The sequence below is a fragment of the Catharus ustulatus genome, chromosome Z, assembly GCF_009819885.2.
Source record: "Catharus ustulatus isolate bCatUst1 chromosome Z, bCatUst1.pri.v2, whole genome shotgun sequence".
Lineage (NCBI taxonomy): Eukaryota > Metazoa > Chordata > Aves > Passeriformes > Turdidae > Catharus > Catharus ustulatus.
In genome coordinates, this window is record NC_046262.2 from 63,603,505 (window position 1) to 63,891,862 (window position 288,358).

At 41.5% G+C, this 288,358-nt stretch overlaps 3 protein-coding genes and 2 long non-coding RNA genes across 6 annotated transcripts; 2 read left to right on the forward strand and 3 right to left on the reverse strand.

The window, feature by feature from the left end:
* Positions 1–10,324: 10,324 nt before the first annotated feature.
* DGKQ (diacylglycerol kinase theta) lies at positions 10,325–98,624 on the reverse strand. Its single transcript, XM_033084596.1, has 23 exons — positions 98,426–98,624; positions 73,716–73,795; positions 64,084–64,183; positions 59,848–59,933; positions 58,976–59,101; positions 57,379–57,532; positions 52,831–52,899; positions 48,074–48,174; positions 46,385–46,608; positions 45,479–45,569; positions 42,511–42,565; positions 41,298–41,359; positions 40,877–41,027; positions 39,999–40,037; positions 38,235–38,350; positions 29,826–29,977; positions 28,340–28,488; positions 27,595–27,776; positions 26,025–26,125; positions 21,705–21,851; positions 20,683–20,794; positions 18,976–19,128; positions 10,325–17,875 (listed from the first exon to the last, which is right to left on the reverse strand). Exons 1-23 carry the CDS (start codon positions 98,622–98,624, stop codon positions 17,777–17,779), a joined length of 2,748 nt encoding a protein of 915 aa, XP_032940487.1. The 3' UTR covers positions 10,325–17,776.
* Positions 98,625–98,961: 337 nt separating this feature from the next.
* On the forward strand, positions 98,962–154,938 carry ACO1 (aconitase 1). Of its 2 annotated transcripts, none has more exons than XM_033084723.2 (21): positions 98,962–99,127; positions 126,597–126,717; positions 129,980–130,148; positions 133,790–133,927; positions 135,250–135,319; positions 135,439–135,622; positions 139,209–139,348; positions 140,296–140,467; positions 140,888–140,988; positions 141,989–142,105; positions 143,320–143,479; positions 145,847–145,982; positions 147,170–147,254; positions 147,520–147,676; positions 148,208–148,332; positions 149,098–149,202; positions 150,629–150,771; positions 152,181–152,328; positions 152,731–152,853; positions 153,669–153,854; positions 154,616–154,938. In XM_033084723.2, the coding sequence occupies exons 1-21, from the start codon at positions 99,011–99,013 to the stop codon at positions 154,727–154,729; spliced, it is 2,811 nt and encodes a 936-aa protein (XP_032940614.1). In that variant the 5' UTR covers positions 98,962–99,010; the 3' UTR covers positions 154,730–154,938. The 2 variants fall into 2 exon arrangements, with proteins under 2 accessions (XP_032940614.1, XP_032940615.1); XM_033084724.2 differs by lacking the exon at positions 98,962–99,127 and adding an exon at positions 115,251–115,356.
* On the forward strand, positions 101,423–106,663 carry LOC122149481. The gene is made up of 2 exons (XR_006163151.1): positions 101,423–104,783; positions 106,439–106,663. It is a non-coding gene; the product is annotated as an uncharacterized LOC122149481 (long non-coding RNA).
* Positions 150,631–152,172, reverse strand: LOC117010346. Its single transcript, XR_004420640.2, has 2 exons — positions 151,358–152,172; positions 150,631–150,801 (listed from the first exon to the last, which is right to left on the reverse strand). It is a non-coding gene; the product is annotated as an uncharacterized LOC117010346 (long non-coding RNA).
* A 121-nt stretch (positions 154,939–155,059) lies between the features above and the next one.
* Positions 155,060–180,229, reverse strand: DDX58 (DExD/H-box helicase 58). The gene is made up of 18 exons (XM_033084725.2): positions 179,204–180,229; positions 178,954–179,085; positions 177,060–177,238; positions 176,421–176,571; positions 173,713–173,835; positions 172,880–172,993; positions 171,831–171,984; positions 171,402–171,660; positions 170,532–170,694; positions 170,014–170,115; positions 169,400–169,557; positions 167,234–167,369; positions 166,194–166,342; positions 165,191–165,281; positions 164,325–164,495; positions 162,651–162,802; positions 160,939–161,085; positions 155,060–158,645 (listed from the first exon to the last, which is right to left on the reverse strand). Exons 1-18 carry the CDS (start codon positions 179,307–179,309, stop codon positions 158,349–158,351), a joined length of 2,784 nt encoding a protein of 927 aa, XP_032940616.1. The 5' UTR covers positions 179,310–180,229; the 3' UTR covers positions 155,060–158,348.
* Between the last annotated feature and the right edge of the window lie 108,129 nt (positions 180,230–288,358).

The following is a 288,358-nucleotide window of genomic DNA, read 5'->3' on the forward strand; positions in this document are numbered from 1 at the left end:
TAAGATCATAGAGCAGCACCTTGTGAACAGGATCTTTTGAAGAGAAACTTCAGTTTCCTTGCCCCTGGGCAAAGACAAACAAATCCCTGACTAAAGGTTCATTGAAAAAAAATTAAAAGTTGTATAATCTCTAGCAATTGCACAAAGGTTTAAGGCAGGGTTTGGTTTGCAAAGGGTGCTGTTGGCCCTCTGCCAGTCTGAGCAGGTGAATGGACATGTTCACCTAGGGCAAAGTCTCCTGCAGACTTGCATTTCCGGCACTGAGACAAAACTCCAGACCAAACGAGTTTCACAACAAAGATCTCATGTAGCTCGGTAACCTGATACACCACCAGTAACAGGTCTGATCGGAATTTTGTGTTGTGAGACACAGCTGTGAGAGCAACTTCTTCTCACAGTGCCCCAAATACACTATGGTTGTGGTTCATTGGACTGCACAGGACTAAAACCTGCACCTGCTGGGCGGATATCCAAAACTGCTTTGAGTGACAGTGCAGTGCTAGTCCCCTCATTTCCTTTGATGCTGCAGCAACCATAAGAACCCCTGACAACCTCAGGAGATGGTGAAGGGGAGGAAAACATAATGGAAGAGACCTTGAATGCTTTTTAATATCAAAGTTTTAAATCAAAGATGAGATTTCTGCATTTCTCTGATGCAGGATAACTTCACAATGAGTGGGCCCAATAGATTGAGAGTTCCTAGGTCTTTTTTTTCTGGCAGGTGGCAATCACGACTTGTGACTCTTTGAAGCTCAGTGCACCAGCTGCAAAGTCTCTGAAAGGATGAGAGAAGGATGCAAGTGGCCAGTGTAGATTTGCCCTATGCTGTGTGGAGATGTGCAGGTCCAGCATGTGCTCCTCCTCCTGGGCAGTGCCTGTTTTGCACAGAGGGCAGCTCTGAGAGCAGCTGTTGCTGAGGGGTTGTTGCAGGATCAGTCAGGGAAAGCCACTGGAGCAGCAAAGGCAGAAATTGCAGTGTGTGTGTGAAGACATGTATTGTCTGTGCTGTGTGTATGGGTGCAGGGATGTGGGCGTACCTGTGTGGGAATAAAAGTGTACAGAGCAAGAGGTGTGGTTGTGTGAGTAAAGTGCTGTGTGTGCATGAAGTGAAACTGTTGTAGGAACGGTGCAGAAAAGGACTTGGTGCCTCCTTGCATGGTGCCAGAGCTGGACCATCATGAAGTTGGGTGCAGGAAGGGAGAGACAGAAGTGTGTGTGGTGGCATGTGAAATGTGCTGTGGGTTGGGATTTCTGTTCCTTGTGGATTTGGTGCGTTGTTGCCCAGAGTGAGTTCCCCAGGAAGGGAAGGGGTGATGGGAGAGGGTCTGTTGTGCAGAGCAGCCTTTCACGGGGTCCCTCGTGGCAGCAGTGCAGATCTGAGAGAGCCTGGCGCGGGTACGTGGGCAGGAGTCGCTCGCCTTGGTGTGCTGGAGGAGGGGCGCTCTGGTGCTGTGGCTGGAGCTGGAGCATCTTGAGGAGGGTGAGGTGACTTTCTCCCGAAGCACTGCTGTGCTCATGCTGCACGTGAGTTGCTGGGGGAAGAAGGCAAGGCGTGTGAGGTGCAGCGGTGTGCTGTGCTGAGTGCTGGACTGGAGCCTGCGTGCAGCACAGGCTTTGAGAGCAGGGCTGTTGCTGGGCTGTGTGAGAGCTCCGTGTGCCTTTGGTCCATGGCCGTGGCAGGGACGTTCCCGTGGCGGGAGTGTCCCTGCGGTGAGCCAGCGCCTGGGAGGAGGACGCCCAGCTGGGAGTGTGGAGCCTGGCCTGCAGCACTTGTGCCTGGCGCGCCCCAGCACTCCATGGGCGTAGCTGGGTGTTCCTGGAGAAGGCCTGAGTGTGTGCAGGAGGGTGAACTGGGGGGCCAGGAGGGCTTTAGGTAGTGCTGGCTCCTGCTTTGAAACTGGCTGCTGTGCTGCCCAGACCTGCCGGGCCGGAGGCCTGGCTGGAAGGTTTCTGCCACCATTTTGTGGGAGGGAGATGCCATTTTGTTGAGTGTTGCAGCCCCTGCTTCCTTGTAGCAGGAAGTACTCAGGTACCAAAATATTTATATGCAGCACAAGCGTAGGGTATGTTGATAGTTGGAGATGTCTGTATGAAGGAGTGAATCAGTAGATTTCTACTTAGACTTGCTAATGGTATAAATTCCTAGAGGTATATAAAGGAGACATTTGTAAAAGCCTGAGGTAGATAAAGCAGTCTTTCTTCAGCGCTGATGGAATGAATCTGTTTATGTGAATGAAAAGCATTGCACAAAGGTAAAAGGCAGGTCCAGGCCTTCTGCCTTGCGTGGCTGCAGGAAAAGCACGGAGCTGTTCAGGGAGCAGCCAAGAGTTGTCACAGAGCAGTGGGACGTGCCCGAGGGCTGTGGAGCTGTGTGAGGTGGCCGCCAGGCAGGCCTCAGCAAGCACCGTGTCCCATGGCCAGAAGAGTTCTGTCCCTCACTCCAGGCTGAGCAGGCTCCATGCCTGGGTGGAGCCCAGTGGGATGTTCATGCAGTGCATATCCTGGGGTAGGCTCTGGGCATCTCATGGCCCTACCAAACATGAGCAACACAGGTGTCAGAGGATCACATGCCTGGACATAATGAGGAAAAGATTTTAAGATCTTCCTCCAAAAGTCTGCCCATCATTCTTTATACTTAGGTCACCTCTGTAGATAAAAGACAGGAGATTCAGCATGCAGTGAAATCTGTCCTGTTGGACAACATTTACTGCAAGGCCCATAAGGAGCAGAACTCCGGAGGAAAAGCCACGTGGATCATTACGAGGACTGGGGTGTTGTAAAGCTTTTCCGCTCAGATGATGATTATTTTGGGACTCAGAGGAGCAGAATGATGGTAATAAAATGGCTGTTGGGGCCTTTGGTTTTGAATAACAGGTATGTTTCTTTGCATTTTTCTGGGAATCTTGTGATGCATGTGGCTCTGTCAGGTTGGATAGATGCAGAACTGCTGAGCAAGGTAAACGGGCTGCATAGCAAACTGCTGTGGTCTACACTGGGCAAGGTCACGGCAAGACACCTCCTTTTGTTCGAGATTGAGCTTCATATCACATGCCCATCTTCTTCTTGTCCATTCTCTGAGGTGATTTTCAGGCAAATGGTAGTCTCAGATTTCTCAAGGTCTATTGCAATCCATCCATGGAAACACATACTAAAGGACTCTGCCCTGGGTGTACATAATGAACAGGGCTGGTGAGTGTAGTTGTGTATTGGCTGGTTACAGTGGGGACTGCTTCTGAATGTTTTGTGTACCACTTTGGTACATGGAGGAAGAAGAAGAGATTCTTTGCCTCCATGCAGTCATATTGCATATGTGCTGTGTGCCTATTTGAGTTCAAGCACAGACAAAACTGTCTGTTCAAGCTCTGACACTGCTGGATTGCTGTTTTTATCAGTGCTGACTGTGCAGCAGGGACACTGTCTGATTTTTAAGCAGGAGCTCCTGGGGCAGGAGAGCTGTCGCTCAGAAGGAGAGGCTCTCCCTGCAGTGGCTCTGTGTTGAGCCAGCCCAGCAAAGGTGCTGGGTGTGCAGCAGAGCAGGAGGAAGAGGAGGGGGAAGGATGAACTGGAGAGCACTGTTGGAGGAGTGGAGTCTGGTTTCTAGTGTCATCATCCATTTTCCTGGGCTGTGTGGGTCACCCTGGAGACTTGAGAAGATGCCTGGAACTAGCTGTTGCTGCTTAGCAATCTCTTGCTTTTGTTGTTTTTCTGTTTTGATTACCCTGTCTTGGTTGTGAGAAAAGATCGTTTTTGGAGCTGCTGTTTACTGAATTTCAGAGGTGCTGGTGAAGTCCATTGCCCTGCTGCTGTGCAAAATGGTCATCTCTGATGTTTGTTGGGGGCCATGGCTAGCAAGACAGCAGTGCTAGACCCATGAAGGGGCACCACCTTAAATGCAGAACTCAGGTTTTCAGAGTATCAAGTGTACAGTTTTGCAGAGTGAACCCCATGTCTTTTACCTGTGGGTGACGTGAGATATAACCTGTTGTGGTATCTTCCAGGTGCATGGCTATTCTGAGACTATGGGGAGATGGGGTTCTTTACATGCTACAATGTGGTGGTGGAAATTGTTGTTTTTGAATCCCTGGGTGCAAGCTGCAGTACTGTAGCACAGTGATCTGTGGGTTCTGTACCCCAGGACAGAGACAGACAACCCCTTACATTTTGGATGCTGCCATAGGTGATGTGTATGTTGAGGGTGATGATCGTCTGCAGTGGCTGCTCTTTCTCTCTTGTCGGACTTCGTGTTGCAGCATCAGTGTTTGTGCCCTCTCTCAGCATGCTCAGAGCCAGGAGCCACCTGACCATGTTTGGGTGAGCTGAGATGAGGGCTGGAGCTGCAGTTCTGCTGGGTTAGCGGTACATGCTGCTTTTCAGCCCCCTTTGAGCCTCTCTAATCCGGGTGGCTTAGTCAGCTGCTGCCCCATCATTTCTTTCTGTGTTGTTTTCGGCTGCCCTGGGCCGTCAGCTGACAGTGGTGAGAAAGTGTTTGCTGTTGCTCATTGTGGCTGTGCTAAGTCTGCTGGAGCTGTGATTGTGGCAGTAATCCTCTGCAGGGGGAGGACTCCAACCCAGGCTGGGTTGGAAGTCAGCCTGGCGTTGAATGGAAATGGCAGTGACGTGCCACTTCCACGGCGGCATAGCTGTGAAGTGGCCCAGAGCAGCAGAACGGCTTAATCCTTGCTATGGTGCTCTTTCTGGAAGATCCACAGAAAGCAGACACGTCCTGCCCCACTCACCTGCATGAGTTCCATGTGCCATCAGGGGTCTGGGTGCCAGAGGGGGAGAGAAAGATGTTTTCAGGGGGCACTCATGAGAGCAGCAGCTGCCTCAGTATTTTGTACCTGAGAGCACAGCTGATAACCTTCCTGCTGCTTCTCCCCAAAGGGCCCTTTGCTATTGCTGTGCTTTCTGGATGTGCTTTTTGGACAGTTCCCCAGATGGTGCTGGTGTAGTCGACAGGTGCCCTTGGAGGAGGAGGCGGCCTTGGGGCTGCAGTGTGGATCTGCTGGGGCTTTGCTCTGGGCCAGAGCTCTTCCCAGGGGCAGGAGATACTCCTTGTGCAGGGACTGTGTCTGTAGCAGCAGCTGTTTGGAATTGCCTAGGCAGAAACTTGGAGCAATCTGGAGGTGGGTAGTGATGGCAGCAGATCCAGAGGTTGTGAAGCTGAGATGGGCATGAGGAGATGGATGTCAGGAATAGGTAGGAAGCCTGGGGAACTGGCAACAGCTGTGTGAGGAGTGGAACTTGGAGGTAGGAGCTGGGGAAGAAGGATGTGATGAGTGCAGCAGGAGAGGGAGTGAGGCCAGTGCCCCAGCAGGAGCAGGGAGACTTGGGATGGGCCTCTCTGTGTGCACCACAGCTCTGAATGTCAAGAGAGTGGACTGAGCTAACCCGTGTTGTGGTCCTGAGCCAGCTGGGTGGAGGTGCAGTGGAGAAACCTGTTACCAGCCCTGTGCTTTGTTTTGTTAAGGGTCCTATTGCATAAGGGATAGAAGGACTAAGCCATCTAGCTGTGCAGGAGAGATTTATTCTGCTTCCACGTCAGGTCCCCCTTAAGCCATGCACCCTGGGACCTAGTCCTCAGTCCATGCAGATGCCGCCTCACCAAATTCTCTGTTCTCATGAACCCAAGGCCTGGCCCTCGGGCTCTTGAGGGCTTTGCTCCTCACGCTCATCCAAGACAACACACCTGGTGTCTGTCTGGGGTTGTGCCCTCACAGTGCACCACCATGCTCCCACGCAGAGTACTACAGGGCCTGGCCTTTAGCCATGCTGGGCCATGACTTCCAGCCTTTTAATTGATAGGAAAGTTGTCACACTGTTTCTTGAGGGCAGGCAGAACTTTGCCGTCAAGGCTGCCCATGAGCTCTGTTCCCCACTGCTGAATCCTGTGGCTTGGCCCCCATGCTGTCAATTGCTATGGCCTCCCTCCACTGCCTGTGTGAAACCTTGTTGGTCCATCTCTTGGTCTAACCCCATCTGGCCACCAAGCACCACACACAGCCACTTGCTCACTGCCCCACCAGTGGGACTGGGGAGAAAACCAGAAGGGTAAAACCTAGAAGACTCTTGATTTGAGATAAAGACAGCATAATATGGAAAGCAAAAGCAAATTAAAAAGTGCATAAGAAAAAAAAACCCAAATAATTAATTCACCACTTCCCATGGGCAGGCAGTTCTTCAGCCATCTCCAGGGGCCTGCTCCTTCACGCCTCACGGTGACTTGGGGACACAAGTGCTGCCACTCCAAATGTCTCTTCCTTCCTCCTTCTTGTGCCCAGCTTTAAATACTGAGCAAGATGTCAGATGGTCTGGAATATCGCTTTGGCTAGTTCAGCCTCCCATGTACCTCCAATTTCCTCCCCAGTGTGGCAGTACAAAAAGCAGAAAAGGCCTTGGCTCTGTGTAAGCCCTGCTCAAGAATAACCAAAGCATCTTTGTATTATCAACCCTGTGTGCAGCACAAACCCAAACCACAATCCCATTCTAGCCACTGTGAAGAAAATTCACTCTATCCTGGTAGAAACCAGCACACCCCAGCTCACCTCAAGCCAAGGACCACTGAGGCTGGCTGCCAGGCCATGCCTTGGGCTGCCTTGTGTCCCTTTGCAGGCAAATTTCAGAGCCAAACTCCCCGTGCCAGCTTTCCCCCCACAGGGCCCCTCGTGCCCTTCCTGTGGTGGGCCATCCCTAGAGCACAGCTTGTCAATGCTTCCCCAGCACGTGCCTCCTTCCAGAGGGGAATGACACCTTCAGAGCAGCACCCTACACCTTTCTGCTGCTCCTCCCAGCAATGCTGCCTGCTGCTGCATATGCTGGACCACCTCAGTGCCCAATGAGACCCGGCAAGACCTGCTGGTGACACACTCCTCAGCAACATTGGGACAGCAGTCTTAGAAACCTGTGCCCTCAGTACCACACCAAACTGCCATTTGTTTTCTTCCCCAAACTGATTAGAATTTCAGAGGAGGATTACTTAAAGAAAGATGGAACAAACTTTTAAAACGCATGAACCAAATAGTAAAAGCATCAACATCTTTGCATAACTGCAGCACACTGTTTCTCTTAAAATAATTTTTAAACCACAGCAGCACCACATCCAGCGTGTGGCGGTTCCTGAAAGCCTTTCCAACGTCAGGGGAGGATTTTGCTATCCTCAGTCAGAAAGCAAGAGGGCAGCAACCTCCAGTTTAACAGTGAGTTAACAAGCCAGGAAAATCATGAAGCGGTCTGTGCCCAACAGCAAACGGCTGTGTTTGTATTAAAAAGGAATTTCCAGAATGAAAATCCCTCTTTCAGTGGCATGGTATTTTATTGACACTGCTTCATTTTTGTGCCAATACTCATAAAACTTGGCAGACACTTAGAAGGATATTTATAATTAACAGAAATTCAAGCAGTCCCTCTAACAGGCAGATAGAACTGAGATCTTGGACAGGTAAAGTTTATGACCAGAACTGCTGACACACTGCAGTCACCAACTTTAAAAGCCTGAAAAAAAAAATCCTCAAAATGTTCACTTGTAACCCATAGAAGCCTGGAAAAGGTGTTAAATGTTTCTGGAGGAGAGCAAATATGACAAGTCATTGTAGACAGCAGTAATACAGGAGTTACAGGTCCTGTTGCGGCAACAGCTGATGAGAAGTTAAAAAGAGGAGGTGCCAGCAGGGACCAAAGACTTGGAAGCTGAAGTGGGAGAGTGCAGAAGAAAAATGTGCCACCCAGTCAACTGAAGTAGTCTCCTTTTCTGTAACAGTTCTGATGGAGTCTCTTCAATTCTGGCATGTCCTAGATGAGTACAATTTCCACACTTCTGTTGCAGACATGCTGAGACTTTATCAGATGGTGACCTCAGCCTCTGTAAGTTTTTTTCTTTTTGGAGATATTGGGGTTTGCTTGTGGGGGGACTGTGGCTGATGAGATTGAAAGTCAGTCATAGAAAACTTGCCCTCAGCTCTGCTTTGTATTTTACAGGGGAGGCTACTGGATCAGAGGACACCAAGCCATTCCTATGTGACAGAAAGAAATGGAAGCAGGACCTTCGACGCAAGGTTGTATAGTGACCATGTGACTAGATTAATGTGTTTCAATTCAGCCAGCTTGAAGCAGGACTGGCAAGATCCACATGTCCTTGCTGCTGGGAATGTTTTGTGCCTTGTGAGCTGCCTGTGCTTTGGCAATTGCAGGAGGGAAAGCTTATTTGAGCCAGGAGATACTGACCTCAAAACAGTGTGCAAATGCGTGGAGTTGTGAGCAGCATCCCCAGAAATCCTAGATTGACAGCAGCCTCATAATTAATCTGGCACAGACTCAAGGGCACTGTTCCAGCAGATGTGCCAGTGCTTCTCTGAGTGGCTAATTGTGATAAAGGATCACTGATTAACAACACAGGTTGGCTGAGGGAAGCCCTGAAGGTGACAGTTTGTCCCTGGCTCATCTTCCAGTGTGGAGCAAGGTGTTGTCTGTGTGTAATTTCACGGTGTGGTTTTCTGACGCCTACCCTGCCCCTGATGCTGCCCCTGATTACGAGGGCCCTGCATTAAGTCAGCAGGCTTCTGGTCAGAGCACTTGTCTGGGCAGATTCTGTGCCTCATCTGTGCATGCTATTCTACCTCTCTTACCTGTCTATAACCACTTTGTTGCTCTTGGTTTTTCCCACCCTCTCTCTCTGTGATTCCCTAGTAGACTTTTAGTTTGGATTTTTTGGTTTCCAGAACCTGAAAGCCAAGTTCTGGATATACCAAGAAAGTATGTTGCCAGCAACAAGAGAAGTCTGAGGAAATTATGAGAGACAGAGATTCATTCAGGAGTGAATGTCGAGCTTCATTAGTTGATGAGGAGGAACAGGTTTGACCCATTTGTATTACTCATGTCAAGGCTGCTTGCCTGTATGTGGGCACCTGCATAGGCACTGCTCTGTTTGCATGGATTTAAGATGCTGATGCCACCACCGCTGTGTGTTCCAGCATTCGGTTATTCAGCCCTGGCAGCAGGGATCACAGGTGCTACACTTGTTCACAACAAGAAAGCACCTGTTTTAGGGCCCAATGCCATCCTCCGATGATCAATTTTATGTTCGAAATGACTCCATTAACTTTTAAATTTAATTTCCTTGTGACCTAATTATTTGCCTAAAACTTTTTTTGTTTAGCAGTGCTTCAAAGAGTATTGTCTAACTGGTGGTTAAGTCCTCGCTGAAGTTAAGCTGGGATTTATCATGATCAAACCATCTTTCCCATTCTCAGACACCAGTTCCCCTTGATGAGAAAGCAGTACAGCCAGATTGCAAGGCACAGCCCTGTATGGGCAGGGAGGGACTGCTGGCAGTTTTCTGCTCCTCTTGCTGTTCTCTCAGCCCAGAGAAGGGCAGGGTAAAATTCATTTCAGGTTTAGATGTTTTGTGGTTTGTTTCTTTCTTTTCTCTGTATGAAGGTCAGTGGTTTTTTGCTTCCCCTCTTTTCCCAGAACTGTAGCCCCAAACAGAGTTTTTCCATGTATGGTTTTTAAATGTAATTGTAGCTGCTTCAGAGCTTGTTGATTTTCAGTCCAGCAGGAACAGAAAGGTTTGTCCAGAGGTGTTGGGACATAACCAAGGCCTCCTCAGTTCTGCAGTCAATTGTTGAACAGAGCAGGGAGAACTAATTGCTCATTGCCAGAGGTTACTGCAGCAGGGACATCCCAAGTGGAGGTGTCCAGCTAATGCACACTCCTCCCCCAGCCATGAAAGGCAGACCTTAACCTCCAAGGAAGGGTGAGCTGTCCACCCACAGTGGGGCAGTTTCCACCTGGGCCTGGCTCACTGGACAGCCCGTCCACTTGTGACAGCTGAGTCCCTCCAGGCCAAGATCATGAGGTCTGGCCCTCGAGTTGTGCCAGCTCCACCACTGCTCACCTGAGCCAAGCACAAGGCTGTGTGTGCACCTGTTACCTACAGCCTGAAAACACCATCATGTGTTTACAGAGAAGTGCAAACAGGGCAAGGAATTGTAAAAAAAAAACCTTGGAAAATTTGGATCATCATTAAAGTAACCCAAAACACCACTGTGGTGCTGTCACAGAAAGACTTTACTAATTACAGTGCTACCTGCGGAAATAAGGGTTCTAGAGGGTCTTGAATATTGCAGGGATCAAATTTGGATGTTATCTCACAAATGAAAACATGTGAAATCACACTGTTAGAACACAGCCATCCTTTCACAGGGCCAATCTCAAACAGCAAGGCTACAGAATTGCTATAGAAGTAGTGTGCAGCTGAGATAAAGTATGTTTGTTTCTGCAGAAGTGTATTCCACTATTTTTAAAGCATAACTACTCCACAAGCATCCAGGGTAGAAGAGATGTTGTATTTTTCACAGCAAATTCTAGTTACATATCTCTGGAACTTGTAAATAATACTTAGAATACAATATTTCATATTGGTGCAAAATGTACAGTCAAACACAAAACACGTATTGCAAAATATACACAGAATTGTTCTAAGAACAGAACCCAAGGATGAACAGATGTTTAAATATAAGAGAAAATTCCATCTTTTATAAATTACTTAAAAAAAATCTATTAGTACATTAGGTATGTTGTTTGTAGACAAGTTACCACAATATAGTGACATGTCTCATTTGCAAGGCGGACATTGAGAAACAAATTACATAAGTAAAAGCTAGTTTTTGAGACCAATCCACAAGCAGATGTGTGATAACACATTACTGGTTTGAGGCACAGAGTGTGGAAACCATTTTTAACCACTTTAATGCTTATACTTAGGCCTTTTTTTTTCTGAGAATTTGGCAGATGCACAAAGAATAAGCACTAGACAATAACTTGTCAGCTTACATTAGTTTATTGGGTCAGGATTATTTATTACTGATGTATTAGAACATTCACAAGAAATGCTATGAGACACCTTAAGAGTATCTTGATAATAAAACAGCATTAATATAACTGTGTTAATTGGATGATTTAATAACTAGAGGTGAAAAACAGTTATTTAAGCAATAGTTAAGTTATAGTTTGAGAAGAATTAAGATGTCATCAGTCATTCATAAGCAGGAGAGACACTGAACTCTATAGTAAATTACAAACTCTAATGCTTTGCATTCAAAGCAGAGATGTTGTCTTCCAATATTCAGAACTTGTAGCTTCAAGACACTGATTGCTGCTAGCTACACCATTGCTAACTGAACTATCACAAGGATAACTTGCTTTGGGCATGTTTGGAATGCTAGAGTTATACAGCTATTGCTATGCTACAGATCCCCAAATTTTGCTTTAAAATAGCAGTGAAGGCTTTGTAAGCACCCAAAATTACACAATAAATACTCAGTAATACTTCAAGCACCTCTTGCTACCCAGTTTGGCATGATAAGCAGCACTAAGAAATGGATGCCATGGTGAGACAAGGTGTTAGCAGTTTGACTCTGACATTCTTGATTTGTGCCTGCCTGCCTTCAGAAAGCAAAAGAGCTTGTGTGGCCCACTCTGTCATGGTGAGAGAGGACTCTAAGTGCCGGACAGTCACCAGACATAACCTTTCTGCAGTCAAGCACAAGGGCAGGCTCTCTGCTCTTCAACCAGCAGTGATCTGTATGGGGGAGAAGCTCTGCCTTATATGGCTGATGTTTATAATTGGAGTTGCTGCCAGAGGTGTAATAGGGGATGTGCACAATATAAATGAAGCCATATCTTCGGAAATCAGGTTGTCCCCTAAATTACACACTTGACCAGTGCAGAGTGACATGCTAAATGGCTATGCTGCCAGGAGAGCTCAGAGGGATAACTACACCAGTAACACTGCCCTATTAAAAAATACTTTGCTTTGGGATAGATCTTTAATATCTACAAATGTTTATTTCAAGACTTCAACTTTTTCCATCACTGATCTGCTATAAAATGTTCTCATAAATTATCTTCACAAAAAATAAAGTCACTCTTTCAGAAAACAAGTTCAATACAACACACTTGTATCAGTACAAATTCTGTTCTGTGAATCCATGGCAGAGAAGCCATAACTCACACTGAAGTCTCTCCAGCGCAACATAACCAGGACTCTAAAAACAGAAGGCAACTATTCCATTAATTACCATGGTAAGCAGAAACAATGCTTCCAAAACACACAGAGTGCACTGTTTCAATGGACATGTATGGGTTTACAATCAATAGTCACTGTCCTGTAAACATTGAAACTGCCACTCTAACTGCAGGTTAAGGTTAGTAATTTGCATTCATTTCACTGCACTCTGCACATACAATGTCTGCGCTGCTAAAGAAAATCAACAACAAAACAAAATAATTAAATAGCAAAAGGAATGAAGGCGTTGGGCTGGACGTGTCCTTCAACTAAGTGTCAAATCAGTAAGTGTTGACATTATAAATAAAACCTGAACATTATTTTATGCATTATAGAAGCAGTCTAGTAAAACCTAAAACTTAGAATAGCAGCAAATTTGCTTAAAAACGTACACAAACTTTCAGTCAGTCAGCTATAAAATACATTCTGCAATGTGAGAAGCCATCTCTATCCCCAAGCAGGTTTTCAAGGACAACACAGTGTTAGACATGGATGGGGAACAGGAACACTGCAGCCAGAAAATCTCCTAAACATTTGTATTCTACAAACTTGTTCTCATTGTTATCTGAAAGTGCATCTTTGTATCTGTAGAATCATCCCCATATTTACAAAAAAGTACAAACATTGTAATTTTGCCACATCTCAAGCCTATCAAACCTGTATCTTCTGTTAAGTGCAAAAAGTATAATGAATTTATATATATTGACACATATAAGATCAAAGGCTGAAAACGAGGCAACATGGTCACCGGTGAATCCAATGCAATTCAGTAGTTGCCAAATCTTTGCTGCACAGCTGTTAGATGGCTAAACTGGAAATTAAACAATAGCCTAAGCCAAACTGACAGAGCAGCATTCAGAGCAGGAACTCCATTCCCCCACTGTCCACATTCACCAGCACATGCTCATACCTTCATTACTGATTTGGGTACAGAGCTAGGCCCAAAGGACAGGAGGGCAGCCAGGCAGAAAGAGGAAGATGTATAATCACTCTGAAGGTAAGGAAGACTTATGGGGTGCAGAGTGAAAGAGTATCTACTGCCAGTGCACAACTACAATGAGCCACCAATACTTGTGCTGGAATATTGACTGGAGACTATGCAAGACAGGCCATAACTACAGCCAGTACATTATTAAATACATATGCAACCAAATCTGTTGTGTCTTCAACGTAAGCGCTTTCCAAGTGTCACAACAGCTCCTCTCTTACCTTCTCCTCCCACAAAAACAGGTTCCATTTGATAATGATGTTTATATGCCAACAGAGTGCTACAGAATCACATGCACGCATAAATGCTGAGCAATTTGAAACAGCTGATATTCAGATCAAGTACATTATTTGCTCTAAAGAAATGAAAACAATACAATATTTGTAAGAGGGTAACTGTGAAGATTAACAACAATTGCCTATAACAGTTCATTTAGTTTAGCTCCTTAGTAAAGTGTTGCAGTGACAGCTTCTTCTTAGTTTTTAAAATGCTACAACAGCCATTGCCATTGGTTTTAGACACACATATACTTGACTAAAATCTAGAAACAGCAAGCAGAGCTCAAACTGCGTAACTGCAGAGATTGTACTATAAACACAGTTATGCTTTCACTATATTGCCATCATGTCTTGTTGGAAAGTGCAAGTCCTGCCTCATGTCCAAAACCACTGAGAGAAAGATCCAGAAGTGAGTGCTATCAGAATGCTGTGACAGGGCAAAAGCTGTATAATTAGGCACTGTGGAAGGAAATACAATAAGGCTTATTCTTAAAGGGTGTGTGCACATGCAGTACACACACGTATGTACACATATAGAAACAAAAGGTTTTTGGCAAAATAACTATTTTACCTAAAAATCAATGCAGTGAAAACACCAGCAATTTAAACTGTACAAATCAAGGGTAAAAGCCATGCGGAAAAAAAAGCAGCAAATTTTCTGAAGTAGCACCCATATCTCAGGGATGAGCTTTTGAATTTTGATTCTACTAATTCAAGGCAGAGGTAATGTGTTTATCCATCAAAATAGATGTTAACCAACTGACCACCTGCACTAATCTGCAACACTGGGATATTTGAAAGGAACCAGGGTTTTCAGGACCTTTCTCTCCCCAATGCCTAAAGTAGGGCACTAGTAAAAGGTCAGGAGAATGTACCTCAGCAGGAGAGATGCTAGTTGTGCTATTTGTGCCTGCCATGGTTTATAGGCAAGGTAAAAAGGCAGTGGAGAGAGGATGAAGAAGTGTGCTCAGGACAGCAAAGAGCCTGCGTCTCTTCCCTGTCCACAGTTACAGCTCCTGGTCCTGTGTTCCTGATGTTACTTAACACCTGTCTTGACAGAACTGAGCCTCTTCCCCAACACTTTTGTTGCTGAATTATTTGAAGGACTTGACCATGTGACCACTAGGTTGTCACACAATACCACTCAATCAGTATGGGGAATCATCTATCTGCCCATTGTCACATAAATTATACTGCATTGTTATGTTCAGTGGAAAGTCTAAGTTTAAATGTTTCATATTAACTGCAAAAAGTTATCCCCTCCCTTCATGCAGGCCTTGCATATCATGGAAGAAAATACTAGGTCTTCTCGGACACCATATGCAATGAAAATGTGTGAAAAAAAATACACACACACATACGTATATTCTTGATATAATGGCCTTTACAGAACCTGAAACTAGAACATCTTAATAGAGGGGTTAATAAGTGAGTTTTTCCTTTTAAAAGCTTTACAGAGGGTTTCCTATCTCAGCTGAAATCTGTTTTGTCATCAAAACACGTTAAGCATCATCTTTTGATGCGCAGTGTGCTTTTGATACAAAGTGTGTTTTTCTTAAGCTATGTTTTCATTCCAATGTGGCACTCATCTGCTGAAATATATGACAGTTGGTTTCTGGAAAAAAGCAAAAAAAGGGAAAGAAAAACAAAAACTCAAAGACTTCCCCCTCTGGAAGAGATTACACTCATACTTCAGTGTCATCTTGCTACCATGATACTATCCCAAAACAGGCTTGTACAGTGTTCCAGGGACGGGAAATCTCCAGGAATAATATGCCACAGTAAGGGACCCTCTGGTTAAAATATTGTGACCTGTGAGTTCCATGTTATTTTAGGTAACAGATACAGAGCAAATGGACAGACAGCCAGGTCCTTAACAAGCCAAGAACTTGAAACACAGTCAGCTATGTGCTCCAGGATTATATATGCCTGAAAAAATAGTAAGACAGGGTTATTTATTTGGGCTGCAGAAAACAGTCAGTACTAGCAATATTAAACTTTATGCATGTTTTCTGTAACAAAAAGCCCAACTTCCTTTACTGAGTCAGCAACTAGAAAGGAGACTATGCATTCTTTCTGCTGTCCTAAGGATACAAAGCAGTTTCTCTTTCTCGACAATTATGAAGCAGCAGCCTATTCTAGATTTCCTCTCTAGTTTGTGAGCTTCATTCAGAGAGTGCATACCCTGAAATGAAACACTTGATCCTCCCTACTTGTAATGCTGATACCAGGATGCCAGAAGAGGTCCAGCTGATCCCTCATGTCCAGGTTCTGAAGAAGACAACCCTATGCTTAATGATCAGAAGGACAGGGCTTTTAGCTCTGTACTATCCAAACTATTTCCTTCATAGCATGAATCCAGTTTTCATGTTGACTAAAAGTTAAGTTGTATTCCACACTGTGGGACCTGAAGAATATCCCCAAATTTAAATTAAGAATTTAAACAATTGAGAAGAGGTTTCACTGAAAACAGAAGTCATTCCTCCCACTCCATCTCTACCAGAAAACTGAGAAGGAATCACTAGACTAAAAGAAGTTTCTGGCATCTGCCATTTTTCCATAGCTGTTTTGTCTCTATAGCTTTAGCTGCATCACTTTGTTGCTATAGATGACATTCACATTCTTGTTGCACCATGACTGGTAAGTAGAAAGCACATGTAATAATCAGCTGTTGCTGAAACTGGCACAGTGCTGAGAGTACTCATCAACAAGATCCAGCAAGAACTGCCTCACCACGTAACTGGCTCCATCACAAAACAGCTTTTGTGTGTTTGAAAGTTACACTTAAGTCCCCTGAAGCAGCTAGAGATGTTTTTCTAGACACACTGGCAAGAGGAATGATCCTAAAGCTGACACTCAAGTGATGAATTCATGCCACCCACAGCTGAAATAGTTATTATTGTGCAACAGAGGAGAAATAAGCCCACCACATGGCTAAGTGGGCTCTAGCCAACACGGTTTAAGCAGCTCCAAGCAGCAGATGCATACAAGTGGCAAAACCTTGCAGGCCCCACCCCCCACCCACAAGTGGCTCACAGAGCCATTTGTGTATGATGTTGACCAAAAGTGAAAGGTTCAGTTCCTGGGTAAACACGATGAGATGAGATGGCAGAGATGTGAGTGAAGAACAACATGACTTCAGCTATGGATAGCAGATACAGATAGTGTATGGCAGGACCAGCATGGCTGCTCCAGCACCAGTCTCCAGCACAATGCTGTACAAGTACTGGATCCCTACACCTTCAGCAGATGGGTAAACATATAGAGGTGGTCTTGGCCTCACAGGAAACAGCCTCTGAAGAGCACACACTCATCAAAGTCACTGTGTCCCTGCCCCCACACCTAATAATACCCACAAAGTCTTGAGAAGCCTGACAAGGTAAGTGAATTTTCATAATGCCTCTCGCATTCCCAGTTGTTTGAAGGCTACAGCAGGTTACATAGCTCCTAAGGCTCCTCAGCAAAGCTATGCTGTACATCAGTTCAGCTCTAACATATGACTGTGCTAATTTACCTAATTGAACACTAAGACGTACTTGTTTTAACCTAATTAATGATAATTCTTGAGCTTGCTGTTATATAACAGTGCAAATCCATGAAAATGAAACAACACGAGTAAAATCAAGACAAAATTGTCTGGTCATGTCAAAGATAATGGTTTCAGTGATAGAAAAGAATTGGGATAACATACTTCTGCCTTGGATATTCTTGTTCCTTTTTTATTTTCAGAGTTGTAGCTGATTAAATTCAAATGCCTTTTAAAACAGGCTTTGGCTGAATAATGAGAAACTAAGCCACAGTTGAAAAATTGCTCTACAGGCTGTTTCCCCTTCATTCATGCTGTCCAAATACTGTTGAGGTAAACGCTCTGAAATATTTTGACTCAACTGTTCTAGCACTTTCTCTCTTCCAGTGCACTGGGATCCTTTTACAGAAATAATCTCTCCTGTGTTTTGTGTTTTTCTCTTTACACTTGTACTGTTTCAGCTGTGCTATTTGGACTGATCCAAGGAGTTGTCAGCAGCTCATGTTTTTGCCTTTTTTTGGTTAGGATGCTATTGTGAGCATTAATTTAAAGAAAAACATTTTCAGTTATAGAAAAATTTTAAAAATTATCTGTGGAATGATTTTCTTTAAGAATGAACTGGGAAGAGGTAAGGATTTTTTGTGAAAGCAAATGCAGAAATCTCAGCATCTTAGAATCTCTGTGTGGCTGGGAAACAGCTAACAGAAAAGCAAACTCAAGTAAACATTTCAGATGAGACAGGTGGTACATTATAGTTATTTGTGACAATGAGGTACTATCTTTGAAAGACAAAGAAGAACCCAGTACTATCAAAATGTAACGAAAGGCACGCTCATAGGCAACACTCTTCACAACTTGTCTGCACTTGGTTTTACTGGACCAGGGTGGTATCTACCATAGATGTGAACATAGGTTTCCCCTTAGCGTCCTCCTTCAGAGACTGACATGCTATCCACTTTCACCTCTTTCAGGTTTCCAGTTTTTTTCTGCTTCTGCTTGGATTTTTTCAACATATGGACCTAGAATTGAAAATATTTAAAAGAAGGTGAATATTAAAATATCTGCAGCCATCAATAAGCTGATCTAAGGCAACTAACTAGTAACCAAGTAAAAAGCTGAACTGCAACAAAAAAACCATTTAAATACACAACTATCTGGTGCACCTATCCTTGTAAAGCTACAGGATTTACTGCTTTTTTTACATAAACATTATGTATGTATATGCATATATATTCCTGTACACACACAGATATATATACCCATGTATGGAGATAACTAGTCAGTAACCTAGTAGAAAAAGAAGAAATGTTGCTCACTGAAGGACAAGTTAAGTATGCTCTCTCTCTCTTTCCATTACCTTCCTACTTCCTCTCATGAAAAGAACAAAGTTTTAACATATTCTGAAACTCTGAGGTATGACCCTCTCTTTCACTCACTTCTCCTCAGCAAGGGAAATTTTTCTGGTAGCCCTCCCAGTACAGCTACATATCCTCTGAGCTTGCCTATAGCAGCAAATGTCTGTGAGTTGGAAAGGCACTTTAAGGTAGCAGGCAAACATGCAGACTGGTGTGCACCACAGTCATCTACTGCAAAATGTTTATTTCGCAATTTCAAAGTCAACAGGAAAGTTAAATTCTTAGGGAGCTGATGTTGCCTTCTACGCACACATTGAGATAATCAAGAGAAAACAGACACTGATTATTCAAGTCTCTTTTTCACAGACCCTGCTCCTCTCTTATTCATTTTTCTCCTTTGCTACTACTGTCTGACAGACCTTCTCTTCTCCAGCAGACTGATTTCTACCTTGCGCACTGCACTACTACCATGGGCTTCATAACTGCCCTGCTTCAAGAAAAGCAACACTGCCTGAGATCTCAATACAGAGGAAAAATTGAGTCACTAGGCCAAAGCTCAGGGACTACTTTTTTAAACATGAGCCTCATCTGAGCCACTGGAGAGAGCCCTCAAACCATCTTCTTTAGAAATTGCAATGTCAGTTACCACACAGTGCTAAGCAGCTCCTATAGGGTTAAGTATCAGAACATAGACAAGCAAGATAATACTGAACATCCAGCGCAGGAACAAAGTCAGATTGCTAAGAGAAACCTACACCCAGTACCTTTGGTCCTGCAGCAGAAATTATAATCTGGCCAGGAGCCTGAATCCAGGGTTCTCCATCAACTTGAACTGGAATTGGCTTTAGGAGCGTTACACGGAAATACGAGCCTTGAGCTATGCGGATTCCTGATCGAAAACCACCTTGGACTTGACCCTGTTAGGGAATAAAAGCCAGGATATCAATCACCCCAACTAACAAGAAATACAAATACTATCTGCAATTAAAATGGGTGGATATTGTTTTACTCTCACCTGACATTTTAAGTGTCAGTTTAAAAAACTTCTTAGGCAAAACTAGAATGCCTTTACTGCCCCAGCACTAATTATTTCAGCTAGTCCAGGAAGGAGAACTCTGATACCCCTGCAGGCTGTGGGAGGCAAAACAACTCCCAAAGCAAAGCTGTTTGTACACAAAGGCTGGCCAAGAAACATATACTCAAAAAGGTCATGTTTGCTTTGGCCTGCTCCTCCATAACACAGTAAATACTTCTAAAAACACCTAATTATACACACAGGCTTCAGCACATGTGAAATTCCAAAGTCTAAAAGCAGCTTATTAATCAGAGAGAGTTTTTCCAAACTCAACTCCATATATCTACGGAAATACATACACACACTGAATTTCTTACACACATACTCAACTACAACTTAATAGCTGAGTTAAGTTTTAGAGTTAACTGTAGGAGTGAGGCAAAGTGAACTTTCCTGCTACACATACTCTTGGAGAATGTGAGCAGAAATCAAACATTGGAGTAAAAACCTTACTATCACAACCCCAATGCACAGGTTTGTTAACATTTACACTCCAAAGTACAAATGCTGCTCCTACTTTCACAAAAGATGTAAAGATCTCTACCAAAACAACTCTTCAGTATATTTTATAAGATCTAAATTACAAAATAAAGCTGACCAACAGCAAAGATTGAGCTCCACAAAATTTAAGCACCCACCTTTCCATTTTTGGTGGTTTCATGGATTAGTTATTTCTAGTTACCTGATCACATATATTTTTTCAGCGGTCGTTTCCTTTAAATAGTGGTAAGATGTGAAGAGAAAAATAACCTACCATTCCCCAGGACTGTGTTACTAATAGCAGACCATTGTAAAAATATGTTATACATGAAATAATTAAAAAAGAATTGTATAAGTTGAGTCGTAATATTCTTTGCAGAACAGCATACCACCTGCTTGATGTAGCATTCAAATCAAGAGCAGCAAGTGTCAAATTCTCAGTGACAGGTATTGGAAAGCCTGTGGCAGATAATTACAAAGCAACCTGGCTTGATGGAATCTCCATTGTGATGAGATACGACAAGACTTTTCACAAGTAGATTAGGTGAAGGGTGCATGTTTTTGTAATATTAGAATAAAATCCCATGAATCGTTCCATTTGGACACCGTGACACCTGTTATGAGCTAGTGCATTCCACAATACAGACACACATTTTTATTTAATATATACATATATTACATTATATATATGCACACATGTATGTTTCTCTACTTGGTTCAAAGTCTAGTTAAGTCATGAAGCATTTCCCTGTGGATTTTGAACAAGTTCTCAATTCCTATTACTTCTTCTTACCCAGCCTTAACAAAGAGTTGTAATTTTTAGGACCATGCTCTTGCAATGCACTGTTTGTTATGGAAATAAGCCTGTTCCCATAAAATGTATGTTTCTTCTGTGCTTACTGGAATGTCAACTCACCATGTGAACGACGCCAGTCACACCAACCACTTCCAGTAGGCCGTCATCAATGCGTGGTTTCTCAAAGCGGTTGTCACTCTCAGACCCCCAGAGATCGGCTCCAGAGCCCCAGCTGTGTGGAGAGCACACCAGTGACCACCTGTGGCCCTGTGGTCTGCCCCTGGGCACACTTCCTGGTGCCCTGATAAGAGTGGCTGGTTTCTCAGGCTTCAAAAGCCACATATTCAGCTCCCCCACCAGCTGGAGGAAGCAGTTTTCCTGCATTGTAAAGGCAGGTACTGTTTTTCTAAAATCTGGAAGAATTTTTATCTGATTTTTAATAGTAAAGGCAGTGAAGTAAATAGTTTCCATTGGAAAGAGAAGGTGTAAATAGGAATAAGGTAACTGTAGAGTTTTAGTTTGCTAGGATTACAGGTTACAGCTAAACTAACCCTTAATTTTCAAGACAAAAGAACTTAACATAGCTCTTACTGGTCTTGACAGTAAGTACTGAATGGAAGTTACTGAAGATAAACTAAAGCTAAAATAGTTACCAAGATTTCATTGTTGTACCTGGCCAAAAGCACTTGTAGTTAGGCATATATTAATGCACTTCAGCCCTCTGAAATGCTCCTGGCAATTTAAACCATGCTGCTTTTTGTGCAGTACTGACCATTCCCACTCAAAATCACTTGCTTATGTTTTGTGCATGAACTACTCATCATTTAATTAGGATTTTTTTTTCTCCACAGCTCTCACGTGCAATGTATATTTGTGTACATGTATATATGTAAAAATAAGTATTTGAATAAAACATTTTTAGACTAAAATGCAAAGATATAGGTTGTTTAAGATGGTAAAATTAAACATCAAGATTGAAAAAATAATAGTATGACAGGACCAATTACCTGCTGGTTTTGTTAACTGGTAACAGGTTTTACCTGTTACTTAACGATTTGACATTTGATGCTCAAATACCAAGCAGCAGTTCTACACACACAGTCCAGCATGCATCCACAAGGGATCTTTCCTCTTCTTTTTACCTGGGTATGTTAATAAAAATGAGTCCTTCTATACTTGGTAACTCCACCTCATGCTGGTCCACTTGCAGCTTTATGTCCTTGTGAAGGTTTCTAGTGTGACTTATCTTCTGCAGCCCAACTTTCACGTAAACTCCCTTGTTGTGAAACCTAGGAGCAGACAAGCATCTTTTAAATAAAAGGCAAGGCCAGACATAGCACTCTTCCCTGTATGTACACCACTACTGTCCTCTAGCAGATATGTTTAAAGAGTTTTTTAATTAAAACCCATTTAAAACTCTTCTAGCTTTACTGCAAAAACAAAGCATAAACCATGAACTGCTTCTTTACATACCTTTACTTAAGGGATGATTCTGCTGCATGTGCAAATTGTGAAATTTTATTACAGAAAAATCACCTCTTCTTGACGCATTGCCTGAATACAATGCCTCTTTGAAATGTAAACTCCTAGGCTGGAAGATTACATTTTTGATTAAGACTTAGAGGTCGCCATGACCCATTTCAAATTGTTTTCTCATGCAATGATACAATGCTTACGGCAAAACAACATTTGAAAATCTTTGCTTTACACATTCCTAATTAATTTGGAATGTACTTAGCTGCAGAAACTTAAAACAGGCTTAGTAATCTCAACTTGTGACAGAGCTCTAACATCTCTAATTTTAGAATAAAAAAGATGAGGAAGATTTTTATGGCATCCCTAGAAATGGCAAAATATTTTAAGAATAACATTAACAAAAGATAGTTAAACACACAGACTATTTTCTTCTATAATGGAAACCTTTGGATACATGGCCTTTAGGGCAACCTTAAAATAAAAAGCATAAATTTCCATTATTTGACACTACTAGTACATGGGTGTCATTGGAATTCAACTCTGCAAAATCTCTCTAGCATTATGTCTAAATACCATAGACATTGAAGTGGGGAAGACAGCCAGTGCAGGTTACAGCCAAGTCCTCAGACAGAGACTTTTCAAACTTTTCAGTCATCTTAAATTATTACATTGGGAATGATTAGTCCTATGTCCTAACAGTTTAAAATAGCACCAAATTAAAGGTACCTAATGTAACACTGCTTAACATACACTTCTGCTCCATGTAAGATGTGTCTATGCTAAAATGGGTTTTATTTAATTTGGATACGACTGAAAAATACTGGAAGTAGGAAGCACAACATTTGCAATATACCCAAGAAGTATAATTTTTTGTTGCATGAAGAAGGAAGCCTTTAGAAACTGAGAATACTTCACAGTGCCCTAACTGCAGAACAGCTGTATATCTCTGTAGAATAAGTCTAAACTTGCATTAGATTGAGCAAAATATTCTCCTGAACCTTGCATTTAGGAAACTGTTTGCCACAGCAATCTCCTGCCATTTTGGATTTGTATAAACAAGATGTGATCTCTTCTATAGTATGCAATCCTAAAGACTGCTCCAGGATCCCATGGGAATGACTTGGATTAAGAGCCAAATGCCTTCTCAGCAAGTTCACTGACAACACAAAGCTGTGAGGAGTGGTTCATACCCCAGACAGCTCTGCAGCTGCTCAGAGAGACCTTGACAGGCTGGAGAGATGGGCAGAGAGAAACCTGAAATTCAACAAAAAGCAAAGGGAGAGTCCTTTACCTGGGGAGGAATAACCCCATGAACCAGCACAGGCTGGTGGTGACCTGCTGGAAAGCAGCTCTGTGGAGAAGGACCTGGGGGTCCTGGTGGACAACAAGCTGTCCCTGAGCCAGCAATGTGTCCTGGGGGCCAGGCAGGCCAATGGGATCTGGGGGTACATTAGGAAAAGCATTGCCTGCAGGTTGAGGGAGGTGATCCTGTCCCTCTGCTGTGTCTGGTGAGGCACATCTGGAGTGCCGTGTCCAGTTCTGGGCTCCTCAGGGCAAGAGAGACAGGGAGCTCCTGGAGAGGGTCCAGTGGAGGGCAACAAAAGTGGTTAAGGGACTGGAGCATCTCTTTAACCAGGAAAGGCTGAGGGAGCTGGGCCTGTTCAGCCTCAAGAGGAGAGGTAACCTTATCAATGTCTATCAGTATCTGAAGGGAGAGTGTCAAGAAGACAGAGCCAGGCAGCAAGCAAGGACAAGAGGCAACGGGCAGAAAATGATGCAGAGAAGTTCAACCTGAACATAAGGAAGAATTTCTTTACTGTGTGGATGACTGAGCACTGGAACAGATTATCCAGAGAGTGTGTGGAGTCTCCCTCACTGGAGATATTCAAGAACCATCTGGAATGCAATCCTGTGCCAAATGCTCTTGGGGTGACTCTGTTTGAGCAGGGAGATTGGACCAGATGACCCACTGTAATCTCTTCCAACCTACCCACTCTGTGATTCTGTGGAAGCAGGTGCCCTATCAGTAAATTTTACACTGGGAAAAAAGCTCATATAGTTTGGCATCTACCAATGCAAAGACCATCACTATTACAATATACACTATTTTTATCTGCCCCACAATGCAAGATGAGTGTTGAATTCCTGCAGGGACGTTATCACTGCACATTGAGCTGCTAGCTAAATGTAAGCAGTCCAGAGCATGTAAAGAGACTCTATTGAGTGAGGCCAAAGAGCACACAGTTTTTGGGACATTTATCAGTTTAAGGTCTTGCTTCAGAAGAGCACTCAAGCCTATATTTCTTCCAAGGACTATCTGCAATTTCTGTTGCCACAATCTGAAACTTCCCGTTCTGCACTCAAGACTAGCCATTTCACCTGCCAGCAGCTGCTGCATCTTGCATTAAGTAGATACCATTTTTAGTTAACTGACTAGAAATAATAATAGTAGTAATAATAATAATAATAATAGTAATCTAATATTACTGACAAGAGTGTTCATTTGCTTATCATAGGGAAACATAAATTCAACTATTTTAGCAGTCATTTTCACAGTCAGTCAAACGTAAATATCATGTATCAGCACTGTTAGCATGCATAAGTTTTTGGTTTCTGTAAAAATGTACCTCAGTATCAATTAATTATTTAATTTTTCCTTTTCAGAAGTATATAGCCCTTCAGATTTGGGGAAAAAAGATTTCTTTCCTTCCCACAAGTACTTCAAGTCATCCTGCAAGAATGATACCAACACATTGTCCACTGCACTATGGAAGCTGCACACTGGGAAATGATTGCAGTGAAGATGATAGGGATGAAAAGCACACAGGACAATAGCAATCAAAGTATATCCCTCAAATGCAGTGGCAATAAGAAGAGAATGCATCTTTTGAGTGCTGCAGCTTTGCAAATATGGAGTAGTATATTTTGAAGAAAGAATGAACATAAGCTGTACATTATATTAACTGCACAAGTCTAGAAGTTTCACCTACCAGAATGGACACTGCCATACACAAACTTACTGCCTGATTTTACTACCTATAATGCTTTCAGTCAAGTGTATTGAAAATACAAGTCAGTGCCTAATAGTAACTTATGTACCAGGAACTACCTCTATTTACATCAACAACTGTATTAGTCAGTTTCTAAGAAAAGGACCATGAGCAATGCCTGTAATGACAGACTACAAGACAGGCTGGAACTACACATCATTGCACTCCTAACTGGTCAGAGAATATTTTTAATAGCTACACTTTGAACACTGCATAATTGTAACTGGCTGTAACTCTGGCGACCAAGAGACAATTTAGAGGGTGTTTAATCACAAACATAGGAGAAAGCAAACGAAAAGTTTCTTTAAGGAACTACTGATTAATTACACAGACATGGTTTCTTTTGCTCATCAATTTCAGTAATTATGAGATGTTGTCCCATTATTGGTTGACACGCATGCCAGAGAGAAGGAAGGTCTCTGTCAACACATTTTTAATACCTTTCCCACTTCAGATACAGTTTTTTCCCTTAATACCAGCATGCAAGTGCTGCAACAGCACTAGGCAAAACTGGAAAAGGTACAGAAGAAGTTCTGAACACTACTAAACAGTGCTTATTGCTCATGTAGCACCACTGCCCTCGCTCTTGCTAAAGGCTTTGTGCAAGAGGTATTTCCACCATCTCAAAATTTCACTGAACTCAACAATGCAGTTATTGGCAAACTAAGATTACGAGTAACAGTGACACGGCTTTCAAAAGCTGCTTTGGTGCTCTCTCTTGGTAGAGGAAAAAATCCCCAAACCAAACCCAAACCAACAAAATACAGCAATTTTGTGTCTGTGACTTCTTGGCTAGCTTAATTCCTCCTTGTCCCAGCTCTGCCACCGGCAGTATTAGTAGATACCTGTAGCATTTAATATTATCAGTTGTAGTATAAATTGGAAGTAATGTAATACCACAGAATTGACCTTCACACCTGGGTTCCCCAGGATTACCTGCTATTAAATTTCCCTGGTTCTTCTTCTCTAGCATGATGAAAGTCCAAGCTCAACTCGGCATCGATGCCCAGACCACAGTAATTGTTCATCTGTACAATCTGACCAAAAGGGGAAAAAAAGGTATCATTTCCTGCTTACATTTATAAATGAAAAATGAAGAATGAAGACATTTCAAAGTTTTTCAACAAAAGCAAGTTTTGCAGATGATTCTTCCAAGTCACTTGCATCTTGACAGATTCTGGAAAACATTTTCCAGAAACACTGCACTAAAAATAAAGCTGCATGAACAACTGTTGACATGTGTAGTCATTATTTCCAAAGTATCAGAAAATTCAAATTTAAATCTTAATTAAAAGTAACAAGCATAATAAGGCAGAAATAAAAAAAAAAAAAGCAGAAATAAAACCAACTCAACCTCTCAAAGCAATTCTATGCAGTAACTTCACAAGCTGCTGAACACTAATGCCACTATTATTTTAGGCATCTGCCATGTATTTATATCACATCATTGGGAAGACACTCTTACTTTGGGAGGTGACCAACTTACACCAGATGAATGAGAAGAACTTGACTTCACCTACTCAGCTGCATTTTAACTAGCTCCCTATATGCTAACCTCAAGTTTCTACAGATTTCAACCATCTCTTCCATTAAATCTTCTTTTGCATGCCACTTCATTCCATAGCTGTTTCATCCTAGGCCTTACTCTCCCATCCTTCACCTTTAAAAAGCAGATTAGACACTATGGGAAAAAAAGCCCCTGCCTCCACCAAGTGAAAAATAGCTGGAACCTAGGTATCTTAAATCCTCCAACTGATTCATAATGCCTAGGATTTTCCAGCGACCAGACTAAAATCCTGGACAATAGCTACCATTGTTATGATTTCCTACTTTTTTTTTTGCAAGCCCCTTGTCCAATTTCTTCATTTAATCTGAAAAGAGAGAACCAGGATTCACATACAGCCCCAAAATCACCATCTAAATCAACTTTTTTAATTTTCTTAAACAGAAACAAGCTCATATGAACCAAATGACAGTGACTTTCACTCAAAAAAAGTGCAAATAACAGATGGCACATATACAGTAAGCACAATAGCAGTAACACGACAGAAGGGTATAGTTCCTGTATATGCTAGCAACTCCTAATTTTTTAAACTGTGAAAGATGAGAGTACCTTTTGGGGAAGGGAGTGTTTTTTGGTTGACACTCCAGTCTTACAAGTGTTTTGGAAAGTGTTTTGGCATTCCTTCCAAAGCCTTTTCTTATTTGAGAAATAATTTTCTTTCCAGTTGAAGTAAATAGGAATGCCATTGCCATGACAGTCTTTTCATTAATCTTCTATCAGATACTTTTTGCTAAACAGCTACAAAACGTGCTCTGCAGTCAACTAGCCCTGCCAAAACCAAAACACTAGGTCCAGACGTGTGCTGTATTCACCAGGAAACAGCTCAGTAAAGCACAAAGACAATTGAGCAGTAAAAATTAATCTACGTTAAAATCCATCCTCTTTGTGATTTTCACTAGAACAATGTTCCTAAGAATCACATTCAAGTGCTGCTCAGCTCACCTTGGGAGGCTCAGGTTCTGCAATGCCATTTTCTGCCCCTTCAGCTGGCTCTTCTGCATCCAAAAGGATAGTCCAGCGATCCATAAGAACATCATCCGCCTCATCCACAGAAACCAAAATGGAGTACGGGTCCTCCCCACTGTAGCCAGCTCCCCAGCGCAAGACCCTCCCCAGGTCATTACCTGGGCAACAGTGAAGAACACCAAAACATGACCGTACTTCATAATCAGTGCATCAGCCCTTTTTTACAAATCACACTGCACTAAGGTGCTCCAATCAAGCTACAGAATTAGTTTGTTTGGAAGGAAGAGTTAACTAGCAGAAAATAAAAATCTAATGTGCTTACCACTGCATACAGACACACTGGAGAATTTCCACAAAAAGTGGTAGAAAAACTTGTTATGGAGTTGAGACACCAGGGAGCAACTGAGTTTGCTGTCTTACAGCAATGGCTGATGCACCTGTGCTTGTCAGAGGAGGGTATTTTGCCTTCCCAACTCCTGCCCACTCATCCACCCACATACCAACACTCCTGCTGCTTGTTTTTCCTGATACTGTGTTTCTGAAAGCATGACTGACATTTCCTTGAAAAGCTGATACTGTGGTTTACTTTCCAGTATCAGCCAGAACTGACTCTCACGTCATCTCGGCTGCAAAACTGAGTCCTGTGTCAGACAGATGAAGATAAAACCTTCCAGAGGGCTTCTGCGCTCAGCAGAAGAATGGTTCTTGTTGTGATTCTCACCTGTTCCTAAAGGCAAGATGGCAACTGAGGGCTCTGAGCATACCAGCTTGTGCCTGATCTCCTCGAGTGCACCAAGGACCCAGCCAACGGTGCCATCCCCTCCGCACACCAGCACTCGGAAGGAGGGGACTTTGGAGAACGTGTGAAACCTCCATTGTGAAGCAAAGCACAGGGGAAAAGAAATGTTACAATGGAATATAGGAAATGCAAAGTCCCAATATGCTATTTAAAATAACACGGCACTGGATTTCTGCCCATGCCCCTTTACCGTCAGTTCCTGGATCAAATTCAACAAAGTGAATGGAAAAACATGAAGTTGTAGATAAAGATGATTTTAAAAAGAGTAAAATCCACATTCCTCTAAGATACTTCACAGACAGAACTAAATGGTTAATCACTCCCTTTTTCAAGGGCACAGAGACCTAACTAGTCATAATTTCAATGTGAACATCTGTAACTCTCTAAATTCTAGAGGGGATGTTGATTATTGGTGGTGATTTTGTACTTAGTCATAGGAATCACAGTACATTTTCTTCTTCATTGTACTATTTTCCTGGTGATGCTTACCTTTTGTGGGTTTTCATCCTACATAACAACATATCATGCAAAAGAATTGTTATTTCCCATTGCACAAGAAGCAATGAACAACTGGGAGCATTTTGCCATAAAGCTACAGAAAGATTCCAAAGCCAAAACAAAGTGAACTGGTTACTGAAGTTGCAGCTTGAAGTGCATTTTAAAAAATCCAGAATTATACAGTTCTGACAGAAAAATTATTTGGTGTAGCTTGTTTATTTTGTCTCCTACATAAGCTACATTTTTCCCACAAAGCTTTTATTCAGAAGTTCTTGTCATGACAAGCTTTTTATTAAAGTAATAGTGAAGGCTACAACCATTGCTTTCAGTTTTATGAAGCTGTAACGAAGTGGGGTTCATTAAATCAAGTCATCAGTTCCTGTCTTCCTACAAGCACATTATGTTCTGTTCCTTGTAGAAATGTTGCAGCTGTGATCAGGCAGACCCTGTTAATTCTACAACTGTGGCCAAGTTTCAAGAGTCAAAATAGAAAATTTTATTATGCTTTCCTGGTAGTTCCCATGAAACATTAGAAGAAATAAAAGCAAAAATCCACCCTCATCAGGAAATGTGACATCTCTTTCCACCTCCACTCAAATATAAAATCAGTTTATTTTCAATAATTATTAAATATGTGCTACTGTAAAGTGTATGTGACTTTCCCAGAGCCAGACTCTGCTAGATTTCACAGAAGTATATACATTAGGAATTACTCTTTTTCTTTTAGAGAACCCTAAAGTTTAAATACATTCTCACAGTAAGAACAGTCAGAAGGAAATGATCCATTGCCCGGGTATTTAGGCACAGAAAAGAAGAAATTTAGATCTTCAAAATAAGTGAATCTCGTACACTCTTTCAAAAAGTAGCAAAACAATGTAAATTAAAAAATAATTAAAACATGATAACTTACCCAGGCAGTGGGCCCCCATTGGTAAGTTCAAAGACTTGATGTGGGTTTAACAGCTTTCTAAAACTGTACAGCAGATCCCGGCCTTTTAGACCACCACTTTTTGGATTCACAAATACAAGAAGTGGGCAACAATTCTGTGGTATCTTGGAAGCCTGAAAAAAACCAAGAAAAAGGATTAGACAACGCCATGAAAAGGCAGGAAAATTACTACTGCATCTCAGGAATACTACCTGATGCTTCCTTGATGCCTATTAAAAAAACCCCAGATGCTATAAATAAAAAGATTCAATGTCCAGCCAATGGACAGGCTAGCTGCTGGTCTCGCTTCCCCAGGAACCAAAGGCTCCTTAACCCACTCCAAGTACACATTTGAGCCTAACATTAGAAACAAAGGCACTGAAAGAAGCTCTTCCCACACATTTTTAGTTAACAGTCTAGGCCAAAGAACAGTGTGAGGGATAAGAGTTCTGTACAATTAAAACAGTTTCCTTGAAAAGCATGAACTTCTCCCCAAACCAAATTGTTCTTTAGTTTTGTGGTTGTCTTAGAATGCATGCCAATTTACAAAGACAAAGCATTTAACAATGAAGATGTTCGGGGCAGACAGTGGTGTACCTCTCCCTATGAAATCAGAAGCTGAAAGCTTCTTTTAAAAATACGTAAGCCAAGCTTTTTCATCATGAGGATTTACTGAGGGTGCCAGTATCTTACGACCTACAGAAGATGCTGCTGAAAGGACTCTCAAAGCCCCCAGAAACTGCAAAGGAGGCCACTGGACATGGCAGAGGTGAGATTTCCTGGGACACTCCACGGACTCCATAGGAGCAACTTCTGCAGCCTCACTGGAGATCAAAACTTCCAGCCAACAGATGCACCTTGGGACTAGTTTTCACCCAGCCTGTTCACCCATAAATAGTTCTGTAAAATGATTTGTAAGTAGTTCTAGAAAGATTAGAAAACACCAGCACACCTTTCATCCATCCTGCCACAAGGCTGGGGTGCAGGTACATGCCAAAAAAAGTCCACTGGACATTTCAACGACTGCACTTCTGAATAGAAAGGTTTGCCATAGTCCCTAAGTTGTGGTAATTCTTATTTACAAATTGGACAGCATTCAGGGAACAGCTATTTGTCACGCAGCTGACCGGATGGATTCAGGGAACAGAACAACAGTGCTAAATATAAGTCAATTTAGACAAGAATGATTCAGGGGTCGGTGAGGCAGCAGCATGACCACAGCGTGCAAGCATGTGGAGAGATACCAACAGCTACAGATGGGAGGAGGCGGCACCCAGACAGCCGTTCAGCTGCTGCTTGTGAGCGACCACCAGGGACCATGATCTGAGGGGAACAACAGAGAAATCGGGTCAAATTAATGATTTATATTCGTGGGGATGCAAAATGGAGTCTGACATTGAGATACCTCAGACCTGTGAGCTGATTTAGACACTTTACAAACGATTGTTTGGGTCTTCACAGTACTGGAGAAATTTCATATAATTTTCTGTTCTTAGAAGAGCTGGGTGCTAATCCTCAGCAAGTCACACCCTGCCAGATGTTGAGATGCTGACAAACACATAAAAATCCTTCTCCTCTAACACTGCCTGCATGAGAAATGCTTTCTGCCATCCAGAGTGGCTTGTGTCTTGATAAAGAGAAAACACATTGAGAAGAGGAACACTAAGAAGGTGTAAAGGCTGGTGAAGCAGACACACGCTACCGCTTCTTTACTCATCCTTCAGATTCTACAACACATTCAGTTTGAAAATATATCTGTTTTCTTGAAAAATAAATAAGCCAAACAAGGGCTGTTTTGAGGGACAAACTGCCAAAAGAACCTTAATGTTTTATTTTACTGGAAAGATTCCACTGCACACAAAACAAGTAGGTTGATGACAATGAGGCTGAAAGCTGTGCACACAGCTCTCCCCAAAGGAATCACCTTCATGCTAAACTGACAGTTGAAGTCAAAACACTTTTGGCCTTGCATTCAGGCCTTATTGGAAAGGGGGAAGCAATTACTCCAAGTATGCCCAATACATAACAAGAGTAATATAGTCCTTTCTGTTAAGCACATGGAAAGGATATTTGCAGGCAGCAAAGGAAGTCCGTGGAACATAATGCAAGCCACCGTCACAAAAAGAATTCCTTGAGTATTAAGTCAACAGCCCAGGGATCCATACATCCCAAAGATACAAGTGGATTTTGTCCCCTTGAGCCATTCCAAGCATTAACAGAACAGTAAGCAGAGCTCTGGTGTTTTCAGAAGTGAAGGCCGTCTTCTTACTCCATCAGTTCCTGCATCATCATCTGCTGTATCCCACTTTGAATAGATCTTTTATTATCATCAAGGTTGGAAGACAACTTTAGGATCAAGTCCCACCATCCACCCAGCACTGCCATTGTAATGCCTAAACCACTCAACCACATCAGATGCCTCTAAAACACCTGCAGGAATGGTAACCTCCATGGGGAACCTCTTCCAATGCCTGACCACTCTGACAGTGATAAATTTTTTTTCTAATATTTACTCTGAATCTCCCATGTCTCAAATTAAGACCATTTCCTTTTGCATGGCAACAAAGATTGATGCCCACCTCACTAGAGTGATGGGGTCACCCCTGAGCCTCTTCTTCTGGAGACTAAATAATCCCAGCTCCCTCAGCTCGTTCCTGTAACACGTTTTCTGGTCCTTTCGTGATCCTTATTCCCTTCTCTGGACACACCCCAGCACCTCAGTGTTCTCCCTGTAGCGAGGGGCCCAGAACTGGACACAGCACTCAAAGTGGGGCCTCACCAGTGCTGAATACAGGGGAACAATTCCTGCCCTGCTCCTGCTGGCCACACTATTGCTGATACAGGCCAGGATGCCACTGGCCTTCTTGGCCACCGAGGCACACTCCTGGGTCATGTTCAGCCAGCTGTTGATCAGCATCCCTAGCTTCTTTTGTGCTGGGATGCTTTCCAGCCACTCTGCCTAGCCTGTAGTGCTGTATGGGGTTAAATCCCACCAGCAACAGAAGGCAGAGCAGCTCTGAAAGGAAACATCATGTCCCATGAGGTAACAGAGCACACTGTTCCCTTCCAGCACTCCCTTCCAGCTTTTACTTTGCCCTACCTTCTCTCCTGTTCACTTCCCATTCTTCCTCTTCAGAGCTTTTTAAATACCTAAATTTAATTTCCAGCCATTTCAATTTTTGAACCGGCAAACCTCAGGCTTGATATAATGCCTGGAAACTTGTGGGGTTTAAAAAAAGGGGGTTAACAGGAAAATAAAAAGAAAAAATACTAAGTTCTACAGCTCAAAGTAAACAAAAACTTTTTCAGAAAAGCATAAGAATAAAGAAACCAGCCCAACACTAAAGTTGAACAAGTACCTTACTTGAATGTTAACAAGAACATTTGATTATCTTCTCTTCTTCAGGAAATCAGTTTCTAAAAATACTGATTTGGGACATTTAGAAGTGACATGCTGAACACATGTTTTACATTATTTGCTTTTACAGGCACGTTCTAATGCACTGGGTTTTAAACCAAGTAACTGAAATAATTCAAAAACAACTTAAGGGAATCACAACTCTTTCTGAAACATGGTACACTCTAAGGCATTCAAAAGCACAGCTGTGTTTTGCAAAGTAGTCTGAGATCTTACCCAAGTAACATAAATCCTTGCAAATACGTATTTACAGTTTCTACTGTAAATTCCCATCAATATTTCTTGTCAAGTGTCAATACTGGACCTAAAAACCCCAAACCAGTTAAATATATGCATTTATATAAATGCCTTGAATGCCACTATGATTCACAAGCAGCTATGGCTAATGCCTGGAGCTAATAAAAAATCTGTATGTAGTGTAAACTAAACAGTCCTACTACTCAAACCCATCTTTGTTAAGGTATCTTCCAATGTAAATTCCTAACTATATGCGTTTAGATGAAGCTATTCAGAATAAAAAGAAGTCTTCAGGAAAGCACTTGTCCTTACAGTGAACTTGCTTCTTATCACAATTCTTCATTAAGCTTAAAGGAGTAAGAAACACTGCTAAATCTCCAATAAAGGCTAGCTTCTAAGACAACCATTATTTTTTGGTAAGGATTAAAAACTCCTGACAGTTTGTACAGCATAGCAGGGTTGCTGCTGTGCTTTCTCAAGAACACACTCTTTTGTTAAAATTACATACAGCCACAAGGGTAGACCCTCATGCCGCACAATTTTTTAAAGTTCCTTAATAAAGCCACACTGGGGAGAGACGAGTGAGTTTGTTACTGGGCAGAAGAGAGTATGTGACTCACAGTCTGAGGACTCCCTTCCCCCTTTAGCCCTGGCTTCAATGCTGTGCTTGAGGAGTGAAATCTCAGAAGGGTTTTGTGTTGGCTGGCATTCAGGAAGGAATTTATTGCTCCTTTCTTAGAGACAGCTGAAGGAGGCTGCGTGATTTAGATACTCTGACACTCACTGTGAATTGCTTAATTTGTCAGGAGTAGCACAACACAGCTTTAAACTGGGGCAAGATGTTTATTATCCATGCTAATCCCCTTTCCATTGACTGTACTGTGTAATCTCCTCTCACAACAAAGAAGAACAAGGCGTTCTGTGCCACCTGCCTACCAGTGTGACAACCACAGCACATCTTCCCGGGTGGTGGGCTGTCTCCAGAATCTGCAGATATCTCTGACAAGTAGAATTCAACATTTGCAAATGTCTGCCAGCAGAATCTTCCGTGTGCAAGGACTCAGAATGCCCCAAGCACAAAATTTTCTCCACCCTGGCCAGAAAGGACTCATTATCTGATGAGAAATTATGTGCAAGGTGTCACAACACTACTGGAGCAGCAGTTGGGTCAACCTCCAAGCTTTTTCTTTAATTTTTGTCTAATTGCAGAAATGGACGAATCACAGAACCATAAAAATTAGAAAAATACCTGTAGCATCATCGATTCCAACCTTTGACTGAATACCACATTGTTGAGTAGACCACAGCACTAAGTGCCATGTCCAGTCCCTTCTTGAACACCTCCAGGGATCAGTGATCCCACTGCTTCCCGGAGCAGTCCATTCCAATTCTTGAAAACCCTTCCAGCAAAGGGTGAAAAAAGTGACAACCCTTTCAGAAGGGTGAAAAGTACAGTAATTTCACGACTATAAGGCGCACCGGACTATAAGGCGCACTATTTTTTTGCAGCGAGGAGCTGTGCTGCGCGCAACAAAGTAACGAATTAGTGGCAGGTGCTCAATTTGCAAACATTTTTCACAGATTGGCGTAGCCTTTAAACGCAGCCCCAGGCGCCCTCCCTGTGCTGTGGGCCGCAGTGGTCCGGAGCCAGCGGCAGATCCCTCCCTCCCCGTGTGGCGGCCGGGGCTGGTGGCGGCTTCTTCTTCCCCCCGCACCCAGGTTGGGGCTGACGCAAGCTGCTTCTTCCCCCTGCGCCCAGGCCAGGGCTGGCAGCGACTCCCTCTCTCCTGGCGCGGCGGCCAGGGCCGGCGCTGGCTCCCTCCCTCCCCACACAGCTGCCGGGGCCAGGGCCGGCGGCAGCTCCCTCCCTGCGCAGCTCCTGCCAGCTGCAGTTGCCCGCTCCCGCCGCCCCTCCCGACTTGGCGCCCCCGTGGCACTGCCCCCCCATTGCGGCTCTCACTTCTGGTTTGGCAAATTTCACAACTTTGTTCATTACATAAGGCTCACTGGACTATAAGGCGCACTTTTGGGTTCGGAACAAAATTTTAGTCAAAAGGGTGCACCTTCTAGTCATGAAGTTACTGTAATCACTTGTATTTTGGCTAAAATGCTCATTTAACTACAATGCTTTTAAAAAATAAATATTTGTGTGAGGATTTAGTAAAATGAATGAAATTAAAAGTTTCATCTATTTGGGAACCTTCTACGTATTTTCCTGCTACTCTTAATCTAAACACAGTATTTCAGTGGGCACTCCACTAGTAAAAGGCCTTAGTGATAAAGCCACAAAAACCTGTGCTTGTATTGGCCTCATAAAACTGTCTGCTGATTTCCTTGCTTGCCAGTGCCGCAAAACAAGCTCTGTTAAATTAGTTCTGAAAGATTTAGTCCTACAATGTCTTGCACCTTGAATTGATACCAAAGAGTGAAACCAAACTGTCCCTGAAGTTCTTTAAACACAGCAGCTAAACAGCTTTATAAAATACTGCACCTTTTTTTTCTCACACACCAGTGAAGAGAATATTTTCATGTATTTGAATATTGCGAAATGAAAAAGTGCTTGATTTAATTCCTAAAGGCCTCAAACAGCAGAACAGAACAACACATCTGACAACACTAACTGCTTGACTTTCTAATAAGCAGCTTATGCTAACTGATTCTGCATTCAGACTTCTCAGAAATGGTAATAAGAGAATGAATTGCTTTGGGTAGACCTGAGCATGCCAGACTCTCTGCTCCTTAGAAGGAATATCAGACAGAGAGTAAGCAAATTTCACCTCAGAAAAATAAAACTAGCAATGTGCTAACCATGAATACTTCTGTACTGTTACCAATTTTTAAGAAGGGCTGTTTTGGTTTGTTGGTTTTTTTGCTTGGTTGGGTTTTCCTTTAACTTAACTGGAAATTTGGAAAAATCATTTGGCCTTCATTCCCAATTTCTTAGTATTTCACTTACAAAAGAAATGTCAAACATGGTGTAAATTTAGTATTGTGTCAGTTCCTGTGTATTTCCTGGTACTGTATTTAAATCATCACACATGTAAACAAAGACTAGTATTATTATTAGGCTAAAAAGATAGCCTGGGTTGGAAAGCACCGCAGGAGGTCATCTAGTCCAACTGTTACTCAGACTAAAGACAACAATCAACCATTAGTCTACCCTGTGTAGTTAGTGAATGGCAAAAGCTAGGTGGACAATCATACAGAAAACAACACTTGAAGTACCATTTAAATTAACTCTTGGCTCCTTTCAGTGAGCTGACCAAATATAAACAGGACATGCTGAAATGGAAACACAGTGTTTGTCCCTATGTACAGCCCCTCTCTCCTGCTTATATATTAGAAATAAATCCCTAGCAGTCCCCTGAACTGGAGTTTCTAAAAAATATCTTGCATCAGATAAGAGGTAGCAATATCCACATTTTCCTGGCAACAGGAAGTTCTCTTCCAACATATCCTGTGTCAGAAAAACAGACACATGCAATCAACAGAGTGGAGTATGTTCAACTTCACACCGCAGACACCAAATACAGGCTCATAAGCATTTGCCTAAAAACCACTGAAAACAATTCAAAAGTTCATGCTGCTTTCTGTTTCTCATAACAGGCACTCTGAAACCTAGTTTGGACAAGAGGGACTTGATTTCTAAGGACTTCACAAAATGTAATTCCTATGCATGCATAAGAACAAGGCTCTCAGTGTTTTAGGAGGGGGTGTAACTTTAGATTTTGCCAGTTGCACGTGAGCTCTACCTCTAGTATCTACTTATATAAAAACCATAATCTTGCCTTCAGAAAGCCTTGACAAGTGTAGGACTAATTTTTAAACAGTGAAAGCAGCTATGTGAGTAAGCAACTATGGTCATTGAACTTGATACCTACCTATATAAAGTTGTTTCATAATTCCCACTAATAATGTAATCTTTTTGACCTTCTGTGCTATTCTAAGAAGTCAAACCAAGACTCTCAGTTTGCTTGCTACAATGCAGTTCCAGAAAGGTAGTAACTGCAAGACACACAACACCTCAGCAGAAAGTAACTATGGCAACACTCTTTGTTAGACAGAATTTACATAATCCTGGTTAAAAATATCACTTCACTCAGTTAATAATTTTCCTCTTCTATCGTTGACTCTACTTTAACATGAAACCTATTATTAAACAAACTGATTCACATGAAAGTGACTAGTAATAATAAGAATAAATCAGAATCAAGCCTGAATTTGTGAGAGGAGTCTAGCACTAAGTGCTTCAAAAGACTATGCTCTTCTGAAATCCTCAAGAGGTAAATAAGGTCGAACTGCCTCTGCTACATAATGGGGGAAATGAAGATAATGTCACTGTGAAAACAAGCAGAAATATTTTACCTCACGGTTAGTGAGGAAACAGTTAGCTCCCATAACAAAGTTTTGTAATCATTTTAAGACACACCAGCTGAAACTGAAACCCTCCCTTTATCATTGCAAGAAACAGAGAAAATAACTGTTCCCCCCCCTTTATAATTGTAGTTAGGCATCTGTAGATTGACAATTGAACAGTAGTAACAGGACAAATAATTTAACTCACTGAATATATCATATACATGAAGTATAGGCTCTGAAGCATTTTTTTGTCACACTACTTACAATATGCCTACCTTGAATAAAACATATTTTCATTTAGTTCTAACAAAAGGAGTTTTAAGGCAGTTATTTTTTTTCTCTTAAAGACATTTTTAAAATTCAAACCTGTCTCTTACCATAACTGCAGGAAGGACCACAGCATTCAGAGGTTTGTCATTGACAACAGTATCTTTAACTAGCATATATATTCTTTCAGCTTCAGAAAAACATGAAATTTGGAGTACAACAGCACCTGTAAAGAGGCATCAGAACTACTTTTTATATTTTCTAATATTATTATTATTATTATTATAAAATAGATCTCATATTATAGCAAAAGTTTACTCAGTTTATTGAGGACATTATTCAGCAAGACTTATTCTGCAGTTGTTTGTTATCAGTTGAATTTTGTCATTCTGTTTTTAAACCTTCCTTCCTACCCTCAGAGACACATCAGATTTTTGTTAAAACAAAGCAACTTGGAGGCAAGAACTGCAGCACAGAACTAATGCATATTTAAAGATTTCCTTTGAGCTTCAGGGTTGGAGCCTATTTGCATACTCTTTATCATGACAAACATTCTGTTCTCATCATCTACAAGTGACAGAGGTATCAGGTTTCATCTTGTATCCAATTATTAAAAATCCATTAGTTCTGTTCATTAACAATATCTCCGTAAGAATTACTGCAAGCAAATATTTGGGCTGATAATCAAGTTTATAACTTTATGTTGGCTTAGGTTCTGAATGGAGAAGTCGGGGAAGAAGGGAAAACAAAAGAGAAAAGACAAAATAAACATCGATAAGTCAGTGTAAAGCAAAATATCTGGTGAGGAGGAAAACAGGGCAGGATAAGACAAAAATGCACAATGAACAGTATATGGGATGTAGGCTGGTTACATAACCTGGTTGCGACAAAATGGGTGAATTAGGAAATTATGAGAAACACAAAAATACAAGCACAAAGAAAGTGGCAATAAAATCACATACAAGCAGAAACAACTAAAAAACATATGCATGTAAATTTGGTTTAATGATGCTGTGACATGGGACAAGTACCACAACACCAAGTATACACAAAACCAAATATGGAAAGGAGAAGGTACATCTGAAAGCTTTACAGCTTTTCCTGTGAAAAGATGAAAATCAATCAGCATCACTTAGTCATGTGGAGACAGCAAATAGCACAAAGGAAGCACACACATCAGTCTTTAAAACCATGCTATAGAAAGACTCATTTAGCAGATGTGGAAGTTAAGCCTGCCAAATGGTGTGAAACATCTCAACTATAGAAGAGAAAATTCCACACTTCACATTTTTACCAAATGCAGATCTCCACCTGACCACTGCACTAAAGCTGCCCAGAGCCACTGCTGCTCCAGCTGTCAGAAGCCTCATGGCTTCTCCGACCTTGCTGAAACAAAATTCATACAGCAAAAGCAAAGAAACAGCTCAAAGGATGAACACATTTATTTTCTTTAACTTTCAGCCATTTAACTCTAGCTCTTAACACTGCTAGGAAAACAGTGACTATGAAACAGGCCCACTGAGTCAAAAACCAGTACCAAATTTGAGTATTCATGAAGTCAAAGAGAGTACACTTGAAGGATTTTTAACAGTTCTGTGGTGTTAGATTATTGCAGTTGAACTGCAACTTCAAAACTCATTTCTGTGATGAAATATTACTGCCTTCTGGTACACAAGGCATGAAGCCAACCTTTTAATTTTTTTTATAAGGTAACACTAATCCACTGCTCTTCATAAATACAATGTGTTACATTCTACCTGAAGGGTTTTTTCTTATGCAGTAAGACTAACATACTCTGAGCTTTCAGCCTCTAGTATTAGGCTGCAGTTTTGAACATAGACATTGTTTGCAAGACTAAAAATTTTAATGCTTACCTTGTGCTTGATAAACATGACTCACAGACACTACATTTGCTGCAAAGGGTAAAAACATAAACACATAAAACCTTGGGTACATTTAGAGTAAATATTTAAAGTATTTTAAAAAGTTACATAAATATAATATAAATAAATATTAAAAGTTATACAAATACAGGGAGAACCTCCAGCTAACACTTTCCCTCTCATGTTTACTTTGCAAGTAAGAAAAGCTAAACTGATTTTCATAAAAGGTGACTAAGAATTCTTTCTGGCATTTCGAGTTTAATTCCTCTTGAAGTGACATAAAAGATTGGGAAAAATGCTTTGTTTCCTGCAACAAAAAGCATGATACATTCCTGACACTGTTTATACAAAGTATTGGTTGAAGGAGTATTATGAAAATTCAATTACACTTCTTTGAAAAAGAAAAATAAATTCTTTTCCCTGAGTGTTTGTCCATATGTGTGTGCACACACTGCTCATACTTCTCCATGATGGGGCACAGAGCTCATGACTAACATGGAGAACAGCCCAGGCAAAAAGTGTCAGAGGTTAAAAAAAGCAAGGCATAATCTGCCCATGGTTTAAGGTATGTATAATTCTTTTAAAAAGTGATGCTTTCTCACACAAACATACAAAAAAAAAAAAAAAGGTGTAGTCACATATAACTAGAGTAACGTAATAATTATTCTGTAAATAATGAGCTGTCAGATCTCTCCTTCAACTGTGAGCATGTTAAAATGATTTTAAAAACCCACGTGAGAGCAAAAGGCAGAATGATTTTTTAAAATCAGGTTAGAAAAAGTTAAAGTTATAAGAAAAATGAGCAATTGATGCTACTACATTTTGTTCTGTACAAGTTAATGTGCCAGAAGATGTACCTGTTTACTTACTTTTGATAGCTAATTCTTCCTTGAGAATATTTGTGTACTCTTCAGGGGAAAGTTGAGGTGGAAGGCCACCAACAAATAAATTTACTTGTACAATGGATTTACTGTTTTCCACAATGTAAAATCTTGTTTGATTCATCTGACGTATTGAAGTCTACCAAAATAAAGGAAAATAAGTGACATGACATTTGGCAAAAAAGATGCTGCGAAACAAAATCCAAAATAGTTCTGCACTTAGCAGTCATGTCCTCTATGTCTAGAGTATATCAGAAACAGAAACAAACTTCAATTCAAGCACTAAACTTCTCTACCCTTGAGCCTGGTTAGGGGGTAACCAAAGACTCATTTTTTCTGTAAGAAACAGGACTCCGTACTTGCTAAAAAAAACCCAAGAAACAAAAACATGTTTCTTTTTCAGATTTACCTTTCTTATGTCCTTGAGTCTGTTAAGAATCAATTCCTGATTGTCCAAGACCATGCGCTGAACTGGAGAGGGCAAGAACATTAATCATGTTAGAGAGCATGTAAATTATTATCAGGCTCAATTACACAAAAACAATAAAGAAGAAAAATTAGGGGGAAAGTACAGCTCCGCATTCAACTAATTTTCTCATAAAGGACCATGTAGACCTGAACTACTTCTTATCCAACAACAAAAACACATAGGTGCTTGCAACAGTCTGGCCTTTTCCACAGTTCTTAAACACTATCCTCCTTTAAAAAAAGGCAGAAACAGCCTGAACCCACTCAAAAGACAAGCAGTACTTTGGTAATAATCTAACAGTTTGACAAAAGACTTTAAAACTATATTTCCTAACAAGTACAATAATAACCAACTTCCATATTTTATCAAAATAATTAAACAATTCTAACAACTTTCAGTGAATGTAAGGTTGCAAATGTTTTAAAACAGAGCACCAGAAACCAACCAAGGTTATGACATTCACAAAGCTACAATAATCTTATAAAACAACTTCCCAACAATGCTCGCAAATGAAGCAAAGCATTGAGACAGTATTTGAATGAAAGGTATTTATTCAGCTGTGGTCAGAGCATTAGACTACTTCAATGTCTTCATGTATTTGGCCAGGCAATCTTACAAATACTGAAGCACAAAGGGATATCAACGTGGAGAGCACCAGCCCACCTCCTGCAAGATCAGAAAATACTTGAGCAATGTTAGGACTGCAGATTTCTGTTCTTCCTAACACACAAACATACTACTTGGGACTGTCTAGGACATAAACTTACTCTTTTTCAGGGGTTGTGTCAGGAGGAAAGAAGACCATGGAAGACATTTGAACTTTAGAATTAAACTTTAATAAATATTAAAGTTATTAATAAACAATGGCAATTAAGAAAATTATGTCAGTTAAACATACCTCCTCAAAACAGGGCAAAAGTGTTAATACCCACCAGAAATCACAAATCAGTTTTTATATCATAATGAAGGGGAACCTTATTCCCACAGGACACACAAGACTGAAAAGAATCAGCATCACTTCTGACTAAGTATTTCAACATTTTCATGAAGTTTCATTTGTGGTTTTTATTGTAGAAAATGAACTGTGACTGTTAAAATGGGGAAAAAACCCACAGAGATCAGATGTGTCTTTGGCCAACGCTCCCTCACTTACCTTGCTTACTGCCCATAAGCACTTCCACCAATTTGAAATTCTGGAGGCACTCCGTCTGCCAAAAGATACAACATGTATGTGCAGCTTCTGACCAACAAATTTTTGCCAGATGTTTACATTATTGTGTGTTATATCCCACACATAGTGCATAAAAGAGCATGCAAAATTAAACATCTTTTACAAATTAAATATTTTTAAGTCAACCATTATGTTCTTCCTCTAACCTACTCTTTCCAAGACAGGAATGATCTCCATTTTACACACTCATGGCAATATGCTGCCATGCTCCTAATAACACTGGCATTCTCACAGCCACTTTGTGAAGGGATCCCTGTATACAGCACGGATAATCTCACTCCTGCTTCAGCAATGATCAGCTCATCTGGGGTATTTCCTGAGTGTCCTTCCAGAAAAAGCATGCAGGACTGCTCTTGGAGAAGATGGCCCAGGAACCAGTTCGGCAAAAGCAGGTTGACCATTCCCCATCTCCTGGGACACTCCAGGCACGCATGGCACAAAATCCATTTCACATGTGTCACAATCTCTTCTCCAAGCTACTGCCAGGAACCACTTGAGTCCCTTGCAGCCGCACCACAAGAGCTGACACAGCCAAAACATGAACCATTAACAACGACTGAAACCCTGCAAACATATGGCACTCAGGAATAAGGATGGGTCTTAAATATTGGCCTTGAGACTCAAGAGACAAGCGATCTTGCTTTATGTGTCATGAATGGGGGTGTTAAGAGCCATAACTGCCTACATGTGCTTTGCCTGATACTCGATGAGAGCGACTTGGAGCACAGTCAAATTCTGGATATTAAAAAAAGATTTCCTATATGTACATGTTTATACAGAGAAACAAGTAAAGCATTAAAAAATTATCACTACTGGAGAAATTGCAACTGAGCCAAAGAATTAAGTCTTTTACAATACATATCTAGCAATGAAGATCTTTCCCTAAGGGAGTTTCCAACTATACTGTTTGACAGTTGTGTTTTTCAGATGAGACAAAACTTCAGACATGGTTGTTCCTATTTTTGTTAAAAGGTCCACAGCACTTGAAGAAACTGACCGACAACAAATCCTGGAAGTATCCTGTAGCCAAAACAAGCTGCATGGTTTACACAGCTGGATACACCTAGACAGATGTATGATTATCACTCCCTGCAGAGAGCTAGTCACATGCATGCTCCTATGTACCCTGTAAATAACCACACCACCCCCTTTGTGAGCATGGCTGTGCCCTGCAGCAGTGGAACTGTGCCGACTTGCTGGTGTGCACACAAGCCCCAGGTGCTGACTAAAACGTGCATACTACAGCTTTGAGTCTCCACACTGGTGAGGCTGGGCCTGCCAACGGCTTGGCATGCTAGCAAAGTCTATAACTTGTTTCCTGAAAGTCATGCTGTTTTGGCATCAACCCGAAGAAGGACAAGCAGACAGAAAATAGATTATTGTCCTAGGAAAGCATGTGCATCTACAAGATTACAAGACATATCTAGATCTAGAATTTTCCAGTGATATGGGGAGCAATGCAGACATAAAGAACATGGCTGCTGTTTCAACCTTGAGCCTTTCATTGCAGCCTTTGGGGGCTACAGAGATGCTGCTTGCCACCATAGGAAGAAAATTTCTGCAGTGCTCTTTAATGTTTTTGTAAATTGTTTGGATGAAGAAATCAAATGCACTGTGAGTCTTCTGCTACTAAGCTCAGAGAAACTGTGGACATCCTCAGAGATAGGGGACCTTTGTGGGGAGATGTGGACGTGCTAGAGAGCTGGGCAATCACCAACCAGATGAAGTTTTTAACAAGAGCTACTGCCAGATTCTCAGCCTGGGATGGGGTAATCCTGGTTAAAATCACAAACTAGGGGATGAGAGCTGGAGAGCAGCCCTGTGGAAAAAGATCTTGTAGATTGGTCAAGGGCAAATATGAGTCAGGAGTGCCCTGGCAGGCAGGAGGGCCACCAGTGTCCTGGGATGCATAGGCACAGCAAGGGAGGGGATTGTCCTGCTCTGCTCTGACCTGGGCAGCCTCACCTCAAGTGCTGGGGCAAGTCTGGATGACAAAGCATAAGATGGGTATCAACCCATTGAATGTGTCCAGAGCAGAGTGACCAAGACAATGAAAAGTCTCAAGGTCAAGACCAAGAAGGACCTCTCTGAGGTCACTTGGTTTGTTCACCCTGAAGAAGAGGAGGCTGAGGGGTGACCTCATCATGGTCAGCAGCTTCCTTAAGGTAGGCAGAGAAGGGAGAGGTGCCAATCTCCTCTCTCTGGTGACCACTAGATAGGGCCCAAGGAAAAGAGAATGAAGCTGCATTAAGGGGAGTTCAAATTAGATGTTAGAAAAAGGTTCTTCACTGAAAGTGTGGCTGGTAGTTGGAATAGGATCCCTAGGAAGGTGTTCATGGCAGCAAGTTTGTGAGAGTTCAAGAAGTGTCTGGACAATGCTGTTAGTCACACACTTCACCTTTAGATAATCCTGCAAGGAGCAGGAAGTTGGACTCAGTGATCTTTATGAGTCCTTTCCAACCTGAGATATTCTGTGATTTTACAACTTCCTTCAAAGCAGCACAAAGAATTAGGAGACAAGCATGATCGCCCTAACAGTGATTGTCAATTTCCCAACAAGGTAAAATTAGCTGAGTAGCTACATACATAAGTGTGTTTTAAATATTTCAGGACATAACCAACCAGTAAAAAAATGCTGCACCCCACGAATCATGGTGTTCATGCATGTAAATATGCCTGGCCCAGAAACGCTAATGGCAACGTGCAGTACAAAGCAATCATGCCTACCTACCCTGAATATTGTGCTAGGCTTTGAGCAGCATGCAGTCACAAAAGATCATCTGCCAAATGCTAACGACACTTACAGTAAGTGCAAATTCAGGGACTGCAATTTTTCAGAAGAGAAAAATATATACTTCCAGGGTTCACTCACTTAGGATCTTTCACTTACCTGCCTTCCAAGTAATGGGAGCACTTCTTTGATCACAGTCTGCACAGTGCTATCCTTATTTACTCGTAGAGAAACATATGCCATTCCCACCCTAAGGAGAAAAATACTTATTTTAAGATCTACCCTATGTGTACCTTTCTAAACTCAGTATGGAATTCTCTCTAATATATTTGCAGTAGTTGAAGAAAGCTGTACACTGAGGCTCGTGACAGATGTGGTATCAGTGCCATAGACAAGAAAACACTTTCATCTCAAGGAACTGCTAGTCACAATTGTAGCACTGCAGATTAGCTTCTTCCCAATTACAAAGATAACCTGCAAGTCATTTATAAAACTAGGCAATGCAGTTGCAGCAGCAAAATGAACATATGGTTAAATTTTATCCCACAGACCTTCAGAAATTAGTAGGTCCAGACCATTTTATTTCCACTATTTAATATGCTTAAATTCATACTATCTCAGTGGTAAATTGATAGGGTGTTTTAAATTTTAATTTTTTTTTCCTCCTCATCTCACATGGGAAATTGCACTGTAGTTCTTCCTACTTCACATTTCTTCGAAAAAATCCATCTATTTTTCCAGTGATGTGTATGTCATCATTTGCTTACAGATGTAGTTAATGTAAAGTTGCATTTTTCTAACCAAACACATGATAATAGGACTGCACAAGTTGCATTGTATGTTCCATGCATGTAAAGAAACCCAGCAGTTTCCAGGCATGGAAATGAATGTTATGCATACTACCCATTCAGAAAAATGAACAGAAGAATCCTGAAATATAGAAAAAGAAATTACAGTCTCTGTTAGAGCTCTGCAGCTTCAATAACTAAAGCAAACAGGACTAGAGTACAGAGGACAAATGTAGCCAAGAAGGACAACCTTGCAATCAAGAAGGAAAATACTCACTTTAGCCAGGCAGGATAAATTCTGATCACTTCCTCGTCCTTTGGTTTGGCTCTGATGATCCAAGCTTCAGGAACAGATTCTCGGAATACTGAGCCCAAGTTGCTGTCCTCTGCAGCATCATTCCTGTTGATAACATCATCAGAGAGCAGTACCTGCTGTGTAAAGGTCTGAAGCTCATACTCCTGCTGGTCATCATTTATGTAGTACGCCCTCAAAGCAGCCTCCTAAACACAGCAAGACAAATTAACATTTACTTGAAAAGACACCATTAATACATATGCAGCCACAGACATTATAAATACTCAATTTATGAAATGAACCTTCGATTTACATTCTAACCTCAGAGCAGTGGATACTTAGCAATGGCAAAAAAAAAAAAAAATCAAAACAAGAGTGAAGTTTTGAAAACAAATTTCCATGAACAGGAAAAAGAACTTGAGATATCAATGCATTTGAAGACAATCCACTGTATTTTTGGCTGTGATAGCCATTGTAAGATCAAATGTAAAAATTCAGGTCCAATAAATCTACACACATGCATGTAAAATTTACTCCACAAGGAAAATGGTAAATTACACCTGAGTGAACCCAACTCTGTTACTCATTCTTCTTGCACTAAGGGATGCTAAAAATTAGTGAGCTTCTCAGCCATGAAGCTGCCCTGAACCCACACACCTGTGAAGAGGAAAAGGAAGGGCTATCCTTGCAAGATGCACACATAAATTTTACATCCATAATCCACCCATGCCTGCAGCATCTGCTAACACAGCAATACAGCTCACATGTAGGAACTTGTATTCCTCTTCCCTGCTATTAAAATCACCAACCTGGTAAAATGTGATTGAAAGGCAAGTAGCGCTCCTAAATAAAAGTGTTTTCAGTCCTGTACATAGTTTTTCTTAAATATGTTTGCCAGGCAGAAAACTACAAACCCTTTGCAAAACTCTTGTTGATTTTGAGCAGAGTATCAAGATAAAAATCCTAATGATCTTTAGCTTTATATTGTCAAAATTCTGATGTAATACATTCTTCAGACTTTGCCAAGTCTGTTATGACTCTGAGACCTCACCATGCACAATGCTATTGCAAACCACCCCATTCTCCCTCTGGGATTTATCTCTCACAGTGTGGGGTTACTGCCTAGCCCAGTAAATAAAAATCTGTACAGCACACTTGATTTAGTACTAATTAATTTTTCCATCCCAGATGGAGCACTGGAAAAGCTAGGGAGTGGTCAGTATGTGATCAATGATTGATTGTTTTCACAGCCAAGGGGTGGAGGTAACTATAACAAGCTTTAGTGTACAATGCTGATTAACTCAAGTGCAATATTGGTGGCTGTCCAGGATAAATACCAAACCACTACTACAGAAAAGAAGCAAGATCTAAGGAGCTGGTTATCCTATATTTCTTGTATCAGTAAAATCAGGCTTCAGAGTAACATCAGGAAGCAGAATATCTGCTTAACATGTGATACTGTGGTCGCCATTATGTTACAGATATGTAAACCACCATTTTCTCAGATGCTCTAAAATAAAAGCACTACATGAAGTCAAATTACATTGTAATATTATAGCCCATTCACAGATTGTTGTTGTTGAGTTACATTTATAAAACTTAGTTTTTTACTACTGTAATATGAAATTATATATATTATGCTTGAAAATTGACCCTCACTGGGTATCTTACCACAACTTCTTCATTTTTTGCAATCCTTGGAACTGAAATTAGTCGAAATTGATTGCGTTTCACTGCATCATTCCCATCAAATATCTTCAGTGTTTGTTTACCTGAATGGAAAAAATTGTTTTTCATTAACACACCTTGATTCAGAAAGTTACCTGAACAGGAAGAGTACAATGTAACTACTAAAAACCTGCTTTTAACCCACTGAAATGTTTCTTCATGAGAAAGTTCCTTGTCATAGGACAAGCTTTGAGGCTATTTTAAACGTTGTTTTGTTACTGTTTGTTTAAAACAAAGGTACATTCAGAGAGGAAAGAGGCAGAAGTAATCCCAGTTTTATCCTGGCTTTTGATATAACTATTAGAACCAGACTGTGTATGTTATTGCTTCTTCATCCTCAGCATTCAAAATGGCATTTATTATTGACAAGTTGAACAACTTGAAGACCAAGACAAAGTGCCACACCCTTCTGAGAAAGTGCTTCCAGAGAAAGTCCATAAGATAGCTGGTTAAGTATACAGGCAATGGGAGGAAAATTCAGGGACAACAGAAAAACCAGAAGAAAGAAGGTACAGCATATGACCTTCAGCCTTTTGCTGTGCTTCACTTCACTAAAGCCTTATCAAGTCCATGCTCAAACTGTTGAGCGCAGATCATTGCACAGATGTCTGTGAAAGGGTGAAGAGTGAAGGATTTCAGGTTCACCTTTCACAAAAATGGGCTATGACACAGTTAGAGGCTGCGCTATGACAAAGTCTCTCTCTTAAAAACATTTTAAAGAGTTTTTTTAGCAAAATGAAACCAAATTCCCATAAACAGGCAGGTTTTGAGAGGTTTTAGGAACAAGTTAATATTACCAATGCATTACATGTGTCCTTACTGCCTCTGGAAAGAAAATCAAGTTAATCAATCCAGACCAAGAAGGCGATTCCATGAAGACAGACATTGTGTCCTCTCCTGATCACATCTTTATGATGACATCTGATGAGTTGCTCAGTTTTGCAGGTTCTTGGAGATAAATCCCCAGAGAGCTGATGTTTTACAGCAGACATAACTATTTCTCACTGACAGAATATGCCCTTTTTATTGCAGCGTTGGACTGAATAATTAACAAAAGTCACTCATTGTGTTAGCACAGTGTTACAGTCTGATCTCACAATAAACCTGTACACCTGCATTCATCTTCATCACTAGAAGCTACTACCTGCAATTCTTGAAATGTTAGAAATATTAAGTGAAAGCCACAAATACCAACTGTAATGCCCACACAACTGGTAAATCTTGCAGTCTGTTAATACATGGTAAAGCAGATATGTTACATGCTGGAGCCTACTTCCATGCTTCCTTTACAGCTTGGAAATACTCTGCAGTACAGAATAAAATACTAAGAGCCTTTTGCTCGCAAATTATATCAGCATTTAGGTTCAATGAAACGCACTAGCAAACTGCCATTTACCATAGAAGGATTAAAAAGGAGGAAGAAAACCACTGAACCACCTCTAACTGATGACTGATAAAAAGCAAGCAAGGATCCAGGCAGAAATGTTCATCACTCAATGCTGCAGTGGCAGACTATGAGGAAAGACTGCAGTATATAACTGCTTAACAAGGACACTTCAGTGCTAGCTTTCTTGAACCACCTGAAACCACCTATTTCTGCTTTAGAGTATGTTCCCCAACTTCAATCAGAAGCAGATACCATAGAACTAAGGGTTTATCTAGTATTTAAGTGGGAAAGCAGTCTTTTAAAAATGAGATTCTAACCCTCAAAGAAAAATCATGATACCTTAATTCTCATGGCCTGTATTTCTCCTTATTCTGAGGTGTAACAGCTACACTTGGACTTCTTTTTCAGTGTTGACTTGTCCACTTCTTAAGGGTATTTCTTCATTATCAATTCCACTGGTCATGACACAAAGTGTGTGCAAGGACGTTCTCATTACGTTGACGAAGGCCTCACTGCTTAGCAAAGCAGTCCCCAGTAGAGCCTCCCATCCTACCCTAAAGTCATCCTAGTCTCTCCTGGGACAAAGCTGGCTATGTTGACTGGTCTAGTGGAAGGTGTCCCTATCCATGTCATGGGGTTTGGGACTAGATGATCTTTGAGATGCCTTCTAACTCAAACCATTCTATGATTCTATAATGATATTCAAAACCTTACTGAACATGACAAACTGCTCTGAGTAACCTGACTTGAGCAGGAGATTGTTTTATACTGCCTCCAACCTCAGCCGTGCTGTGACCCTTTGGAGGGAAGCCTGTATGACAGATGTATGCGCAAAGGAAAACAGACAGAAACAGAATAAACATAATCACAGAATAATAAAATAGTTTGGGTTCAAAATGGCCAGCAAGGATCATGGAGTACAAGATTCCTGACAGGGACAGTTTTCACTAGATCAGGTTGCTCAGAGCCACACCCAAGTTGGTATGACATGTTGTGACTTTCTAATTCTTTTTGTTGATATCAAAAGTAGTATCACCATGGATCTTCATTTTTCCAATCATAGTGGAAAAATTATAAAAAGATAAAAATTCACATTTTTATCATAGTGGTTGTGTCTGTTGTCAATTTCTTTTTAGCCACAATATAAGTAATATATATCTATCATCAACTCTTACTTCTAAAGTACCCTTGAAACTCAAAAAACATTGCATTGAGGCCATAGCACACATCAGAAAGTGACCTACTCCTTTAAATTCTGCTGGATCTATGCCAGAAGGATTGGAATTCTTTTAGACACAGACTTCTGTCAGAATGATCTCCATAGTAACTACAGAATAGACAAATGTTAACCAAAAGACACAGTGTCCTGAGTGACCTTCTTTAGAGCTAACACAACTTGAGAAAACAAGTGAACACTGGTTTCTGACAGTACAGCTCATGTTCTGTGTATGAACTTTCGTAACACTATCAAAATCTCTGCTGTTTTCTCTAGCAATCCAGAAAGTAGACAACCATCTGAGAATAAAAACATTCATCCAAGTTCTAGTACTTGTTTTCATTTGACGTGTCTTTGTAGGTTGCTCTAATGAGATACTAGTTGGCCTAAGACAATCCCTAGCAATTGTAACTGGAGAATTTTTTAGGAGTTCTCCATGTCTTAACAGTCAAAGAACGCTTGGATTGACTCTCAATATAAACTGGTTTACAAGAACAAGTTTAAATCTACAGATCAGTAGTAATGCCCTAGGCTCAAGTATATTTCTTAGATAAATAAACATAATGCCTCTAATCTGGCATCCATCACATAAAAAACCTCCTTAACTTTATCAGTGAAAAATCATATTTAATTTTGTCACTGTCCACCTCACAGGGGACACTTTTACACTTCTTAACCCTTCTTCTGTTACATTTTAGAGCCTTTCCAAGCATCTACCAAGGAATGTGTGACACATTTATTTATCTGTAAGCAGTTACAGAAGAACACAATGGTCCTTTTTATGAAAGCTTAAAATTTTCTTAAGTATCTTTAGGGGAAAAATCCCTCTCCATATGCTGTCCTTGCATCTTCTGGAAAACAGTTTACACCACTGTTCTTTTCAAAACACAACTAACAATACCTTACATAACCCTTGAACACATACCATCTACTGCTGCTTTCTCTAGTTCAGACATATTGAACAAATGACATTATTGTATCCTGCCCTGAATTTTCATATCTTTTTTCTTCTTTTGGGAAGGCTAAACTAAAGCTAAACTGGCATGCTTTCAATGAATCCAGTTGAAATCCTCGATACATAATTTGCCCTTTTTGACAGTCGTAGGGGAAATAGGCTTAATTGTTGAAATGTAGAAATCCTCACACTCAACCACTTAAGTCACTTAAAACACTGGAAAAAGTGAAAGTTGTATAGACAAAGTGCAGTTAGAACATTTTGCCATAGTAAGGAAGTATGGCAGTGGATCATAACTTAAGGAACATTTAGGAATTAAGAAAGTAAAACAAGAGGATGCTTGAAATCTCTTCTATAACTGATTTAACTACTTATTGAACTGAATTTTTAAAAATTCCAAGTAGTATTTGCACAATTAGCCTCTTAATTTTGCAAAAACTTCAGGATTTAAAAAAACATTAGTGTTTATTGAAATGTCCTTTTATACAACAATCCAAGCAGCTACTTTAGGTAGCATGTACCATGCTGTTCTATTTAATAACATGGAGGTGGGAAGCTCTTAAATTGTAGTTTTACCTCATCTTCTAAAAAGCAAGAATTTGGTTGTTACCCGCCCAAGAAAACTCCACATGCTAAAAAATTTAACTGCATAAAAAGCAGCCAGTCCAGCTCAGTCCTGTTTACTGCAACATGCCCAAGCAAAAAAAAAAAAAAAAAAAAAAAAAAAAAAAAAAAAAAAAAAAATTCACTGATGTCCTCAGCAAAATTTGGATCCAGCAAATTTAGAAGCAAATGGCTCTGAAAAGACATGGTTGTCTGCCCTTTAAATGTGTTGCTTATCTATGGATTATTAACATCATGTTTTCTTTCTTCAATTACCAAGCTGAGAGAAATTTGTCAAGGTAATGAACAGATTGCCACTTTTGTCAACCCACCAACAGAAAACACCAAGGAGATATTTGTAACACCTTGGATAAATGTGTTGGACCAAAAGTTTGGACCTGAAATTAAAACTTAACACTGGAAAAGCAACCATTTAATATTTTGTCATAAGGCAATACAAGTTAAGATTATACGAATAAAGATTATTATATGAATAAAGAAATGGGTGACTATTCATCCCTTACTAAACTTTTACTTACTTGAATCAGTTGAAATTTGGATATCTTTTGTTGATCCTTGTGTTGAGCCATCAACATCATCATCTTCATCTGTAAAAGCAGAGACATTTTAATAAAGGATTTTTGTTTATTTGAATGGAGGGAAGAAGGTGTTTGTCATTTAAGAAGTTTCCATCAAGCAAGCTAAAACAAAAGGAAATGCACATTTTCTTTTTCTACTATTTTATGATAATAATTCATAGCATTTAAACAGTATTAAAAAACCAAATCTGCATTGTCATGTAGGTACAGTGAAGGCATGCATGAGATTCTTATACTATTAGCTCTACTATTGCAACTACTACATTTCATTCTTTTCTGAAGTCATGATGTCATGACTGTCATCATAGTATGGATGGTTTTCATTAAGTTTTAAATTACCAAATCAATTCAGCCTTCTGTGCCGAAATAATGGTGTTATAGAAGTAATTTCCACAACTGAAAAACAAAAGTATTGACACACAAAGAGAAATAAATTTCTGCTGTCCTCTAAAGCTAGGAGCTAACATGTCAGAAAATAAGGCACCCTTGTAAAACCATACACAAAATATTAAAAAATACTAAAATAAATGCTGTGAACATTTGGCATTTGCTTCTGTGAAGAACATACTCACAGTGTTCTCATTCCTGACACTCAGGGCCATACAAGACCACTGCAAATCCAAACATGATCAATTTTCATTCTCTGAAGGCAGCAGTAGAGTGCAATGCAAGTGTTCATCAAATAATGATATTCACCCTCACGCCCACTGAAAATTCTTTCAGTCTTGACTGGGATGCAGGCAAAGCTCCCAAAAGATATAAGCCAGGCAACATAGTTTTTGTAAAAACTATGCTTTGCAGTTGAGGCAGAAAGCAGGAAATCAAAGCACAAAACAAGAAAGAAAATATAAAATAAGACAAATAAAGGCAGATCTTCAGCACAAAAGAGCAAAAAAAATTTGGGGAAGTCAAAACTCTAAAGCAGGAGAACCTTCCAAGAAGCAGACTCAAAGCATGTCAAGAAGGGTACCAGGCAGTAGTCCTAAACTTGACACCAGGTAACTCACTGAATATTTGGGTAATGCTTCAAGTATCTACGAGAAAGACCAACAATAACACTTTTGAGGTGTGGCTGTTACAAAACAAAAAGAGTGTTGAGATATTCTCCCTGTTATAGCTGACAGACAAACAGATCAAGTTTCAAACTGGAGAGAAATTTAGACAGTATGGTCGTGAAACAGCCTGAACACCCTGAAATAAAAGACAGCTGAATGCCTTCTTGAATTTCACTCCAGACAAGTAAGCTACCAAAAAAAAAAAAAAAAAAAAAAAAAGGTAGTAAATATAACAATTGAAGAAGATTGCTCTTAATTTTAATTTCTCTCAACCTTCTTCTTTCTTAGTTTAGATGGGAAGAAGTTCACTTTTTATTACACTTTCTCCTTCAGTCTGAATAGTAGGGAAACCTACACCAACAGCATGTTGAAACTATTCCAGTAAAGTTCAATGACTTCTTTGAAATTCATTATGACAGGAGTCATATGCAGGAAGGGGCTCCACACTATTCTACCATAGCACCTCCTGGTAGCTCAAGAGTTTAAAAGAAGCCTCTTTCAGCACAAAGATGTTTGCTGAATGATGGAGATGAAGCTTAGCATTTACACCATGGCAAAAGCTACTTCAGACAAATGACTCCCAGTAGGTCAGTGATGATGGCTATGCCCATTCACTGCATGGGACAAGTCGTCTGACACCAGCTTGGGAAGAGCTATGCCTGCAGCACTCAACTCATCCAGACAACTGCCAACATTTCTTTGGTACCTCAGACTGGTCTTTTCACAATCTTATGAGTGATGTCCTTTGTCAGTTGTGGCAACAGGGGAGCACCCTCTGTGCATGCCACGTCAGGAGAACTTCTTAATGAGCCTGCCATCACACAGAAGTGCTAATTATCCTCCAACAAATTAGTTCCTCACTCCCCTAAAACATCCCTAACATGCACACAATCTTAAACAAGATCTGCCATCCAGAGTCTACGCCTTTCCCTGGACAAGCAGTAGCAACTCCTGAGGCGGCTGTCCTGAGCTGCTTCATTCTCAGAGGAGCATCAAATACATCCCAAGATAGTATCAGGGAGCTGCTAGATTCATGACATACCTGGTAACTTTCAGCACATGCCAGGAGCTACTGGGGTTTTGTAAAAAAATGAAGATCTCTCTGTGAACATGGGTAACAAGAACTAAAGGCTAGAGCACTGAGCTTCCTCAACACAGGATGATGTGACAATTAGTTCAAGGAAATTTTTGGCTCTGGCTTTGAGGAAGAATTTGGGCAAAGAAAAGGAGCATATAGCAATGTTATCTGGCGACCTGCAGACACCTGATGTTCAGCAGATGACTGAGAATGGCAAACATCCAGTAAAGGTCTCGAAGTAAGGCTCAACAGGATGTGGATGATGTAAAAGGAGTCACATGTGGAGACAGCAGACTAGTATCTGACCATTCAGCATGTAGGTGCTAAACCAAGGCGCTAAAAAGCACTGTCAACTACGGAAATGCAGAACAAAACATTCTATGTACAAAGGAGTCCAAGGCAAGTGCTGCACCACAAATATTACTCACCAAGCCTTGTGCTGAGCCACAGCTGTGGCTCACTAACCATGAAAAAAAAGGGAAGATGTCAATTGCTGAGGCAGTTGTCAAATTCACAGGTATGCAACAGATGTGAAGCAGGAGGAATGGGAAGCATCCCCATGGCTTGGCCCCTGCTCCCCTGGGTATCAGCAGCCCCTCCTGGGAGGCTGCTGCCCATTGGAGGATGGGGAGATGAGCCCAAGGGGCAGAAATTTTCATAGGCCACAGAAATTGTTAGAAATGAGATTTTTCAGGTTGTTGCTACACTATACCTCTGTGACATGCAGGCTAAGGACTATAAAATGCTTTCTGGCTTTCCAAACAAGGTGAATTTTAGTCAATTTGATCCCTGCACCCACCCTTCATGTCACAGTAAAACACTAGAAATGGTCCAAATTAAGTTAGTGAATATTGCTCCATCCATATGTATCTGCTTCTGACCACAAGCTAATGGCTGCATTCTGTGAATTCAAAACACCAGACAAACTTTTCCATTAAAGAAATGCAAAAAAAACCATTCTTACTTTAAAAAAATATGATTATATGTAGCATGAGCTAACACACTTAGTATGTAGCATAAGTCCTGAAATAGAAAATCTCTTCTTTCATCTCTTAAAATATTGAAGGAAGAGATGAGAAGGTGCAGCTAAAACCTTGGATTCTTTCATTTAAGGTGCTCCATGTTCCACTTTTATTAAGAAATGATTTAAAAATTACAAAAAAAAGAGAAAGTTAAGTCTGATATGTAAAAAGAACGCACCACTGTTGAAGAAAGAAACTTAGTTAACAACAGAAGAGGCAAACCAAAAACTCTATTTTAAAGGTTTGTGATTAACTTCTCTTAGTTATAATAACACAACCTTATCTTCACTTAAACCTCTCTGACGCTTGTGAAATACCTAACAATAGTCCTGAATCAAAGTTCACAGTGAGTCTTACAGCAAAATCAAGCTCATCCAGAACTCTCTTTATTTTGGTTACTTATTATGTTGGAAGCACTAGGAATTTCATGATTTTCAAGTGAGTGATATACTACATCTTTGACCACTAGCAAGTAAATTCACTAAAAATAAAAAACACTCACTGAAAAAACCCAATCCACAAAAGCAACCTAACGCCTCCTCTCTGCTTTTGACAGGTCACTGGAGTGTGTCTGGGTTAGGTAGACCTTGGGTCATGCAGTTCATGAAGTAGAAGGACTTCTGCTACAGCTTCTGCACACAGAACACAGGCATCTAGCCCAGGATCAGCTCTCCTCACCAAAATCAAATCTTAGTTCAGAACAGAAAGCTCAAGAGCACTCTGCCAGATTGAGAAAGAGTAGTTGCAAATATTTAACTTTCATGAGCTGTATTTTGCCTACCTTTAATTTCCTTTCCTATGCCATTCAAGCACCAAAAGAAAGGTTTTACAGGTGCATAATAATCAAAATATAAATTAAAAGATACTTCAGTGTATGTCAAGCTTAAAAAAATTCTTGTTCCTGAAGAGCCATTAAACAAACACTCACTCTAGATGGCAGCAGAACATTACCCTGCCTAGACACATGGTATTGCTTCAGTACAGAAATCTTAAAAAAGACAGATGCTTAATCCAATAGACAAAAAAAGTATCTGAACACATCATATAAGAAGTGTTTCCAACGATGATAACCTGACACCACAAATATTCTGATTTTCATTTGTTTTGTTTCAAGAATAGTTCACAAATTGCCCTGCACCAGTAAACAGAAGTTTGTGCATTTTGCACAGCACACAGATCCATTGAAAAGATCTCTAACCTGTCCCAGAAATAGCAAGAAGTTATAATATTGCCAAAAGAGGCAGTAAAAATTAACAATAATACACTTAATTGAATTATGACACTAGGTTAAATACACTCATCAATTACTTGTATTCAACTTTGAAATTTTTACCTGATTCTGTTTGCAAATTTTCCGATATTCGAAAACAATGCAATTTGCTGAAGTTGCGGGAAAACAATTGAACACAATTTGGAGGAAGAATCATATTCCTTAATCGTCCAAAGGTACATTCTGGTGTGACAATTACATAGCAAGCAGCGTGAGCCTATAAACAACAACATCAGTTAAGAACTTGTGATACACATAGAAAGTAAATTTATTTATAACAAACTATGACTGAAATTGTATAACTCAGTTTAGGGATTATACAGGCCTTTTGTAAATCACCTTCATTAAATGAACGGCCCGCCTTTCACACTAGATTTTTATTTGTTTAGTTCAGGTTTTACCAATAATGGGGAATCTTAATTTGTCAAGAAACTGTCAAGGATTACAAACCTGTTCTATTAAAAATGAAAGGTTTTTATACAGCTACATGGAGAAGTTTAAAGTTTTGGTCTCAAACTCTGTTCTTCTACTCTGTGTGGATATTTACTGGGGGAAATTTAAAAAGGTGCATAGGATATATTGAATAGCTTGAAAAGTGCAGTATCCTCTTACACAGCTGAACCCACTTGCAGATTCCGAGGTAAGACCATTTTCAGTTTTATTCCAAAGGGTGACTGGATAGTTTCTGCCTTTACACCATTGCAAATCTCTGCCATTAGTGAATACACATGCCTTTGTATGTAAGGCCACATAGTATGTTACATTTCTTAAACTGTTCTCAGAGACAGTCCCTCCCACCTTAGAAATTATGTCTCAGATTAAAATAAAAACCCCACAATACTAAAAAAAGGAACTAAAATCTCTGAATTCATACCTGAAATACCAAATAACCCCTACTGAATAATAGAGTTTTATTTAAAATCATTATTATGTGATTTACATTTAAATCATGGAGTACTTCTTCTAGCCTTAAGCAGTAAATCAATGATTTCTTACATATAGTTTTCAGTTCCCAGCTCATCTGGTGCTACTTTCACTTCCATCATACTTTATTATGAGGTGGCATTAAGTGAATGGACTAATTGTTATCTGCACCACACACTGTTTACCAGGGTGTGAAAAGCTGTGGTTCCAGAAGCATTATTGAAGGGTACCATCAGCTTGTACAGGAAATAAACATGTGTCATGTGAATGGAAAAACACAGAAACTGGTATTGACAACTTTAAAAAACCCCAATCACACAGGTTAAGACCTGTTCTATACTGAAATCAGAGTATATATATTGGAATGGTAAGTCTTTAAGCTTGCAGAATTCATGATTTGAAAGAAATTAAGTGACTGCAGGCTTCTAACCACAGATCTATAGTGATTAGGCCCTGTAAAATTCCATTGGATTTACACAAAGCTTCACTGTGACTTTGAGAGTTGATCATTAAAATGAATATGAGGCAGATTAAAAAAATCAGATATCCCATAAAACACACAAATATACATATATTTAAATATATAAGTGTATAGATTAAGTGTATTTACAAAGTGTATACAAAATATATATTTATACAGCATGCAAATAAATTATGTTGATATCAAGTGTCCAAATAAGCACGTCCCTATACATATGTGATTCCCACAAATACATGCAGCAGGAGCACAACATACCAGGATGCCACACCATTCACATCTCATGCCAGAGAGCACCTCAGAAGAACCACAGGTTTTTTTGCAAAATTCGCAACGAGCACTTGAAGAAAGATTTCCCTCCCTCCAGTGGTGGTGGTAAGTATCCTGAGGAAACACATCACAACATAGCATTACATGAATCAGATACAGATGCATCTTCAGCACAACTTTAAAATTAGTAATTCAAATAGCTCTCAGGAAATAGCAACAGAGACTAGGGCATTAGGTTTATCTCAAGATAAATATGAATCTTTAGCAACCTTACATTTCACTAAAAAGTTTTATAAAATTTTCAAAAAATTTATCACAGTGTTTTTCCTTCACAGTCCACTAAAAATAATTCTTTTTAAAAACCATTTTACAATATCATTATTCAATATCTACTGTACTGTGAGAAGATAAGAAAATAGGCGGTCTTGCCTTCCTCAGACTGCAGGAAGCATGGGGATAAGAAGATATTTGCCAGGGATGTAATGAAGACAACAGATCACCATACAGAAAAAAAAAAAAAGGAAAAAAAAAAAAGAGTTCCATGCCAGCTTTTGCAAAGCAAACTTTTACATGAGATGCTTGACTTATTTTTTTTTTTTTTTAATTTGGAGGTTGTACACACTCCATAGACTTTTCAGCAAGAATTCAAAAGCATTGTGAATATATCAGCATTGAAGTTCATCTCACTCATTGTAGTATATCCTGAAGTCACATATATCCTCATATATCCATATATCCTGCCAACGAGCAACAAAAGTGCTTTGATAACTGCCAGCATGTGAAACTAAAGACCAAGACTGCACCTCCTCTAGACCACAAAATGCATGACCACCTTCCCCTGCAGAGGCATCTGCACTTACATGATCCAGGTGCCCATCCTGGTGACACTGCCGGCAGTCACTGCAAGCAAACAGGATACAGTCTGTGTGCACATGCAGCTCACAAACTAAAAGCACAAAAACAAGAAAACTTCTTTAGGCTGGAAACCCCAGGGTTTTTCTGCACCTCCATTCTCCCTCTCTTCAATACTCTTCTACTACCCTCTTTACATCATACTTTCTCTCCTTCATGTACTTTACATTCAGCAAAGGTAGGCAAGAAAGGAATTTACCACCATTGTTTTGTGTGTTCCTCCACTTCCTCTATGTTAAAAAGATGAAGCAAATACAAAGGAAAGGCTGAGCTAATTTTGCTCATAAGCAGCACTTGTCATATTTCCTCCAAATACAGCAACTTAAATGTGTACAAACAGCTTGGCTTCGTCTCACAGTTTCACAAGAACTGTTGCCTACTCCAATATATCTGTATCTGAAGGCCACTTTGATTCAATCACTATATATAAGGTAAATCACTATTTCATGGTCCAAAAAAAAGGGAAATAATTTTTTCAGAGCACTCTCCTAAGAAAGGTTAACGTTCCAAAATATTGTAGGTACTGTAGGTGTAAGAAGTTTTAATGAACCCTATAAAAGTTTAGGCAAATTTCGATTTTAAAATACCTTCATTATTTAAAAGTTGACTTGAAATACCAGATGTGAAAGAAAAGAATCTCCAGTTATGCTACAAGGGATGAGTTTTGAAGAAAAACCCCAAGACAATTATTAATAGATGTCAATGGCCAGCTTCATAATCTCAAGAGTTTGGAGGGTTCTCTGTGGGCCTCAGAGACAGAGATAGATGGATGAAAAAGATCCTCCTGTAGCTGCTTTGTAAATACTTGTATTGCTCTGGGAAGGCATCTCACTTTTCATCAAGTAAATGAAACCAAGAGACAAGCATCAAATTTTTCAAATGCTTTTTCAGTTCTGGTCGAACAGGTTATTTCTCCAAGCATATCACAAAAATATGAGAACTGTAACCTGAAGATTGGAAGGTAGCAACTGCACACATTCGCACATTATCTGAAATCTCTTTGGACTCTTCCAGAGCAGAATTAATATTGTGTTATTCTAACCCCACAAAAGATATAATCTACCATCACACCGAAGCAAAGACTGATGACTAAGTCAAACCACAAACACAGCTCCCCATACTCAGTGTCTTCACTGCACTCAAGAACTTCTCTCTGAGCTGTGGCACAGTCCCTCCTCCACTCACATTTCTCCCTGTTCATAAATGTAACAGGAATATTTTGCAGTTTTGCCATTTCAGCTAACCAGGCAAGCTAGATACTTTGAGTCATACTCTTGTTAATATTAAAAGTGTCCACAGATGAAGTTACAGCTTCAATGAATTTACAAAAGCACTGTGGGTTTTATTGTTAATTCTGCCAACACAGGCATGCACTGCCCATGCTATACTTTGTAAGAACACAGAGCGGATTTTACCCTTTGTTTAATTCACTTCTGCTGCTTCCAGCACCAACCCTAGCCCAGAATTTCTAAGATAGATGTTCAGATAAATGGTGGGAGTGTCGCAGGAGTTAATCCATTAAGCTGATTATCCTTGGTAGGAAAGAGGATGTTTTTGAATGTAAAGTATGTAGAGGTCCTAAAAAAGAAATTTCATCTTTATCAGCCATTCCACAATCTGCATAATTAAACTCACAACAGAACGACAATCTTCTGATCAAGTTTTTCTGGTTTTGTTGGGTTTTTTTGTTTGTTTGTTTGTTTTTGTTTGGTTGGGTTTTTTTTAAAACTTTCCAACCTTTCTGCTTAGAAATAAAAGGAAGAGCAACTCTAACCATCATGAGTCCAGGTTCACCTGACACCAGTGAAATCTGGCAGCAAATATAGCTATCCAAAGCAATCAGTAATTCTGCATTCAGCAGAATTTGGAGTCAATCTATTGGCATTCTTACCAATGAAATGTACGTATTTATTTCACTATGGATTAATACACATGCATGTACATTTCTGAGAAAAGATCCCCTACTGCACCCACAACACTTACGTGGGTGAAACCTTTCATTTCCTTTCAAGAAAGTTTATCCTATTTTAAGATATAAACAGTGCAAAACGGTGATTAAAATCATTTTACAAGTACATTTAATGATGTCTATAATTTGTTTAGAAAAGGTAACTATATTTTTAACCTTCTTTTATCTTAATTATAGTAAAGAGTCCAGAAGAAGTTCTTAATTTTAGTATCAGACATGAACATCAAAAACAAGACTAGATATGCAGTATTAAGTTAAGTCATTAGAAACAGACAAAAAAAAAAAGAAAAAAAAAAGAAGACAGAAGACAGTACAAATTCTACAATTGTAGAATTACTCATATTCTCTGTCAAGTCCATGTGAGGAAAACAATTCAGAACCTTCAATGAGCCATTTAAAAAAATCTGTGGATCTGTAATACCTAATTAGAACATGTGATTTCATGTGTTTCATGTTTACAAACACTCAAGAGAAGCAGCTGAAAAAAAAAACTCCTTTGCACTTGTGCACTGGTTTTGACTGGGGCAGCGTGAATTTTCTTCACAGTGGCCAGAATGGGGCTGTGTTTTGGGATTGTGCTGCGCACAAGGTTGATAATATAGAGATGCTTTGGTTATTCTTGAGCATAACCAAAAAGTCAAGCCCTTTTCTGCTTTTTGTACTGCCACACTGGGGAGGAAGTGCATGTTATACGGGAGGTCGAACTGGCCAAAGAGCTCTTGCAGGGCATCTGACACCCTGCCCGGTGTTTGACGTGGGGCACAAGAAGGAGGAAGGAGGGGACATTTGGAGTGATGGCATGTGTCTTGCCAAGTCCCTGTGGGGCTTGAGAGGACCCTGCTGTCCTGGAGATGCAGGACACCTGCCTGCCCGTGGGAAATGGTGAAGGAGTTCTTTGGGGTTTTTTCTTGTATGTCTGTGGCTTTTGCTTTCCATTATACTTGTCTTTATCTCAACCCATGAGTTTTCCAGCTTTTACCCTTCCAATTCTCTCCCTGATCCCACTGGGCAGTGGCTGTGTGCGGTGCTTGGCCGCTGGCTGGGGTTAAGCCACAGCAAATGGACACAATGCAAATGCAGTGGAATTAAGACAGTAAGAATATGAAAGCAAAATTTAGAAAGCTTTAACCAAATTGGATTACTACACCAAAGCTATTTACAATAGTTAAGAGGGCATACATAGGGATTGCTTTCCTTTCAAATTTCTGTGTTTATCTCATGGCACACAGGTTCTGAGTCTTATTAAGACAGATCACTAGAAAATTCCCTGTGGTATCTGTAGCTCACTCAACATCCTACCAAACCACCCAAGTCACGTGGTGACTGTATTAAGTGACATATTCCCACTAGTCAGAAGACCAGTTTGGCTCCATTATGCAACTTTAGAGACAACAGCAGAAACAGAAATACTGTGCCATTCTAACTCTAAATGCCCTGATCAAAGAGGATTGCTTCCCCTACACGTACACACAGAAAAATCATATTCAGTAAGACATTATCTTCAGCAATTTAGGAAGCAACTCAATTCCCTGAAGAATTGATTCTTCATTCATTAGACTTTTTCTTTAAACAATTCAGAGGTAATACTCCTATAAAAAGTAAATTCTATTTAACCTCACAATTCAACTGAATAACTAAGAGACATTTAAGACAAGGGAAATTGAAGAGCTGTCCTACATCAAAATCAGTCACATACTCATGCCAACATGTATTTCAAATAAAAATTCTGGTATTTCAGTGATTTCTTTAATTACTGTTTTTTCAGAGAATCCATGTCAGAGCACTCAGAGCAGTACTATTTTGACAAATAATATTTTCAAATATCTTTCTATTGAAGGTACCTCATCCTCATTATAAGTAACAGATATCTGAGACTAGTAACACAGGAAATTCTACGTTCTTTTCAAGAAATATGAATACCTGATGATTCTCTGCATCAAAAGTTTCCACTGGAAAGAGAAATGAATTACCACAACAGGACAAGTCTTTCTTTCACCATAATAGCTCCTCATTCTTTGCTCATCTCAGGCAGGGAGTTTGCAGTTTATCAAAAGTGGTTGGTTTACTATTCCTTAGTTTGAAGTACACCTTCCCACGACCAATGAATGGATAATAAATAAACCAAAAATGTCTCAAGCATTCGAGTATGCAGTGTATGGAAACTGTAGGTTACTGGGTGACACACAGAGGGCCTTACAAGCAGGGTTTAAGTTACCTTCACATCGAAAGGCAGGTGACTCTAGGGACTTCCTGCACACAGTGCAAAACTTTTTTTTGTAATGTCCTGGAGGCCCAAAACAGTGTGCAACGGGAACCTGCCAGCAAAGAATGCATAAGACATCATCAATTTCACCTTCCAAAGTGTCAGTTAAAATTCATAGAAGCTGTTCTATCTTGCAACAACAGGGCAGTATATATAACGTAAACTTAAATAAGCACAAGAATAAATAGACAGAAGACTCATCCTTTAAAAAATAATCACACTTAGATACATATTTTAAGTACCTAAATTTTTACATTAAAATGTATATTTTTAATATTTTAATACTTTAAAAATAATTTTAAATACTTTAATTTTAAATACTTTAATACTAGGGAAATAATATGTATTGTATGTATTTTCAAGTGCTGATTAGCTTCTTGGCGATTCACAACAACATGAATCCAAAGGCTTCCTTTGGGACCCACCTGTAATCACAGTTGCTCTTCCAAGCATTCTTAATTGAATCAAGGACAATTAAAGAGTAATTACTGCACAGGCGAACAAAATACCCTAAAGACATACACAAGACAACTTTTAACATCTCAGTGCTGCCACAGATCAGCGCTCTCCACACGCCTTTCACTTCCTCTCTGAATACAGTCCAGACACTGCCTGATCAGGACAAAGGGATTGGTTGGTCTCCCCCTGCCTTACACAAAGCTTCAAAGCCTGAATGGTACAGAAATCCAGCTCCTGAAGTACATCCAGATTGAGGTTCCTCTTGTCTGTAGGTTGAAAATTATTTTATCTTGCAAGAGCTGTCTGTACCAAAAGTTCTGGAAAATGTGTTTCTTATTATTCACTTACCTTAATTTTTTTTTTCTTGCTTAGTGATTAATAATGAAGATGGGAAGTGATAATACCAAAGGAACAACAGGTGAAAAGAAGCCAAGTAAAGAATAAGGAACATACTTAAGATCCATATCTGCTCTAGAGACTGCTCTTCCCACAAAATGGACAGCTTTGCTAAAGTGACATTCACATCAAAAGGAAAGAAAGTAAGTGCATGTTTGAAGTCCTAGAATCCAAATGATTTCCACAAAAATTTGCTGTGATTTAGGTATTTAGTATTATACATTTCACATGCCCTTCTTGCTGTGATGAATACATCAATTTTATCTTGTGATTGTATTTCTGGTAAAAGCTGACAAATTATTATTTAGCTTTCAAATGAAAATAATAATTTCCAGTAAAACTATGGAAATAATGGCTTCAGATACATATAGTCACAGATAGCAGCTTTTCTTCTCTGATATAAGAGTAAAAAATCCTTCAAGGTTATTCATCAGGATTTTAATTTTTCTCCTTTTATATTAATGTTTTCCTGAGAACTATTAGCAGCAAATCTGACACATACTGTGAACACAGAATTTGATGACCTAAGGAGTTGCTTCCAGTTATAAATATCCAATTTCTACATGAATTTTCTGCCTTAGAAAGTATAGGGAGAGTTACATCAAACAAGCCTGCAATTCAAGCATGAACAATGAAAGAAGTGAGACAAAGTTTTGCCAGATGCAACATGAGGAGAAAAGAACAATGCTGGAAGTTTAATCAAGAAAAATCAGTAACCCCCAAACTGAAAAGCATGTGGTTCCTCCAGAGCCCCTCAGAATTTGGAAGATAAAAGAGCACAAAAGAGAGGTATGAAATATGCTTGAGTTACCAAACATGATCAGGATAGTGCACAGCAGCTGACCACTGAAACAGAGTCACCAGCTCACTGCCCCAACAGACCACATTGTCTGGAGGAATCCTTGGTACCTGACTGACCAGGAAACTGCCCATTCAAATCCCAAGCTCCCCACCAAGCTGGGTTGACAGCCAGCCTACAAAAAAGATTCCATATCAGTATCTCCAATATGATATATAACAGCATTGCCTCCAAAAGCTGCAAGTTTTAACTTTATGTACAAGCTGGGGATTTAAAAATACAGCCAAATCATTCTTTTTGGGTCCATATCCTACTCACATAAACTCGGACTAAAATTTCATTCTCTGCAGCCCTCCATCTCTGACAAAGTTCATACCTGCCTACATATGCATGTTTTTAAAATCAGAACATTCTAGTCATATAATGTATGTTTACAAAAGGAATAGATATCCTTGGAGGGGGAAAATTATCTTGGAAAGCCTAAGAAGCTTTAATCAAACTATCTCAGATTAAGTTTAAGGCTCGTAATTCCTGCCCACCCTGCTATTTCTTCAAGAGAAGGAAGAAACAAACCTCTCTGTACAGTGACATACAAGTTACCTCAGCTCAGTTATTGCAGAAGTAAACTACCAGAGCCATGTCCTCACTCCAGCTGCTCAAAACAAAGTTTGCTGGGAGAAGGGCACCTGCACAAAATTCACCCTTGCACAATGAATTCATGTGCAGAAAGTTGGTAAGAAATGCCTGTGTGAGCACAACCCGATCCAGACACTGCAACTGCGAGGAGTACTGAAAAGCCCTGATGCGATTTCTTCAAGCAAGCTTTTCTGCACATCCCAACCTGTCTTCAGGTTTCAAGCGTCATCTTTAAATGTCTTACCCTGCCACAGCCTCAAGCACCATGCAGCCACCCAAGGGAGAAGAACTCCCCTTGAAATCAGACACAGGGGAGACCTCCTTTAGCTCCAAGGTGATGAACAAACTGCTTTGGACATCCAGCATGAGCATTCAAACCCCTCAACATCCCAGGTTTGAAATACAGGGGATTCTTCTTCTGGCTATTTTATCTTAAGGCTAACTTAGAAATGCAGGCTGTTCATTCATGTCAGAGAGGGGTTCTGCTGAGAAAAGAATATGTGAAACACAGTGTTTATTTTGGGAAAAATTGTGAGAAAGGACTTTGACAGAAGGCAAACTTATTCAGGGTCTGACTGTATTTATCTAAAAAACTCAAAGGAAGGAGACCGAGTCTAAATTCTTCAGTTGTTCAGACCATGGTGGCAATTGCCTGAAGTCTCAAGTCACTGTCAAAAAGAAGGGAACAACTTGCTTATTGAAATGTTTACACAGGATGGAGAAGGGGAAGAAGAGTTTCTTTAATTTCTTTCTTACAAAGCAAGCCAAAGAAACTTTGTTTATGGTGAGTGGTCTTTCTAACATGCTTTGGAAGATGACAGGCATAAAAGAATGAAAACCTGACAAAAATGGGATGGGAGTAGGATGGAAAAAGAGAAAAGGTAAAAGAGCAAGTACAACATAACGAACATATCCATCACATACTGTTCCTCCCAACAAATTTTAGTTGCTGAACAAGTTCCAAGAAACTATTATACATACATATATATATATATATATATAAAAAATTTAAAACTCAGACTAAAAAAGTCAGTGAGACATCATGAAAGGATACAGAATGTTACATGTTATTGCCTAGTTTATATCCACCTCCATAAGTACAGAAGCCTAAGGTGGCCTAAAGAGAAAATGTTAATAATTTATGAGAGTTTAAAACTGCTTTTCCAATCCATCTACTTAAATTACCTTATGAAAACCACGAAAATCGATTACCATAGAAAAATACAGAAAATTTCTTCTGGCAATAACATTAAGTGACATCTAAGTGCCCTTACAATATTGAACAGGAGCGTATCAACAGAAAGTATAATGGTAACACTTCATCAGCATGATCTCCAGAATGACTCTGCACTCAGAGATAAGATACTGCTAGTTCCTGTTCTATTTCCTGCCATCAGTTAAGGAATGCAAGGTATTAGAGAATGCTATACATATCTGTAAATGTTCCTATCAGCCTGTAATAAAATTTGATCCTATAGAAACCTAAGACTTAGATTCTAACTCCTTCAGTGCAATCTGTGCAAGTGCACAGCAGTTTTGTGTTAACCAAAGAGAACTGCAACAAATTGCTTTTAAAATCCATACTTTGGAAGAAAACAAAGGCTAGAATTGCTTTCTTTTGATAGTGCCTTTTAAAATTGCTCCTCATCCTGAAATGTCACAGGATATCAGGCATGTGACCAACAGTATATAATGAATTCAAGTACTCCTCCGCTAAGGTGGAGTCACCTTGTACAGGGTGGCCCAGCTACTCTCCAGATCCTCTGTGTGTAGAGTCAGACCAGGCTGTCTTACTGGTCTGCAACCTTCAGGATGCCTCAGCAGGGGGAAAAATACACTTCAGGAAGACTGTTTTTCACCCAGCAGCAGGATCTTTTCTACCAGCTCAGGCAGAAGAAAGCTTCATTTTGAATCATGAGGCAAAGACTTCCAGGCTAAACGGGCAATGAGAGAAATAACAAACATGCCAAATGACAGTGTGAACAGCTACTGTCTCGGGCAGTCTTAAAAAAACCTACCAACTAAAAACTTTTCCTAGGCCTATGTCTACATATTATTTTGCCTATGCATCTCCTCCACGACATCAGGATGACTTGCACTTCGCATGACTTTGTGAAAAATACTGGAGAGATTAAGAAGCCAGGGTTGCAGGACCTAAAGAGTGTGAGGCTGAGCAACTTCTGAGTAGGAAAGGGTACACAGAAAGAAGGATACTAGCACACACAAAAACAGCCTCCAAAGGTTGATTCAACGGAATTTAACTTAGGATCACTAGCTTGCAATTCCTAAACACTGTTGCATTTTAAGGATAAGCACAAGCAGCTTGGAAGTAACCATCTTCATCACATCATGCCCACAAGGACAGTCACACAGGGTCATTCTAAAAGACTGCTAACAACATAAAAAAAATTGGTGATAAAAATTAAAATGGTGTTTCTGAAACAAAAACATGTATGGATGTTTAAGTGTAGAAGTACTTCCCTATCTAAAGTTTCTAATGTTCACTCCAACACCATAAACCTTTGCTCTAGGAAGGCAGATATGGCGAATACACCTCACTACAACCCATGACTGTTCTGTCCAGGCTTAGACTATACCCTCTCTAAGTGATGCCAACAACTTTGTGATTCAACTTTTGCCTTTACTGACATCTTTTCAATTACTTCCTTATTACTCAGCAATCACAAATAGTACTTTGATTTGTTTGAAACCTCTTATTTAGTAGTAAATTATTTCTGCAGCTTGAATATTTCTACAGAGCACTGTGTGCTCTGGAATGTCCTCTATTTCTTTCTCTTTTTAGGGATAATGCCTATCAACTACTCTACACTTGTGTCCAAATTGACATTCTTGCTCTGAGCACTTGATTTCTTGGTTGGTGTTAAAAGGCCATGTAAGTATGCATCCCATATAGTAGTTCTGAAATGTAATAAGAACACAAAGTTAAATGGTGTCTCAACACATAATAAGACGGAAGAGACAAATCAAATAATTATCAAAATTTTAACTGGGGCTAATGCAAGGGAATGATGCACACATCTATATGCCATGCCACTATATCCAGGATTATTTTTCTTCATCCTACGGATGTCTGTGACAGGACAATTGGCCTTACATGCTCCCAAAGGTTTCAAGGACCCTTTGCAATGGATAATGCATCCCATACTAGTTCAAACAAGACTTATATGATACTTCTACTCAAAAGTAAGACTTGCATGAAAACTTTCCACTGCAATTAAGAGTTGCTTGGTCTAGTAATTTTTTGTACTGTAAAGAAAAAATTATATGCTAAAGTCACTCACTCCTTGCTTTTATTGTTACAGAGGAAATCGATGTCCCTGTCCTTTTATCAAGACAAATACTAAGAATTAAAACAAACATAGTGACATCCCATAATGCTTCTGAAACTGAAGAGTCACTGGTATAGCTGCAGAGCTCATCTGGGAATTCTGATCAAGTTTCAAGCGAGCACAATAAACTCTCCTGAGTTTATGAACTAGCAGGAGCTAGCCCTTCCTTCCCTTAAACTCTCAGGTTCTACTGCAGGGAGAAAAGGGAGAAAACCTTGGTCCAGTGCCAAGAGCAGGAGCAAGAAGTTTTAACCCTCATTTGGATTCTAAATTATGCCATGTGACTATCTCCTAGCAACTGCCTTGCTGAAGCAATACAAGCACGGGTCAAACGCTGGAGAGCTGGAGAGAGACCTTCTTGAAGAAGGTGGTCAGTGCTACACAGCAAGGGCCCAAATAAAATCATAGAGTAACAGAACGGATTAGGTTGGAAGAGAACCTTCAAAGGTCATCTAGTCTAAACTCCCAGGCAGTGAGCAGGGATACTTTCAACTGGATCAGGTTGCTCAGAGCCCTGTCCAACCTGGTCTTGAAGACTTCCAGGGATGGTGCATCTACCACCTCTATGAGCAACATGTGACAATATTTCACCACCCTTATTGTAAAAATTTCTTCCTTAAATCTAGTCAGAATGCATCCCCTTTTAGTTCAAAACCATTACCCCTCATCCCATTGCTATGGGCAGTCCCAGAAAGATGTTCTACTTTCAGATCATTACCGACCCAAATAATCACACCGCACACAGCTGAACCCAGCAACCAGAGGGATAAACTCAGGTCAGCAGACAAGGACAAGAGCAGAGACCCCTGCAAGCACCACAGCTTTCCCATCCCTTACCCCAGCTCATGAATGCAGCAGTTTTCCTTACAAAGGAAAGCTTTATTTTTAGTACAACAAGATTCAGAAGCTGATAACCTCAACAAGCATTTTTCCATTCTAGACAACCTGGGTCTAGGAACAACGGTACACAATAAAACCTCGTGAGCAGACTTTAAACCCTTCTTAAAATGGAAATGTTTAGAAACCATTAGAGCAATGCACCAACACACTAATAAGGAAAAATAAGCATAACAAATGCTGAACATCATTAAACCATTCTTCATGCGGTCTCATTTTAATTTAGTTTTGCAAGAACAGTTCTATAGAAAATACACACACACTTCTAAGAAGCTGTAATACAGCTTCAATTCCAACCTAACAAGGGAAAACTCCACATTTGACCCCCCAAAAGGTTTTGTTTTTACTGTTATTTTGGTTTGTGTTGGTGTTTGGGTGCGGATTATTTTTTGTCCTCCCTTCCTTTTTTAAAAAAAAAAGTGTACCGCAAAGTAGGAAAATACTTACTGGAATGTACAAAAGAGAAAGTTTGAATTTGAAAAAGGTGCTAAGACCTTACCATTGGAACAAATCATATGCCCTGCAAACTTTTCAGAAGACTGATCCATGAAGGCTTGTTTAGAAACATCATGACCTGGATCCACTCTGGAATACTAAATGCAGGTGACAGTGATTTAAAATAGAGAAAAAAACCATCATAGATCAGTTTTAAGAATGAATTAATCAAGGACAATCTGAAGCTGGATGCAGTTGTGCCATGCTTGTGACTCTCTGGGCCTTTTCTTGACCCTGGGAAGGAAACCTTACTGTCAGGAATAAAAGTTTCCACCAAACATCTGCTGAAAAATTATTCTCTGATGGGTTGACTTAGTATCAAATGACACACATTCTGATGAGCTTTAACAATTGCCATCTTCTCTAGATGAAATCCAGGCAAGTAAAAAAAAGTCTCAGTTCTGTAACACACTGAATATTGACATAGCTGAAAGAACTATCAGAAAAAAATCCCACCAGTGTTCCCTCCTACGTCAGATCTTTTAATAAATAAATAATCTGAAAGGAGAGATTAAGAAAATAAACTTTCCACAAATTGTATAAATGGCTGTCACTTGTTTTTTGCTCTGTTATATTTTTTACGCAAATGCCAAGTCTGGTATTTGCTTTGACAGAGTCTGCATGCAAATCGACGTCTCCCATATGGTAGACTTCACTTGTACAGCTGATCAGGATTAATGCAACTTGGATGACCACGTCAAGGAGACATGACTGTCCAGAACGAACAGTACAATCCAGAGTTTCCAAAATAAAATCATTACAGCTCAAGACAGAAAACACAGAAGACTCTTTGCAGCTAAATACAGCAACGCTGAACTGCAAATAGTTTCAAAGACTGACAACACCACCAAATAACTGTCCTCGCTGTGCAGTACAATTTGTGTTTATTGTTTACAGATAAATCACAAGATAAAAACTATGTTTTGGGGCAGATAGATTTCAGGAACTGACGAGAGAAAAAAAATTACACTGACGTCTACAATTGATGCAAATGGGAACATTAATAAGTTTAAATAGAGAACTTTTACCATATAAAAGCAGAGGAACAAATACTATTTTGAACAATGAATTAAATTTAGAGCAAATCCACAAAGAAAAAGTCATAAATGTTTGCAACACCCACACTCTGAATTAAATTAGTTTTCCAGTTGGATTTTTGCCATCCCCCTAAAGGCCCTTGTAGATAGGTATATCATCTGATTCAATATTCTTTTCACTACAACTGACTGCCTGCATATTGAAACAGCAGAAGATGCTAATTCTTAGTAACAGCACTTCTCACTACCTACATATCATTTTACCACGAGTTCTAAGACTTACAGCAGTATTTCTTACCATTTCACTGGCAGATTTCTATGTATCAGACACCTTTTTGACACCTCTCAAGAAGAAAGATATGTAAGGAAAAAGGAAAAGCAAAAAAGAAAAAAAGCAAAGCTTTGCACTTTTGCTAGGCAAAGCCTACCAGCTTTATCACCTAGACAAAGCATACTGAAGAAAAACAAACAGGTAATTTCTCTCTATCCAATCCCTGTAACTTAAATTGCATATTGTTTTCAAACTTCCACATCTTACCCCCTACAACACAAAGGAACTTGTAAAACATTTTACAACACAAAGAAGGGAATCAGCTCCCCTTCAAAGGTTTACACAATGGATTCCCATAAATATGCTTTGAGTCAGCAAGGTCTGTAATGAACATGACTGATTTTACAGCCATGTCTCATTCGACTTTTGCCTGGGGCTCCTTAAGGTGTTTGTAGTGTTTTACTACTTCCCTAGTAAATTTCTCATGTCCTTCTCCCCTTTCGTTCCTCTTCTGTCATCCTTTCCAAAGTGGGTAACACACTTTGCTTTCTCTTCAGTTTAGATTCTTAATACTTTAGTTGGATCCTATTATCTTCTGTAAAGTTGATTCATGTTTCACAACCTTTGAATCAAACTCTTACACATAAAGTCTTGTGAGAGAAGGTCACAAGACATCTGAAAGCAAGTATGGTATTACTTTCCAAAATCAATTTGGAACTACTGTTGATGAACTGAAGTCCAGCCCTCTTTTTTTTGGCTTTAAAATCCTATACTTAGAATGCAATGATTTTATTCTCTAGACACAATAAACACAAAGATTCTTAAAATGCAGCAATCAATAGAAGACAATCACAGGTCCTTTTTCTAGGCAGAGTAGCTTAGTATGTAATAGCTGTAAAAAAATGGTGATTTACAGAGTTCATCTTTATGACACATGGTGCAGTTTCACCAGTCATTCCCTCCAATATTGCAAGACTTCTAGGTAATGACACACAATTAGAACATCTAGTAACATTTAAAGAATGCAAATAACTGGTCTTCAAGGACAGACTACAATTACTCATAGCAGACTTCTCAAGGAAGTGTAGCTTTGCCTGTGAGATAAAAGCTTCAGTGATGACTAATAAAATTTTTTCATTACGATATGAAAAAAACCACTGCTGTACAACACTATGTTCATTAGTGATAAATGTGTGGCATTACCCCAAGAAAGACACAAGCCAGTCTTTACTTTCTTTACTCACCCTTACAAGGCTGGGAGCAATACACGAGCATGGAATCTTGACATTCTTGAGGCACTTTTCGTGAGACATGAAGTTGCAAACTGTGGAAATAAAATAAGAACTGTGAGTAACTCTTCACAAGCAACAGAGAAAAAAACCCCAAGAAACCCAAACAAGCAAACAAAACCAAAAACAGAATAAAATGCAATTAGGAATACATTTTTTTAAACACATTTGTTATTCTCTAGGTTTGAGAACATACACAATTGTCACACCCTGAGCATGAAATCCAAGTTGTTTTGCTACTAAGATGCTAGCAATGAAAAAGGGAGGAGAGTTTATCCCAGAACAGTACAAACCTACCTACCCCAAGTCATGTCCTCCCACACTCTCTCTCCATGAGTATAAAATGAGTTCTTAAATTTCAAGAAAAGTTTTAAACAGTCCAAACCAACTCTTTGATGTAGCCAAAGCAGAAGGACATGTTTGCAAGTGAATTTTTATACAAGCTAGTGCATGTGATATAAATGTGAGAAAACAAAGTATTGTCACAAACCAAGCGTAATGGATGAAGGAGACAAAATTCAAGGCAATTACAGGCAGCTTTGAAAGTCAAGAGTAACTAACTATTTATTTTATTACAGGTTTATAATTCCATCCAAGCTCCATGAAGCATGGTTTCAAGCATTACAGTGTTTTAGAAGATCATTTCTCCTGGAGGGGATATTTTCCACAGCCTCTTACCATAAATTTGTATTACATTAAGCTGTGTGAAGAAAACAAGGGATTCTTTATTTCATTCCCACCACCTCTGATTAATTAGGAACTAATAAGTCATGCAACTATGGATTTAGAGTCCTCTTTGTTTCAGAATTACTCTCCACCCGTTCAAGTGTGAAGGCTTGTGCAGATGCTCAGGTCCTGACCTCTTCAGTGGAAGCTCAGACCTCTTCCAGTGCCAGGGCAGATCACTTGTCAGTGGCAATTGTTGCTGTACACAGGGGATTTTCCCATCCCTGCTTTTCATAAGCACAGTGTACCACTTCCTAAGTTTCACAAGTATCTGACAACATCCCAAGAGCTTCAAACTTCCCATCTGCAGTCCATTGCTGCCACTGACTGTATGTTCTCATGCCACCAAAAGCAGTTAATTTCCTCTCCTCCCCTTTCTCCAGCTCATTGAATTTTGATTGCATAATGCTGCTTCTTCCAGACTAACTGAAACATTAAAATCCAAGTCCACTTCTCTAAATTACTTATTGCCAATCCATACAAAATAAATTTTTGGTAGCATGAAAAGGATGACACCTTTTCTCTCAGCATTCATCTTAATATAAGCAGTAGGCATATTTCCTTTTTTCATTAATCTGCAAGTCAGAAAAAGACGCAATGCAAGTCTCTACTGTGTTCAAACTTGTTATTCACCATCTATGGTTGAACCTGGAATGATTACTGCACTGGTGAAATAAAGTGGGAAGGAGCAGAACAGAATCTTCTGCATGGTGCTATGAAATGTTACGTGCCTCTCTAAGGTTCATGGTTGATCCAACAAAATAGGGCACATTAGGAAAGGAAACAGTCAAAGCAAGGATGATTGAATGGATTCTTGCAGATGCAAATGCTGAAGAGATTTGGAGGTGATCTCTATGGTGGGGAGGAGCACACAGCCTATTAGCACAGAGGAGAGACCAAAGAAAGCAAAGTCATTGTCCGGTCAGAAGAAAGATGCATTTCCTGCTCCAGAAAACAGGTCTGAGTGCACACAGAGAACGGTGAATCCTCATCACTGATGTGTTATCTCAACATGGACACAGTGGTAATATAATGATACCATAATTAAACTTGCTCCTTCCTTAGGTGTCAGCATTATTTCTGCTGATGCTCTTAGGAGGGTTACCTGCTTGCGGTGAGAACAGGTTTGCAGAAGCTACAGGAGAAAAGGCGACTTGCCCATTCCACCTACAGTCTGAAATTTGCCACTCACACCCTGAAGACATCTGCTTCAGCCACTTGTTCAGGTGACCTTGTCACTGTCTCAAAGTGGTGCCCAAAGTTTATCTGACCTGGCTAGGTGAGGGAAATGCCCTCTGAAGGCAGAAGTATTGTGAGAAAGGTTCACATGGCTCTGACCATGAAAAACAGAGTATGAAGCTTCTAATATAAAAAGGCAGATGTCAAGAACTTCATAAAGAGGTGAGAGCTAGCCAAGGAGGAATCCACAGTGACTAATGAAATTCAGTGAAATTACACTGTTTTTCCTCATTTTTCTAGTTCAGAGGCAGGCTGGCTAGAAAGGAAAGCAGAGAGCATGGTGGTGCAGATTGATCACAGGAATTTTATGATCTGCAAGATACAGCCGGGAACTGAAGTCTGCAAGACCACCCTCTCCAAGTGGCTATTAGATTTAACTGCTGACAAACTCAATGCACAAGTTAACTGAGCCCTACCCAAACACCTGAGGGAATTCAGACAACCAGCTGCTGGGAAGAGAAGCTCTTCCCACGGGCCTTCAGAGATGTTCTCTACTTATTTAGACAACCCAAGTCACTAGGCGATACCACAACTTTCTCCTTGCACTGACAAACCCAGCAAAACTCAGTCCTGCATAAAGACAGTAACATGTGGTTCAGATAAGGAAACATCTCATGACACACAAAAACATACTAAGTCAGCAACTTCAGAGAAGCAATAAAGCCAAACGTTTCAGACAAGGAGTAAAACAGGAAGGTGCATAAAGGTTTTAATTGTTTGAGTGCATACAGAAGAAGACAACACAGAAGACAATTAGTTTCCTAAAATGTGAGCCAGAAAAATGAAGCATTTGCAAATAATCAAATTAAGGAATATCAGGAGACAAACAGTGGGAGATAAGCAGTACCCAAACATAGCAGGTAACATTCTCAGTGAAAGATTTTCACACGCTTTTCAGGAGCTACTCACACAACTCCTCCTCTGCTTGTCACATTCCTCAGAGGGTGAAATTACTCCTACAAGTCACCATTTTGTTTTTGTTTTGCACATTCCACACAGAAAGAAATAAACCCAACATGGCAGCAAACTACTGGGAGGAGGGGGCAGGTGGCAGAATCCTACATTTGTATCAACAGATCCAGAGAGACTTAATTAAGTCTTAAGATCTGACAGCTAGGAGAAGTTTTGTGGGTTTTAAGGTGTGACCTTTCATTAGGAAAAACAAGCCAGAAGACACTGTGTGCAAAGTTTCAGTAGATGAAATGCAAAATTCTGAGGAAAAAGCATTTAAAGAAGGAGGACAGGCTGATCTCTTCAAAGAATGACGATTTCTTGATCCATACAAACTCAGTGATGAGCTACAAGCAGACACATCTATAGGTTGTCTAAGTCAAAAGAAGGCAATTTCAATTGCAGATTTCAAACACTGTACAAACATTTATTTAAAGGTTTAGGGGGCTTTACCTTGAGGACTTCTGCTGTAATAAATTACAGTAATTTCACGATTATAAGCCACACCATTTTGACTAAAATTTTGGTCCGAACCCAAAGTGCGGCTTATAATCAGGTGCGGCTTATATACGGACAAAGAACAAAAAGTTGCTGTTTTAGTTTGGAGGACAGGTGTCTGCTGAGAAAGGCAGGAACTTCTCTTTGAAATGGAGAATATAAACCCCCTCCCTCCAAATTATTATAATTTTGAAATCAAGGGGCTTTCAGGCAAAGATATGGGAATTAGGAATAACAGTTCTTTTCTAGGGAAATTAAAATAGAAATACAGTACTACAAAGAAACAAACTCCAAACCCTGACAAAGTCAGAGTACAACCCGACACCCCATCAGGCAGGGTGTTGGTAGCAGTTCAATTAAATGGTGGCTGCATCCTCTTGCAGTGACAGATGTGATTCAGTTGGAGCAGTGGTCCTGTAGAAGGTGCAGTTTCCCTCCGGAGGTCCAGTGGTGATGTGGAGAAATCCAGTTTTCCTCTGGAGTCCAGTGGAGAAAGGGGCTCCCAAAACCTCTGTTTTTATCTTGGTAAGAAATGTTGGGCTCTTCCCCCTGGCTGGAGCAACTTCCAATGGGATGAAGCAATTTTATCAGTCACATAGTGGGACTCAATGGGCCATTATAAGAATGACTCCCTGGAGGAAGGATGGGTTGTGAAAAGATAAAGAACAATGGCCTGCCTGGTTTCAGTGGATGGCCCATTAGCAGAATATCTCCCGTTGAGATAAGGATCACTGCCCCCACCCTCAACAGATGGAGATAGAATAGATACCTTTTATCATGCTTTGTATTGTAATGTGCGGCTTATGTATGGACAAAGAATGAAAAGTTGCCGACACCCGCAAGTGCGGCTTATACTCAGTGTGGCTTATAATCGTGAAATTACTGTACTTCTTTCCTGTGAAAAACTAGGTATTGCCAATGCTCAACAAGAAGCCATTTGGCCATTGGGCATCACAGTGCTGCTCCCTGTCCACATGGAGCATGGGATCTGGCTTTACAGCAGGCTCTGTCCATACGTCATCACTTCCTGGGCCACTTTTCCTACCACATTCTGTTTGACTTGGTGTTTTAATAAAGACAAAGGCCATGTGTACATATGGCAACTCATGGAATGTACAGCCAGCAGCTCTCCGACATAAAAAACATAGAAAGCATCTCTCTCCAGGCCTCCCCAGCAAGACAGGACATAAAAGCTGGGAATCACCGTAACTCATGAGCTGTGTAAAACTTCCTAGAAAAATGATGGCTATTTATACCCTCCAATATGTCACACTTTTTCCACATAAGCATTTTTCTTTCTGTCCTCAACAGACTTCAAAGCAGAATCCAAAAGAAGGAAGAAGAAAACAGTTTCCTGTGGGAATTCTAGCTATGTTTTGGTGTCCCATGCAAATGGTATCTGGGTGAGAATTGCTCATGAAATCCCATATATAACACATAATCTTCTCCCCTTTTGAAAGGACAATTCAGTCCTGAGGAAAAGTCTAGAAGTTAAAATTTACGTCTGTTTCCTCTTTGGTAAAACACTCACCATAATTCAGTTTTGGTGGTTTTCAAACAGAAATTTATTTGAATATTTGTATTATAACATGCTAGGTTTTACTTAATTTTTTCTTTTAACGCTGAAGTCTAACTTTGCATTTGCTAAACATTTTTATAAGTAGAACTGTCAAATTGCTCTCCAGGGAGGAAAAAGGAGTATCAACACAAGAACAAAACGGATTTGATACTCTCCTGTGATCAGTTCAACACAGGATTTACTGTGGATCTACTCATTTTGAGCTTAACAAAAGTACCTGCAAAGTGACTTGCAGTTCCTCCTCCAACCCTCTGTTGTCTGGATTGCCTTCCTGCCAGCCACCTCCTGCCCCCTCTGCCTCAGGTTTTTGTGTCCCAATTAACCCGCTCTGGTACTACAAGCAGCAGTAACAATCTGCTTCTTGCGACAATTCCCTCCTGCTGTCCTCACTGCAGAGTGCCACCATGCTTGGCTTTCGCAGCCTGCTGTGTGCTACTCACACTGGACCCCAAAAGAGACAGCTTCTGCACCCAGCTATCCTGGAAGACAGGGGAGTTCCTGCAGCTGGCTCCAAGCACAGCCCTGTGCATGCTGGCACACAGCAAACTCCAGTGACTCGCAGGAAACAACACACTGCTTCCTTCGGCCAACTGGCACGGCCTGTCACAGAGCCACCACAAGGGAACACGTCATATTCTGACAAAGTGACAGTAACACTGCTCCTCAGTATTGCCTGGACAACTTGAGAAATAATAATTTCATTTGCCTTGGCATTATTTGTGACTGCCGTAACTTACTTGCATTCTGCTCACTCTTACCAACTTCAACTCCCAGCAAGTGCCTGCCAAGTTTCTTCTAATCTTTTAACAAAGGTTACAGATTACTGAATGACCTAGTTGACTAAAGGGCTTATTCTTGTTTTTAAAACAAAATATTAAATCAGTCACAAACGGCTTAGAAACTCAGAATTCTTTTTCCCAGCTATGAGAGCACAATAAATTTTTCATTTCTGGAAAAATTTAAATGCAATGCATTAAAGAACATACCCAGCTTATTAATGCGAATATAAATACAACTAAATAAAGTGCAGTAATTCTGTGAGGCATCTTGTTAAATGTAAGACTTGGAAGAAGTCCCTGTCTTGGAGAGTTTACTAGAACGGATGGCCTGATGTATGTAAGAGTATTACATAAATGGAAAATCTCTACAGTCCTCTACAAAAAGCCCTATAAATGTACATAGATTACATGAAAGAATTACAAGAGGACTAAAATAAAGTAGAGAAAGGAAAACGTCATGTTCAAGATCTAATGCTGCATCAGACACCTACAGGCTCAGCAGCAGCTCAGCCATTGCCCAGAGGGAGCCAGCATGCTGACTTTATACTGTGGCACAGAGGTGGCTTTTTGTGCCACTCCTCCCCAGTCTTTTCCTAATTATGTCTAGCATTCAAGTTGCCTTTTTCGACAATAACACAATGGGCACATATTTCCCTGGATGCACTGTTACAACTGTAAGATCCTTTCCTGCCTATCTGTAAAAGCTGACTACAGACTCAGCAACTTGTAAGAGAAATTTTCCTCCCCTTCACAACCACCACTTTACATTCAACCATCCCAAGCAGTAAAAGGATAGACTGAAATATACTTCTGTAATCCTCAGCAGCTGGTGCCAGCATGAGCTCTCATCACACTACCAGCCTTTGCAGAGGATGTTGTGGACTGTTAATGGAAGAGTTGTGCAGCACAATCCCCTACACTAACACAAATCCATGTGCAATCTTGGCTGAGTTCATTGCTTCCCTCTATCTCTTTTATCTGACACCCAGACCCAGGCACACAGTCAGTCTGTTTTTATTTTAGCATTTCACACGTTATGAATGCCAACTTTCGGTTCCAGGGGGAACCTTCCATGCACAATATCTTTGTTTATATCTGTCTTCTACTAAGATGCTCAGAAAAGCAAGGCTAAGAAAAGGCTGTGGTTATGGTTACCAACTGACTCTGTCACTAGACTTGGGTGGCCAGGGGAATGTTATTTATATCTTCCTAAGCACATGAAAATTTTATAGGATGAAATAAAATAAAGTTTCTACCAGATTAAATATTGAACAATTTGGTTTTTTCAACAACAGGTGTCTGCAAATGTTATAGATTATCTAAATATATCATGTTAAAAAGGTTATTTAAAAAAAAATTAAGTAAAGGATGGAAAAACATGGACAAAGCCCTCTTCAGATATCTAAAGTATAACTTAACTCCTACGCTGAAGTGTGCCTCTGTATTCACAAGTAAACTTCCACACCCCAAGAATCTCTATCCTCCTTTTTCATATGACAACTTTCAACCCCTTACTGTATTTCACACATCAAATGAAACTCATCTGTAGTCATATCCTTGTTTTTTCATCTGAACAAGTCCCAGCAGCTACAAAAGCACGTCTTCTGCCAAAGACCGACAGGTGTCTGAAAAGACAGGGCCATGCCCCTTAGCACTTCCCACCATTTCCAGACTTAGCTGTAATGGGACTGCAGCAAGCCACAAGTGCTCCAAACTCTGATTGCCACTAAAGGATACACAAGAAGTCCAGAAGGTGTACACAAGAAGTCCAGCTTCCTACAGGTAGCAAAAGGACATATACCTTGTGGTAGCTTTGGCCAGAGCCCTGCATTCCTAGCAGATGGTTCCAAGAGCAACTTTGCCATGGTTGCAGACTCCAGGGTGACAAGCACCAAGAGTAGGATTTGGTTTTTGTTTCCCAGGGAACTGTTGGGATTCAGTAGACCCCTTTGGAAGATGACAGAATAGACATTTTTTACCTTACTACTCGCCTGGTCCAACAGAACAGCAACCTCTGCACCACATGAAGTTTGGCAGCAGTTTCCTCGGGGCAGAAGGATGTGCAGTGCAGTTTCAAGCCTTGTGCCTCTTAGCAAGCATGGCTATGTTATAAATGTAACAGGTACTACAGAGAGTAATAGCTCTACCATTTACTCCAGAAGGGTGATTCATTCCAGCAGAGACTACTGAATTTCTTTTCAATACTTCCAGTAATTTTCATTTTCAGTAGCTGCAGTAAAGAGAGCATTACTGTTAAGAGTGCACTACAACTACATCTGACTACACAGTCTGAAGAGTTAGGGTCAGATTCTCACATGCTGTAAATCAGCATGACTACTTTCAGTTTGCTAAAGCATAACAATTTATCAAAGCCAAAGATTTTTAACTTCAAGTCAATACACCAGATTATAAATTTGATCATGTAGCATACATCTTGTTTTCATCAAAATGAAATAATGAATTAAGGGTAAAATGAAACCATCAAAACATTACCAGGCTTTCTGTAAATCTCAGTGCTTTGAACAGACAGCCATCAGTACTTCTAGTAATATAAACATTTCTCTTAAACAGATGCAATTATTATGAATCTTTGTTCCATATGTCACCGACTTATATAAGGCAGTCAACAATCCAGAATAAGAGGAAGTATTTGAATTTGCCTGCACTACAATCTTTCAAGTAATTATTCCCACCACTCCCCTCACTGAAAAAAACAAAACCTCAAACAAAACAAGATAGTGCTCAACAACTGAAAAAACAGCTTTTTTTAAAGAGCACTGTCAATCACTGCTAGAATATGAGAAAACAAGATGTTATTTTATTGTCCTTCTTATTAAGGAAGAAGACGTAAATAGTTGTTCAGTCCAGCTAATATCCCCAGGGCTGCCCTGAAACATAGTAGAGCCCTCTGCCTTCTGGTGGATCACCAAACCCAACTATTTTACTCCAGACCCTGGAAGAGCTTCCAAAATTCCCAATTTGTTTCCCATCATACAGAGATGACACAGCTTCCACCTTGGTTCTGCCAGGACTCCTAGCCATGAAATTGCAGCACTGGCTTATACAAAGAAGCTGTTGACGAGTGCTTGGAGAAGGAAGATGGGTACAGAAGTGCTGAACATGGAAGAATCAGTTTGCCCAGATTAGTTAATAAAACTCCCCCACCCCCACAAAGGCAATGATGGCCACTGCAGGAGGCACAGCTACTGCAGCATGCTCAAAAGACGGAAGGAGGAAGGACAACTGCCTGTAGACAGACAGAGGAAAACAAACAAGAAATCTAGCGAAGCCAGGGAGTAAACCAAAGCTTCAAAGCTGTTATGCAAGACAACAATAACAGCCTCTACTTTCCAAACAATGAATCAGTGGGACTTAAAGGGCATATCAGCACCAAGACAATTCAGCCTAAGTCAATCTAACTCTTTCAAAACAAAGTTTTATTTTGGTCAAAACTAAGTAGGTTATTTTCTCTGTTCTGCCTGCTCTTCCATAGTATATGCCTAACATAACAGAAGCCAAAATACAGGTTTAATCTGCCTTTTTCCCTCAGGGGCTTTATCACTCCCTTCTGAAGTTGTCCTTGGTGCGCAAGCAGACTTATTTTGTTCAGCAGGACTGCCTTTGAGTTCACTGAAGAGATCCATTGGCAGTTAAAAGACAATAGTTTTCAGAAAATGCCCACGGGCTAATTAGTCACAGACTGGGGAAAAATACTTTTATTTTTTTTTCTATCACAGTAATCTTAAATTACATAAAAAACACCAGTCTGCTTATCCAGACAGGATCATTCAAGCTGATGGACGAGTCTATTTTCATGAGTAACTTAAAAGCAGCACTTTCATTTTACTGGAAGTTTGTGGGACTCAGCTTTTACTCAGCTTTGCGCTACTTTTCCATTGTAGCAGCTTGCCAACACAGACGTATTTAGCTTTTTTGCTTACAACTGTGACCACAGGCCAGTCTGAATACTGTCACTGAAAGGAATGCTGAATGCAGTACATGGACTTCACCAGCTTATTTCCCAATTCAGCAGAAACATGCAAAGACCTGCATGCAATATTGGTGCTCTCTCTCAGACAAAAGCACAACCTAGTTTAAGTTTAGAAGTCTGTTGCACAATCCTTGCTAAATGTCACCAGGAAAGCTGTCACTAGAAGCTTTGGTTTTCTCAGAACTTTTCTAACAATGGTGAGAGAGGAATGAAAAAATCTCTGAAATCTTTAAGAAGTCAAGCATTAAAAATAGCCTCCTTTCTCACTGTGGTGAGAAACTTCAAGCTTTTGCTTGTCTTAAAGTTCAGTGAAACCACACTGTAAATAGTCTTCCTCAGAAAATCCAAAAGCAATGAAAATCTTGTTAAGGTTTTTCACACACCTACTGAGTATCCTTATAGATCACTTGTATTCAACAGCTCTTTTCTCTCTCATCTCCCAGTCTCCCAGAATTCTCTGGTCTTATCAACCAACCAGTCATACCTGCTTCTGCTTTAAATGGAGCTACCAGTATATACCCTGCCTGATAAAAATGTAGTTTTCTCCACACAATGTAAATTGCCTTGCACTTTATATTTTCAGAATTGTCTGCATGAAAACACTTTCTCTTTATAGGTACAGATATTTCAAAGAAATGTTTTTGTAGCCTCTGAGCTCTATAGTTTCAAGGCAGCACATCTGAATTCCTATTCATTTGTATTTCAGATATGCTGGTAGAAAATAACAAAGTAACAAGACAAGTGAAAATAAGACAAGCTACTTATTAAGCAAACAGGTAAGTTCAGTGATACACTTGAACTGTCAATCATTTGGTTATAGTAGGTTTGCTTGAATTGTAGTAGCCTCACAAAGCACCTAAGCTACTTCTCACCCTCTCATCCCTAAGGCTGTAAATATTCGGAAGCAAGGTATCTTGCTTCTCCATCCTCCTGGTACTATAAAATGAGTACTCACAAATAAACTAAAGGAATCTCACCACCAAAACAGAACTCTCCCCATCCTACCATCTCCTGACTCTACCCAGAGCAGGTTTCTTAGATCCTGCTAAGCAGGAAAAGCCAGAGAAGCAACAGCTGAAGTCAAAGACACCTATGTTCTGTGCTCAGTCCTACCAACGCTTTGCACTCCAAGGAGAAAATAACTGAACAGAGAAGTTATTCCACGAGCAAAAGCAGCCATCTCCATTTGGTCAAGAGGCTTTCCTAAGTGATAACCACAGCCATGAGAAAATCTAGACACCCTACCAGCTGTGTCTATACACAGAAGATGGCTCTATCCCTACTGCACTAAAGATGCTGCAGTCCACTCTCTTTCCAGACTGTACAGTATGGCCAGTAAGAATACAGCTCAGCTGAAAATAGGCTGAGTTGTGAACAGAAAGAGAGCTGTTCTGCTGAGAAGCACTTGGGGATGTTGATGGATAAAAAGCTGAGAAAGCATTGCTAGCAGTGCAAGGAGGTGATTCTGCACCTCTCCTCTGCTCTCATGAGACCCTGCATGGAACATTGCATCCAGCTCTGAGATCCCCAGCACAGGAAAGAATGGATACATTTGAACAGATTGTAAAGAAGGGCCATAGAAATTACCAGATGGCTGGAGCGCCTCTCTCCTGTGAGAGGCTGAGAGCTTTAGGATTGTTCACCCTGGAAAGTGAAGGCTCCAGGGAGACCATAGTGCAGCTTTTTAATATTAAATGGGGCGTGTAAGGAAGATAGCAGAGCCCATTGCAATAGAACAAGAGGCAATACTTTTAAACTAGAAGAGCGTAGATTTGAACTAAGGAAGAAATTTGGTATGATAAGAGTGGTGAAACACTGACACAGGTTATCCAGAGAGCTGGTAGATGCCCTGTCTCTGGGAACATTCAGGGTCAGGTTGAAGTGGGATTTGAGCAACCTGATCTGGTTGAGAATCTCCCTGCTATTGCATGGGACATGTGGGAGTGGGGTGTTGGGCTAGAAAATCCTTAAAGGCACTTTCAACCCAAACTATTCTGTGATTCTGTTCTTTGAAATGTTATGAGAAAGGTGAGTTTTGCATAGACTTTACTTTTTTCCTCTTGAAAGACAGCTGGATCAGACTCCCAGACTGTGAAATTAGGTTCAGAGGCATGCAGTTTTAGTTACTGAACAGGTCCTCAATATTAAGAGCATTTTCTTCTTCAGAGAGATGGAAGTTGACTAGTCTCAAACTTGCATTCACATCCAGGAAGCACCAAAACTTCTCCTTTCTTGAAGATTAGGCCAAAGATAGGACAGTGCTGTGGGACAAGCCACTGGCCCACTGATGGAAAATAAAACATTTCTAAGAGGACTACAAGAGGAGAGTTCAGCAACTCAACTCCTGACAATTCCAAAAAAAGAGATCCTTCAGAGAAAGAGGCCTCCACTAACAATGTGAAGTTACGCAGGGAGCCTGAAGTGACACAGTTTTTGCCACCAACAATTTAACAGCAACAGACCATTGGCTGTGACTCTTCTCCCAGCAGGCTCCCAATTGGGCTATCAGCAGTCTTTGGGGATGCTGAAGGCAGGAGTCCAAAAAGAAATAGTCTCTGAACCACAGAAATGTCTGTCTGAGGGCACGACTTGAGCAGCTCTTTTACACAGGCAAAAGGATGAAGGTTGCCCACACAAACCAGATGCAAGACCATGTAACACAGTTGTGGTTTTTTCCCAGGTTTTCCAGACTGCAGCCTTTACACAGCTAGGAAAGGGTCAAACCAGTTTGAAGGCTAACAGAAAAACCTCTGGTAATACTCCTTGCATATACAGTGAAAAGCTATAGATCCTAACAATCTTCAAAGCAGAAGGTCCTCCAATGACACCCAACTCATAGTTTCAGCAAGATGCTATGGTAATAAGAAAAGCAAGTACCAGATAGCACTAAAAAGCCTCTTGAAGACCATTTAGCAATTAGAAATTTCTCTTGGCTCTGTCTTAAGCTGGTGCCTCTTATGTCTTTTGCTGCAGACTGCCCGTGCAATCAACTGAACCCCAGCGGCTAGAGCAGAGATGCGTCAGCTTGGCAGTGTGTGTAAATGAAATTGGACAGAAGGGGCAGAGAAACATGAATGGTTAAAACCAGCTGGACCACAGAACCACCTACTGCGGGGCATGCACACCAGCATCATAAATGCTTACCTCTCTGCAGCTGTTGTCTGCAACAGCTTGTCCAAGTCACTGTTTTCAGGGTGATGAAACAAAGAGAAACTTTGTCAATTGTTTATCACCACTGTCCAGCTGACTTACAGCTACTGGTCAAAACAAAGAGTTACAGCTTACAGCATTCAGAACAGCACAACAAAAATGACAAGGAAGACTGATTCAGCCCTCAATTTAAAGGAAAATGCACTAAAACAACTTGACATTTTCTGCAAGCATCTTTGCAACAAAAAAATCATAGAGTCATAGAATGGTTAGTGCTGAAAGGAACCTTGAAGATCATGTAGTTTCAACTCATCCTGCCATTCACCACACCAAGTTGCTCAGCAGATCATTCAGCCTGGCCTTGAACATCTTCAGGAATGAGGCATTCACAGTTTCTCTGGGCCACCTGTTCCAGTCTCTGGGCAAACAAATTCTTCCTAACATCTAATCTAAAGATGCCGTCTTTCAGTTTAAAATCATTGTTTCTTTTCCTGTCACTATCTGCCCATATAAAAAGTCCCTCTTCCTCCTTTTTGTAACCTCCTCTTAAACTACTGAAAGCCTTCTCCTCTCCAGGCTGAACAATCCTAGGTCTCAGTCTGTCTTCACTGCAGAGGTACTCCGTCCCTCCAGTCATATTCATGACCTTCTTCTGGACACATTTTAAGAGGTCCACGCCTTTCTTGTGCTGAGGATCCCAAGCTGGATGCAGTGTTTCAGGTGGAATCTCACAGGGGCAGAGTGAAGCAACAGAATCACCTACCTTGACCTTTTGGTCACATTGCTTTGGATGCAGTCCAAGATGTGCTTTGCCATTGCCAAGCTGGCGATTGCCAGCTCGAGTCCAGCTTTCATCACATCCTTCACCACAGAGCTGCTGTCCAATGACTTCTCCCCATCTGTACTCATGTCTGGGCTTGCCCCTAGCCAGTTGCAGCACCTTGCACTTAGACTTGCTGACTTCATGAGATGATCATGCCTAGGCACCCTGCATGAACACAGCAAGGTTCCAGCACACACACGTGGCCTCCTGCACCACTGTCACTCGTTACCCAGTACAGCACAAATAAATCCACACACTGCCATGTCAGTGTCATCCCACTCAATAATAACACAGATGTCTTCTATGAAGAAACAGTCCTGTTAATACCTATGCTGAAGTGCCTCCACACATATAAAAGGGAAGTAACAGTAGCACATCTCCAACTTCGAAAAAGAAGAATTTGAGTTACACTTAAATAAACACAGTGGATCTAAGCTGAACTTAATGCACAGTAGGACTCCATAAGCTATGACAGAATTTTGGCAAAAAAACGTGATATTGACACAGTTGCCAGGACACTCACAGTACCCAGACTTGGAGACATTCTCAACATTACAGGCTGCAGACCAGCAGTATTACACACCAGTTCTGCACCTGTGGGGCATATCACCAGGGACACAGTAAACACCACATGTATCCCATGCACACAAGGACACAGTGAGTCAGCTCCATGCTCTCAGCAGTGGGAGAAACCAAGAGTTCCCTCTGAAACACACACAAGATGTTGATTGGATGTTATGTGAAACCATATTGTTTCACATAAACCCAGCACTTTCCACTCAGTTTGCACTCCCTCTTCTGCCTTTTAAAAACATAAAAACAAAACAAAAACAAAACCAAAAAACCTTGAAGGTTGTCTTGGGGTGACTAGATACCAGAAGAAAAATCACTGCTAAGCTTAGCTACATTAACACCCATATACCTCCACAGCACAGTTATGATTTTTTCAATTAATTGGATACAATTAAAACATAGGTCTCATTATTAATCTATATAAGTCCATAATAAATTTTCTTCCACTTTTAATTTGGAATTAATCTCTGGAATTACCTAAGGCTTCTCAACATTTCCTAGCAACACAAAACAAGAAAAAAAAACAAGATACCCTAGAGCTGCCATGGCAACCTTAACTTGAAAAAGAAGCCCTATAGGAGCGAAAAGTTGCATCACACTCAGAAGTGTATAAAACTACAGGATTTGAGCGGAAAAAAACTCAGACCTGGAAAGAATAGAGGGGAAAACATGTAGAAAGCAAAGAAACAGAATCGTGTGCCAAGTGGGTAAGTACATTCAGTATTTTCTCCAGTGTGGTTACTACAAAGGTAACATGGCCAGGAAACTAAAGGCAAATGATTCACACTGTTATGAATCAGGAAAACAAAACATTCACAAGGCACTATTTCCAAAAAGCAAACTGCAAGTGGTGATCTCCATGATTTTTTAAAAAAATCCTAATTCTTAATTTTATTCACTTCAAGCATTTTAGAAAGATTCCTTTTAAGAAAGTGTGAGGATTTTAGTTTCACCACTTAGGCTTGAGCCATTGATGAGATAGAAGACTATATTTATCCTGAACTAAAGCAATAGTCTCTTTCACATGTCAAAGATCATACAAAATTCATAGAAGGTATGAAGAGATGATCTATCTGGAGACCAGAAGCCTGCAGTACATGTTATATACACCACTGGCGAATACACCAGAACTTCCAAGATAAAATAACTCTGTTTATAAACACTAAAATTCAAGATCTACCCCTGAAAAGCTATAAATCTTTCCCAAAGAGAGACCAAATTATATGAAGGTTCATATATTCATTTCAATTTAGTGTTGTTTGGTGTGGTCTTTTCAAATGATCAGACAAAACTCTTGATCTTAATTTACCATGTAGCATAATCAGCTATTAATTTATGCACACAAATTATTAACACATATTTAGGTTCTTAAAGTTTTCCAGGACAGCATATTTAAGAAAAAAGTTACACTGAGCAAAAGTGAGAAAGCAAAACCAAAGAAATGTAATATATATCCATAGTTATATGGATTTACTTTTAAATAATCTATTTGGTTCACATGAAGAAAAAGTGTTTGCATGAAAAATACAACAGCATAAAGAAATCTCTAGGCATTTGCCAGAAGCTATTCTGGAGCAAAGTGAATATAATAGGAAAAAAATTACAGAGGTCAAAACCAAAATGGACACAATGATATTTGGCTATTTTGAATAGTATGTTTAACATGACAGTATTTTTACCCTCTGTTTTAGTCTATTTTTAAAAAAAAGGGTTTAGCAACCAAGGCCTAATAGTCCCAGCTGCTGTGAGTTAACTTCTTCACATGAGAAAATACAAACATGTAAGTCTGTACTTGATTTCTGCACAGAAATTGGAATAGGAATATTTTAAGTTCTTTTTGTTTAAAGTTATATCTCTTCTTTCACACCTTCTCATCTTGGATCATGTGCTCGGTTTCTCATTCAGCATCCTTTCTTTACAGAATTAAGTCTGCTCAGCATTCAGCCAGAGAGTTGGAGCGACAAACATAATTGCAAGCACCATTTTCAAACCCTTCTGGGACAAAGGGATTGTAACTCCTTTTTGGAAGGGCTGCTATTACTGCCAGTGACAACTGTCAGCAGTGAGGGCAGACACTGCTCACAGCTCACATGCACACCTGCCAAGCACAACTGTTCCAGCACTGTACTATGCCACTGGGACGTCCAGCAGTATCCACCCAAAATCTGGGCAACAACTTGCAAAAGTGTCTTGAGAGTCTCAAATAATGTGAATATTTGTGAAAATAAAAAAATTTGCAAATCAGCTTTTCTAGTTCTCTTCATCAATACTGTTTTGAGAAGAGGTTGGATGTGAAAAAGCAGTTTCTCCTATGTTGTCGCTCAGCCCACACATTTGTTTTAATTCTAAGGAATTCTTTTTATAGCAGATACATTCCAGGATTGCTAGTCCTAATCAGTTTCCCATGCAAATTTGTATGTGTGATGATTTACACTCACTCTGCCATCCTAACTAGATTCTGAAGAAAATCTGTCGTCTCACAAAAAGCCTTTTTTATTCTGAAATAAAGCATTCACAGTCTCAAATATAATCAGTTTATATCATCAGTTTTTTCATTTTATGTTCAGAGATTTTCCTCATGCCATCTTCATGATTAGAGGAATCTTGTCAATTTCCTTGTATTTATAATGATCCCAGGCAAAGATCCCAACCACATAATGATTTCAGCACTGAGGAATCCACTGGTGAGTGGATTATTTCTTATGTTCACTGGTTAAGAAGGTTTACCAGTTACTATTTTCATTCTGCAGAGAAAGTATTGCACAAAAAGGAAAGACTCACTTCCTGAACTATAGCATGACAAACCAAGACACTAAAAAGTGACACAATCTGCCAAGCAGAAATAAAAGCAATGAGGAACTGAGATTTTTTTCTATGCATTCTTGCACTTAAACTGGATGTTGTATTTCCTAGCCGCCATAACCTAATACTACCCTGCAGATCAACACAATGCTCCTATTTTAACCGCTGAAGTCCAAATTATTCAAAAATTCAATAATCTATAACAAGGAAATCTGTTTAGTTAAATAGTTAGAATGTCTCTAGCAGTGTTGTGTATGTAAAACCTTCAGGGATGGATTAAATTGTGGTCAAATACAGCACTGTCTATTCTGTTAGTTGTTTTAGATCTTAAACAATGTTATTTTTGCAATAGTAAGTGCTATGGCAATTGTATCATACAACTGGTGTTTAAAAAGAAGCCAAGCAGGTGAGTGATACCAGCACATCACATTAATAATCCTAAACATATTTCCAAGTAAATCACTAATACTCAATTCTAAATTGGAAAGAATGCAACGAAGTCACATAAATATATGTTAATATATATGTACAAACACCTCCACACCCCACCCCCATTCTTCTAGAGCCAAGCAAATAAAAATATTTAAGTAAGAACAGGAAGTGAAATGAGGGGCTGAATAACAAACTTCCACAAGTGAGACAACAGCAGGCAACAATAAGGAAGAATACTGTAGTAGCACACTTAGAAAAAAATGAAGTATGCTTCCAACATGTTCCTTATCACACAGTGATATATACACAATGGGTTTTGCGCTCTGCTTGGGAGTGTTTCCTAACAGGCTTCTCGCAAACTGGAAGTTACCATTAAACAAAAAGACTGGAGGCGGGGGGGACGCAGAAGAATGGGAGCTGGTAAGAGTGTGTTGTTTAATCCTTTAGAAAGGTGTACATACTATATACACAATCTGCTCTTTCCCCACTGGAGCTGAGTCAAATTAAACATATTAAAGCAACTTAGTCACCTGTTTTCCGTAAGTGTTGCAAAAGCAGTTTCTCCAAAGGTACTTTCAAGAGCCAGCTGAGGATGGATCTAATTGAGTAACAAGTTACCCAGAAGAAAGTCAGTCTGAGCTAATGAAGTGCAGCGTTTAGAAACACTCTGAAAGAAACTAGTGACATAACCAAAAAGTAGAGGTCGTCCAGGGACAGCATGGTTCAATGAAAAGTCAGAGCTGAGAAGGGTGCTTCAAAATCAGGAAGAAAACCAGCTTTCTATGGAATACTAAGAAGCAAAGCAATGTTATGGACAAGTAATAAACAGCAAGTAATCAAAAAAGGAGGAAACAGACCAGCAAAGGCACCACGCCCAGAGGGAGCCCACCAAAAAAATGAGGCAAAACTCTTTATCCCTGGATTTATAATTCCGAGTATGGGTGATGGTGGTGGGCGGAATCAACAGAAATATTTGTTGCAAACTGACCAGAGCAAAATGGAAACTAAAAATCTTGCACGCTGTTCCCTGGCAGTAAATGTAGGAGGCCCACCTTGAGCTACAATTACAACTAGGTAATTATGTCCATTGAACATAGCAGGGTCCCTGCTGTAAAGCAATTGTGAATGAAAAGTGATTGCTTAATGGGGTTGTTTCACATGGTACACGCAAGATGTTAACTGTGTTGTTGGGGAAGCATTGAAATACAACTAACATCACCACCAGAAAGAATTGCTGAGTACAAAACTGAAGGAGGATTGAGTAATCATTGAGATGCGCCTTGCAAACCATGTTAATATGAACTTCTACACCTATAAAGAAGGAATGCATGCCATCTCTAGAGCAAGGGGAAGTGTTATCGAAATCCAAAAAGAAAGTAAACCTGAAGCAGGAACTGCATTAACACCCAGCAAATGCACATACATGTCACCAAAAATCAGAACAGGCAAATGCTTCTCTATCCGTTAAGTATTAATGTCATTTCTGACTGAAATGATGCACAAGTTTTAAACAAAATGCTGTTACAATGCTGTTACAGTTTTATGGAGAAAGCCTTAGAGTTTATTGTCTTTTGTTTACCACAAAGAAACTCGTCAGGCATTTATCTCCCACACAAGGGCAAGGAAGCATACAATCTTTTCAGACCCTTAGCACAGGGTCTGCAAGAACTGTGGTCTATGGGAAGCTTACTAGAAGACTGAAGAATTCTGTGCAAGATTAAAAGGAGGCCAGGGTATTACTCTCGAGGATGGCTGAGAAACACCTGAACATATTATGTCTAAGGAATACTTGATAAATTATCATGTAGAAAGAGAACCTGCAGAGCACCAGCCACAGCCACTTCACACCATGATGAGCTGATGAGCACCTTCCTTAGTGCTTTTGTCACTGCTCAACGAGGCAGACTGAGGCAGTAACACAATGATATATGAAAGTGCTGTGCAAAGCTTGGTATTGGATTACAGGCTTTAGCACTTTCTGCAGTAAGTTATTTACTATCTAATTGAGTTTCTGGACTGAAATCTGGGCTAATGCTATCAACACAAACTATAGCTTCCAGCTACAAAAGCTGTGTGCATTCTCACAAAGCACCTTGTCCTTTTCTCTGCATCCCTGATGGTGACAGCAGTATTTTCCTCTGAAGCACTGTCAGAAGGAGGCAGGTAAAAGAAAAGCATGAATTCTCTTCAGTACAAAATGGATTATCCTTAAAATCCAAACCAGTAAATTGCATTTTTCAATGTGTCAGTCAATGCTTCAAACATTTTTCTCAACATGTTTATCAGCTGAACTGAGCCAAGGTTTTATTTTGTAGAATTCTTTTAGGGTGTATGTTTTTGGGTTTTTTCCTTTTTTGACAATCTTTGTTTGCACCATCTAAGTTTTCAATGCAGCAAATTCACATTCACTCAAATATCTCAGCACCGAACATCTTCTTGTTGCACGGAAAGGCCCCACCACCAACAAGAAAACCACTGAAGAAAAAAGGCAGCAAAGTCTTGAAAATGCAAAGTGATTGGAGGATAGAAGCGAAATTGTATTGTGGCTTTACCTTCTTGCAGCCTTTATTTTTAGTTCAAAACGCACCAAAACCAAGCAAAGCTCATCACAAGAAGGAAGAATGTGTTTTTCCTTTTGAACTGCAAACATTAAGACTCTTGGGGGAATCTCATATATCACTCACTTCCTTCAAAACAGATCTGAATGAAACCTGTAGGGTCAAGGATGTTTCACATGTCTGTCTCAACAACAGAACTAGAAAGGATGAGAGTCCAAGGAGACTGCCCCTTGTCCCTTATTCCCTGCTACTACTTCCATGTCTCAGCAAACTCCCACCTTTAACACACCTTCCATATCTGACTCTATTTTCTTAGAACAGCCTTTAAATTAAATAGACTGCATATAAAATTTGTCCAAAATATGCAAAAGCTGTCTGAACATCTCCAGGCTCTCCTAAATCAAAAAGGAACAACATGGCTTGTTCTTATCTGGGACATGCTTGTATAAATCACAGCAGCTTTCTGGCTGTCTTGCCAAATCTGAGATTTATGGCATAAATATAACTCAGATCCACCGTTTACATTTTATTCTGGAAAAGCTGTGGTGTTGTCAGCCAACATCTAAATCAGATTAAGAGAAGCAAAGCCTCATACGTCTTGGAATAAGTTTGGAAGTTCTGCTTAGAAACCTAAAAAAAAAAAATAATTAGAATTTACATACCCCCCTCAAAAAAACCCCAACTCCTCCCCCATCCCCCCAAAAAAACCCCAGAAAACAAGGATGCTGTTTCCCAAAATATTATTTGACTTAGAGCCTTCATATCTGCTCAAATACATATCAAGAAACCCATGACTGCAGCTTCCCATAAATATTCTAATGAAGTATATGGATATAAAAAACATAAAATGGTTAAACAATTGTAAATTTGTAATCAAAATTGCTTATTACTTAAATCCCCACATTTTATCTTTGGCCAGAATAAACCAAACTGACTTTACATTAGAAAGTTCTATAGGACTAGAAATATCTGTAGCCCCCAAAATATAAAGATCCATAATTCTTCCAACTTCTTTTATTTCTTGAAGTGTTTTATGTAAAATAAAAGCACTGTGGATAGAAATGTATTTATTGATGGCTAAAACTAATCCTACACTCCAGTATAAAGTATCTGCTAGCTATCTTTTAGTGCATTAAATTGTTCCTTCTGTGAAATACCAGTAAGAGCTCTTTTATACAGACTTCTCATATAGACTTTGCATATCTAGTATTTTTCATTTTCAAGATGCATACACATGCACAAAACCTCAGTCATTTACACTGCCTCTTCTTTGCTGAGCCTGAGGAAACTTAAACCTACTCAAATCTGAAATGACCATGCTTAGAAAGACAAGAGCAATATGAGAGAGTAGTTTTTCATGCTACAACTCAAGCTTTACTTATTTTGTCACACACACAAACACACTTATCAAAGGAATTCACAGCTACAAATAACAAAGATTCAAAAAAAAATAGTTCTTTACAAAAGGTTTACAGAAAACAGATTTGCTGGGGAGGGGAGGATGTGTGACTAAACCACAGATACAAGCCTGGTTATTGACTGGATATTGACAGATATCACAATAAACATGTGGGCAACAGAAGCTTAACACAGTGATATCTTCAGACCTAACTGGACACCTATTCCACATAGGAAGAGTACTGCATTCCCTATAAAGTTTCATTTGTTAAAATACCTTGACAATCCAAACAAGAGAGTTGCAATTCTCCCCTGGAGTACCATCAATTCCATACAAAGTGCTGGTGATAGTGGTCTGGCCCTGAACTGGAGTGGAAAACAGTCTCTTAAACAATCAGATTAGACGCAGGACACCTTGTGCCTTATATGGAGAGCATCACTGCATCTTCCATGTACTTTTTGGAATTCACAGAGAAAACCTAAGGACCATCTTGGCCTCTACTACCAGAAATGTTTTGAGATTTCATTCTATTTTCTCGTACTTTTGCTACGCACTTATGTAAGCCACATGGTCACATGCCAGTCTACTGAGAAGTTGATAAGTTTACAGAAAAACTCCACAAACCTGATCATTCACACATAGAAGATGCCATTCTTCAAGGGTCTAAAGGTCAGCCACAATTAAAACACAAATCCAGGTCATTTAGGCCATACAACTACTCAAACTAATGACAGAAAAGAGGTGGGATTTTTTGGTTTATTTCTTTTTTCTTTCTTTCCTTTCAATAACTGACAGAGTCACACCATGAGCATGCTTGGTTCCCTTCAAAAACTGGAAGCTTTTTGTTTTGGCAATAACCATCTTCAGGGAATGTCACAAACACCATTAGGGGACTGAGCATCTGAACCTACAGATCTGGAAGAGCTACCACTGCAAATCCACTTAGGAAAAGGCCTCTCAATGGCTTCATGTTGAAGCCTGTAGGTGCTTTATCAAATAGAGTCCAAAGATAGCTGCAATTAGACCTGCAAACCTAGACTCTCCACAGAGAAGAAAAAGGAGGTAGCAATTATCTATCATGTTTTTCAAGCCTACAGTTTGTTTCCTTCTCCAATAACTAGGTGGGTTACTTTTTTGTTTTAACAGCCTGACACTTGGTCTACCACTTTCTATGATCAAATTCCATTAGTCAAATGTGACAAGGAGGTAACTATTAAATGGGATTTACTTAAAATATAGTTTAAAAAATCATATTAGCATTTATTAAATAACTTGGAACTTGACAACAGCAGACATATGAGCAAATGACCCATCAGGTGGTTTTGAGATTTGCTGTTTAGCAGCAAGTTGTTGGAAAGACGAAGATGACTCTAAGCATAGCTGGTTGAAAACAGAGGAAAGGACAACAGACAAACAAAAACAAACAAGCAAACAAAAAAAAATCAATTCTTATTCTTCACCCAGTAGAGACACTGATGTGACAGGTTCCATTACAGGGTTTTCCTACACACTCTGAGCAGAGAATGTTAGAATTAATGAAAACAGAGTATTTCCTCACTCTCGTATTACCCCTCACAGAGGCAACTTGTTTTCAGGTGTAATTTTAAAAGAGATACTTTAACCATGCAGCTTAGAAGTGCCTTATCAGCACATGGTCCTTAGACAGTGGTGCTAAGGATGCTTATCCAGAATTCCACTGGAAAAGCCAAGAACACCAACTCCAGTGCGAAAAAAAATCCTAAATGCAACTTTCAGCAATACATTACCTTTGAGTATGTTACATGTGAGCAGGAAAAAATAAAGTAGTGAGACAACCTGGACATTCTGGTCCTTTCATGTTTTGCTAGCATCACCTGTTAGCATTACCAAAATTAACCTGATCTTTAACTGACAAACTGGCACCTGAGTGCCCAGTTTTATGACTCCAAAAATTACAATTGCTTTGTAAGTCATAGAAGAGACCATAGAAGACTGGCTTCGTGCATTTTCACAATGAAAAATTATCATGGGAGCTTGGGGATTTTTTGCTAATTCAGATAAGCAGTGACCTTGTGCTACACAGGCAGACCAACACTTCTTTCAGAAAACTTTTAGCAAATATAAACTATCTTTGCACAAACTTGCTTTGCACCACACAGGAACATGATTTCTACCTAACTTAATCCTGCACTCTCTTTACCCCTGGCAATAACAAAAGGCAGGATCTATTTCAAAAACTGCAGGATACTTGTTCTACACCTACGGCCTTGTTTGACACCCACCCAAACAATGAGGCTCTTGTACAACCTGACTTCGGACCTGGCCTGGGAGCTGCAACCCCAGCCAGCTGGACAGCATATGCTCATGAAGACATCATGTTTTGTATTGTTTTGTTTGGGTGTTTTGCTGTTGGTGGTGGTGTGTTTGTTTTCCTTTAAAGAGGGACACAGAGATCCACTCTTTTTGCTATGACACCACTGGATTTTGCTGCATCAGAACAAGTTATAGTTTTTATCCCTTCCAAGAACCTCAGCTGCAGTGTAGGCCAGCAAGGAAACCTAGCAATTCCTTCTCCCCCTTCGAGTGTGAGCCAAGGTTTAAAAGGCTCAAACTCCACACAGGTCTCGGATTCCCCGTGGGATGAGGCATTTCAGCAGGCAAGGGTGTCCCTGGGATGGATCCACCTGAGCTGCCGGGGTGCTTGGTGCTTGCTCACGGTGTGCCTAGCCAGGATGGGCTGGGGCACTGCTGGATCACAGCGCACACCGGTGTCACCACACAGGACTCAGCAGTGACACATCTCCAATTTTAGGTTATTTTTGTTAGGAATTATTAGAATTTGTTCCCATCATTTTTAACAGGAGCAGAAATTTAAGCACTACTGTAGTTTTCAGACTCGATTTTTGCTATTTGCTATTATTATAATATTGCTATCACTAGAATTTTGATTACTACCATTAGATACTTGTTTTGCGATGGAATGCACTATTTTCATTACTGCATTTCAGTATTGTGGTTTTGCATCAGATTTAGATTTCAGTGCTACAGTCTGTCGATACTAATGATGAATAGAGTTTTTACCAGCAGTGGGTTTAGGCAATTTTTCTTCTCCCCCTCCTCACCACCTCGCCCCGGACGCGTCCCCGGCAGGTCCCGCAAGCCCCCGCCGCCCCGGCAGCCCCTTACCCTCGCACAGGTAGCCGGCCAGCCCCCAGATGAAGTCGGTGCAGTAGTGGCAGAAGGTGGGCTTGGTCAGGGTCACCCTGCGAAACGCGTGGCCCGGTGGGCTGCTGCCCCCCGCCGCAGCGCGGCCCCGCCCGCCCAGCACCGGGCTGGAGGCCGGGCTGCCGCCGCCGCCTCGCAGCGAGCGCGCCCCGTCCGCCATTCCCGCCGGGCGCCCGCTCCGCGCGCTCCGCGCCGGCCGCCGCTCGCTCGCTCGCCCGCGCTTCCGCCCCGGGGCGGCGGCGGGGGCGGGCGGGGGCGGCGCCCGGCGGGAATGGCGGGCGGCGCGCGCTGCCCCCTGCCGGCCGCGCCCTCAGCGCCGCGCCCGGCCGGGCCCTCAGCGTCCCGGGCCGCGCCGGCCCCGCCGCCTGCCCGCACAGGCGGGCCCCGCGTCCGACCGCACGTTCTGCGGAGAAACTCCTCCTAGCGTCCATCCTAAACCTTCCCCGGAGCTTGTGTTCTCTCTGCTGTCTCTAGCTGCCTCGGAGTAGAGACCGACCCCCCGGCTCCAACCTCCTCTCAGGGAATTTTAGAGAGCGACAGTGGATAATGTCACCCCGAGCTTCCTTTTCTCCTTCTGAACAGCCACAGCTCTCTCGGCCGCTCCTTGTAAGACTTGTGCTCCAGCCCCTTCGCCACCTTCGTCGCCCTTCTTCGGACTCCGAGGTAAGACCTCCAGGTTCTTGCCATTACACTAATCTGGGAGATTTTGCTATCCCATCGTCATGCCATTTTAGAGCACACAAAGCTCCATCTCGAGAAGATTCGTGATGATGCATTGGCAGAAGAAAATTATTTGCCATAGGTTTTGCCTTCTGCATTCAACAGCTTTGACTTCATGAGAAAAGGTAAGGAGTTCTGCCAAGTCTCCCTCCTCCATTACACGGGGGTATTTTGTCTTTTGTTCACTTAAACCTTCCTGTTGCTAGTTTGGAAAAAGTTCACACACATGGATGTTTCTATACTGCAGGTCTCTGGAATGCCTCTGTTTCTTCGACTTACTATGTTGGGTAAAGTATTATGGATGGAGTGGCTTGGAACAAGAAAGGAGGTTATTACTTTGGATTTTGTGTATATAGATGTATGCTGTCTGCATCTCAAATTGCCTGTCTGGGTCCTCGATCTCAGCTTTGTATTGAGAATCTCCTCTGAGCTGCTCAAAACAACATCCAGATACTTCCATTAAACAGTGACAGACAAGAAAGGGTAGTTAAAATTTTTATTCCTGACTCTGATTTATCTTGATTTTGGTGAAGTTTGTAATAAGCTGTTGTAATAAACCTCTTGTGTAATAAATCCACTGTAGATCAACAGTGAAGTTCAAAAATTTCTTAAGGTCTTCTAGTTTCTACTATTCTTCCTTTACATCTCCTTTCTGTGTTGTATGAAAGTAGTTATGATCAGAAGGATTTGACCTTCTCCAAGGAGAAACAGTGGAAATAATTGAGACCAAAGAAAGCATAATATGACTTTTTATGGTGGGAGAAGGAGTGAGTAATTGCATACATAATATGCATCATATGAAATACTTCTAATTACTTCTACAAACATGAGTTAGAAAACATATCCAAGATGCTACAGAGCTGTAGTATGAAGCCCCAGATACACAGAAGGACAGGGAACAGGGAAGCAGTGTGAAACGCCTTAGTTTGAGGATGTGTGCCTGCTGAAGACAATGAATCAGCCAAAGCTCATAATGATAGGTCCCATCTTCCATAAACTCTACTTTGCTTTAGTCTTCCTGAAAATCACAGCACAAGGCCTCTTGGAACATTTCTGAGCTCACAGGGTTCAAGAAGACAGAGAGGAGCAGCCAATATTGGATTTGCCAGTAGTCAGTGGTGCCTGGCCTACTTGATTGCTTTTCCATGATGAATGTGTAGATTTGTGTAGGAGGGAACACTTAGTCTAACCTTGACTTTAGCAAGGTTTATTACTTGGTCTCCCACAATATTCTCGTATCCAAAGTGGAACGTTATGGTTCCACATGGGTGAGAACTAGATAGGTAAAATGGTTGGATGGTTGAGCTCTGTAGGTAGGGGCTAATGGGTCATACTTGAGCTCTGCCTGGACGCCCATACTGGAAGGAGTATTAGAGGGGTCTCTCCTGAGACCTGGTCATTGAGCATGTTTATTGAGATCAGGAGAAGGTGACAGAGAGCAGTACTGTCAAGTGTTGTCAAGTCTACACATGACACCAAGCTGAGGAAACAGTGACTACACTGCCATCTATAGGGACCTGAACAGACAGGAGAAATGAATCGTATCATAGAATCAAAGGATTGGTTTGGGTTGGAAGGAACTTTAAAGATCATCTAACTCTTCTGCCGTGTTCAGGGACACCTTTATTCGACCAATTTGCTTGAAGTCCCATCCAGCTTGACCATGAACATATCCAGGACTGGGGCACCCCCAGCATCTCTTGGTGACTTTTTCCAGTGCCTCATCACCCTCACAGAATAGGGTTTTTTTGTAATATCCAATCTAAACATACTATCTTTCAGTTTGAAGCCATTTCCTCATTGTTCTGCCAATACATGCCTTTATTCCTAAAGTCTCTAGAGAAGTCCCTCTCTAGCTCTCTTGTAAGCTCCTCTCTGGTACTGTAAGGCTACAGTTTGATGCCTTCTCTTCTCCAGGCTGAACAATCCCAAGTCTTTCTGTCTTTCCTTATGGGAGAGGTTCTCCCTCCCTCTGGTCATCTTGATGTCTCTCCTCTGGACTCCCTCCAGCAGTTCCGTGTCCTTCCTGTGCTGGGACCCCAGAGCTGGGTGCAGGGTTCCAGGTGGGTCTCACCAGAGCAGAGCAGAGGGGCAGAATCCCCTCCCTCCCCTGCTGCCCACGCTGCTTTGGATGCAGCCCAGGACACGTTTGGCTCTCTGGGCTGGGAGTGCCCATGGCTGGGTCATGTCCAGCCTCTCACCCACCACCACCCCCAAGTCCTTCTCACAGGGCTGCTCTGATCTGTTCATCCCCAGCCTGTGCCAGTGCTGGAGGTTGTCCTGACCCAGCTGCAGCACCTTGAACCTGACCTTGTTAAAGCTCATGACATGGGCCTACTTCTGGAGCTTGTGTAGGTGCTTCTGGTTGGCATCCTGTCCTTTAGAAATGTCAGCTTCATCACTCGGTTTGGTGTCATCTGCAAATTTGATGTGGGTGCACTTCATCTATGAAATAACATTCCTCCCAGTACAGACCCCCCAGGAATACCACTGGTCACTGATATCCATTAGAACTCTGATTTGCTGATCACTACCCTATGGATGCCACCAGTTTTTTATCCATGTAACAGTTCACCCATCAAATCCATCTCTCTCCAATTTAGAGAGAAGGATGTGAAGGACCATGTCAAAGTCCTGATAAATGACATCTGCTGCCCTTCCCTTGTCCACTGGTGGAATCACTCCATCATAAAAGGCCTGCAAGTTGGTCATGCAGGACTTGTCCTGGTTAAAGTCCTGCTGGGTTTCCCAAATCACTTCCTGTCCTCCATGTGCCTTAGCCTTCCAGCAGGATCTGTTCCATGATCTTCCCAGGCACAGAGGTGATGCTCACAGTTGTTCCAGGGGTTCTCCTGTCTACCATTTTTAACGATGAGTACAATGCTTTCCCTTTTCCAGTCACCTGGGATTTCACCTGGCAGTCACAGCTTTTCAAATGTCATGGAGAGTGGTTTGGCAACTACATCTGGTGGTTCCTTCAGGACTCTAGGATGCATCTCTTTGGCTCCTATGCAGTTTTGACCTCTACAGTGCATGACAAACTGCTGGAGCAAGTTCAGTGGAGAACCATGTGGGTGGTTAGGGGTATGTGCACTTTTCCTGTGCAGAGAAGGCTGAGGGAGCAGGGCTTACTCTGCCTCAAGAAAAGAAAGTTTCCAGGAGATCTCACAGCACTCCCATAGTACTGACACAGGGGTTTTAAAGAGGATGGACTAATGTTCTTTACAGGAGTGCACACTGTGAGGACAAGAGACAAAGGGCAGAACTTCAAACTAGGTGTTCAGGCTAGATTTGAGGAGCAACCTCTTTACCCTAAAAGCAGGCAAGCAGAGGAGCAGGTTAAGTGAACGTGTCCTGCCTTTCTTTTCAACATTGCCTGTCCTCTTGAAACGTGTTTCTTTTGTATTGAATTAATAGTTCTTCCCCTCTTAAGAATGAGAGGCCCAAGATTTGGAAAGCTGAAGGTCATGTGAAAAAGTCTTTCCTGCAATCTGGGAAACTGCTTTATAATCGTTCAGAATTTAATTGTTTCAAAAGCCTGAGGAAGTAATCAATTAATCTTTTTACAAAAAGGTGAGAATGCATTCAGTTAACAAATAATGACATACACTACTGAATCACTTACCAGGGCAGGTAGTTACAGGGTGTCTTTGATGGAAGACTGTAGAATGGTAGTTTTTATAGTTGAGATGTAAGTGAGAGATTTTGGCTGTTTTTTAACAACTGACTCTCCATATATGTATTTATAAGTTGTAACGCAGGGGCAAGACTAAACTTTTTGTGCTTTAACTTCCCTTTGTGCTTTAACTTATCCTTGAGCAACCTGTATAACCAGTCAAAACAACCTAAACCATCCAGTGGTTGTCTTCAGCCAAGTCTGCCAAAACATCTGCTGCCAGCAGCCATGGAGTATGGCAGCAGTTGAAGGCTAACCATCCTTTCCATTTCATGTGTATAGCATACCTGCTGCTGTAGACAGCAGAAAAAAAATGAGGTTAAGAATTATTACTGGAGCTGTCACATTCACAAATGTGATAACTCATTAGAAGTGATTTTTTCCTCAGGCAGGAGTTGTTGCTTGGCAGGCTGGTAACTGAAAGATGAAACAAACAGGATAAAACTACCACTTCTTAGGTATACCTTCATATTTTTTTTTAATAAAGAAGTGCCTCACAGATGAAAACAAAAGAAAAAACTTTGAGCATTCATTGTCTTTGTTTTAACAAGATTATTAAGACAAAATTAGAAAAAAAAGTAAGACCTCGGAAAAGAAAATTTAGTTATTTTTATAGCCTGATAAACATTTTGTGGCACTTTGGATTTTATAACCTCATTAAACTCAAGTTATGCAACTCCAGGGCAGGCAGGACAGGAAAACTGTAATTTTTACAAGTTTCTTGGCTTGGTAGAGGTGTATTCAGTAAATGGAGCAAGCTTTGCACCTTGGATTTTCTGAACTTTTTGTAACCTTCTTGTGCTCTTTATATCTAGGGAGAAAACATACTGTGACAGATAGAAAGCCTTGGATACAACTGAGAAATAAAAGTTCTGGTACATCATCCCAAATTTATGTACAAGATTAAATAAGTTTGATGTGGTGTCAATATTGCATCATGTTTTTATAGTTTAAGGAATACAATTAATTATACCAGAGTTCTCTTGACACTCAGTATGATGAAATTCAGTTGTTCAATTCTTTCATGAAGCAATTTTTTGCAAGCAAGCTTCAGAACAGCTGACAATAAATAATCATGTCAGATCCAGGTGGGATCCAGAGAGGATTTTATAAGACTGTGTGAATATGGAAATAGTGGTTGAAAAGCAGATGGTGTGGTGCTGGTTTTTAGTGGACTGTCCTGGCCTTCCCATTCCTGGTTTCTCCGAGAGCTATGAATAATTTCATCCATCCACCCACATGATGGGAGTGGGAGTCATGAGCTTCCCAAATGCTAGATAATCTTGCTAAATTTCTGTTTCTGTAAAATGTATTCTTTACCTGTTGGTGAAGAGTGAAAGTGTGTAATCCAGTGGTACCTACCCCACAGAGCCATAAGCAAAAGCCTTTCTAGATTACTTGTTGACCTCTATTTTCTGAAATGCCTTCATTACCACAAGAAACTGGAAGAGAGTAATGACACAAACCATGTGTGGAGGTTGAAAAGGAAAGTGTAAAATAAATTATGACTTCTAAGAACCAAGAATTTAAGACACAGGAGTTGCTTTGAACCTGCCCTCCTGTTGGCAACCAGCAGGGAAGAAGAGCTACAGGAAGGTTTGTTTCACTTGATTTAAACCAGCACATCAATATTTGGAAATTGAGGGATAATGCTGTTTTGGCTCATGAAAGGAAGTGGTTCATGAAGTATCACCTTCAAGAGAGGTTTCAGATTTTCAGTTTTTTCACCTCTCCAAGTTAGTGATATCTGAATCAAAAGTAAATCCTGATGTTCATTTAAATAGGATACCTTTCTTTTTTTCCCCAAATCTCACAGCTGAAGAGACAACTAAAGTATTAGATTATGTTTGTGTGCTCTTTGTCTTGCAATGGAAAACAAAAGAGAAATTCTATTTCTTATACACACACTACAAAAATAAAAAGGTAAGTACTAGCATATAATTAATTTTTTTGTTGCTTCATAATAGCTCTACAATTATTTCCTGAAAAAAGTCTTTAAAACAACTGTTCTAATCACACTAAAAATAAATCAAGTGCTGATTTGTTAGTTAAAAGCACCAGCTGCCTCTGAATAAGAGAAGCAAAAGCCCTGCTATGGAAAGCCAACAGAAAGTTCTGGGTCAGTTCCAAGTTAAGCAGTAAGATATGGTATGTCTTTCAACTTTTTATTTGATTCTTTATTAAGCCAGATTAAGAGGCTATACCTTTTCAGATAAAGGTTATAATAAGGAACACACTAGACTGCATAATCTAAACAAAATTGCGTATTTATGTTTATATATCAAATGTATGCACACTTTTCACATAGGTACAGAGACTTAAAAGAGAAGAAAATAATTCAGTTCAAATTCATCTATCTCTTGTGGGGAAAAAAATCCTACAGATATCACATCAAATAATATGTCTTCATTTCACCAAAATCATTATAGTCAGCTGTAGTAACTATTTAATGAAAAAGTAGGTACATTTATCACAAGTAGACATAACTGCAGAACCCATATTTTATTTTAGCATTTACACTTCTTACTATCTCAGGACTTTCTCTAGTTCTGCCAAAAAACTGAGACTTAGTAAATAGTAAGCCATATCAGAGCTGAAAGTAAAGAAAACTGTGTAACAACAAGGCAAAGCCAAGCAAAAGCCAAAGCAAAAAACCAGCAAAGTCAAGGGATTGAAATTTTAGGCCCAGCAAGCTAGCAAATATGATGATATAACGGGCAAATTATTTGTGCTTCAAAAACACTGATTTTAATATTTAATAGCTTATTTCCAGCTCTTAAGTTTTAGAACAAATTACTTCCTGACAAAGTACATAAGGGATTTGCTCAGAGTTAATGAATCACTTCTCTGGGAGAAAAACACCAACCAATCAACCAAAACACCAGCTAGGGTTTTATTTACTTATTTATTGTAAAGGATTGCCAGTTCAACTTCTTTAGTCGTGTTTTGTCTCTGGACCTAGGGAACACAAAAGCAATTCTTATGAAGAAAGTAGCATTCTGAAATGCAAAATATGCAGAAACACACACATATGGAATAACAGATTGCTGTTAGATTTAGTAAGACTTGTGCACTCTGAAAATAAAATGTCCAAGTCTTGTTAAAACCACAGAAATTTGTTGTTGAGATCAGAAATTGCAGTTTCTGATTCTACACTCCAATACAGTATCAGAAACCCAGTATACAAAGTGCCTTTTTAAAATATTTCTGTGTACGTATAAATATATAGCATTATTTATTTCTATGCCTGACAGAACCTGTTGGCTTACAAGATAGATCTCCTTCACCAGCAAGAATGTAAAAACATACCACATGTGCTGGACTTCAGAGTCTAGCAGATAGGCTCAAGCATGAGATTCTCCTGTGGCTGTGTCACTGGTGCCCACATGGATGACAGGAGGTCATGGTCTGAGGGCTTGACACAAGCACCCCAGATCAAAGGCCCTGGCAAGCAGCAAACCTTCTGAGACAGAGATATCAGCAAAAGTAAAGTCTCCAGCCACCATGACTTGCTCTGTCCTCGTGAGGGGCTCAGATGTCTTTCCTCACCAAGCTTCTTTCTGTTTATCTGTTTTCAGACTATTGCACCTGAGTTCCTTCAGTTCATACCTACTTGACCAAAAGGAGTCATTCTCCTGTTGGCAGGAGTCACAAGATCCCAACATTTCCATTTTGGGGATTTCAACCTTCTCACCTTGTGAGTCCAAACCTACTACAGAGTCATCAAAGCCTTTTAGCTGTTTTACCTCTTAAGCAGCTGTTGCAGATAAATTCTTAAAATAAAGCATCACTGTGGAATTAAAGGAGTTTGTTGATTGTTAAATAATTATAAAATTGTAATTAAATAATTATTAAATGATAATTAAATAGTAATGGAATTAAACAACTACAGCCCACTGCTATATAGGAAGAGCTCAATGGCCTCAGGTTGTGGCTACAGATCTATATAGTGTAATGTGGTTGATTTATAGTTAACCTGCCTTGACGCAGGAGTACATCCACAGCAGTTTTAGTTTTGGCTAGTCCTGTTCAGGATGTTCTGTTAGGTCCTGATAAGTTGTGGTCTAGGCTTCCTGAGAAGTCAATGGCCTGGCACAGTGCTCTGAGTGTGCACAGCAGTGCTGACTGGCGGTGATGCCTAAACCAAAGTGCTGTTCACTCAGCCAGAGTCCTGCACCCATCACTGCTGCAGAGGGCTCCAGCACTTACCTCTGCACAGGCACCTCCTTGGAGGGATCCTGCTGCCTTCCTGCTCATCCTCCCTGGTGCTATGTGGTGTGCAGCCTTCTCCCATAGATTCTGCACCGGGCAGCTCTATATCTGAGTTCTGCACCTCAACCTCCCCAGTATCACCCTGGGAAGAGGCATCTGGCACTCCATATAACCCTACACCTGCAGAGCCCCCATGTTCTCTTGTAGCAGCATCTGGGCTGGTGCTAAGGGGCATGCTATCATGCTGGCTTCAGCACTGTCTTCAGCAGTTCTTCTGTGGACCCTTGATGTCCCCTGTAATGGGAATGCTGTGCTAAAGCCAGCTGCCCCTCCCCAGCAGATCCCTGCTCTCCTTTGGTACAGCTGAACAGGAGTAAACACCCCCTGACCAGGAATGCACTGACTTAGAGCTGCTGTGTTCCACAGTAGGATAACAGAAGGAGGGGCAGCAGTGTATCTCTATCTGTGAAAAATAAAAACTGGTCTGTTATGTGCCAAAAGCCCATTTGCTACCCCTGGTTACCACTACATTTCCTTCTTCTGTTCTATAACAGTTTGTAACTAAAATTGGTTCTGTTGAGTGCAGCCCATGGTTGATTAATGGAGAGATAATGTGAATGCTGCTGGTTTCATAGGTGTTTATTTCATTGAATAATGTGGAATAGGAGAGGGCTCTGTAGCTAAGAGTAGGGGCAACCTTCAAGTTAGGCCCAAGTTCGGTATTAAAGCAGTTCCCCACATTCTTCTAGCAGGACTGTTGACTTGCTTTATCACCTTGTTTCACAGATGAAACTTTACAGTGTGTAACTCAGTTCAAGATTTCAGAAAGAATGTGAGTTTTCCAATCCAAGCTGCAAGTAAAACAATTAAAACTTGCTTGTGTGTGCTGTGACATAACTGGACAGGACCAGCAGGCAGTCATTGATATAAATGTTCAAGTTGTGCAGGACAGCCAATAGCTTAGGCAACAGTGTGACATTTCAGAGGCTCAGCTAGGGAAGGAACTGTGGCAGTGACCCTTATTATTGCAGAATTGATGTTCTTAAATTCTCCATGAGCCAAAAGATGTGAGCATCCAGCTTAGAAATGGGCCTACCACTAAGTTAACAGCAGACCTGCGGCTGTGCATTACGATATGGCAACAGGCACTAGCATTTCCAGTACCAAAACTGTGATGGGCCTGGAGACAAGATGAAAGCTCATCCCAAATCCAGGGACACACCTGGTTACAGGACAGAATATCCATGAATCATGCAGATTTCCACCACAGACCACTGACATAATGGAAACCTAAGCACTGGAGTGTTGAAGTGTGTTAGGAACAAAAAAGGCAAATGAGATTGCACTGAAGGAAATGAAGCATTGAGGGTCTGGTAGCATTCAAGTTAACATTTCATATGAGATCCCATTGGATAGCTTTCTCTGGGAACAATCAGCTTTTCATTAAGGTCTCTGGTAAATGAGGCAGTCTGTTCACTGAGGGAGATTAACAATATAGGTACTATTTGCACATAAAGCAGTAGTAGAGGATTTCCCACTCTCATGGCAACTACATGTTGTACTCAGAAATGGGGTAAAAAAGCCCACCAACCTCTGTCTTCTTTGCTATGTCATCCCCTTGTTCCGTGCTTGTGTGCAAAGGATTGAACTACTTGCAAACGGACAAAAAAGACAACTTTTGTGAGATGTAATTTAGTTCTGTGCTCTCGCTTTCACTGGTGGTGAGGGTATGTTCATCATGATGCATTTGCTTTCTGCCCTCAGAGGCAGGAAAATTTGTCAGGGAAGCATCCATCCTGACTGTGCCATATCATAGGTCTGATGATCTGATCTGCTTTGTTCAGGAAGCCTTGGGAGCAGCTAAGTGGAATATTCTTAAATTACAATTGCTGGTTTTATTCAGCATGTTAATTTACTGTGGAGAAATGGAGGAATCCTAAAGCAAAGTACTAGTACAAACTTCTTCGGGAAAATAGGCAGTATCCAGTTTTTCACTGAAAATAGTTAAGAACAGTCACTCATGTTCCAGTATAACATTATGTAAAATGTTACAGAAAAACAGTCTACCTTTAGAGCGCAGCAAAGGAATTCCTACTGCTCTTCTGTGCATCTTTAATGCTCTTTGGGAAAAATGTATGTGTATAGGCAGCATAAAATGTGAACCTCTTTTCAAAAAGTGTTTTCCATTGCTTTCTACAATGTGCCAGTTCTTTTTAACAAAGTTCTAGATGTCAGAGCAACTACAAGCAATTACTAGTCAGTACAGGGAATGAAAAGGTAGTGCTGCAGTGAATGTCCAAGGCTGCTATGTCTACTAGTCACCAAAGGCATGCAGCAAGCATGCAGTAGGAAACAGGTGCTTCTTAGGTAAGGATTAGTGACTGTGCACAAGCTCTTTAGGCAGGTAGAGTGGCAAAGTGAAAACCACTGTCTTAGACTAGCCACGTGATAGATGGTAAATTGCCTGGGCTCCAGAGTTTGTTTCTTCTACCAGCTTTCTGGATTAGTTTACTCCCCACTTCATCCTGCTGTATCAGACGAGTAACATGCTCTGTCATTGTCCTGAGCTCAACAAGGGAGTGTTAGTGGAGCTGCAATACAAACTATGAACAGCACAAGTTCAGGCTAACAGTGTGCAAGGGTGTTGTACATTGCCTATACACCAAAAGTTGTCCTGGGGTGACTTTATGATGCTGAATTGAATCCCCATTTGTCTGTTTAGCCCAGAAATAAGTTTTGCACCTTTAAAACTGTATCTGAGAGTGAAGCAGGGGAGAAGGAGAAGTGGTGGAATGTCGGAGGCAGTTGTTTTCAAAATGTATAAATAAGAGCTTCAGCTTTCCTTCTCACAGACTGTGTTGTCTGCAGCATGGACAGACACCATGCGAGAGCTCTCCTTTGCTTTTTAGTTAGTTTTATTTAGCTAGCTGAGGCAGAGAAGTTCCCCAGACTGGCTTTTCTTTTTCTTGAAACTGATCACCCCTGCTCTGGACTGAAAACCCAGAAACACTGGGGCCTCACACCTGTGGCCCACCAGGGCCTGGGATGTGGCATTCTCCAGCACTGGAGGGACAGATAAGAGACTGAGTGAACTGAGCTAAACTCCACCACAAGGACTTTCTGAATCTCTCTTGAGAACAGCAAGAGGTTTTATTGTTTAATATTATTCATTTTTTATGCTTGTGAATACTTTGCTTGCTAAATAAACAGGTTTTTCCACTTTTCTTAAAGGAAATTTTTTCCCAAACCAGTTGGGGGAGGGACTTGAATCTGCTTTCTAGAGGGATCCTTCTGGAGTTTCCTCCCAAATTTGCCCTATACCAGGACATGTTTAAATAACATTTTGAATATGGGTTGTTTTCAGATGAAAACAACAGGAATCTAGTCTGGGTTAAAGTCCTCTACACCATTCCAGATATGCAGGGAATATGGTCAGCAAAGACTTCTGCATTTTCTGCAAGTTGTATCATTATTCTTGAAAGGGGCAAGAATAATCCTTCCCCTTCTATTGTGCAAACCATTTTTCTTTCTCATGCTCCATACAGCAACTATAAGCTGATCATAGATCATCTACTTTGGAAGAAGTTCTCCAAAAGCATTACACAGTCTGCTGCTGAAGGCACAATGCTGAGTTTTACTTGTCTCAGACAATTTATTCTTTAATTTTGGGTACATAATCCCATCCTCAAGTCCCTTTTCTTCAGTTCCTGTGGCACAGTCGCACAAATTCTGCAAGAAATTTTATTCTGCAAGAAAACAGTATTATTCCTCGACAGTACACTTGTGTGAGTGGGACTAAGAAGAGGATCTGAACTCCCAAATCAATGCCCTCTCACGGATAGGAGTGACAGCAAGCCTCTACTAAACCCCGTTTAACCAGTAGGTGGCAGAACTTAAATCTTTGTTTTGCTGCTGAAACCGAAGTTCGATAAACGTTACTGCAATTTTCTGAAGAACTCATTTAAAGAAAGCCCATTAAGTAAACCAGTGCTAAGACCAGAAGCAAATTATAACATATTTATTATAATATGCCAACCACAAAACTTCCTTTAGAGGATGCACAATCATCTAATTAAAGAGAAAGATTCAACAGGCCCTCAGTTCAATAACCAGGATCTGCTATGGTATTTCTGACAGGTCTTCTGGGAGCTTTCAAACTCTCTGTTTTCAGGCTTGTACTCCTGTTGCACACTGACAATTTGAACAGCTTAAAACAGTCTTGACTAGCAATGAAATCTCTGCATGAGCTCCTTCATGAGCCACTAAACATATTTTCCTGTACTCAAGACAAGCTGTAGGCCATAACCTGCAAGCTACCATCTTACCAGTTCTTCAGTTCATTCACAGATGACCTCCTGGAGTCAGGAACACTTTTACTGAGTGCTGAACTCACTTGAATATATAAATTCATATTGTAGAACATAGTGTGTTAAAGGACATGCCTTTAGGTGCTGCTTATGGGGACACAGCACTCCACAGCAAACCTCATCAGGCCTATTCATTATACTAAAGAGAGCCAGGAAAAGCAGGACATATGCAGACACTTCTTTTTGATGACAGCTCCAAAGCTCTGGATCCTCTAGGCTGCCAGCTCAAGTTTATTGCCTCCCTGTCAACCCTATCCTAGCCCAGCTTGAGACTGATTGCAGCAATCCTGTGATTGCAGCAATCCTATGATTGCTGCAACCTCAGTGATCAGCTGAGCCTGCATGGAAGATTGCTACAACACTGAAGGCTACTGCTGTATGTTAAGGCTTTATTGCCTGTAATAAGCTGAAAGGTATCTCTTGAGAATTCAAAGTATTTGTAACTTCTTGATAGGATCAGAAAGAGTGAAATATGTTGAGACACACAGCAGTGAAGTCAAATAGGAATTGAACAGATATGATGTGCTCCCTGGACTTCTAGGACATCGGTGAATAACCTCAAAAAAACTCCAGAAGGAATCTGATACTAGACCAAGCTTCTTGGAAACAGGTATCAGTAACACAGAAAGGATAAAGGACTGACACATAGTTCCACATCTCTTGTGAAATAATTTCATTAAAAACCCTAAAAGCATTCTAGGATGCACATGACTGCAACATAAAAGGCATTGTTATTCCTATTTGCATCCATCTTCAGAAGATAATTTTCTTTAATCCTGATTTGGCACAATGCATGATTGTTGGACATCCTTGCAATCAGATCCTAAACCCAAGAACCCATTTCAGTAAACATCTTCCTTACAAACAATTGATTTAATATGGTTCTTATCCCCGGTAGTCCTGGGAGAAAGGCAAACCCACACATTTTTAGTCATGTGCTAAATAAGACACATTATTGTAAACTTAACCCCAGTGAGAAGAATACTTACATGCTCAAATGCTGGGAAAACCAGAAATAACATTGCAACAGCATTGCCATAACCCTTGAATGAACAGTGTGTCTTCCAATCCCTGATAGCCTCAGTGTCCTTACAAAGAGCCAGTAGAGGCTGAAGCAGTTCTGCCTCTCTTTCTGAGATATAAAATCTTTCCTTCTACTATCAATCTCAGGGGTTTTCCCTCCTCACAGAACAGAAAATACAAGCCTCGCAGATATTCACTGGGAAAAGTCAGAGCTGAGGTATGGATTTCCCATTTCTGTTGCTGACCTGTTATTTTCACTAGTCTTTGCTTTTTGTCCAGGAGATTTTAGGTCAATCAGATTTTGCAGCAATTGCTTTGGTATCTAGGTATGGAAGATTTTATTCATGATTCAAAACGTAGTGATACACATGGGCCTTGGAAGTCTGTTCTGTTAGAAACAACAACAAGAACCAAATTAAAATTTCAAAATTTTCTTTTTAAACTAAGTGACCCAGAGAACCATTACAGGACTTAAACCCACAAAGAGGAACATAATCAAAATGCTTTTATTACTATTAATAAACATACATAAAAAGAAGAACTTTTATCAAATATTGAAACATCTAAAGCTATAAGAGTTTTTAGAAATTCTCTGGCTTTTCAAACTATCAGAGTCGTCTACTGTTTTGTGGTGTCAAGTAGAAACAAGGGCTTCCACCTTCAAGAGTCAAAAGTCAAACTACAAACATAACAGTTCTGCCAAACTCAGTCTTAGGAACCTCTCTGGCCAAAGGTTTCAAAACAATATAATGAATTAATGTTCAGTTCCATGTTAACCATTTGGTAAAGCAAATCATATGTTCTAAAAACAATACAATTCCAGAAGAAGAACTTAGGGCAGGTGAATTACTCCATGTGGTATTTATGCTTAACAGAAAACATGTCAACCTGGAAGAGATTTTGAGCAATAATTCAAAAGTACTGTATATTGTAGATTACAGGCTATTTAGAGGTATTGGGTAAGAGAATAGCAGGTTTAACTACAGTCTTAACTGTTCCAGTGAAATCAGCAGCAGGTATGCCAAAGCCAGGATTTCTATATTTAGTTAAAAAAAATTAAATTCTACTCTATATATGGTGTTTGCTAGATCTTGGGGTCCTTCCCACTGATTTCTGCTCATCTCACAGTTCCAGCTGGATAGTGTACATAGGCAGGAGGATCTGTCAGCACAGGTCAGTGTGCAGGAATCCATGCCACAAATATCCAGGTGAGACATCATGGGCATTTTCTGTGTTTCGTCCTTCTTTACAAGCAGAGCTAAGCACTTGCATTTTCACTCAGCTGAGGCTTGCTCCTTTGCAGCAAAGCCAGCAAGTAACTCAGTTTGCTCTTAGCATAACCTTTCTTCAGGTAAAAACAAAACATCACTGATCTTGTTTTATTCCAGCTGTCAGTGGTTAGCGTGTCTCTTAGCCAGCGGTCTCCAAGACCTTACCAAGACTTGCAGGATATTTACATTCCTTACATGCAACTCCTCTTTACTATGTACACAATTATTTTCCTGGAATTAGATACTTTTTAGTTTACTTAATATTGTTAAGGGAAGTTTCCTGTCTGACCGTCCAGGAATCAGTCTGGCAGGCACACTCAGACCATGTGAGTTGGAACGGCGGTCACTTCACAATGGGTAGCTCCAGTGAGCTGAGGGGTGCCCTGTTTGACTCCCTACTCACCCCACTCGCACCAGGTTTCCTTACAGGCTGCACCCCAGGTTTCCCATCACAGTCTCAGACTCCTGGACTCTTAAAATGGTTTAATCATGGTGCAGTGACAAAATAACAACTCAGGCTGGTGTCTCTGAGGAGGGACCCTGAACAAAGCAAACCTTGAGCTTTTATACCATCACAGTCTAAGCATGTGAAAGTCATGGATCTTCCAGCTGACCTGTTGGCTCCTGCTGCATCTCTCAGCATCTGCTCACCTAGCTGGGCCACAGGGTCCTGCAACCTTTGTTGGGTCAATGTCAGTTCCTAGCCTCTTACTTCTGACTCCTGCTCTGCAGAGCTCAATATGCAGTTCCTACTGCAGCTGCACTCTGACTGCTTGCGCTGATGTATTTCTCAACATTATTCAGGCTCAAACTGTATACTGTTCTACTGGGAACACGCTGGACACTGATAAACTCTCCACGGCATTCAGCTATGGTGGTGATGTAAAATATGTCCTCTAGGATGTCCTCTACTCTGATATTGTTCTTTAATATTGACGTCATGATATCGATCTTGACCAGCTTGTAAGTAACAGCCTGTTTCTGCCAACAGCCAGGCCATCAGCTCTCCCCCTGCCAAGAGAAACAACAGGAGGTCCCACTCCTATTGCGCTGCCGCGAGGATGAGGATGCAGTCCTGTGTGTCAGGTGGTGTCCCGAGCAACACCTGTTCTCTTCCGGGCCCAGGCTTCCCTGGCAGCACCTCTGCACTCCTCCGAAGCCTGAGCAAGCGCTCGGGCTGTGAGCACGTGGCACTGACGGCCGGCACAAGGCACATCGCTGCCCACACCCCGCTGCCCGTGTCACAATGCCCGTCTTTCCGATGATTCTGCCCGCAGATCTGGCCTTGACCTCGGCACCACCCTCCTACCCACCCCTCCACATTTACAGCGCTCCCTCTCCTCCTCCTACATCCAGGGGAAGGGGCTGGCTGAGGAAAGCAGCGGCTCTCTGCGGGGCCAGGGCCATAGGCGGGAAAGGAAAGCCCGCCGCCCGGCTGGCCATCCGCTCGTCCGTCCTCCCTCCGTCCCTCCCTTCCCGCCTCCCACTCGGGCGGCTGGCGGCCATCCCGCCGCCGCTCCGGCCTTGGGGCGCGGGGCGGAGCCCGCCCGCCACCGCCCCTTCCCTGTCCCTGCGCCCGGCGGCTCCTGACGGCGAGCGGCGGTCTGTGCTCCTCGCTCCGCGGTGAGTGCGGGCCCCCGCCGCCCCGCTTCTCCCCCGCCCCGCACCGCCCGCTCGGGGGCCTGGGAGCCGCGTCCCGGCCGCGGCGTTCCCGCTCCCGGCGGCCGCGGGGGAAGGCGGCGGGGTGGAGGGGCGCCCCTCGGGTGCGGGCCCGGGCGGAGGGCGGGGGCGGCGGCTAGCAGGGCCCGGCGGCAGAACGGGGGGATCGTGCCGTCTCCCGGCCCCGCGGTGGGGGCTGGAAAGGGTTTTTGGATACTGCAGAGGGAAGGCGGCTCTGGGGGAGCAGCCCCTGCGAGGCACCATCTCGTAGAGCGGCGGCGGCTGCAGCGGCGGCTCCGGGCCCCGGCCGGCGAAATCGGGTCTCTCCCAACACCCGGCCTGGGCCGGCTCACAGCGGGTACAGGGGCGGCTTTTGCCGAACGGAGAAAGAGGAACAGGCTTAGCTCGAAAAGAGCGGGCGTGGAAACTGTGCTGCCTTGTTCTCATGTAGATGAAGCTTTAACAGATTTTCCTCCTGGAGCTACTCAAACCTTGTCTATTGGTATTTCAGTAGTATCTAAATAGTAGAGGATAGTGCAAAGTATACATATCAAGCACACAGCAACTCCTCTGTGCTGCAAAAATCCTCAGTAGATCTGCAGCATAAGTGGGACAGGGAAAGGATGGAATAAACTAATTTGAATGTGATGCTTATAAAGTGCCAGGTTTTCATAATTTTGGGTGACAAAATAATCTGTTTCATGTTCGTGACACAGAGCAGGTGCAAGTGTTCTGTAATAGTCCTGGAGGTCATAGCGTAGATGCAGGTATTTGTTTTCTAATTTAACTTGACTTAGAACTGTGGCTGTGGAGATGCCAGTTTCAGTAAAATGGATCAGGTATATGTTTGGGTGGGTCCCTGTTTATGTTCAATATGTTTCCATGTTTCATAACATCACCACAGTTTCCATTTATTTTTTAACTGGAGGTTGTACTTTGATATCTAGCTTACACCTCTAAAGCTAGTGAAGGTGGGGGGAGGGGGACAAAGGGGAAGATGGTGAGGTCTGGACTTTAGTATTTTCTAGTATCAGCAGGAAACTTTGGTCTGAAACAGAGGATTCGCTCTCCAAACAACTGGAATTGAATTAATATCTCTGAGCACTCAGTGCTGTTGCTATTGTTCAGACTGGCTTTATCAATTCACAAAACCGAAGTAAAGGAAGACCACCCTAGAGAAATATTAACACTGGAATGTTTATTTAGTAATGCTTTGCTTAAAAGTAATTGTGCTTCATCAGAATGTCCTAATAAACTTCTGGGGATTGTTACTGCTTCAAAGAAAGTAAGAGGGGTGTAATGGGCACAGAATAGGAAGTGCAGCTGAGTCTCGTGCCTTCCAGGATCTGTGGTATGTGTATGGAGTTATTCAGAAAATTATCAATACTTTTACTCACCTCAGACTTTACAAGATAGAGAAGATTCGTGGAGAAGCTTTCCACATAAAAAGAAGTCTGATCACTTAGCAGTGCTTTACAGAGTATGTCATACAGACTATTGCTGAATTGAAAAGAACATAGGGCTTTCAAACTGAAGATTTTTGTCGTATCACATTTGTAATTTAGCACCTTTCTTTCTCTCTGGTTGTCTTTGGCCAACTCCAACTTTGGTACTATTTGGTGAAGTTTTTTTGGTAATGGTGGAAGAGCGAAAACAATAAATGCAGAAAATTAGAGAAGAAATAACATTTGAATAGTAAGAAACTGAGCAAATCTCTTTTGCTAGTGTTTTCCAGCATAGACTCTCACTGTAGGATTGTAAGTGAGAATAAAAGCTGGAAATTTGCTCCCTCCTTAGAGTAACAATCCACTTAAGCTAAGTGGAAGGATGTGAATTGAACAGCGGTCTCTTTGTGTCTTGAAGTATAGAGGAGGTAGAGAGGAGTCTTAATTGTGTGGTTGTTTGGGGGGTTTTTTGCCTACCCTTTCTGTGTGAAAACTGTTACGAAAAACTTGATTTTAAAATGTTTAGTGAAATTTAATTTGCCTTCCCAGGGGGCTTGACCAGTAAACTCAGCTAACAGATAATTTGAGTTTGTGAAATTGTATCAGGCACACACTTGTTCACCTTACAGACTGAAGCTGTAGGTGTTGGAAAGCTGGATTCATCTACACAAATAGTTGACTAGCTGCTGAGATTGCAGGTAGCAGTTTTTGGTGTGAGAAAATGATCTTTATTTCCAGACCAGAAATTCAGGATTTGTCTTGAAATGGTGTGAAAAGTTAGGACCCCACAGTGTCAGATTATTTCACAACAGAAGTAATCCTCTCATCAGTTCTTCATCCTGAAAAGAATCCTTCCACCTACATATCTTTGGTAGCTCAGAAACGGTTCAGATTTCAAGTTTCAGAAAAGGAGTTTTCAAGGTGCAGAGAGAGCAGTTTATAGAGCTAGTATAATGGCATGAGTACAGAGCTGATTCACAATGCTCTTATTTTGTTTGCCTTTCCCATGCACCTCTGCTGCATTTCTTCACCCTTCATGGGAGTCTTTTGAAACTAGCAGACCAATACTGAGGTGTCTTTTAATCCTGCATTTTGAAATTGAACCAAAATTTCAGACCAAATCTTTGTACATATGCTCTGTATTCCACACTTCTTGCAGCACTTCCATGTTTGTTTTGTGTTTTTTCTAACACTGAAAGCTAGTCCTTTGTTAAAAGTGGTCCAAGCTGCATATTTGTTAATGAACAGCCTAAGAGTACTACCATAGGGCAAAAAAGCACCAAGTTTGTATAGAGGTAGGAAGTAAGTTAAAGTTCAGAGCTTCTCTTTCAGGAGGTGGGAAAAAAATTTCAACATTTCATTTCTCAATGTTTGGTAGCCCCCAGATAAGCTTCCTTTTATTCTCAGGTGTAACACTGCTCATTTTCCTAGAGGAAAAAAAGGAAAATTAGTCTCTACTTTTATCTGGGACACTCAGTGGTGAGTGTGCTGACAAAGCATTCCCTTAACACTTACACCTGCTTAGTTATGATCTGGATTTCGTTAAGACTAGATTGCATTTCAGAGGCTGTCTGAGAGCACATGAGAGCACAGTACCTATGTGTGTTTGCCTGGATTACCAAAGGCTGGTGAGGTCTATACGAGAGAAGTGTTCTGGCTGTCCCTCTAAGCTGTAAGTGCACAATACCTGTGTTGAGGTGAGGGAGGAGGTAGCATTTGGGTTCTGGAGGGATGACTTGAAGAAGTTTAATATATGCATTTTGGAACTGGGCATGCATCTAAATTTCCAGCTCACTTGGAACTGGAGTTACTTAAAGAACTCAATGTTTGATTTCGCAAACTTGATCTCTGACCTAAACTTTCAGTTCCAGTATGTGTGGTACAGCCTTGCTAATGGAGTGAAACGGCCAGAATACTTATGACAGCCTATGAAATACACAGTTTGTGGGAATATGCAATTAGCAATTTATTCAGTGTATTGGAAGTTTAGCACTTTACGAATCTGAGTAAGTAAGTATTTTAGCGTTGCAGTCAAAAGTTTCAGGTAGCAGGAGAAAGCAGGAGCATCTGCAATCCAAAGCTCTGTCTGTTCCAGTGTTTCTCTTGAGCATTAAAGTTGAAAGGGGCTCCCTGAAACTTTGCCTAGAGATTGTTTAAGAAGCCCTCCTTTTTTGCATTACTGCATTTTTGCCAGTGTGGAATACTGATGTAGTTTATACTGGCGGAATAGTTGCTCAGTCATCAAATTGTTAGTGGACGTCTCTTTAAGGATCTACATGTAATGGCAGACTGTTCTGCATAAGGAAGAAACTCAAGGATTCTTTCTCCAGTCTCTCTGACCACTGAATTCTTCCCACTGTCCCTTAGCAGCAATGCAACAGTGTGTATTTGTTACATAGTGGCCTTATCTGCTGTGGGTAAAATAAGTGTTGAATAATAAGAGCTTCTCTAAATCGAAACAAGAAACCTGTGTTTATTGCAATAGTAATTGCACTCATCTGTTCTTTGTACATCCAAAAGTAATTATAACATTTTATATTTTTATGAAACAAGACTCTGCTTGTTTTACTTCTGGTGTTGCAGTCTATCCAAACACTGGGGGCATGTGTGGGCTTGAGGTTTTTTTAACTTATGGTTTGTTTGGCTGAGTTTCTGCTACTTTTTGTTGGTTGGGTGGGTTTTTTTGTTGTTGTGTTGTCATGTGTCTGGTCATCTCTATCTGTCTGTCAATTTACCCAATGTAGCAAAAACATTTTTCTTAGACAACTTGGATATTTAGACTAAAAAAATTCCTGTCACACAAATTTATTAGGATTTTCTTTCTAAACTGATTTGAATTATGGATGGATTTGCTAAGCAAAGTTATACTACTTTAAACATCTGACTTATACTGAAGAGGTTGCCTTTCCATATGTTGTCGTTGCCTCCATATCAAAAATGCAGGCTTTTGCCAATTTGCTTAACATGGGTCTTCTTCCTTCTTGGCTTCCAGGCAAAGTAGGCATGCACAGAGCACAGTGCAATTCCAGTATGGTGGAACATACGTGCTGGACCTGCTTAGAGATCTTTATTCGTGGCTATGCCATCTATAACTTAGGCAAACTGGAATTAGTCATCAGCTTCTTTAATGGAGAACCCCTGCTGGCTAGAATGTGAAACCATGAGAAGAGCTATGTAAGTTTTAGAGGCTCAGGGGAATTGAGCAATAGCCCTTAAAGAAGTGCTGTTCAGCTGTATGTAACTGCTAGTAGTGTCACAAAGTCCATACTCAATGTTGTGATGAAGAATTTATAACTCAGTAGCCTGCTGCTCTGCTGCAGCTCCTCTTAGATTTTTAAAGTTGCTTACTTTTGCTATTTGGAGGTGGTTGTTGCAAACTTGGCAGCTAAGTACAGATATGTACAGTGGCAGTCTTTTGAGTGGCCAAACCAAGGGCTTGTGGGTGTAGGATTGATAATTGGAACAGAAGGTGGTAAGATCAGCTTCAGCATGGATGAAAAATGTTGCATTTTTCAAGCAAGGCCATGGATGTTGCCTATGTCCTGCCTTATCACCAGGCAAGAACTTTTACCGTGGTGGTCCTGCCAGCTTGATCTCTTTTTTTCACAGTTTTCAGTTGGAAGTTTCATCACAGAAACATCATATTTTTTCATGTTTCTTCACAGATTTCCTGCAAGTTCCAGCAAGTCGAACTTTTCCCTTTTTCTTGATGACTGATAACATTGTGTCTTTGCTTTGCCTGAGTGTAAGCTTTTTTAGCATTTCTAGAGTCTGGTAAAATGTTCAAATTAAACTGCTTCTTTGCTGTGCAGGTGCTTCCCACTGATGGCCAGGAATTTACCCACAATTCAGGAAAAAGAGCATTCACTGTTTGAAATCTGTTTTAGTTAAGGTACTAGGTGTTTCGTTTTATGAAGAGATGTCTAAAATTAACCTCTTATCAATAACATAGGCACCCTTTCATAATTGGAAAGACAGCAACTAAGAAACCAAAGATGGAATAGAAAAAGCAATTGTGGAAACATGTTTCTCCAAGAGAGATTAAATATATGTCTATATTAACGTGCTGAATAACTGTGGCTGTTCTGTTCCTACTTTATGGCCTGAAGCTTAGACAGAAGTTGTCTCATCCAGAGCCTTTTTTCCTTTCTGCAGGTCAAACAAAGTGTTTTTAGTTTGTCATCAGGCACTTCTGTAATAAGTGCAATTATTACTAATTATGAATTTTTGTAAATATTTATGTTATGTACTACAGAAAGAGCATGGTTTACGGTCTGAATGTATTTAGGAAGCTACTCAAAGTGCTACAGTTTTCTCTTTTTCTGGATGTGAGAGATGAGTGGAATGCTCTGATATCCCTGAAAAACCCCAGAATAATACATGTTGTTGATTGTATGGATCTCTTTACAGTCCATGAGTATAAGTGCAGCTGTACTTTTTAAAAATAATCTCTTTTTTTTCTGATGTGAGATTGTTGTTTTTAGTTTGACTAGCTGTGTTCAGTTTCACCTTTAACTCTAAAGAAAGTAGAATAGTATGTTATAAAGTGATGTCTAGAACAGTTTCCAGACTTTTTCTCAAGTGTAGCAAGAGGCGAAATACATTTTTCCCCTTTCTGTGATCTTCATGAGATAATTTCTGAAAGTGCAAAATTACCAGATATAATATGATTTTTTCTCAGTTCCATTAATTTCAGTAAAATTTATTTGTTGTCATTGTTCCAAGTTACACAACTGCTTTTAAAGGGATGTGAAGTAGAGTCAAGGAGAAATCAATCAAGATCAATCAAGTGTCAATCAAGAATGTGCTTTAAACTGAACGAAATCCTTTTCCAGTCAACGTTGTGATGCGACTAGTACTGTGCTTATGTTAGATACTCAGGAAGGTGCAACAGCTGAAGATTTGAAATCACACATACAACATATGTTGAAATCTCCTGTGAATGTTTTGGGTTTGTTTCTTTTTTTCAGAAAGATTTTAAGTTACTTACCTGGAGATCCACATGAGACTTTAATATACTTTGAATATATCTGATGTAGTAGATTAGCAAATAAGAAAAGACAAGGAAAGAGGATGGACAGACACCTTTTTCTTTCTGTCCTCTTGGACTTGTGCATGTTTCTCAGGTCATGATCATCAAAGGGTGTGTCCTTCAGGACACCACAGAGATTCCCACAGACAGTACAGACAACAGGCATCTTTGCAATGATCTTTTGGTGCTACTGAACATCTGAGGTCTCATGGTAAAAGCTGAGTTTGCTGGGACACTCAATAAAGATGCAGTGAGGAGTGTTGTGCTAAGATTTTGTTTATTCAAAAGCTTTTTTTAGAGTATCACAGTGTAAAACTTGTGTTTCCAGAGAAATTTCAACTGTCCTGTGTCATGTATAGGGATACAAACAGCAAGAGACAGCTGTTGTGGCCAAGGGTTCATTCTCTGCCCAAGGGGCAAGATGTTGCATTTACGAAGAACAGCTTATTTTTTATATATATATATTTGAAAAGTTATGGCTTTATCCAGATAAATTTACCCCTCCTGGTATTCATTGTTACAATCTTTCTGCACTTCTGCTTCTGTGAGGGAGAGGGGAAAAAACAGAAATCAGACTGTGAGCTGATGTGCAGTCTTTGTGAATTGAAGCATATTCTAACAAGGGATTGAGTGGGGTGGCACAGTAATAAGCTACTGCATTGATGTAACAAGGTGAGTGGAAAACAATATTGACTAGGGAGTACAGATTCAAAGATGATCAGCATTAGTGTGGGCCAGATTGTGGCAGTTCTCAGAATTTTAATAGTAGGCAGCAAGAAAGGGCTAAAATAAAACTGTTGTTTGTCTGATATGCTTCATACAAGTCATGCAACCCTTTAATAAGGTTTTCAGTACCCTGAGGTTAGCTCTGTTAGTCAGAGGATGGCACTAGTAATGCCAAAGTTGTGGATTAGAACACCATATGGGCCATTAACTTGGACTTGGTGATCCTTGTGTGTCCCTTCCAACTCATAATATTCTCTGAGTCTGTGTCAGTAGTAAGATGCTCCTTTTGGCATTCTATTCTGCATTTTCAGGTTTGAATAATTCTCATTTTTTAATGTAATCTCCACACAAACAGTTTTAAGATTTTTGGGCCAAAGATCAAGTGCTTGTTTTGGTATGTCTGAGCAGGTATTGATGTGGTCACGTGCTGGCCATGGTCAGTGTGACCCTGCGTGCTACACCAGTTCCAGGCAGACAGATATCTGCTCCCCCATGTTTGGATATTTACACTTCAGCGCCTGGAAAACGTGAATAAATAATCTGTGCTGCAAACACAAGTTAACCTGTATCAAGTTAATAAAAAATTTACCTGTAGCTATCGCAAAGATGACTTTAAAAGTTTTGGTATACTCAGTGTGCAGGGTATTGCACCCAGACTTCCTTTTGACAAATCACTAGTTTAGAGTTCTGTGCTGTGGCCACTTGGTTGATAGTATACTGTGTGGAAGTAGTAGTTGGTATGACTGAGGCTTCCTTGGCTCTGTGAAATTTGCTACAGCAATGCTGCTAGCTGGTATTTTTTCTCGAGATTTTTGCTCTTTTCAGGTATTTCTGAATGGCTTCCAGGTTTGTAAGTGCGGTTCGTATCAGTGTGACCAGGCAGGTGAAAAGAACTTGTGAGCCCACAGTTTGGCTTATTTGTGTAAGTCACTGATGAGAGGAGATTTGTACTGAAGTGTGTCATATTGTGAACTAAAAAACTTCTGTTCAGGTAAGAGGGTGATGTCTGGTAAAGTAATGTTAACATGTAGATAAAGTGTTCATAACATCTCAAATTTCTGCTGTGATTTGCCAAGACATGGACTTAGATGGAAAACATTTGAGCTACAGTTTATACTTGAATGAGAATATGTGGACTAAGTACAGTGGACTCGTGGTCATATCAAATCAATGATCTGCTTTATCTGTCAGGGGATATCCAAGTATTTTTATCTACAACTACTCTTAGACTTTCCCATGAGAAATTGATATGCATAAAATAAAGTTCTCGTAGTGGAATGCAAAAAAAGTAAATCTTAACAGGAGGGTAGCTGGCAAGAAGAGGGAGGAAGAAATTCATTTTGATCATGCTCAGTTATAGAAGCACAGAGTTTGCTTAGAGGAATAGCTAGTAGTTAATGCTGTTTAAAGATCATGACACCAAAAACTTTAAGGATTTGTATACAGGGTGAGTATCTGCAAAGGTGGGAAAAGGAGTTTTAGAAAATAACTTGTCAATTGAAATGAGGCAGGTGATACATTTGAGGTTGTGTGTGTGTTTGCAGTCAGTTCATTTGCCAATCTTCCAGCTTTCCTGGGCATTCAGTTTTGTATCTCTAGATACTTTGAAAGAATTCTGGAAATTTTTCTTTCTGTTACGTTATCTTGCTGCTTTACACACTGGAGATTCTTTTGTTACCATTTCTGCTATTTCTCCTTGGTTGTCTTCTAAATACATTAACTTTGAATTTTGAAAATAGTGGAATATTTTAAAAATCCCTATGTTCCACATAGTAGTATTTCCTGAGCATTCCATTAAACTTGCAGATGAGATAAATAAGTTAATTCTTTGGCCTTGCTTTGTGTATTTTTAACAATACTGGACTTTGTGCATCCTTTTCCACCAGTCTCCAAGGCTTGCCATGTGTATCTCCTGCCTTGTTGTGAGTTTTCTTTATTGAAAAACTGGGGCAAGAGAAGATAATGTTACTTGAATGAAGACAGGAACAGTACTCTGAGAAAACAACAACAGATCTGGAAATCAGGCCTGCGATTATCTCTCTTCTGAAAAAATTTTAATCGTGACTGGGAATGTTGCCAGGCACTGCAAGAGAATTGTTCTCACTGTTAAATTGTTAGCTTGATCCTTGGCATGTGTTGGCCTAAGCCAATGCTTCCAGAAGAGACTTGGGCAGAGCTCAGGTCTTCAGTGTGTCCCAGGAAGTGTTCCATTAAGTAGCTTGCATACTGTTAATCTTTTCTGGACATTAAGAGATATTTCTGTAGTGAATTTGGGCCTCCTTCTACTAGTTGGCTTTGGTATGGGGAGTATCTCAGGGTCCTTTAACTTCTGTATGTGAACCTTAATGTCCTAGGTCGAAGAGGAATTCTTTCTCGAGCAAGCCATTAAGCCACAAAAACCAGTAAATCAGTAAGCAGCAACAACAACAACAAAAAGAAAATATCTCAAACTAAAATTATGTTTACAGTAGAGCCTATGTAAGTTTTCTTGGTGGTGACCCTAACTAATCTTTCTGAAATTAGAAGGGTTCTTTTTGTCTCTGATAATATTTGTAATCTTAGTTCTATAATACTTTGTGTCTCAAAACACTACTGTTTTCTGGTTTTGTTTAATTATTTTTAATTTTGAATGCAAATGTCTGTCTGTTTAGCTTTAGATCAATGCCACTTCTGTTGGTTTTGGCTGGGATACAGCTAATTTTGTCCCTAATACCTAGTATGGGGCTGTGTTTCTGATTTGTACTGGAAGCAGGATTGGTAACACAGGGATGTTTTAGTTGCTGCTGAGCAGGGCTTACACAGAGCCGAGGTCTTTGCTGCTCCTCACCCACTCTACCAGTGAGGAGGCTGGGGGTGTGCAGGGAGCTGGGAGGGGACACAGCTGGGACAGCTGACCCAAGGGGTATCCTGAAACATATGGCATTATGCTCAGCATGTAGAGCTGTGAGGAGAAAAAGGAGGGAGATGTTCAGGGTTACGGTGTTCGTCTTCCCAAATCACTGTGAGGCGTGATGGGGCCCTGCTGTCCTGGAGATGGCTGAACACCTGCCTGCCCATGAAAGAGGTTGATGAACTTCTTATTTTGCTTTGCTGTGAGGTCTAGCTTTTGCTTTATCTATCAAACCATCTCTGTCTCAACCCATGAATTTTTTCAGTTTTGCTCTCTGATTCTCTTCCCACCAGAAAGGAGTGATGGAGTTGGCTGTGGGTGCTTAGTTGCTGCCTGGGGCTCAACCACAACACACTGAAGAATTGGGACTCTGTTGTCATGGTGGTTTGTGAATCACAGAGGCACAAATTACTCTCTAGAAACACCATAAAGAAGAGAATAATGAAGACAATTAATTTCCTTTGTGAAATTGTGTCCAGAGAAGGGCAACAAAGATTGGAGCACAGGTTCTGTGAGGAGTGGCTGAGGGAGCTGAGGTAGTTTATCCTGAAGAAAAGGAGGCTCAGAGGAGACCTGATAAGGTCTACAACTCCCTGAAAGGAGGGTGTAGCCAGGTGGGATCAGTTTCTTCTCCCAGGCAGGTAGAGACAGGATGAAACATGTTCTCAAGCTGCACTAGGGGAGGTTTATATTTGATATTAGGAAAAATTTATTCCAGTTTTTGGAATTGGGTGCTCAGGGAAGTGATGGATTTATCATCAAAAGGTGTGTGGAGGTGCACTTCAGGACATAGTTTAGTGGTGAATACGGTGGGGCTCAGTTAAAAGTTGGACTCAATGATCTTAAAGATAGTTTCCAGCTTTTAAGATTCTAGGATTCTGCACCATATAGTGTATCCATATTTTTCACAATACTCCTATCTTCCTTCATACCTTTTTTCTCTGAGGATGTGTTACAATTAGGTTTGTGGTGGAAGGGGAATGACTGACAGTACCTTTTTCTATGGTACAGGCCTTTATGTGTGGGATAGATCCATTGTTGACTGTGGGACATGTACTTTGTATGCAGGACAGATGTAATGAAAATATCTTTGATTTTTCTTTTGTTTTAGGGACACCAACAGTCTTTAACAACCATGAGCAACCCTTTTGTACGGATTGTGGAGCCACTGGACCCGAAACAGCCTCTGAAGAAATTCTTTAATCTGAGCAAATTGGAAGATGTGAGATATGGTATGTTGACAACATAAGAGGAGCATTTTGTTAATGCTGATGAACAGAACCTGAGCAGACTTTGCCCTATTGGATGATGCTTGGTTTTTGGTGAGAGCTATGAATTCAAAAGGTGAATCTTGAAAAATGTAGTTCTTGACATTTAGGACAACAGAAATATTGGCAAGATCAGAGTAGTATTTTCTCAGCATACTGTGCACACAGCAGTCTTGTTTTTCCTGAGTGAGTAAGGAGAGCTAGGCGAGACTAAGAGCACAAGTTTTCTTATACTGCTAAAAGCTGGAAAGGATCTAACACTTATATGTATGACTGAGCCAATCAGAAAGATTTTTCTTTGAAAACCAGGAGTGACTAGAGAATCCTTTCTGAGGAGGCTTTCTCCTTAGATCCTCTGACACTTCCTAAGTCTTTCAGTGGAAATGGTAGAAATCTTAAATGTCTGTGCCATTGACTTGGAAAGTGAGTATTTACGTCTCAGAGTTGTCTATGGTGGGTGTTTGGTGTTTCAAATGGAAACAGGTGATTAAGCAGAATTCAGGTAACAAGAGGAGGAACATTTTCTCTGAATGTCAGCAATGTGTATCCATTGTAGGCTCTGATAAGTGAGCAGACAATTAATGTCAGTCTTGGTGGGTGGAAAGCAGAGAAGAAGAGACAAATTAAGGAATAGACAAATATACATGCAGTGTTATCAGCTGACTCATTCCAGGATTCCAAGAGTGATAACCTCCAGATTTTTCAAAGAAAAAAGGATGCAGTTTTCACTATCCAGCATAGAAAGGGAATATCTCAGCAGGGAAGGGCAGGAGGAGACTCTAAAAGAACCCAAAACAACAGCAGTAACAATAACTCCCAAAACTCCCAACTGTACAAAATCCCCAAAACAAAACCCCAACAACAACCAAGCCAAATTGTTTTGATTTACTGTGTCCTGAATAATAGATGGGTTTTTTTTTTCACAATAGCACTAAGGAGGTCTCACTGTGATTAAGTGACTTTTGTGTCTTGGGGGCCAGCCCTGTGTAGAAAGTTGGAAGAAGCTTCTCAAAAGATTTTAAAATGTAAATATTCTGAGAGACAATAAACAACTATTATTAAGGTGGACTAGAGGAGGAAGGAGTGGAATGTGTTTGGCCCATTCCTTGTAGTAGAGCTGTGAGGACTGCTCCAATAGTATTTTGTGTTACAGTAATTTCACGAATACAAGCCGCACCAATTTGACCAAAATTTTGGTGGAAACCCGGAAGTGCGGCTAATATTCCGGGGCGGCTAATCTATTAACAAAATTCTAAAAGCTGCCAACACGGAAGTGAGAGCCCGCGGCAGCCCCAAGCCAAGCTGGAGCCCGGCCGGCCCCGGCAGAGGTGGGAAAGCCTGGCAGAGGCGGGGCCAGCAGTGTCGGGGGCGGGCGGCAGAGCCTGAGCCAGCATGGCGGGGGAGCCCGGGAGAACTGGGGCTAGCAGCGCAGGGGAGCATGGCAGAAGCAGGAAGGCCGGCGGGTGGGGCTGCCTGGCAGCGGGGGAAGCCCAGCATAATCGGGGCCAGCAGCGTGGGGGAGCCCGGCGGTGCGGGGGCCTGCAGTGCCGGCCAGGGCGAGGAAACGCGGCGGCGGTGCAGACGGGAGGGGGCGGCCGGCGAGCCTGGTGGCGGCGGCGGCAGCCCTGCCGGCGGGGCGAGCGAAAGCGGCGCTCGCGAAAGCGGCGCTCGCGAAAGCGCCGCCGCGAGCCGCGAACCGCGAGCCGCGAGCCGCGAGCCGCGAGCCGCGAGCCGCGAGCCGCGAGCCGCGAGCCGCGAGCCGCGAAAGCGCCGCCGCGAACCGCGAGCCGCGAGCCGCGAACCGCGAGCCGCGAGCCGCGAACCGCGAGCTGCGAACCGCGAGCCGCGAAAGCGCCGCCGCGAACCGCGAGCCGCGAACCGCGAGCCGCGAAAGCGCCGCCGCGAACCGCGAGCCGCGAACCGCGAGCCGCGAACCGCGAGCCGCGAACCGCGAGCCGCGAAAGCGCCGCCGCGAACCGCGAACCGCGAGCCGCAAAAGCGCCGCCGCGAACCGCGAGCCGCGAACCGCGAGCCGCGAGCCGCGAACCGCGAGCCGCGAAAGCGCCGCCGCGAGCCGCGAGCCGCGAGCCGCGAACCGCGAGCCGCGAACCGCGAGCCGCGAACCGCGAGCCGCGAACCGCGAGCCGCGAACCGCGAGCCGCGAACCGCGAGCCGCGAAAGCGCCGCTGCGAGCCGCGAAAGCGCCGCGGGGCGGGCGCGGCGCGGGGCGGGCGCGGCGCTCGCGAGGCGCGGCGCGGGGCGAGCGAAAGCGGCAGCGGGGCGAGTGAAAGCGGCAGCGGGGCGAGCGAAAGCGGCAGCGGGGCGGACGGCGAGCCCGGCGGCGGCAGCCCTGCCAGCCGGGCGAGCGAACGCGGCAGCGGGGCGGTGCTGACGGGAGAGGGGGGCCAGCGAGCCCGGCGGCGGCGGCGGCAGCACCACCCGGCCAGCCCCGCCGAGCCGTGGCGCTGAGCTGGGCCACCCGGCCCCGTCAGCAACCATGAGCGGGCCGAGCCTGCCTGGCCCCGCCCCGAGCCAGTAAAGCCCGCTATGCCGCGATCCTGTTACTAATTGGCCAATTTGTGAAAGCTGCGCACGGATTCTCGCGACGAACGAAAGTGCGGCTAATATTCGGGGTGCGGCTTATCTATTGACAAAGACAGCAACATTGTCGAGGCACCGGGGGTGCGGCTTATAATCCGTGCGGCTTGTATTCGTGAAACTACTGTATTTTAAATATTTCTAATTTGAAGTAAAAGAAGATTCATAGATGCACAGTCTCACTTTCATTCAGTTTCATCTTCCATCACTTGAGACCAAAAGACTGCATAAACTACTAAAGCTGTGCTTTCCAACATAGCAGGTAGAAAACTATGCTTTTTCTGGAACCTTTGTATGTCTTGTTCAGTGATGAGAGTGAGAGCAGACTGCAGAAAAGCAAGATGAGCACAGCGTGTTTTTGGGTTAGCTGTGCTATAGAGGGTGGAAAAGTTTCTCAGCAAAGATGTCTACTGTGTCATAGGAGCTGAAATAATAAACCTGCTGAATGCATCAAGTGGAGCAGGTCAGTTAGTACTGACCTCCTGGCAAAGCTGGAGGCTGGAAAAGGGTTTGGATAAAGCCTTGTGAGAATATGGGAGCCTTTCTGCCCTAGGTGTGGAACTTTGGGCTTGCTGATATATGCCCTAAGGTAAAAACTGAATTTGTTTCTTTCCTTTTACCCATGCAGCTCGCCTGCCATTTTCCATTCGAGTCCTCCTGGAAGCAGCTATCCGTAACTGTGATGAGTTCCTAGTAAAGAAGGGAGATGTTGAGAATATTCTCAACTGGAAAGTGATGCAACACAAGAATGTTGAAGTGCCATTTAAGCCTGCAAGAGTTATTCTGCAAGACTTCACGTGAGTCTTACGCTCTCCAAAGCAAGGAAAAGGGGCTTTTGAGAGTGCAGCAATGCTCAGCTTGGGCTGGAGGGGTGAGCTGAGGGGAAGAATAGCAGTGAGATATTTGGAAAAGCCTTTTTCAACTTTGCTGGATGTCATGCTACAGACAACACTTGAAGAGGCAAACTCTCAGAATAGGAGCATTGAGAGAAACTCTTCTTAGATGGAGAAGTAAATATTGTCACAAAATTTCAAAACGGGAAGAAAATGTGATTTATAAGCTACATCCTATTGAGGAAGTTTGGTTTTTAGAAATCGTTCTTTGAAGGGGTAGTATTGTCTATTCTCTCACTCACTTTTTTGTTTGTTTGTTTGTTTTTGTTCCCCAGGAGCTCTTACTTTCAGTTTTTCTACCTATTTGAGTTCTCATTTATAACCCACATTATTACTTCCTCTTCTAAATCTGTGTTATTGTATTTTTAAAGACTGCTCTGCTGTTGAAAAAATGAGCGTATTATTTTTCCCAGAAATGCAAATTGAGATTCCTACCTAACAGATGCTGAAAACTGGGCCTTGTTATTGCAGTGAGTCCTCAGCTGTCAGTAATAATCATTTAATAATCCCTGTTAAATGTGGAAAGTCAATTTTCAGGTGAAACAATAGCATCTAACTGTTCTAATACAGCATCTGACTTTCAAGTCTACTCACTGTTCTTTGTATCTTTGTCCTCTGTCCTTATAGAATATTTTATAATTTAAATCCATGATAAACTCTGCAGCTACACTGCCAGTTGGTTTTCTTCCTCAACGGTAAAGTGTCTTAGCTGTCATACCCTCTGTTTTGCATTTTCACAGAGGTTGTTGAAGTACTAGAGACCCAGTAAAGCTCAACTGTTAAAGACGTTAGAAAAAATTGGCAAAACTTCAAATGAAAGAAGTGCTGATTTCCCAACTATTTTTCATCCACTAGCTGTTGTTAATGTTTTGAAAAACTGGAGCAGAGAGGAAGCTGAACTTTAAAGCAAATATTGTTCCTTCTCTTTCTGCTCTTCTTTTTTACCCCCTACTCCTGCTGAGCTTTAAAAATGTGCCTATAAGTCTGCAGGGGAACTGCGTTCTTTAAAAATGAGCTCTTGGACAGGCCTCTGAGGTCCTTTTTGAAAAAGACAGCTTTGGCTACTTTCCAAAAGGGGTACAAGAATTACATTCAGGTTGTCCTGGTTTAGAATTATCTAATTTCCTAGTTAGGATTGTTCTGTAATTATCCTGAGTTGTTCTAAGACAGTAGAAGGGTATTGTGTCTGTTCCATATCAATTGTGTAACATTAGAAGTTGGCAAAATACAGTAATTTCACGACTATAAGGCGCACCCTTTTGACTAAAATTTTTCCCCAAACCCAGAAGTGCGCCTTATAGTCCGGTGCGCCTTATCTGTTCTACAAAGTTGTTAAATTTGCCAGACCGGAAGTGTGAGCCACAATGAGCGGGCAGCCGCAGCCAGCAGGAACCACGCAGAGAGGGAGGGGGCGCCGGCCCCGACCCAGACGGAACGAGAAGCCGGGCGGCGCCACCCTGGGCGCGAGGGGAACGAGAAGCCGGGCAGTGCTGGCCGCGGCCCGGGCGTGGGGGAAATGAGAAGCCGGGCGACCCCGACCGGGTTGCGGGGGGAACGAGAAGTGCGAGCCCGCAACAGCCCCAAACTGAGCAGAGCCCGCCCGGCGGCGGCATCAGGGCAGTGTTGGCACGACTCGGGCAGCCAGGGCAGAGTGGCGGCGGTGCGGCCCCTGTGGCCGGGGGAAATCAGCAGTGGCGCAGCCACTGCAGCTGCGGGAGGAATGAGAAACCGGGCCGCGCCGGGCGGGGGAGGAACGAAAAACCTGGGCGAGGGCGGAACGGGAAGCCGGGCAGTACCGGGCGGGGGAGGGACGAGAAGCCGGGCAGCACCGGGCATAGGCGGAACGGGACACCAGGCAGAATGCGAAGGTGGCTGGCGCCGGGTGGAATGAGAAGCTGGCCGGCGCCAGTCCCGGCCCGGGCGCAGGAGGAAGAAGAAGTCGAGCTGTGCCAACCAGCGCCGGGCGGGAGTGCCTGGGCCCGCGGCAGCTGCAGCCGCTGGGCAGGGGAAGCCAGGACCCGCGGCTGTGCAGTGGGAACCAGGAGCCCCACCAACCACGGGCGGGCCAGAGTGCCGGGACACGCAGCACTGGGAGCGCACCTGGGGCTGCGTTTAAAGGCTACACCAATCTGTGAAAAATGTTTGCAAACTGAGCCCCTGCCAGTAATTTTTTACTTTGTTGCATGCAGCACAGCTCCTCGCTACAAAAAAAAAGCGCGAGCCGTGAGCTGAACCGCGAGGTGGGGCGGTGCCATGGGAGCGCCGAGCTGCGAGGTGGGGCGGGAGCGGGCAACCCCCAACCAGCAGTCACCGTGCGGGCTGGGCGGCACCGCCCAGCCCGCAGCCAGCAGCAGCCACATAGGAAGAGAGGGAGCGGGCAGTGCCGCGCCGCCCCGAGCCACGGACAGTCCTGAACCGCCCTGAACCGCAGCAACCCAAAGACGTGACCCGTGGCCGCCCCGAACCGCGGCAGCCGTGAGCCACTGCCGCCCCAAGCCCCGCCTCGCCAGCCGGGGGCGGGCAGGCGTGTCGGACCCTGCGCACGGGGAGGGCGCTTGGGACTGCGTTTAAAGGCTACACCAATCTGTTAAAATGTTTCCAATCTAAGCGCATGCCAGTAAACTCCACCATGACGGGATTCTGTTACTAATTCGTTACTTTGTTGCGCGCGGCACGGATCTTCACGGCAAAAAAAAAGTGCGCCTTATAGTCCGGTGCGCCTTATCTGTTCTACAAAGTTGCGAATTTTGCCGACTCCTGGGGGGTGCACCTTATAGTCCGGTGCGCCTTATGGTCGTGAAATTACTGTAACTCTTATATTGCTTTCCTCCTACACCCCTCCCTCAAGTTCCCCTAGGTAACATAACACAGAATTTCCTATTTTTCTTATAAAATGCTTATTCTGGGATGTCAAAACTGCTGAACAGCAACAGCTAATTGTGTCCAGGTTAGATAATGTGGATTCTTTTTCCTGTTTATTTTTTGGTAATTATTCAGGATTTTCAAGGTAAAATTCAGTAGGAACTGAAAACCTTTTTATCACTCTTGTTGCGTAATAGCTTCCTTATGGTCAGAGTCAAAAACATAAACCCTTATTGCTTTGGGCTACTCTTAGAGAAATGTAGTTTTTTCAGTGGATTGCTCATTGATGCCAGATTCTTATGAGCGCATCAGAGAACTCTTTTTGTTTTAGCAGCCAACAAAATCAGATAGACAGGTATGTGATAGGGTTTTCTAGGCTGGTTGAAGGTATCATGGTAGAACATATCTCAGTAGAAAACTGAAAATGTCTGTTCAGAGAAGGATCAGAAGCTGTGTTAAAAGAAATATTGAAAAATGTACCATCTCTTAGATAGGTTAAGTGTTAAAATGCCAGAAGTTCTGGTTACTACTCATTATTTGCTTGCATTGAAAATGGAGGAGTGCAGTTTCCTTTATATGTGACAGTAGCTGTCTGTTTTGTATCTCAGGATTGTGGTGGGTTGTTTTTTTTATTTTACCTCTTATCCAAATTGTTTCACCATGCCGTTTTGTTTCTCTTGTAGGGGGGTACCTGCTGTCGTTGACTTTGCTGCAATGCGTGATGCTGTGAAGAAACTTGGTGGGGACCCTGAAAAAATCAATCCTATATGTCCTGCTGATCTCGTGATCGATCACTCCATCCAGGTTGATTTTAACAGGCAGTAAGAATAAAAAAAAAAACCTTTTTATTTCTTAATGGTAGTACATAAACTGAATCCAGTTACTGTTTATCAAGGTAGTTCTACTGGTGATACTGTTAGCGTTTGTACTACAACATTCCAGACATTAATAAATTTTAAAGTTAGACTGTTTTATCAACTGCGGTGAGTTAGGGGGAGAATTTTCTCTATCTGTGGTGCATTTTTGAGCAGCAAAAGCTTGTACTAAATGTTGATAGGAACAGACTCATTCCAGACCTGTGTTTATTGTACTTCTTTTTAATAATGCTGCATTATTATTAATCGCTCAGAAATGGCTTTTTTTCCCATATGCACTTTTTTGACCCCTTTTAAAAGGACAAATGAGAATATTTCTTTTCTTCCTCACTTCTCTAGAGTGAGGTGATCTACACTAGGCTCAACTCTGAGGAACTGCTTTCTGCTTCAGTGCCTCCAAGCAGAAGAGCATGAGACACTGCTTACTATGGCCCCTATGAGTCCTGGAAAGAAACATAAGGCTGTTCAGTCCTCAGCATGCTAAGGATACAAAGACTTACTAGGATTCATTAAACCCACAGTGAAATACAAGACCTCTGTAGATAGAGGTCCTTCTATCCTTCAATAAATATGGTACATAAATATGGGCCTACTGAACTAATCTTCCAAACAGATCCTGCAGTCATGTTTTATGATGGTTTCCTTCCATCTTTGAAGTTTTTTGATATGCAGTTACTAATAATTGTTTTTTTGTCACAACCTTGTTTTATTTTATTAGGCTCATTAACATATTTATGAAAATAGAGATTTTTCTCTCGTATAGAGAACTTTGGCCAGATTTATGCTTTAGTTCTTTCAAACTCTGCAGACCTAAATTAGGCAACTGATTGAAGTAAAGAATTTAACACTCTCTGCTTTTGAGCCACAGAGGTTTCAGACAGCACTGTATCATAGTGGCAGCCTTTTTAAATAAAGTTGCAGGAAAATCGTGTTCCAGTTTCCTTTACTGCTTTGCAGATTGCTTCAGATTTAGGTGTTGGAAAAGTCACATTTTGCTAACATGCAGTGTTGCTTTTCTCAGGCTACAGCATTTAGGCCTGCCAACTGTAGATTAGTACTTACCTCTGAAGCAGAGTTCAGGCATTATCTCTTCAGATTTCTTAAATCCTTTTCATTGGTTGCCTGTAGTGATATTAAAATGGTGCAATGGGTCAGCATTCACATTAACTAATAAATCTTTTTTTTCTTTCAACCTTTGGGTTTATTTGACTAGATATAAAATTCTGGTGGTACTTATGGTTCTGACAGCTGATTACTTTCACTTGCAGGCCAGACAGCTTGCAAAAAAATCAGGACCTGGAATTTGAAAGGAACAAAGAAAGATTTGAATTTTTAAAGGTACTGACAAAAATAATCTTACTTGCATGAATCAATAATCTTACTTGCATTCATTTCAGTGAATGAAAGTTCTTTTTCATGTTGATTTTTTTTTTTTACTCTAATTCCTTTTGTTTCAGTGGGGCTCTCAAGCCTTTAAAAACTTCAGGATTATTCCACCAGGCTCTGGGATCATCCACCAAGTGAACCTGGAGTACTTGGCAAGAGTGGTGATGGATCAGGATGGCTACTACTATCCAGACAGTGTGGTGGGCACTGACTCACACACCACCATGATAGATGGCTTGGGAGTGCTTGGCTGGGGTATGTACAGCAGTGTACCATGGGCAGTCTCTTGGCTCAGGGAGCTGTGTTTTGGGCTCTGGTGAGTTGACCCTGGCTGGCAGATCACCCCCACCCAACCACCTCCTCACTCCTTCTGCTAGCACAATGGGGGAAGAGAATTATTAGTCCAAATGCAAGATTAAACTAGAGGGTAGCGACAAAGTTTATGTGAAGAGGGGTGAGTGTAGAGAGAGGAAATTAAAGAAGTAATGCAAAGACAGTCAGTCACCAGCTCCCATCAGCACACCAAAGCCCAGCCAGTCCCCGGGCAGTGGCTATTTTGGAAAGCCCACCTCCCCAGGTGGTGCTGAGCCTGTTTTTGGCATGGAATATCTCATTGTTCAACTCTGGTCAACTGTCCTGGCTGTGCCTCTCCCAGTGTTTTCCCCACCCCATCTTACTTGCTGAGGGGCAGGATGAGAAACAAAATTCGTTGGTACTGTGTAAGCACTACTTAGCAATAAGTAAAACTCTGGTGTGCTATCGACACCAATTTGGAAACAAATTTAAAACGTAGCACTATATGGGGTGCTGTGAAGAAAAGTGATCTCTGTGCCAGCTAGACTCAGATACATAGTCTAACCCCAAATGCAAGTAACCTGATAAGGTCTCTTACAGTTATATAAGACTTTGTAACTTAGCTCCCCTTTCTGATAACTACCTCAGGTGATTTTTACTACACGTGTTATTGGCATTGTCTGGGTTTTTTTTATATATTCTTTACTATTCTGCATTTAAATCACAAGGAAGTAGATCAGGAAAATATTAAATAAAAGAACAGAATTGAAGTATCACTGACCATCCAATTTTTCTTGTGTCGCTTGACTACTTTAAAAGTGTTGGATTATCCAAAAAGTACTGCAAATACAAATCTATTAGGTGGAAGGTGCTGAAAATTAAATCTGAGTGACTGAAGTACGGTCAGAGAGAACATTATGGAAAGCAGAACTGTGATGTTCTAATACCAGTACTCTGCATAATATTTTTTACAAGAATATATATAAATTTATTTTTCCTTGTAGTGGTGAACTGAAGTGCTTGAATTATTGAATAAATAGGTAACTATTTGTAGTCATCCCACAGAGTAGCAAAGACTTCAGCTGAGCCTTTATTTTCTGTGATATGATGATAGCACTATTGAAACAGCTGTTGCACCAATATGGAACACATTGTGTTTTTAAAGAGTTTTTGCTAGTTTTTCGCTAATGTGCTTGTGAAATTTTGAGCACCACATGTGATAGGACTTTCTGTTTTTAGTAACTTGCCTATACTACTGCAGCAGTATTGGTTGAGTGAGACTTTCTGAATCAAGGGTGAAAGAGCTCCTGGCTTAGAATACAAAGGTGAACAAGTTCAATGTATCTAAAGCATGACATCTTTGGGAGCAGACACATTTCTTATTCTGTATTTGGTTGCAGCATATGCATGGACCAATCATTTAGATGAAGTTGTAGCAGTAAAAACTGCTTGGAAAAGTGTGACTCTTAGCCTCACTTTTTCTCCAGAACATGAAGAATATGGGTGGACACAGTCTATACAGTATGTGCTCAAAATGCATACTCTTGCATCCAACATGTATTTTCCAGAGGCTGGTGATGCTGAACTTGGTTCATGACTGTCAGTGGTAGTCAGTCAGTTATGTCACCTTACTTGACTGTTTAAAAATTATTCAACACCCAGTGAAAGGAGCCACACAATTGGATCTGTAACAGCATTATCTTTTAAATAAACAGAGGTATATAATTTTGAATAAAAGAAATCAGAAATTATTTTTCAGAACCATTCTTTGACTAAATGGGGAAAAAGGATTGGAGTAGTGATTGGCATCCATAAGGCAGTTTTTTCTAGCTCAATGTTCATTAAGCTAAAGAAAAGGTAGAAGGAGATTTCAGAGGAGAGGGTAAATATACAAGGGACTTTCTACAGGCAAAAAACTATAAAACTGCTTAATGGTTTGGCTGCTTAGTGCCAAATTGCTAGATAATAAAAATCGTGGCTTTGTTAAATTTCTTATGACTATGACATTTTGATATGTTACCTTAATAAATTAGCAATATTAAGTAGTAGCTAGAATTCTAATAGCAAAGGTGGGCTTATGCGAAGATTCCCACCTACACATTCCCAAACCCTATTGAAACATAGTGGACATAAAGGCAGATATTTCTGTCTTAACAAGTACCTTTTCTGTTAGCATTTCTTAGTAGTATTTCTTTCTTTTAAAATAACTTCTGAGTTTTCATTTTGTGACCAACAGTCATGGTCTGCACGTTTCACTCCCAGCACATCATGTTCAGTGCTGTGTCAGTGGTTCTTGGTTTTTTGTTGTGTTACATGTTTAATATATTGAATACAACTTTTACATCTGCTATTGTAAAAGCCAAGCATCCTTAGAGTAAGTTACTTATGTTCACCTAGTATCACATCTAATGGCTTAGGAACAAGGATGAAAATATGAAACAAAACTAAATTTAAAAGCCCAGCCTTGCAGAAAGAGCAGCAAGATGAGGAGTGCCTCTTAGCAGAAGACTCAGGCTGTCTGCTTTCTCTCCCTGTTCACACCTTGAGTGGAGTACAGTAATTTCACGATTATAAGCCACACCATTTTGACTAAATTTTGATCCAAACCCAGAAGTGCGGCTTATAATCAGGTGCGGCTTATATATGGACAAAGAACGAAAAGTTGCTGTTTTAGTTTGGAGGACACATGTCTGCTAAGAAAGGCAGGAGCTTCTCTTTGAAATGTAGAATGTAAACTCCCTCCCTCCAAATTATTATAATTTTGAAATCAAGGGGCTTTCAGGCAAAGATATGGGAATTAGGAATAACAGTTCTTTTCTAGGGAAATTAAAATAGAAATACAGTACTACAAAGAAACAAACTCCAAACCCTGACAAAGTCAGAGTACAACTTGACACCCTGTCAGGCGGGGTGTTGGTAGCAGTCCCATTAAATGGTGGCTGCATCCTCCTGCAGTGACAGATGTGGTTCAGTTGAAGCAGTGCTCCTGCAGAAGGTGCAGTTTCCCTCTGGAGGTCCAGTGGTGATGTGGAGAATTCCAGTTTTCCTCTGGAGAAAGGGGCTCCCTTAGTGTCCCAAAACCTCTGTTTTTATCTTGGTAAGAAATGTTGGGCTCTTCCCCCTGGCTGGAGCAACTTCCAATGGGATGCAGTAATTTTATCAGTCAGACAGTGGGACTCAATGGGCCATTAGCAGAAAATGACTCTTGGAGGAAGGATGGGTTGTGAAAAGATAAAGAACAATGGCCTGCCTGGTTTCAATGGATGGCCCATTAGCAGAATATCTGCCATTGAGATAAGGATCACTGCCCCCACCCTCAACAGATGGTGACAGAATAGATACCTTTTATCACACCCTGTGTTGTAACGTGGGGTTTATAATCAGGTGCGGCTTGTATATGGACAAAGAACGAAAAGTTGCCAACACCCGGAAGTGCGGCTTATAATCGTGAAATCACTGTACTCATCAGGCAATTGACTCCAGTGTTTATCTCTGACATGTCAGTATCTTTCTGAATAGTCGCATTGTATCCTCTTGTTGTTTGCAGGTGTGGGTGGCATTGAAGCAGAAGCAGTGATGTTGGGACAGCCGATCAGCATGGTGCTTCCTGAGGTGGTTGGCTATAAGCTGGTAGGAAACCCTCAGCAACTGGTAACATCCACTGACATTGTACTCACCATTACCAAGGTAAATTACCAAGATCTGATATTTTTTCATTACTGTTAAGAGCTAAACACATTCTCTAGGACAGAGCAGTTATACAGAATGCTTAAGAGCCCCTGTATGTGCTTCCAGGTAGCCTTTTGTAACTTTTAAAAAGCTTTATCACTGTCTGTGGATTGGAATCAGCTCATTAAGGACAATTTTCAGGAAAATCTGTTTCCCAGAAACTACACAAAATAATGTTGAGATATTTTGGAATACAGTAATGTTTTGGAGCAACAATACTTTTTCTTCTGCCTCAAAAAAATCCTGATGACTTGTTTTTGAAGTCACCACTTAAAGGAAGGCAATGTAAAAGCTGGAAATCGAACAGTAACCCCAGTCTGATTTCTTTCATGTGCAGGTGTTTGACTCATGTCATATATTCATAATAAGTTTACTCACTTCATGGATTGTCACTGAATTAAGAGCATTAGTCAGCATTAGTGTTGTTGGAGATCAGAAATGTGGTACAGAAGTTCATCATGGATACTGTTTACACAGAGACTTTCAAATGGGGAAAACCAACTTATTTCATTATTTTATTCAGATGTCGTGTACTCAGTTTGACTCATGTACTTGTGCAGTTGGTTCCCCCTGTTTTTCCATCTTCCTGGGTTTGCTGTCTGAAGACTCCCCGCACAGATTTCCTCCTCTTAGAACATCATGTTGAGAAAAATACAATTGTGGGATAGTCTAGTTTAAATGAAAGGAAAAGCAAGTTTTAGAAGAAATATTGTCCTATGTTGTACCTTGTTATTGAAACTTTGCATCTCTGTGTCGTCATCTTCATGATTTACTTAAGTAAAAGCTTCAAATGGCTGTAGAAATCTTCACAAGAGATTTCTCTGAGTCAAAAGCTGATTTCATAACAGACATGCTCATGACATTTGACACATAACTATGACACAGGCACTGTCTTTTTATAACAGCATCTTCGCCAAGTCGGAGTGGTGGGTAAATTTGTGGAGTTTTTTGGTCCTGGTGTTGCCCAGCTGTCCATTGCTGACCGAGCCACCATTGCCAATATGTGTCCAGAGTATGGAGCAACAGCTGCCTATTTCCCAGTGGATGATATTAGCATTGGGTACCTGATACAAACGGGTGAGTACAACACACCACAAGTTAAGGGGAATTGAAAGGACTCCAGGTCTACATGACATTAGCAGTGGAATTAAATCAGGTGAGGCCTTCTGGGCTTCAGTTCATTTTTTAAATTGATACTTACTTATAAAGGCTGGTACTTGCACTTAGTTTGCAAGTTTAAGAAGAGCTGAGTGTTAGACTTCAGGCAGCCTGACAAAAGTCTGGATTTAGATTGTTCAGATGACAGAAATTGGAACCTACGATTTTGTTCTGCAAAAGCCCCTAATCTGCTCAATTGGTTTGTTTTTAGTGGACCTCTAATATTTCTCTTGAAAGGGTCACTGTTGACAGTGTGCCTGTTAGGCACTTGTTCAGTCAGATGGTGGTTCCTCCGTTTCACTTGCATTTTGGTTTTGCTGTATCTGGCTTTCATTTTAGGCCGTGACAAAGAGAAGGTTATGTACACAAAAAGGTATCTTGAGGCTGTGGGAATGCTAAGAGATTTCAAGAACTCCTCTCAGGATCCAGACTTCACACAGGTTAGAAATTACTCTGTCTTCTGGCTCCTTGCTTCATGCTCTGTCCTCTTTTATTGTGACAGTTGTGTTTTTCACAGAAACTAAGAAGTAGTCAAAGGATTCCTTGTCCTTTGGTTTGGTCTGCACAGCTGTCTTATTTTAAGGCCCAATGGAATGAGATAGCTGGCTCTTCAGGTGTGAATACTTGGATGTAGGTATAGATTGGGTCTCAACTGAACTCTAGCTGGTGCAGATTCTGCAGTTTGTTCCATGGAGCTTTGAGAAGTCCTTCCAGACTGAAGGATACTCTGAAGTGTAGCTGTGGAGATAATGTGGCTGTTGTGTGTAAACCTTGTTTGCAGTTTTACTCCTTTTCTGTTCAGTCAGTTATTTTATTGTGTGAATCAGGACCCTTAGAATTCTTGTGTGGTAATCACAGAGCACACAAGTAATTTTTTGTGCAAGAAAATTAAGATCTTACTCTGTGTCCAGGAAACTCAAGAATATTCCTGGTTTTCTCTACTGTAAAATTTTTTCTTGTAACTTGTGTTTGGGTCTGCATGATTATTCAAAAATCTTAGTAGATTTGGTAGGATGTAGCACATTATGAAAACAAAATTGGAAAATGAGTGAGGAATGGATGAATAGTCTGCTTTTGATTTGTAGTCTGCTTTTGGTTTGTATCAGCACCAATATTTCTTCACATAATTTTTTTAATCTGCTTCTAGCATGTGTAAAGACAAATTGAAAAATAATTTATAATGTTTAGATGCTTTATTTACATTGTTTTTTTCAGTAACTTCGGTATTTTTGATAGCCATACCTGTGAGTTGGCAGCATATAAAATTAGAAATGTTGCTTTTCTTCTGATCTTCCCATTTTTTTGTGTCAGTAATTTCTGCAAGTAATGATGTGCAGACTTAGCATTGATTCAACAGCAGAGGTAAGCATACCTGTGGCTTACCTGGCTTCAACCTACCAGGCAGTGCCCAACCACTCTCTGTTTATCTTACTTGAACAGGTTGTTGAATTGGATCTCCATACTGTTGTACCTTGCTGCAGTGGACCAAAAAGACCTCAGGACAAAGTTGCTGTGTCAGATATGAAGAAGGACTTTGAGACTTGTCTGGGAGCCAAGGTAAGAACTGGGAACATTTGGCAAACAAACTAATGCATGCTTCTGAAAACTGTCTGATGCTCAGGAACTATGCTCTGGAGTTGTGTGTTTGTTTGCCTGGTGAAAAATAAATGAGAATATTTGACTGCAGTTTCAAAGGTGATGGAAGCAATAGGTATTTAAAATTGGAGTGTTTCTTCTCTTGCATGGAAGTGCCCTGTTGGGGTAGTATTTCTGATCTTAGGCCTAACATGGTTTTGACATAGACTAGAGATTTCTGAACTCTGCCACAACGGGGGATTGTTAATTTAGGGGACAGAATACCTACTGCACTGAGTTCTGAGGTATCTACTCAGCTCTTCAGCTCTCCGAGCATTCCAGGCAGGTTACGCCCTGAATCCACAGTGTAGTTTTGCACTAAGTATTGACTGTGTTCAGCAGAGCAGAACTGCATGTCTCTGTGTCTCTTTAGTGTTGGTGGTGAAGACAGAAAACAATGACTACATTCTGCATCATCCAGTCAAAAGTGGTCATTGAAAGAATACTTGAATGAATATTCCAGAATACCTATGTTTTCTGCATCAGTTTGAATCCTTACCTGATACAGTAACCATCCTTGTTAAAGGCATTACAGAACTCCAATGATGTAAATCAAGAAACCAAGTAATTCTTGGTTTGTTACATTTTCCAAACTCCATCAGGTGATCTTATTCTTTCAGATCTCTAAACATAATTTTTCATGGCATGAACAGTGTCTTCTTGCTCTTTGTTTTTTTTCCAGCTACCAGAACTTTGCCTTTCAAACAAGCTCCTGATATACATTCAAGCTTTTTGATAATCTTGGTTTAAAAATCTTACATGTTATGCTAAAATTTCAGGACTGTGTTGTGTACTGGGGCTGTGTGTGATCAGGAATCTGTCACATACATGAGTAAAAAGCATGTGAGAAATCCAAAGAAGGATATATTAATGCAGGAAGAAAATACAAATCTGTTTTGCTGCAAAGACTGTCGGTTTTACCAGTAAACAGAGAAACTGGAGAAACTCCAGAAAAAATAATTTTTGTCCACCATTTTGGTTGACCAGAGATGCAAGCCTTCACCATCAGACCTAAAATCACAAGCATGGATGTGACTAGCAGATGCTTTTCATCAGTGGAAAAAACAGCCCATACTAATGTTCAGTCAAAATGTTTGTTAACCACTCCTTTTGATTCTTATTTTCTCCTCCTACAGCAAGGATTCAAGGGATTTCAAATTGCCCCTGACCGACACAACAGCATAGTCAAATTTAATTTTGAGGGCCAGGACTTCGAGCTTACTCATGGTTCAGTAGTGATTGCTGCCATTACAAGCTGTACAAACACCAGTAATCCCTCAGTCATGTTGGGTGCAGGTAAGCTGATTTACCTAATGTAAGGTAGTTTCTTCTGTGGCTCAGGATGTGTGTCCTAAAGACAACAATACTGATGTAATTCAACATGTACAGTGCTGGTTTTGTCATTTGGAGTGCTAAAACTGCGCTTAGTTTCTAAGGGCAGCAGAAGGACTTGTGGAAGTGGTAGCTGGAAATGTAGGTTGACGAAAATGTATTCTTCCTGCTCTTGCCTTTTCTACAAGGCAAGCTGGAACTTAATTAACCAGCACTTTTGACGCTTTTCCAAATGCACAGAAGCTGATATGTAGACCTTAGAAGAGGTTTTTGAAAGTCAAAGCCAGAAGAGGGACAGTGAAGAATGGTCTTTTGAGGCAAGTCTGAAGATGCTCTGATCTGTCTGCAGAATGAAAAATGCGCATTTAGCTAGAGGTTGTCCTCTGAAGTTGTTACAAGAGTCTGGGGGCATGGTAGGTGTGAGTAGAGGAACCAAATTACATTCTCAGGGATTACCAGCTTTCAGAGTCTTTTCATTTACATCTTAACTGCGTCCAAGAGAAGGCCAGAGTGCTTGGTATGCACCACTACAGAACAGATAGTCTGACTTGGTTGTGTAAAATTTCAGATCAGGAGATTGTTCATTTTTAACATGACCAGTCTGGGCAGAAAATTTGTCATTCATTATGTGTGCTTCTGGCCACAAAATAGGAATGAAGAGTGTCAGCTCAAAGGATTCAGTCTATACTGAACAAGTGTGGCCCAGTTTCCTCAGTTCTTGGCTGCATATTTACATATTTCTTTATAGATGGTATCTGTTACTGTAGGATCATCACTGCATAAAGGCTTAGTAGTCTGTCAGACTGTTCATGACATGCAGACTTTATTCCTGCAAAGGTCAGAAGGGATGTCCAGTGGGCATACAAAGGCCCTTAACCAGAGACTATTACTTCCTGGTTAAAGTAATGTAATTTGTCTCTGTTCCTGTGTTATGCTGGGAAGCTTTTGGGTTGCCAGCAGTCTCTGTCAACAGTCACTTTGTGTCTGACTTTTTGATGTGATATTTATCAACTGTTTTTAGACTAGCATCTATCTTTGCATGCTTTACATATTACAGCAGTTCACCCCCCTCAGGTCAAAGATCTTTTAAACTCTAGCAACAGGTTCAAAGTCCATCATAAACTAAGATGTGGGGCAAAAGAGAAGCAGAAGAGAGGCCTGCTTGTTTTCTGACCATTTTGAGAGAAACAGAATTGAACAAGGTGTCCCAATCCACTTGCCCTTAACAGGACAGACAAAGCAGCATACCTCTGTCCTTAGGTTCATTCTGCATTATCAAAGAAATGGAGCTGTATTACTTTCTTCGAAGGATCAAGAAGTAGGTTTTCTCCAGGCAGACTCTGTTTGCCTTGTCTATACCCTTAGTTCTAGGTGGGTATATCCCTCACTTGTGCTATTGAGTATAATTTCCTTTAGTGTTTGGCTCCCAGGCTAATGACATGCATTTTTAACCTCCTCTGAGGCATACGGATACTGGTCTTTCAACCATCTTGGTTTAATAGCTCTATGGGCTGTAAGTGTAGAATGCTCTGCAGATAAATTTGGTACTTAGAGTGATATTTTCCTGTTGGAGATCATGGTGCATCAAAGCACAGCTTATGTCCATTTTCTTATCTAAATAAATGTCATGTGTGAGGGGGAAAATGCAGCATGGGAATGTGAAGTTTTCATAGTTTGCCTATCTGCTGCTTCTTTTATGTTCATCTTGGAAAAGATCTGAAGAGGACTTGTTTTCTGAACATTCGTCTCTGTATGGACAATTAATTTCAAAGAAAGGAATTCAGGGTAAATGTGTGTCTAGTAACATGTTCCACTGAAATACCTTTATGCATATTACAAATCTAGGAGTGGTAAAACAGCACTTGGGCAACAAGCTGTGGATTGTGAGGTGGCTTGTTTGTGGCAAGGGCCGGTGTTGTCTCTCATAGCCTTCTGCTCCTGAGGGCAGCAAGTCCTATGCTGGCAGTTCTTGCTTCTCTGGGTTACTGGAACAGTAGGTGGGAACTTAGTTCTCCATTCCATTTTTTGTGAGATATTTGTCTTACAAGTAGTGTCCTGAATTTTGAATGTCTACTTGCTGCCTCAGTGAGCGCATCTTGCTGAACGCAACTTCCTTCAACTTTCTAGTTGTGGAACAGAAATTGCAGGCTGGATCTACAGTTCAACAGAGCACTTATCCTCTAGCTGGTTATCACAGAATTAGTGCTGTTGGCTCAAAGTTTTGCTGGTGCTTTTCTGCTCCCAGTTTTTAATGGTACTTCTCTTAACATGCTTATCCACCAAACTGTTTCACTTCCAGGAAAATCTGCAACTATCCTCTGTATTTTTCAGGATTGCTTGCTAAGAAGGCTGTTGAAGCTGGTTTGACAGTGAAGCCATACATTAAAACTAGCCTGTCCCCAGGAAGCGGGGTTGTCACTTACTATCTGAGGGAGAGTGGAGTTATGCCTTACCTTTCTCAACTAGGGTAGGAGTGCTTTTCTTACTGTTGTCCTATGGCTGCTTAACTAAAAGCATTGTCAGCAAGTGATGCAATGAAATAACTATTTCCCTGTACAGGTTAAAAGATATTGCAGGTACCTTATGGTGTGATCCTGCATGATGAACACATTGCTGCTGGGCTGGCTGGCTTTGTACCAATGCTGAAGGCCTGCTGTTACTTCTTGAAGACTTATGTTCCTAAGCAGGAGGATGGGTTATTTTCAAGACTACAGTAATTTAACGACTATAAGGCACACCCTTTTGACTAAAATTTTGGCCCGAATCCAGAAGTGCGCCTTATAGTCCAGTGCGCCTTATATAACGTACAAAGTTCGGAAATTTGCCACCCTGGAAGTGCGAGCCACGAAGGGGAGTGGCCCCACAGCTGTGCCAGGCTGTGAGAGGGGAGTGGCCCCACGGCTGTGCCGGGCTATGCTGGGCTGTGAGGGGGAGCAGCTGTGGGGCTATGCAGGGCTGTGAGAGGGGAGTGGGCCTGCAGCTGTGCTAGGCTGTGAGGGGGAGTGGTGGCCAGGAAGTGGCAGCTGGGCTGTGCTGGGCTGTGACAGGGAGCGGCAGCCAGGCTGTGCTGGGCTGTGAGGGGGAGTGGCCCCACGGCCATGCCAGGCTGTGAGGAGGGAGTGGCCCCGCGGCGCCGTAGCTGCCGGGTGCAGGGGGGCCCGCGGTGCCATGGCTGCTGGGTGCAGGGGGGCCCGGGGACCTGCGGGGCTGCAGCAGTGGGGTGGAGGCGGTGCCTCGGCCAGCAACCGTGCAGGGGGTGCCAGAGGCGGATCCTCGCTGCAAAAAAAAGGTGTGCCTTATAGTCCGGTGCGCCTTACATGATCTACAAAGTTACAAAATTTGCCGACTCCCGGGGGGTGTGCCTTATATTCTAGTGTGCCTTATGGTCGTGAAATTACTGTAATTGTTTTGAAACCATATAAATCACACTATATTGTCATTCCTCTTGCTGTTCACGCACACATTTCCCATTTTGAGTGCATGGACAGTCCCTGCAATGGTATCAACAGAGTATTTAAAAAACACTGTTTTCAGAAGTATTTCATTTGTTAAAGAAGTACTTCTCCTGAAAGTAACAATTGCCAACTGCTGAGTGGTTAAATGTCTTGCTCCAAGGTAGCTTTTTGTTCACCATTATTTTTGTGCTTTGTATAGGTTTGATGTGGTGGGTTATGGCTGTATGACATGTATTGGCAATAGTGGACCCCTACCAGAGTCTGTTGTTGAGGCCATTACACAGGTATGCAGTTTTTCCTGTGCAGCTCATTTATGTAAGCTGTTCTCTGCTTTGTGCTGTTCTGAGCTGTATTATACTGTATGTTGACTCTTCTCGACTCTGTACAAAGTAAATGCAGTCTATATTCTCTTTCCTGTGGGAAAATGTTTTGGGGTTGTTCAGAAGGAGACCGTTCCGTTGTTGCAGTGCAGTGAGGCTCTGTAGGCGTGGTGTGTGTGTGGATTCTGCAAGCACCTGACCTATCTTTATCTTAAATTCCATCTTACAGGGAGACCTTGTGGCAGTGGGTGTGTTGTCTGGCAATAGGAATTTTGAAGGGCGTGTGCATCCCAACACCCGTGCTAATTACCTGGCTTCCCCGCCGCTGGTGATAGCCTATGCAATTGCAGGGACCATCCGGATCGACTTTGAGAAAGAGCCTTTAGGTAAGACAGTGTTGGGATGCTTCTTTTCACAGCTCAGGAACTAAACTACTTGGAATTAAGCACTTCAGAAACAGTTGTCCTAGGGAAGTGCTTTAAAGTACTAAGTACCTCTGGGAGACAAATTATGCAATCGTTAAGAGTAAGAGCAACAAGGAGTCAGACAGAGAAAGAATAATACTCAGGCTTGGCTTCCCTCTAATTCCACTGGATCATATTTTTGGTTATATCTGGGTGGTAGTCTTTCAAGGCCCAACCTGAGTTAGTAGATTTTCTTTGCACAGATGACCTTCAAAGATTCTTTCCAGCGTAAATGATTCTGTCAATTATTCTGGAAGGTCATTGGAAGTCACAAAAGAAGTGTTAGGTACAGGTATTACCAACTTTGTGACACACTTCTCTTGTAAGTGAAATAAAGTGTGTCTTGTGATTATTGCAAGGAACACATAGCCAGAGAACAAACACAGTGGCAAACTTTCCCTTCTTCTTAATGAAAAATTTATGCAACACAATTGACAATACCATTTTACACAGGAATAAATGCTTCGGGGAAGAAGATTTTCCTGAAAGATATCTGGCCAACAAGAAATGAGATTCAGGCTGTTGAGCGTCAGTTTGTTATTCCTGGGATGTTCAAGGAGGTCTACGAGAAAATAGAGGTGAATTAATCCTCTTAGCTGTAGTTTGATTGATGCCCTATGCTGTTCTGAAGATATTAAATAAGATGATCATGATAATGAAATGAACCTTTTTCTTCTCTAGGTTTTGTTTTTGTTCTGACAGATGAGTTGGTTTTGTTTGTTTGGGTTTTTTTAATCTTCTGGATAATTAATTCATTTTTTCAGACAGTCATGTTTTGAAAATTCTCTTTACAATATTTTAATGTAACATGTAGGCGAACAGCCATCCCTAGCTGATACTAGGAAGTGGAATATTCCAGCTTCATAGATGTTTGATTTTTTTTTTTAGGCTGATATAAAATTAGTTTACATTAACTGGTAGGAATGGTACCATAAAAAAGACTTGTACTTGGTAATGTCTTCCTGCAAATCTTTCTCAAGTGTTGAAACAAAATATTCATATGGTTTTTATGTTAGGGAAATTTCTTGAGATTACAAATACAATAGAAAATTATGAAGTGTTACCTGTGTGCATAATACAGGTTATTCTCAGAAAATATGATGAATGTCTCTTCTTTTGTATTGAACCAAGGATTTTCCTAAATCTTTTAATCTTTTAATTAATCTTTTTAAAAAACCACCCCCAAACGTAATGTTGATTGTTACGTGCATTTTCCAAAGTGCTCTAAGAAATACATGAGGCTATTGCTAAAGTCAAATTTGTAATTCTGCCTGGATTCTGAAGTAATTTATGTTGCTTCTGAAAACTTAGAAATCAGTGAAAGGATTTTGTGTGTTTTTCAGACAGTAAACAAAGCTTGGAATGCCTTAGATGCTCCTACAGATAAACTGTATACTTGGAATCCCAAGTCTACTTATATCAAGTCTCCTCCATTCTTTGATGGTCTGGTATGTATGTGCTTTCCCTTTGAATCAAGCTAAAGTGTGCAGTGATCTTGACTCATACTGAAGGTGAAGCAAAGCCACTTCAAGGGGCCTGAGAGGATTCATAAAAATCAATTGAAATCTTGGTTCTTAAATGTTAGCATTGCACTATCGTGTTCATTTTAATACAAAAGCATGAGTGAAACTCAAAATTGTAACCATTCCCTTTCACTTCAGGGCTCTTGAAAAGTCTCCTTTTCCTTTTAAGTTGAAATACAGTAATTTCACGACTATAAGGCGCACCCTTTTGACTAAAATATTCCTCTGAACCCAGAAGTGCGCCTTATAGTCCGGTGCGCCTTATATAATGGCCAAAGTTGCGAAATTTGCCAACCTGGAAGTGCGAGCCCGCAACAGTCCCGAACCGAGCAGACCCTGCCCGGCGGCGGCATCGGGCCAGCGCCGGCGCGGGGGGAAAGCTGGTGGTGGCGGAGCAGCCCGGGCATGGGGGGGAAAGCCGCCGGCATTGGGGCAGTGGCAGGAGCGCCAAGCCGAGCGAGGGACAGGCGACAAGGAGCCCCGAGCCGAGCAAGGGACAGGTGGCACGGCAGGAGCGCCGAGCTGAGTGAGGGAATGGCACGGCAACTCCATGGAACCGTGAGGGGGAACAGCACAGCGGCAGCACAGAGCCGCAAGGGGGAGGCGGCCCTGCGGCTGCACCGAGCTGCGCCAGCTGGCACCGCGGGTGGGCGGGAGTGCCAGGGCCCACTGCACAGGGAGGGCGCCTGGGGCTGCCTTTGAAAGCCTATGCCAATCTGTAAAAAATGTTTGCAAATTGAGCACCTGCCAGTAAACTCCACGATCACGGGATTCCGTTACTAATTCGTTATGTTGTTGCATGTGGCGCAGGTCCTCGCTGCAAAAAAAAAAGTGCGTCTTATAGTCCGGTGTGCCTTATATAATGTACAGAGTTGCGAAATTTGTCGGCTCCCGGAGGTGCGTCTTATAGTCGGGTGCACCTTATGGTCATGAAATTACTGTACTTCTAAATAGTCACAAAGCAAGTGAAGAAAAATAACAGGAAATTAAATGCCTGCTTGCATGTTGCACCAAATAGTTCAGGGTTTGATTTGCTAATTCAGTGCCATTTAAAAGTAAATAGAGATTATAATGCATGCACATGTTTAGGAATCCTCGATTTTCGTGTATCACAGAAAGCCCTGGCTGGGCTTTTTTGTCTCCTCTATTTTCTTCATGTATGAACCTGCTGGCAGACAACCAGGGATGATATTTGTTCAAAAACATAAACATTTTTAATAGTGTTAGGTTTTTTCTTTCTCCTAACTTGTATAAAAAGGGAGACTCTATTTTGCAATTTGCACTTTTTTGAGAAAGGTAAAGGAATTATTTTTCATACATTAATTGTTTGTTTGTCTTTATGATGGCTTAGACTTTGGCTCTTCAGACCCCAAAAACAATAGAAGACGCTTATGTCCTATTGAGTTTTGGGGATTCTGTGACAACTGACCACATATCTCCAGCTGGGAACATAGCAAGAAATAGTCCTGCAGCCCGTTATTTGACCAGCAGAGGGTAAGCACTGCTTCTTGTTCTTGCCATACACTGGGGAGAGAAAACAAACCATAGCTACTATACCGCATTACAGGCACGCATACTTTCTGTCTGTTCACATCCACTTCTATACCTTTATACCTGCCTGGACAACATATAAATTAAGAAAGAAAAACATTTCTCTTTCTCCTGCTTCAGCAAGTCTCACTACATGTAAGAAGTAGAATAGTACATCTATTATCACTATAGAACTAAAGACCTTTATATGGAAATAGGGGAAGAAGATGACTTACTGCAAAAATTAGCCTATACATTTGTTCATAAATAAGGGAATCAAAATTTGTCTCCCTGTCAAAGCAAAATGACCATTTTTGTTAGTGCCAAAAATTGATTTTATATTCATTTCTTCGAGCATGTGCAACTATTTCACGTATCTGGACTCTTAGGCACTACAGAACATCCATAAGTTTAGGTTTCAATGCAGCTGCAATAACTGGCAAATCTATTGTGACTGGAGTCCAAACTCCTGTAAAATGTTCATCTTTTTCTATGGCCAGACTAACAGTTTAGTAGTTAGGGTTCAGCTTAAGGCAAAACTAGGACTTACCAAGTTGACCTCTTCAGACTTCAGGTGATAAAATGCTTTTATTCTGTAATTTACCCCTTCTTGCAACTTCAGTGGTGTTTTGAGCAGCAGCACTGATATAAAAAAAAAAGTCAACTCTCTAGACCTAGTAATTTTAGAAAGAGAATGGATTACAACAGTGTAATATACTGAAAACCAGCTACCGTGGACTCTCTTGACCCCCTGCTATCAGTTACTTGGAAATCTGAGTAGTCCTACATGCATTACAAAACAGATGTTGAATGTCATAGCTGCAGTTTGGATATGGTCCAATGCAAACAGTCTAATTTTCTGTCCCATTCCAGTGCATGTTTTGTTTGCTGGTTAGGCTTGAGTGTCTCCTCTGTTTGCAAGTGAAATTTTTCTTCTACAGTTCTAACTTGCAGCAGAGATTCTCGCTGCCTTTTAGATATTTAGCACAGTGCTCTGCCTTTGTTCTAGTTCTTTTGTTATAGTAGTATAAATAATAAGGATCTTCAGGAACCAGCTGTTAAGAAAAAATTTGTGTTGCATCTTCCTACTTAATTCGAATTATATCCTTGCATCACTGTCGGATACTATTTTTGGGACAAGAATTGAGAATATTATGAAAGCTGCTTTTTCTGACCAAGCTGTAGCTATTTATGAATTACTTTTTCTTCAAAACATCTCAAAGGAGAAGTATTGGCCAACTGGATGCTACTGCCAGAGTGGGAACTACATACATACCTGCCTCAGAAGCACCAGTTTATTACTTTCTTTTTTTAGAACAGAGTGCTTTTAGTCTAAGTCCAACACAGTTTCCTTTCTTCTTTTCCCTTAATAGCTTGACTCCTCGAGAGTTCAATTCTTATGGCTCCCGCAGAGGGAATGATGCTGTCATGGCCAGAGGGACATTTGCAAACATTCGCTTAGTCAACAAGTTTATTGATAAACAAGGACCTCAGACGATCCATTTCCCTTCTGGGGAAACTGTAAGTACATATACAGCTCAAAACTGACAACAGAGTGGGTTAGTGCTGGCTTTCCTTCTTACCAGGTTAGGCAATTTACTTCAGTACCTTGTAAGTAAAGCTAATTGAGGGGGCAGGAGCTGACTCAGGGGAAGCAGTTACGTGTACCTATACAATGTGGTGCTTTCAGGCATATCAGTGGAGAGTGTAACCACTGTAAAAGCACCAGGGGAAGGTGCAGGGTTCTTTTGGCAGTGAGATCAGACTAGAAGTGCTATATCGTCCATGTCCTTAAAGTGCTGCTTGGTGGAAGCTGTGGACTTCAATTGTTTATGTGGGGACGTTTTTTTTCCCCCTCCTTTCTCTGAAATTGTGCTTCCACTCGCACAAAGCTTTATAAAGCATTCGGCATTTTTATTTCAGCTGGACGTGTTTGATGCTGCAGAAAGATACAAGCAGGCTGGTCATCCTCTGATTGTGCTGGCTGGGAAGGAATATGGTGCAGGAAGTTCCAGAGACTGGGCTGCTAAAGGACCATTCCTCTTGGTGAGTGGCTACAGTAAACTAGGAGGACAGTACTAACAGTTCATTAATTTGTCAGTAAGACTAGCTTATTACCAAATCCCAAGTAGCTCTTCTCACTTTTGGTAGCAAGAACTATTTTGAAGATCTTTGTCCCAACTGAAGGGTTGACTGATTTGCATCTAGAAATCCACACTAGAAAGGCCAGTTTCTTTACTTCCACTTTCCATAACCCCATAAACCATAGGATGCTTTCAGCAGCATCCTTAAGCTCATTTAGCAAGGAAACTAGAAAGTGTTAGAGAAGAGTATCAGTGAAAATTAAATTTAGCATGGCTTCACCATGGTAGCCAAATAGAATTCCACATGTGAAATACCTGTTTTTTTCCTTGTCTGTCCAGTCTTACACTGTTTACAGCAAGAACTCTGATTCAAGCTTTCTTGCATTATTAGAAGAAGTTTAGAGAGTTGGTGTTTAAGTTCATCTAGGTTTTTGGAGTCTTTTTCTGGCAAAGAGTTTTTGTGTTAAATGTATTAACATGTAAAATTTTCAAATTAATTAAACGGCACACTGGTGCTTATAGGAGGGCAACACTGAATTAGGAAGAGTTATGGAAATGACTAGTGGTGCTCTGAGTAAGACGTGTTAAAGTAGATGCAGGATGTGAAAGTTAATGTACTAGTCATCTTGGACAGTTTGCTGTCAGACAGACCTGCTGACTCTACCAGTAGCTGGTAAATTAAATGGAGGCGACTACAAACAAACCAATTTTCTTCTTGTGAGTACAGATAGACTTTTCTGAGCTATGAAATAAATAAACCTGTTGTGTGTTTCCCAGGGTGTCAAGGCTGTGCTTGCTGAAAGCTATGAGAGAATTCATCGAAGCAACCTAGTAGGAATGGGAGTGATTCCTCTGCAGTATTTACCTGGAGAGGATGCAGGAACTTTAGGACTCACTGGACGGGAGCGTTACACAATTATTATTCCTGAAAATCTAAAACCACAGATGAATGTCCAGATTAAGGTGAGAGAGACCTAAGAGCTGAATTTTCTGAATCACTGTAATTTTACTCAAAATTAATTACTTCTTCAAAACATATGCTGAATGTCATATGGCAGTCAGATTTGTTTAAAATAGGGAGAAGAATTGAGATGGTGAAGGAGATTAAAACAGTTATTCTAATAGGGATTAAACTGAAGGAGGTAGAATTATGTTAGATACAAGGAATAATTTGAGATGAGGCACTGGAACTACTGCCCAGAGAAGCTGTGAATTCCTTCTCCCTGGGAGGGTTCAAGGTCAGGTTGGACAAGGCTTTGAGCAACCTTCTCTAATGGAATGTTCCCTGCCCATGGCAGTGGAAGTTTGAACTAGGTAATCCTTAATGTCCCTTCCAGCCCAAACCATTCTATGATTTACTATGACAAGATATAAAAGCAGCATGCTCAAACTGTTTTAATTAACACAGAGCCATCCTGTATTTTGGACCAGTCACTCAAAGTCCACTATAAATTTCTCAGTTATAAATGAAGTAGCAAATGCAATGAGACTTCATACTTTTTGTTGTAGTTTGTTTTAAATCATTTCCTCTCAAGCAGCTTCCTGTAGTCTACTGTGGATACAAGTACTGGTGCCTGTTCATTTTAGCTTCCTACGACAATTTTTTAAGATATCAAAACTACCCTAGTAGCTTTATTTTACTATGTAGATTTACTAGTATTTTACTAGTTGACCTTATTTTATTGTGATATCAAGTAACATGTGCAACATATTTGTCCTAACAGCTGGACACTGGGAAAACCTTTCATGCCATCATGAGATTTGACACTGATGTGGAGCTCACTTACTTCCACAACGGCGGCATTCTGAACTACATGATCCGGAAAATGGCATCCTAATTAAAAAAAAAAATTAAGCAAAAAGGTCCAGGTACAAGCCTGCTTCCTCTGAGCACAATGAAACTATAGTAATCTTGCATTTCAAAGTGTGAACCATAACGTGAACAGTTTTTTCCATGGATTGTATTAGAAGGCTTGTTTACAGTGCTGAATTTTTCTGTGTACCAGGAAACTGGACACAACCCTATAAAATAAACAGCATTTATTAACTGTTTTGTATGGCAGTTGGCTTGACTTACCTTAGAATACAGTGCAAAAGTCTGACAGCATTAAAATACTGCTGGCATCTGTAGAACCGTTGAAGATCACATGCTGATTTCATGTATTTGGTCCACTTAGTTTGCCTCTGCTCATATCAGTGATCTAGAAATTAACTGACAGTATAAAAAAAAATTTATTCCTTCCTGATTACCTGACACTGACTTGCTTTCTTATTCAGTTAAACAAATCTGAATCTAATATTGAAATTATTTAGCTGTTTATTAATTTTAAAAAATGTGAACTCTGTTTAAAATCTAAGCCTTTGTGGAAAGGTGGACTTTTTGGGGATATTTCTAATAGATAAAATTAAATTTATTTTTAAAAAATTGGTGGTTCTGTCATTTTATTCTTAGTGTTGGATTCTACTTACACTTTTCTCATTATCCCTGTAGGAACACAGGCTTGTAGAATCATAAAAATCTTGACTTCCCATGTTTTAATTCTAGTTTCTTTGACAAGTTTGCATGAGATAGAATGAAAACAAATACTGTGAGATACTGGCAGTCTTTTGTAACCTAACAGAATACTGGCATGATACAATTCCCTCTATTTTGTGCCCTCAAGAAGACAATCTCCACGCCTTCAAGATCCTCATCAGCAATTTCTGTGTCAGTCAGCAAACACTAATTAAATTCATGCACTCAGTGCAGTGACTGCCCAATCAATAATGCCAAATGAATATATTTACAGGGATAACAAACTACTTTTACTCAGAGATAAACAAGGTTATAGTACTAATTCTTGCTCTTAACTGTATTTACAGCAACTGCTGCAACAATTAACATAGTGGAGAAATTACTTCAAAGTACTTTCCTAATGTGTTTTTTGTGCAGTCAGGTCTGGCTGTTTCTGGATAAAAAGCAACTATTAAAGTGCTCATGAACTAGGAAACTTCAGGAGATTGCACTGTACTTGGAACAGGCTATTGCTTGATTGTGACAGAGCTCTTCTAGTAAATCCATCAGAGACCCACCACGATGTTGCAGGGTCTGAAGTGTCTCTCATGAGGAGAAACTGAGAGACAGGACTATTTTGTCCAGTGAAGACTCAGGGATATTTCTGCTGTTTGTGTACAAATAATCTGAATGGAGGGCACAAAAGAATATGCAGCCAGGCTCTTTTCAGTGGTGCTTAATGACAGAGCAAGCAGTGGGCACAAACAGTGTTAAACACAGCATGTTCCCTGTGAACAACAGGAAACACTTTTTCACTCGTGAGGGACCAAGCACTGATGGGAGGAGATTGCCAAGAGGGGTTGTAGTGTCTCTATCCTTGGAGATGCTCAGATGCTAACTGGACATTTGGACATTGTCCTGGGAAATCCCTTGGGTCACAAGATGACATTTAGAGGTCCCTTCCAACCATAGCTGTTCTGTGATTCTGTGAACAGAGAGTTGTTAATATGGTAGTAATCATAGTAAGAAATAGGCAATTTCAGCTTCAGTTCTTTTTTAAAAAAACAGATATTCTCAGAGGCCAAATAGGGTGCTGGTGTTCTTCCCCACCTTCCCATCTCCCTGTGTACTGAAGGAAAGGCTTCTTGCATCATGCTCAATTCTTATTTATGTGTTATCCCATCAACCTTTAGTATTCTTTTAGTTGTTGAATTGCAAAGTTGTTTCAGTCTGAAATCTTTCTGTTCAAAGAACAGAAAAATACCAAAACTTTTCAAGTTCACTGTAGTTACAACTATAAACTGGAATTTTGGACTAATTGGTTTTTATGCCAAGATTGCCAAAAACAGATGATCCTTTCAAAGAGTAATTTGATACTCAAGAAATTTGCAGTGCCAAACCAGCCTTTTTAAAAAGTATTTTGTTCCTAGTATTTTTGAAGGGGAGGCATTATCTAAACATAAATCATCTTTATTCATTGTTCTACGTTTCCTTTTAGGTAAAAACTAAGTACAGAGGAAGTTACTGTAAGACTGAGATTCAGCCTTCCTGTACAATGCATGCAGCTTTCACAGTAAAAGTCATGGACTGGGGTGGAACATGAAGCAGTCTTACAAAGTTCTTTTGCTTTTAATGCCACACAACACTTAACAAGAACATCACAAGACTCACTGAGTAGGATTTAGGCAGTTTAAATTAATTTTTGAACTCATAAATTCAGATTGATTTTTTTTTTTTTTTAGCTCTTAAATTAGGATTTGGGAGGCAGGGGGGGAATTGTGTTTTGATTTTGGGTTTTTTTTAAATTTGTTCCAGTGTTTTGAAACATAATTCTTGCACATGCATACCCTACCACACTGTCAAATACACAAAGTGATCTTAAAATGTGTTGGTTTTGTTTCCAGAAATATTGAATACGAGGCTCATTGAAGATGTGTAGAATCAGCAGGTGCTTTAAACTGTACAAGTACATTTCATAACTCTGTCAGAGTTTCTGTTTTTCTGTTTTTCCCAGAGAAGTCTGGGATCTAGGTAAAGAGGACAAATTTGAACACACTAATGCCTGGACTTTGTAAGAATGCTAGATCAGCTCTGACAGGAAGCTTACAGTATATCCAGTGTCTTTGAGACATTTTAGGTGTCAATCCAGGTAAGTGCTAATCCCCATCAAAATGGAACCTCCTCTCATGATCCAGGGCACTGTCTTGTCCCTTTCAGAGGCTTGTTCAGTTCAGTAACACAGGAGAGTACCCATTCTGCAACTTGAGCAACAGCAGCTTGATCAAGATGCAGTGATACAAAAAAGTGCTGCCATTTTTATCACAAGGATGAATCCCCAACAGGGCTCTGCCCTACTGCATTTCTTACTGTTGCAGAAGCATTTCCTATTAAAGATAGATTTAAAAAATGTACAATCTTCCTTACAGAAAAGTTACTGGACTTTTTTTTTTTCCCAATTTTATATATCCAGGTCTAGAAGGCTAAAGGCAACTTTTTTAAAAGTCTCTAAAGTAGCTAGAGTAGTGCCTGAAGTGCTGGTAAGCCATGCTGTTTGCAAGGATGTGCAATCCAACAACACATTAGTAGTATCAAAGAAGGTGCTGATTCACACCTCAACTCTTGAAGGTGTAGCCTACCACCTAAAGTTGGATGTTTAGTTAGTTATTCAAATTGATCTTTTATTTTTTTCAGACCAAATTACTCATAGCCATAATGATGTGGATCTAGACACCTAGATCCAAATTTGTCACTAGAAGAACACATATTTGTCCTTCTAGTGTAACTTCTGGTTAAGTATTTCATTATATAGCAAGTATTTGTTTTTGTGGCTTTACCAGCCTTTTATAATCTAGCCAGATGTGGGTGAGGGGCCTAGTATAAACAACAAAAGTTTTAACAGAAAACTGATCATCTGCTATTTCAGCATAGTGCATTAGAACAATATATCCATTAAAATGTTGAGTTCAGCTGAATGCTTCTTCATCAAAATTCTTCAAAGACAAATTAATACTTTTCCATTTCTGAAACTCCATTTGTGTCCCAGTTTCAACGTCCTCTAGTACAAAGCTTTTGATTTTGATCACTGGTAGATTATCGAATGTCTTGTACTTCACTGTGATCCCCCAGTCATGCTGGCACTCAGCATTTTGGCAATGCATCTTGCCTTTTTTCAGAAAATCATCAAACTTAACTGGTTTCCTGTGGGGCTTTGTTATGTAACGCTCCTTGAACGTGTCACCCAGGACAGTGTGATGAGATTCCTGAAACAACACATGCCAGAAACACTTAATATTAGAAACAACATTCCTGACTTGTACTTGTCATTCCCCCTCCCTTCTCAAATACATATTCTCCCTGTTAAGGCACTTGCTGTCATCCTCACCTTCCAGCTTCTTTGGCTCATTGCTCTTTTTTACCCCCATTCATGGAATACCAGGTACTAGAAGGACCCAGGCCTGGGCTTATCAAAATTTAAAAAATAAATTACTGTGTATCCCCAGTCACCAGCTTACACATATTTGAACTCAGTAAGCTTTTTCAAAACTGTTTGCAGTATTTGAGCCGTGTCCATGAAACTAAGAGAATAATTCAGACAATGGACAAGTTTGAGAGATTCTTGTTTCCCATGAGGGGTCATTACTTTGGAGTGGTAGAAAAAATAACCCTAACAAGGCAAAGGAATTGTTTATATCATATATAATAAAAGATTAAAGAAATTAACAGCCTTATTTGAAAGCATATGTACAATCTGAGCTTGAATCTGAAAATGGTAGCTCCTCCTGGAAATGCAGTTTCTAGGGATTATTTTAAAAACTGAGGGGTTATTTGCTGAGTACTAAGCAAAACCACTTATTGAAGAGTTTTCTGAACTCTTGGATCTATTTGCACAGGTATAGGTGATAAGTCAGGAGCACAAAATAGAGTAAAGGTCAGAGGTGCTTTAAATAGCCCTTGTTTTTTGTCAAAGAAATGTAACCAACTTTTTACAAAGCTGAGCTATTCCCAGCTTCTTGCAGAGTAGTAGTTAGCACTATCTACATTCCAAAAACAGTGTTAAAAACAAACAAAAATTTGGCAAGTGCTTGAAGGCAGACATGGGTATGCTCAGTTGGGGCCTGAAGCCCCTTATCACACTGCAACTGCACTTTTCAGAGCAGCACAAATAGAAGCAGCTTCACAAGAACAAAAAGGAGAAATGTAAAGACTCAAAGTGCCCAGAAAAGTCTCTCTTCCGTGATCACCACTTTCTGCATGTAGGATATTGCCTTCTTTTGTCTACAGAGAAAATATTCATGTTCAGAAAAAGTAAAAACAAAATGTCCCTAGATACACACAGAAGCAATGGGAACTACACCTACCAAATGGAAAACAAAATAATATTGAAGAACTGTAGGGCTCTTCTTACGAAACCATGGTTTACCTTGCGTTTCAAAACTCAAACTGAGCCATAAGACAAGGAGTTTATAACCTGATCCCAGTACTTTGTGTTAATTTTCAGTCAACAGAAATTGTGGGAGAAATACCTCAATAGCAGAGAGACTTCCATCTAATGCTAATCAGTAAAGTACAGTACTTTCACAATTACAAGCTGCACCTGATTATAAGCCACAGCTCCGGGTGTCGGCAACTTTTCATTCTTTGTCCATAAATAAGCCGCACCGGATTATAAGCAGCACTTTCGTTCACAGCAAGGATATGCATGCAACTTTCACAAAGTTGCCAATTAGTAACAGAATCGCGTGATCACGGGATTTACTGGCTCAGCCTCGCTCGGGGCGGCCGCCAGGGAGCAGCCCCGGCCCCACTTGTCGCTGCCACCAGGAAGTAGGAGAGCAGCGTGCCCACCTGCTGCCGCTGGGAAGCAGGGGTGTGGTGTGCCCGGCTGCTGCTGCCAGGAAGCGGGGGAGCAGCGTCCCCGGCCACTGCCGCTGGGAAGCAGGGGTGCAGCGTGCCTGGCCGCTGCCGCCGCCGCACTTCCTGGGGCCAGGCAGCGCTGCTACCACCGCAACCCTGGGGCCGGGCAGCGCTGCCGCTGCATCACCGCTGCCCTGCCACCCGGGGCCGAGCAGGCTCCGGCTCGGCTCGGTGCTGCTGCGGGCTCGGACTTCCGGGTTGGGAAATTTCCGAAATTTGTTCATATATTGGCTGCTCCTAAGTGTAAGCCGCACTTCCAGGTGAGGAGCAAAATTTTAGTCAAAATGGTGCGGCTTATAATTGTGAAATTACTGTAAATATCCAGCAGTAACTCTAGAAGGTTATGTAGTTAAAGATCAGGGGGTATTCAACAAAATTCGTCCCAAGGGCTTCAGGAAAACTGAAGTGATTCCTACTGTATCCCATATTTGCACACCTTGGACAACATCAACTCATATCTTATATCATACTACAGAAGTAAGTCACAACTGTTCCTGTCGTTTACTGATTTACTCAGAATTTCTATTCTCCTCCAGTTTGCACAAAATAGCCCACTTCCACGCTGATAGACAATGCAGTTAGTTCAATAATGCTGACTTTCCTGGTGGTCATGGATGTAGCTCCTACACAGAAACATACCTTTATAATTCTGATGTCGTCTGTACTGCACACATACACTTTGCATTTTCCACACAAAAGATTTTTTTTCCCTTTCACTACTTCACATTTTGTTTCGTTCTTCCTGGAATCTCGTAGTACCTTGTCCCTCTTTTGCAGGCGACATACCTTTAATAAATAAATAAAAATCAAGATCATTATGAAATGAAGTCCCAATGTCAGTCTAAACATGAATTTGGGCATGTAACATCTAGGAAACTACTACTTAAAGCATACAAAACAAAACACACCTTGCTCTGATAACTCTTACCAAGAAAGAACAGGGTACATTTGTCCATTTAGAATGCAGGGCTAGAATGAGACTATGTGATGGACAGCATTCATGCTGTTTGTTCCTTCCTCCCCTCTAGTCTCCAACAGCCCCTCTGGTCTTAAGGCTGGTATGTCAGTGTGAACACTGAAGTTGTGTGAGACCCTACGGCACAATTAATGCGGCTGCTCTGGGAATCCCATAGTTTGGAAAGAAAACTACAGAGACCATAGAAACTGCGGGCAGAGAAAGAAGCAACAAGGCACATCTGGAGCTGAGAACCAAAGGCAGAAATGGAATCCCCCAAGAAGCAGGAGCAATCGCACCAAGCCTTGGAGGTGGGAGAAGAAATGTCACGAAGGCCAGGGTGCCTTGGGCACCCTTTGTTGCACAGCTCAATCTCTGCAAGCTTGTCTGGTAACACAGGATGATTTGTGAGTCAGGGTGTATGGGAGAACTATGTGCAAAGCTTTTTTATTAGTAGTGCTTGCCACTGGCTTATTCCAGGCTTCCTAGAGCCCTGGGGAACACCACTGATAGCAGCCCACCAACTGTACTCAACTCCAGTCACTCCTACTCTCTGGGCCCAGCCATACAGCTATTTTTTTATCCATCAAAGAGTGCACCCATCCAAGCTATGAACAGCCAGTTTCTCCAGGAGAAAGCTGTGGGAAATGGTGTCAAGGTCCTTACTGAAGTTTAGAGAGATACCAGCCACAGCCTTCCCCACATCTACTAAAGAGGGTCACACTGTCACAGAATAAAGTCACGCAGCTCAGGCAGGACCTGCCTTTCATAAGCCCACCCCAGGTGGGCCTGATGTCTGATTGTCCTGTATGTGATGGGTAATAGCACCCAAGATGATCTGCTCCATAACGTTCCCTGATATCAAGGTCAGGCTGACAGGGCTGTAGTTCCCCAGATCCTCCTGGTTTTTCTTGTAGATGGGTGGCCACACTGACCAACCTCCAGTCACCTGGGATCTCCTCGATTATCCAGGACTGCTGATAAATGCCAGAAACTGGATTGATGAGCTCTTCCACCAGCTCTCTCACCCTTGGGTGGATCTACTCTGGCCCCATAAACTTGTGTGTGTTGCAGTGGTGTAGCAGGTCACTAACCAGTTCCTTTTTGGTTATGGGGCCTTTATCCTGCTCTCTGTCTTCCACCTCAGGGATATACCAAGGATATACTGGATATACCAGTTTTACAGAGGCAGACAAGGCATTAAGCGCCTTAGTCTCTTCATCTTTGTCACTGTTTCCTCCCATATCCAATAAAAAAATGGAGATTTCTCCTTAGCCCTTGGTGGCGGTCCATGCACATCCATGTGGGTTATCACTTGGCCCTACACAGAGACTTAGTAGGAGAAGGCTGAAACAATTATGCCTTTAAAAATTGAGTATGAAAACAAATCACAAACCGTTCTTGCAAATGTTGTTTCATCCCAGTTCTGTAGCTCTTCAATAGCTGCATTCATCATTTCTTCCTTGTAACAGTTTAGTTTTTCATTCTCAACCACTTCAGTTTTGCTTGTCACAAGGATGCACTTGCTGCCTCTTGCCCTTCCACGACCTATACAGAAACACATTTATGCTCTTTAGTTACTCTTAACAAGATGTGCAAAAGTGACAGATCTGCCATAAGATTATTAAGGGCTTTCTGTGTGGCTGCTTTTGTTTGCAATGATCAGATTCAGATAATGCTGCTTCTGAAGAGCATTTTTCAATAACAAACCAGAACAAGATGCCCCCTTCCAGGTATCCCCATGGATATACCCCAGCCAATACTGTATTGCCTGCTTCTGTGGCCTCCCTGTGTTGAGTTCAGGCATGCTTTAAAATACAATTTTGTGTAGCATCTTGCTGTCTTCTTGTTGTATTAAAAAAAAAAAAAAGGAGGAAAGTTTATCTCAGTCTTTCCTATTAGTTTTCAGCCCTGCAAATTGGTGTATAAAGAACTCTAAAAACCCCATATATCACAAAACCCAAAGAAACTGGAAATATAATGCTGACAAAAACACAGACAACAGCAGCAAATGCCTTCTCTTCTACCTGACTATGCCTACAGCCTGTCTGTTTATTAAAGCTGTGACATAGGCAAACCCAGAACTACAGGGATCTCACACCAGTTTAGCAGTATTTCAGTTAAAAAAAATGTTCACATTTTTTTTTGACCTTCTGTGCCACAAAAACCATTTTTTTATGTGGTTTGAAACTGACATCACCTCTTTTCTTTGCACCTATAATGGCTTTTTAATAATAAGCGCTATATTTTCATCCATAAAAGTAAATTCTGGACCAACTATTTTATTACAGAACATAGGTAAGAAGGTCACGACGCACTAACCCTGAAAGTAGAGTACTGTGTAAGTACAATGGAAAACACATTAAATTATGATGTTAACTGCTGCAAAATAGGATAAAATATTGCAGATGCACCCTTAAAAGAGAAGGCAGTTATATGCCATTTAGGAATTTGAAGCACAAGTCAGTATTTAGTGTGGCTTCTCCCCTCTATTGGCCACACTGTAAAATCACCAAATTTAAGGCCAAAGTCATGACAGACTTCTCTGGACAAGCAGGGAAGACAGAAACTGGGTGTCTTTCTTTTGGTCTTAAATGTTAGAGATCTGCACAGGCAAAGGCCTCATGCACCTGGGAGTAGCTGGGTTGGTAATGAACCACAGGGCTGGGGAAGGCCTTCAGAAGCCAAGACAATACAAGAACCCCATTGCAGCAGTCCTTTGTAAATTGTCACAGAATGATTTGTAGTATTTCTGACAACAGTTCTTCTCGCCATAGTCCTGCTTGTATGTATAATTGTCTACTTGAATAATCAGCCCTCAACAGTTCAATAACCTCGTGCAGCATGGCTAATCTGCCTGGCAAAGCAACAGTCAGACAACATCAAAGACTTAGCTCTGTGAACAAACTTATCATGTCCCATCATTCACTTCTTTGCTCTAAGGCACAGAGGAACAACAGCAAGGCATGCACATATTACTACAGTATTTCCAATGTGCCTTTTAGCAGCATTTCACGTCCATTTCTAGGCCAAAACAAGTTTATAAAGTAATAGCTCTAAAATTCCATACCTCTGACTTGGATCATTTTGGTGACATTACCGAAGTATTCATAAAGCACCACAAGGTTGCACTCAGTAATATCAATGCCTTCATCAGCAACAGATGTAGCAATCAGCAGTCTGATGTCTTTGTCATTTCTGAATGCGTCCAGTACACCCTTCTGCATTGGCAGGGTCATACCTACAGTACCAAGAAATTGTGTCAGGGAAAAAATACCCAAGAGCTCCTTGAGCAAGATACCCACACTTCCTTTTACTTAAGTGATTAGAAATGAGTACATCCTTCTGATCTGGAAAACTACTTCAATTTTGATACGCAGCTGGGTGTATATTATACCCACTGACCAGGGAGTCCTGTTGATGTGTCACAGGAATTATCAACCTGGGAAACACCATTTTAGATTCAACACCCAGATGATCTTTATTGGAGACACCCATGCAGCTGAGTCAAAATCCAAGCTAATGCTTAAGCCATAGGTAATTCATTTCAGCTGTGTCTTCCATTCTGTCTTAAAATGTCTTTCTGACATCAAACAAAAAAAAAGGCGGGATCTATAAAAGTAACAGAGATTATCAAGAATTAATCACAAGACGCTGTGATAGTGAAGTTTCTAAACTGCCCTTGAACCAGCAGAAGAATCCTGCAGGAAAGTATCATTGACAGTGTTACTGCTGCTTTAACCAAAGGTTCTGAACAGAAAAGGCAAGCATGACCTTAGGATCCATTCAAGGTCTTTCAGATATGGAAGACTGCAAGTGCAAACCTGCATGACTTTCCTCTGTTTCAGGGCACAGAAGATGAACACAGGAAAAGCAGAACAGTTCTAGCAGCATAGCCACCACTGGTTTAGCATATCTCAGTGCAAATCTGCATACCTGTTTTATAGTCTCTTCTTGCTCTACCCATCAACACATCTGGCTTTATGTGGCTAAGTACAGGGTTTGCCTCTATCCACTTCTTCAAAGCCTGGGGAGCAAATAGGTAGTTAGATCCCGTATGCAGATGAAATGCTAGCATCTTGACAGTACAGAAGAAGAAAATTCAACCAAGCTACTGTAGGCTGTTAAATTTAAAATGGAAAGCTGCCAGAAGATGCTTGGTGCTGTTAGTTTGGACTTTAGCCTGCTTTTAAACTTTTCTGGTTAGCAATTCATCCATCATGTCTGGATGAAAAGGATAAAACAGGGGGCTGGGTCATTCAGCTGATAAATCTATTTGCGGTGACAGAGATAGCTGATATTTGCAGTAAATGTTTTAATCTACACATGCTAACTATTAGTAGCACATTAATTTCAAGCTCAAACCTTTTCTGGGAGCAAGGTACATAAGGGGAAAAAAAGCATCATTCAACCTAGATCCTTGATCATAGGCAAGTATGAAACAGACCAGTGATAAGAGTCCAGAAAACATCTGCTGCAGAAAGTTTTCCCTTTTTCTTGATCAAAAACAGGTCCTAGGGCACATGACTTCTTTAGGTCTATAGAAATACTCTGAGAAATGCATAAATACTTCCTGATGTGCAGTCAGTAATGGAGTGGAGCTGCTGATTCTTAACACCACTACCATAAGCCAAAACTGTTAGAACACATCCAACTGACTTTAGGCCTCAAATAAAAATCTGAGGGCTTAATGATCAACTATAACATGTAATTAGATGTCATGAAAGACACCACAGCTGTACTGCAGTTTTCAGAAAAAGAAAAAAGCCTCACTCATCCTGTGTCAGAACATCAGGGCTTGGGTAGACACAGTAAAATATATTAGAAACGTCAAATACATGCACATTTTTCTATTTCAGATCAAAATAGGATGGGTAATAGATGAGACATTTAATTTCCCCACTCCCCATTTTACGAGTTTTAAAAACAAATGCCATACAGCTACTAAGGCTCTTGTCTTGGCAAAGAGAATAGTGCGAGTCTCCGGGTTATAGCGGTATGCTTCGTCCAGGATGCAAGCAAGTTCTTCCAACTTTGGATTCTCATTTGACTCATCTTTTGAAAGCGCAGTCAGCTCTAGTTCTTTCTCTGAAAGAAAAAAAAAAAAGGTTTCTTGAAAAATTTACCTTTTTTAATGGAGAAAGCAGAATTCCCACACAAACCTACTTTCAAACAGCACACACATACTCTTTAGCTTCTTTTTCTTGTTTTGCATTCCATTCTTTCAGATGCAAACAGGGAAATCTATTGGTCAAATGCAACAAAATCCCCAGAAAAAAAAAATCCCCAAACTATGAATATCTCACATTTTGTGTTAAACTGACATGAGAGCTTCTGCATTATACTGTGTACCAAAAGACAGCAACAAAACAAAGTCCGCTTTTGCAGAATTTCTTCCTAGAAAACAACTGACACTCAAGGGCAGACAGCCCAGTAATTTAAAACTGCAGTCAAAACTGCAACACAACAGACCACAGTTAGGAATACAGCCCACTGCTCGCTAAATCAGAAGTCAGAGAACAGTGACAACCTCTAACTTTCAATGAGAAGGGTAGAAGGGCCACCTGCTTCTTCCCAGAAGACTGGGACTGACCAGGCTAGGCAGCGCACTGAGCAGTGTATGTTGGCTCACCTAACGCTACCAGCATCCATGACTGTAGACCATCCCCCTACTTGTGGGGCACAGCCATAAGAGCACTGCTGCCTTATCTCCAAGCCAGGTATGTAAGAACTTACTAGAGCATCCAGCTACAATTATGACTATTTTATCAGCTTCTGCACTAGAAGCTTATAGTCCCAGAAATTTAGTCCCCCCCACCACATGCCCTAACACTGTACTTGCACCTATGCAGTCACCACAGCTTCTGGAAAATGCAGTTTCTGGAAAACCAACTGCACTTACTCTGAAGAAAATACCTGGACCATCCTACCACAAGCTCTCTTCTCCCCTGCAACTGACACAGGTGCTGTGGGAAATACCTTGAAATTTCTGCGTTAGTTGCTTCTCTAACTCTGTAAAAGGTCCATTTTTCACATTTGTGAAAAATTCATTTAGGTAGGCTAAAGCATCTTCGATGCGGGCATCTTCACTGATAATCAGAGCGTCGTTGAATTTCTGCTTGGGAAGAGAGACATGCCTTTAGGCCTCATTTTCCACACGGTGGGATGAACACAAGTTTTATTTAGCTAGATTAAGTGTTGCAAGCTTGAGGTGTTCTTCCATTTCTGTGACAACACAAGCACTGCAAAGCCTCCTCTGCACTAATCTGTCCCTGGTGAGTATCACAGAGACAACGCTTACACGCCTTATGCTTTAGCCTGTGTCCACTTGCTGCAACCTTCAACATCCTCACTTAGGGGGGAGGTAAGTACAAATCTCCTCACTGTCATGACCAGTGACAAGACTCATGAAAACAGCCTGAAGCTGAATCAGGGGAGGTTTAGTTTGGATATCAGGAAAAGATTTTTCACCCAGAGTATGGTTGGGCACTGGAACAGGCTCCTCAGGGAAGTGTTCACAGCACCAGCTGGACACAGATCATGAAGTGCTTGGACAAAGCTCTTGGGCTCCTGGTGAGGATGATGTCCTCTACAGGGACAGAAGCTGGACTCAGTGATGCTTGGGGATCCCTTCCAACTTTATGTACAGTAATTTCACGAATACAAGCCGCACCAATTTGACCAAAATTTTGGTGGAAACCCGGAAGTGCGGCTAATATTCCGGGGCGGCTAATACATTAACAAAATTCTAAAAGCTGCCAACACGGAAGTGAGAGCCCGCGGCAGCCCCAAGCCAAGCTGGAGCCCGGCCGGCCCCGGCAGAGGTGGGAAAGCCTGGCAGAGGCGGGGCCAGCAGTGTGGGGGGCGGGCGGCAGAGCCTGAGCCAGCAGGGCGGGGCAGGGGGGCGGCAGAGCCCGGGCCAGCAGGGCGCGGGAGCCGGGGAGAACTGGGGCTAGCAGTGCAGGGGAGCATGGCAGAAGCAGGAAGGCCGGTGGGTGGGGCTGCCTGGCAGCGGGGGAAGCCCAGCAGAATCGGGGCCAGCAGCGTAGGGGAGCCCGGCGGTGCGTGGGCATGCAGTGCCGGCCAGGGCGAGGAAACGCGGCGGCGGTGCAGATGGGAGGGGGCGGCCGGCGAGCCTGCCAGCGGCGGCAGTGCCTGGCCCGCCGGCAGGGCGACTACGTAAACAACGCAGCAGCGACGCGGCCGGCATGCCTGCCAGCGGCGGCAGCGCCTGGCCCGCCGGCAGGGCGACTACGTAAACAACGCAGCGGCGACGCGGCCGGCATGCCTGCCAGCGGCGGCAGCGCCTGGCCCGCCGGCAGGGCGACTACGTAAACAACGCAGCGGCGACGCGGCCGGCATGCCTGCCAGCGGCGGCAGCGCCTGGCCCGCCGGCAGGGCGACTACGTAAACAACGCAGCGGCGACGCGGCCGGCATGCCTGCCAGCGGCGGCAGCGCCTGGCCCGCCGGCAGGGCGACTACGTAAACAACGCAGCGGCGACGCGGCCGGCATGCCTGCCAGCGGCGGCAGCGCCTGGCCCGCCGGCAGGGCGACTACGTAAACAACGCAGCGGCGACGCGGCCGGCATGCCTGCCAGCGGCGGCAGTGCCTGGCCCGCCGGCAGGGCGACTACGTGAACGCAGCGGCGACGCGGCCGGCATGCCTGCCAGCGGCGGCAGTGCCTGGCCCGCCGGCAGGGCGACTACGTAAACGCAGCAGCGGGGCGGTGCTGACGGGAGAGGGGGGCCAGTGAGCCCGGCGGCGGCTGCAGCACCACCCAGCCGGCCCCGTCGGCAACCATGAGCGGGCCGAGCCTGCCTGGCCCCGCCCCGAGCCAGTAAAGCCCGCTATGCCGCGATCCTGTTACTAATTGGCCAGTTTGTGAAAGCTGCGCACGGATTCTCGCGACGAACGAAAGTGCGGCTAATATTCGGGGTGCGGCTTATCTATTGACAAAGACAGCAACATTGTCGAGGCACCGGGGGTGCGGCTTATAATCCGTGTGGCTTGTATTCGTGAAACTACTGTATATTCTACAATTACAAACAGAACAACTGGTTCAAAATCTGCTTCTAGGTGAACATACTCGTACCAGAAGGAACAGAATGACCTCTGTATGGAAGGAAAGAGGATACACACTTACCCGCAAGTGTTCAGTACAAATGAAAAGGTCTCTACAAATACTGCTCTCCTTCTCCTTATCTTCCAGTTGCAACAGCCTGCACTTCTTCTGAGTGGAAACTATCCATTGTTCATATCTCTGTGTTCCAAAGTAATTCTTGTTGATTTGGGGGATGGTATCTATTAAAGGAGAGAACAAAAATTTGTTCACCTTAAATAACAAATAAAAATAATTACCTAGAAGATAACACATTTCCCACTAATATTGGCTCTAAAAGGTCTATGCAAAAGAACAGTATTATGACACAATCACAGAATCACTGAGCATGGAGAGCCCCTGTGGAGGTCCTTAGTTCAACCCTCTGCTCAAAGCAGATCACATAGAACAGGTCATTCAGTCAAAATGGGCTTTGAATACTTCCAAGGACAGAGAGCCTACAACTTATTTGGGCAAGTTGTTCCAGTGTTTGACTACTTTACAGCAAAAAAGTTCATTCTGTTATTTAAATATTTCTGTTTGTTCCCACTGGCTCTTGTCCAGACTCTGGGAACAACCTCTGAAGAGTCTGTCTGTCTTCTTCACTCCCTGTGTTTCAATGTATACCCAGATGTTAGCCTAAAATCACAGCATCTTACCCACTGAGTAAATCTTCCTCATCAACACCTCTGTCTCAGACATCAGACCTGAGATAATGTCTGCAAAGTGATTCTGAGCTCGCATTTTAACCCATCTGATATCTAGAGAAAAAAAATGAAAGTCAGTGTGCTGAGTAAGTAAAACATTTCCTCAGGAAGCACAGAACAAATTATTGTCTAGAAGAATGCTACACATGGTGCTCCATGCAATCACAATCAAGTTTATCATCAATGAGCACTGCAGGTGCACAGAAAAAGTCTCCAGTCCTCACTGGCAGAACTGAATAAAAACCAGAGATGGTGCATCAACAGCAAAGAGAAAATAGGCCCAAGTGGCCATTGCCTTACTGCAGGACAACAAGAGACTGCAAACCTAAACTTCTCTCAAGCTAGCAGGAAGCAAAGCTCCAGCTTAGTTCTAAGCTTTTATCTTAAATCTAAAATACAGGGGAATTGGGTAGCTGTCATTATCATGGTGCTTTGCAACTCATAGGAAAAAAAAAAGGAAGTGTGCTTACGTGTTTCAGGCTTGTTTCCAAACCTCTGCAGATCTTCTTTGTTCTTTCTGACAGTGGATATGGCCTGTATGTCAAGGTAGGAGCAGAGGGTACAGATGTGCTCTATAGTTTCATCAGTGCTCTTGGCATTACCAACTCCAACAGAAGCAGTTAAACCTACAATCTAAGCACACATATGATTAGCAGTGGTTGCTCCTTTGTCACAAATGGAATAAAACCAGGAGATACTGTTACCAGTCACCAAATTGCCACCATCTCCAAAAACATTGAAACAAAACAGGCAGCAGAAGCAAACTAGAAGCAGGCACAAAATCTCAAGAACCAAAACCTGTATGTACTTATGTCCTCTCCAGGCACTCAGACTTTGAGTATTTAAACTTAAAATAAACTATAAAATAAAAAAATCCATAAAAAAATCCAACAAGCTGTATTTGTCGGTGATTATCATACAGAGGAAGAGCAAACCCACACCTAGATCCATGCTTTGCATTCATTCAGAGATGTTTTCTCAGCTGGATGAAAACCTCATGCCAGCAGAGGCAGTGGCCCCATTTTATGGGGCAGAAAACAGCAACAGAGAGGTAACAAGTAGATTACTAAACTACATGCTTTCTCAGCTCTTCCATTTGCACTCAAGCACTCCAGTCTTTGCCATGCTTGATCACTCTTTCTTGGCAGCTGCAGGGAAGATGTAACATTGGAAAAAAGCCTGGAAGTGTCCAAGAACGAAAAAATGATGCCACCATTTCCATTTGCAGCCATTGTTAAATGGGAGCTTTAACTGGATCAGCACAAAAGGCAAGACTTTTCTGACTGCATTGCAAAACACTTTCACCTCTAATGTCTTCACCACTAATGGCTGCGCCTTACCTGAGGCAGCTCGTTTGCCGAGGAGTCAAATTTTTGGTCCAGGTATCTGGTCATCAGCACATTGTAAGGGTGGTTGCCTGTGGTGTTGTGGCACTCATCAAATATCATCAGAGTGAAGATGGAGAGGGAGCTAAGGATCCCCTTCTCCATGCTGTTCACAAGAATCTGGGGAGTTAGCACAATGATGTCACTGTCCCTTATAACGCTTTCTACAGAGATACTTGCAACTGTTTCACCACAAATTCCTTGAACAGAGTATCTGGAAAGAAGATACAAAAAAAATGAGGTTTGAAAAAGGATACCTTTACAGGACAAGAAAAGCTAGAAAAATGGGCTTTTCAGCGAGTTTGAAAGGCAAGTTACTAAGTTTTATATGTCATAGAGTTGGAGCTGGCAGTTTGACCACAGAAGATGAGGAATTACACTTACCCACTTCTTTCAAAATGCTGCCTGAATACATTTTTCTGTTGCTCATACACTGGCACTTTGGTTGCAAGGAAGACAATTTTTGCCTTTTGTCCTGAGGGAACGTTTTGCAAATGATGTTCACAAATCAGAAGTGCCACAAAGGTTTTTCCAGATCCTTCAAACAAAAACCATGAAAGGTAAAGGACTGCCATGAAAAGATGCACCTGTAAGCACTAGCTTGTCTCATCTGAATGCCTTGCAACAAAGGGGAGCTGAGAGTGGGGCCACTCCTCTTCCAGACTTGAACACATTTGGAACAAATTTGAACACAAGGATGTTGCTTGCTCAGGTGGGGAATCATCCCTTTCTCTCTCACAATCTCAGTCGTAAAAACCATTAATCAGTCACTGGGGATTAAAATCCATTTGCAGTTGTATTTGAATTCTTTGAAATCACTGAGTCTGTTTTTCACTCTTAGCATGTGCTCCCACATCAAATCAGACTACATAAAGACATCAGGCCTTTTCAGCTTCAATCCTTCCCCATGCAGCCTTGCTTATCTCCCACTTGTTTTCCTTTGGGCCTCAGGCTTGCTGTGCAGGCTCCCCAGAGCTCTCCTCTACCCCAGCCTCTGTTATCCCACTTGCCTCTCCAGGACTCAGGGGCAAATTAAGCTGTCTGAAGTTGTAGGCATCACAGCAGAGAAGAGAGGGGAGCCTCAGGCTAACTCATCCTATTTTTCCTTCAACTTGCAAGACAAATTTCTTAAATATCTTCAAAGATTAGTGACTAGCTTAAACTGAAAAATCCACACTGAGGAGTGAGAAAGCAGAAGTCAGAACATGGAAATGAATGCTCAATGTGCTGAATACAAGCACTGATGTGTGAACAGACACGTCTGTCTTGCCATCCTCTGTGCTGCCCATGGTCCAGGGTAGATCTGGATCTCCTGAATGGAAGACAGCTTTGAAAGAAATGGCTGGAGAAGTTCCATTCAACCTTTACCATTCCTTATCCTTCACAGCCACATGCACCAAGAGACTTTTTCTAAGAAATGTCTGTCTCCTTACCTGTGGGGGCACAAATCAAAGTGTTTTTCCCATCAATAGCAGGTTGTGCAAGCTCAATCTGGTAGCTCCGAGCCTTCTTTGGTGTATAAACAGATGAAGATTCATTGGCACTTTCTAGGATGAAGCAATGTTTTTGTGAAGAGTGTTGCAATAAAAATGCAAAAAATATGTTGTGCCCATATAGTTGCAATCTAAAATCATAAAGGTAAAAGAGTCTTTGCAGTCTACACAGAACATTCTCTGACAGACAAGCCTCTTAACAGGACAGATGCACCAAACAAGAAGTTTGTGTGAGTTTGATGGCACACTTTTGTTACCCCTCAACTGTGATTCATAAAATGAACCCATTTCAAGGTCTTGGTTGACAACACTCACTTCACCTGGTCTTTCTTCAACTCAGAATGAAAACACATTTTGGACTTACAGAATAGAAACTAGAAACTACTGGTGGAGCAAAATTTGCCATGACAGTCACTGCACAGACCCTTTGCAGTCACATTCAGTTTTCTAAACTGGTTAACATCAGGTCATGTGGGAATTAATTATATTAGAGAAGAAGTGCATAAACAACAGGATGGTTTGGAACCTTTTTTGATAATGTGCTGACAGAACAACTTTTCACTAGAAATGCAATAAATGAGGGGCAACTCCTAACATTTGCAATGCCCAGCATGAGATCTTTTAAACATTAAAACAGAAAACAGTTAAATCAAGTCAGAGATTTGTACTAATTCCTCAGCACCTTCCATTGTGGCACACTACATCTGTGTCCTTTGGGAATCTCAAGGAAATGGAAAACACGAACCACAAACTTTTGAGTTCTTAACACTTACCTGAAACTGAAGAGAGATTTTCGCTGAGATTATCACATTCTGTTTCTTCAGAAAATGTCATCACGGTTTCAAAGTAATTCTCAGAAGTATCTGTCATTTCACCATCCACATCTTTGCCATTATCTGTACAAATGGAAAAAAGATACGTTAATGATTCTTATGATTTTAAAACATATTTGCTGTGATGACCAGGTGAAGGAGCTGGTTGCTGGAAGAAAAAGACTACAGTAATTTCACGATTATAAGTTGCATGTCCGGGTGTCGGCAACTTTTTGTTCTTTGTCCATATACGTCTGGGGTTACAAGACAGGATGTGATAAAAGGTATCTATTCTATCACCATCTGTTGATGGTGGGGCAGTGATCCATTATCTCCACGGGAGAAGTTTTGCTAATGGGCCATCCATTGAAACCAGGCAGGGCATTGTTCTTTATCTTTTCACAACCCATCCTTCCTCCAACGAGTCATTTTCTGCTAATGGCCCATTGAGTCCCACTGTGTGACTGATAAAATTACTGCATCCCATTGGAAGTTGCTCCAGCCAGGGGGAAGGGCCCAACATTTCTTACCAAGATAAAACAGAGGTATTGGGACACTAAGGGAGCCCCTTTCTCCACTGGACTCCAGAGGAAAACTGGATTTCTCCACATCATCACTGGACCCCCGGAGGGAAACTGCACCTTCTACAGGAGCACTGCTTCAACTGAACCACATCTGTCACTGCAAGAGGACTGCAGCCACCATTTAATGGGACTGCTACCAACACCCTGCCTGACAGGGTGTCAGGTTGTACTCTGACTTTGTCAGGGTTTGGAGTTTGTTTCTTTGTAGTACTGTATTTCTATTTTAATTTACCTAGAAAAGAACTGTTATTCCTAATTCCCATATCTTTGCCTGAGAGCCCCTTGATTTCAAAATTATAATAATTTAGAGGGAGGGGGTTTACATTCTCCATTTCAAAGAGAAGTTCCTGCCTTTCTCAGCAGAAACCTGTCCTCCAAACTAGGACAATATATAAGCCAAACCTGATTATAAACTGCACTTCCGGGTTTGGATCAAAATTTTAGTCAAAATAGTGCGGCTTACAATTGTGAAATTACTGTACATAAAATGATGCTGCACAGAGGCTCCTTTTCAAGGAAGATGGATAGCATGGAGAATCCTGGGTTTAGAAGAACCATGTGTTCAATGCATGTGCAACAATTTCCAAAAAACAAAGGAGACAATAGATTGGGAGGAAGGTTTATTCTCTGTGTTTAGTGACAAGAAGTCACTTTGTAACATGGACATTAACCACAAGCAGGAAAAATTCTTAGGAATTCAAAGAAGCTTTGTAAATTCAAGATTCTGCTCTGCCTTCCTCCCCACCTTCTGAAAAGACCTAGAAATTGTAAGAATATCTCTATTCTTTATATTAATGATCAAAAGAGACATTTTCTTTGGTGTTATAATTAATACTTTCTCAAAGAACCATCCCTGGGCCCTGCATGAAGAGTCTCTTTGCAAACAGAACATATGATCACAAAGTACTGCTTTTGGAGTGGGAGAAAGAACACATCTGCACATCAATCCAGCTCCAGAAAGCACATGATATCTGCAATTAATTTCTGGTACCAACTCTTACTATCTGCCAGCATAAAATGTTTCCAATGTTTCTTCAGTAGGCTGATTTTGGCTTTGCTGAGTTGGATGTTAGAGGAACCTGACCAAAAAACAGTGATAACTTTAGAAATGTAACTGTCAACAAATAATATGCATAGCGACCAAATACATAAAATAATGTCTATATACATATAGGTATTACTCTTATGTATTATTTTACCTAAAATTTAATAAATTTATTAAATGTATGCATATACAATAATTAATTCTCCAGGTAAGAAATTACACCCTTTGACTGCAGTAATAAAAAAACCTTCAAAATAAGAAATATAGTTTAAGAAGCCACTTAAATATAGCTTAGCCCTGTTGCTAATTAAAAAACCAGTTCAAACAAGTACCTAGGGAGACAGCAAATGTAGATACGTAGATACACAGTCGAGTTTATCTAAAATCACTTTTTTAGTAGCAAAATAATGTATTCTTCTCTAAATTCTCTTATGTTGCAGGTTACTTATACAAGTATTTTTCAAGGAGGGGAGGGTAAATTCAATGACAAAAGCAAAATCTTATAGGATATAATTCTGCACTTTTACAAAATATGAACATAATAACTTGGTGAGGGCTGTTTATCGATTTCTCATAGAAAAGGTATATGATCTGCGCTGGGGATCATAGAAGTGTATCACTCTCTAGATTAAGACATTACTAATCATATTTTATCAGAAAATATTGCATCTATCACAACTCAAGCAAGCAAAAAGATGGCAAAAGTTGAATTAAGAAGGGAATGAAGAAAATAACTATGCGGCTGTTTTTTTGCCTCAAGAACCTGTGCTGTCTGATTCTCCTTACCAAAAATAGGTACCATGCCTAACCATTTGGGAGGAAAAACAGTTAAAAACTATTTTATGCCTGTTTATAGGATACTACTTGTATTTAATTTTTTGTATATATTAAAAGACATTTAAAATAAGTCTTCAATTTTTTTTCTTTTTAGACTGCAAAGTAGTCTGACGGTATCCTAAATTTGTCTGATTCTCCTGAAAAAAAATACTGTCTGGTGTAAAAATGGGAAAAGAATATAATAAAAACAATTCACGTTTTACCTTCTTTTATATTCCACAGTTCACTTGCATTATAATATCCTGCATTATCCAGTGCCAGCTGAAGACTTTTGGGCCAGTTTTCCTTATCCGAGCGACAGAGGCATTCAATGAGTTTGGTTATCCCCGCTGCCTTGCTTCTGTATTCACTGATCTGTGCACACCACAAACAGAAGCTGCTGTAGGTTCTGAGCAACCAAACCCGCTGCTTGTTGCTTAGCAGATGGAATTGTTATGTTTGACGTCCAGTTTAAAACTGCATTTCCTTCTCAATGAATAAAAGTTTTACAATAAGATTCAGCCATTTACTCACTACAGCTTCAATTCTGTCAGTGTAGCTACATACTAAACTTAGCTGGACTATAAAAATAGGTATGCTATTTGTTTGAATGTTTGTAAATGGTGTTAAACATCACAGAGCTATTCTGTGAAAGTCCTTGTAATAAACTTTATCTGCCATAAACCTGTGAGGCTCTCTAGTTCAGAATAGGAAATGAAAAAGTCACAAAAATTATGGCAGGCCTGTCACCAGCCATCCTCCCCACCCAGCCACCAGTCACACAGGCACTGATTTATCCCACAAGTGGGGTATCCAGCATTTCTCTGAAGCAAAATTAGGTAAATACTAGAATTTTACCATACCTGCAGGATCTCATCACAATCCCTCTCTATCAGGCATGTGTTTATGTATGGCATGATTGCTACAGGATCAACTTCTAGCATTGTTGCTTCTATCCGCTTCAACAGCTGCCTGTGCAGCTCTAGTTTTTCAAGCTTGCTGAAGTCCCAGTTTTCAATTGCTTCTGCCAGTCCAGTGTAACCTTTCAGAAAAAGAGACAAATCACCACTGTGAATTCAATCTCTACGTAGAATAGTTAGGAACAAGCTGAATGAACATTTTCTGAGCCACACTGGAGAAATTAAAATTATTTTGTCCTGTAAATGATATAAATCTAGATGACCCACATACAGTTTTTATCTAATAAGTGACTATTTTCCTTTTTAGCACTTGTATGTCTAATACAAAAAACTTGATGCTAAAAGACAAGTAGCACCTGCAAAAGCAAAAAAAAAGCCACACTATGTCACAGGTCACATCACCCAAGCTACTATATCCACTCCAGTCTTTCATTCATACAATCCCTGGAATTCTTACATTCCATGATACTCTTCCACGGGATTCCCAGAGCAAAGGACACTACTCAGAATCACAAGATGCTTTGGTGGCCTTTGCTTTTATTTACCAGCATTGTATCTTCTACTCTTGTGCTTGGGTCCATCCACCTTCAAAAATCCCTACTGTGCTGGATTGAAGCCAGTCCCTGACTGAAAGCAGTACAGACACCTGCAACCTAGATAGTCATCAAATAACTGAAAATACTGTCCTGGAACAGATAGTGGCAGAGCAGCATATTTTAAGAACTTGTGAGATTTGCTGTGCAGACTTCTGAAGTGGAAAAAAGAAGATCAGGGTTCCAGGGGAACTTGTGGGCAAACAAAAGAATTTGCCTAACTTCTTGTTTCCTTTCAGAAGACCAGGAGAGTGGTATGGATACTTACCACAATAACGTCTTTAGTCTAAGTGTTACTTATCCCTGCATCTACCAAAAAGAAGAGTAATCCTAAATTTTAGTATCTGGCCCAATTAACAAGAACTTGGGATAGGACTTTGAATCAGAAGGCTAACTGTCTCAAATTTTTCTGAAGATACACAAAACTGAACACTACTAATAGGTTCAAAGTAGATAGTTCTGCAATTCAGAAATCAGGATTATCACACACTGGTTAGAGGTTGCTCTTGGCCTAGTGCTTGCTTTAAGGGTTAAGTAGGCTACATCTAAGTGATAAAAAACTTTGTAATATTTGTTCACTGAGATAATTAATCATAATTAATGGTAAGGAAATTAAAACAAAAGTAACTTATGGCATGAGTTTATGAACACATCTAATAAATCATCAACAAGAACCTATGAAACAATATACATGTATAGAGGAAAGGTGCAGAGGCTGCTAATTTTATACCTTCACAACCTCTTCTGCTCCATTTCATAAAGGAAATTGGATTAGGAAGTTACACATGAAGTAGTTACAGCAACTGTAGAAGAATCATTCTCATAAACTACTAATGGTTATTTACTTATTGAAACAGACGACTTGCAGTGCCACTGAGTAATTTTTAAAGGTTCTGAAAAATTTTTTGAAAATCATCTAAGACTCTGTCGTTGAGTGAAGTTACCCCACGCTACCAGACTTTTGGCTTTCGGTTTCAGAGGATTTAGCGTCCTTTCATTGTATTTGTAAGAACAATGGCTGCCTTGTTTAAAGGCTCTGAGACGGACAAGTCTCGGGCCAGTGAGGTTTTCTCCATGCTCAGAATTGTTCCAGCTGCTTCACTTCCCAACAGGCTTATTTCCAGGCTCTGTCAGCTCGCCTTTTCCTGCGGCAACCTGGCCTGGTGTGGCAAGACCAGCAGCCGAGCCCCCGGCCGGCGCTGAATGCCCAAATTTCCCAAATCCCCCGGGACCAAATCCCCCACCTGCAGCGACCAGGGCGTCCAGGAATCCGCGGAGCCAGCCCTCCGCCTCCAGCAGCAGCACGGCATCCAGGAACAGCGCGGCGGCCGCCGTCACCCCCCGCTCCTCCTCCTTGCGGACCCTCTCCTTCACCTCTGGCACCGAGAAACCAGCACAGCAGTGAGGGCACCGGGCAGGAAGGTGATGGGGCAGGGGCAGGGGCAGGGGCAGGGACAGGGACAGGGGCAGGGGCAGCCCGCTGCCGGCTCTCACCGTCGGACAGCCAGTCCGTCATGTTGCTGAGGACGTGCACGGGGTTCAGGCTCCTCTCGATGTACCGCCGGTAGCACCGCAGGCTCTGCTTCTCCTCCGCCGTCATGGCGAGCCCGGCTGCGCACCGCCGCCGGCGGCCCCGATCCCGATCCCGGTCCGGTCCCGGTCCGGCCTCGAGCCCGCCCTAGCCGTGGTACCGGCAGAGCTGGCAGGGACTGACTGGGAGCCACCCCCAGGCAGGGAGCGACAGGAAAAGGAAACTTCAGTGCTGCTGGAGAATAGAAACTGAAAGCGGTCTGGAGGGGAAACGCTGCTTTCCGTTCTTATCTGTCCTTAGCAAAAGGGGACCGCGGCCCCCACCCCAGCTAACTGTATGCGCCTGCATGCGGCTGGAAAGGCTGGAACCAGCCCCTTTTTGTGGCTGTCAGGATGAGAAAAAACACAGCGAAGAAACAGGAGTAAACACATCGGCCTATCTTCTCTTCTCTCTTGTCCCCGGAAAAACCTGAATGAGCTTTTATGGGTTGTATCCTGGGGTGTTTTAAAACGATAGAAACACTTCTAAAAGCTTTCAGAAAGCAGATCAGGCAGGTGAATATCAAAGGAGAAGGATCACCAAAGAAGCAGAAAGCACCCACAGTCAGAAGTGCCCTAAACATGACAGTTCCCGTGGAAACCTCGCCTCTCACCATGTGCTGAGTGGATGTGCCATACTCAAAAAGACGACTGGCACGTATTGGCCCAACACAAGATTCCTGCTTTCTAAAGCCTTGCCAACACAAGACCACTGAGTCATGGGTTTGTACGGGACAGATAGGAGGTAGCAGGGACAGAAGCAAGGGCATTGAGGAAGGCATTGACATTTCATTTTCTACTCTAGAGTCCACTTTTACTCTCAAGTATTTAATGTCCTTCCTTTCCCTTCCTTTCTCTTAAGGCTTCTGTCTGTTGAAAGGGTGATGGGGCATTGGAATAGGCTGCCCAGATGGTGGAATCATCATCCCTGGTGACCCAGCCCTGAAGGTGTTTAAGAAAAGGCGGGGTGTGGCACTTAGTGCCGTGGTGTGGTTGACAAGGTGGGCAGAGGTTGGACTCAATCATCTCAAAACCTAATTTCTTCTGTGATTCTGTGGTTTCACAGTAAATAATGAAAGTACTGTTCTTCTCAGAAGACTGTAAAGGTCATCAGAGAGCTCTGCAAAAGCCTTTGGTGTGGTTTGTTGTGTAAACCTAATACCAGACAGCGTGAGCCTGAGCAGCATGTGGATAGCTGCAACAGAGTAGGGAAAACAGGACTTCCGTGACTAATTGCATTTTCATTGTGTAAGTCAAGAGGATATTAATATATCCCAATTTTTAAAAAACCCCAGGCATTTCAGAGACCTTCTTTCCATCATTATATAAGAAAGCTGCTTGTGGATTGATGCCTGTGTTTAAGGACTAGATTGCCTCCACTCGCAGGAGTGGAGCTGCTGAAGGCAAGGAGATCTGGTTAGCAGGAAAGGTCCCTGGGGAAGCCACAGTGGTCGTTTCCCAGGATGGCTCTTTGCGTGCATCCTACCTCACTTCCCAGGGATCCTCCATTCCTCACAATGTCCTTGATTGCGCCATGCACAAACTCCTGCTTCAGCTTTCCATTCCTAATACTGAATAAAATAAAATACACAAGAGCAAGGGTTGCTTTGGCATTGAGACCTGAAGTAGCTCTTTGATGTCCTGAGAGTGTAATATTATATGTACAGCTGTTAAGTAACTACGAACATCAGTACAAAATTAATTAGATTTGCTAAACCCCCCGAGTTTTGTGTGGAAGACAAACTGACCATAGACTGGCCTGAGAAATGTGTTGATAAGTTATGCTATATCTCCCTCTGTTGACCAAAACTTGAATCAGACTTGACTGAAAGTCAAGAGAATGGCAGCTGAGGGTAGTTTTATTTCTGCAGAAGGAATCTAAGGTGATCTTTAGAACTGTGCATTTCTGTAAGTTCCTCAATAATCATCCACCATGCAGAGAATTAAAAAAAAAAAAAAAAAAAAAAAAAAGCCAGAAAAAAAAAATATTAAATTGTAATTAGTGTTGTGTGAGACCAGATGGTAGGTTCTGTTGTGGAGGGAGAAATGCATAACATTTTTGATAGAAAACAGCAGACAAGGAGGGCTGCAATTTCTAATCCTTCCATTACTGCAGAATGCATTGGTTTGCCTCAAAACAACATAAGGTGCTGTACTGGTTGCTTCACTGCAGCATCTACTGCCTCTCTTGCAAAATCTTCACGAGTCTCCAGCTCTAAACCAAGGGTCTGAAACACCTTTTGAACAAACGCTGCCATTCTCATTCCTTGGTGATTCGTCATCTGATCCCATTGAACCATCCCTTGGGTTAACCTGTAAGAACAGCAAGTGTCTTTTCAAAATGATGTTTTGCATGACATTTTATGTTTCTTGGGAAAAAAACACAATCCCTGTTTAAAATTCTTTTCTCCACCTTAAAATGTTCTTTCTCTTTTCTGAAGATTTCTGTATCCCATTCACGAAGGCATGGGAAGATACCCTGCAGAAATCTTAGAAGATGCTAAAATTATGCTAGAGTTTGCTTTTTACTCTTTGCAAGGCAAGAAACAAGAAATGGAAAAAAAATATTTAAATTACCTTTGACTGTTCTGTGTCAGGAGTTCATCATAGCACATAAGTAGTGTTGTAACAGAGAAATTATCCTTGTGACATTCTTATCTTTGGCTTAAGGAAAACCTTCATGATACTGTCTTCTTCAAATCTTCAAGATACCACTACATTTGAAGTAGGCTTGAGTCTCCTGTAGTGTTTTCAGCCTCCCCTTGTGAAATGAACATCAGTTTTTATTCTAGTGTATTTTGTCTCAAGCACTTTAGGAAGAGCACAGGAAAGAGCAGGGGGGTCGCACAATGGTTGCTAATGTTTCAGATCTTGTGAAGCAGACCTGGTGAGTGCTGCCAGCAGGGCTGTTCATGCTGCTCACTGATAAACCTTGCCCATCTTGGAGCTAAATTTTTTTTTCACAAGACTTCTGAAGTGTCTTTGTCCACCAACATGTATGATATTCCAGTCCTGGTTTTCAACAGGCATTTGGTACTGCGCAGTCCTCTTCTCTAAAATATTGCAGGAGCTGTTGGCCCAGGGAAAATTTTAAAGTCCTAGAATAGAGTGATTCTATTCTAATGGAATAGAAGGTTAAGAGGCATTTGTGACTGACAGCAGCTGAAGATGCCCAAATCTTCATTATCTCAATTATTTTAATGTCTAATTTTTTGTTAGAAGGCTCATACTAGAAAGTAAATCTCTGAAATGATCTTGTGCATTGCCCATAGTATTCAGCACACTCATGTCCCCTAGGCAGCAAAAAGGAATTGTGTTCCTGATTAATGTGCACTGGAGACTTTACAGGTTTGACTGGCCAGAAGGACTCCCTCCCATATGAAGTAATGAATAGGAAATAGTAATTATTATCAGCCAAGTCAAACATCATGGAACTTACCTGTGGCCTTAGAAAAAATGCAAAAATAAGTGTGTAATGTCTGATGTGCAAAGGAGCAATGAAACAAACTTTGTGGGACACACTGGATGGGATTTGTTGCTAAATTTATCATTATTTGTCGTGGACTTTAGATAGAGAATCGTCTGTTTGCTAATTTCTCAAAGTCATGTGTATGCATGTGGAACATACATCCCAGTAAGTGTCTTTGAGGAGAAGGTCTGCTGAAGAAAAATAAATATCGCTTCTATCGGTTCCACCTAGAAAAAGCACGTCAAAAGGAACCACCTGTAGCATTCCCATGTTACAAAATTATCATTTTAAGCAAGAATTTGAATTAGTGTAAAAACTGTGAAACATTTTCAGTCTAAGGACGTGAGGCCATTAAGAAAGTTATATATCTCCTCTTGCAGTGCAGACTGACAGACAGATGTGAAGATGAACAGCCTGAACCCGGTGTCTTGATGGGTGCTCGGTTTGTTTAGTAAATCCTGATACATAGGGTGTCATATTTTTACCTCTCAGTCTGGTGTCCCTTGGCACAGTCTTGCTGACCACACAGATGACTTGAGGCTAAGTACCTTGCACTTCAAGTTATATCCACGATACTGAAGCGCAGCTGCACCCATGCAAATACTTTGTTCCTCCACACCACAGGCAGAGCAGGAGCTCAGCTGGTAAACGCAGACTTCAGGTGCTCTGCAGTACCAGAGCCACTGGAGTCAGGTACAGTATGGCTTTGTTTACACCAAACTGCTGTTCACATGATATTCCAGTTGAATTCAGGGTTAAAACCTGCTGCTGTGGAAGTCAGTGGGAGCTCTACCAGCCTTCTCAAGCACAGCAGCACTCACACAATAAGGCTGTTCATGTCAGTAAGTTTGTCTGTGTGTGTAAACATAATTGTGTCTGATAGACCCTCCTTTGGCTTCATCTTAAGGTGAATGAATGAATGAATGAATGAATGAAAAATGCTTAAACAGAGCATGCATAATAGATGTTTACTCAAGCACAAAGAGTTCCAGAAAAATGTCCCAATTTGAACTCCCCTGATGCAGCTCTTTCCTGAGGTCCTTTTGCTGGTCACCAGAGAGATCAACGCTGCTGTCCCCTCTGGCTGTCCCCCTTGAGGAATGTGTGGACTTCGATGCTGTCACCCCTCAGCCTTCTCCTCTCCAAGGTGCACAAACCAAGTGACCTCATCCTCTCCTCCTAAGTCTTTTAATTCCTTAGCCACTGGCCTAAGCACAGGATGACTCACATGGGTCTCACAAGTCCTTTAACCCCCGTTTATCCTCTCAGGCTGTGTTTCTGCTAATGCAACAACACTGACCTCAGAGGATGCATCCCTGACCTGTAATCAAGTAGCAAGCAGAGAAGCAATCCCAAAATCCCTCAGCAATGACCAGCTCTGTGGTGTTCCACCCTGAGACCATACACTGGTATCATCCAATAAAATCTCTCACGTAAGTGTGAAGGCACCATTCTCTTTGAATTAACAATGCCCAGCAGCTTCTCATGTTTCCTGAATTCCCCCTGGTCCTACTGCCCAGTCACTAAAAGGTGGCTTACAGAAGTGCCACAGCATGAGGACTAGCTACTCAGTGAAACAAGTGTCACTCTGTTAAAACGAGGCATTTTGATTTTGTTGACATCGATCTGTAATTGCTAACTCATTTCTGCTTGCTAATGTATTTCAGAAATAGCTGGTTGTGTTCTGGACAATGGACAGAAATCTGTGAAATGCCATGGGTTATAAACTCAGAAACTAGGAAACCAATGGTACATGTTGGTCTCAGTGACTTGTACGTAGCTGATTTTAATGCATCTACTAGGCAAGGTTCCCCACAGAAAAAAACTCAAGAAGTTGGTTGTGAGTGTGGGAGATTTGAAAGACTCATGAGGAAAGAGGAGCTCCCATGTTCCCTGCTCCCATGGTGCAGGCACTTCTGGCCCTTGGCTCACCAGGGGTGTGGGCCAGGCGCTCACCTGCAGGGTTTTGCAAAGGCACTTGCTGAGGACGTGATTGCCTACAGGGACCAGACCTCCCTCTGCTGGGAACATGAATTAAGCAACTTAACACATTTTTTGTTTGAGGTGTGATGTTATTCATACAGACATTGCAGAGTGTATATCCCATAGCATTGAAGCAGGGGTCTTTTTCAAATATAATGCTTCTAACCACAAAAACAAACAAACAAACAAACAAACAAACAAACAAACAAAACACAAACCACAAAAAAATCCAAACCAACCAACCAACCAAAAACCAAACAATAAACATACAACCAAAAAAAACCCCAAACCAAAAACAAACCAAAAAAGCCCTCAGAGCTCATTCTTGTATTGCACAGAGCTCTTGATCATTCTCACAATGATATAGCTGTGTATGGGGAAGTACCTCTGCATTCTGTAATACTGTAATGACAAGAATTATTAATGTGCTGAGTGGACATCATTGATGTTTTAATGGAAGATGAATTAAGGAGTCAGTTTGTTACTTTTCTAACAAAGCACTTCTAGAAGAAAACATTGCAATGCAGTAAGTCTGACTCTTTTGACTAAGTTTGTTGCTCTAGATGCTCTTCTGAAAAAAATCACAAAGCTTGAAACTATAAGTTAATCATTTTAAGCATCACTACACCAGGTGATAAAGTAATATGAAGATAAATGGTTTCTGTCAGAGTTAATGTTGAATCAAAAAGTGCCTGCAAAAAGTGCTCAATAGTTCAGAGTGGGGCTTCATCATAAAACTCAATTTCCATGCAACTCCAGGAAAATAGACGTTTTGGAGTATGTTTTTCAAAATAAGGCAAGTGATCAAGGACCAAAAAGACAGATTTGCAAATTAATATTGACCCAGATGGGTCATATGGTGAGGTCTCATGACAGACTTCTGACACATTGGTCTTAAAATCTCAATCCTAGATTGAAATTTCTGAGATTGTCAATTACCTTGACAGTTTATTGTTAGTGTATTGGGCATTGTTCTTTTTTATTGCCGTGGCTAATCTAAAATCATAAAAGTTATACTATGTGGAAAATTATTTTCCAGAATGACAGAATGGCTGTGGTTGGAGGTACCTCTGGAAATTACTTAGTTCAGTTCTCTGCTCAAAATAGGGTAAACCAGGTTGTCCAAGCCTGTTACCACTCAGTTTTTTGAAATAATTCCTAGAAGGAAGAGTCTTGTGCTGGATTGCCTTAACGGTGCAAAAAATAGTAATTTTGTTTCAGTAGAATTTCCTTTATTTTACTTTGTGGGCACTGTCTTTTTGCTTTTCACTGGGCAGTGGTGGGCAGTGTGTGGCTCTTAATCTACATACCTAACCAGCTGTACCTGTAAATGTATTTGTTTTATTTTATTTATTTCTCATAAAGTCACACAGAGCAGCAAAAAGCAAGTTACGGCACTTTTTTCTATGAAACATCACCTTGTCTCAGCTGGCTTTTTTCTATTTGAGCATTCAATATAACAATTGCAGAGTGCTTGATATTTCTATTTTCTTCCCTTCCTTGTTCGTCTACCTTTTGGAAATCCAGATGGCCATTCAGGCCTTTAAACAAGTCACTGCTTTTTGTATAGTGGACACACAGACACACACCTCGTGGTAGGTCTTGGTGAATTTTCAGGATATGCATCTGTCCTCTATGGTTAAGACACACATGGAGAAGACAAATTTTGCCAATGGGGACTTAAGAGAGAGAAAATTCCTGTGAATCCTACTTACACGTGCTTCACTCAACAAAATAAGGAGACCATCTCTGACTTTCTGCAGAAATATGCAGCTAGGAACATTTCACTCGTTATTTTGATTTGTCCATGGCTCACAAGTGTGTCTTTGTGGACCTGCACAGAAGCACCAAGAACGTGCCAAGAGCTCAAAAGACAAGAAATAAACTTTGTTTCAACTACCAAGGCTTAGAATTGCATTTTTGAAGATTGTCAGGGGTATATATAGGGAAATTTTCAGCACAACAGAGATCAATTTCATAAATATGCCACTACTTTCTTGCATTTCCCGGTGGTATTCCCTTTCAAGAAAGAAATAGTTCGCTCATTGTGAGCTATTTTTGCCAGGCCTGACACTGATCAGTGTTCTTAACTAAAAATAATCCTGAATTGGGTTACCTCTACTTTTCAGAGTACTTTAGGTACCCAGGCTGTGGTCCCAGCCTTAGAGTTTACCTATTCAACTGGAAAAAAGGGCAACAAGGAAACCCTGTTCTTCACTCATGCCTTCTCCTTCCCTAAGGCAGCAGCCAGTCTTTACCAATAAATTGGTGACCAGCATAGTCACCTCCTCTAAGACATCAGCACCTTGTATTCCCAAGTATATTGTGAACAAATCACATTCCCAAAAACCTAACCCAAAAACTCACCGTGTCCTTAACAAATGAGATATATTTGCTAATATCAGCATTGAATGGTGCCAGGGGAAGCAGCTGCACAGCTTGTTAACATCCTCTCCTTGCAGCAGTTACTCTACCTCCCCTTGAGGTCCAGAACAATCATCTCATTCATGACTGAGGTTTAACCCCAGAGCACCAAGTGCAAGGCTGCATGAACAGCAGGAGGGTTGAAACCAGATGGCATCAGCCCTGGCCTCAGCAGGGCTCACCATTTGACCACAAGCAGGAGGGGAATTAACCACGCTCTGAGCTCCTGGCACAGGCATGCAAAGGGCTTGTATGGCCCAGGTGTGTGGGAAGCGGGGAGGGAGTGGCAGTGCCAGCCACACACAAGGGCAGAAACTGAACCAAAACGCATCCAGCCCAACCACTGGCTGCTGTATTTCCTGGGCGCTGGAAGCACAATTCTGGCTTTCCCTCCAAGGCTGTCAGCAGCCCCACCACTGCACTGTCAGGGCAGGACTCTCTGCAATTCATAGCACAACTACAGAGAAACCTGAGAAGATGTGTCATCTGCTCTGTGTTGCTCATAGCAAGACTCCGCTCAGGACCTATCTGTGCTTTAGCCAGTCCTTCTCTTCCCATCAGTTCCCTCAGAGATGTGCAAGCAGCAGAGAGTTCCCAGGTGAATAAGCCAGACTAGCTGCAAGATCCAGCTTAGTTGAGGTGATCCAGCCTTGGGACAAGAGCTTGCAGGGGCTGCAGGAGGCATTCATTATGCCTATTCCTCATTTAACCACACTTAAATCTGCATGTCTTCCTGCAATGTCCGCACTCCTTGCTGAAGTCCAAAAATACACCAAAAACACACCAAAAACACCCAAACCTCTATAAAGCAAAAGTGAAAAGCCCTTCCTGTCTAAGTTTTTAGATTGCATTTTTCTTTCACAAATTAAGTTCTGTATGGTTTTCTGAGAGAATAAAGACTCAAGTCTTTAATGCTTTAGATTCAGCACAGTGTGTAGAAAACATTTTATTGGAGAGATATTTGTGGACATGCAGGTCTCAGTCTGGCAGAGGCACATGCACACAAGCACTGCGTTGGAATTCAAGGTAACTTAGATTAGGGAGAGCTGCCCCTTACACAGACAGCATTCACTTGATTGGGACCAGAACCAGTAACATCTGTCCTGCCTTCTGGAATTATCATTAACATCCTGAAATTAACTGTCCTCCGGTTCCGTGTGGGTGTTTGGTGAAAACAGGAAAGGAAAAGCATGCATGCGCTTAAAATTGTTATTACCAGAGACTAGCAGAGAAAATAGCTTCACAAGTCATTAACTAAGCAGATAAATAGTGTCTGAGGATTACAACAGAGACACATGCATACAGTAATACAACACGTCATATCACATCACATCACTCCACTGTTTTCACCGTTTCTGAGATTCCCAAGCCGAGGCAAGGCTATGTGATTTTTTTTGAAGTGCAGGGACACCATCTAGCGTTGCCATTTGGAAAAAGCACATTGTGTCCCAGCCCCCACGGTAGGACAGGACAAAAGGTGACTGGAAAACTTGCTGGAATTGTAGCTACGTCCTTCTTCAGGATAAAGCATACAGCAAACAAGCTGCATGACAACAAACGAAGCATATCAGAGTCCATCTTTACAATAAATCAAGTGCAATGCTGTAACAATTTTATTGCTCACCCTTCACCAAATCAGGCAGCTGCCTGGCATGGCAGCTTTGCTTTCTTATCTTTGCTTTACTGTCCCATCTGGCCACACTGAAGGGTTTGTCTTAGGGATAAGACTTTTCTCACCACTTCTGTTATCCAAAAGAAGTGAAGTTTGTTTTCATAATTTCTGAAATTGGAGGGTTAGAACGACATCTGAATGCATATTTCACAGCTAAATCTGACATGGGCCGTGTATTTCCCATGTTCATTTTTGGACAGAGCAACCACCATTAGAGCAAGAGAGAGGTTTTTTCCCACCTTCAGTCCGCCTTAGAACAAGTAAGTCTGGTAATGTCACTGCTGTCCACTACAGTGGCCAGAGAGGTGCCCCCAGGGAGGCAGCTCTGCAGCCCCATTCCTTCCTCAGCACAGAGTACTCGGTGACTCTGCTAGGAAGAGAAGCAAGACAGAGCAAGGACCCTCCTGCTCCTGAGGCACTTCTGGGTGCCAGGCATGTCTCCATAGCCTGGGAATATGCTGTGCAGTTAGATTTCTTAGGCATCTCTGTCCCAAGCAGTCCAAGCCCTCAGATTCCCCAGATATATACATTTAGCTCATTCCCACTAATTCCTTAGCACAGTACTGTAATCTTTTGGGTTTTTTCATGTACAATTCAGCAGAATCAAATTTAAGAGGAAAATGGTCGTCAACCTTATTACTAACTCCATTAAAATCTCACTTACTGATGTTTACTTGGCCCATTATTTTCAAAATACTTAAAAAATATTTATTTAACATTTGTTATTTTTATTCCTAAATATGACCATTGCTTTTCTGAAATTTCATATTTGAAGAAGACTGCAGTGAATTTCAGCCCTTATGACGACAGATTTCCATATAGAGCAAAAGTTGTTACCTTTCATTCTGAAATTCCTCATATTTTAAAAAGCTAGGTGTGATTACAGGCACATGTGTTAGTTGAGGACAAACAAGGGAGGTTTTGCACATATTGGGATGGACTACAACCATCCCTACACTGCTGAAAAACTGAACAATACTTACTATGATCAGTAGTGTATGCACACAGGTTTCTTGTCTTTTGACTTGGTAACCAAAATTTGATGAGATTCGTTGAAAAAAACCCCAAGCTTGAAATTAGCAGAAAGTAAAATCACCATATTTCTAGACAAGATGTGGTCAGTCCTACTCACATCAGACTTCAGTGGGAAATTAACATCTTTCATTATGATTTCACATTTGCTTTAAATACAAAAGCAGTAAGATTTGCACCTAAAAGGAGTTCCCATCTCCAATGAACTGTAACAGCACCATTACACATATTAATTAAAATACTTAAATATTTATTTACCCTCACTATAACTAATACCTGTCTCAAATAAAAGGTTCAATAGGTAAATGGAAATTCAGAGCTGTCAAGGACTGATTAATAGTATGCAGGGTATGTTCTGGCAAAGTCTGTGTCTGTTTCTTTTTTTGCCTGGCAAATGTAGTGTCTCTAGGTAGTGACTGAAAGTCAGCATTTTCAACTTAGTGGCTGTTGGAAAACAATCAGCCAGAAGGTGAAAACACCTTTTCAGGTGAAAATACCTTCTCTGGGTTCCACAATCTTTTCTGCTGCATTTAAGGGAAGTGTATGTTGCATTAAACATGGCACTTACGTATTTAAGCAGCTTGGTGAGCTGTAGGAGGCAGGGCTGCCACGCTGGATTCGTGAGTGGGAGACCCGTGACTCCTAAAACCCAGAGCAAGCCTGGGCCATTCTCCTGCTGGATTTAACAAGCAGCTCAGGCAGAAATCCACACTATAGCCCAATGCCCTGTTCGTTTGAGCAATCTGTGCTAAGGAACACTTTGTCATTAAAAAGGCTGATCACACAGACAGATCTCAAAGACTGCACACAGGCATGTCTCTAATCAATTTTGCTCTAAAACATCTTCCTAGTTTTGTTGTCTCTCTCCTAATTATTTTATTAATTAAAAAAAAATTACAGTTATAAAACTACAGATTTACTTTCTTTTTCTCCTTGGTATTCCCTGTAGTATGAAAAGACCTCCAAAACTTTAAGGTAAATTTGAATGTTGTTTTAATAAAACGGTTCGTAAAATATGCTTGTGTTGCACCCATTTCTAGTGTTTCAAGAATTCTATTTATGGCCACTCACTTCCTGAGATATTTAAGGGAGATGAAGAATCTGGAGACATGAGGCAGCACATAAAGCACTTTGATCCTTGTTTTTCTGCAGCAGGCAGGGAAATCCCCATGAATAATAAGGAAGGAAATCTAGGGGTTTCCCTGAAGATCAACAAACCGCCTGAGGATCTTTTGAAATACTGTGCAGCAGGGACACAAATAATTGCACTGGGAATAGAACAAGTAAGAGTGGTTTGGTGGATATACTTAAGCTACACTTTTGCATAATTGATAGGAAAAATAGGAAATTAATAGTAAATAACACATAGCTTTTCAAGTAAGGTGTGTTCTCTTTTCTTTCTTTGCACCACATCCAAGGAACAAAGCACCACATATAATACTGAAGTGTATTTCAGTTTTGCATGTGGCTGGAACAGAGCTGGACTAAGGAGTTAAACAAATTATTACTTCACTGGAGAAAGAAGTAGCACAGGGAGAAAAGCTATTCCCAACTCATGCACTAATTCATCAAAACTTATCTAAGAAAAGAGCAGAGGATGATTTTTGAAACTTCACAACAGTGCTTTTCGGCATGTAGTCCATTTAGAAAGGTTCTGGATTATTATGTCTTTTCAAAACAAAGCACTTTTAGTTTTGAAAATTTATGTGGGAATTTTTTGTAATTTGAAAATGAGACTTTATTTAGGAAGAAGAGAATAAAAAAACCTAAACAGGTTAAGAAATCTAGAAATAAGGAACTGGTGTTAATAGAAATATGCAAAACATTTGGGTTTAGAAAGAACCCAGATAAATCTGGGTTAGTTCTGGGCTTGCTTTGTAGAAATTAGTTTTGTTTCAGTCAGACTTTCTTCAATTTCTATTCTTTGTTCAGTCAGCAGTTCTTTCCATTCAGTCATCATAACAAAAGAGAATTAATCACCCAGCCCTAGCCCAGAGTAAGTTTTCTGATTATGACTGAAATTTTTTTGCCACACCCAAACACAGGGGTCCATGTCCTGAAGAGGTGACAACTGATTTTTCTGTGTTTCCCAGACTTCAGCTGCCACAAGTTTTGAATGTACTTCAGGATTCCACGGAAGTATCACATAGCCTCTCCCACAGGAATGTGCACTTGCATTTCAAGCAAACATCATCTTTTCCCTTGCTGAGCAGGTTAAATGTTGCTCCGTAAGGGGAGGGAATTTTGTTGCCTCACGTTTTTGCCAGGTAGTATCTTGTTAGATCAGTAAAAAGTGATATCAATATGTTACAGACAAGTTAGCATTGAAAGGAAGAACAGATGAGAAAGTAGAGTGTGGTGTCAAACAAAAAACTGTTTGTTATACAGCTGTTTGAGGATTTGTGTGAGTGAATACTGCGAAGAGCAAAACCAATGTGATGGGTGAAAAAGAGTTCAGCTGGTTTTACCCAGCTTCAACAACGCTAGCAGAGATCAAAGGCAGAGGACACAACATTTTAGTCATGAGCAGGGGCATATTAAACAATACCTTATTTTTTCTAGTGCCTCCACCACATAAATGAAAAAGTTGCCTTATAACAATTCTAGTGGAAAATGAAGAGTACCTGGCTGGCCCAAAACAACATGCACATGTGCAACAGCACGCGTCCTAGTGTGGCTTTAGTGCAGCTTCTGAATGAGGATCTCCAGTAAAGTAGGGCCCCATTTAGGGATTTAGATGAGTGTGAAATGCATGGAAAAGAGCTCACTTCTCACTGAGACTGTTCTCAGGCAGCTCAGAGCTGCAGACTCTGGTTAAGTGGTCTCTTTAGCTACCAAAATAATTCTTCTCAACCTATCACCAACTTCCGACTGCAAAGTCTTCCTTCTTTTCCTGGGGAGTTGGTCACTGAAAATAAGAATCAATAGCAAAATTTGAGGTCAAAGAAGTTCAAGAATATAGAAGGTTTAATGTTTATTGAACTTTTAAGTAAGAATTTCTTGTTAACACTGCAAAACTTAGTGCTTCAGGGCGCAACAGAAAGGATAAAATTTTACAGTTTGTAGATTAGCACAAGAGAAAACAATTAGTGGTATTAATTGAACACACTGCAAATAGCTTTTCTGTATTTCATTTGTTGTACTGCCCTCCTAAAATGTCTTTAATGGAGTATTTCTTTTATGTTATTTTCCCTTGAGTGTCTACGTGTCTGAAGTTATCTTGAGGGAAATGATCTGTATTTTACAACTCTCTAGGTAGTGTGGTCACTAACACCTAAATTAGTGATAAGATTTTAAACCTACTAAAATGTACTCTGTCATCTGTTGCACCAATCAACACAGCATTAACAGAAATACTATGTTACTCTGAGTTTTAGAATTAATACATACAATATTTTTAAACTGAGTGTCTGATCTCACCAGACACATTCTTATACACTTCAAACCCTTCTTGTAGATACCTTCCATGCTTGTTATTCACAGGAACTGTCTTCCACAAAAATCCAGTCATTTACCAAGCAACCCATGACTTCCGTAGTTATGACTGGGTAATATTTTCTCATTTGCTTTCTCATGCAGCCTTCCTGATCCTGTTTTACAGGGAATTTGCTCTGTGATCTGAAGGTATGTACATCCATATGTGCAGAAATAAGCTGGTGCTGTTGTTGGGCTTCCTCAACGTGGAGGAATTCAGGGCTCAGAGTGTTGTTACCTTACACTATACGCTGGGAATTTACAAACTAACCGCAACAGACACTGATTCATCTTTCTATTGCTGAATTTCACATTCCTCTCACAGACACCTGAAAAGAACATTCTTAATCATAACGCAAACTGATTTCCACTCAGACACCCAGGGCGAAATTGAAAACTTAACTCTTTACTTTCCTTCATATTAACTGTGTTGACTTTGCTCCTCACACTTTGCACTTTGCTGAACACCCTTGCTTCCTTTCTCCACTTTTACGGAGTGCTCATCTTCCTGGACATTGCATGTCTCCTGCCATTCTTAACTGCAAGTTCTGCCCTTGCTCTGTCCAATGCACAAATGAACAAGTTGGAGACAGCTTTTTACTGAGGAAGACTGGTGCTTTGGGAAAGCTGATGGAAAGCCTGGAGAAAGGGTTCATTTGGAGGAAAGGAGGGATATGTTCTGCTGTGGAAACTGGTCAGACACCTAGGAATAAATGTGGGAAAAGAAAGGAAAAGGATTTAATGAACTCTTGAATTTGCTGTGTCTAGTGAAAAGAAAGAAGATTGGAAGGTTGTGAGGAGGACAGGTGACCCGAATCCAAGTCAGAGATATTCATGGCCCTGCCAGTAGAAGGATTTTCTCTATTTAACAAAAATGTAAGGGCCTGGGGTGGGGTGGCTTTGAGAGAGTATCTTATAGGACCATGACCAAAGATAGATCGAAGATTAACTCTATGAATGAGGCTTAATGGCTGTAAGAAGGATTTCAGCAAAGGCTGAAAAAATTTCATTGAAGTTTTGCTTTGGTTATGACAGGAGCATCAGACACTCACTCTGGTTGTAGCAGGGAACCACATGTATTAGTACATATATCCTGTAAGAAATATGCCCTGGTTGGGTTTCTTTCAAAATGAGTAGGATTTTCTTGTTCCTGCCTGCAGGAATTTTTAATTTTAAAATCATAAGAAATCTTTATTTAAGCAAAACTTACCATCTGCAAGGCATGTCAGAAAAGCATCTTTATTGGTATGAGGAAGGTTACTATAAAGGAAATCCTCCAAAAGAAATGGTACGTAGTATGTTGTACATAAAAGTGAGTATATTATAACTACCATAAAACACAGTGTTTTGTCCTTCTAACCCCCTTCTAAACACAAAGCATCTCCACAAGCAGCTCTGCATCAGCTGGCAATTTGTACAGGCTTTCAGCTGGTACCAGCAGAAACCCTAAATGATGGGTTGAACCACTTTAACAACAGGTGGCCTTGTGTAATCATGCCATTCACTGCAAACACCTTTTCTGTTTCTTACCTTGCTTGTAAGGAAGGAGAGATCTTGCAGTCAAATCTCATTTGCCTGGTTTCAGCAATACACTTGATGTCTGCAACTTGAGTTCTGAACCTTTTCACTTTGAGAAAACCTAAAGAAGGGAAGTATATTCTCCATGAATATTATTTCTGAGTGAAATAAGGAATAAGTAAAAATGTCAGCCAGATAGACATGTGGAAAAGAAGGACCATACCAACATATGTCAGCTGTTAGGGGCAGTCCAGAGGTTCAGCAGTTTTCATTAATCTTTGAGACTGTCAACACCAAAGCTGGTTTTGATAAAACACCATGGTTTACTGCAATCTTTATTGAACCTGAGTCAAACTTATCTGCACACCTATATCAGCACACAAGCAGGTTTTCTAATTCTTCTGAGGCGTTCTGTTATTTACAGTAGTTTCATGACCATAAGGCGCATCGGACTATAAGGCGCACCCCCTGGGAGTCGGCAAAATTCGCAACTTTGTTGATCATATAAGGCGCACCAGACTATAGGGTGTGGGGTTTTTTTTTGCAGCGAGGCTCCGCCCCCAGCTCCCCCCACGCAGTTGCTGGCCGAGGCCCCGCCTCAACCTGGCAGCCATGGGCCCCCGGGCCCGCCCGGACCCAACAGGGGTGGTGCCGCAGGCCCCCGGGCCCACCTCCACCCGGCTTCTGCGGCACTGCCGGCTCCCCCCACGGCTCACACTTGCGGGGTGGCATATGTCGCAACTTTGTACATCATATAAGGCGCACTGGACTATAAGGCGCACTTCCGGGTTCGGGGGAGAATTTTAGTCAAAAGGGTGCGCCTTATAGTTGTGAAATTACTGTAATTTCCTACAATGAAAGAAATTCCGTGTAGTGATGAAAGCTTCTCTCCTGACTTCAACCAATGCTGGAGAGAGAATGCTGGAAAGGAGAGGAAAATACATAACGCAAAATAGGAAGGAACTCTGTAATTTGTGATTTAGAATTATTTGCATAGTAATAAAATTTGACAAGATCAGACACTGTTGTTTATATGCATATCCAAGGCCTTTGTTTTCTGGAGGTGCTATTTAGTTTTTAATTTCAAATTACTCTAAAAACTGCAATAGCTTGCAAACTTCTTCATGCCAAATTCCTCCCCACTGTATGTGATGCAAGTGATGAAGGTTGGCACAAGATTTCCAAATAGTCTATAAGATTGCAAAAATGAGTCTTACATGTTTGGAAGAACAATGAGCAGCTAAGCCATTGCAAATGTTGATGTACATTTTGAGTGCATCAGTCTCTGTGTGGGAAATCAGGTGTTGAGTTACTTTTTTAATGTTACAGAAGAAGACTAATGGAGCACGTGACTGGTTTTCTGTGTATGTCTTGGGAGTTTTATGGAGAGTCCCTACCAAATTTAAGAATGAATCAATATCCTGTAAATAACTGTTCTGTCCTCTGTAGTGGAATCCCAGTTACACAAGGTCCTGGGTTAAACAGAGTTCATTTACATTCTCCTGAGTAATGCTTCATACAAATGTTTGCCTTTTTCCAGATCACCCATCTTTTAAGTTTTACTTCCCTAAATCACTGGGTTCAGAATTAAACACTGCCCAAATTAAAATTAAAGAGTAGTATGTAATTTTTGCCTCATCTGAGAAGAATTTCACCAGCTGTACCTAAATTTGTTATTACTAGTATTTTACTGGCTGCAACACTCTTCTTCATGTAATCCTATTTAACCAAAGACTTGGGATGTCACGCAGATGTTCATATAAATTATATTTTACTTAACTTGAGACTGAACTTGTTGATGTCCTGTAGCCATAAAAAGACTTGGTAGTCCTTTATAACCCTGAATCTCTAATCATATTTTCTAGAAGTGATGTGGATTCTTATTGCTATTGATAAAGTGGCTGTCAAGATAAAGGTCATAAGGAGAATAAGCTTGTTCCAAGGCACAGAACACAAGGAAAAAACAGTTACTACTTCAAACTACAGCACACTTCACTACACTGTGTAAACTATTGATCTTATTCACATAGTAAGAGGCTCCTACTTAAATAATACGGCATAGTGGCCATTTAAATGCTGTGGGCTGGGTTGCTTTTGTCTAAACACCTGTATAGCTGCAGTCCATACCACTGCAACACTGCTGTGGTCATCAGGTTCTTCACAGAGTTATTGTTGATGCTGCTGAGCCTGTGTGCTGGGGTAGGAGATTGAGAGGTGACATGCACACATTCTCCAATGAAACAGCAATTCTACGGCTCTTCATACAGGATCCTTTTAAATACAGAAAAATAATGCTAAGGGCATCAGTTCAAGTTCAGCCTACAGACTCTGTAAATCATTCTTCAAATATTATCCATGCCTTCCATGTGTTCCAGACACTTCCTAGAATTTGGATTTTCTCTAAGTTATTATTATTAGGCCTCCCTGTGGGATTAAAGATGTTTGGAAAGATTATAAGACCTTTATTTTTCTAAGTAAACTCACATACCACAGTTCTCCTAATGTTGTTCAGCTTCACAAGCTTGCTGAACTAGTCAGCAATGATTAGTTTTGGGGGGTTATTTTATGCCTCTTTTTTTCTTCTTCCAGGAGGAGAAGAGTTTTCTCAAGGGTATTCCTGTTCCTTCAGTAGCCTCTCAGGCAAATACATCCCAAACATGTCAGTGAGAGCATTCTCTTAATGTTCTTTTGTTAAATAGTTTTGTAAAAGGTTGGAGATCCTACATAGTAACAACTTCACTCTGGGCATAAAAGGAGATTGAGGCAGATCTAAACTTTGAATTCTTCATCCCATTTGAACATTTTGTTAGTGTTTTCTGTTACAGCAATACAACACAGTGACAGGGCCCTGATTTTAGCAGAATATAAAAGACAAAATTGCTGAGAACCATCTTGAGAAAGCACAACAAGAAATCTGCATCACTTTGGGGAAATATGTTTGGTTTGTGTCACTGTGGCTCTAACAGGGGTCATAACAATGGATGCCTTTCCCATCAGATGTTGTAAGACAAGATGCACCTTGACATCTACTGAAGAGTTATCACGCAGTGGCACACATCTGCACATCAGTTCAGGAATAAGACCACATTCAGGATTATTCCCTTGTTTCAAGGAGTGCAGTTTTCTAAATCTTAATTTCTCCTTCTCATAAGCAGAGCCCCCTTCTGTCAATCAGTAGCACTTCTGGAAAGTGACACATGCCTCTGAAACCAAAGTAGAGAAGACTGTGTACACTCACAAGACCTCCACACGTGACAGTAAACCAAGAGGAGAAATGAGGAAAAAAAAGTCATTAGTAGACATTTCCTATAAAATAACAAACTTCCTTATCATTTTATTTCCAAACTGCTGCTCTTTCATAGTGTCTGATAATCACAGAGAGCTCTTCTCCTCTCAGGATACACAAACCACAGGATTCTGATGACTCACACCGAAAGAGCTTTCAAACACACGGAGGACGGAAGGGCACGCTGTTTCTGCATTAAAGCTTCCTGCCAAAGCCCCAGACTAAGCATACATGAATATATTTGGACAAAGTTTTAGCAACAATGGTAAGTTCACCTCACTGTAACTGTTCCGGTGAGACAATCTTGCCCATTTAATGAACTGTCTGATTGCATCCTGTTTGACACTTCCTTTTTGATAATCACAGCTAAAGCAAAAACACTTGTGAAACTCTTGTTTGCAATAGGTGCAATATCGACTTTTTGGTGGAAGGATATAATACCTCTCTTCACTGGTGGTCAGCAGAAAGGGTGATTGGGCTGAAATCTTGAGAGTTCTTTGGAAAGGACCAGTAATGCATTATATCTTTATTTTATTTTATCTCAATAAGCTCTTTACTGATCAAGTCCATGATCTAACATCAACATTATACTGAAAATTAAAGTGAAGTTCTCTCTTCTTGGAACTGTAAAAATAGATCCTTCAGCTGAGGCAGCACCTCTCCTCCAAAGGAGAAATATTGAGCTCAATCCAGTGTAGAATTGAGTCCTTATGGGAAAACTTCAAAGGAAATGGGTCTGAAAGGGGAGACCAAATATACACAGCTTGAAAGTGCAGTCTGATACTGATGCTGACAGTAAAGCTATCTGGCCTTTCCACAGAGCTGCTCTGGAGACATGCCAAGTCTTTCACCTGCTGTTTAACACCTAGCTAACTCTGCAGGTAAATAATGAACCCTGCTCAGACACATGTTTCTCAAAGCAAAGGCTTAATGCATCTAAATATCATGTTTAGCTGAACTTAGGTAGTTTCTTAGATCATAGCTTGGACTTTGATAGAAAAGAAAATAGAGCAAGTCAGTGTGAATGGTTTGAAAAGCAATGAATTTCAGATTGTGACAAACAGCAGGGACCAGTGAAAGATCTGCATTTTCAAATTCGTAAACTAGTTAATGAGAGTGAATGCCTGCCTTGAAGGAAAGGTGTGACTGAGATGTGCAAAACTCTGAGATGATGAGCTGATCTCAGAAGTGCAAAGCAAGACCAATGGACTTAGGAGCACCTCAAGTTTTGTTACCTGAATTTCATCCTCTGCAGTTGCAAGTGCAGAGCTTTCAGCAATCTGAAGTTAATTTATGTATTACTATAGTCCCCAGATCCTAGGTACTAGCTCCTTACCAACTGCAGCTCCAAACTGAGGACAGAGCAGACTGCACCCCTCACATTGATAGAATTACATAACAGCAATAGAGCGTTTGGGATCCCCAGCAATGGGGATTGTTGAGTTGCGCAGTAGGATGATATAAATTTGTAGGGAACCTCCGTGTGTCTGACAGGAAAACTGTGGGAATGGAATAGAAGCATTGCAAGGGTACAATGAGGACAAGAAGCAGGAGGTCTTACAATTTAGGAGGATTATAGCCATCTTTATCCACCCAATTCACATCCCCATTATTCTTGGTGTGTGGAAAGCAGATAACAACAGTTCCCTGGGGTGATGAGTGCATCCACAGTTTATGCTTTTGCTGCTCCCACAGGGAACTGCTGTGCTCATTCTCCTCCTTCTGTCAGCTGCATTTGCAGCTAATAGTACTGCTGCTGATACAGGTTGTTATTATTGATCTCCCAGTATATCAATGTACAATTAATGGCATATGGAATACTATTCATTAAAGATTTAAAGGAGTTTTCCTATTGCAATTCTTGCCTTTGCATCTTTCTACCCCCGTCAAAGTTATGATGGATCACCCTTTCTCATTTATCCATTTAGGCTTATTTAGGTATAATTACTATGGAAGATCTGTAGAGAGTCTTGAAGAAAATTATTTTATAAATGCACGGCATTATTACTAGCACACTGTGGTTTTTTTATCCTGTTCTTATCCTGTTCATGTTAAGCTCCCATCCAAACTATTCCCTTTATGAAAGTTTTCCTAAGAAACCAAGATCATAACCTGGTTTTCATGTAGATGATGAAAAGCAATGGTTGCAGAGACAACTGTTACTTTTTTCTGTGTTCTATTTGGTAGTTAAAAATCTGCATCATTCTAGATGTTTGAAGGTAGCATAAACTTAGTATCAAAGCAAAAGTGGGTATTTGCAAGAAATGAAGACATTAGGTCCTGGAGATAAGGGAAAGCATGCTAGGTGTACGCTGGTAAGCATTTCAGTTTTTTAGAGGTCTGGAAGTAAATAAGAATTTTGAAGCACAGTCCTAAATGACATTTTTTAAAGTTAATATGGTTTGGATTTTACTGTTCTAGGATGGTTGCTAAGCATTTTTGGAAAGCACACTACAAGCAATGGTGACAAAAAAATCAAACAGAATATATGTACCTAGTAAATTTTCCTTGGTCTACCCCACAAAGGTACAGTAATTTCACGATTATAAGCCGCACCATTTTGACTAAAATTTTGGTCCGAACCCAAAGTGCGGCTTATAATCAGGTGCGGCTTATATATGGACAAAGAACGAAAAGCTGCTGTTTTAGATTGGAGGACAGGTGTCTGCTAAGAAAGGCAGGGGCTTCTATTTGAAATGGAGAATGTAAACCCCATCCCTCCAAATTATTATAATTTTGAAACCAAGGGGCTTTCAGGCAAAGATATGGGAATTAGGAAGTGTGGCTTATAATCGTGAAATTACTGTATTCAATGCTCTTGTTAACCACTTGGATGATGGAAGAGTGTATTTGTTTATTGCACCATCAGTGTTGTATGAGCTGCAAGGGTGGATATACTAGAAAGAAAGGTTAGAGTAGTTTTTGAACATCAAATAAAAGGTCTAGAAACACTGGGTTCAGTTTTCAGTGGTGAAAAATGCAAAATTCTAGGCAAAGTATGGGGATCAAATAATGCAAATACAAGGAAGGAAGTCATGGGTAGGACGCAGAAGGGCATCAGGAGGGAGGTGGTTTTGAAACCAAAAAGGTCCCCCTGGGACACAGGATCAGGTGGGTAGCTTGAGACCCAGGGAGAAATTGCTTGTGCTCTGCTGTTTTATTTTCGAATAATTTTTGTGCTCGGTTTTAAGCATCCTGTCTTAAGAAGGGTGAAATATACTTACAATTACATACATTACAACTGGAGATCCATAAGAGAAGGAAGAGAATGAGGATGATCAGGAGGCTACAAAATAAAGCTGATAAAGAAAAACTGAGACACATTGCTTGAGAGAGGATAAAGTGGAGGCTAGGAAAACAGTAGGAGTGACAAGTTTGGGGAACCTGCACTAAGGGACATGGAGATCAGATAGGTCTGGATGCCTCAGGTCACCCAGGGTGTCTGGAAAGTGTCTCCAACAAAACATTACTGTGAACAAAGCCAACAAATAATCTTCTCTTGTAACTGTCATGGGGAAGAAGATGACCACAATTGGAGTCTGAACCTTCTAGATCTTCCAAAATGTCACATAGGCACCACACAGTAGAGAAGCATTTTGAATATTTTTAAGGATTGAGAGGATTAAATAAACAAAGAAAAGGTGCAAGGGTATCTTAATTTGGTCAGTCTTGAAGGCCATATGTCTAGATCCTCATCCAAAATTAGGGCCTTAAAAAACCACCAAAAATCAATTGTAGTGAGCTTAGTTTTAATTGAAATAAAATTAGAACAGTTCACTTTCTTAATTGGGAAAACTCTCAGCAACCAATTCAGAGAGTGTGGAAATAGAAAGGTTGATATGAATTTCTTGCCCAGCCCACTGTGTCTCTGCAAGCAGATCCTCGTGCCTATGGCTGGTTGTAGCCAACTCATTGATTTCTTGAGCAGCAGCAAAGTTTTCCCTATAGTCTTTAGGAAATTTGCCCTTCTTCTCCCTCTGGTGCTTGGTCTGATCTCTCCCTAGGCAAGAGCAACCTAAACTCCTTTCCTTTCTAGAGGGTTGAAACCAACCTCTTCACTATTAAATAGAACACAATTTATCACTGTAAGCGTCCGAGCAACACAAACACCATACATCACACACACATTCTTGATGCAAAGAATGACAAATTAAGTTGATGGTAAAGAAGAGCCAAGAATTTCTAGAGTGTAAGGCCAAAAGGGACATCTGGATAGCCTCTAAAATAACACAGATCAACAACAGATCAACAAGTTTCTCTGAAATATTTTTTATCTGACAGAAGTGTTCTTCTTTCACTTTGAAATACATAAATTCCAAATTAAAACTTTTTGTTGAAAAATTCATCTCATTTTCTGAAACATTGTTTCAATGGTTAGTTAGACTTGCTGCTGAAAATCTGTGATTTATTTCTAATCTTCCTTTGTTATTCTCTGGTTCCTGTGATATTTTCATCTTCAAGGCTTAAGAGACATACTCAATGACTTGCTTACTCTGTGAGTGCTGGCCCTCTGGGACCAGATCATCTCCTAATTTCCTCTTTGGTAAGCCAACTATTTTGAATTTTCTAGTGTGGGACCTGTTTTTGAAGTCATTACTCATCCCTGTGGCTCTACCATGAACCCTTTGTACTTTACCAACATTTTTAATAACACTGAAGAAATAGTTGCATGGGTAGCATGTATAAAATAAAGAGAGGGGAAAAAAGCTTCATTTCAACTTAATACTTCCCAATACATTTCTTAGGCTATTTTAGTCCTGGCATTTCAGGGGAATCTTGCTTACACGCCACCCACAAATATCTTGTCACTGGTTCCGATTTATTCTCGGTTGCATACTTTCTCACCCTGAGCTAACATACATTATTGCACTTAACTAAATATTTAGATCTGATTGCAAAATCTGCAGTGCAATCTCTTCACAGTTCAGCAACTCTCCAATATTTGTCTTATGAAGAATTTAGATTTTAGCCATTTTTTTTTTCTTAAGTAGTTGGCAAAGTGTCAAATGTATTCAAATTAAGCTTAATGGAATGGAAACAGGTCAAGTATTTCAACACTTGCTTCAAAATGTATGAAACGATGATAACTTTCAATTTGCATATTTATGTTTCTGGATTTTCATCCTTTGTTTCTGAGAAGTGTTTGTATTTGTCGATCTCTGCAAGTATGCAGCTGTATACAAAGAGATAGCCAAAAAATATTTTGATTGATCCATTTGACTGAAATAATAGCAGAAGAAAAATATTTTAATATCAAAAAGGCCTCAAGATTTATTAAAAAGACAGTCAACCAAAGGAGTTTTCAAAATGTTTATTCCTGCAGGGTGTTTAAAAGGGTTTTTTTAAGATTTCATTCTTCTTTGAAACATTCTGTGATTGTCAGATTTCCTTGGACACAAAAAGTACTGTGCCCAGCCAACTCTTACATTTGAACCTCAGACAGTTTTCAAAGTGCTGTGGGCAGGTCACAAGGACAGCAAACCCCCAGATACTGCAAAACAGGAAGGAATTGTAAAACGTGGCAGCAAAACAATGACTCATGCGGATGCCAAGCGTTCGGGGTGGTGTGATTCACACGCCTTATCGTGCCTGCTTGCAAAACAACACTGTCTCACCAGGGCAGAGGGGCTCGGCCAGCTGAGCACTTCCACTTGCAAGCAGGACACATCCGCTGGCAGCAATTGCAACTCTCAGGGAAGAAAAGCTCCACGGAATGTGCAGTGCTTGGGCCTGTGGAACATGCATCTCCACTCCCACCCTGCCTCCCTGGGGAGCCTTCTGGCGCCTCGCAAAGACACTACCCCACAGATCAGCTCTGCTCTCTCAGCACCAGGTGCTGGGAAGACCCCACCGGATCCTTTTCCTCTTTCCTGCCCAAAGGCTGCCTGTATAGCCCTTAACTAGTCCACATCAACCAAAGCAAATTTAAAAGATATTGTTTTAATCCCCCAGGACCATCAACCTTTCCCTTTCACATTGGCAGCCAGAATTTTGCATGGGTGAACAAGAAAGCCAAGGGGCACGGTCTAGATGGGAAAATCCAAACTACTTCGGTAATAGTGTGTATTTTCTGTTATGTCCAGAATATCTGAAGGGACTCTTTTTAAATTTTCACGTGTTTTATTTCAAGCTCCCTTTTCCACCCCACAGAGACACCACAATCCTCTCTAAGTAATCCCACACAGTCTCCCTTTCAGCAAAACAGGAGATCTGGGCTCCTTCCTGTTTCTCCTTGAGTTTTCTAGGACAGACACCAGGACTCCACAACAAAGGCAATCACTGCCAAGGAGCAGTGAGGCAAGGGCGGGGTTGGTAAGACAATTCCTGGAGCAGAGCACATCTTCATAGGGTGTGCAGAGCTCAGTGCCTGGTGTGGAGTACACGCTGTTATCAGCAAGGGGCAGGGAAAACAGCAGTATTTTACAGACCATATTATCAGTGCTGGTGAGGAAGTGTGTGGGTGTTGGGGGATAGCAAAAGTTCCTTTTTTCACAGTTGGCCAATCCCACCAGCCTCATGAGACATAACTGCTCCATTGATTTCATATTTACCACAGAGGACCTACTTGGTACAGTATTACTCAGTGCCAGCACTTCCCCTTGAAAGTTCTTCTGACCAGATCCCAAATGCTTTATCTGAAAGTTTTAAGTCCACAACACACCTAGGTAGCCAAATCTGCTTTTTGTTTGTTTGGTTGGTTTTGGTTTTGGTTATTTGGGTTTTGTTGTTGTTCTTGTTCTTGTTTGATTTTGGTGGTGGTGGTGGTGGTGTTGTAAGTGGCAATATGATTTCTTGTGCTTTCCACTGCCTTCAGAGTGTGCTTCCTTCTTTTTCTTTTAGTGTTCCTGTGTCCACAGAAATCTATGAGAATGTGTCACATCAGTATTGTAATGTCCTGAAAGTAATTTCAAAAAATTACCCACCTGACAGCTCCATGAACAACAGGCCTAGAGAAACACTTCTAAGCCCCTCCCTGTGGATCACTGTTTGTCTTCTGATGCATACTTTTACAGCTCAAGGGAAAAGGTAATCCTGAAGTAACTAAATAAAGCTCACTGTCGCAGCATACATACCTCTACACATACAAATAATTACTAAAGATTAACAATATTTGCTAAGTCACAAAATAACTGTCTTTTATCTTACAAGTGATTTCAGAGTCTCCATCTTCTTTTTTATCCTGTAAATGCTTTGCATTAGTCCAAATATTTGGATATTGGCAATGAGTGAAGCTTCCTCAAATGTAAAGTTAAAACTACTGATTAGGATTAATTTTGGAACAATAGATTAGCTCAAGACTCAGACAGCACTTGCACAACCGACTTTCCAAATCTTCTGGTAGAACAAGAAAATAATGTAATAAAAGATATTGAAATAAAATTAAGCATGTATCCATAATAACAATGTGTTTCCATCACTTTAAATTTGGCTGATCATCTTACTGTATGCATATGTCTGAAGAGCTTCCTAATTAGTTATAAGTGTTCACAAAGTGTTGTCATGCTTCCTTTTCCACGAATAGATGGGCCCATGGGTAATATTAAGTGATCTCTTCCAAGGAAATAGCCTATGCATTTAAGAACACAGGTAGTTTTAGAAGCATTACACATTAATTGGAGGTCTACTCCTTGTCTCTCACTGTAAGACTCAGAGAACGACCTTAATAATTCAGGCACAAAGGAAACCAATGGACAATGCCAAAAAACATCCTGTTAATTCACATAGTTTATAATTAGAGATGTGTTTACTTCTTGCGGGCTTTCTTTTTTGACTTTACAAATACACCTCAGAGCAATAGATATAGAAATATGTTGGATGTTTTGACAGCAAAACAAAAGTGAAAATCAGCAAAATTTATTAAAAAGCATTATCCCTGAGATTGACAGATGAAAACAATCATCTGTCTTTCTTGGCAATTTGTACTGAGACTTATTCTCATCATATAAGTTGTCCTGGTTTAGAGGACAGTATTGCCAGGAAAAAAGGCAAGACACTTTTTTTTTTTCCCCCAAAATGGAGAGTGAAAATCCCCTCTCTACCTGTTTACTATAATTTGGAAATTAAGGGACTCTCAAACAAAAAAAGTATGGATTTAGGAATAACAGTTTTTTACTGATAAATCTACAAGACAAAACAAGAACAACATCAGCTATGAAAAATCAGTGACAGAACAGAACACAACTCAGTCTCAGTCTTTTTTCCAGTCAGACGCCCTTCTCCTCCTCACAGTCTTGGTGGAGCGGGCGGCCTCAGTCGCAGCAGCTGCAGGAGCAGGCAGGCGAGGTGGCAGGGCGGTCCCAGGTGGGAGAAGGTGAAGGAAAAAACCTCCGCTCACCGTTTGCGTCCCAGCTCTCAGGGCTGTTCTCAGAAGCAGGAAGCTGTAGCAGTGCTGGAGTGCAGGGCCTGGTCACACCACGGAGAAAAAGAATCTCTCTCCTCCTCGTTTGGGCCAGCGAGTGCCAGTGTCCTCTTGGAAGGGCAAAGCAACTCACAGCTATCCATCCCTATCCCTCTCTTTTGTGTTGAGTAATTAGAAGCCAGGGAGTTGCCTGGCCAGGTTTTTTTAACATGCTAATGGGAAAAATTTCTCTACCGAGAGAAATAATAAAAACTTCCTTAACCTCTAATATTATTCACCCCAAATTTTTCCCATGCTAACATACTACGTCAAATTGGAACCTTTAAATTAAATACATACATGCAGTTACAGACACAGTATCATAGATAGTTCACCCTAGAACAAGATCTCCTTGGGGTATGCATTGGGTCTCTCCATCCTTTTGCATCACCCACCAGGTACTATCTGGTCCTTGAGTAAAACCACCCCACGGACAGGATTGTCTTTGCTGGAGGCAGAGTTCACCCAAACAGTTTTCCCTAGCATACCTCTCATGTGTACCACTGGAAACTTATCCCCATCTGGTGTTCCTAAGACCTCAGACTGGGCAGGGTCTGCTTGGTTAGTGGAGCCTTGGGTATTCACTAACCATGTGGCCTTTGGTAGATTACTTTTCCAGTTCTTGAAAGTCCCCCCACCAAGTGCCTTCAAGGTGGTTTTAAGCAGGCCATTGCACCGTTCGACCTTCCCAGCTGCTGGTGCATGGTAGGGGATATGGTACACCCACTCAATGCCGTGTTCCCTAGCCCAGCTGTTTGTGAGGCTCTTCTTGAAATGAGTCCCGTTGTCTGACTCAGTTCTCTCAGGAGTACCATGCTTCCAGAGGACCTGTTTCTCAAGGCCCAGGACAGTGTTCCGGGCCATGGCGTGAGGCACAGGGTAGGTCTCCAACCATCCGGTGGTGGCTTCCACCATGGTCAGCATGTAGCACTTGCCTTGGCAGGTCTGAGGCAATGTGATGTAGTCAATCTGCCAGGCCTCCCCGTACTTATATTTGAACCAACACCCACCATACCAGAGGGACTTCACCTGCTTGGCTTGCTTGATGGCAGCGCACGTCTCACAGTCATGGATAACTTGAGAGATACTGTCCATGGTTAGATCCACTCCTCAGTCTTGTGCCCACTAATATGTGGCGTCTCTGCTCTGATGACCTGAGGCATCATGGGCCCATCGAGCCAGGAACAATTCTCCCTTGTGTTGCCAATCTAAGTCTATCCGGGACACCTTTATCTTTGAGGCCTGATCTACCTGCTCATTGTGTCGGTGTTCTTTATTAGCCCAACTCGAGGCCTGATCTACCTGCTCATTGTGTCGGTGTTCTTTATTAGCCCAACTCTTTGGGACATGGGCATCTACATGATGAGCTTTTACAGGTAGTTTTTTTACCCGGGTGGCAATGTCTTTCTACTCATCAGCAGCCCAGATAGGTTTCCCCCTACATTGCCAGTTTGCCTTTTTCCACCTTTCCAGCCAACCCCACAGAGCATTGGCTACCATCCATGAATCAGTGTAAAGATAGAGCTTTGGCCACTTTTCTCTCTCAGCAATGTCCAAGGCCACCTGAACAGCTTTATGTTCAGCAAGTTGACTTGATCCACCTTCTCCTTTGGTAGCTTGTGCAGCTTGTCGTGTGGGGCTCCATACAGCTGCTTTCCACCTCCGGTTCACCCCCAAAATGCAGCAGGAACCATCGGTGAAAAGAGTGTAGCGTGTTTCATCTGCTGGCAGTTGGTTATACGGTGGGGCTTCCTCAGCACAGCTCACTTGTTCTTGCTCTTTGTCATCGGCAAGACCAAAATCTTTACTTCCTGGCCAGTTCGTAATTATCTCCAAAATCCCAGGGCAATTCAGGTTTCCAATGTGGGCGCATTGTGTGATGACAGCAATCCACTTGCTCCATGTGGCGTTGGTAGCATGGTGGGTAAAGAGAGCCTTTCCTTTGAACATCCATCCCAGCACTGGTAGTTGGGTGCCAGGAGGAGTTGTGCTTCCATGTCGATCACTTCTGAGGCAGCTTGAAATCCCTCATAGGCAGCAAAGATCTCTTTCTCTGTGAGAGTGTAATTGGTTTCAGACCCTCTGTAGTTTTGGCTCCAGAATCCCAGAGGTCGGTCTCGAGTCTCTCCATGCACCTTCTGCCAAAGGCTCCAGGACAGGCCATGGTTCCCGGCTGCAGTGTAAAGCACATTCTTCACCTCTGGTCCCGTCCTGAATTGGGCCAAGGGCTACTGCATGAGCGATTTCCTGCTTGATCTGGGCAAAGGCTGGCTGCTGCTCAGCACCCCAGTGGAAATCGTTCTTTTTACAGGTGACCAGGTAGAGAGGGCTCACAGTCTGGCTGTACTCAGGAATGTGCATTCTCCAAAAGCTATGGGACCTAGGAAAGCTTGTGTTTCCTTCTTGTTAGTTGGTGGAGACATATCAGTGATGTTACTGATGACCTCAGTGGGGATCTGGCGCTGTCCATCTTGCCACTTCACTCCCAGGAACTGGATCTCTTGGGCAGGTCCTTTGACTTTGCTCTTTTTAATAGCAAAGCCGGCTCTCAGCAGAATTTGTATGATCATGTCTCCTTTCTTAAATACCTCCACTGCCGTGTTGCCCCACACAATGATGTCATCAATGTATTGCAGGTGTTCTGGAGCTTCACTCTTTTCCAGTGCAGCCTGGATTAGTCCATGGCAGATGGTGGGGCTGTGTTTCCACCTCTGGGGCAGACGATTCCACGTGTACTGCATGCTCCTCCAGGTGAAAGCAAACTGAGGCCTGCACTCTGCTGCTGGGGGAATGGAGAAAAATGTGTTAGCAATGTCAATGGTGGCATACCACCTTGCTGCCTTGGACTCCAACTCATACTGGAGTTCCAGCATGTCCGGCACGGCAGTGCTCAGCGGTGGAGTCACTTCATTCACTTCACTCAGTCCACAGTCAATCTCCATTCTCCGTCAGACTTGCGCACAGGCCAGATGGGGCTGTTGAAGGGTGAGTGGGCTTTGCTGACCACCCCTTGGCTCTCCAGCTCATGGATCATCTTGTGGATGGGCATCACGGCATCTCGATTCGTCTGGTACTACCAGCGGTGAACTGTTGAGGTGGCAATTGGCACTCGTTACTCTTCCACCTTCAGGAGTCCCACTGCAGATGGGCTTTTTGACAGTCCAGGCAAGGTGTTTAACTGCTTAATGGCCTCTAGCACTACAGCAGCTATTCCAAAAGCCCACCTGAATCCCTTTGGGTCTTTGTAATAGCTGCTCCAGAGGAAGTCTATGCCTAGAACAGATGGTGCCTCTGGGTCAGTTACAATTGGATGTTTCTGCCACCCCTTCCCGGTCAGGCTCACCTCAGCCTCCAGCAAAGTCAATTCGTATGATCCCCCCATCACCCCAAAAATGGAAACACACTCTTCCCCTACATGTTTTGATGGTATTAGGGTGCATTGTGAAGCTGTATCAACTAATGCCTTATATTCCTCTGGCTCTGATGTGTCAGGCTATCAGATCCACACCATCCAATAGACTCTGTTATCTTGTACCTCTCCCTGGCTAGAGGCAGGGCCCCTCTAGCCCTGGCTATTATTCCTTTCCTGGACATGCATAGTGGAGGTTCCTTCAAGTGCGTCTGACAGATTATCTTCTCTTCTATAATACCCTGCACTTTGATTATGGGAGGTTGAGGCTACCTTCACTTTAGTAGAACTCCCTTGGTTAGTGTTTCCCTCCCTGAGTTGATACACCTGCGCTGCCAGGACAGAAGTGGGTTTCCCATTCCATTTTCCCATGTCTTCCCCATGGTCACATAGAAAAAAACATAGGTCAGTTTGTGGAGTGTACCCTCTTCCACTAGCTGGGGGGCGTTGGGCTATAACCTTGGGGTATGAGGCTCGCACTGGTGCTGCCTTGATCTTCCTGATCTCTTCCCTCATCTCACTTATCTCACCTCTCATCCCCCTCACCTCCTTCATCTACTCCCTCATCCCTGCCTGTACGTAATCCTTGACCATGGCAGAAACCTTGGCCTGCACTGTGCCATTCATCATACTGTGAAAATCCCTAAGCTTGTTAGCAACAGAGCTCACTGTTTCTCGGTGCTCATCAGCATTAATCATTGCAATGAAGGTGGTGTATTGAGATGGCCCTTGGTTTGCCAGATTCCACAGCATGTGCCCTGTGCACCTGATATTGTCAGGGTCATTGTCATGCTGGCCATGACTTCCAAAGAGAACTTCCAGTACTGCCACCTCTCTCAGCTGTTGAATTCCTTCTTCAAGGGTCTTCCAGTGCATTCTATGGTGGTGCTCCTGCATTCTTTCTCTGTTGACAAACCTCTCTCTTACACTCATTAAAAGCCACTCCCAGAGGGGAAGGGGACCTGGCTCCCTTACGAATATCTGGTCCACACCTGAGTGCTGGGACAAGGATCCCAAATTCCTTGCTTCTGTACCATCCAAGTGCACACCTGTACCAATAAGGTCTCAGACCCGAAGTAACCAAGTTGTCAAAGCCTCCTGGCCCCGTCATACAATGTCTTTCCACAGATTGTGGAGATTTTCATAAGACAGGTGATGACTTCAACCTCTGGCTCCCCTGCTGGTTGTGAGGGGCCTCCTCTCTGGTCCTCTTTGTCTAGGTGCCTTGTTTTCATTTTAGACTTTCTAGTTTCCACAGGGGTGACTGCTGCTGGCTGTGAGTGCCCTTGCAATTCAGCTGGAACCTGGGCAGATGTAACACCTATGGGCTCCACTACAGCATCACTGGATTCTCCCCCTTTATGGCAGGGCTTCTCACCAGCTGGGGAGAGGTACTCCTTCATCATCTGGCCTATCTCCTTCACTAGAACCCCCACCCACTCCAGGTGGTTTCTTTCTGAGATGGACTGTGGGGCAGGGTCAGGCTCTGGGCCAGCATCCCTAGTCTCTGGGGCAGGGTTAGGCTCTGTGGCAGCATCCCTAGTCTCTGGGGCAGGGTCAATGTCTGCAGCACCATCCCTATTTCCTGGAGTAGGTATTGGGGTTGTTATCCAGTTCAATCTCCCCTTATTTCTAAATGTTAAGTAAGACAGCCTATCAGTAACACCAGCCACTGTATAATATCATTAGCATTTAGAGGAGATTTGAACCCTTCAAAAACTGGTGGGATAGACCCAAAAATCTGGATGAAGGGTTGGGAGAAAATTTCCCCTGGTGTTATTCCCTCACAGTATTAAAGTAACCCCAAAAACATGCAGTGAGTGTGTGATAGCCCTGAATCCATGTACCCGCCTTCTAAAGGAAGTTAAAAATCCATGAATTCCTCACGTTATCAACCCATAAAGCAAGTTGGATAACAGTCACAGTAGCCTTAGTTATAGGGCCCATGTTAAGGTAGGGGTTTGCAAATGGGAGAGATACATGTATGAACACGTGCAGCCCAAACCAGATTAAACTACATGGTCCTAGCACACAAAAAAGACAATCTTAGGCAACTGAAGAACTATTTTTCCTTTTTTCTCTGCCCCACGATGGGCACCAAGATCTGTCCTGGTTTAGAGGACAGTATTGCCAGGAAAAAAAGGCAAGAGGCTTTTTTTTTTTTTCCCCAAAATGGAGAGTGAAAATCCCCTCTCTACCAGTTTACTATAATTTGGAAATTAAGGGGCTCTCAAATTAAAACAGTATGGGTTTAGGAATAATGTTTTTTTACTGATAAATCTACAAGACAAAACAAGAACAACATCAGCTATGAAAAATTAGTGACAAAACAGAACGCAACTCAGTCTTTTTTCCAGTCAGACACCCTTCTCCTCTGCACAGTCTCGGTGGAGCGGGGCGATCTCAGCCGCAGCAGCTGCAGGAGCAGGCAGGTGAGGTGGCAGGGCGGTCCCAGGTGGGAGAAGGGTGAAGGAAAAACCTCCGCTCACCGTTTGCGTCCCGGTTCTCAGCGCTGTTCTCAGAAGCAGGAAGCTGTAGCAGTGCTGGAGTGCAGGGCCTGGTCACACCACGGAGAAAAAGAATCTCTCTCCTCCTCGTTGGGGCCATCGAGCGCCAGTGTCCTCTTGGAAGGGCAAAGCAACTCACAGCTATCCATCCCTATCCCTCTCTTTTGTGTTGAGCAATTAGAAGCCAAGGAGTTGCCTGGCCAGGTTTTTTTAACATGCTAATGGGGAAAATTTCTCTACCGAGGGAAAGAATAAAAACTTCCTTAACCTCTAATATAAGTCTATTAAATTGTTAAGTATTTATAACTCCTGTGTGCCCTCTTGAAAATGCAGGTATAAGAAACTCTTGGTGGGTTCAATTAATAAGTGCTTTGATTGGCACAAAACCAGTACAGCATCAGGATCTCTAATCTGCGTCAGATTCAATTCTGGACTGCATGGTATTTTACACTATCTCTTGTGATCTTGTGATCAGACAAGGTGAGTATCTTCAAGGAATATTTTTAAACTTGAACATGAATGCAGCATGGCAGCCTCTAATTCAAACTGTGCCTTTTCCTTGCAAAATCAGATTTGCTCGTAGTTGAGGATGAATGGCTCACCGAGAAAGGATTTCATTTTTTGTAATAAACAGACATAAAGGATCCCACAATCTGGCAATTGGCTCCTCACACTCTGCACCAGGCTTTCCAAATTCCCTAGTCTTCTGATTAGACATAATTTCTGCCTCAGAATTTGCACCCTGTATTTAAAGCTACCTCACCCTCTTCTAAGCAAGTCCTGATCAGTTTCCATCGCTGTTATGAAAATATTGTGTCTCGTCCCAGCATGGAGAGGGGCAGAAGATGGAGATGTGGTGGGAGCTGTTCATCCAAGTGTAGTTTCCAATGCCTGTGTGCCTGCTACTGGCACAGTGATGGGTGTACTGCCTTGTGTTCAAGAGCCACAGACACTCCCTTATCCTTGGCATCCTCTGTACACTGCAACCAAGATTTTTTAAATTTGGCTTTCCTGAATTTGTAAGGCTATCCTGCCTGAAATCAACTCCCAGAAATCAGTCTTCTGTCTAAGAGCCTGGTGTAAATGCCAGTCATTAAAATTAGCAACCATAATAACCACTTCCCTGACTAACTATCCACAGAAAAGCATATTTATGACACCTGCCAGTTTCTAGCTGCTGAAACACATGCAGTGTTCTTCCCACCACTGTCGATTCTCAGAAAGGTTGTTCAATAGTACTGCTACACAAAGGTGTGTCATCTCAAAATCTGTGTTTGTGGTAAAAAAGGCATATGTTCAGCTGAGTCCAGCTCTCTGCTGTTAACTGACTTTTCTTGGAAGAAACTCAGAGTTAAATATAGACCTGGATAAACACAAAGACTTTCAAGAGCAAGTCAAAAACATGACAGCAATACACAGAATTGTGTGAACACTTGTGTGAACAGACAGCAAGTACAGCAGGCAGCAAAGTCAAGAAAGCACTAGCTAGCTAGGTCTCACACTGAATAGAGAGCATAACGTGCCCTATTCAAACATAATTCATTCAGAAAAATGCATTGTGCCACTCAGTGTATCTCATGGGTGTAGTTTTTATTGCTTTAGGAAACAATATTGTACATGCTCTCTTCCTCTTCCTATGTTTTGGATTTACAACCTATTTTGGATTTAAAGAGGGTCCTGGGATTTTTCTTCCTGTTACTCATTGTAATTAGATAGTGTTTAAGTACTTCTGAGTGGAAAATTTTCCAAATTATTTTTTCTTTTCATTATCAATCATTAGTTCTTTTGTTTTTGGGTTTTTTTCGTGATTCAGTCCTTTCTTTTCAGACGTCTTTTTGCTCCTTCCTAACCTGAATGATAGGCTAAACTCTCAGATCAAAACAGTTGGCACTTGCTCTTTGTAGCTTGTTTTGTTTAATTTTCCCTATGCAAATGCCTTCTCCTTGGCCCATAAAGTCAATTCTGTCAGCCTGTAGATTCTACCCATAAGCACCTCTGGCCTCTGACTTACTCTCTGTTCCAGACAGAAATTTTATTTCCTTTTTAATCCTCTGAAATGTCTGACATACTTCTCAACTGCTCTTAGTATCACTACCTCCTTCCATATTATATATTATAGCTCTGGCTTATTCTGCTCTGAATACATAAGCAATTGCTTCCTTTTTTCTCTTTTAATTTAGTCCATTAATCTGCATACCCTCTCAGTTGTTGAGGCCTGAAGGCTTAATCTGAGTACTGTTAATAAAGAGTAAATACTCTTAAAATATCTCAGATTATTTAACTCTTGAACTCAAGCCTGCATGCACTTTGCTTAGGTTGTCATTATAACCTATTAATTTTGAAAAAGGCTCATGTGCTGAAATTTGTGGATGACCTCAACAGTAAAAAATTTTTGCTTAGGTCATTCAGTCATTAAATATTTAGATTTCCAGATTTGTATTATCTTTTTCATTCTCACGTGTTAAAAAAGAATGTAAGACTGGGGATGATGCTCCATGGATTCTTCTTGCTTATGTTGAATATTCCTGTTCCAACTATAAATGCAACACATGGGAGAGGGTCTTCCTTGAGATTTCAAAAAACAGGACCCCATTGGAAAGTATGATGTCAGAACAGAAACTTCAGTCCTTCCTAAAAGATCATGCACCCAGAGACAGAATCAAGAAAACTCTGATCTGGCAATAAATAACTTTCTAAAGTCAGAAGTAGACAAAATCTCTGTGTATTATAAAGAAAAATGCATCACAAAATTGTCTAAAAATAAATGTTTAATAAGCAAAATCACAGGATACTACTAAAAATCCCCAAACTATTCTCATTTCCCTTTTTAATGTCTGTTTGTAGGATCACTCCTTTACAATTTTTGAGGGTTTAGCTGATCTTTTGAATATATTGAATTTCCTCTCCCTTCCTGACTCTTTTTTTTCCACTGAAACCTCCGGACACTTGTCTCTCAATAATGGTACAAACGGATGTAGCCACCCACACCCTTGTGGTCAGTCCTTCAGAGTCATTCTTGTCTTTCATGAGTGCCTACATGTTATGAACCCTTTCCAATCCTATTTTCTGGTTGACTGGAATGCCTGATTAGAGGAGCAGAGCTGATATCGGCCAAGGAGAAATTATGAACGTGCAAACAGGAGAAAAACTGCAGTTGATACTAAAAATAAGAAGTTGCAGTGTTGATAGCTGAAGTACTAATAGAAGGAAAAAAAAGTTTTGTGTGCAGTTTTTCTGAAAGCAAATGTTTATCTTGTTGGGCCTTTCATATCTCAGCTTCACATTGCTCAGAAATTTGTTTACACTGTATCACCTACCAGTGGAAGATTTTATTAGTACATCTAGTGAATGAAATCCAATCTATTAATTAATGATTAAAAATGTACTCAATCCCACCAACACACATGGGAGCAGCAAGCTGAGCTTTTAGTACCTTTGAAAGATAGGCACATCCACTTGAAACTGATAAATTCATAAAGCTTGATAAATGAATCATGTCCACTAACTATCTGCTGATTAATTTTGTACCTAATTCATTAATTGAAGACCATAAAGAGCTAGAAGTGGTTGGGGGAAAGGCACAGAGGCTGTCTTCCCAATAGGCTTTGATCAAGGCTGAGCATGGGCAGGCTGTGATAGCACATGCTACCACATATTTTTTGGAGTGAGACCTCAAAGAGCAGAGGTGAGAGTGCCATGTGCTGTATGCTGCCTCACTGAGCCACCAGTCACTCTTCACCTCAGCATAATCCTGACCTACACTTGTGCCACCTCAACAGCAGAGTGCACATTCTCCCCTCCAGAGGTTTCTCCTGAAAATTCCCAAATCTCTGCAAAAGCGAGGTCTCAATGGCAGAGATTAAAGCTGAAAGCACATAAACAAAAAAGAATATTGAGTCAGGAGATTTCTTACTGTGCAGTGTTCAGTGTTCACCTCAAATGCTTAAAAATGCAAAGTACCCCGGACCACATTCTGGATCCTCCTTTTGAACAAACAGGTTCTCCTTCAGCCCCTTGAGCCTCTGCCAGGTGAAACACAGTTGAAAGAAGACACAAATTTCCTGCACTTCCCAGTTCGCCAAGGTCTGAACAAACTGGGTGCTTTGTGAGACATTCACACCTTTCATGATTCAGAATGTGTACAGAGATAGCTATTGTGGAAATTCCCCTGGTTTTTTTGCAGGGATCACTGTGATCACACCACTGGCATTGCAAATCTAGAGGATGAAATGTGTGCTAAGATAATGTGGAAAAACATTGAAAATCATTGCCCTTCTACTCAAAGGCAGTATGACAGTGAGGTGGCAGAGGGAAGGGTCAGGGCAGTGGGTGAAGGGTTGGTTTTTCTGCAGAAGCAGCAGCAGTAGGTATGTCTGCAGCATCCTTAAAAGACTGTCTGTTCTAGAGAAAAAGACTTTGCTGGAGTGAGGATAGTGTTCTCAATGAGGAACAGCTAAGGTGTGGTTCATGAGAAGTCATAAAAGCAAGTGGGAGAGTATTTGATCAGACACTTCCTTACAAAGATAGAGATGAAACAGAGCTGGCAGGAATTCGGGTTGTGCATGGTTGAAGCATAACCCCTGTCTGCAGAGTGACCATATTTCTTGTTGTACAAAACCACGTAGCAGACATGGTTGGCATTATCCTACCATTGCTCTTGAGTGTTACTACATGTTGTCCAGATACTGTGAACGGAGATGATAGTACTGCCAATATATTTTTGTTGGGTGATCAAACACTTGCACAAACCAAAGTGAACACCGGAAGTGTTTATTCAAGTAACTGCATTGCTTCACATGTGAAGTTTCTAATTGAAACACTCAGGGGAGGAATTTCCTTTTTCTGTGTGAGACTACCAAAGCCAAAATGAAGGTCTGCAGACACATTATGAATTCAGATTTAGATGGTTTGCACCTATATTTTATGTATAATCTATTCCAGCAGAATGTCTGTAGATGCATGGGACATTTCAAAGTATTGTAAATAATGTAATTGTAATGTTAATTATTCTTTGCATGTAAATAATCAATAAAGTTTTAATTTGACACAGTCTGTTTTCTGTGTATTTTATTATATGTTATGTAGAGTACTAGTGCTAAAATCAGAGAAGACAACTGAAGTTGAATAGATTAGCATTCTATTTATAAATTTTTATGCATGTGTCATGTGGCAAAGTTAATGCCATGTTTTGCGTACATTTTCTGAAGTATCCTGCTTCTTCATCTCCTTCCTCAGTGTTGGTGTGCCAGTAGAATTCTGTGTGAATGGCTGAGTCCCTAACTTCCATTATTTTACTTTGATTTTATAGAAAGAAGAATAGCCACCTTAAAGACTATGGTTGTATAGGTCCACAGAACATCAATGCTTACCGGTAATCAATTTTGTATCATTTCTCAGACCTCAAACATCTGAGGTGGTTATGACTCAACATACTTTAAAAAGCTAAGATGGAGTGTCCTGTTCTGCAAGAATGAGTATTACTTTTGTTTTGTACCTTTCTAATTTGTTCCTCATACCTTTAAAAATTATCTTTTCACTTTGGCACTCTGAAGTCCAATAATCTGTTTCTAGTAAAAAAACCTTGAAATTCCAGGTTATGTTGCAGCTTAGCTTCTTGATAATTTAAAATCACTTGAACAATTAATTCCTCCAAGTAGTCCAGATGAACTCCAACTTTCTGAAAAAGACCTCTTACTTCTAAAAGGTTTTATTGATTGATTTTTTTTTCAAGTTAAAAGATACATCTATAAAAGATGGGGTGCTCAGTTTGCAACGTGTTATCTTCTGTTTCCCCTTTGGCAGACAGGTTTTAACCACAGTTACTCATCCTGTGACTCTTCCCACTCTTGTTTGGAAACAGTTGCTGCAAACGTGCTCCAACATGCCTTTCAAGAGACCCGATTATCAACCTGAGCAAGTGCGGCAATATCACACCTCCTCCAGGTGCATCCTCTCTTTCCCATGCTCTCTTCAAGAGGTGACAGCTGGGGTTTCTCCCAGTTAGAGAGCACTGCCACTGCTCTTGGAGAAACCATAGTGGCACCAAAGCTGCACCTTGCTTCCATGGGCAGTCCTAAGTGCCTTAAAATTCCCTGGTCATTTGGAAACAGTTGGCATTTCCAAGAGTGAACTGTCTTAGTTCTTCTGAACAGCTTCTAGTATATGTAAAACAGGGCAACTCTCCAGAAGAAAAGGATTGAGGTCTTGGAAGAAACTCAGGATCTGCAAGATGTTCTGCGTCACTTTTCCGGTTGCTTGCTCCTGCTCAGTGTTTGTGTCTTTTTGTGCACTTACCAAGTAAATACCCTTTTTTAAAACTGGAAATCTCAAGAGGGAAACAGTTCCTGCCTCAGAATCAAGCTTTCAACATGGAATACAAAGTCCCAAACCTAGTTAGGTCAAAAGGTCCTAAAAGTAAGAAAAACATTTAAAAGCAAAAGGTTTTGAAAATCCAAATGTCATAATGAGTTTTGGTTTAATTTTGATCATCAACTTATTCTGAATAATAATCAAAATCTAAATGATTGACCATAGACTAAATGATCTAAATGATCTTCGAATTAAAATACTTTCAGAAATAAAAGTTAGATTTTTTAAGATTGTTAACTAAAGAGAAAATTTAATATTATTGACAGGAAATATTTTCAGATAAGTAATTTTTTTATACGGAAAGGTTTAATTAGAATATAAATGTTTACAAAGGATTATTCTCCTCTGAAAACACCAACCATATCAATTTACCTATAAAATTAGACTTGAGAAAAAGCACAGTGTATACTTTCATGCTTCGTAAGTAGTTTGAGACACCTTCTGACACATGTCTTTACTCTTGATGAAGAACTGGGACTTTTTCTTTTTTTCTTTATAGTGACTGAGCATAACATCTTCTGCTGTGGACAAGTAGGGAGAATAGTAACAACCATTTTATTCTCAATATTGGTGTTGCTTAGTCCAGAGTATTATAAAAATCCCTTAGTGGGGGAGGTAAATGTGGCTGACATGTGGATAACATGCTAACTGTGGAAGTTCTCAGGATGAAAGTCTGAAGCATTTCCATAGGGTTTTGTTGTGGGAAAACACATCTGAGCAGCACACTGTCAGTGGTACATATATAGACCTGTATTCCAGGACACATCTTTAGTGTTGTTTATATAAAACCAGGAATATACCCCTTAAAACTCTTATCTGCTTGTTTCTTACTTATAGTTATCCATTCCTCTGTCACTGAGAACATCTCACAAAATTCACAATGAATCAGATGGAGAAAGATTAGGTAAACATTTCTATTTTTTACAGTAACTTTGAATTGCACTCTACTTTATAACAGATTAATAATAAATGTACAAATGCACACTCTGCATAGGTAGTGGGGAGCTCTCTGGGGCTGCTTTTCTCAAGCCCAGTGCTGAGGACAAGCCAGAGCATCTGGGGATGAATCTGCCAGAGCAGGGCAGGGCACAAGGGAGTTTCAGTGAGAGAAGGGAAATTCCCAATGTCAGGTCATCAGGCACCGAGTGTCCTCACCCATCGCTGGCCCCATCCCAGGGCATCGCTGGCCCGTGGGCTGCTTGCTCACACCGCAAGCAGGCTGCTGGGAGCAAGCTGCTCACAGTGTGCACAGGCAGAGTGGAGACAGCTGCTGCTGCACAGCACACAGGGGCTCCGAGGACTTGTGGAGTCAGCTGGCCACCTAACATAGGATAACATAATATGTTTGGGCTTTTTACAGAAGCCAGAGAACCTCTCTATTTTTGTCATTTGCTACAAAGAGGTAGAGGGCAAGGACACTGGGGAACTTTGCTACTTATTTAAAGGTGTTTACTAGGTTTCCTACAGCTGAGAGCATTCAGCTTAGTTTCTGTGGCCCCTTAGTTCTTGGGCTTCTGTATTCTGGTAAGTAGGAGAGAAGAGAGGAAATTAGGAATAATTTTTCCTTCAGCTCCTTGATTTATAAAACTTCAGTTCCTGGTCTTTAAAGAGACAATTGCTCAGGTCACGAAGAGGCACAGTGCCATCCACCCACACAGACTTCTTTTGGTAGTTTTGAGTTTGTTTGTTTGGAGTTTTTTGCATGCACTGCAGTTACTGTGCAGAGGAAATAAAAGAGCAAAGCAAACAGGCTGAATAAAAGTTTATAAGGAAGTGTCAAAAGGCTTTTAAAGGTTTAAATCCCAAAAAATCCACTCACTTATCTTTGAGATTAAACAATTCATTAAGTTACAGTATCTCTCCTTTTACCATTAAAACAAAGCAGAACAATCAACACTCCATAATACACATTGAAAGTCCTCTGTTTGATAACTGTAGAAGCACTGAAACTCCGGATACACAAATATCTGTTTTCAATGAGTCTCAAGTTCAGGCTCACTAGGAAGCAAAATTTCCCCTAAAACAGGATGAAATAAGGAAATCATCAGTTACCTTAGCAACCATTTAAAAAAAAAAACTTGAGCTCTTATCCAAAGGGCAACTAATCTAATTATAAATTATTGTAAAAGTTACATGAACAACAGTAGCAAGAGGAAGGCATGATTCATTATTTCAATCTATGGGAAACAGTATTGTCATTGTGCTCCTGCACAGGCTGTTTTACTGCTATGCTCTGCAGACCATCTGCCAAGGGCTCCCACTTAACTCCCAGGACTGACCAAAATGCATCCACTGAAAAATCCAGCCTGGGCTCACTGTCAGTCCAGCCCTTTACCTGACTCACAAATTTCTCACACCGGGGAGACTGGAGCCCCAAAGCAGGTGTTTTCTTGCTCAATCCAGTCTATTGCTCATGAAATGGCATGAAATTTCCAAGAGCACTCAAGCATTGTTCAGGGCTGCCTACTTGTAAAATCACCACCTGCCTTTTAAACACCAGCACATAGGTGATGGGCAGTGATAAGTATTACTGCCATACCTGCCATTTAATAGCACTTAAATTGCAGGGTGGTCCTAACTAGCACTTTGTGACAGGCTGGGTGTGTCAGACCAAGGAAAGTGTCCTGCCCACCAGCTCTTTTCTGTAAACGCCACACACTCCTTCTGAGCAATTTTACCCTCAATATACCCCAAAGGCAGTGTGTGCACTTTGGAGGGTGTGTGTCCTGGAGCAGAAGAGGTCTCACCACAAACTCCAGCTTTCATTTTGCTACACATTTCACCAGAAAGATGAAGGCTTCACAAATGCCAGCGTCTGAGTGGCAGAGAGTAGATATGGTGAAACTGGGGTTAATGGCAAGGGGTGAGAATGCCAGGTTTCATGGAAAAATTCTCCAGCTAAAGAAGTGATCTGTCCCTTTTGGCAGGAACACAGTTTAGAAAAGGTGAATCAGAACTTCAGTCTCATTGTTTTTAAGCATGATCCTTACTTAAGAGGAAGAAACACAGGAACTTGCAGGTTGCATCTTTCTTAAACTGCTTCCTGCACTCATAAATTAATGCCAAAAAATCCTTCTCTTGCCAGGTTGTTTAAACCAGCTAAAAGTCACTGTGAAATGAACTGGATGTCTTCACTCAGTTCTTCAGCCTGATATTCCTAAAAAGTCTTGAACACAAACTGTGACCCTAATAGTGGGTTGGTGGGTTTGAATGATGGCTTATGTTCAATTTGTAATGCCATCACCATCTGTTTTTCTGGGATGGCATGGGTTCTGTGAATCACCCTTAATTTCCAAGGTCCAGAGAGAAAGCCTGACATTTCCTAAATCAAACAGCGGCTGTCCCCACCCCTCAGCCTTGGGAACTCCATGCTGCTGAGTAGGGGGAGCATCCCAGGCACATCCCAATGGGTTGCAGAATGAGCTCGCCAGCCTCCACACACCCTGTTGCTCTCCAGAAGGAAATCCCAGAGGCTAGGAGAGGCAATGCCTTTCCCATGTTTAAATCCCTCCACCTGTGTACTGGCTGTGAGTTTCCAATTTTGAGTATCACTTGAAATCTGCCCTTGTATTGTCTTTGGCACATATACCACAGATTGCCAGACTTGCTTCAGGAGATTCTGTCTGGGCTCAGGGTGGAAAAGAATTTTCTGGGAAATCCCTGGAATCCCACCAGGTCTTCTGTATTGCATAATTATAGACATGTGCAGTGTTTGGTTAGAAGGTGTGGGAACATCTGTTGACATGGAGAAGATGCATTTCTATTTCTTTCACCTGTTTTCACCTGAGGAAAATAAAGACTTTTGTGGTAAAGTGGAATTTTGTGGTGATGTAGTAGAATTTTGCATTGGTTTTCACAAGTGTGCATGAACAGCAAGACATCATCCCTTAAAATGCACTTCAGAGGAATGAAACTAAACAAGGCATTAAAGTAGTATGTTCATCTGTCTCCAGAAAAAGGCAGAAAGGTGTGTTGGTAAGAGCCTAAAGCCTGAGTTGTGAAGGATCCAGTAATTTTCGGTTTCAGTGGATTGGGGACTACTTCTTTCATTCACCTCTCGCTCCTGCAAGGCAATTTTGACACCTCCTCCCAACTTTGGGTTTCTGCAGCACCCAAAAGAGCCACGAAGACTACACTTCTCTGCAAGCAGCCTCCCAAATGTCACTGAAAAAGAGAGTGAAAAACTCCTGGTGCAGCACAGACAAGGATACCCTTGCCATTTCTCCTGGTCTCATTAAGGCATTCAAGGAAACTTTAGACTTTTCTGGCACCATATGAATAAAGAGCTGCAAATAGTTTCTGTGTGCTGAGTATCAGCGTTGCTTTGTCAAGATATTTAATATCCAACATTAAATAAAAAGGGAAACAGAGTTGGGGGGGAGTTGCAAGGTCACACAGGAAACATGCAGCCCAGCTGGAAATAAAAATGTGAGTCTCCTGACTCCTGTGATGAACAAGCCCCTTCCTTTCTGCAACCACAAAGGTTACTCTTTCATTTCTCTGACAGGACAAGAGCATGTTATATGCAGAAACTTAAATGATTTACCATTGTTATCATCACCATCATCATCATCATCATCACTATTCTGCTCTTTTAAGAAAGCGTTCAGAAAGTGCTCAAAAATGGAAAAATTTAGTTCAAGGTAATTTTCTCTCTGCCTTAATCTTCTGTGCAGGTAAGTTGTTTCAGTATTACTTGGTTGTACTTCAAACAGCCAGATCTCTACTCCTCTCAATTTATTTTAGTGCTGGGGTGATGTCTCAACATCAGCAGTAATTTAACGGATGGCCAGCAGGAGGAGAAGCAGACCAGCATATCTTGTGTGATCCTCCGCGTAAGAAATACAGATAAAATGGTTTTTGTGGAAAGATGATGTTCATAGGAGCTGGAGGCGGAATCACTCCTGCCAACAGTTTTGCATCAGAGTGCTGACATCGGGGGACTGCTGGTATGTGCGCCAGCTCTTCAAAGCATGACCTGGTCTGCTCTCTGCAGCTGTCGACCTGTCAGGCTGCACACACACCCCGCACTTGACCAGTCTGGGTTTGCAAAGTGTGTGTCAAGAAGCAAATGTATAAGAGTCACCACACCTCATCGCACAAGTTTTATCTTGCTCTTCTTTAAACCCACTTGCAAGTGCTGCCGTGCCTCAGGCAGTGTGCCGTATGTAACTCCTGATCCCCCTCTGCCCAAATAGGGTGAGAGGAAGGACCTGGGGGAGGAAAGCTACAGGAAACTGCACATGCTTTCAAGGGCACAAGAGCCCCTTAGGAGCTGAAAGAAATGAGACTTTCACTGGGATTGGCATCCTTGGTTTTGCATAGGTGGCTGTGATTCAGCCGTCCATGCCAGTGTTTGCAAGTGCGCTGCTGTATAGGAGCACGTACCACAAATTCCTTTAAAAGAGTGCAGTTGGGCCACAGGAATGGAGGTTGCTTCTTTGTCCTGTCAGGCCTGCAGCATCTAGGGCCAGGAAAAACCCTGCAGAGGCACAGAGAGTCCTCACCCCTTCCAGCATCTGCCAAGCATGGTTGGGATGGGAAAACCTGACAGGTTATGGGATGATGGTGAGAGACCCCATCCAGAGGGAGCTGGCAGTGGGTCAACAGCACCACAACTCTCATTCAAGATCTTTCCAAAACCTCAGATGTGCACAATGCAGTGCATTCTTTAGCAGGAATAGGACCTTTTTCATCAGTGACAACAATGTCCTGTCAGCATGGTCTTAAGAACAGGTGTTTCTTATAGGGTTACCAGTTTCCTTCAACATAGGGTTAGAGGGGCTTTTTTCAGTTGTTTCACACTAGGTTAGCTTTCTGTGGCAAGAAAAAAATTAATAGGATAAGGAGACATATCACAGTAAATCAGTCTGGAGAGTCCAAGACAGGCCATAGAAGTGCACCCTGAAACTGCTATATAAAAGCAAAGTAAGAACAGACTCTGGGATGAAAAGTCAGATATTCATTTCTGAACCTAGCAGATGAAACATGTATTTGAGTGGTAATAGAGAAGATGGGATACTAAGATGTGAAAGTAAATCTGTACTGGTGTTTCCAGCTCTGACTCTCTGACATTCTCTTCAAACAAGAATATTTGCTGTAGAAGTATTTTTATACTAACATAATATTGAGAGCGATGTGACTTTCCCACTATGTAGTAATACACAGCATTATGCCAATAAATTACTTTTAAATACAAGAATAATGGAGCAATGTCATGTGAAAGGAAATGAGAAAAAGCATACGCCCTGATCCACATTTAAAGGCTTTTCTGCAAGACAGACTTAGACTTGCATGTTTACCAGTATGCTTTTCACTTCTGAGGTTCCAGTTTTGTGCACAGCAGTGCTGCTGAGCCACTGCTGAGCATCTCAGGGGCCATATCACAAAGCGCCAGTCCTTAAACTACGGTCCCTTTGATACAAGCACCCTGAAAGTCTCAACTCTTTTGCCTAATCACACATATTCATAGCAGAAAATATGTCCTGCAGCCATTATATGACTTGAAAACAAGGAAGAAATTATAAACTTGTGTAACTTCTATGGTCACAGCCATCACACAGGCAGATGGAAATTCAGGTTTATCTTTAAGAGACAGTCAACAATCCCTTCCTTTTGCCATAAGAAGGAATAAAGCACAGCTGATCCCTGCTTCATTGCCAGTGACACCTGGGTTGACAGAGCCACAGAAGAGGTCCTCTCTCTGTGGGCTGTTGCAATGACAATTTTTGACTTACTTTTCCTTTGTGCCATTGTCAGCATCATAATCACTTAAAATTTTTACTTTCCTCTTTCAAGGAAAGCAGGGATAATGCCAATCATTTTTAGCTGTGGGTATTTTCCAAAGCCTGTTCTCTGCCTATCCAGTCCTCTCTGGTCCCCTTGAGTCTAAGCAAAGCAGAATGAAGCTTCATGAAGCTTCATAAGCCTCAGTCATAGTACCTTTCTACCACAGGGATCTCACCTTAGATGCCTAAAAGAGAGTGGTACAGTCTTCTTATGAAGGTAAATTTCAGATAATCTCTAAAGTGATAAGGAAGTTGTTCATTGCTTCTTCTTCCATAGCTGGAGAGTATTCAGTATGTGGTTTGAAATACTTATCGGATAAATGCTGATGTAACTCAGCACAAATTATTGTTTTCTTCTAATGAAGTCTAGTATTTTCCATTTGTCTAGGCAAGTGTATCTGTTTTTCTTAATGAGTGTAATTTATGTTAAAAGCAAAAGTCTAGCATATAAGCATATTGAATGTGTGCCTTCATATGTCTACCTGGCTGCATTCTGTAAGAGTATGTACTTTGATTATCTGAGTGTCTGTGAGGCACAAATCCTAGGACAGCACTGGTTAGATGAAGAGAAAACCGTTCTACTAGCAAAAGGCATTATTCCAACAGCAAAGCTAATTAATGTTCCTGTAAATTTAATCGAATTAATTTGGCTTTGTATATATTTAAAACAGTTCTGCCAAAAACATTTGTATTCTTATCAACAAATGTATTCTTATCAGCTAGATCTTGTTGAAAAGAATTAATTTTCCTCTAAATTTGTTTTCCAAAGAAGTTGAGTTGTTTTAGCTGAAGTAATTTACCATTAAAAAGTAATCACAGGACAATTTAGATTGGAAGACTTTATAGGCAGTCTGCTCCAACTCCCACTTTGAAACAGCTCCAGTTAGATCAGGTTGTGCCAGGACTTTATTCATTTAAGGTTTGAGTATCTCCATGGACTACCCTGAACTTTGTTCCAAAGTTGTTAACATCATCAAGTTACAAAAGCTCTTCCTCATACCTAATGGGGTTTTCCCACATTCCGTCATCTGCCTGTTACCTCTGAACCTGCTGCAGTGCATCCCTGAGCAGAACTTGTGCTTTCCTACCAGGCGGTAACCACAGCCCAGTCTCCCCTTTCCCTGATGTTCACAAGACTGAAGGAGCTCACTGAACTCCATCCACCTCCTGTATATGCCCTGTGTTCCAGCCATCACAGGGGACCTTCCACTGGACTCCTTCCTGCATGTCAGCATCTGTTCTCTGCTGTAAGCCCAGGAGACTACACCAGGAGGGGACTCACCACTGCTGAGGACCTGTGAAGGATCCCTTCCCCTTGCTGCTGTACTGGGCTTTCCAGAGGACCACATTTACACAGGTATTTGTTCAACAAACCTGTTTCAGCACCTTACCTTTCAGTAACCTTACCTTTTGGCAAACCTCACAGTTGATGTCATCTGGAAATACACCAGGAGTGCTGCAGTCCAACCCATCATCCAGGTCACTTATGAAAGCAAAAAACTTTACTGATTCCACTGCTAGTCTTTGAAAAATACTACTTCTAACTGGGCCTCATGCTACCATCACCGCCTTTTGAACCCGGCAGTCCAACCAGTTTTCCATGCATTTTATGGTGTACATACCCTATATCTCACTGGTTTGGCTACAAGGAGTCTCTGGAACACCATGTCAAAGGCCTTGGTTAAATGTGGAATTTCCTTCCCCCTTACATCACTGTAGAAAGCAATCAAGTTGGTTAAGCACCATTTGTCCTTGGTACATCTATCTGACTGGGCTATTCCCAATCACCTTCTTGTCCTTTCCATGCATGAAAGTGACTTCCAGGAGGAATTTTTCTATCACCTTTCGAGGAACTGAGCTGTGGCTCACCAGCATGTGGATTCCCGCATCCTGTCTTGCCCATTGTGAAAATCCATATAGCATTTGTCTTTCTGTCATCATCATCAGAAATCTAAGCAATCTAAGAGGGCAGAGATGAAGCTGGTAGAGGTGAAGATGATGGAGAAAAAAATTGTGATGACACTGGCCAGCTCCTTCTGTCCTTGGGTGCATCCCAGATGGTCACATGGTCCAGTGTAATTTTAATTGCTTCATGCTTCACTGTCATGGGTTGGGCTGATGTGCTTAGGGGGCTGCCTGACCTAACAAACATTTTGGGTGAAAAGTGAGCCTAATCCTCCTGGGGTAATAACCCAGGATGGATGATTCATTTTGAAATTGTTACTGTTTGGCCAAGTAACTGATTAACAAGCTCCTCTAATGAGAGATTAATTACTGAGGAGAGTTAAGCACCCATCTACAGATGAGATCCTTTTTTCCTTTTGGAGATTGTTCAAACTTGAGATTTGCAAGAATTTAATAAGGGCAAGGCCTATTGAAGTGTATATGTTTGTAGCCATGTGATCTGTGTACACACTATTGGATTTATCACTTCATCTAGCAAGTTCCTGTGAAAGAAATTATGAGCTTGGCTTGTGAAATCTTTTTTTTTTTTTTCCCAGTAAGTCTGTAAGAAAGCATCTTGCTTAGCCTAGAAATGATAATTGCATTCTCCATAATGGGATGCAATCCTTTTCTGCTGGGATGTCTTCTATGTTAGAGTTATTCTTGCAAACTGTTCTGAAGTTTGAAAGAATAGCAGAGGCAAAATTTTAATATATTGGCAATGTTGTTCCCATATACAGTAATTTCACGATTACAAGCTGCACCGATTATAAGCCGCACTTCCAGGGTGTCGGCAACGTTTCATTTTTCCTCCATATACAAGCTGCACCGGATTGTAAGCCGCACTTTCGTTCGCAGCGAGGATCCGAGGATCCGTGTGCAACTTTCACAAAGTTGCCAAATAGTAACAGAATCATGGGATCACAGGGTTTACTGGCTCAGCCCTGCTCAGGGCAGCCGCCAGAGAGCAGCCCCGGCCCCGCTTGCCGCTGCCGCCGGGAGGCAGGGGAGAGGCATGTCCGGCCAGTGCTGCCGGGAAGAGGGAGAGGGGCATGCCCGGCCGCTGCCACCACGCCCCCCAGGGCCGGGCAGTGCGACACCACTGCCCCACCACCTGGGGCCAGGTGGGCTCCGACTCAGGGCTGCTGCTTGCTCGGACTTCTGGGTTGGGAAATTTCAAAAATTTGTCCATATATTGGCCGCTCCTGAATGTAAGTTGCACTTCCAGTTTGGAAGCAAAATTTTAGTCAAAATGGTGCGGCTTGTAATCGTGAAATTACTGTACTTGTGCTGGGAGCAAATGAGGCCTACAAGCACAAACGCCTACATGCAAAGTACAACAGATCAATAAAAAGACATATAAGTCACACCTAAATAATTGTCTGTCTTTTAAATCAGTTAAAGGACATCTCAAGTTGTACATAAACCTGTCTGAATGTCACCATTTTCTCATATATTGGGAGCAAATCACTGGTAAGTGATTCGAGTCACTCTGTGCAGAGTCAATATCCAAAAGTTCATGAACTATTGACTCACTCTGCCCTACCTCTCTCCTTGGCCATTATCAAACAGTTTTTTTGTTCTATCTGAAACTCACTTAAATCATCAAGATTAAATCTGAATTATTGCCCTGTACACTTAGGTATAAAGCCTGGATCATCCCTGTGGGCCCCTTCAAATCAAGTTATTCTAAGATCTCTAGACAGCACAGTTGTTTTCATTTGGGCATCCTGCAGATCAAACCCATATACAGCTGTCTCTATCTCATGTGACAGCACGCAAAATCCAGTTCTGCAGAACAAGGGTGGGAGTTTAACAGCCACCGTCACTATGTCATTCTGGAAATCACTCATGAGCTCCCTTTGATAAGAGGGGGTTAGAATAGCACCATAGTGAAAATTTCCAAAATTTTCAGGACATGAATTTACTTTGCCTCCTTGCACTCAGCTGATTACTGTCTTCAGAGGTGCACACTTATTGCAAAACAAATTTTTGGACAGTTTGATTAATAGCTGCTATCCTGGAGTTGAACATGTTTCTGCATATAGATGACTCTATCTTGACACACCCATCTCATGGTTCAGTCTTACAGGAGTTAACTTTAAAAATATTTTGCTTATGGTGAGGCAAGTTTAGTCTGTAAAGTAATTGCCAAAGCAGTAAGCACGGGGTCCATAACAGATCATTTTCTAAACAGTTCGTTCAGATATGAAGAACTTCAGGCTCTGAGTAAAATGTTAAGGAATTACTGCCTGTCTCATTTTTATACTTGCTGCACTTAATGTGGACCCTATCATGTTGTCTCTGCTAACAAAGTACAATGAAACATTTACATGGTTTTAATAATGGAACTTCACAAGGTGTAAAAATTCAGAAGACCTGAGGCATTTATGATTTTTAAGGGAGTCATACAAAAAATTGTGAACTATATCTTAAAATATGATGAAAACAAAATTTTGCTTCAAGTTTTCAAAGTTGTTCTTAAACCAGAAGACATTTTCATGAACCAAAACTGGAGGAATAGGGAGGGGATGGAAGGAAGAGATGAGCTTAGATTCTTCAAACAAAACTGCTAAATACTGTATTACAAAGAGAAAGATATATGTGTTATTTCATGCTACATTCTTTCTTTTGGGATGTCAGTCCTAAGAAAACTTAAATCTTGAATAGACTTTAAAGCAGTGGGATGACCATCCCAGTGCTGCTATGACACCACATTAAGATTATCAAGGCTACTTGCAATACTTTTTTTGGAGTTCTTGCTGAGGTGGGAAAAATTATTTGTTGTTCTAAAACTTTAACTGGTGACTCTGCAGCTTTTATAATATTGCATTCAGTAAATAAAATAAACTTATTTAAAATTAAGCAAGTAAAGTGTACTGCCAGAAATGGTTAATTAATCTTGACAAAATTCTCTCATAGTTTTACTAAAGTGCTCAGGTTTTCACGAGATTCTAATTTTCTATTCTGTGTCGGCTCACAGTTTTCTTGGGGCACAGGATAATTATGTTATTATCTATTAATCTGAATGCTTTAAAAAGAAGTCACTTTCTCAAGAATTTTCATAACAGGTTTGGCTATTGAAAACTTCTGGAAACTTCAGGTGCTCCTCCTCTACTTCTACACATAAGACACTAGAATATAAAGTGTTACAAGAATAACTTCAACACATTAAAGTCCAGTGCATGCTGTCTTTCTGAAGGTACTCATCACACTGCAGGACATAGTCTAAAAGTGAGGACAAACAAGCTTTTGCTTATGCAACAGTCCCTGAGTTATCAACATGGAGCATGGAGTGAAGCACTGCCTTCTCTCTCATACCTCACTAGGCTACTGCCAGAATACCAGGGCCCTTCCCTTCTCACGTCTACACCTACAGCCATTCTGACCACATCTAGTTCAGTTTTCAGTTGCCTCCCCTTTTGTTGTTTTCCTTAATCCTTAGCATCTTTATCACCGCAGTTCCTCCTTGACTGTGGGAAAGGTTTGTTCTTCTATCTGTCCCCATGAAGAAAATCTGGTTTAATCTTTTATTCTATCTAACACCTGGAGAAAGGTGGTGAGAAAACTTTAGCCCTTAAGTGGCAGTATCTCTGTCAAACCCCCTGACTTTGCTATTGAGTGTTAAACCACAAGGTATTTTAGACAGCAGAAGCGCACCCACCCATCTTCAGAGTGCCACAGGAGAAATTTGGACTTTATTACTCACAAATATACAGTAATATCCTGTCTGAGATTAGGGAGAGCATGTAACTGAGGAACAAGTGCAACTCTCAAATAGCTCAGCTTTGGAGAAGGCAATCATTTGACACACAGAGTCACAGATCTTCTATGTTTATTAGGAAGGAAAACAACCTCACACGGTGAAGTAACATATGAATGTAGCTCACTCCTGGAAAGCTTCAGGAGAGTCACAGCCTTGGCTCTTTCTGCTTCCAGCTTTGTATGAGACACCTACGGAACCTGTGGCTCTGACCAAGGGAGGCTGTGGGACAGGCATTTCTTTGCTGCAAGCAGACATGGAAGTGCCTCTGAACAGCTGAGCTGCGCTGCTCTTCCTGACATTGATGATATATTCTCTGCTATTTCAAACATTACAGCACAACAAATAATTAAATATGTACTACAGTTTACTACTATAATCTACCAGACTGTTCATGACAGTAAATTGCCAGTGTCTGTAGTCTGGGTGGAAGTTACCTGTTTATAGCAGGGCTCTCATTTGTTCAGCCAGATTGGTCTCTGATTTCTGGCCTAATGGCCAACTTTTTGATTTTCTATTAAAAATCATTTACTAAGCCATTTTCTTCCTCCTACCTTGTAACCAGGTGTCACACCCATATGCTAACTTCATCTGTTCATAAGTCACAAATCAAAACAACTCTAAACTGGTTAACTTTAAAAGCTTACATATAGCCTTCAGGCACTTCCTTTCTTTAGCTGATGATCACTGCTTCTTTAAATCAGCTGCTTCATGTTATTTCCCATTTAAACTTTGCATTTAGACATTGATGCATCAGCTTCTGTTGTAAAGTCTCCTCCAAGATACTGAGACCCTTCAGAATTCTGTGTTCACAGCCAGCATGACCTACATGAGAACAAACCCTTCTTTGCTATTTCAGCAAAACACAACCATAACCCTCTGCTTCAAAAAAGAATTGGACAATGACGTTTGCTCAGATTATAGGGTTCCAGGGTCTCCCTCATCCTTGTGGAAAATAGTTGTGAGGACCCTTCAAACTGCATGTCAACTTGGTGCACACTCCCAAGATCTCACTCAGGATCCCTTTATAGCCCTGGCCAGAGCAAAATAATAATGTCAGGCAGAGACTAGATGTGTTCCAAAAATGAATAACAGGGAAAAAAGGGGGTCTTGTAGTACATATTGGGTGAAAAATTGGCCTATTCCTGTGAAAGTCTTTTACCTGAAATAAGTTTAGATTTCAAGTCTTTATGTCTTAAAAGGGACTGTTCTAGCATTGTACAAATGAGTCTGTCTTACAGCTTTACTGCAGACAGTGAGGAAGCCATCTGCCTGGTTAAGACACAACAAGGCAGGTTCTGCAACTCTGTTTCTGGTAGAACGTGCCCAGAAGTACTTCAGAAAATTCTGAAAGGAAGTGTGCAGTGCATGTGGTGATAAGAGACTGAAATTTTTAATTAGTTCAGAGGACATACCCAAGAACATGTGATACTTGAATAAATTTGGAACTACTTGTCTTGGTTTGAAAGACAGGTGTTTGTTAAGAAAGGCAAGAGCCTCTCTTGAAATGAATGCAAACTCCCTCCCTCCAAATTATTATAATTTTGAATTTAAGGAGCTCTCAGGCAAAGATATAGGAATAGTAATAACAGTTCTTTACTAGGAAAAAATAAAATTAAAGTACAGTAATGCAAAAAAACCCAACAACAATAACAACAACAACAAACCAAAAAAAAAAAAAAAAAACCAAAACACTGACAGAGTCAGAATACAACCTGACACCCCATCAGTCAGGGTGTTGGTGGCAGTCCCATTAAATGGTGACTACAGTCCCCTTGCAGTGACAGATGTGGTTCAGTTGAAGCAGTGGTCCTGTAGAAGGGTGCAGTTTTCCTCCAATGGTCCAGTGATGATGTGGAAAGGTCCAGTTTTCCTCTGTAATCCAGTGGAAAAAATCTGCCCTGATGTTCCAAACTATTCCAAATAAAAATCATTCAAATACAATTCCAGATTTTGTCTAGATAGGAAATACGTGGTTCCTCTCCCTGAGTGGAATACCTCCCAATGGGATGATTTGATTTTATCAGTCGAGCAGTGGGACTCAATGGGCCATTGACAGAAGAGATCTCCCTGGGGGAAGGATGGGCTGTGGAAAAGACAAAGAACACTGCCCCACCTGTTTTCAACAGATGGTGATAGAATACATACTTTTGGTTACATCCTGCTTTGCAGGCCAAGAAACAACTAGAAGACTTGTAAAAACAGAAAATGTGACAGGTTGCAACATGACATCTCCTTTTAATCCCTACATTTGGATTTGTAATCCCATTACATATGTTGTAAATAAAATTCTGAGCCATAATGTGCTAAATGTGTGATTTAGAGACAAACCCACCTCACTTTCCAGGCATTCTTCTCTATTTAAATTTTGTGAGGTTGGAAGAACACAGAATCTTTTTTGCTTTACTGTTTTCTGAGAAGTTACCCTCCAGACTGTATGCATGTGTGAAGAAATACTGGTATATCTTTGTTTCTGATTTTACTGTATCATTAAATCAACATAAGTTTAGGCATTAGGACATTACTGCACAATGTAATTCAGCAAGCTAGAATCAGTTAACATTCCTTTATGTTAACAACTTTCTCTTCATGTTATTTAAGTCTAGAAAAAGACATGCAGGCATTTTTCTTCCTATTTCAAAAAAAGTCTGCCTCTTGGGAAAACATAATTTGGGACTGCAACCCTGTGCAGGGAGAAGGAATCTGCTAAGGTCAATGCAGCCTGCTCAAGTGGTCTGTTTATGTGCTGTCGTTCATCACTGTGAATAAAATGGAAAATAACCCCAGGAATGCCATTAACAGTGTGTGTGCAGGCAGGGCAGTGCTGAAGAAGGGTAGTGGGAGGATTGATGCTGAAACTGTGCCAGTCTTGCCAGCAGTGAATGACTAAAAAAAGTACATGGTATGCTCACTATAATCATATTTTAGACCTTGTACTAATGACCAAAACATTGCTCTGGTCCTAAGGCTGAGTAGAAGAGATTTTATCACAAGGCTGTTTCATTGTATGATAAAAATTTTGCCTTTCAAAGATGAAACAACTTCCAATTACTTCTGCAGTATGTGTGGTTGACTACAGAGGTTGAAGGGTATAAATCAGGCAAAAGTGTGCCAAGAACTTGCAGATGAAGGTAACATTCATGTTGACTCACATTTTTGCTTGGAAATAGGTTTACTTCGAACTTTCCACCTACATACATGTATGCAGTTACTTCACTTCCATAGACACACAATTTGCCATCTGTTTGTGTGGCCAGTTTCTGACTTCTGCTTTTAAATAAAGGTCTAAATGTATGGCTGATAACATCCTGGGAGAGGGGGCGCAACTACAAAACCACTAGAGATCATGGACACTACAGGTGTAGGATTTGTAATTGGACAGTCAGAGATAGCACATAAAATTCTTTTAATTATACTTCAAATGAGGAGTGGACTGATTTAAGGCAAACAAAATGTTGGATAGAATGTGTATATAGCTGTATTTTTTACTTGTTCTAATAGGAGTCATGGTAAGTGCACTTGTGTGCTGGTTTTGGCTACGTAGAGTTAACTTTCTAATTTTCTAACTAGAGTTAACTTTCTAGCCACAAACAATCACTTGAATGGGCCTGTGTTTTGTATTTGGGCTGAACACAAGGTTGATAACACAGATACGTTTTTGTCATTTCTGGGCAGGGCTTACACAGGACCAAGGCCTTTTCTACTATTTGTACTGCAAGCTGGTGAGGAAGTGCATGTGAGGGCTGGGAGGAGACACAGCCAGGGCAGGGAACCCAAAGGGGCCAAAGAGCTCTTGCAGGGCATCTGACACCCTGCCTGGTGTTTCACGTGGGGCACAAGAAGGAAGAAGGAGGGGACATTTGGAGTGATGGCATGTGTCTTGCCAAGTCCCTGTGGGGCTTGAGGGGACCCTGCTGTCCTGGAGATGCAGGACACCTGCCTGGGCAGGGAGTGACTTCTTTGTTTTTGTTTGTTTGTGTGTGCAGCTTTTGCATTCCCTATGCAACTGAATTGATCTCAGCCCATTAATTTTCCAGCTTTTATCCTTACAGGTCTCTCCTTCATCCCGGTGATAGGGTAGGTAGCAGGTGCTTGGTTGCTGGCTGGAGTGAAACCATGACAACTTGAAAATCCTTGTCTTCTGGTGTCACCTTCCACTATTAAACCCTTTCACCTTTTGTTACCTAGTTAACAGTAGATGGAGAGTTTTCAGGCAACTGGAGAAAGCCAGGTCACAGAAACTGCCTGCTGAAAATCATATACCACATCTTCCTTCAGACAAGGGGCAAGAACAATGCATCCCAATGAGCCAGAAATCAGGCAAAGGAGGTGAGAAACCACCATGGATAAACAAAGAACTCCTGTCACTCCTCAAGGGTAAACAGGAAATACACAGGCGATAGAAGTAGGGTCAGGCCCCTTGGAATGAACACAGAGAGGTTGTCAGAGTAAGCAGAAATAAAATGAGGAAGGCCAAGGCCTTATATCTGGCCAAGGATGTCAAGGAGAACAAGAAGGCCTTCTCCAAATACTTCAGTAACAAAAGGAAAGCTAGGAATAGTGTGTTTTTGTTACTGTATGGAAGAGGGACCCTGGTAACAGAGGCTACAGAGAGGGCAGAGTTACTGAACACCTTTTCATGGTGTTCACTGTGACCAGGCATCAGGAATCTCTGACCCAGGACACCAGGGTAAAGGAATGCTGAAAGGAAGATTTGGTCAAGGAGGATTGGGTAAGACAACAGGTAGGCAAACTTGACATCCACAGGTCCATGGGCACTTAATGGAATGCACCTCAAGTCCTAGGAGAGCTGGTGCCCCATTCAGCTCTACCCACATGGATGACAAGGAGATGATCAGGAACAACCAACATGGATTCAATAAAGATAAATCATGCTTTACCAATCTGATTGTCTTCCACAACAAGACAACTATCTGAATGGATGAGGGGAGAGCAGTGGTTATTGTCTACCTTGACCTCATCAAGGCTTTTGACATTGTCTCCCACAGCATCTTACGCATCTTGCAATGAGAACTGGCTGAGTGAGGGTCACAATCAGCGACACAAGTCAAGTTGGAGATCTGTCACTGGTCTTGTCCCCCAAGGTTCCATACAGGCCCCAGCGTTGTTTGTCCTATCCATCAATGACTTGTGTGGAGGGCAGACACCTCCTCAGCAGATTCACTGATGACCCAAAGCTGGGAGGAGTGGCCAATAGCCCAGAGGGCTGTGCAGCACTTCAGAAGGACCTCAATAGCCTGGCGAGATGGGCAGAGAAAAGCTGTCAGTAATTCCACAAAGGCACATAGAGGGAGGGATATCTGGGGAGGAGCAGCCCCAGGTACCAGCACAGGCTGGGGTGAGCTGCTGGAAAGTGGCTCTGTGCAGAAGGACCTGGGGGTCCTGGTGGACAACAAGCTGTCCCTGAACCAGCAGTGTGTCCTGGGGCCAGTGGGATCCTGGGACACACTGGGAGGAGCATCACCACCAGGTCGAGGGAGGTGATCCTACGCCTCTGCTCAGCCCTTGCAAGGCTGCATTTGGAGTTCTGTGTCCTGTTTTGGACTCCCTAGTTCAAGACAGACAAGGACGTACTGCAGTAGGTCCATTGGAGGGCCACAAAGATGATTAAGGGACTGGAACATCTCTTATGAGGAAAGGCTGGGCATGCTGGGTCTGTTCAGACTCAAGAAGAGACAACTGCAAGAGGAGACAACTGCAAGATGACGTTATCAATGTCTATCAGTATCTGAAGGGACATTGTCAAGAAGACAGAGCCAGGCAGCAAGCAAGGACAAGAGGCAGCAAGCAAGGACAAGAGGCAACGGGCAGAAAATGATGCACCGAAGTTCAACCTGAACATAAGGAAGAATTTCTTTACTGTGTGGGTGACTGAGCACTGGAACAGATTGTCCAGAGAGTGTGTGGAGTCTCCTCACTGGAGATATTCAAGAACCATCTGGAATGCAATCCTGTGCCAAGTGCTCTTGGGGTGACCCTGTTTGAGCAGGGAGGTTGGACCAGATGACCCACTGTGGGTATTTCCAGTTTTACTCTTTCTGTGATTCTGTGATTCTGCAAAGATAAGCCATTCCTTCAGATCTAAATTGAGTTCCTGCTTCTGCACAAAAAGCTCTGGAATATTTGGGGAAGGGGAAATTAAATTGTAAAATTTCAACACAGGGAAAAAAGTCTCCTTAAGATGCCTAACCAGAGTGTACCTGCCTTGCAACTTTACTTGTGCCAGTATTGAAGTTATCCAGGCTTCCCTGACCTGACAGACATCAAAGAAATAACATGTCTAAACAGACAACAAATAGCATTGTGACTGAAGAAAACAAAGAAAAATCTCAGCTCAGACAGCGCTAATCACAGGAGTCTGACAACCTCCTGAGTCACTTCAGTGCTCATTCACACCATCAAGGCACAGCTTTAGCGCATGTTCTATGTTGATTTCTGCCCAGAGCATGGGCATGCCAGACACCTGCACAGCTCTGGAAGAAACCAGACTTCAGCTTCATGAACAAAGCCCAACTGAGCGTTCTCTGAAGATATCCCCTTGAGACATCTCCACTGGTCAAGAAGTGCTACTGCTGCTTCCTGTTCGCAGTAGCCAGTTTGTATAGCTGTTGGATGAGAATAAATTCTCTTTCCAGAAGAAACCAGTCAGTGTTACCACTTTCATAGAGTTAATTAAGTTTGTTTTCACTAGGAAAAAGATTCTAAGAGCAGGTCCATCAAGAACACAGTGTCACAGTGAACAGAAGACCCCACCCCTCCCTGAAGTGCTTAATGTCTGGTCAGTAGTCATGTCCTCCTCCCTGTCATTCATGTTTAATCAATTCCTCTTTGTAGGATGGGAATCCTCTCAAAGTAATACCTCTTGAAAACCACCTCATATAATGGACAAGAACCAAGTCAAATTCTAGACACTTCCCACAAATTTCAAGTTCATAGAATTTAGTAGATGGTGGGTTTTGTTAAAGACCACTACCTTAGAGGTAGTAACTTAGAGGACTTGGAAGACTGTAACTTAGAGAGCTCTAACTGGTTATTGAATTTGGTGGAACAGGTACATGAAACAAGTGAAAGTCTCTTTCTGATTGCATGCAATAGGAATTTTCCATTAGGTACTGAGCCACTGTATAAGGAAAGGAAGTATTATAGACAGAACAGTTGACTGTCTGGTTAACCCCTTTTTTCCATGCCCATTTCAGGAATGAGTCAGGAATGAGCAGGAGGAAAATAAATGCTGTTTTCAGACTCATCATTTATTAGAAATTAAAGATAAAATTATCTAATCTGCCATTAATACCAAACATGCCTAAAAATTATGTTTTTGAACACTTCTGGGCCAGAAGAACAGGGCACACATTTATCCTAAAAGGGTTAGTAATTTAGGAATAGGTTTCATAATTTAAGGAAAAAGACAACAATTTAAGGAAAAAGACACTCATTGCATCCTATTATTTTCAGTGGAATGTTTTCCCACCCAGCAATTCTGCCCTGAAAGATGGGGAGCTGACTCATACTGTCTGGCCAGACAGGGACAAAATGCTATCAAAGAGTAGGAAACAGCAGAAAATTAAAAACTATGTGTTTTAATGGACGTTTACCAGCATTGATATTGTACCTGATTCAAGGAGAAAAATCTAGTAACACATTTAACTAATAGCTTTTCTAGACCAACCAAATGCAACTCTCAGACATTGTCCTCCAATGCCAAGGGACAGACTGTAAATCTGGATTCCACTCAAATACATAAAATCTCTCCTTCCTAGTAGCTGAGGAAACAACTCTTTCTATTGATACACCCACTAACAGAGAGTTGGAAGCGGTTGCTGCAGGCAAGTGAAATACCTGGCTTATGATACACAAAATCCACAGCGGAATTTTGTAACCTTTTCTATTCCAGAATGGAAAAACCTCAGATTTTAGCTCCATTAGAGCTCTTGCACTTAGGGCTGAAAGTAGCTCTTTAGTTCAGCCTAGCTTATCACTGAAAAGCTAGTCATAAACTGTACCCAGCACAACTGCAATTGATTTTACCAGAAATCACATGTGTGATACAAGGGTAAAAGCAAACACAAAATAAATGTTTGTCTTTTATATCATATTCATCCAAGTTGTTTTTTTCCTTTAGCAGTTTGCAGAATCCTTATTATTTTGTCTGGAGCAGCCTCATTGCTAAGGACATCTTCTAAGATGAATAGTAATAAACCTCTTTGGCTATAAAACTAATAAGAAAATATTTTTTTAAATCTAAAGCCACTTTTTTTACATTTGACTGAAATTTTTAAAAAAATTAAGCAATTGAACAAGTTTTCAAGGACATGGACACCATTGCACACCAATCACACGTGCTTTAGGTGTCCTCTAACCACTAGCTCATCTCTTTTGTAAGTACACCTGTGATACCTAAGATATGATATGACAGCTAACACAAAAGAAATGTCTGCAAGGTGTAAGTAACTCCATCAACAAATATGAGAGTTCCATCCGCATGGTAACTACTCATGGAAATACATAATACGATGGCAGCTCTCTTACATTTATTGCTGCTACTATGTGGTCTGTATCCACCCACGCCTAGGGCAAGGACTGTGGAAGTACATTTTCTTCACTTAATGCCTCCTATCTAGTACATACAGGTGCATTAAGTTGCCTTATTCTATAAGCAATGTGCAACTTTGTAAAAACTGTGGAAATTATCTGCCATGGCCACACACATAGCCACAACACCAATACACTCTAGCCTTTTAGCTGTTACTTCCCTTTTCTGTAATTGTGACTCCTATGGACAATCAGGCTGACTGACAGGACTAAAGTTGTTCAGTCAGCATAGAAAATATTCTCTAGTCCACGCACAGAAAATACCAAATGTTTGGGATATTTAAACCATTTTAGGTATTCAATACGTCAACAGCAGTTGACGTATTGAATCCCAAGATTTATAAAATCCCAAGATTTGTAGAAGAATCTTTCAGAATACAAACCTTGACTTCCTTGACTTTTAAGAAAATGGTAGAGGGGAAAGGTTAGGGGGTTGGAGAGAGAGTGAGAAAGAAAACTTGAAATGCTCTTACTTAGCTTCAAAATGACTGAGTTGGGAGTACAAGAGCTAGATGCTGTTTTCTGCTCACACATCTCCTTCCCTGAGCCTTTGAGATCTATCACCTAACTAATCAGAACAGCCCTTATGAAGCAGTAATGTGCAAAAGTGCCTCATGAAAGACACTGCAATTTACAGTCAAGCATGCTCTTGCTGGGGAATGAAGGAAAGATTTCAAGGGAAGATCAGCTTGGTTTGTTAAGTGTTTTGGCAAGTTTTTTGCATCTGTTTTTCATCAGAGGTTTGCCACTGAACTGTAAGAAAAAGATTATCATACATCCACTCCCTTTTTGCTCTGTGACATGGGGAGTCTAGTTACAGAAAGGAGAACCAGTTTTTTGGAAAGCTGAATCACTTCACCTGGGTGGGTGGGGTATGCCTAAGGTATGAGGCAATCTTGGGCTGCATACAAAATGGCAAAAAATAAACCTTTGAAGTAACTATGTGTGTCTTCGTGGTGACTGGAAATCAAAAGGCAGTGGGGAAAGGTGCTTTAGAGTGACTGAGGCAGCAGTGGTCAGGCTTTGGTAAGGGTGTTTACCATAAAGCCCTCATGATTTCCCTTGTTTTAGAAAAAATATGGAAGAATGCACATAAAGAAAAAGTTAGACACCTGTTAAAGACACAGCTAGTGAAAAAGTTAAAGGCTCACCAGGCTAGATAATGCCTGGATGTGGTTATTTTTTAATTATGGTAGTAGTGTTTCTTCCATTACTTTGCCTTCTTCTCTTGTTCTTTATGACACAATAAGCCTATATAATCTGAAATTTTCATAATTAATTTCTGACCTCTCTTACTCAAAAAGTCTTTCTAACAGTTCACATCAGTTTTCTCTCTTGCTTGTTTGTCCCAACTGCAGTTAAAAAATGAAACAAACAACAACAAAAACAAAAAACAAACAATAAACAGAAAAAAAGAAAATAAAACACAAAAAGCAAACAAACAAAATAGCAAAACAAACAAAAAAAGCAAACAAAACCTGTAACAATGACAACGACAAAAAAACCTGCTTGGAAACCTTTAAGAATGTAAGTACATTCATTCTACTGAACTCAGAATCTCCCTGTGGTATGGATTGCCTTTTTGGACTGAATTCTGCAGCACTTTGCATTGTCACATTCTAATACCTGGGTAATGATCCTAAATATGATAATTAAAATGTAACTAGTGCATGATAACATAAATGGAAATTTTTCAATGCATTTAATAACGTATAATGATAACAGTGTACAAAGCACAGTAAAAATAATGTGCCACCAATTTCTTTTCATAGATGTGTATTAATTAAGAAAACTTGCAAAAATGGGATGGTAACATTTGGACTTTGAAAAACACATAAAAACCTATTCAATTTTGTGTACTGAACAAATGGGAGGTGAATTATTTATTTTTAAAATACAGCTATTTTTAATTCCAAATTATTTTCATGAGATCATAGACTAGTCAGGGTTGGAAGAGACCTCTGGAATTAATTTATGTCACTGCTTGAAGCAGGTCCAGTTAGATCAGGCTGCTCAGAGATTTGTCAAGCGAAATTTTAGTTTCTCCAGGGTCAGTGACTTCACACAATCTCTTGGCTCTGTTCAGTGCCTGATCTCTCACATGATTTTTCCTAATATCTAATGAGATTTCCCATGTTCCAGTTCATGTTCAGTGCATGTCATTCTGTTGGTGTTCACCAGTGGGAAGTGCTGGATCCATTTCCTCTGTTTCCTCACACAAGCATTTGTAGACAGGAAAAAGTTCTCTACATCTCTCCTTTTTTTCCCAGGCTGAATCATCCCAGTGAGCCTCACATACACTTGAATGCCCTGTGCTCCAAACCTGACCCTCACAGTGATCCTTCTCTGGACTGATCCAGAAAGTAGTTCCTCACTGTGAGGGTAAAGAGGCACTGGACCAGGTTGCCCAGATAAGCTGCGGATGTTGCATGTCTGGAAGTGTTCAACACCTGACTGGCTGGAGTTCTGAGGTACCTAGTCTAGAGGCAGGTGTCTCTGTCCATGTCAGGGGATTGGACCTAGACAATCTTTAAGTCCCTTCCAGCCCAAACCACTCAGATTTGTCTGTGCAGCAATCCTTGCACATTGACTGCCTCACCCAGTCTGGTAATATTGCCATATTTCGAAGACTGCCGTTCATCTCATGATCTGCATTGCCAGGACACACATTGATCAATGCTGTGACCCTTCCTCCTTACCTGTGCCCCAGACTTTTGTTTAGTTGTTGCAGGCCTGGGAACAAATAGTCTGTCTACTGCTGACACAGAGCACAGAGTTTCAGCCACTCCCATCCCAAGGGTCTCCAAAATACTCTACGTCCCCCCACATCCTTACTTCTCCCTTTACCCTGTGGCTTGGCCTCTGCAGGCTATCTAAAAAAGCCTCATTGAGATCCTGCTCCGCTTTCCTAATGTTACACCATCTGCTCGTCTATTCTGACACTCTTGAAATGACTTCTTCAAACATGGAATCCATGACTTAGATTCAGAAGAGACATATCTTCCTCATCCCCTTTACCACATGAACCTGAGTCAGTGGACTCAAGAAAATATTTGTATCATTTGGCAGTTTGACTTTGTCCAGGTATGAGCATTTTAATATGTTCATGTGGCCTCAGAAGTCCATGTGTGGCACACAATGCTGTGAGTGTCTTCTAGAGACAGCTCTCCCCAAATCCACAGCAAGTGCCATGTGCCACCATAGGCATTTGTGCAACTAAACCAAGAAGCATTTCAAGTAAAGATTGATGTTCACATCACAAATATTTCTACAGCACTTCTGCCTCAACATTCATATGAAGAAAAGAGTATTATGCCCTCTACAAGATGTTTGAGGTTTTTGCTGAGTGAAAACACTCTCAAGAGATGCTTCAATACCATCAAGCTTCTCGTCTTAGACAAAAAGCAATAAATGATGTGTGAAATAACCCATCATAGGTGTAAACCAAATCATTTTTTAAATGCCCTTCTGAAATACCTCCTTGCTGCAGGGGTGGCTGTAACTTATTGTTTGGTTATTAATAATCAGGCTGTGTTTGCCTGACTCTGAAGAACTCCAATAAAAAGGCTGTTCCTACACACCCTGGCAGAGTTACTGGCAGAATTACCTGCCGTGGTTCTGTGGATGAGCCCCAGACATTCAGACAGTTGAGGGTAAGGGCTACTCCTAAAACATCATGCCTGCATGCAGAAATGATCCCTCTCCGGTCTGTAGCTTAGGAGCAGGGGAAGAAGTTCAAACAACTACCAAGAGATTATTAATGCAATAAAATCAAAGCTCACAGTTCAAGCTCCTTCCTGTGCTCATTGTCTCAGCTGACACAGATAAAGCAAGTGTAATTCAGTTTATGGAACCAAGAAATTATTTATCAGCTAATAATCCAGATAGAAATTTAATTCCAGTGCTTATCTTTCTGATGAGTATACTGGCCGACTGAAATAAATTTTAAATATTTAGATGAAGAAGGACCATGCCCTTCAGAAACTGAAAAGATTAACATCCTGCTATATCTGTCCAGAATTCAAACAAGGTTTTTAAAGAATAATCCCTGTCCCTTCAGTTTAATTCAGAGTGAAGCAGACCAGGGAAATTTGTTCATCTGCTATCATTGAGCCATTCCAGAACCATTGTTTACTTTTTCACTATTGTTCACAGTTTGCAGACCTGGGCACAGTCACTGCCCATCCATCTCTGACCTGGAGACAAACTTCCCCATGCCTCAAGAGAAGGCTGTGAACAGTGCTGATCATCTGCATTATCTCCTGCCTAAGTACACAGAAAAACTGAGACCTACAGTCCTGAGAGCAGATATGCCAGAAAACATTTCTTCTTCTGCCCCATAACAAGTAACCAAGGCAAATATCTAATCTGAATATTCCCCATTCATGTCTAGCCATCAGATGATCTTCTTTGCACAGCCATTTTCACCCTGGCTCTCTGTGCCTGTAAAGATGCAAAGTTCTCCTCCCTGATCAAAGAACAGCTGACTGAGATGGTAAGTATGATCAGGTCTGTGATAAATGAGACAAGGATGCTGCAGGCCTGGGCTGGGAGGAGAGCCTGGAAGGGTGGCCTGAAACCACCACGGATTTATGCAGAGAACAACGTACTTGGCTTTATAGAACCTGTTCACATGCTGGCTATTGACAGGACACTGAGTGGAGGCGTTCAAAGGGCAGTTCAGGATACAGTTGCTTTCACAGCTGTTGGGTCAAGGATTATCACCTTCTCTATTTGGAAGAGTTCTATTGCATTCTTCTTTTGTTTTTCCTCCCCTTTTGCAATAATATTAAGAGTCAGGGTGATAAAATGTGTGGTTTCTGTGAGCTATGTTGCAAAGGCCAAGAGTTAAAATTAATAGGCTTGAGGAGCTGTTTTGAAAATGCCAAGTGAACAGCCTGCTAGATTTTCTTTTTCACTCCCCACCCGCAGTGACCTGCTTCTACAAACAGGCTGCCAGTGGTAACAGACTACTCCACATTTCTAAAAGGGTATGCCAATAGAAACAACAAAAAACTCCTTCCTTGTATATTTAAGTGCAAGTTCCATGGTTTAGTTTATTCACTGCCAGAATGATGTAATGGCTCACCTCCTATGTCAAGAGCCAATAACCTACTACAACACTGAATTTCTCTGAGCATGGGGAGAATCTGGGACAAATTAAGTTAATCTCCTCCAGAAACATAATTAAAAATACATTTTTGCTCTTATCCTTGACACTAGAGGGATATTGTCACTTACTCAAACTTGCAGGGGCAATGAGAAATAGAAACTCTCTGAAGGAGAGTAAGTCAACTTCAGGTTGCCCTGGGTAGATTTCTTAGTGAGATAGTCTTCTGCTCAAAAAATTACCTGTACATACATTTCTGAGCATATTTCTATGCTCATTTTCCCGATACTAGGTCTCATGTAAAAAGTTTGTCCAGTGACAATGAAACTGAGATTTCAATATTATTCACAACCCATCCCCCATTTTCATTAAATTTAGCAATTTCTAACCCCTGATATCAGGGCATGAGAGTATGGAAGAGCTAGAGTTAAAAGGCTACTTTACCTATCTTAACAAATCTCTTCAGAGCTAATTAAATAGCTATATTTTATGTGCTCTATCAATCACTTTAGTGTTATATGAATATGAAACAGAAGGCAAAATTTTGTCTCTATGAAAACTTGAAAAATACTGAGAAAACAAGTTGAAGACAACAGGAAAATGGCATTAAAAATAAATCAGTATTTCAAGAGAACCTCCAATATAACTGAAGGAAATTTCTGCCCTCAGTAAAGAATTGTAAAGAATTCTTTTGTTCCCCCGAGAAGCTGAACTGTGACTGTGCCTCCAATTTTGGGGAGTCTGAACTATGCTGCCGGTTTACTTGATATTGTTTTCTGCCATTTTCCTCTATATATTCTACCTCACAGAAAAAAACAAGGGGTGGGTGGGGCCGTCAGATTTTTTTCAGGTACTTGCTGGTAAGTTAGATGGACCATTCTTTTCCCTTTCATTCAGTATTGGTGAAAAACTAAGTGAACATTCTGTGGAGGGAAAGGAGTTCACTCTTGTTCTATGCTTGTAAAAACCCAGTCTTCTGAACATGAGAGATTTTGGCTCAGACATGCTACTCAAGGCTGGATAATTTAAACCCAACCTTTAGTCAGATGCTGAGTTACCTAACTGTCCTAGTTTGGAGAACGCTCCAGCATCTGGTCCTTAGAGTGAAATCCAGACAGCCAGCAACACCAAAATGTCCCTGCATGTTGAAGCAGAGGAGTGAATACTCATAGAAGGAGGTACAATAAAACCAGCTGCTGTGCAGGAAACCATCTTCAGCTTGGCAAACACAGTAGAGAAGGATGTGACTGCAATCTCTCTCCTTTCTTATAAGCAGCCTTCTGGTTCCCAGCAGAAACTAGGCATCCTTGAAGACACAGTGCCAGGGGTCTTCCTCTGCAGCTGAGCACTGGTCTTCAAAGAGAACTGACCCAAGCAGTAGTGATCCCTGCAGCAAGCCTCCAGGCAAGGTGCTCTAGGGCTGATCCAGCTTTCCTCATTTTTCACGCAAATCATTTGTGGCAGAGGTTTGTGGTAAAGCTAAGGAGTTACCTGAAGTATTCAGCCCTCCTCTCCCTTTGCACAGGACACTGACACAGCTGCCTGTAGAAATTAACTGAAATATCCCAAAGCTATGCATTAAACAGCACCAAAGGATAGGAGATTTTTGTCTCTGGTCTTCTGCCTTGACCACTGAAACCCATTGGTTTTTCTACCATTTGTGGTAGATATTAGGTTAAAGTGTAACTGGCATTCCAGGAGTTCATACTAACATTGAAGCAGTATTGCCCTGAGCTTACTGCACTTTGGCGGAAGTTCTTCCCATGCTCAACAGAGACTCAGTATTCAACAAGAGGGTAATGTAGTTCCAAAAACAGAGGTGAACATTCATATTTAGGAGCAAAAGGACTTCCTCATACACCATTTCCAGGTCACAGAAGTAAGCATGTGATTTATGTGTAGGCAGAATGGTTAACGGTTAGACTGGATGGCAACTAATGGTACTGCACTATAAAATTACAGGATATGAATGTTTTTCTGTGGGGTTTTGTTTTTTTGGTTTTTTTTGGGGTTTTTTTTGGGTTTTTTTGGGTTTTTTTTTTTTGGTAGGTTTCTAGGCTTTTTTCCCCACCAACTCCTGAAAGCATCAGCTTACCCTTCTTAGCATCCCTCAGTTTTTTAGACCTGATAAAGCTGTAAAATACTCAAATAAGTGTTTGTTCAGTCATTGTTTTTCTTTTTTGTTTGCCTACTTAATAAATACTACATATTATATTTATTACTATCTACTTTTTGGTGTTACTCACACTTAATAGGATGGAGTAGGATTTTGCCAGTAATAGCAAACTTTACATGTTTTTCCCAATATTTCTGCCAAATGTGCACAGAAGTCTGTCTGACAAATGTCCAACGAATGCTGGTGGTCTATAACCACAATTTCTCAAACAATACAGAAAGAAGTATACACTGGAAAACCTTTGATGTGGTTGCAAATGAAGTATTTATTCCCTAGGATGAAATAATAGGCATTCTTCTAACCATGAACACAAACTTTCTGAAGAGTAAACAAAGATATCTGCTACTCTGTGCAGTGGGACCACATGAGTACCCCAAAATCTGATAATACCTTCTAAGTCTAGACTGCAGTGGTACTTCTGTTCTTGTCTCTGTGATTCAATGAATTTGTTGTATGCAGGAGGATGGCTAATGCAGTTGGCACTGTATGCATCCCCAACTTCCTGATGCTGCAGGCAACGCAGGCTGGAAATACACCTGCCTTTGCAGGTGAGTTTTCAGGTGTTTCACACTGCAGTGGTAGAAAGGAGTGTGCTGTGTCTGTGTTCCATATATCCTGCCCACTCAAGAGGTGACCTTCCTGGCTATTCCCTGACAGCACAAAGTTCACCAGCAGGGTTTGCTTTCACTAAATTCATAGTTCTTTTTAAAAACAGCCTGTTCTGGGTTTGTTTGGGGTTGTTTTTTTTACCTATACCACCTTCCTTGTAAAAAAAAGGTTTTAATGCCATTGCTAAATCTGAAAAGCAAACACCCATTTTTCACACATGATTTACTCATAACTGCTTCTCTCATGTTGAGGTTCAACAGCCTTGTAGAGAAAAGTCCCAAAGGAATAAAATCTTGACTGTATGCTTCCAAATAACTCTTTCTCCACCTTTCAAATTCTGTTGGGGTTTATTTTAGTGAAGAACAGCTTTATAAAATTCTAGTGGGTGTGAAGACCACCTGACTTTCATTATAAGTCACCTTAAGCTCCTTTAGGGACAGAAATGTGTCAAGCAGCCTGTAACCAGCACACTGAGGAAAGAAACATACAGAGGAAAATTTCCAGAGATGTCAACATACCTGATCCCCTTCTGATATCCACATAGCTGCCTGGAACACACCTGCGTGTGTCCTTGCCCTGGAGCAGTAACCGTCTTGAGGAGTTGCAGGGATGCACCTCTGCCAAGAGCCCGTTCAGGCTTATCTGTGGAATGACTGGGCAGAATTGCTCATAACTTGTGAAAGTTCAAGGCTATGGGAAAGTTTGAAAGAGCTGAATGAGCCAGGAGGTTATGTGCAGAAGGGAAAATTAAATGGTTATTATAAAACAGCACAGGCCAGCAAAGTTTTTTAGGATAATGCCATGCTCTAACCTCCTTTCCTTCCTGTTCATTCAGCAGAAGTCATCCTCCCTGCACACTATTAGGATGCAAGTGAAATAAAAATAGCCTGTTCCCTGAAATTCCATGGACAGCCTTCAGCTGGGCAGGTTGTTTCGCTTGCTTTGTTTTGTTTTGTTTTGTTTTTAGTTTTGTTTTGTTTGGGGTTTTTTTTGTTTGTGGGGGGGAGTTTTGGTTGGTTTTTTTTGGGGGGGGTGGTTGGTTGGTTTTGGGTTTTTTGCTTGTGTTTCGGCAGAGTAGGAGAAGGATTTTTCTGAGAAATCCCTTTGCAAATCTTGCCAACTCAGGAAAAGGCAGCTTCCTGGCTATCTAACATCAGGGGGTTCCCTGCTCACAGGCTGCATGTTTTGCCAGCCACTGAAAGAGTCCCAGTTTCTCTTGCTTGCACACCAGTCCCTGACAGCAGTCCAGCTTTGCATGTAAAGCTATGATCCTACCCAAATCACAGAACAGAGACCAGTAAAATTATCTGGGAAGTTTCTCACCTTTAGCCATCTAAAAATCAGGAAATAAGGCTACAACAGCTGTTTTGGGTTCCTCTGCATTCAGGGACAGTCACTTTCAGGAAGTAACTCTTCCCATTTGTCTTGAACACTTGTTTGAGGGCGATTCTAATTTTTTGCTAAGACTAAAAAAATGTACTTCCCAGTAACTGTCAATTTCCACTTTTAAGTCCCACTCAATTTATGTCCCACTCAATTTAAAATAGGTGTTTGAAGAACTTGCTAAGAACTGGACATATAACCCTCATAAAGCTATAATCACCCAAAAATGGTGGTGTCAGTTCTTACTACTGGTAAAAATACATCCAAAATATATTTTTACTTCAGAATAGGAATATTTAGGCTGTAGAGCCCAGATCTCACAAGGAGTTTGTCAGACTTGTTAGCAAGGGTTAGAGCTCTCTTACTTCTGCAACTCTTACAGCAGTTGCAGACTGACTCTGGAAGTCTTTGTCCAGTCCTGATGTCCATGCTTCAGAGCATATTCTGGCAAAAAAAAAAAGTCACAACGATGATCCTTAATTATGAAGAATTTCCTTTTAATAAGATAAATAAGAAATCTCACCAACTACCACAACAAAAGCTTAAAGAGTGATTTGGTCACAGCCTGTCAGTACTTACATTTGGGGCACATTTCTGATACTGTCTACTTTAATCAAACAAGAGACATGATGTCATTTAATGGCTGAAAGTTAAAACAGAACAGAATCAAACCTACAATAATGATATACAGTTTTAAAAATGAGGATGACTGGGTACTAAGATGAGGATTGGTTAACTGCCAGTGAAAGTTTTCTGATAAATGAAACTGATATTTCCACATGTGCTTCCATTCTGAAGCACAGTTGTGGGGTTAATGCAGAAATTACTAAGGAAGCTTGATAGTCCATGCTTTTTGGAGGTGGTGGTTGTTACCTGCTTTTCTCTCCATATGCACAATATTCTCTGTGCCTTTATTGTTAAAGTTCTCTGCAGGTGTTCTTCATACATTTCAGAAGATGGAAAGGAAGAGAAAGGAACATGGGGGATGTATTAGAGAATATGTGAGACACTGAAAAGTAACCAATGAATAATTCTCTAACTGGTTTGCAGCAGAAAACAACATGGTGCTTGAAGCAAACCACAACAAGAAGATGCTCTACCTGTTTGATGTGACCCTGTTTGATATTTGCAATCATTATGATACGGGAGTATCTAATTTTTTCCCAACTAGTAAAGTCTGAAATGAACAAGAGAACAGGTGCTCAGAAACAACAAAAATTTAGTTGGCATCTCAAGGTCTATGGCAGATAGCACTAAAAGATAAGCAAGAAACCTTTCTAGACTTCATACCACAAAGGAGATAAAAAATTTTACTTTTTACCCATTTTCTCTGAACTTCTGTTTTTCCTATCAGCAAAGAAATTGAGAACTAGATACAGACTGTCCAAAACAGGAGCATGCCAGGTGCATTGTTCTCCCCACTGCATTTCACATTGAAAGAGCACTGCAGTGCCTCAGGCATGAATATGATCACATGGATCACCATAAAAAAAATATTCCTGTCCCAATCCAAGGTTGCAGCCAAAAAAAAAAAACAGTTGGAGGTTTATTAGTGGATGTCAGGAACAGCACATATTTCCTCCCTCCAAGTGATTGGAGGATCAGGCTCGCATGATCTCTTGTGTGCTGACTCACCAGAAGGCAGCAGCTTTCCAAATGTGATATTAGCTCATAAAAATGCAATACATTAATTTTGCTGTCCCAATCCATCCCTCTTTATACTGTATTTTAATTGTCAGCAAACTCATTTGTGCTTGCTTCTGGAAAGCTAAACATCACAATTTTTTGGAGTAATGGCAGTTTGGATCATGTAACTGATGCATGGTTAACCCACAATTCAGTCTCTCAGTTTTGAAAACAGTAGTTTGAAAATAATCTCATGCAATTAATTTACAATGTGTAGCACATCTAGAATGATCTGCTGCCTCATACAGACAGACGTTTTGGTTACTCCATGGCAAATTGAAAAGATTTTGCCTTGGTTTGAAAGACATGTATTTGCTAGGGAAGGCAAGAGCTTCTCTTGGATTGGGAACATAAACCCCTCTTCCAAATTAGTATAATTTTGAAATTTAGGGGATTTTAGGCAAAGTTATGAGGATAGTAATAACAGTTCTTTACTACTGTGTGTAATAACACAAGCAAAACAACAACTGCAGCACTAACCCCAACCAGAACAAGAACCCAGTTCAGCCCTCTCGGCCGTGGGCACTTTTCCCTTGGTGCAGTTCCCGTCACAGCCAGCAGGGGCGCTGGTGGCTCCCGGCGGGCAGGGCAGGTGCGATGATCCTGTGCGGCTGCAGGGGGCGCTGTGGGGCGGCCTTGGGGAGCGCGCGGGGATGGCGGCTGGGCCCGGACGGGAGGGGATGGAGGAGAGGCTTTGGTTCTTAAACCCTGGGGCAGTGTCGGTCCTGGTGCTCCAGCAGGACTCTGAGGAGCACCAAGCTGGGACAGCAGGAATGAGCAGAAATCCCAGGGCAGTGGATGGATGTGTCAGAAGCTCCACAGCAGTAGTTGGAACTGCAGGACATCCCAGCAGGACAGGGAGTGTGGGGCCCAGCAGCAGAAGAAAAGCAGGTCCTGGCTGGGCCATGGCAGTGACAGCAAACTCCTCTCCCCAGGCAGCAGCCTGACCGTCATCCTTCCAAGCCCAGAGCAAGAGAGAGAGCAGCTGCCCACAGCCCCATCCCTTCCCTGCCTCACAATCTCCCAGGATCTCTGTCCCTCTAAGAGAAACTCCCAGAGAAAGAGGAGTAGCCAGATGCTGCATTTCTCTCCCTACCCTAGCCACTTGTTTTTCTTATGTACTCACAAGTACCCTGTAGTTAATTTCCCAGCAACTTGGGAAAAAAATCTGTAAGTAAAAGAAAAAAACCCAACCTTCAACAGATTTTTGGAGAGATTTTCCACTTTAGTAGTTAGGTATATTGCCAGAAGGACACTAGTTCTTCCCCACAGTTTGCTACTCTTAACTGAAGGATGGAGAAAATCACATTTATCCCCTACCAAGACAGGCAAAAACTTTACCTTTCAGGAGCATCCCCTGGCAAGGAGAAAGTCTGACCTCTGTGTATCTCCAGTGATGATTGTGCCTGCAGCTACTCTTCAATACTAGCTTCACTCTGTTTCCAATACCCTCATTTCTCCAGTCAAAATCCTGTTTCTGTCCTGGTGGGGAGGCTGGGAGAGTTTCTGGGAGGGACTGTGTTGCATGTGCCATACTGCAGCACAAAAGCATAAGAAGCAGGAAAGCCTAGTAGCATTTGCATTCCTGTTGTTGTTGCCTGACTTCTGGGTGGCCTGCTGTAATACCACTGGCTTGGAACTTCCAGCACAGGCTTGGTGGTGTAATTTATTAATAAGCTCTACTGGCTCTGAAGAGTACATTTTCATCTCAGCCCAGTGGGAATGGCATCACATCAGGAGCCATCTACAATTTTCCATCAGCAATGCAGAGGAAATGCTTTTGACATCCATCTCAAGGGGAGTTCACTGAGGGAGTGCACAGGACATACATCCCCTGGGAGTCCACTAAGATTTTTCACAAGATACAATATAGTTAGAGAAAAACAAAACATGGTGGTAATTGTTTTAAATACCTCTGTCTAATTCAGTTCTGCTGGGAAGGTGGGAGGAATTGAACAAATATTATGGGAATGCAAACTGTTATCAAAAAATCCCTGTCAAAAGTCTTTGAGAATTTGCTGAGTACCAGGGAAACATGCCATACATGCACAGGAGCAAAATTGTTTCATATTGACATGTTCAAAGCATAAGCTTCTCTCCATGTACCCTTTGCACTTGAGACTAAACTTCTAAACTAAAGATCCCTACGTGTCTGATGTGGAAACACTGACTCAGAACTGAATTTGTGATTGCTGTATGACAGACGGGACTTCCACCTACAGATACCACTTAGAGTTCAATTACTTGGCTCTTAAACATGTATTTTTTGGGTTCTACTTGAGCTGGAGCAGCAACCCCAGATAAGATCATAAGTAGACAGTGTACACATGCATATTGTCAAGAGAAAACAGGATATGGCCTAAGTCATTCATTTTCTAAATAGACTGGAGGACAGATAGGCAAGGAGGGGCTGGTAGAAGTGAAAATGCTTAGCCAAGTTGCTACTGAAGCAGATAGAAAGCAGGTTGCAGCATCCCCTGGTCTATCTAGTATCTCTGCCATTGTTTTTGTGGTTGGTGCTTGATGCTCACCAGTTTTTCCCTCCCAACAGTCTCAGTGCTCAGAGCTGTGGACTTTATTTCTGGAGCAACATGAAAGGTGATGGTACAGAGTAAGAAACATTGGTGGGAAAGGGATGGAGGTCCTTCAGCATGTCTGGTGCCACACCAGAGGGGAAAGAGTTCCTCCTTACCTTTGAGCCCTCTCCATCTGATTCCTAGGTGGAAATTCAGCCTTCAAGAGCAAGGGCTAGAATCCTTCTTATCTTATAGAAATACTGGTATCCTTTGAACCATGCATGTGTGTTGTACAGTTCATCAGGGCAGATGATGTTTCTTTAGTTGCTGTATCAAATCACATGTCAGTTTTGAGTTTTTTCCTCTTCATCTGAGATCTCATTTGGTTCAAGTATTTGTAAAACATCTTAATTTAATTAGTAAAATAATTTTCTCTCTTCCTGTTTTTCTAAGCTTATGTGCAAGCAGGGGTTTTTTGAATTTTGGGAGGCAGGCATAGTAAAGATTATTTCTTTGGATTTATAAGAAGAGTACACATCTAACATATATCAGATTGCATGCAAACATATTTTTGCCAAAAGTGTTGATTTTTTTCCCCAAGATTCTTCACAAGGTATTAATAATGACGTAGTCAAACAATCACTTAGCAACCCTAAACTGTGTAGATTTTCCAGCAGCTTTCACAAATTTCATCCTCCCAGCAGTCCCTGTCAAGCATTGCAATGCTGCTCACCCTCCGAAAGGCTGGCACATATGATTTAACAAAATTTACAAATAAGGCTGAGAGGTAGCAAACAGGAAGGAGGCACATGGGTTATTCACACAAGCTGCAGGCCTGCAAATTAATCTTTAGTGCAGGAGAAAGATGCTACTGCAGGACTTAGAGCAACCAAAGGGCAGAACCAGCAGGACTGCAGCCAGAGGAAGGGGTAAGTAAAAGAACATGGAAGCAAAGAATAGCTACTGCAAGTGGCTACTACCACTGTTTGGAGAGCAGCACTTTCCCTGACTCTTATTTTGGAATGTGATTCCTCTCTGTGGTGGCATAACAGCACTCCAGGCTTCCACTTCACAGAGCATCAAACGGCCCCACTCCACAAGCTCACCCCAGTGATGATTTCATTGCTTCCTGCTGTGGCTGCTGGGTGACTTTTAAGGAAGGCGTTGCCTTGCTGAACATATCTGGCCTTCTGAGAAATAGGAAGGATTTTTAAACTCCTACCACCCTAAAACCACAGTTCCTTCAACAGGTTATAGTTTTATCACCAATTGCTAAAATTGAGCACTGGCAAGTCTGGATCCGTGGGGTTTTTGGGGTTTTTTTTTGTTACTGGGCTTAAAACTGCAGTGCTTGGAGCCACTGGTGCTCAGGCCTCGTGGTGACCCCCCATGTTTCCTCAGACCATCCTCCTCCCAGGACACCTACAGGGCCCCCATTCTTGCTCCCCCTCTTACTGCAGCAGCACCCCAAATCTCTGCAAGCTGAGGACAGCTTGTGCTCCCCAGTGGCTTTGCTGCCACTTGCACCCTTCTCATGTCAGGTAAGTCATAGCACTGGCCCCTCAACTTTCCAGTTTCCTGACATGACTGATCAAGAATGTAGGCAGCCATGAAAACATCCAGGGGAACTTACTTTGCCATCTTTCTGCTGACATTTCCATGGCAGCTCTTTGTTAAAGCTTGGAAAGAAATACCTTTTGCGGTTTAGTAAAAAAACCCTATGCAACCACATTAATAAAAGAATAATAAAAAGAAGAAAATCTAAGCTTCAAGGAGCCCTTTTGCAGAAGTAAATTCATTATGTAGGGTTAAGTTTGTATGAATAACGCTATATTTTAGAGACTTGATAGCTTCCTATGGGAAAAAACATAATTTGGATCATGAGCATAAGAGTAGTTAACAGCTACTGCTGATGAAGATATAGCTGCATGTGTTTACTTTTTAATAGATAAGCAAGGATCTTGTACCTTCCTGGAGTCTGACTGGTACTCAGATATTGTTCGACTTTTTCTCTCCTACAATACACATTTGAACTTAAAATGCTCTTGAAATCTTGAGCAAATAAAATACTGCAAGCTAAACATTGCATGAGTCAAATGTACCCATTACCATGACTCCAGAAGAATGGCTGAAACTCAGTACTAAAATATTTTAATGAGGAATTGGAAGTAACAGGTGTTTACCTCAGCTCATTTTTCTAACAATATACCTGCCACCTCTATGAAGACTTCTGAAGATAACACCACTCCTATTCATTCCTGCAGCTTATTTTTGTTGGTGGGTGATTGGGTTTTTTCCCCAGTGGGGAAGCCCAGAGCATTTGACATCTGTTTATTATTTACCCAGGGCAAGGCACTTGGCAAGCACAGCCAGCACTGCTCGTTTAATTACGAGAGCAAACTGAGGCACATGGAGCCAGAGCCTCACTGCCAGTGCTAATGGCTTACATGGCACCATGACAATTCACACCAGGTAAGGACATATCCAAGCGTGTTAGACTGGTTGCCAGGGCTATGGAATAAGCCTGGGCAGAGTTAATAGCAGAGGGAGACATTGGAGCTCTGATTGCCTCTGCTGACAGCACAGCAGCTGCAGATTGGACCACTAACCAGTCCTGGAAAAAAATTGTGTGGGAAGGGAGTTTGTTGTCAGGAGTCTCAGACTTTTTCTTATGTGAAAATGTAAAAAATAACCCACTGGTCCACATAAATGCATGTATTTTAGACGTATTTAATGAAAATATATTTTTAAATGCAGTATTTATTCTCAAAACTGTAATCACTCATACCCTCTAAATTCAGTTTTCTGTGAGCAACAATGATACCTGAGCTCAATGATTTCACCTTTCAAAATTTTTAATACCTAAATGTAGATGACTGATTGCAGACCTCATTTTAAAAATGCCAAAATTATCTGTTGCCTCACTGGGGTAAGTACTTCACCCAAAATAATATGAGAATCCCTGCAAGTAATAGCTGAGGATAAGCATTCTGAAAATGTACTTCTGTCTGGCTTTTTAACTTGTGGAGGAGAAGCAGCTACTTTTTTTTTTGAAATGGACATATCTTACAGCATGCTATTTTTGATCTCTATAGCTTTCTCAGTGCCACACTAAGATAGTCCAATAAACATCCTTGTTTAAAAAGTATATCCTGCTTATATTCAAATTTGGTCTAAGCATGCCTTTAGAAACAACAGTATTGATGACAAACAGCCTGAAATAACACCTGTACTCTTCATTTAAAAGAATCTTTGGTTATTTTATTTCACACAGATTGATGTTATCATATCTCCTCCACTCTTCTATGTATGTTTTTCCATTTTCCACGTTCTTCCCCCTCTGTCCTCAGAACTGTTTTTCAATATAGTATGACATTAATTCCACAACGACAAATTGATTTCCTGAACCAAAATTTTATTTTCATTTCCATACCAAATCTAGTGCAATTATCTTTACTTAAGTAATTTCTTCAACAGTTTTAGCAAGGTAAAGCAACTTCATTCTTTTAAAACTTTTTTGAGTGTTTGTAATAGTGGTGTGTAAGTGCCAGAATTAAAAGGATGTGACAAATAGTAATTTTCAAGATTTTATTTTTTGGTTACAGAGCTCTGAATCAGTTCTGATAAGAACTGATGTAGTTCTCCAAAAACTAGCGTGTTAAGTAAACTGTATGTGTACCTGTGAAAGCAGTGAAAAGATCATGTAATGTTCTGTAGTAAGGCTTACTCCAGAAATTGTGAGGTTTAATTCCTTTTTTCTTTAGTAAACAAGCATTTTCAATTGAATTGATTCAGACCCCACAAGCTTTAAGACTCTGTGGTCCATCAAAATATGCTTTGTTTATTTTAACAGATAAACAAATGCAAGCTCCACCCTGGCCATGGAGCCAACTGGGAGTGGGTGTAAGTCACTGCATTTGCATTCCATCTGGAAAAGAGATTTCTGAGAAGTTCAGGATTCATATTTATCTCAAAACGCTCATACCACTTCTGCTGCAGTGAGACATAAATCATGCAATATGTAAGACTGTAGAGCTACCTCATGTTTTGTTTTCCTCCCCCTCACTTAAAACTTGCATGGAGAAGATCATTAGAAAGGTACATTTTTTATAATAAAAAGCTGGGCCCCCAATACAGGCAGGTTCTGTGGCTGATGAGAGAACAGAGGCTCTCACTTCTGCACATGCTTTCCTGGGAAGGGTTGTCTCAAACACACATGGGTAGAGGGACTTTAACTGGCTTTAACTCAGCCACCTAAACTAATATTACAACAAAATAGTGATAATCTTTTAGAAATCTATAGTAGAATAGCTACAGGTTTATGATTATTTCTTTTTTTAAAATTAAGGACTGCAGCAAGTGTAAAAATAATTTCTTCCCTGGTATTAACAGAACCTAGACTCTACATCTCCTCTGGTTTTACAGATCCCTTCTTTGAGATACTCGGTGCTTACATTCTTCCCAAAGACTTTTCAACTTTAAATTAAACCACTGAAACTGATAAAATCATTAAATTAGTAATGTTTGCACTTTAATGGAACCAGATGTGGCAAGAATGAAAGACCCTGAATCTCCAAGAGCAAACTTTGGCCCCAAAAGTCTTTAGCTAAAACTATTTTACTTCATCTGTGCCCTTCTGTCTGGATTCTCCCAGACAGAGGTCTCCATGGCCACCAACATTCGCACGGTATGCTAAGCGGCTGGTACATAGTGTGAATGGCCTCTCTTTTTCAAAATCAGAAGTAGGTGGGACTCGGGCAACTGAAAGAAGGTGCTATGCCAAGGACTGCCAAGACAAGCTATTTCATCCTTGCATGTGAAGACCATTATTTTGGGGAGCACACACTTCAACCATAGCAGGTTTTGGTTTCTTTCTTTGTTGGTTTTGGTATGGCTTGATTTTTGGTGAGGAGGGAAAAAGCCAGCCACAGAAATGATTTTCTGTGAGGAGCTGCTAAGAGCTTCCTCTGTGCCTGGCAAAACCAACTGCTGGTTGGCTCTGAGAACAGACACACTGTTAAGCCAATTAGAAAAGCTGGTAACACCTCTATGGTAATGTATTTAAGAAAGGGAAAAACTGTGGAAAGCAGTCCCTTCGTGGCAGGGCCAGGGCCCTTTGCAGGGTGGCCATCAAGATCATGCTGCCGAGGGCCATCCTGGCAGCACAAGCAATCACATGGGCCATGCCAGCCACTGCGGTGATGGCTCCGTTTAGTGACTCTCTTCGTGAGGGGCACTGAAAAGGAAAAGCACTTGCCGCTGCTTCTGCCCCTCTGTTTGCGGTGTGGCAAGCCAGGAGCGGCCAAGTGCCCACTGCCATCTTGGCATTGCCAGTGATGGACTTCATGTGGCCACTTCTAGCCTGCTGCACCGCAAACAGAAGGGCAGAAGCAGCGGTAGCAGCTTCTCCTTTTCAGCGCCCTGCACAAAGACAGGCACTAAATGGAGCCAGTGCCATGGTGGCTGGCACTGCCCTCATGGTGCGACTGGGGACCAGGGGACCAGCAGTGAGAGGCATGGTAAGCAATTCTCTGATGCAGAGCCTGGACAAGATCCATCTTCCAGCCCTGCAGAACTCTATAAAAACTTTTCAATTGATAGAACATGAGAACAAACAAACCTACCAACACCAATTCTCTCCCAAGTCAGAGAAAAGGGGGAAAATGAAGGCATGTGTGGAGAACAATATGGCAACAGTAAGGTCTGTGAAAAGGAGGGACAGAGAGAAGGTGCCCCAAACTTGGAGCAGAGGTTGTTTTGCAAGCCATAGTGAGGACTATAATATACCAAATAGTTTCCCTGTAATTCATGAAGTGCATGGGGGGGATGCAGAATTCACCTGCAACCTGTGAGAAAAGGCTCGCACTGAGGTGTGGATGCTGAAAAACTGTGATCTGGTGCCAGGACTGAACAGAATGAGAGAAAGAACTCTTTGTTCCAGAGATACAGGAAGACGATCCTTGCTTCCAAACTAGAACAACTCATCCTTAAAACTCATCCTATACCCCATGAACTAAAATGGCCCATGAAATAACAGCTGTGGCAAAACTGTTTGCCTGTGGGAGGGACTCACATTGCAGCAGGTTGGGTGGGGCTGCTACTTATGAAAATTAGAGCTATGTTGGAGAAGTTCATAGAAAACTGTCTCCTGTGGGAAGGATGCCATGGTATAGCAAAAGAGACTCCTCCCCCTAAGCAAACTGAAGAAAGATTTTTAGAAGTGACAAACAGACAAAACGCCCATATTTTGTCTCCCTGCACTCTCAGTGAGAAGAAAGAAAGAAAGAAAGAAAGAAAGAAAGAAAGAAAGAAAGAAAGAAAGAAAGAAAGAAAGAAAGAAAGAAAGAAAGAAAGAAAGAAAGAAAGAAAGAAAGAAAAAGAAAGAAAAGCTGGGGGTGGGGAGAAAAAGGTGCTCTAAAGGTTTATTTTAATTCTCATCCTCATTTAATTCTGATAACAATTTTTTTCTTTATGCATTTAAAATTTTTGCCCGTAAAGTGTTTCTCCCCAGTCCTTACCCCAACTCATTAATCCCTTTTTAATTGTTCTTTTCCCCCTTCTCTGCTCAACTATAGCAGAGGAGAATGAGTGAATGATTTTTCAAGGGTGCACTGGCACTTGGCCAGCATCAACCCCCAACACTTTCTCAAAAGAGCATGGCAGCTCCTCAGCTTTTATTTTGCACAGTAGTAGGTTCTGAATTGATTCTCATCCCCCTCTGTCAAGATACTGCACTGACAAAACTAAGCCACAACAGACCTGTTTTAAACACAGCATTGGCTGTTGCTTTGTGGTAACAGCCCAAGTCACAAGGAAAATCCCAGCATGGGATCTGATGCAGCAGCTCTGGTCTCAGGAGCCAGACACAAACTACAGACCAAAATATTTCCTTCTGAAATACAAAGTTCCACAAAACTAATGTGCTTTGTCAAAAACTAAATGGTGGTGGTATTTTCACAGGAAATTTATTCTCAAAAATCTTTGATATTCAGCCACCATTTAAAGGTGCGAAATTTTTTAAACTAAAATTAAAAACTTCAGTTTCTGTTACAGAACTTTGAAACCAAAACCCGATGATTTCTCTGTCCTTGAAAAATATTGCTGTTTTGATTTTCTATCTTGTTTCTTGGTGAAATGAGACTTTTACATTAGACTTCCGGATGACAGACTTTGGCCTATTTAGGAGACTTATTCAGAGAGTTAGTCAGGAAGCAGCCCTTAAAAATAAATGAGTCCAAGAAAGGTGGGTGTGCTTCAAAACAGAGATCTTGAGAAGCAGTCTGTCCCTGTGTGCTGAAAGATGAGTCAATGAGGCAAATGGAATGGGCAGGATGGGCAACAAAGTTTTGAAGGAATTTAGGAATTAAAAGAGGATGCATCATCTTTGGAAGGAGGATCAGGTCTCTCAGGAAGTATTTAAGGGGGCTGCTAGGGCATGTAGGAAAAAAATTAGGCCAAAGCTCAGTTCGAACTTAGTTTGACAACTTTTGTAAAGCACAATAAAAAATGTTTTTACAAATACATTAGTGACAAAAGGAAGGGCAAGACCAACCTTTGTTCTCTACTGGATAAGGGATGAGGAGAAGGCAGAAGTGCTTAAAACCTTTCTTTCCTCAGCCTTTAGTGGGAAGATAGCTTGTCTTCAGGACAGCTATCTTCCCGGGCTGGTGGATGGTGTCAGGGAGCAGAATGGTCCCTCTGTTATCCAGGAGGAGGCAGTCAGAGATCTACTGAGCAGCTTGGATATTCATAAACCTATGGGCCCAGATGGGATCCACCCCAGGGTGATGAAGGAACTGGTAGATGAGCTTGTGAAGCCTCTCTCCATCATTTACCGACAGTCCTGGCTCACTGGTGAGGTTCCAGGAGACTGGAAGCTGGCCAATGTGAGACCCATTCACAAAAAGGGTGGGATGAGGAATCCTGGTAACTATAGGCCAGTTAGCCTGACCTTAGTACACAGTAAGGTAATAAAACAGTTTACAGTGAGTGCCATCACACAGCACTTAGAAGATGTCCAGGGTATCAGACCCAGCCAGCACAGGTTTAGGAAGGGTGGGTCATGTTTGACCAGCCTGATCTCATTTTATGACCAAGTGACCCTCCTGGTGGATGCAGGGACTGTGGATGTTGTGTACCTGGACTTCAGCAAGGCCTTTGGCACTGCCTCTCTCCCACAGCACACTCCTGGAAAAGCTGGCAGCCCACGGCTTGGACAGGAGCACTCTGTTCTGGGTTAGGAACTGGCTGGATGGCCAGACCCAGAGAGTGGAGGTGAACGGTGCTGCATCCAGCTGGGGATCAGTCACCAGTGGTGTCCCCCAGGGGTCTGTGCTGGGGCCTGTTCTGTTCAGTATTTGTATTGATGGTATGGATGAGAGTGTTGAGTCTTTTATTAGTAAATTTTGAGACAACACTTAGCTGGGAGAGAATGTCCATCTGTCAGAAGGAGGAGGGCTCTGCAGAGAGACCTGGACCAGTTGCATGGATGGGCAGAGTACATTAGAATGAAGTTTAATAAGTCCAAATGCTGAGTCCTGCATTTTGGCCACAATAACCCCCTGGGGATGATGTGGCTGGACAGTGCCCAGAAAGGGATCTGGGGTTACTGGTTGACAGTTGGCTGAACATGAGCCAGCAGTGTGCCCTGGTGGCCCAGAAGGCCAATGGCCCCTGGCCTGTACCAGGAATGGTGTGGCCAGCAGGTGCATGGAGGTCATTCTTCCCCTGTACTCAGCACTGGTGAGGCCACACCTTGAGTGCTGTATCCAGTTCTGGCCTCTCAGTTCAGGGAGGACGTGGACACGCTTGAGCACATTCAGAGGAGGCAACGAGGCTGGGGAGGGGCTGGGAACACAAACCCTGGGAGGAACGGCTGAGGGAGCTGGGGTTGTTCAGCCCGGAGAAAAGGAGACTCAGAGGTGACCTCATCGCTCTCTACAGCTCCCTGAAAGGTGTTTGTAGTCAGGTGGGGGTTGGTCTCTTTCACCAGGCAGCAGCTGACAGAACCAGAGGAGACAGTCTTAAGATGTGCCAAGGGAAAAATAAGTTGGCTATCAGGAAAAAGGTTTTTACAGAAAGAGTAATTAATTATTGGAATCATCTGCCCAGGGAGGTTGTGGAGTGATGTTTAAAAAAGACTGGATGTGGCACTCAGTGCCATAGTTTAGCTGAGGTATTAGGGCATGGATTGGACTAAATGATCTTGATGGTCTCCTCCAGCCTAGTGATTATGTGATTCTGTGACTGTTTAGTCAGAGATACTCTTCAGCCTGAGAGCTGAAATGCAAAAGGGTGGAAGCTACCTTCTCTACAGAAGGCTGGCTGTTGGTCAACACTGACCTGATCAACACTCCCCTCATCAACACTTGCCAGATCCATGCAGTAACAGCCCTGGATTTCTTTCAGGTGATCGACCACCACCTTCCTCTCAAGCCTGTTTTTCCCACCCTCATACTCTTTATCCCAGAATGCTCCAGTAGCAGCTTACATCACTCACTCCCCTTCCCCTCCTCTTCCCCTCTTTCCTCCCAGGAGTATTTTTTCAACTACTTTCCATTCCTTCCGTACACTTCACTTTGCTCCTCTGTCCAGAAGCAACAAAGCCAAAAGAGAGCTTCCTTGGGGATTTTCCTTCATCAGAAGTCTTTTAAATGCTCGCTTTCAATTGAAATAATACCGAAAGTCAGGGTTCCTGGGTACAGTAATGCTCCTATTTTGTTTCTGATTTTATTTCAGCAAGTAAGTCTTGCAATATACGCATCTACAGATGATAAATGACAATTGGGCAAGTGTACTTTTGGCTGCTTGGCAGAATATATTATGTTAGAGGCCACATACGAATGATACACAGATTGTATGTCATTCATAGATACATAAATTTCTTCAAAGCCAACCTGGAGCACGTCACAGTAAAAATTATTTTATCAATGCTGCCAAATTTGGAATGCTTTTGTACTTTAGCACCTTGCTCTCAACTCTTACAGTTAAAGGCAATACAAGTTGTCTTGAAATACAGCCAGCATCTTGCATCCTCATCTGAGAAATGCAAAGCCTGTATTTGTTTTTAAAAATGCCAGATATTTGGGAGTTTCCTTGCCAAGATTAAAACCTGAAGTCAAGTGTAGAGACCATGTTGAAGTGAAGGAGGGAGAATTTTTGTGTGGAAACAAAAGAAAAAAATTCCCAATCACAGGGAGAAACTACTAGAATATAAAAAAAACTCAAAGCATTTTAAATTAAAGAAGTATTTGAAACATAGATATGAGAGAGGGAGAAATTACATTGTTTTTCCCTTGGACATATCTTTTTATTATTGCTTCTAAAATCATCTCAAAGCAATCTTTTTTTGTCTGGAAAAGGAAATGAGAGAAAAATTTAAATTCCATTATTCTTTTGCAAGCCTTGTTTTCATGGTTCCCTGCTCTAAACTTGTATTTAGTCCTCCAGGGCTAAACACACTCCATTTCAATGGCATGACATTATAAAAAAGCTAAAGACTTATTAAAAATTCAAATCCAAAAAACTTCCAAAAACTGAAGATAAGTTTTTTCACAGGAAGACCAGCTTAAACCAAGAAACCAACAATATAAAACTAAGCACATAGTTTCATAAGCCCTCTCCACAGAAACTGGCAAGGCTGTCATTTGGCAGCACCACTCTGAGACTTGGCATCTAAGTACTATTCCCAGCAGTGTGCCAATACTCCTTTATGCTACTGGAGACGTCTTTACTTCCATATGTCTCAATACCACAAATGCAAAAGGTATAAAACAGCTTTGTCTTATCCCTCATGGTATTCATAGATGTATGTGCATCCATTTTCGCTCCAGATAGAAACATTTTTCCCAAATTGCCTTGCAAAAACTGTAGAAATTCACTGAAATCTACTTTACTGGCTTTAGTATTGAACATGGATCCTCAGTATTAAATTTTACATAAAGAAATTTGCAATGCAATACACCTTGAAAATCATCAGCTCAGTGCAAATAATAATAATAGGAGGAAGAAAGCAGCTCTTTGTCAGTAAAGGGCAATTCCTTGAAGCTTGAGGCAGTTAACTTAAAATACTGCAAGTTAAATCTCTTGCCTTACCAGGACTCCTAGGATTCCCCAGGCTGCCACTGTGCTTCCCCATGGCAGACTATCTCGTTCAGAAAATCTAGGTTTTACTCATAAAAACCAAGACTTCTCCAAAGCCTAAAACTGCTTTTTGCCTGGTGTGGCAGATGAGACCAATGTGTGTGTGTGTGTGTTTGGTTTTTTACACTGTTCACTTTGTGAATGGGTAAATGAATCACAGGAGCTAAACAATTCACCTACAAAGTCTTTGGACTTAGAATAGGAACTTATGGTGGTTTGCATTTCCAACCACCATATATAAGAAAAAAGGCCAGTGCCTCACGCCAAGAAGAGATGGAGAAATCCACTTCAAAATGAGAAGTTTGTCCAACAAATGCAACAGGACTGGAGTCCTTCTAACAGAAGAGAAGACTCTGCCTTGAAGCCATACCCTTACTGATTGATAGAAATCTCTCCAAGAATCAATTTTACATGGTTGATGTTTTAGTCTCTTAGATTAACACTCTATCATCCTTCCCATTTCTTGATGTTTCATCTTACAGCAAGCTTCAAGAGATGCTGCTCCTGATCACCAGCTGGGAAAGAGTCAGGAGTTCTCATAATCCTGAATATGTACATGCATCTAGCTTTGGCAACAGGCAGGCAAACATCTTCCAGTTTTTCATGCTGCCAACTAGAAACAGTATCTGTAAACTGTAAATTATGCAAGGCTCATCTCATCCACTGAGCTCCACGTCTTGTGTTGAAGATTGCAGGCACTTCACATGGTGCTTCACAGGGCAGTCTTGCAGGCCACCTTTCCCCTTCAGACTTCTATATTCCTGCTCTGAAAGAGCATTACTAGTCTGTCAGTATCCCATTCTGTCATTAGGTTGAAAACTGTTTTGTTTAGGTTGGATCATACCAAGGGCTTTCTGAGAAAACCCAACAGCTTTTGCATTTAAATTTTCTACTTTTTAGCGTTCAGACTCCTTCTATACTGTTTCCTTTGTTTGTGTTCAAATATTCTTCTAGTAAATACTTTGTTTTTCAAATGCAGCCAGTACGAAGAATTTAAGACAGATGGAAATACCTTCACAAAATTACCAAGAAATATAGTAATAGTGTGAACGAGTTCCAGGAATTACTGAAAGTCACTTGGTATTAATTGCTTAGTAATACAGTGCTTGAGGTTTCCTGTCACTGCTGAATCTTAAAAAAACATATTTTCAGTTTCACATACTTTGCCTGCTTTTTTTCCACCCCATCATATTGCAAAAAATAAATTATCTAGTATTCAAGAAGATTGGAGGGTTCTCCTTAATTCACTTTATGACCAAACTTATTGTAAAAACCAACTATGAGAGCAAGAACAACAAGGATAACATAAAGTTAAAATGCAACAGGCATCTTTCTCCCGTGATATCAGACAAATAATTCTATTGTTCTGGCCAAACAACTCAAGCATAGCATTTTATGTTCGTTTCAACTTGCGGCTGCTAGTACATGTTGGATAGATGGCTCCTCAACCCCATAAGATATGTTTCTCCACATCCCTCTCTAGCTCTGAGGCCTTCTGATGAAACCACAGCACAGCTTTCAGGAGAAGAGGGAGCTGACTTCCTCAGCAGGAGCACACAAACACTCTCATTCCTGATGGAAGCTCAGCAGAGTGTCTGAAGACACCCTGCCTACATGCTGAGGACCACAGACCCACGCAGTCCACCAGGGACTTGGGAAGACTCCAGCCTAATCCCTGCCCTGAGCAGACTCAGCCTTGGAGTCAGACCAGGTATCTCAGGGCTTTTTATCCTATCGGGGCTGACAAAACTCCAGGGATGGAGATGGCACAACCTCTCTTGGCCCCTCCTGCACTGTTGGGCTATGTCTTCATGGGGAAAACCCTCTTCCTTTTCATCAAGCTGAGCATCTCCTTTTGCAGTCTATGGCTGTTGCCTTTCACTCTCCTGCTCTTTGCTGCTCTGAGAAGCAGCTTCTCAGTAACTTCCTCCCTGATACTGTCAGGAAGGCACAGTAAGAACGGGACTGCTCCATAGTGGACACAAACAAACAATGTGCCCCCAACACAGGCAATGCCCACAGTGCTGTCAGGCTGTTGATAGTGACCAGCAACACCTGCTGCTCACAAGATGAGGTAGCAAGTCAGTTCTGGGGCCATGAAGGGAGTCTGTAAGTCACAGAAGATGGAGCTGAGTACATATGGTGTTGCTCAAGCCAGAATAGCACCTTGGACTTTTTGGTCAGACCAGAGACCTCCAAGGTTCCTTCCAACCTCCGCAATTTATGACACATCATTTCAGACCTCATGGTAGAGAAGTACTGAAAAGTAAATCATCCATGTACTGGATGATTGCAGCTGAGTGGGCAGAACTCTGAAGTTTGTTTTATAAGAGAAGGTGCACAGTGAACAGAATCAAAAGAGCAGACTATGTGTGTTTAGTTCCCTTGTGAAGTTTCTAGTGCAGTCTACTTGCAGACCCAAATTCTGTGGCACAGGATGTCTTAGTAGGTTCCTCAAACTTTCCAGAAACAGCTTTCAACATGTTCAGTGTTATAGGAAAATAATTGTTACTGTTATGCACAGTGTCCATCTCTGCTTCTGTCTCTTACAACAAGCCTAACTTTCATGACTTTTCCAAGCTTGGGAGAAATAGTAATATTTGCTAAAGGAAAGCAACCAAGGAAGCTAAAGCCATTGGCACCCTTATCCAGGGAACTACCAGCAAATCCTCAGCTAATCCAAACTCAGAGTTTGTGAAGTCTCAGATGAAAAGCTTTTTTTTGAGAACAAAAGCGAGGTGCACTGGCTAAAAGGAGAAAAAAAAGGCAGCAGCCTTTACACATTTGCAAGAAAACAGTGGGCAGAATATATATTGGTCTATATAACTTTTTTCTGTCCCAGGGGGACACACCTTACACCAATACACCTCCCTGTTTCATATGCTGCCAGTCTCGGGTTTGTGTGATTACAGAAATGGTCCAGTGTCTCAAACCCAGACAGATCTGGTACTTCTGGGAAATTGCCTGCTTTAGTTTTTGCATGTCTCCTTCCTGAGGGAGACAAGTTGGATCATGTACTCTTCTTTGAAGACCTCTATTTAGAAGGACTAATGTTTTTTGTGCTGTTAAAACTCATGTCTTTGTAACAACCTAGCACTCTGATATGATTTTCTACCCATCTACATGGGTAATGTCAACACTGACGCAAAGTGGTGTGGCCACCAGCCCTGAGTCAGCACCCTCCAGTCTTTCAAGGATGTCTGCCAGCTCAGATCTCCTGGGAAGAAGACAAACACACTAGTACCCTCTCAACAAAGGCAGAAGAAACAAGATAAAACAGTGAGAAGTAGGCAAAGGAGGGACCAGAACAAGAAATGCTCCAATTCTACTACCCTGGGGTAAAATTGTGTGTACTGGGGGATTCCAAAAACATGGATAGCTCAGAAAATATGGCTTCTGGAGAGAGGGGGTTGGGACAGCTTTTTATTTTACAGTGCCAAGGAACAGTCAGCAGGTGGGAGTTTTGAGAGTTTTTTGAAAGTGGCAGAGATGTGGGTGTGATTGGCACGCTTGTATAAATGCAGTATGTGTAAAACAAAAACAATAGCCTTCCTGCCCTCATTGTGTATGCTCCCACCACAGATTCCAGCCCCTACCTTCTCATGTCCTCCCTTCCCACCCAGAGCCCTCCTCCTCTGCCCAGTCACTCAAAACAATGTGCTTGCATAACTCCTCAAATAAGGTGGTGCAAAACCACAATTTCTCCCAGGACTGGCCTCCTGCCAGGGAGGTTGGGCAACCATACCAACCCTGGTATGACAAACACGTCACCAGGAATAAAAGCCTGATGGATGGCAAAGTGGTTCAGCTGAGAAGCAATAATTGCTTTTTAGAGTTGTCTACCAAGAGCAGAGTGAGCATTGCACTGTCCTGTGCTTAGAAAGAGCATCTACATAAAGAACTTTATGAGAAAGGGATAATGGCACTGCAGTTTGCCCCGCATTGATAGTGCTGTGTGGGGCACAGGTCAGAAAGAGAGGGGAATAACTGCATTGTAAAAGAGAATGTCTGGGCATCTGGTTTCAGTCTCTGCAGTCAGTGAGCACAGCTTCACTGGAACACAGGTGACTAAAACAGCCATGAGCACTCCCATTCCATGTTTTAAAGAGCAAATCCATTTAAATCTATGCACCTCTGCAACTTCCCGTTTCACACTTTGCTGTGCAAATATACACAGCAAGATATATATAAAATATACTTACCTCTTTTATGTGTTTTAAAAGTATCTTTTATCAGGCAAAAGTTTTAATTTTGCAAAGAAGCTTCTTAACTCTTAAAATTGAGCAAAAATGTAAACTGATTCAGTGGCAGACATACCTAGAAAGCAAACAAATGAGAAATGTTTCATCTCCCAGAACAAAGACAAATAAAAAGACTACCTCATAGTTTATTCTCAGAAGAGTCTTCTCATCAGGTAACACAAGCCGACATTGAATGTGTACAGTATCCATGAGTCCTTGATTCTGTTGCTGTTAAAACTCTGCAGCTTTAATCAAGCCATTTAGGAAAGAATATTTTATGGAAAACACGAACAGGTGTGTTTCCTACTTCCTGATACTCTATAGTCAGCAAAGCTTTTGGACTCAGTGTTTCTAAAACAGGGCAAACAAAAATCAGTTTAGCTAAAATGAACCCAGACTTCAGGAAGCCCCCAGAAGACTCAGAAGCAGCATATGCATAGGGAAGAAGAAAGTTAACTCTTTTTGTGGTAGACATATTTAGTCACACATATTCAGGAACATTACAAGAATTCCCTCACATAGTCTTACCATATATTTGCTGTGGTGCTGGAGAAGGGATGAAGTTGTATCTTTAGAGTAGGCATGCAAACTGTGGGTGTTTGCATCAGGAAAGAAAACACAGATTAAATAAAAATGTCAGTATTTAATGCTTAAATGCTAATTTCACAGCAGCAAGGAGAGCAGAAAAAGAGAGATGCCAACCAATGCTTTCTAGTTTTTTACCTTTTAACTGGAAAAGCAAAATATGGCACAGTATCAGAAGCAGGAGTAAGAACACAGGTTGGGACAGCATCAGGATTCTCCATATCTTGGACAAAGCAGAGAACATTCAAAATGAGATATTTCAGGATTACAAATACCTATTTCAAGATTGAGTTAAAATCAGATGAAAGAAAAAAAAGACATGAACTTTGGTTTTTCACACTTCTGGTAAGAATTTGGACAGAGAAAGAAGAGAGACAGAGCCTAAAAGGTATCCCTTAACCCCCCTTCTTTGTCTAACTCCAGGAGAAATCTGTGTCTATGAACTGTGAAAAGGTGCTCTATTCTGGTGGTTTGGTAGCTTTTACAGCCTTCTTTCTCCTGAAACTTCCTCCTCTGCAGGTATTTCCCGAGGTGCCTTGCCTATCTGGCACCTGACCATGTGAAGCTTTCATCAGGGGTTTAGTGGCTCTGAGCCACTAAAGTAATGACTGAGCACTGCTCTATCATCACTGGCCCAGCAATGACTGGCGACGACTAGGCTTCCTTTTGTGAAACAAATGATTTTTTCTTTTGTAAACATAAGAAGAAGATTTTAAAGTTTGCTGTCTTACCAGTCTCAGCTGCCCTTTCTCTGCTGGCATCTGAAGCCTGTCATAGCTTTGCGATGAACTTGCTGAGACGTTTTTCTTCCAATTATCCCACCATTAGACCTCCCTTTAGAACTTTTTGGATGTATCTTGCTCCCTCCAGCACCTCTGCTGCAAGGTTCCCTGATCATTCCTCTGGGTCTGAACAGGTATCAGGACATCCCTCAGTGTCTGGGACCATATTTGCCTGAGCACATTCAGTAGCTTTTGAAATTAAGAATACTCTCCTCTCCTCTCCTCTCCTCTCCTCTCCTCTCCTCTCCTCTCCTCTCCTCTCCTCTCCTCTCCTCTCCTCTCCTCTCCTCTCCTCTCCTCTCCTCTCCTCTCCTCTCCTCTCCTCTCCTCTCCTCTCCTCTCCTCTCCTCTCCTCTCCTCTCCTCTCCTCTCCTCTCCTCTCCTCTCCTCTCCTCTCCTCTCCTCTCCTCTCCTCTCCTCTCCTCTCCTCTCCTCTCCTCTCCTCTCCCAGTGTTCACCCAACACGGTTTGTATAAATGAGGTTAGCATAGCAGCTGGAAGTGAAAAGAAATAAATTGACACTATTCAACAGCCCATCAGATTCACAACAGGAAACAATTTACAGAAATTTCCCCTACAGTTCTAAAAGCAGTAATGATGAGTTTGGCAATTCAGATATATTTTTAACATCTTATCCTTTTGCCCCTGAGGCAAATTATTTGTGCATTTGCATATGTGAAACCCAAAACTCAAGTTAGATAACACTGCAAATAAAATCCTGATAGATGAAAGACCCCCTATCTTGAATACATGTAAAATGCAACTGTCACCATTTTGCTCCTAAAATGTAGAAGAAAACTTTTTGTTCTTGAATCTATTCCCTGGTAATTTGCAGCACTGCTTCAAGTTTGCATCCTGTTACTCCAACTCAAGGCTTCATCAAATTTTTAAATGCGTGTAAGTAAGGGAATCAGACATGAGGCCAGACATGAGAACCAGACACAGCTTCCAACTCTAGGACTCCCAAAGTAAGAAGGTCATCCACCTAATGGAGCGAGTCTAGAGGATGTCACCAAGTTGATCAGAGGGATGGAGCACCTCTCCTATGAGGAAAGGCTGAAAAAATTTGTATTGTTCAGTCTGGAGAGGAGAAGGTTCCAGGGAGACCTTATAAAACCTTCCAGTAACTAAAGAAAAGCTGGAGAGGGACTATTTCACAAGGGCATGTAATGACAGGACAGGGAGGAGTGGCTTTAAACTGACAGTACATTTAGATTAGCTGTTGGGGGGGAAATTGTTTACTGTGAGAGTGGTGAGATACTGGCGCAGGTTTCCCAGAGAAATTGCAGATCCCTGCTCCCTGAAAGTATTCAAGGCCAACTTGGATGCAGTTTTGAGCAATCTGGTCTAGTGGAAAGTGTCTCTTCCTCTGACTGGAGAGGAAACTGCAAAGTCTTAAAAGTCTCTTCCAAAACAAACCATCCTATGGTTCTGTGATTCCATGAAATGCTAACTTTTCTCAAGTTTATATGGCTATGCCTCAACATATACCTCAAAATTTTTGGATCTCAACCCAGTCTGCTAGCCAATATCAGTGGGAGAAGCTCAGGCATGTAACATGCTAATTGTTTCAGCTATGATGACAAATGACAATGAAGCTGGGACACCAGCTAAGGAGGAGAAGGAATTCATGGTGCTGTAAAATTCTGAGGAGAAAAAAAGAGGTGACAGGTACATCTGAATGGCAGCTGAAGAGGAAAAGCAAGATTTGCTCTTCACACTGGTACATGCTAATCCATGGTAACTTCTGCTGAGATATATTCGGTTGCTTAATCTCTTCAGTAGCATCACCTGACAGGTACCTCTCTCTCTTTCTTTCGTGTTTGCTGCATGACATATGAAGCACTGAAAATGCATTCTTCCCAGATTTACCAGTTAATCAACACTGCGGTCTGGCTCATCTGCACAACCTCTTCTCTGACAGAAGAGCAGAATATAAACTCTCCCTATGCTGAACCCATGGGTAGCAAGAGCTTGCAATACCCAAAATTTCAAGTCCTTTTATGACTACTGCTTTCAAAAAGTTGCAGGGGAAAGGATTGAGAATACATACCCTTAATCTTGTGTTTGCTGTGACTATAACAATGCAGTCTGTCCCTTTGAATTCCATTTAGCATGCCACCACTGCCGAGGCTAACCAGTGCACCTATGAGCACTGCAGTAAAACTGCCCAGGTGCTGCACTTTACAGGAAATGTGGTGATTGATGGCTGAGATCCGGTGTATGAACATCTGTTCTCATGCCCAAAACTTCTGAGAGAAACTTCTGGAGTTCTGTAACTTGAGAGACTATTTCCTATTTTATGGTAAGAATTTTGTAATTCTTTCATAAGGAATTGCATAAAGAATGATGCCCCATTATGGTGTGAAACAAGCCAGAGTACAAATAAATCAGTGAAGCTCAGGAATAAATCTAGTCAGAAACTGCTGAAGTGTTGGTTACTTTTCCAATGGTGTTTGGAGGCCTCCCAATAGACCAGAAAATTAGGGAAGGTTGTGATTTCCTCATGGAAATTCACAGAAAAGAAATTCTTGAGATAAGACTCCATCTCTTCCCAGAATCATGTCTTTCAACACAGAGAATGTGAAGATACTTATAAATTCCTTGCTAATCCTTCCAACTCCCTCAAAATGAGAACAAGCATATGCAACTAACAAAATTAATTCAAATTCAGGTGTTTGTTTAATGCTGCAGAACAAAGAATAGACTCAAGTTGAAACTCAATCCCAATGCCTGTCTATCTTTTTTGTCTTCTTACCTGACATGTACAGTTAAACAGAGTGTTTATTTATTTCATAGGAATTGTCTTTCACAATATCGTTATTGCATGAAGATAGCAAGCATGTCTTCAATCTTACTCAGGAAAAAATATTGCAAAATGACAGGATAATTGTACAGTATCAGGGTTTCTATCTTCTAATATTCTAAAAAAAGTCTCTAATTGTCTTTCAGTCTGTTTCTGCTGTACTAGGAAACCTTTTTATCAATTCTTGTAATTTTAAGCATTTATACTTCAGAATTACTGCTAATCCAAATTTCAGTTAACCTTTGCTGATTATATGTTCCTTTCTATTGTCCTAACTTGCATGAAATTTTCTTTTCTGGGAAAGAACTCTTTAGTCTGTAGGGATATCTGAGAAGCTATTTTAACTGAAGCTGGCCCCTGCTGATTCTCATGTTGCTCATACCCCTCCTATAGGGCATCAGTGTCTTCTTATTGTTGAACACCTTGTTGTTTCAGCTTACAAATCATAGCCACATAAAAATCCTCAGACATATTAAAAAATGCCATTTTTCCCCACAAATCAGAGACAGAGTTAGAAGTGAAAGAGCCTGGAACATTTCAATCTCTCCCACTGACTCTGCTCTGCTTTGTGAAAATAAGAACCTAAGACCTGTCTCCTTTCCTGATGGAGCTTTTCCTTTCAGTACCAGAGGCACTGTCATTGAACCTAGGGGCTGGGAGACAGGAACAGTTAAGGACCTCCAAGGTCTTTAATCTTAACCTCTAAATCTAAAAAATGAGTAAGCAATGATCACAAGAACTAAATTTGGCACTGAAGTGACCACGACGTGTTCATTGTCAAATGACAGCCAGCTGGTGGGAAGCAGGAGCACAGTGGGCTGTGTCAAGATGATGTGCATTCCCTCCAGCATTTGTGTTATTGCTTAAGGAAGTCTGACATCATTTCCAAATTCACAAGATCACAGTTTTCACCATGCTGCAGAAAGCTAAAGAGTAGTCTGCAAGTCTCAAATTTCATCCAGCAACTGGTGGACTTTGTTTCATCATTATCTAATTGCTGTCTTTTGTCTTGCCAAAATCAAGAAGAATGACAAGTAATAATGATCTAAGCCCTTACAGTATGTGTTGGTTTTGAAGGGGTTTTTTTTCTATTTAAGCTACCTTTTCTGACTCATAGAAATATGTCTCTGACACTTTAAAAACAGAAAAAACAGAGAAATTTAATTGTAGGCTCTGTCTTCCCAAACTTTATGCTTTAGAAGTGATTGATAAAATCTGTAGGTGGGAAACATTGGGCTGGGTCCCTCACTAGGCCCCATTAGCCTAGGCCTGTGTTATTTTCCACCACAGTTTACACCAGCTGGCTGGTCTGCAGCAAAACTAATGGTTCAGAACAAGACTGTCAGTATTTACTCAGCAGCTGTGATAGCAATCCCAGGTGCCAACAGAAAAAAAAGCACAAGTTCCCATCACTCTGATTAGGGTACATCAGCTTTCTGCAACACAAAGGTGCACTTTGCAGAAGCCCTGAGCATGTACAAATCAGCAAAGAATGAGGAAACACAGTAGGATGTAATTGCTGACATAAAGAGAGAAGACAACACCATGTGCTGTGTGATCTCTTAACAAAAGGGAACTCTTCAATCTAGAGATGGAACCTGTCAGGAAGCATTGTGGCCCAGTATCTGTCCTCAACATCTTGCACACTAAAGACATTTTTATGATAATATTAACACTCGTGGTGGTAGCTCCAGGCACCAGGAAAAAAAAATCAAATTCAGTTCTCCCATTCCAAATCACATCATGGTTATGGCCCTGTATTAAAAAGGTGTTTGTTATGGATTCCAGCCCCCCTGCTGTCAAATCTTTCACTCTTCCTGCATCTCAACCCCACCAAGGGCTAAATCCAAGAATTACCGCTGAATAAAGCAGTTTTTGGGCACACACAGTGGGTATTTTGTTCAAGCCATTTAAGACATATTTTACAACAAATCTTTTCATTATCAGAGGTATTTTAAAAATGTTTCACCTTTAGTCACAGTTTGTAGATACACTGTGTATGATATTAAGTTTGGTGTTTGATGCACAACCCCGTTTTTTTCCTTTTCTTAAATACTTAATCATTTTTTAACCACCCCATGTTGCTAAACATGACCAGTCAAGAATAAATAAATAAATATTTCTGTCCATAGTAGATTTTCATATTTAATCCTATTTATTATAGTATGCAGCAGGTTCTTTTTCAGAATAGAAAGTAAAGTAACAGTGTCTGCATGGATAAGCCTGCTCTGTAACACTGATTTCTTTATGTTGTTTACCTGTGAATTTTAGGAATTTTTTAAGATCAACCATTGTGTATTCTAGAGGGGAGCTGTGGCATGCCCTTGAAAACATTTTTATTTAATACAGATTCAACTAAGCATCTGCCTTTGAGATGCACTCAGACCTATAGGCAATTATACCACTGATCTTGTAAAAAAACATTTCCTGTACGAGTTTGTTTTTTTTTTTTTTTTTTTTACAGTCCTAAAAGGTCCCACATATCTTGTTTGCAGAAGCAAGTCTGGCTTGCTGGAACCAAGCATGGTACAATTAGAAAGCATCACTTAGACTTCAAAGTGAATGTTTTTTTAATTTGCTTCTCTGGTGAGCTTTGTCTCTCTTGTTACTGCAAATCAAAACAAAACTAAACTCCAACCTCAGTTCCTAGTGGGCACCTCCTCTAGGTTGGAAAACTTCATAATAGCCCAGGATTGTGCTTGGAAATAATGAACTGACCAGTGTCAAAGCTCTCTTCTCTTCAGAAAGGTATAGGATCAAAGTGATTCAGTTTAAAACTCTGCCTGCTGATACAGGACCCATGATGGGTTAACAGAAGAATCACATTTCCCTGTGTGGAAAGCCTTCTGTCTCTTAAAAAGAGAAAGGGACACTCTGCTTCCCATTACCCTCACCACCCCCCTCCCACCTCCCCATCTAATTTTTATTATTAAACCTGACCCAGAGATGACTCCATCTACAATGCCATCTGAGAAAAAGGTTCTGAGAAGAAATGCAGAGTTTTAGCCACCTCCTCATCTTCTGATTACTCCTTTGCTTGTAACTTGACCATTCATCTTCTAATAAGTTCATTTATCTTACATTCTCTTCTAAGACATGAATCTGTCACCTTGTCATGTTGGGGAGGCTGTATTTTTCTTTTCTGCAGTGGGAAGCTGAACTTACCTCTCCCCTACACACAACAGGAAACTCTATTCTGCATACAGGGAAGAACCACTTGTGTGTACATATTCTGACTAGCTTTATATGGCTTTTAGCTTATATGGGTATGGGTATGAGAAGCAATGAATGCAGCAGCAGCATAATGCAACACCTAGCAATGAAAAGCACTTTCACACTGACTTCAGTAAGCTAGCCAGACAGCTACAAGGTAGTGCAAGTACGTCTGTGGTCTGTGTGTGCCACTTGACATCATGCAGAGATGTCCTAGAATGCCAGGATGCTGTCACAAGGTATGTGCTTTTGCAAGAACAGCTACCCAATACTGCTTCTTGCAGCTGCGCAATGTCCCAGATGCAGGTACTTTTGCTACTGCACAGGGTAATACTGAGCAACTGTAGATCTGGCCTACCTCAGTGGACAGTCACCTCATTAAATAGTACAGAGTAAATTGGTGGGGGCAGGGGGAGGTTGTTTGTTCCTCTTACACAGATGGAGAACCTTCATCACATTTGCACCAGTTAGAAAGGATCATGCACTAGACGACAAGTCACGAGTTGTCACCTGAGCTTGCCCTTCTGTTTTTGCTCCTTCCTCAGCTTCCAACAGTGAGCGAGGGAAGTACCTATGGGACAAAGTACTTCGCATTCCTTGTTGTTCATTGGTTTGCGATTTGCAGTAAACACTTAGAAACCTCATGGTGTCAAACAGCCACTACATGTTACAAAGTGTCCTTTCAAGTGGAACCCTTGTCGTGAGGCTGATGTCATTCAAATGAGATCACTGAAAAAACCACCAAGTCAAATATGCACTGACCCTTGTTAGTCACCCCCTAATATTAGTTACTTATCAGAGAAGTCACGATCAATTTCAAAATGTGAATAGACTACTGCATATTAACTATTATTCTAGATAATTTTTTTTGCAAGTAATATGACAATGAGCTTTGGGGAATTTTTTCAGTTCTTTAAAGCCATTGAGTCAAGACAGTTACAATTTAGAAATCTTCTAATGTGATAACAAATTCAGGAGAAAGTTATTGAATACAACAGGCTGGTTGTCTGTACATTTTGCAGCAGCAATCACAGGGTATTTCACTGTGCCTCAGCTTGTACGCAGGGAGCCAGTGCTTAGTAGACTTTGAATTAACAAGACCTAACTTTCTCTCTGCTCCTTCAACTTTAATGTAAGGCCACGGGAGGGGACAGTTTCTTATCAAGGACAGTTCATTAAAACGCATTGAAAAGAGAGAGCAGACTGCGACACTGGAGCCCTGCTCTGCAGGTCCAGCAGTGCCTCAAGGTTCATGCCTGCAGTGTTTGAGCGTTTCTTGCCCATAAGAAGCCTTGTGCACATAACTTCACACAGATTCATCTTGCTGGCATAGGTCTTAATTGAAAATGTGTTATTTTTTGCCACCATACAAGATCAGGGGTACAGGGAATGAGGCTATGAGGTTCTGTCTCTTGCTCTCAGGATGATAACACCCTCAAACCAATTCCTGCGGAATTTTCCATCTATGATGTGAACTGATAAAGAGGTACAGCACCATATTTACTGAGGTTTCCCAAAGGGACTGAATCGCTGCTAGGTGCTGGGATTTTTCGCCGATGTTGGTTTCTGGTTGCTCCCCCATTCTCCCCTCCGGCGGCCGTGCTTCCTCTAGATGGCACACGTGTCATCTCTCCCGAAACTCGCCTTCCGCATGACTTTTGGCAGCTTTTCTGGCTGCTGTTGCACATTTTAAAACTCATAAAACCAGCAGCACAGAAGGCAGTTCCGCTGCCCCTGCAGGGAGTGAGGCTGCAGACTCCGCAGGGCAAGGCAGGGCAGAGGGTGTGCTATGAGGCACCCTGTTTGTCACCCCCTGGCATAAGCAATGATGGCAGAGAGTAAAGGTCTTCCTCAAGAAGCATATGACTGAAAAATTTCCATTGGTTTTGAAATCTGGGAGTAGGGCAGGGAAACAGTGGGACTGTTTAAGTAAAGCCAGTCTTACAAAACATGGATATTCAAATATAAGCATGTGAAGAGTAGAGAAAAGCCTAATTCTGCTCTGGACCTGCCTCAGAGCAGCATTCCATCTCCCACAGACATGGAGAGGTCTGCTTATGAACAGCCCCAAAAGTTCCCTCCATGTCTGCTGGAGCTGGAGTGTGCCCAGCCCCTTTACGTTTTGCAGCCCTCATGGCCCATGGTTGCATCTGTCACAGGTATAATCTCCATGTATCCATTAAAAACATCTTAAGTATCCCACTGCTTGCTGGCATTACCCACAGATGAATGTCACATTGGTCACACACCCTGCTTCTCCACTACTGTGAGTTTCTCTCTTGCAGTAATGTTTTTAATCACTTCCTCACTGTACTCTTACCTCTGTGTTTGGAAGTCCTGGTGCTTACTCCTGATGCTTGAATACAAACTGTTATAATTGTAGGGGTTTGAGGGGGAGAATAAGGAAACAAATAAGCAAACAGCCATATTATATCTATTTTAGAGACCTTATTCATACAACACTCCCAGTAGTGGTGCTCTGCTTTACTGTCACCTCAAAGCAACACCAGAGCTATGATAGCACATAAATCCAGGATGACCACAGGTCATCACCATTATGTGCCATATAGGCATGCATACAATCAGAAAATGCAAAAGGATGAACTTAAAATTCTAAGGAACAATTCTCAAAGTCTTCCAAGATTCTCCAGTTTCTGAGTGCTTTTAAGCAACCACTCTTTCATCTTTTAAAATTTGCTTTTCCAAAATCCACATAAAACTTTGCTAGTCAGAAGCCCTCACATTCAGCTGAATGGATGGAAGATCTACATTCAGCACGCATGGGGGAAATCACATGCTTGATGCACGCTGTAGAGACCTGAAAATAGCATCGACCAAAACCAGTCTTGGGAGGCCAGCACTGCATCAGCTGGTTTCTCCTGCCCCTGAGGTTTCTGCCTCTCAGCTTGGTACAGTCACGGCTTTGGAGCCAACCAGAAGGGCTAATGCAAGCCTAATGAAAGAAGGCATGGCAAGGTCCAAGGCCGGAATGTTAATGGCCTTCCTCTGCAAAGGAAGCTGTTCTACCAGCTGCAGAAACCCAGCTGCAGAAACCCTGTCATTATTCCGAAGAATCAGACAGGAAGCTGTACTTCACATAACTAATATTTGATGTGGGAGTAACAAAAGAAGGGATCCTGAGCTGTAAAATGTTACACTTTGAAGGGAGTAGCTAGCACAATCAAGCAGATGTAATGCATTAGTACATTACAGGTCACTGCAAAATTATACAGTGTGTGGAAGATGCATTAAACACAACAGAAATCAGTAACTGAAAGGGAAGAAAAACAAAAACAAACCCTCAACTTTCCCTTGTTGTAAATAGAACCATCTTTCCTTTTCAGCAGAAACTTTCAATCACATTTTGTGCTTAAATGAAAATGGGAGCTAATAAATACAGCTTTGTAGAGAACTGCACAGTCTAAGGCTAACTGAGACTATAGGAATGGCAACTTATGTGCAAGTATCCTATGACAGGAGGGCACAGTGCCATTCCAGAGGCAAGAGAAAGCAAAACACCTGTGTTTCTTAGGCAGTCGCCTTTTGTGAATATGTAACTTGAATATGTAACTTGAAAACAAACACATATCCACATGTGCTTGACAGCAGCTATCATAGGTAGTCCCCAAAATTCCCAATGAAATAGCATGTGAAAATCCATCATAGCACACACAGCAGCTTACACTGAAGTATTTACAGGGCAGCAAAAGCAGCGGATTAGGTACCTACCCCTGCTATGCTAGTCAGCTCTGCAGGAAAGAAATGAAGCAATAAGAAGTGATTCCTGCCCCTGAAATGGGGTTGTTTAGCACAAAAATAATCCTGAGCTGCTTTTTTTTCCCCCCACAAAAAAACAGCAGGCACACCCACAGAGAGGGGTAAACCTATTGTATTTTACTCAGTTTGAGCACCCTCTGTGGCTTAAAGATACTTACACACTACTATGCTGGATTAATTTCACCAAAGGCTGTGGTGCTGCAGTGACTGTATCTAATCAGCTTAAAGAGAAATATGAAGAGAAATAATGAAATACACCATCATGAGAAGCAAGGCTAGTCAGGCAACTCCTCTTTTAAAAGAACATCTTAAGGTTGTAAGCAACGAGGAGTCTCTGATATCACTGCAGAAACAATCTGCAGAATCACAGTACCTCCTTGACCATGAGAAAACTATACGTGTTCATAAACAAAAATGTCTCAACCTACATTTCTAAACCAGATTGTTCTTTGACAGGTAGTCTTGCCAAAGTTTTTCAAGAAAATACTCCCTTCTTAAGAAATTTCAAGGTTTTCATTGGCTTTACCAGTACAATTTAAAAAAATTAAAATAGTCAAAAAGAAGTTTTAAGGATAAAATTTTGTAGTTTAGTGAGTCTAATAAGAAAAAGATAAAACACAGACATCAGGTAGAAACAGTTTAATATGAAACCATACCATGCTATTTTTTTTGTTTAAAATCACATAATCTATGCATGTACTATAAAATATGCCATTCTGTTTGATGAGACCATATATGCACAAGAATTCCAGCATTGCCAAATCATAAATTTGAAGCTACTTTAAAAAATCTGTGTCAAAGTACTCTGATTTTACTGAGTTTGCCTTAAAACACTTGATACTTAAAAGACACTTATTGTTCCATCTACATACTGGCCCTTTGATGAATTACAAGGCAAATCTCTTTTTACAGAAAGCATCTGTGTTCTCATGTCAAAAATAAACCCACTATATCTTCAGTCCAAGGTCATGGCCTTTTAGAAACCAACAGAGTATCAAGGTAGGCCTTTCCTGACCATGTGGTATCTCCTTGTTTATCCATAATTATGATAGCTATGAATAATAGAAGTGTTTTACAGCCAAATTTTTGTATTTAGAGTTTCTTGTATAAAAAACACTGTCAGTAGATACTAAAATAACTGTACACATGTAACACCAGATTTGATTGTCTGATTAGTCCTGTTTTCCTGTGGGACATACTAATTTTCATCATCAGCTGTGTCTACAGACACGAACATAACACAAGCATCCCTTGAAATTGTTTAAACAGAAGAGAACCTTATCGATAAAACAGTGTTTACCTGTATAAACTGTAGAACTATAGAACTATAGAAAGGTTCTAGAAAGGAACCACAGAAAGGATTCACTTCAGGTCATAAAACATATAACAAAAAACACCAGTGAACCCAAAGTGGATTACAAAGACTAAATCATGTTTTAGAAATGTAGGGAAGATATTTTTCCACTACCTGATTCATCCATCATCAGCCCTTTTACAGTAAATATGCACTCTGCAAAGCACATGTTAAATGGGTCAATACTGCACACATAATATGCACTCAACATTTACTGAAGATTATTTTACTTGTGAAACACTTTGCAAACAAGTTAACTGGATAATGAGTCTAACTGGCGGTACAAACTGCAGAACAATAAAGGAATCCAAACCTCAAACATCATGCTATCATCAGACGTACTAAATACTGAATGTTTTCAATCAGATCTACTACATCCCCTGGTTTGGCCTTGGTCCACGTTCAGACACAAAACTTCTCCCTTGACACTTTGGAGCTACCTGCTGTTACTTTTGGCAGCATATTCTGAAGCTATAATATACATTTTTTTAAAAACTCTTAAGAAAGTAAGGAAAAACCATTTGTATTCAAAAGTGGAATGCAAGCTAGATAGTAACTAAAATTCCAACCCATGCTTCCTTCTCCATGGTCAAAGAGATTTGCCTCATAACTTATCGAGGAGTCAGTTAGTACATGTAAATATAAATGTGTTTTAAGTATCAAATATTTTAAGGCAAGTTCAGTGAGATCAGAGTCTGTTTACATAAATGTTTTAAAGTAACTTCAACTGTACCATCCCTCTTGCAGCACAGAAACCCGTACTTTTGCATGCCTAAGAGTGAGATTTGACTAAAGCTTCAGGCATGATCTCATATCCATGTTTCCACTTTCTGGCTATTGCAAAAGCACTTTGAATGGCAAATAACAAAAGACCAAGCTAGTGGCCAGACTTATTTTTGATGTCTGAGAGACATCAGGTAGAGTTGACTTATCAGACTGAACACCTCCTTTATTTTGGAAGCCCGTATGAAGCCTGATGAGTAGGGGGAATTACGACATGACAAGAAGTAAGGAAGTTCAGATTTGGAGGAAAACTATTTACAGATTTGAAAATACTCTTATTCTCAGCTAAACACCTACTTCCAAGATTTATTGAATGTTCTGAAGAAAGAATGCCATGATGAGAGTCAAACCAATGCTTCTCTATTCTGATGAATTTTTATGTACTTTGGTGCGACCACTCTGTGTGGGGATGGAGTTGGCTCTGGGATGCACCTGCAGAAGCACATGGCAGCACAAAGGAGCACAGGCAGGCACTAAGGAGCACATGGAGGCATGGAGATGTTTGTCTCCACCTGACCTTGAGGGGAGGAGGTGTCACGCCGCAGACCCCTATGGGAGAGGAGTCTGCCAGAAGATGACAGAGGGATGAACAACAAGTGATCACCCCACACAAGGACATTTAGAAAGTGTGCTGCTGATGTGGCAACATGGGATAGGTTACATAGTGAGAATTACCATGCAATGGTGTGCCTTGAAAACATGTATAAAACCAGCTAGTTTCTTTTAATAAACTACTCATATTCCCTACCAGTCTGAATTCGTGTCCCAGTCTCTCACAAGGCTGAGCAGTGACATTATCCCGTTTCCTGCTTTTTTGATACTCACAGTTTATGAGCTTATGTGATCAGGTAAAAGAAAGATCCTAGCTTTTTGAAACAGGTTTGAAAATAAATCACAGGAGATGATAAAATTAAGAGACAAGCTAAAGATCACCTAAATTGCTTGGAGATACAGTGTGGTAATCAAAAATGTTTTATGTAGTGACTCATACCTTGGGTTTTCAATACCTACCCTAAGCAGAGACTCCTTCTATCCTCAGTAGTCTACCAAACAGATTGGGAAGATCAGGTTTGGTATTCCTAACAACTAATTTTCTAGCTGACCTACAAAGCCAATTGGGTTACAGAGAAAGAAAACTCCTAGTGCTTCTCTTTTTCTTAAAACATTATAGGCTTTACAAAAGAGGGACAAAAGTAGTCTAATACAAAATCTTTGCAGGTCAGTTTCTGAAAAAATCTTAATCTTCATCCTGTGTTGCTTACTTAAAGGTAGGACAGGCATAGCTGTCTGTTTTGGCTTGCAAAGCAGGATGTAACCAAAAGTATGTATTCTATCACCATCTCTTAAAACCAAGCGGGGCAGTGCTCTTTATCTTTTTCATCACCCATCCTTCCTCCAGGGAGATCTCTTCTGTCACTGGGCCATTGAGTCCCACTGCACGACTGATAGAATTACATCATCCCATTGGGAGATGCTCCACCCAGGGTGAGGAGCCAAGCATTTCCTACCTAGATAAAATTTGAGGTTTGGAGCATCAGGGCACCCTTTTTCCACTGGATTCCAGAGGAAAAACAGACCCTTCCACATCATCACTGGACCTTTGGAGGAAAACCACACCTTCTACAGGAGCACTGCTTCAACTGAACCACATCTGTCACTGCAGGAGGACTGCAACCATCATTTAACGGGACTGCCACCAACACTCTGACTGACGGGGTGTCAGGTTGTACTCTGACTCTATCAGTGATTTGGGTATGTACTTCTATTTTAATTTTTCCTAGTAAAGAACTGTTATTCCTATCTCCATATCTTTACCTGAGAACTTATTAATTTCAAAACTATAATCATTTGTAGTGAGGGAGTTTACATTGTCCCTTTCAAGAGAGGCTCCTGCCTTTCTTAACGAACAACTCTTTCAAACCAAGACAGATTTTGGTGCCCAGGGTGAGGCAGAAGAGTACTGAGAGAAAAAGGAGTAACAGTTATTGAGTAACCTATTTTTTTGTGTGCTGATTATAGAAACCTTGTTAGGTGGCACCATATAGTCTAGCTTACCCTGGTTCCAGTGATGTGTCACTGTGGCTTTATTTCTCCCTATTGCAGTCCCTTACCTAAGCATTGCTCATGTAACTAAGGCTACTGTGGCTGTTTGTATGCTCTCGCACCATTTTATTAGTGGTTTGTCCTCTTTTTCTTCTGCCTTCACTCAGAGTCAGGATAGAATGCTCAAGAGACTGATTGCTTGTTTGGACTTGGTTGTTTATTAAATCTTATCTATAGTACAGAGAGTTCTTCAGCACTTCCAGCTATCAAGCCAAAAGCTTGATAAGATAAAAAAAATAAATGGAGGTGCATCTTGGTAGATACAAGGTCTTTTAAAGCTAAACAGTCCAATTAAAAGCTAATACCTATATTATTTATACTTTTGACCCAATAACCAAACCCCTGTGACCCACAGTGCGGCGCTAATTATCCAACCAAAAACTGCTACCTGAAATCATGAAGAAGAAGGGAGAAGAAGGAAGAAGAAGGAAGAAGAAGGAAGAAAGTGACAACTTCCAAGAACCTCCATCTTTTCACATACCAATTACAATGTTCTAAAACCCCAAATTCAAAACCACGTGAAGTTACACACTTCTGTTCAAACTCCACACCAGTGATTTTAACTCTATCACTCAAATTTGGAAGCCATCTCCAAGGCCTCAAGTCAAAAGTAGTGTTCCCTTGGGAGTCAGTGTCAGAAAGCACAGAAAGTTTAAAACTTTCTGTGTTTCAGAAAGTGGCTTCTGGCTTCTAAAAACTGTTATCCAGTTTGCTTTATGGGTTAATAAGGTGAGGAATTAATGGATTTTTAACTTCCTTTGGAAGGCAGGTACATGGATTCAGGGCTATCACACGCTAGCTGCATGTTTTTGAGGTTGCTTTAATAATGGTACCTACTGTGAGGGAATGACACCAGGGAAATTTTCTCCCAAATCTTCACCCAGCTCTTTGGGTCTGCCCCACCAGTTTTTGAAGGGTTCAAATCGTCTCTAAATGCTAAAGATATACAGTGGCTGGTGTTGCTAATATGCCTGTTCTATTAAGCATTCAGAGATAAGGAGATTGACTTGGATAACCACTCTGATACCTACCCCAGAAAGCAGGGATGCTGCCCCAGAGCCTGACCCTGCCTCACAGCCTACCTCAGAAATGAACCACCTAGATTGGGTGGGGGTTCTGGTGAAGGAAATGGGCCAGATTCTGAAGGAGTACATCTCCCCAGCTGGTGAGAAGCACACACCACCCCCCCCCCCACCAAAAAAAAGAGAAAGAATCTGATGGTGCTGCAGTGGAACCAGCAAATGTTACATCTGTCCAGGTTTCAGGTGAACTGCAAGGGCAGTCACAGCCAGCAGCAGTCAACCCTGTGGAAACTAAGAAATCTAAGATGAAAACAAACCGCTTAGATAATAAAGATAAGAAAGGAAGGCCCTCACAATCCACAGGGAGCCAGAGGTTGAAATCATCACTGATTCCCTGTCATATGGAAGTCTCTTTATTCTGTGAAAAGACATTGTACAACGGGGCTATGAGGCTTTTACAACTTGGTTACTTCGGGTCTGGGGCCTTATGAGTACAAGTGTGCAACTGGATGGTACAAAGGCAAGAAATTTGGGACCTGTGACCCAGGACTCAGGTGTGGATCAGGCATTTGTAAGGGAGCCAGAGCCCCGTTCTCTCTGGGAACGGCTTTTAATGAGTGTGAGAGAGGGGTTCATCCACAGAGAGAGAATACAGGAACACCACCACAGAATGCACTGGAAGACCCTTGAGGAAGGGATCCAACAGCTGGGAGAAGTGGCACTACTGGAGGTACTCTTTGGGAGGGATGGACAGCATGACAATGACCCTGACAAGGTCAAGTGCACAGGGCAGATGCTGTGGAATCTGGCAAACCTGGGGCCATCTCAATGCACCACCTTCATTGCAACGATTAATGCTGATAACAACCGAGAAACAGTGAGCTCTGTTCCTAACAAGCTTAGGGACTACGAGTGTATGATGAATGGCCCAATGCAGGCCCATGTCTCTGCTGTAATTAACAGCTTCCAAGAGGAGATGAGGGAGAAGGTAAGGAAGATCACTGTAGCACCAGTGTGAGTCACAGGCCCCAAAGTCAGAGCCCAACGCCCCGCAGCTAGAGAGAAAGGATACACTCCACGACCTGATCTGTGGTGCTTTTTACGTGACCATGGGGAAGACATGGGAAAACGGGATGGGAAACCAACTTCTGTCCTGGCAGCACAGGTGCGTCAATTCAGGGAGGGAAACACTAACCAAGGGAGTTCTACTAAAGTGAAGGTAGCCTCAACCTCCCATAATCAAAGTGCTGGGCATTACAGAAGGGAGGCTAATCTGTCAGACCCACTTGAAGGAACCTCTACTATGTACACCCAGCAAAGAAATAATACCCAGGGCTAGAGGGGCCCTGCCTCTAGCATGGGAAAACCAGGTTTTTTGCATGGTGTGGATCCAATGACCTGGCACATCAGAGCCACAAAAACATAGGGCATTAGTTGATACTGGTTCACAGTGTACTCTGATACCATCAGAACATGTTGGGGAAGAACTTGTTTCCATTGTTGAGGTGACGGGGGGATCACAGGAATTTACTTTGCTGGAGACTGAGGTGAGCCTGACTGGGAAGGGGTGGCAGAAATATCCGATTGTGACTGGCCCAAAGGCACCACCCATTTTAGGCATAGACTTTTTCAGGAATGGCTATTACAAAGACCCAAAGGGATTCAGGTGGGCTTTTGGAATAGCCCACCTTTTTGTAGAGGTAGAGGGCATTAAGCAGTTGACCACCTTGCTTGGACTGTCAGAAAACCCATCTGCAGTGGGACTTCTGAAGATGGAAGAGCAACAAGTGCCAATTGCCACCTCAACAGTGCACTGCCGGCAGTACCGGACGAATCGAGATGCCGTGATCCCCATCCACAAGATGATCCATGAGCTGGAGAGCCTAGGGGTGGTCAGCAAAGCCCACTCACCCTTCAACAGCCCCAGTAGGCCTATATGCAAGTCTGATGGAGAATGGAGATTGACTGTGGACTATCGTGCATTGAACGAAGTGACTCCACCGCTGAGCGCTGCCGTGCCGGACATGCTGGAACTCCAGTATGAGTTGGAGTCCAAGGCAGCAAGGTGGTATGCCACCATTGACATTGCTAACACATTTTTCTCCATTCCTCTAGCAGCAGAGTGCAGGCCTCAGTTTGCTTTCACCTGGAGGAGCATGCAGTACACCTGGAACTGACTGTCCCAGATCCCCACTGAGGTCATCAATAAGATCATCGCAATGTCTCCACTGACCAGGAAAAAGAAAAACACAAGCTTTTCTAGGTGCCATAGGCTTTTGGAGAATGCACATTCCTGAGTACAGTCAGATTGTGAGCCCTCTCGACCTGGTCACCCGTAAGAAGAACGATTTCCACTGGGGTGCTGAGCAGCAGTAAGCCTTTGCCCAGATCAAGCAGGAGATCGCTCATGCAGTAGCCCTTGGCCCAGTCAGAACAGGACCAGAGGTGAAGAATGTGCTTTATTCTGCAGCCGGGAACCATGGCCTGTCCTGGAGCCTTTGGCAGAAGGTGCCTGGGGAGACTCCCGGCTGACCACTGGCATTTTGGAGCCAGAGTTACAGCAGGTCTAAAGCCAATTACACTCCAACAGCGAAGGAGATTTTGGCTGTCTATGAAGGACTTCAGGCTGCCTCAGATGATTGGCACAGAAGCACAGCTCCTCCTGGCACCCCGACTACCAGTGCTGGGGTGGATGTTCAAAGGAAAGGTTCTCTCTACCCACCACACCACCAACACCGCATGGAGCAAGTGGAAATCTGAATTGCCCTGGGATTTTGGAAATAATTACAAACTGGTCAGAAGGTGAAAACTTTGGTCTCACTGATGATGAGGAGCAGGAACAAGTGACCCGGGCTGAGGAAGCCCCACTGTATAACCAACTGCCAGCAAACGAAACTCGCTACACTCTTTTCACCAACGGTTCCTGCTGCATCGTGAGGATGAACCAGAAGTGGAAAGCAGCCGTATGGAGCCCCACACGACAGGTTGCACAAGCTACTGAAGGAGAAGGTGGATCAAGTCAACTTGCTGAACTCAAAGCTGTTCAGCTGGCTCTGGACATTGCTGAAAGAGAGAAGTGGCCCAAGCTCTTCTTTTACACTACCTTTACATTCATGGATGGTAGCCAATGCTCTGTGGGGTTG

Coding starts and splice junctions, on each gene's coding strand:
- DGKQ (XM_033084596.1), bottom strand. CDS start 98,624: ATGGCGGACGGGGCGCGCTCGCTGCGAGGCGGCGGCGGCAGCCCGGCC. Junction 64,184..73,715: donor TTGCTCCCAGCCTTGTAAGG/GTGAGTAAAGAA, acceptor CTTTGCTGGCAG/GTTCCCGTTGCACACTGTTT. Junction 48,175..52,830: donor CCAAATTTCAACTGATTCAA/GTAAGTAAAAGT, acceptor TTTTCCATTCAG/GTAAACAAACACTGAAGATA.
- DDX58 (XM_033084725.2), bottom strand. CDS start 179,309: ATGACGGCGGAGGAGAAGCAGAGCCTGCGGTGCTACCGGCGGTACATC. Junction 166,343..167,233: donor ACTAACGCAGAAATTTCAAG/GTATTTCCCACA, acceptor TTTTTCTTTCAG/AGAAAGAACTAGAGCTGACT. Junction 162,803..164,324: donor CAAAATGATCCAAGTCAGAG/GTATGGAATTTT, acceptor GTTTCTGTATAG/GTCGTGGAAGGGCAAGAGGC.
- ACO1 (XM_033084723.2), top strand. CDS start 99,011: ATGTCACCCCGAGCTTCCTTTTCTCCTTCTGAACAGCCACAGCTCTCT. Junction 142,106..143,319: donor AGACTTGTCTGGGAGCCAAG/GTAAGAACTGGG, acceptor CTCCTCCTACAG/CAAGGATTCAAGGGATTTCA. Junction 149,203..150,628: donor CTCCATTCTTTGATGGTCTG/GTATGTATGTGC, acceptor ATGATGGCTTAG/ACTTTGGCTCTTCAGACCCC.